The 250,325-nt window shown below is 39.5% G+C and overlaps 6 protein-coding genes across 7 annotated transcripts; 3 read left to right on the forward strand and 3 right to left on the reverse strand.

Moving 5' to 3' along the window:
* The first annotated feature begins 37,758 nt into the window (after nucleotides 1-37,758).
* Nucleotides 37,759-158,654, forward strand: Mcr (macroglobulin complement-related). Its single transcript, XM_065222987.1, has 8 exons — nucleotides 37,759-38,335; nucleotides 136,319-140,473; nucleotides 140,551-140,737; nucleotides 140,803-141,197; nucleotides 141,263-141,456; nucleotides 141,531-141,705; nucleotides 157,396-157,501; nucleotides 157,569-158,654. Exons 2-8 carry the CDS (start codon nucleotides 136,343-136,345, stop codon nucleotides 157,781-157,783), a joined length of 5,403 nt encoding a protein of 1,800 aa, XP_065079059.1. The 5' UTR covers nucleotides 37,759-38,335; nucleotides 136,319-136,342; the 3' UTR covers nucleotides 157,784-158,654.
* A 211-nt stretch (nucleotides 158,655-158,865) lies between these two features.
* On the reverse strand, nucleotides 158,866-159,867 carry mRpL24 (mitochondrial ribosomal protein L24). Its single transcript, XM_065223063.1, has 2 exons — nucleotides 159,663-159,867; nucleotides 158,866-159,594 (listed from the first exon to the last, which is right to left on the reverse strand). Exons 1-2 carry the CDS (start codon nucleotides 159,753-159,755, stop codon nucleotides 158,932-158,934), a joined length of 756 nt encoding a protein of 251 aa, XP_065079135.1. The 5' UTR covers nucleotides 159,756-159,867; the 3' UTR covers nucleotides 158,866-158,931.
* Nucleotides 159,868-165,198: 5,331 nt separating this feature from the next.
* On the reverse strand, nucleotides 165,199-197,953 carry Cht10 (Chitinase 10). The gene is made up of 10 exons (XM_065222972.1): nucleotides 197,738-197,953; nucleotides 172,988-173,035; nucleotides 172,711-172,919; nucleotides 172,122-172,651; nucleotides 169,158-172,060; nucleotides 168,911-169,096; nucleotides 168,574-168,853; nucleotides 167,501-168,513; nucleotides 166,829-167,439; nucleotides 165,199-166,764 (listed from the first exon to the last, which is right to left on the reverse strand). The coding sequence occupies exons 2-10, from the start codon at nucleotides 173,012-173,014 to the stop codon at nucleotides 165,303-165,305; spliced, it is 7,221 nt and encodes a 2,406-aa protein (XP_065079044.1). The 5' UTR covers nucleotides 173,015-173,035; nucleotides 197,738-197,953; the 3' UTR covers nucleotides 165,199-165,302.
* A 16,375-nt stretch (nucleotides 197,954-214,328) lies between these two features.
* LOC135701678 (probable cytosolic Fe-S cluster assembly factor AAEL012261) lies at nucleotides 214,329-216,133 on the forward strand. Its single transcript, XM_065222536.1, has 5 exons — nucleotides 214,329-214,473; nucleotides 214,539-214,634; nucleotides 214,696-214,963; nucleotides 215,026-215,418; nucleotides 215,479-216,133. Exons 1-5 carry the CDS (start codon nucleotides 214,411-214,413, stop codon nucleotides 216,093-216,095), a joined length of 1,437 nt encoding a protein of 478 aa, XP_065078608.1. The 5' UTR covers nucleotides 214,329-214,410; the 3' UTR covers nucleotides 216,096-216,133.
* Nucleotides 216,134-219,226: 3,093 nt separating this feature from the next.
* On the forward strand, nucleotides 219,227-221,492 carry Tif-IA (RNA polymerase I-specific transcription initiation factor RRN3 homolog Tif-IA). Its single transcript, XM_065223041.1, has 3 exons — nucleotides 219,227-220,067; nucleotides 220,130-220,753; nucleotides 220,816-221,492. Exons 1-3 carry the CDS (start codon nucleotides 219,529-219,531, stop codon nucleotides 221,468-221,470), a joined length of 1,818 nt encoding a protein of 605 aa, XP_065079113.1. The 5' UTR covers nucleotides 219,227-219,528; the 3' UTR covers nucleotides 221,471-221,492.
* Nucleotides 221,493-221,507: 15 nt separating this feature from the next.
* LOC135702044 (zinc finger protein 236-like) lies at nucleotides 221,508-231,593 on the reverse strand. Of its 2 annotated transcripts, none has more exons than XM_065223025.1 (6): nucleotides 231,547-231,593; nucleotides 230,631-231,077; nucleotides 230,441-230,569; nucleotides 229,921-230,384; nucleotides 228,814-229,862; nucleotides 221,508-221,937 (listed from the first exon to the last, which is right to left on the reverse strand). In XM_065223025.1, exons 2-6 carry the CDS (start codon nucleotides 231,066-231,068, stop codon nucleotides 221,624-221,626), a joined length of 2,394 nt encoding a protein of 797 aa, XP_065079097.1. In that variant the 5' UTR covers nucleotides 231,069-231,077; nucleotides 231,547-231,593; the 3' UTR covers nucleotides 221,508-221,623. The 2 variants fall into 2 exon arrangements, with proteins under 2 accessions (XP_065079097.1, XP_065079088.1); XM_065223016.1 differs by having other exon boundaries at nucleotides 231,537-231,587.
* Nucleotides 231,594-250,325: the final 18,732 nt, after the last annotated feature.

Consider the following 250,325-nt stretch of genomic DNA (forward strand, 5'->3'; position numbering starts at 1 on the left):
CCTCCTATCATCAAAATGATGCAGGTTTTCCACCAAATAACCCAAGTAACATTTTACGTTTTATGCAGTACTACAAGACTACTATAAAACAACATTCATAAAACCTTGGTCAAGACAGCTTTGCCTTTATTACATCTCCCAAAACCTCATTAAGACTAGAATCTGTTTAGTTGGCCCACCCTGGAGAAGGTTTCGAAGGGCATATTTTCGAGGCACTTCAAGATTAATTTGCTAAAATGGTTATACGACGAAACCAATGAGAACCATTTGAAAACTTTATTAAAACTACAGTAAATGCCATTTGGCATCAATACTCGTGCCATTTGCCTTTGACGCTTAATAAGCGCACTAAACATAAAATATCAATCAAGATAAAAAGGGATACATAAATGTCGTCCGCTTTTGCCAAATTCATTGTTCAAAAATAAATCTGTCAAAAATCCTCATAAATTTCCTCATCATTTCATTGAAATAATTACCAAATTTATCGAAATTCATATTGTGGTCTATTTTTAGGTGACAAACTAAATCTAATGTGTAATGAGCTTCGGAAGATCGAAAAATATAAGTCCGCCTTCGAAGAACGTTGATTTAACTAATTATTTTTAATTTAGGAAACAGAATATAGTTATTTTTAATATTAATCATTGCGCATCAGTCGAGGTAATTTGATGATTTTCGTAATATCTATTACTGCACTTTGATGAATTGATGAGAATAAAGTTATTTTTATGGAAAACCATCTTGAAAAACGGAGATAGTAAAGAAACAAATGGAATAATAACAACATGGCGATTGCATAAACATTAATTTGCCATAATCCATTTGTGAAAAAGCTGTTTTTCTTTCATAAAACCCCTAACAAATGCAAATATTTTAATCCTGGTTTTATAACGTTAATTTGCAGACTGAATTGTTCCGTTTAGTTTTATGACGGCATTAATGGTGGCATAATTGCTTAAACTTAAGCTTAAATGTCAAAATTTGTTTATTTTTCGATAGTTTTGTTGTGCGATCATTGCAACTAGGTTCTACTCCAGCATTGGATTCATCGGAAGCAGTTAATCAGGAAGTGTATCAACGTAACTTGGAACAGCTGAAACCTCAATCGTTCCCGAAAAGTTTCCTCCGTTTCTCCGGTTATTGATAGGAATTTTATGTGTGTTTGTTTGGGTTTTTTTTCGAAGGGTCAACTCTTCCGCAGAATGAAACTGCTGGTATGGTTCGGAAGGCGGCCAATTTCCAGCTGACTGACAGCTTCTGAAGTTTCCGTCGGCAGTTTGCCGCACTCCCAGTTTTAGACTGTGGCAACGCGATTTCTGGAGACGGCTGGTCTGTTTTTATTCAGAACGCGACGCAAACGCCATTGACAAAATGTTGTGTAATCCCATCAATATTGAGTGTCACTGGAAGCCAGCAACCAGTGCTTCGTGAACCGCATTCACTTCACTTTTCTCAGTCGGCTGCCCTGTTGTTTTTGATCGGTTTTGACGGAGCTGCTGGACATCCCAGAAAGTTCTGGAATTGGATTCTTTTTCCATTCCGTCGTCAGTATTATAGAATTAGAATTATTCTTCCTACTATCGCTAGTACTATTACTCGGCTATCCATCGGCATTTATTTGTGATTCAGCATTTAAAAGCCCCACTCGAGTTATTTTTTCTCTGTCTCTAGGCGGTTCCATATTTTAAGTTTAATTTGTAAACAGAGGGGGCTTTTGGGATACACTTTATTGACACCAAAAAGCAACAATGTATGCTTTTTGTTCCCGTTTTAAACCGATAATGATAAAATACCTTTATGGAGCATTTTGTCATGACGATCAGGTTTATGATTGACTAACTTCACAGTTTATAAAGGGATAGAATGCTGCATTAAATTCATTTTAAAACCAGACCCATTTTGACTTTAAAAGGTTTTCTAAACAGCAAAATTCTGAACTGCTAAACAAGAATATGTTGCACTATTGAATGCTGTATTTAAACCAAAAATATTGCGTTTGCCGTCATAAAACCACAATAAATCAGTGTGAAAGCCAAAAGGCTGTTAAATTGTTACTTGGGAAAGCTTTTCCCTATTTACAGATTTTTCTTCATAAATTTTCAGTAAAGCAGCTTCCCTCCAATCATCAGAATGGTGCAAATTTTACACCAGAAATTGATATTAAAGTTTGTTTCTCTATTCAGCAGAAGGATGCATATTTAAGACCAAAAATTTTTCAAAAAGCTTGCCCATCCGTTCACCAGAACGGTACAGATTTTCCACCAGAAATTTTCAATATAGCTTAATTTTAAATAAAGCTTGTGCCTTCATTTACCAGAACGGTGCACCAAAAATTGTCAGTGAAGTTTGTTTCACCATGCACCTTTGTGGTGCAATTTTCAGGTTTTGCCTCTTCATGCAAATTTTCAACCAAAAATTTTCAATGAAGCTTGCATTCATCAAAACGATGCAAATTATGCCCCAGAAAAATGAGTTAACCTTGCTTCTACATTCACCACAGTGTACCGAACTTTCCACCAGAATTTTTCAGTTAAATGTGCACCTCCAAATTTTTGCGTGTTGAAATTTTTCCAATTTTCAATTGTATTAGTCCCTCCATGCTCCACCTTGATGATATTTTTACACCAGAAATATTCAATAAAAAGCTTTTTCTTCAATTTACCATCACTAAGGTGAAGTTTTTCAACCTTAAATTTACCCTCTTCTTTTAACCCTTCATGAAGCAGCTTAAAAAAAAAAAATTAACCAGATTTTTTTTCTGTATGAACCATTGTGGTGCAATTTTTTGACCAAAAAAAATCATTGGAGTTTGTCCCTTCATGCACCTTTGTCGTGCAATTTTCAGGCACCATCTCAAAGAAAATGACGCAATAAAAGGGTTTCAGTGCCCTTATTTTCTGAAATGAAGTTATTTTACCTTCAAATCAAGTTATCAAAAAATCAAGTTATTTTATAAAATAATTATGTAAATGTTGAAATAAAAATCTGATTTATATGAGGGGGCAATTGTCCCATCTTGCCCCACCCTGTGGAATTATCTGTTACGATAGTTAATTTTATAAGAAGGAAATTCAAATTACTTGTGAAAGTGCCCTTCTCACATAATCCTTAAACATTTGGAAACCCCTTCAAATATTACGTAACGCGAAACAATTGGACATACCCCTTCCTTATAACGTATTTTTTTCATACCTTATACATATCTTGGTGTGTAACACGTTGACAAATAATCCCATACGTAAAATTTAAAGGGGCCCTTGATATCTAGCCAAAACTTTTAAACTTGAATCTAATTTAGTAAAACAGCACACATTATTATAAGGCATTATTCATCATTACAATATTAAAAAAAAAAACGCATTTTTTATTAGTTGTACCTAAGGTAAACACTCCTATATTTGCGTTACTTTAGAAGCGTTAGGTTCGTATGATTGCATATGGAGACTTCATAAGCAACTTTATGAACCTAACGCTTCTAACGTACCCTACTGTTATCGCCCTACATTCTTAAATATATTACAAAAAACATAAAACATGTCGAAAAACAATCGATAAGAGCAGATGTAACATTTTTTAAATTAATTAAATTATACCACGTCCAGAGGCGGACCAGCCGTTAGGATGAACTCCTCTTCATTAAATAAACAAACAAATAGCAAACAATTTAACACGCCAGCTATCAATCACAATACAAACCACACGAACCTCATCCAGATCAATAGTTCATTCAGTAGAACCCCACTTTTAATTTCCGCAAAATAGCCGAAGAAACTCCTCTCAAAACTTTTGTTGGTCAAACATTTCGTATTTATTTGTTGCAATACGCGAAACAAAATATCACATTTGCTTGCTTTCAACCCAATGCCACGTATCATAGTGAAGTACTCCAGTTAAGCTTAAGTTTCTACAAACATTATTTGAAATAGGATTCCGGCAACTAAGTAGCATCATCATAACGTTCAATAGTTTTACTCACTACGATTTTTCTCTATCTCTTCTCTACCTATGCTGCGCTTTTCTCTATCACAACACTTGTGCGAACAGGAGAAGGAGAAAAAGTTCTCGAAACTATAACTAATAATAAATTCTACCGTACTGCTAAAGCATCTCTTTAAGAAATTGTTAAATAAAAGCTTAGTTATAAACTAGTACTAGAGTAACGTAAAACCAAGAGAGAAAAAAAGAGATTATTATTAAAAACAAAAAAACAAAACCTAGAATACGATGGAACATGCCGGTAACAAAGAAATTATGATTATTGAACTAAAAACAACCGATCACAACAACCAAAAAAAGTTTCAAAAACAAAAATTCAAACGACACGAAGTATCCATTCAAGCTGAGAGATGATGTACAGATTTCGGTCACACAACCTACAACCCACCAGAGAATTTATCCTAGAACAGAAGAACGCTAAGACTTCTTTCCTTTTTTTTTTGAGAACCGACGCGACACCCCGGGACAAATATTAAACCAGTTATGTCAGCGCGGAAGCAGATCGTTAATCATGCCCGAAGTCGGAGAGCAAACCTCGTTGTTTGTTTGAAGGTTTACACTTACACACCTTAGACACAGACCGCAGGAAGAAGCAGGATTAAAATAGGCTAAAACGGAAACCCCTTTTGAAGAAGAAATTAATTACCTAGCGATTAGATACATATGCCACTGCTGCCCTCATCTACCGAAAGCAAAGTTAGAATTCGAAATGAAATAAACCAAGAACGATCGATCCTGGACTCGAACCAACACCGCCGATGATGACCGGGCGGGCCTGGTTCTGGTTGGATGTTTATAAAAAATAGAAAGCTTTAAATAATTTAAGCCACGATTTCTGTGATCAACATCGATTGCTTGTGGAGAGTTTGGACTTGAACAAAATAAGAACGGCCGAAAGTAAGGAGAAAAATTAAGAAACAGGCACTGGACGCACTGCGTCATCGGTGGTTGGATTCGGGTCGGGAGGAAGATCGGGTTCAGCGCGTAGAAAGCAAATCATCGCGAGCTCACCAGTAAAGGAGAACTGCAGCACGCACGTCGTCATGCAAGGCAAAGAAAAGTTCGTCATCAATCTAGTGATAGTTATGTAAAAGTATCATCAAACTTAAGTAGTAGCTTAACAATGCCGTTTGTTTAGGGTAACTGCAAATGCAAATGATCATCGCAGAAAAGACATTTTTTATATGGAAAAAAATATGAAAAAAAAACATACACGCTAAGGTAAACTAGTTGGTGAAACTAGGCGAAAAAAAAGACTAATCTAAATATCACGCGAATACTAGCCTACGGATGAGATTTATGAACAAGGGGAAGAAATAGAAAATGCTGTGGAGAAAACCATCCGAGCATGACAAGAGGTTAATAATTTAAGGCAACCGCACCAGTCGATTATAAATATTTGAAAATGGTCAAAGGATTCGGTGCGTGAGGTTGTCGGGAGAAGCGAGCGCGCAACAGAACACAGGATCTTTCACGGAAGAAAAAAAAAACAGCAATATTACCGTCCGTTTGCTTTCAAATATTTATAATAGGACTCGATTTGCTACACTTAGGAAATGTTAAAAATAAAACCGCAAAACTACTGTTCGTAAGAGCATTAAGATGTGAACCATTGCCAACCGGCGACAATGTTTTCCCATCTAAACCATCGCGGCAAACTTTGTAAAACAGACAAAATTTGGGCTCCGCATCAAGGATCCAGTAAACATCCACGAACCGTGTGGTTTTGCTAATTTTTGTACTTGAAAACGCAACCCACTCGTTTCATAGTCAGTGTAAGCAAAAATGCATTTGAAATAAAAAAAAATCTAGGGCAGAAATGTTGGACATGAAGATTCAGAAAGCATTCTTCAGAAGTTGTACATACTTGTAATATATTATGTAATTCAGTAGACTTTAGAAAACGAATAAGAAACCGTACGAGAGATGGAAGCAGGTTAGGTTTATCATTTCTTCTCTGTGTATTTTTATCGTTCTTCTGTTGTTTCGGCTTTCGATCAGGTGGGTGATTGATATGAATATGTATTGGACGTAGACTACGGCGAAAACTGCGTTACAAATAAAAATTTAAAAAAAAAGCAAGCAAACACACTAAAAAATACACACACTGATTTCGAATCGTTATTAGCAAGGATAAGGAAGGCGGTAGTCGATTTAGTTAAATAAAAGAATAAGAAGAAAAATATAGGAGTGCAATACTCTATACGAACGCGTTCAAAACGTAAGCAAAAGCGAAAAAAAGGAAAACAACAAAAAAATGTGAATTAATACTAAAAGTACGCTTCACCTAGATGAAAGATTTTAAAAGTTAATGACCACGTACACGTACACACTTTTGATTGTCTTTCTAGATATGATCTTTAAAAAAGATGGCCGTTTCTTCCCAAACAAAATGCCTATAACTCGAGTGTGTGTGCGATTCCGATTTACGGTCGACTCTTAAGAAGAAGGAAAGAAATAAAAGAGGAAACACTTACAGGAATTCCCCAAAGAGCGCGGTTGGTGGTTCAGAACACCCACCGCATTTCCTCGGGTGTCCTGCAATCAATTAAGCTAATTATTGGTGGGTTGGACCAGCCACCATGCTCTTCGGGAGGCTCCCGTATGCGAGAAGTATAATTTCCGAAAAGGATCACCACTCGAAATGAAGAATGGATTATTTTTTGCGTTTAGTCACCTATTTCTAGTGAAATAAAGCTCACCGCGGAAAACAAGCAACTCCATCAGGTAGTTTAATGATTCCTCTACCAGTTGGTTTAGATTGTATGCATGAGCTCAGATTCGATAGAAATAGGCAATTGAAGTCATTGATAGCTGAAGCAGAATCAACTTTTTGAAATGTTATTGCTGATTTGTCCACCTACACGGTAACCGCAAAATACCAAATAATGACTACAAAGTAAGCACTTATGAGGGAAACTGGGACTACCCATTAAATGAGAAACAATTTACCCATTTATGAGTGATTACAACTACAAAAATAAGAATTAAGTATTCATTTCTGAGTAACAAATACTCATAAATGGGTAATTTTTTTACTCATTTAATGGGTAGTCCCAGTCTCCCTCGAAAATGCTTACTTTGTAGTCAGTATTTAGTATTTTTCGGTTATCGCGTAAGCGTTTAATGGTTCGATTTTATATAGAACTGCACTGCCCATAATCGCAAGTCAGTCCCATCTGTAAAAAACTGGAAATGAGATAACGGCGTTCACAGATTTTACAAGTTTTCTGATTTGACACTTATTTTGGAGGAATACCGTATGCGTAATAATGTTTGCACCAATGTCAAAATTTAAAAAAAAACTCAAAAATTTCGTTTTCGGTTTTTTTTTATTTATTCAAACGGGGGATGTTTCTCAGAGTCTTAAATCGCTTCCGGAATGCACGCAGGTTCTAATAATGTAGTCTGGATCCATTTCTCTCGAGGTACGGGTTAATGTTTGTCTAAGGCTTGCTGTACTCGGGTGGCGTCTAGAACAGACCTTGGCCTTCATGACGTGCCATATTGAGTAATCCAGCGGATTAATATCGGGGCTGGATGGCAGCCACATATCCTTCGCCCAGAACGGAAGATGTTCCTGCAACCACTTCTGAGTGTGGTTCGAGGTGTGGCACGGAGCCCCATCTTGTTGAAATACAACATTTGGCTTCGAACGGTACTGTTCTTTGATCCACGGAAGAACATACTTACTTCAAATCCCGATATAGACCTCCGTGTTGACCTTGTCGCCTTCTGGAATGAACACCGGGTCCATTTTTTTGCCATCGGAAGCCACCAATCCAAACACCATAACGCTAGCAGGATGCTTGGTCAGATACACGTTCTTGTGTTCGTCGGCCACGTCTTTTACCGAAAGAGAACTAATATACCGGTCGGTTCTGGAATTTGATACGGGATCGACGGTAAACATGCTCTCGTCGGTGAACAGGATTACCGGCTTTTTTCGCCTAAGGAAGTTCAAGATTTTCTTGCATCGTTCGGCTCGTAGCTCCCGGGTGCGGTTGGTAATCATGTGAGCTTTTTTTCCGTGCCTTCGACATCGCCCCGCAATCTTCCTTTACGATATTCCGTGCCGTAAAGTCACTGATCCCGTGTTCCTTTGCCATTTTCCTTATTGAACGCACTGGATTCAACCGAATCTTCCCTTTGATAGCAGCGATAACCCTCGGAACCCGAGCTGACCTCGGACGACCTGTGGCCACCTTGGCGGATAGTTGTCCTTTCTTTTCTCGGTCTAAAACCCTTTTGACGGTCCACCGGGACACTCCCACGGCGATTGAAATGTCTTTTTGCGACATTTGCGCGCGGGACAAATCACGAAAACGCTGCCACTTCGTCATGGTGCAACTGTCAAACTAAGTAAATCATTTTCTTTTATACACAGCCTACTACGGTATGAGCTATAGGTTACGTGCATGCAAAGAAAACCAAAGCATTGTATGCACAGGTGAAACGGGAACCTTATTTGTACGATGGTGCAAACATTATCACGCATACGGTAAATTTAAAAATAAATGTACAATGTGATAAAATGCATCTATGTTTATCAAAAAATATTGGAACAATATCTTGAAATTTTTATTAAATGGCCAAAATCTGACTGGGACTGACTTGCGATTACATTTAACGTCAACCAGAAAAATAACCAGAGGAATGGCCGGAACATATTCCGGGGAGTATGGGTCTTCATCAGACCAGAGCTTTTCATAAACATGCCAAACCAACCATGCGATAAATCAATTCACATGAGAATTCAAAAATAAGAGTAATTTTGAGGGACCAGCATCATGTTGGCCACACCCGGACATACTCCGGGTATGCCCGGGGAAGTGGTAAATCCTTTTAAGATCAAAATCCATCAAGCGATACATCCAATCACATGAGAATTCAAAGCCATATCCATTGGTGGTCTAATAGGACTAACTTGCGGTTACTTTTCGCTGTTGGACAATTTGACTTGGTATTGTCTTTAATTTTTCTTGAACAATCCACCTTTTTTCAATAGCATATCTCAAAAAACATAGAACGATAGAAAATACAAAATTGATAAAAATGCAGATGGGACTGACTTGTGATTACCGGCAGTGCAAGAGTTTATATTTAAAGCATTACTCGAAAACATTGAAACAGATTGGTTTATGTCTTCATTTACATACATACACTACCACTGAGACTAACTAAGTGAGAGAATAATGTTTACTCAGTTATGAGAAAAAATTCTTAAAACCCAGGTCGCTCAGAACTCAGAGCTGAGCGAACTGCATTTTAAATCTCTCTGCAGTATAGCTTGATCGGAACGGTGGAAGGAGAAACAAAATAAATTGCAAGCTTTGTTGCAACACATGCCGTTAGCAGCAGCATCAAATAGGTTGATCGGAACGGTAAAATGACGGGAAAAAATCGCTATTCACTTAAGTGTATCATCTTCTGCGTACAGCGAATCCAAACACATAAAGCAACCAACGATACAGACACAACGCTTGCTACGACTAGCACGGCAAACCAGGGCTGAAAAAATCACTAAAATTCATCAAAGTTCACTATGGATGAAAAATTCATTTCATAGTGAATGCTGATGATTTTTTCGTGATTTTTTCAACTCTGCGGCAAACTCTCTCTGCAACACAGCTCAATCGGAGCGGTAGATGGATAATGATATATTGCCTACCTGCTTTGTTGCAATATACAAGGTTGAGGACATAGCTTGATCGGAATCGAGAAAATCCCCATTAACGCACGTGTACCCTCTTCGGCTTTACTTCGTGAAGCAGGTTGCCAACAAATTGGTCGTTTCCTTCTACCGGCCCGAGTGAGCTGTGTTGCAGAGGCTGTTTGTCTGACAAAGCGTTATCGTTCGGCTCGTTGATCGCTTGTCATTTTGTGATTAGGAGATAATTTTTGATTCCTTGCCTGCGTATGTCGTGAAGAAGCTTGCAAACAAAATAAAACAATTCTTGATAGAGCTGGAATTAGGGCGTAACAGCTTTTGTAAACAATGACTTCTCTAGATGATTTCTCGAAACTCAAGGCACGCCCACGCAAACCAACTTAACCAACGGGAAGGGGAAGTCTTCCCCTACCCGATGGTGACGTTGATTTGAGTGAGAGAGTCTTGGTTTTCTAGAAATCATCGAGAGAAGTCATTGTTTACAAAACCTGTTACACCCAAATTCCAGCTCTGTCTAGAATTATATGTTTTCGCTTACACCTTTCCGATCAAGCTATATTGCAAAGTAAATTATTCAAGAAAAAAATGCAAGAGGATTTTTTCATGTTACTTGCTGTTACTGTTAATTCTTTATCATTTGGCTTTTATCATTTGGCTTGTTTACCGTATGCCATTTTGTTATTTTGAGATATTTTTGATTCCCTGCTAAAGAGTGGTCACTCTTATCTATGATTATCTTTAAGTACATTTGAAATATAATACTCTCGATTATGTTTTTGATGCGTCAATCAATGTTCAATGAATTGAATTGAAAATATTGTTTTCAGAATGAGTAGAAATTTTCCATAAAAAACAACTAAATTTTTTGATCCACATCCAAAGCCATACACGCTAACTTGAAAGTACTCATTAATGGGTAACAGATACTCATTAATGGGTAAAAAAATTACTCATTTAATGAGTTAAGCCACTTTTCTTCAAAATGGGTCTTTTTCAACCATTAATGGGTACTTTCAAGTTAGCGTGTAATCCATTTACGATTAAAATAAGACTTGGAGAAAAACAAACTCAATAACTTGCTACGGGACTTGCATGCGAGATTATATATTTTATGAATATGATTATTCAATTGGTCAATTGTCATAAAACGATCTGTGGACAATTTGTGTGTAAGTGAGTGGTGAAAAGACACAGTAAATTGATACACAATTTATACAGATTGTCATGTCAAAATATGTCGAACTCCTGACAATTGCCACACAGTTTTTATCTGACCATGTGCATGTGAGCAATCTTTTTTTTTCAATTAAGGGAGAACTGTTCATCCAGTAATCGGAGCACACGAAAAAAAAAAGTTGGATCTAGTGATTTTCACGAAGATCATTCGTGTATCCTTGTAGTTTCTCAAGTGAAATTGACTTGACTATTTTGTAGAGTGCATATTTCGCATTACTGATAGAGCATCTCCAGAGACGTTGAATAGAGATTTTCACGACCAGTTGTATTGGTGCGATATGTGAGAGCGTGTTAGTGAATATCCGAGGAAAATATTGTTAGTGATAAAAAACATTTTCGAATCGGGACGTTTTATTTTATTTTATGGTAATAAAAATTATTGCGCTGCAAGCAAAACAGTGAATATGACAAAAGTTATACTGTCAAGCAGCGACTGTCATACTTATTTGATCGAATTTTGTATGGCTGATGGATTCTCAGCCTAAAGGTAAGGAAACGCTCAATAATATTTCTTTTGATATCATGACAGTCTTCAAAAATATTTGTGCTGAGTGTTTTCATAAGATCATAACAAAATATCATGCAGTTGTTTGCTTGTTGATTTTTGTCTACGAAAATCAAGCGTGATATTGGGCATTGGTGAGATTTGATTTTTTGATATTTTATCAAACACTGATCCACTGAGTGGTAATTCCTGTTAGAGTATATTCAAATGTCAAACGGCTTGCAAGTTCGTTTTGAATTTTCATTCATTTGAGACTCGTGGTTATCATGGATGCGACAACGGAACTCGTGATAAGCCGGTTTTTGCCACGGTGATTGTGAAATTATGTTTTCGGACGAGAAAATGTTCCTGCTAGAGGATCACCACAACCAGCAAAAAGATCGGATATATGCAGCATATCCTTCTGACATTCTTCGGGACAAACTGGCTGTTCAAAGATTCCAGAATGTTTCGAGGGTGATGGTTTGGGGATGTTTCTCCAAAACTATCAACAGTAAATATTACATCGATAATGTTTTGAAAAACCATTTGCTTCCCTTCGTCAAGAAACACTACAAGAATGCATCATACTGCTTCCAACAAGTATCTGCACCGTCCTACTAGGAAAAAATTACACAGGCTTGGTGTGTGGTAAATTTTCCGGATTTTATTTCGGCGAAAGAGTGGCCTGTCTCTTCACCCGATTTGAATCCTCTCGACTTCTTTGCACGGGGCTACATGCTAGGCAAACTAGAGAATACCAAGGGACTAACCGTGGAAACTTTTAAGCAATGTTTGGTGAAAATATGAGACGAAATGCCTCAAGATATCGTGAGTGTCAGCTGTAACGCTTTTCGAAGATACATGTGGCTGGTAATTAAGGCAATGGGAAAAAGAATTGAACTGGACTAAGTCTAGACAAATGTTATAGATGTACCAAACAGGAAATACACTGAAAATTAAAATTCATACCAGCTCTCATTTTTATGACCATATACTTTACTGGCAGGAATTACCACTCATCCTGTAATTAAAATTTCGACTTTGATCTGAAGAATCCTGTATGAGGATATTGATAAGTACCACGGTCCAAACAAATCTCCAAAAATATGTATGGACGATTGTCTACGTAGCTACAAACTCTAAAAAATGGTCTACGTAGCTTGTGACCAGGCCCTATCTCTTATATGCATTATTGTCTTATATTCTATACATTCCTTGGGGATCGTGGGACATTTAAGCGTATAACGATAGTATGGGACTTAAAAGGTTCTGTCTGGTACTTCTCAACTGGGTTCTGATTTTGATTCGAATTTTGTCCATGTGGGATCCAGAAATTCCTGGGATTGTTGCTGGATGCCTTAGAATCCCGAGTGAGATCTGATAAATCCCGACCCGGAACCAGGATTCCAGAAAATCCTTACTGTCTAAGATCCGAAGAATCTCAAATGTGATCTTAATAATTCCAACTGGGTTCCGGGCAATTACGTTTGTGATTCAGACTGGGTGTATTCAATTTCGACTGGAATTCAAAAAATTACGACTTTCATCCATGACTTTGGAGAACCTTAGAACTGGGACTCGAAACAATCTTGAAAATTTCGTCTATGATCCGATATCTGTCTCTAGCTCGGAGAACCCAAACCGGCAACATCCCAATTGAGACTCGTTGAATTTTGGCTTTGAATTTCGACTAGATTCCGGAAAATCTCCACTGGAAATTAGACAGTCATCATAACGAGAAGAGTTGCATTATTTCAAAGTTGATTATGATTGGGATAAAAATTCGTTTGGGATCCGGAGAATTCCATCTGAGATCCGGATAATCTCTGCCAAAGAATCCACAACGGGGGCCACAGAATCTCGATTGTGGACTGAACAATTTCAACTAGGATGCGGACAATCCAGGTTGGGATCCAAAAAATTCCAACTGGTATCTGGAGAATTTCAACATTGATCTGAAGAAGCATGTTTTGGAATATGGAGATCTCTGTCTTGGTTTCGGTAAATCCTGACTCGAATTTGAAAACTTCAGGAGGAACGACACTCATTCAGATTCATGCCAGTAGGATGGAAATAATAGATCAGAATAAACAGAAGGATAAACAACAAGATATCTTGCAAAAAATAGATATGGATGCATAAAAATAGAAAAGCGATGTCTGAAATAGAAAACGATTTTCAGATTTTTTTTTTTGTCACTAAGGACACCTATTTTGATTGATGAGATGGCGTGTATTTGAAGAGGTCCTTGAGAACTTTGAATAAGAATTCTTGTGAGACCTTTTCGATTGATGAGAATGCGCGTCTTTGGAGAGAACTCTTCAAATACTGTGGAACATCACAATTGAATGAGGCTCTTGTAAGAAGAACAAGTATGTATGATAACTGTTTCGAAAACGAATAACTCAATACTTACCCATAGTATTGTGGTACTATGACATGTACTAAACGAAGGATACATACATATCACAAAAGATCAATGTATTGGTCACAGTGATTATGGTCCGAACAAAAAAAAAGGAAACGGATAATTATGCCTTTGATCGGGACACTCCAGACTGCGATTGGGAAAAAATCTTAAAGTATTCTAGAAGTCTAAATTATGGTCTACAGAACTCTCATAAACCCAAATTTTAACTTGGGTGGGATCCAGAGAATTTCCACGATGCTCCAAAAAATCCCGTTAAAGGATCTGAGTATTCTGTCTGGGATTCGAAGAATCCCCGACTGGGGATTTGAAAATAATATGAATTTGGACTATGTTCCGTTTTGAGTTTGGAGAATCCTGATTGGGATCCAAACAATCACGATTGGGATCGAGAGAATTTCAATTTTGGTCTGGAAAATACTGTCTTAGTCTCGGAGAGGATCCGGAAAATCTAGTAAATTTTAACTTTGATCCGGAGAATCTTTGCTGTATTCTAGCAGAAAGAACTAGAAAATCAAGACTGGGGCTCGACACGAAGAACCTTAAAGAGATTCAGTCCGGATTGTCTGGATCTCATTTCTCATTATATATATATATATCCCGATTGGAATCCTTTGGATCCCTGTCAGGTTTGTCGATATCTCAGTCAGGATACTTCATATCGTCAATCCTGACTAAGATATGCAGAAATGGGGTCCAAACGATTCCAATCGGGATATTGAGGATGTCAAATCAGACCCAGATAATCCAGACTGAATCTCTTTAAGGTTCTTCAAACATCTTGTTCAATCCTCTATTACACATAAAAATAGATAGGGCATTCAGTAACGATTTATCAGATCTTTTTCAAGATTCTCCGGGTCCCATTTGAGATTCTGTGATTCTCAGTCATGATAATTGGGATTCACCGAAGCCCATGTCGGAATGTTCGAGAAATCCTACAAATGGACCTCTCCGTAATCTCAGATGAAGAATCTCGACTAAAAATTGCCCAAATGTTAATCCTAGAGTAAAATGTTCGAAGGGCCAAACTCGAAACGTAAACAAGGACTTTGAACGTCAATTTCACACGATTGTCAACAACTAGCTGTAACATATGATGGAGCTGAGTTTGCTGTATCAGATGGGTGTGCGTGGGTGTGCTGTGAGTTGACGGATTAGGCCCTTCTGATAGCACGAACAGAAACTGGTTGATTCTATATTTCAGCAGATAAGATTACCAGAATTATGCTGTTACAATGCTCATAGGATACACACTACGAAAAAGGCATGTAAATTTCAGTTCCCTGAGACCGACACATGCAAGCGGCCCTTTTGACATAAGAATCAGTTGAATAGGACGAGAAAATCAGTTCAATCAAACGCACTTTTCGTCGAGTTGCATATGTTTCAGTTTCAGGACACTTAATTTTACATGCCATGTTTGTTTACGTTTCATGATTTACGTCAAAGCTGAATTACGTCTCGTGTAAAAGTAGTAATTTCTAAGTGTGTAGGATTAAAAGGAGATCAAATGAAAAATGAACCCCGAATCGTTGATTGAGAATTCTGGGATGTTGTCTCGCGACTCCTATTCAAATCCAAGATTAAAGATTTTTCTATCGAAGACACATATCAAAAAACTTGTCAAATTTACCAGATTTCATAGGGCAATATCTCTGCGCTTGAGGAAGGTAAAACCACAGACAAACAGACGTAACACTTCATTGTGTATCTTCGTTCATGCATTTAACGGTTGATTTGAATATTATCAGTTCCGCGAACTACGCACCGCAGCGCTGGCTTCGGATCACTTTGACGTCTCTATACATTCTATAGAACTTTTATGCAATATTGTTTGCGAGCTAGCGAGCAGGCTTGTTTTCCGCGAGAAGCCCGAGAGATGTCGTTACTGAGGTCATATGTTTTGAGATACTATGTTTTCAAGAAAAACTTTTTCAAAGAGTCACGTCTGTTTTTCTGTGGTAGAACCACGGCATAGAAAATGAGCAGATATGCTTTGAAGTTGGTAGATTGGATTTGTCGCTGTCATCCGGATGTGGCACGATGCGGCAATGTGACAGCTATATCTAACTGTCAGATTTACCGCTCCGTATCAGATCCGGATGTATTGTGTGTCGCTCAGTCTTCTTGATATGCGGTCTGCGTTTTAAGCTTGAGTTCAACCTCAGGGCTAAAATATGAAAAGGAAGCATAAGCACATGAGTACAATTCACACTAACAAACTACTCAAATTTTGGTTGATCTCTCACAACCACTTCGTGGTTAAATATACTAGGAAAATTTATTTGTTAACTATAGGGCATTCCAGAAATTATAAGCGCAGTTTATTACTGGAATAAAACATCGTTACTTTAATGAACTCAACTATTTAGTTCATTTGTATGTACTCTATAGTAATTGGATGAAAATAACACGCAGTTCCTTTAATCGTATGCCAAGGAGCGAACTTTTGATCTGACACTGCCCATGAGCTTCAGCACAGATTCCTTGGTGATAATGTTGACCACTTTTGTTCAGTCTTTTTCAAATTCTTCGATTGAATTTGAGGCCTTAAAGTGTTGCCGCAGATATCCCTGGGAAAGGGCGCAAAACAGACAGGTTCAATGGCTCATTTTCATATGAATATGAACTGCCATCTGCTTCATCATTCACTGTCTCGTGAGAGTCTGTGAGAGTCTGAATGATTGAGAAGTAAACGAGTCACTGAAAGCCGAGCTCTCATTCAGCACCTTTATTCTTACGTGATAGTACCCAATCCTTGTTTTGAATCACTGAGCGTACATTTTCTACGGAAAAATGCCTCAATTACATGCTGTGTGAGCGAAGGCAAGCGGTGTGAGTCGCCTACTCGTGAGTGACTGATTATATTTGTTGGCTCTTCTATTACCTCGTTCTTTACCATTAGGTACAAACGGTCTGGATAGAGCAATGAATTGAACAGTGCAGTGCTTTCACACTCAGTCAATGATTTTACGCACTGCTCTGAACAATTCAGAGGATTCATATCTTTTGGCACGTACTGGATATTTTTTGCTTTGTATCAAGCTATCGTGTCTTTTAAGTAGTTCGTTGTCGCCTCCCGGAAGCGTCTTGTAATCAAATTTGACGTATGCTTCATGCCAATAATCCACACAGCAGGCTATCATACAGCTTCCGAGCCCTCGGTTTGACGGGTGCGGCTTGTTTTTGACTCCGTTTCGGCTTCTTCTGCTTCTTGAACGTTTTCAGCCCATTTCTTGCCTTGGCACGCTGGACGTTACTCTTCGATGTTCTCAGTTTTTTGGCCAAATCTCGAACAGAGGCACTTTTCTTATTGACGAAAGCTTAGGTGATCTTCCGGTCCAGTTTTCGGTCCCCCGTTTCTGGTTTACGGTCAGATTCCGGTGTGTCCTCGAAGGTAACTTCTTCACTGAACTTCGGGATGGCGGTTTGGACTGCTCCGCTACTTACTTTATCCATTTTTGCCAACTTTCTTACTGATAGGTTGAGAATAGTGTACCATTTGTGCACGATCTGTTTGCGCTCTTCCGGGGAAATGCCTCGCATTCTAATGATTTTGTAAACTTCACCGGGGAAAAAATGGCGGCGAGTTGAAAGTGTGCTTAAATTTTCTGGACACCCTATATTTGACATCTTCTTCTTCTTCTTCTTCTTCTTCTTCTTCTTCTTCTTCTTCTTCTTCTTCTTCTTCTTCTTCTTCTTCTTCTTTCCTTCATTACGTCCGCACTGGGACTTAACACCCGTCTTCAACTTAGTGTTCTTTGAGCACTTCCACAGTTGTTAATTGTGAGCTTTCTTAGCCTGCACCATTTTTGCATCCGTATAATTCTAGATAGAGCTGGAATTAGGGCGTCACAGCTTTTGTAAACAATAACTTCTTTCAATGATTTCTCGAAAGTCATGATGACTCTCCCTGGCAAATCTTTATCACCATCGAGTAGTGGAAGACTTCCCGTAACCGATGGATATGTTGGTTTGTGTAGGCATACCTTGAGTTCATAGAAATCAACGAGAGAATTCATTGTTTAAAAAAGCTGTTACGCCCTAATTCCTGCTCTATCTAGAATTGTGTGGCAAATACAGTCATACTCTATGTCCAAGGAAGTCGAGCAATGTTACAACCAGAAAAATCTTAGATCCATCCGCCTCCAGCCTGGTCTAGCTTCGCACCTTTACCAGCTGAGCAAATCCCAACAAACATTGCAAGCAGAATGAGAGATTCAGACGAAAACTTGCTTTTTCAGCGAGTAATTTGCTTATTCAGCCATTATTCAGCTCAAATTGAATATTGGGAGGAAGACCCCAATTTATTTGAGTAAACTAAATATTCCCATCATTTGAGTTAGCAATTATGGATTTACTTCTTCTTGGATTTACCAATTTACTCGGATTCTGGATAAAAAAATATCCGGATTAACGTATGCTAATATTAGCGTGTCTTTGAGACTGACTGAACAAACTTAAATGTGGACTGTGTCTGTGCTTCGTTAAAGTGGACTAACTTAAAACTGAGTTTAAATTTGGGTATAAGAGTTCACTTATTAGTAAAGGACACTCTAAAGTTATTAAAATTGGCAGCATATTTTGAATTTATTTTGAGCATTATTTTGAACAGCCAAAAACTATAAATGAACCCCAACCAACCGCCTTGTTATGTAATGATCTGTGCATAGTTCACAAACGTTCGAAATTGCGTGCAAGTCCCTGTACATCTATTACAAGAATGCATTTAAAGACTTACCCTTTGTTTTTTTCAATGATTTCATTAATTTGATCTCGGATCATCCTTAATAGTGATCAATTCAGTGTTCATTGACTTTCGACCAGCAATCATAAAATCTAAAAACTTTCGCCTGTGCAAAGATTTCGCAATCGACCGAGGAACCACCACACTAGGTTTACCTTAACTGAATACACTTAATGAATTGAATGCAATCTGGAAGGGGATGGAAAAAAGAAACACAAATACAAGCGTAAATACAAAACAAAAATGAAAAGAAAGTAGCTACGGTAGGTATCTTTGACTAATTAAAAATAAAGCAAAAGAATAAAAAGATAAGAAGAAAAGATAATATAAATATAGGCAATCTAGAGCTAATAGGAATCTCGAGTAAAACTTCTATTTTTAAAATAAAGAAAGAACCGGGAGAGGATAAAAGCAAACCAAATCTGTGCATAAAAAAACGACCTATTGTTTAGTGTTCTTTCATGGGTGCATAAATAGTGAGAGAAATGGACATTTTCAGTTACTAGGAACTCGTTCCGGCTACATCAATTTGCGATATATGTTGTTTTTTCTTCAGTTTTGATCAATCAAAGATTGTTGAATTCCTTAAAAACGGAGAATAGTGGGCTGATTGAAAATACACCAAACATAAAAGCAAGTAAATGCATGTAAGAAATACAGGCTCGTTTTCCATGAGCAAGACAAGACTTCATTTTACATAAAAATAATATTCATTAAATACACCCCATGAATGCAAACAGGAAAAACAATTTAAATGTTCCTCTTCTACGAACAACAAAAGTATTGATTTTACAATACTTTCACGTATCACGATCTCCAACGATCCAAATTTCTACATGTTATCGGTATAAACAAAATCAAAATTTTCAATATTCCTACTACATCCTCCGTGCCCATCGAAAAACTGTCGTTTAATAAAGGAAAAGTTTGACACCGACAGCTTACTGGAAGCAGAATGTAAATAGTTAAAAGCCCAAACCGCGTTGATGTGTCACTCAACTTCCATCAGGTTGCGTAATATTCTCGTCATTTACCCACACTCTTTTTTCATACATTCCACTACAGCATACAAATAACCGAAGAAAAAAAAAACATTAAAAACAATCATGACAAAAAAAATCACACACGGAAACTTTTTTGTTTTGCAAATGTTTGAAGAACAGAGAAACAGTTACATCAAATGTGTTTCAATCAAAATAATCCACATACACACACACACACGCGCATCACTTTCGATAATCGTAAAGATATTTGCAAAACCAGAAATCTTACAAAACAAAAAAAAAACAAAAATTACTGCACTTCCCAAAAAAAAAGAACACAACATAACAAACCCGTAAGAACAAAATAAAGCAAACAAATTGTAAAGTTACTGGAGAAAACAAAATCCAAGCGTAAACAACCAAAACACACATTTTTAGAAGCACGACGTTGATAAATAAAACAAAACAATATGAACGAAAACAAAAGAAAGAGAGAAGCGAAACAAAGGGGGAGAAAAAATCACAGCCATAAACAAAACAAACAAAAAAAGCCGAATCAGCAGCTGCCGCCACAGCAAAGAATAATAGTGGACGAACAAAGGATATCTCTGATTGTTTGGTTATTATTGATTGTAAAACCAGAGTTGTTGACTTATTAATTAAATATCACACTTTTTGCTAGTTGACGTAAGCCGTAAGAAAAAGAAAAAAAAGCAGGTAAGAAATCGCAAGCAACAAAAATACAGATCAAACATCGTCGAAAAATGACAACAAATCATCTACTTTTTACGTATACTTGCTACCCATTCAGATCAAATCAAAGAGCAGTTCTATCAGTACCAAAACTCACACGGTTTGGACATGGAAACAAAATAATTGACAGTAAATTAATAAGTTCGAAATTCGTTAGAAACAGCTACCGACAGTCACATACAAATACATAGAAATAGAAAGCTCTCTCTCTCTCTCTCTCTTTACTCTTCACGTTTGTTGATGCGAAACATCATCGGTTGATTGTAAATTCTTATGAGTATACATACTGTTGTTCATTAGTTTTGTTTGACGAACCTGAATTCAGATGCTGAAGGTGAAACAAAAAAAAAACACAAGGTAAACAAAGAAAATCTCGTAATTCAACTGGCAAGTGAAGAATGGAATGAAGAAATAAAAAAAGAAGAAGAGAAACACGCCGAACGAGAACAAAGGAAAAGCAAGAAATCATAGAATATTTAATGAAAAACTGAGAAAAAGAAATGAGAAACTACAGATATTGTTATTATGTATAATGTTTGACCAATAAAAAGTGAACAGTTGATTTAAAATAAGTGCGGTTCTTTCAATTACTATTGGTTGTTTTTGCTTGGTTTATCAAAAATCAATGAAAAAAAAAGCTGACGTCAAATTTGTGACTCATAAAAATTCGATTCTCGTGTTAACTAGAAAATGTTTAATCATTTAAGATTCATAAAAAAATTTACTATTACTTACATGAATTCTTCTGTCTTTTGCAGGGAAAAATTGAAGAAGTGATCCTTTCCAACCGCCTCCAACGCCATCACACATGTAAATAGATTATAAACAATCAAGAAAACGCCAACATTCGAAGCAAGCAAACCGATACATCTCTCCATCCAGCTAGGGGAACATGATCCCGAGTCCCTCGACCAAGAGTTTATTTGCGATTCTCATGCGATCGGAATTTGACGATTCGCCTTTCGTTTGCAGAAAAAAAAAGAACACCGATCACAAGTTTGTAACAACATCCAGCATAAACCAGACACTATCCAACGTCACAGTGAAGGTAAACGCTAGTCACAGTAGCAAGGTTATTCAGAATTTTGAAGAATGTCAGCTCCTCAAATAACCTAACCTCCTCCCCGACCTCCTCGTGTCCGGACTCCCCGGATGCATCTTAATTTCGTCCATCTTGTGAAAATTTTAAAACTTAAGCCAGAGTAAGCCTTCCCTTTAATTTAAATGTTTGTCAACTGGTTGCATTACAATCCAGAGGAACGAGAAATCTGATTCCTCAGTGATTAAATATATGAAGAAAAAAATCATTTCTAAAGACCACAATAAGTTTAAGTAAGTTTAAGTTGTGCCAGACAGTGATAAATATAATTTTCTCACACAACCAATAACCATTTACAAGCAGCAAATGAGAACTGCTGCGAAAACTTCTATTGATTTCGACTATTTTTTTTTTAATATGAAACATGATTTATATACACCGTTCACAGATTTTAATTTTTCAAGTCAACACCTTGTGTTTGCTATAAGCTGTACTTTTAAACTCAACTTTGTTTTCAACTAAGATTCATGTGAATTGTACATTGTAAGAAAACAGAAAATATTGGACCGGGCCCGACACTGCCATGTCGGAATTGGCTGTCGGGCAAAGCTAGACCTAGGTAAATTGCAACTTCTAAAATTATGAACCAATATGAACTAAACACTAGTACTAAAAGCACTCTATTTTCAAACATTGTTACAAAATGATCAATAAAGCTTGTTTTTCTCTATGAATTGTTGTTGTTGCTGTGAAAGAAATAACCCATGAAGTAAAGAAGCTGAGAGTTTAAGAGTAGCGAAGCAAGCAGTGGAGAAAATCTAGGTTGGCACCAAGGTTGCAAATGCTCAATTCAGCTAAAACAATGTTTTTCTAAATTATGAAATAATTAGATGCCATGATCATATTTTGAATTGGTAGGATACAAGAAGAGGTTTAAAAGAATGTGTTTTTCATATTAATCCTGTTTATTTCAATTCATGAGAGTCACAATCAGCGATTTTTCACAAACTCACTCACTCACTCAGCGATCAGAAAATCGCCGGTTGTGACTCATAGAAAGCAAAATTTACAGGTTTTATGTTTCAAACGCATACTTTGTACCCTCTTCTTGTAAGTTACAAGTAAAACATCCCATCATACCATCTTTTGGTTTTATTATTCCGAAAAACATTATTTTAGCTGAAATGAGTATTTGCAACCTTCGTTGGCACCCGGATAGCGTTAGACGAAACGCCAGCGAGACGTGATGTGGATCAGTGGAGAACACTCAAAAGCAGGTGCTTGGTGGCCTCACGACTGGATCTGAGCTTCATCGTTGATATCACCAGAAGTCAATATAAACAGAAATTTGAGAACGTTAGTGAAGATGGAATCGCTTGGTTGGAATCCGGTAGGATATCGCTGCAAAAACAGACCCAACTGACAACCTTCGCAAAAAACCTCATGGTTAGCAACATCTGTTAGCAATGTACGAATAATAACGCCGCCACGACGTTCGACTTTTGAATACCCTCAAGGCCCAAGGAAGACAACCCTATATCCCTATCAGAGACGTGTTGGGAATCCGCGATCTCTCCTATATGCAGTCCATTTATGTGTTTCTAGATGTACCAGTTATGGCTATACGTTCCTATTATGGTGTGTTCAAATTATGACCTATGGGAATTCCATAGGTCATAACTGGAACACACCATAATTGGAACGTATTTCCATAACTGGTACACCTACCCTATAAGAATTCCTTATACTCTCTTTATTAGTTTTTATTTGCCTTGTCTTCCTATTCGTTGTCTGCATTAAAAATGGAACCGAAATCCAAAATTTCATCAATTTTGGTACACTGGAACTATTTTAAATAAGAATAGATTCAGTGTCAACTGATCAAAAATTTAAATCTTGATTTAAAAATCGAGATGTCTTGTAACCGTTTGCGAAGAATGCTCGAGGTTCAAGCGAAATTCGGTGGCTTAAGCACCACTCCCTTTACAAGAGACCACCGGTCGTGTCTTCTTTGCCCGACTTAGAGACTGATCCTCAGAGGACCACTCGAACGGTATGATTAAAAACCCTTCCTCAATGAAATTCAAAACTTTAACGGGAAGTAATCTTTATCGAAAGAACACCTTAATCCGATCCATTTACCATCAGGGAAACCCGCAATCTCAAAAAAGTCCACAAATTATAGTCCCAATTTGCATTAAACCTAACGAACCAAGCTAAACCGAATGTCCCAAGTAACAATCTAAATGCTTGGAAGATTTATTCTTATTTTATCAATGTTTTATCATGGCATCCTTTGCAGCCTTTGGTTGTATTACGGTTTTGTGTGCTTGTCATAAAATCAGGCCGTCAAGTCGTCTATAAAACTGTTTTATGACTACTAAATTGAAATTCAGACTTCATAGTTTTAACGGTAGCTGTAAGGTGGTTCTGTATCACTACTTATAGCTGCAGAATAAAACCAAAACAAAACATACTAGGGGAAATGACGGCTTCGGCATGACAGACTATTTTCGGCAACCCAAATTCAAACACTATTTTCACTGGATTTTCTTAGGAAAACACTTCGCTGAATGCATGCAAACGATTCTTTATGCTTTCAGCTTCAATTTGACTATATTTTTACCACTGAGAAAAAGCAATCTAGCAAGGTTTTCTTGAAATGCAACCCACGCACTACAAATTGTAGCTTATTTCGAGTTGCCGATAATAGAACAGCAGATTTACATGCAGTTCAAATGGAACGGTTGCCGAAGAAAAACTGGTTACCGACAATACTCGCTCTCACTAGAGAAGATTGGAGCTTTGTAAAAGCGTTTCAAAACAGTTTTTGACAATTCTTTCGACTAAAAATCGTTAGAGCAGCTGGCAGCAAAAGATTGTAAACAAACCAATACTGCATATGTGTGCGTTCCTTAGAGAAAAAGGCTATAGAAAGAAGGTCGCTGCTTAGGTTGCCGAGAATACGTAAATTCCCCTATTATGTTTTATGGCATACTTTTTATGATCGATATAAAACTTGAAGCAGTCTTAGACCTTCATTAAAGCCTCATTACAACTATCATCTTTATCAGAGGCCTAAGATTCACAGATAAGAAATATACTACAACAATAACAAAAAATACTCTGAAAATTGTTACCAATATAAAAAAAAAAAAACAAATCTATTCAGATAGGACATGAAATGAAAACCCCTTCCGTGCTCAAACTCCTGGAGGATCTACAGTTATGGGCTCCCTCATATAACATAAGGCACAGTGCGGTGAAGGAGCTCTTAAAAATATGGAACAAGTGGCTTTCCGATACACTTCCGAAAGATCCACGAACCCTTCTTAAAACAACGCAGACAGTTTCACTAAATCCGGTTGGAGATGGCCAGCATTGAAAAGCTTTAAGTGAATCCAATAAGCATTTCTTGCATCTTGATTACAAGAGAAAATATGAGGATCACTTGGAATGTTGACTTTTTGACAGGTTGCCTTGGTTTTTGTTTTGTTTTGATTCGCTGTACCAAATAAAACCAGCAAGCTAGTTATAAAGCGTAAATAAAACTTAACGCTCTCAATTTGGACTACGAAATGCTAAGATACAACCATTAGGTTTATGTTATGCTATAGAATTCCAATCTAGGAGAATATGTTATATTGAGGTATTTTTAAGGAGTAGCAAGTTATAACGAAAAAAAAATGTCGCCATATGAACAAATTCCACACAGTATGAATAATTACGCTTTAATTGATAGGCGATAAAACACTTTCATACATCTATGCATAATTTAATAATATATGGCTGGTTATTGCTCAACAGTAGTAACAGTTTTGTACTAACTAGATAATCTTTTAATGATTCTTTAATGCATGGTGCTAATGAGCTTGAGCTTGAGCTTGATTGACCGCCCACGGTTGCTACTCTGTTACTGCCAGATCAGCTGTAATTACACAGAGAACCAATAGACGATGCTTGGGACACTAGCAATCATCCTCAATGTGTAAAAACTGGTGATCTTAAATTAGGCAATACCAGCGCCGGCCGCGCCCGAACACAGGTCAAGAAAGGAATGGGAAGGATTGTGTTGACATGACACTCGCTTTGATGGAAGCCGAGAACACCTCTGCACTTCCACGAGGAATCACTGGGATGTTGGATAAGAGGGTTGGGTTTGCAGCAGGGTTCGTTTTGGTAAACGATAAGCTGAATTGATGTCCTAACGATCATATAACGCGAAGGAGCTTGGGACTAAACCCACGGTCTTCTGCTAAATAAGCAAAAACGTTTGCCACTAGGCAGACGAGCACCTTTTTAATCACCGAGTTGCTGTTATTACCATGTAGTCATATTAACAAATAAAACGATTGACGAATCTTGAATGTGGATGGACCTGAGATTAGACTCATGATGTTCTGCTCAGTAAGCAAAAACGGTTGCTCTAAGGCCACCGAGCCCCTTATATCACATAATACCGTTGCTCGAATTTTTGTATCCATTCAAACCCGGAACCAACGACAACAACGATTTTCGCAAAATACACGATACACAAGCGATTTTACTATAAATCTCTTTGATATGTAAGGACCTGGGACCGCGTTTTTCTGCTCAGTAAGCAGGCCACTGTAACCGACGATCTTTCAAATCCGAAAACTAAAAACTACGAAAAGTACTTAGGCCTTCATTAAGTTCCACTTTCACGCGACGTACAATGTTTCAATTTGCTCTTTACGTATTGTTCAGGCTAGGCCCTTTTCAAAATTTACGCGAGAAATACGCACAATCGTCACCTACCTCGCAAAACTGGTTCCAAACGACAACAAAGGCATAAGCAACGATGGATTGTTGAACTTTGCTGGCTCCGGTGGTGTAGTGCACAGCAAAAAAAAATGTAAATGATGTAATTGTAATTTTGTAATTTATCAGCACACACCCTGGTCGACCACTGTAAACCAATCTGCCGTTCAGCGTTTTCGGTTTTTGTTTCTGGATCTTTAGTTGCCTCTGTGATATACTTACTTGCGGCATACTATTTTGGGAGTGTATATGAGCGTGTACCATGTACGGTAGCTCATCTCTCATCGTGATGGTGGGACATAGTAGACAAATTAGAGAGAAAACAAGGAGGTATTAGTATTAGTTATATGTAAACAAACAAAACAAAAGCTAGATAATGCGGCACTGTAACTACTACTATTTTAGAGGTATGATTCGTCATGTTTAACTCAATGTTTCAATTGAGGCAAACTATCTATCTTACAATTACAAAAGCAAACCTAAACTTACAATTATATGCAAATGCAAAATGAAACTTGACAAATCATCGTCAATTCCCTTATTCCAGGGCAGGGCCTGACGATTTGAATCTAATTTTGATCAGTGAACGGGCACCATATGGTACATTTTCTCACCATGAACCTATCATTTCCAGCCTATCTGAACTATTTAATAAATGGAAGCCATAACATGGGTTACGCTCCCCCTAAGCGGGCCCTCCGCATCCTGTCTCTGTCTTATCTCAAATACAAAATGCCAATGGTATGAATGTATCTATATATAACTTGGAAATGACGTACAATCAAATAAACCCGTAACCCACTCACTTGGTCAGGCTTCAGAATCGTCCAGTGGGCAGTGCACTCTACACTCCAAGTTCCCTTTTTTTCAAATTTACCGCAAATTTGATATTTTACCCATTGAGTGTTGATTAGTCACAATGAAACATTGTGACAGAAGTTGAGGTTACTAGTGTTTTAAATAATCTAGGTCCTATTTAGGATTATATCTGAAAAATCCAAATCTGGCCAACGCCCACCCTAAACCTAAACCTGTTCTAATCCACCTGAAATGACTAACGAATGGAAGACTTTGACTACCCAGCCATGCAATAGTCTCATTCCGTGCCTTATGGCAACTTGATGATTCTATTGCGCTCATCTTCTGGCACCACCCAGGGGAGACTTGGTCCTGTACCCAATGCTTAACTTATCTCCATTCCACTCAGCTACTCGCAATTTCTTGTGATATAGTGGGCGGCATATTATTATATAAGACAATTCAATGCAGACATTTTCCCAAATTTGGCAGATTGACAGGTAATCGGTGAGTTACCACGATAGTTGCTTATTCAACAACTCGAAAACGTCCCATCGTCAACGCCTGCTATGAGAATTTCCCATAGCAAACGCCAACGAAATGACGTCATCGAGCTATCGATCAACTACCCTGGTTATCGCCTGGTACCTTATAGCACGATGCTAGGAGGCGAACCGGAAGAATCGATGAGCTACCTCCCCCCGATTCTTTAATGCATGGTGCTAATGCAGATAAATTAAAAATATCCCTGTATTTTAGTATTCAAATTGTAATGTAAAATTGTAATAAAGTCGTCTTATTTTCAACTCACAAGGATCATGACTGCACAAGGACAAGTATCATGATTTCACATCAAACATCGAAAGAATAAAACCACAATAAAATATTTCTCAATATTAACTATCATCCAAAAACCCCAACTTAAAACCTTCAAGGTTGTCAAAATGTTTTGCGTATCTTGTTTTATCAACTACTTCAGGAGCGATTTATGCGGTTGTAATATAGTTTTATGGTAGTCATCAAAAGGTTTGTTAAAACTTTCTGACTTGGAGGAAGTTTTATGTTTTCATTTTTAACAACCACGTGTAGAGTGTGATAAAACTGACATAAAACCTATGCTCCTAAGGTAGTTCGCATATCAGTTTTAATGATTGCATTAAAACTGGGCCAATTGGCCATGACATGGCTGTATAGTGGTTGTCAGGAGGTTGTTAAAGCAATGTGGTCGTCAGTGAAGGTTTTATAATTTGGTTATATCAACTGCTATAAAACATCAATAAAAAAAATTGTTGCTTGGGGTGTCTGATGCGAATCCAAGACGAGCCCAAGAACTCAATGGCGAGCGAGTCAGCTAAAACACCGTGACAGAAAAATAAGTAACTAACTAACAAACTTCAAATTTCAATCTATATTCACGTCATTCATTAACATTCATTCGGGTTGGACTAAACTCGGTTCAAAAAGCAAACTAGGGTTAACTACCCCATATCCGGCCTATTAAGCACAACCCGTACTTTATCTTTCTTAATCTAGCGCAGTTTAGCACCAAACGAAATGTTATTATTACTGATGGCTCCCAAATTTATTTACCTTTCCGTACGTTCCGAAAGATTTGATAAAGAGAAGAGAGTAAAGAGTTTCCGCTATGACCGCCCGAGATGAAATGTAATCTTCTCCTCTTTGGTTAAAATCCGAACCGAGGTACGCAATTGGCTTCGTACTTCTGCGGTCCAAGCTGTCGAATCACGGTCCCCGGGGTTGTAACGTAATTGGGACTCTACAAACAGCTTTTGGCGACCCTTGGGGAAAATTTCGCTTAGCAAACTAGCGACTTCACGACACTTCGTTTATCTACCTACAAGAGGCGGCCCTTCGCAATGCAACTGGGTCTTGTCCGAATCGAACGGACGGAAATGGCGGCCAAGTTGACGCCACGACAAACCAGACGGTCCGGCGACGATGGAAGCCGAACTGGCCGAAAATTCCAGCCCGTACAAAAAAACCCGTTGAACGAGCTGTCCAACGCGAAATCACAAAATTACTCATCTAATATTTTAATTTGCAAAATTAATTAACAATTATCTTTTTGCATTTGGAGACTATCTACACAGCGATTTGAAATGCGAACTACTTGCTACAGGAAAGAAAAATCTAAATGCACAAAAAGAGCTATTTGCTACATTGCATTGGAAACGAATTACTCTTTTTTAATTGCATTTAAATTCTTAATTAATTACAAGGTTCTAATACTTACCATAGTTATTCTAAATTAAACTAAAAATTTAAACGAAATAAACGCACGTCGTTACAGTCTGCGGAATCGATAAAAATATCATTGTGCTCAGAAAGCGAAGCTCTATCAGATGATGTATAAAAATCGGTGTATTTTTCAAAGTTAAACAACCCAATTGTCCATTCACATTTTTTTTTATTTAGATGGGCCGTGAATAGTTTGCAACTCCCCCTTCAACTGTCTACGTAGTTAATGAACAGCACCTAAGTGAATTCTTTTAAAAACAATCAAAAATTAATTATCGGCTCCGTAAAGCCAACACGATTACGGACTAGATAGAAAAAAAACTTTCGCAATTCGCCTTTATTGTTGGGTGCTATCTGCAAACAAATGTAGTAGACGAATTCTTGCAGTGATTGCATCTTACCCAATTTCGATCTGCCAAAGTTAGTAGTTGCTCCGCTTCCACATTCAAGGTGGTGCTCCTTCATCAGAGTCAGAGCAAGATTTTTTTTTTAAATAATCCTTCGGTGCTGATCATTAGGGTGGTTCGAAATATTGATTTTCCTCCACCAAGATCAGGTCCTGCTAATTCTCGCAACATTTGAGCTCATTTAGTTGCGATCTCATACACTGACCCTTTGGGATAATGATCAGGACCCGATTGAGAATCGAGTGAGTTGATAAATTTCGGTAAATACTTATCAAATAAATTGCCACAGTGAGACTCGTGTACCAATTGTACCTAATATCTCTGTCAGCATTCGATCGACTTTATTATCCTCTACTACTTTGTCTCGGACGTCATTTCGATCAGAAATGACGTTTTCGTGCAACAATTTATTAAAAACTACAAAGACAATATTTTGAAAATAAATACAACATTCAAAATGGCCGAATTTTTATTGAAATATGATTGATTAACACACAATTATGCAATGTTTTATGCAAATCGGAAAAGGTTGAGTTTTTCCGATTCGTCAACTGCTCATCTTACTGAACATCTTTGCCCAAGACAGGAACTCGCTAGCAGGTAATTTTATTTTGCATTATTCCCAAATGTACCGAATACCGAACAAGATTACTGATCACCTGTTTGGAATCTTTTTGGATCCTGTGGCATTGATGAACAGTTTGAGATCTTCAATACAATAGTACCTGATCAACCTGAAGTCTTGAAAAAATATCCAAACGATTTTATGGAGATCTTAAAACACATTAAGGAGTTTCGAAAAAAAAATCTAAGCTGTCATGTTTCATATGAGATAAATCCTGAGAGATGTAATCGGAAATCGAGGGTTAGCCCGTGGAAAACAAATGATAAAAAAATCTCACTGAACTCGGCTGGGATTGAACCCAGACAAACTGGGGTGATAAACAGTCACGCTTACCATTGAAGATCTTCAGAGTGATAACTGATCAAACAGAAGTCTTGATTTGACAAAATTTGAAATTTTCGCTCCACAGTGCTCAAACGGTTTCAAATGATTAGTCTCCCAAAATTTAAACTGACTTGGCACAAACTATTCGAATGATTCCAATCACTAATGTCTTATGATTATGCTCATTCAACTGTTCAGCAGCACGCAACATTGGTGTTTCTGGTGCGAAGAATAGAGCACAAATATCATGGCTACTAGAAATACTCAGAGGGAGAGATGGGCGGAGAGAATGTTTTGAGCCAAATGAACTGTCATAATCTGAGCCAATCGAACATTCGAATTAGAATTTTTCTTATTCTTACTAGCATAAATTAGAGAGTATTGCAATCGAACAGAAATTCAATCACCTTTATGTTTTGTGTGCTTCTCAAATTCAACTATTTTTTGGAATCAAAAAAAATATTCTAACTCTATTGATTAATTGATCTTCGCCGCTTAACGAAATGTGCAAAATATTGCGATGCAATCAATTATTATTTTGCACCTAAATCGAATCAAAAATACAAGTCATTTGAAATGTTAGCTTCTAGCAAGGGTTGCAAGATAATTTAGGAACAAATCCCTGCTGCCGAATTGTATTTTGTTTTCTCCGCCTATCTCTCCCTCTGAGTATTTCTAATGGCTACTATGTCACACTGCAGAATGCAGTGTTGCCTACAGAACAGCTGCTTGATCATGCCATAAGTTTAGCAATCTCTTAAACAATTAATAACAATTTAATTTGACATTTGATTGAAAAACGATGTTCCGCAAAGTTGTAGCTAAGAAAATTTCCCGATTATAATCAGTTGTAGAAATTTTCGAAAAAACAATATGGAAAATGGGTAGAAGACAATGAATAAAAAGTTTGGTTTTCGCATAGTAATTTCCATATAAAAATTACTATGGGAAAACCAAACTTTTTATTCATTGTCTTCTACCCATTTTCCATATTGTTTTTTCAAAAATTTCTATAACTGTTCATAATCGGGAAATTTTCTTAGCTACAACTTTGCAGAACATTGTTTTTCAATCAAATGTCAAATTAAATTGTTATTAATTGTTTAAGAGATTGCTAAACTTATGGCATGATCAAGCAGCTGTTCTGTAGGCAACACTGCATTCTGCAGTGTGACATAGTAGCCATGATATTTGTGCTCTATTCTTCGCACCAGAAACACCAATTTTGAGTGCTGCTGAACAGTTGAATGAACATAATCATAAGACATTAGTGACTGGAATCATTAATAACTTTTGTTCCTTACATTTGATTGAAAAGTAATTTTCAACAAAATTGTAGCTAATAAAATTTGGTTCAATTACTGCTATTATTTTAAAAGCATAGTGATGTGGTGAATTTTTAGATAGATATGAACAAAAACATAAGTTTTTCCATAGTAATTCCCATATAAACTTGAAATGGTTTGTGCCAAGTCAGTTTCTTACTAAAGTAGTTCAAATTTTGGGAGGCTAAGCAGGACCCAATTTGGAACCGTTTAAGCACTGTGGAGCGAAAATTTCAAATTTTGCATCTGTCTTATGATCAAGTTGAAGTCTTGAACAAATATCCTTATGAGTTTTTGGAAATCAGTGATCGGAAAACTCAAAAACTCAAAACTCATGTGGGTCAACATTATAAGATTTATAGGAACAGATCAATACAATCAAAAATGCAATTACATTCTATTCCGTGAGTAAACCTCATCATCAACGATCCAATCTGCACTCTTCTGTTGCACTAGTTCGTCTCAAAAGGATCCGGTGCGATGGGTGGCCTGCCAATCAATCCATTATAAAGCCTTGCTCAATCTCAAAAGTTCATGAAGCATCAAGACACTTAGTAATTTACTGTTCGGCAAGACGTGCATGGACGTGCAGATGAACAACAACAACTACAGGATACAGCGTAACCACCACCCGTTGGAAACTAACGATTTTAAATTGGCTCACTACTTGACTAGCTTATTGGTCCCAAGCAAATCGATTAACGTACTAGCCCATTCTAGTCGAAATTATAGTACTACACTATGTTTGTTTTGATTCACTATGAAAGTTTGACAGATAAAATGAGGGGTTAGTGGATTTTCCTATGTTTCGAAGGGTGCATCGATTAGCTTGGGACCGAAGAGAGTACCAGAGCTGAGCCAAAAAGTTGAGCACGTTTCTTTGGGACCTTCTGGTCTTAGAGTTACCTCTACGGTTGAACCAACAATCAATACGAAACTAACGATTTTAAATTGGCTCACTACTTGACTAGCATATTGGTCCCAAGCAAACGATTAACGTAAAGGAGGATACGGTCAAAATTTGGTCAAGGGAAAACGCGTGTAAATCGGTGAAATCGTTTATTTAAAAAATCAAATTAAATTTCTTTTTCAAGTTCAATTAGTATAAAATTCAGGAAAAATATTCAGTTAGGCTTCCGCTTTACCAAATCCGAATTGCCGGGCCTTACGCTTGACCCCTGCCATCAGATTTTGTACAGCCACCTTGTCCACCTTCTTCGCCGCAGAAAGCCAGTTTGCCTTGAACTGCTGCTCGCCCTTAGCAGTTTTTTTGGTCTTCTTTAGGTTCCGCTTGACAATAGCCCAGTATTTCTCAATTGGGCCGAGCTCTGGCGTGTTGGGAGGGTTCTTGTCCTTGGGAACCTCCTGCACGTTGTTGGCGGCGTACCACTCCATGGCCTTTTTACCGTAATGGCAAGATGCCAAATCCAGCCAAAACAGTAGGGAACAACCGTGTTTCTTCAGGAAAGGCAGCAGACGTTTATTCAAACACTCTTTCACGTAAATTTCTTGGTTGACAGTCCCGGAAGCTATGAAAATGCTGCTTTTCAAGCCACAGGTACAGATGGCTTGCCAAACCAGATATTTCTTTGCGAACTTTGACAGTTTCATGTGCTTGAAAACATCTGCTACCTTTCCCCTTCCTTTTGCCGTATAAAACTCCTGTCCCGGAAGCTGCTTGTAGTCGGCTTTGACGTAGGTTTCGTCGTCCATTACCACGCAGTCAAACTTCGTCAGCATCGTCGTGTACAGCCTCCGGGATCGCGCTTTGGCCGTCGTATTTTGTTTATCATCGCGATTTGGAGTCACTACCTTCTTGTAAGTCGATAGTCCGGCTCGTTTTTTGGCTCGATGCACGGTTGTAGACGATACACCCAGCTTATTTGCGGCATCTCGGAGAGAGAGGTTAGGGTTTCGCTTGAAACTACCGGCAACTCTCTTTGTCGTCTCAGCGGCTTCCGGTTTTCGATTTCCCCCCGATCTAGACTTCCTGGCTGTCGACAAACGTTCCCCAAACACTTTAATTACATTTGTAACGGTTGATTTGGCAACTTTTAGCGATTTTGCCAACTTTGCGTGCGAGTAGCTCGGATTTTCGCGATGCGCGAGCAAAATTTTGATACGCTGCTCTTCTTGCTTGGACGGCATTTTGACAACTGAAGAGTGAATTCCAAAATCAAAATAGGAGCAACATTCTACACACACACACCTTCAAAATGAGGGGTGTTCAGGTTTTTTAAATGCAAAATTGAAAGAAATACGTCAAGTTGATATTGACCAAATTTTGACCGTATCACCCTTTACCCCATGCTAGTCGAAATTCTACTACTACACAATGTTTGTTTTGATTCGCTATGAAAGTTTGACAAATAAAATGAGGGGTTCGTGGATTTTCCTATGTATCGAGGGATGCATCGATTAGCTTGGGATTGAAGATAGTACCAGAGCTGAGCCAAAAAGTTGAGCACGTTCTTCGGGACCTCCTGGTCTTAGAGTTACCTCTATGGTTGAACTGCAGATGCGAAGTATATCTGGATCGTGCACCATTTCCGAGGTATGACAGATATGAAGTGGGGGACATTTGATGACTTTCACTGGTGGTACCTTGTGGAAAGTATCACATCTGCAAAGGATCGTGAATTAATCATTTTGTCAAGCTTCTGCATTCATGTTCCATCAGATGTCACAGCTGTTGATTGCGGTGACATCTATCGGAAACTACACACAATCTGTTTTCTTATAATTGTTCACAGAGGACACTGCAGTGCAGAACTTGTCTGGTACCTCTATATATGCATTTAGATTATTATTTGAAGTCCCTCCTTTTTTACACATTCTGCACACAAAATAGCTCACCCCTCACAGAATTTCCCGCCAAATTTTATGTATGAGGTGGGGCATAAAGTATCTTTTGCGCTGAATATTAAAAAAAGGGACTTCAAATGTTAAATTAAATGCGTATATAGAGGTACCAGACATGTTTTGTAGTGTCAGGTACTCTATTTTGTAATCTGTGAAAGGGAAATCAAAAATCGAGTGTCAACAAAATACATGGCATGTTGAGAGATTGAGATCGGGAGAGCAAATTTTCTCTCTCAAATTTGAATGTTTTGGCTCTCTGGGAGCTAGTAGTAAATCAGGCAAAACTGTATGGGGAAAAATAATTTTTATTTAATTGTAGCTTGTTTAACAATAATTTCCGGGAAAAAATTGAACTACAAAGTCCCTGATTAATTTCTTTAGGTTGTCGTTCACTTTTTTATGACCTGAATATGCACCGAAAGTTTCGACCGTTTATTGTGTCCTTTTTTCAAGGGTAATCTAGAACAGTAATGGGCGATGCATAACTGACCGGTTGGATAACCCCAGACTGAGAAAGCTATAAAGTGGAAATCTTCTCACATATCAGTCGATATGTGTAAATTTCCCAGGTAATCAATAATTTTCGTAATGTCCTCTGGACTTTTATGTATATATAACATTTCTGGTCCATTAGGTTTATTCTTACGGTCATAAATTTTCCAACAAGTCAAAATCAGTGGTCAAACATCTCCATAAAATCCTCTGGATATACAGGGTACTCCTTTACTCGATTTCTTCCTAACTCGATATTATTCCTAACTCGATGGAAATCCACCCAAGTAACCAAAAGTTCTGATAAAAGGCTATTTATGGCTTAAGCAGCTTGGTTGAAGGTGGTCTATAGAATTCTAAGCAGCCTCATTTTTAAGTCGTTATATGAACTTGAAAATTCCGGTACCATAATTGAAGAGTATTCTAAGCAGCCTCTGGCGGAACTTGAACGGAACTTTTATAAAATAAATTATAAAAGGTTTTTGTCCTCTACACCAATTCTATATTTAGTTTGCACTTTTATGAAAGTTATTTCTAAAGGCAGGTATAGGTAGATGTGTATGATTTATCAGCATTAGTAGTAGAATTGGAGCTGTTTGAAGCGAGGTGTGAGAGCCCCAACACGAACCGCTAGGTCATCTGAGATATATTAAAGTGAGCTGTTGTCCCGCCTACTGTTGGAGTTTTTAGTGCCAGCTGATTGACTTGAATACGAAATTGGAGGCGAACCAGCCCCAGGCTGAAAGCCTCCCTAATAAAGATAAATTAATTAATTGAATACGAAACACAACACCTTAATGAATTTTAAATTGGTGTTTGCCCGCATGGTATTGCGGCGCAGTGGTTAGTAATCGTAGATCGCATGCCGAATACACGGGTTCAAATCCAGGAAATTACTCTTTAATTTTTTTATGTTTGGATAGAATGTGGCATAAATATAAGAATTATGGTTTATTCAGGCCACTGATGATTTCATATTTACGTACATTAAATTTTGTAACTAATGTGTCGGAACTTTATTTGAACTTTATGGAACTTGAAAGTTCTGTCAGAACTTTATTCGAACTTTATGGAACTTGAAAGTTCTGTCGGAACTTTATTTGAACTTTATGGAACTCGCCTAATGTCCAATCACTACTCGTTAAACGCTCACTTGTACCGTGTTGGGCTGGGGGACAGCAAGCTCTGTGAATGTGGACAAGGTTACTACTAGGACGTCTGTATTACACATTATTTGGTCTGGTGCTGAGCATCGTGGAGTCAGATCTGACGCGATCTGGAGTTTATGAAACTCATATGTTTTCTTTAAGAATGACCTTAGATTGTATGTTTGACTAACCTTGTGTTTAGTTTGTATTTTGTGTGTGTGTGTGTGTGTGTGTGTGTGTGTGTGTGTGTGTGTGTGTGTGTGTGTGTGTGTGTGTGTGTGTGTGTGTGTGTGTGTGTGTGTGTGTGTGTGTGTGTGTGTGTGTGATTTTTATAATGTTGGATTCTTTAAAAATTGTATAACTACACTGCTGATACCAAATTGTATAGGAATAAGTACATGTTTTAGGAATAATGAAATATTTGTATCGTAAATCATATCTCAAACCTCCTTCTCCCTCTCCCCATCGATAAAACTGTAAATATCGATGAACATTTCAAATGGTCCTATCTGCTTTGATCGATTCTCTTCATCGACCTTCTGTTTTGATAACCAAACAGATTTCGCGCAAATTTTACCACATAGTTTGATAAAGGAGGTTCTTATCTAGCGTCCAAAACGTCAAATGCAACAGAGAATGGTTTTGCAGCTGAATTATTAACGAAAGAGAAAGTCGATGAAGAGAATCGATCAATGCAGATAGGACCTTTTGAAATGTTTATCTAAAATCTCTACTAACCTCGAGACGACCGCCTGTAATCGGTTCAATTCGTTTAACTCTAGATTTAAGACATTAATTATATAAAACGTAAATAATCACATGGCTCTGTAAGGTTTATTCGATTGAGCCTGTACAAATAATTTAATACAGAAAAAAATAGATATTAGTTTTCATAGAAATTATGCGTCGCTTGAGGCATTGTTGCTCGCCAAAAATCATATCGAAAGATGATTTCCAGCCATTGCTATATGTGACCATCATTAGGAAAAAGGAACACTTTGAACACATAAACCCAGTGCAAAAAATTTTCATCATCGATTAAACTGTCCTTGAAAAGCGGCATCGAAAAAAAGAGGTAATTAAACACTTCCACCAGAGGTAGGGAGTTATTTAGACGCAACAAATATGTAGCAGCAAAATATTGAAACACAATTCAATTTTCTACCACCCAACCTGGCAACCCGACTTTTTGCCATTTCTCACCATCAACCGAGCCCCGACCGGCTCACTTCTCACCAGGCGCAACATAAAAACATCACTCCGCTGCTCACCCGTCGACTTCGCTCGGTGCCCATTCGCGAGTTATGCTTCAGTCAGCGATGAGATTCCATTTGTAACGGTTCATTTTTCGTTCGGTTGCTTCGCTCGGTGCGAAGCTCGAGCCTATAACAGTGGGTAGTGTTTTACCGCGGCTGCAGTCGATAGTGTGCGAGAGCCGCTGGCTTTTATTGTGTTGTTTTATTATTAGCCGACGGTGTGGTCTTTCGTCTGTATATAGACGCACACAGCTGACCAGGGCGGGAACGGAAAGGTGTGTGTTGTAGGCTGCTGCTGAAGCGTTTTGGGCAGTGGTGTTTTGAATGTGTAGTGGCTTAAATTTTAAAATTCCCGTCTTGTACGCCCCGAGTTCCAGCCGACGAGTAGTGTGGTGGTAGTTTAGTCAGTGGTTAAGCCGAAAAGGCAGCAGCGCTTGTGGTGTGGCTCAGGTCGTGTAGTTGGCTACTATTAATTGTTTACAATTACTAGCGATTCCGGCGGGTAATCAACGATGCGGTAGTGTTTTTGATGAGAAAAAGTGCAGTGCGAAACCTTTAACCTTTCAACGAGCGAGGATAAATTAAGATCGAAGCAGTTGGATCAAGTTTGAGTCATTTCTGCAACAAGGGAGTTTCCCTTACGAGATAGGTGAAGCGTGGATAACTTGGCCCCACTTTGGACGGACCTCATAGCACACCAACACCAGTCAGGTGAGTGTTAATCATAAGACAACAACTTGGTGGAGCAGAGGTCTCTCTGCGAGACCTGTGAAATTATGGCGTACCAATTTTGGGGCGTTAACCAAACTAAGTGAAATTTTTGAAAAAAAATCCATTTAATTCAGTTGAAAAACGTCAATCGGGTTGACGGGAAGACTGAAGGCGTTGTTTTCATTCACTGATACCACCTGTTGATTCACACCTTCAAGGGTGGTTTTCTCGAAAGAATGTGAGCCAGAGGGGCGTGGATCACCCTCACACACTCACGAGGGATGTGATCTTGCTTTTCGTTCCGATCAATCGGTGCTTTGCATATTTTCCTCAGATCAGAAGATTGTTTAAAAATTTAAGTAGCTCCATTTTATTTGAAATCAGTTAAAAGTGCAATATTTTCCTCTGCCACAGGTTCTACAATTCAGAGGTAACATTGTTCATTACTCATGTGCCCACTAACACATAGGTGAGATCTGGAGTCAATTTGCACAACCACCTTGACTGATCACAATCACAACCCTCTGGTGCGGTTACTTTTGCAGTCGATCATGATCGTACCAATACATACTTCCTTACATAGATAGATCTGTCGCTGTTGTACGACACGAGATGGGTGGGTAACGTCAGGTCAACATACACAACATCGGATTTTGGATACTTCTTGTCCCCTGACGTAATCATGTTTGTGTTGCCCGTTCAATCTGACAGGTTTCAGTTTGAAAGTGTCATGATTAACGAATGCATTTTGCCATGCAATGCATTGCCAAGCGATGATCGCCAACAGTTACTAACAGTAAGTGTAGAATTTTACATATTATCTGTTATTTCCTTGACCTGACAAATGGTACTCTAGGGTGGTACAACTATCGATATTGCTCCACCTCACTCAATGGATTCTAAATCAGGTGCTGATCATTATACCAATTGTTGAGCTCATTTGGTTGTGATATCATGCTGCACTTGCCCTTTGAAGTTTAGATGGGGATTACTATGGGAAAAGTGAACTTTTTGTTCCCATCGTCCTAGACTTTTCCCATAATGATTTATGGGTAAACTTGCGACTCCATTCAGGGCAACACTCCATGTTGCGCTTACGACATGGTAGCCTGGATTTGTTTGCCCTATTTTTCGAACCAAGTACACCAATGTTGCCTGTTCAGCAGTTGATGGAGCATGTCAGAAGAATAACGTGTTCCTATGGCGTCGCGTGCTTAATTTTTTAACCTGTGCGCCAAACTATATTCGTTACCAATTTACCATACTGTATCTACAAAACCTAGACGCATCATGCCATGACCATGATCCTCATTTAATTTGATCTCAAGATGATAGAAGCTCTGCCAATCACTTAGCTTAGATTAGGCATTTGATTATTCACAAACTTGGCGATGCCACTCGTCACCAAAAAAAAAAGCTCGCTTATAGGTGCACTATTTAACGAGCCTTGTCATGGTAGTGATATCGACATGTTTGGAAATCAATGCATTAGGGAGCTTCCATAAATGACGTAGCGTATTTTTGACGATTTAGACCCCCAGCATATTATACTGTACCTAGTACATGGCTGGGCACTTATGAATGCTACGTCATTTGTGGATGGTCCCTTAGAGATCATCCAAACTGAATTTAATCCTTCTTGAAGCAAACCAAGGTCGGAGATTTAGTTGAGCCACACTGTGGTTTGAAGTAAAGAAGTATAACTATAATGTAACCAAAAAGTCTATAAATATCTGAATGCATAATTCTATATTATTTGCACCTGTGTCGTGCACATGTTGCACGCCACTGGTAATTGCTATATAAACTTCAAAGGGTCAGTGCACTGTGAGCTCGCAACCAAATGGGCTCAAATTTTGGGAGAATGATCCGGACTTGATTTAGATGCGATTGAGAGGAGTGGAGCAAAATCGATATTTTGAACCTCCCTAATGGTGCAACCAGCTAGATAACGTTAACTAAATTAATCTAATCCAGGGCTGGTAGCAGGTCACTTTTTAGTGGCTTGGTCACTATTTTTAAGTCAGTCACTAAAAAGTCACTTTTTACACCAAAAAGCCACTAAAGTCACTATTTTCCCATCCAATATATAGGGCGTGAAAAACATCATCAAAATGTTTAAATTGAGTAGGGTTACGGTATGTAATGTGGGTCTAGTCCTTTCATTCGGCCTATCACGCAAATAAATAATTAATTAAGGAATATTACACAAAAAATAAGGAAAATATTGATCACTGATGATTGATAAATGTGTACCACACACAAATCAATTTATATCACAACATTTCAATACATTTTCAGCTCTCGTAAGTAATAAAACTGGTTGAGAATATCACTCTGTTCGGAGTTTTTAGCCGCCATGACTTCTAAGGTTAAGATGGGAAGGTTGCACTGACGATCATCAAATGGCCTGATTGTGGCATTTATTGAATGGAATTACCTGATAATACACACTAGACGTAAAACTCACAGTTACTGTTTGAATATTTTATGTTTATTTTAATTGTTTAACAACGTTTTCACAAGTAAATCATGGACCCAACTTTAGGGACACATTTCTTTTCTATGTTCCTAACTTTGGCCCATGAAATTCATTTGACAGCATATAGCAATAAGAGTAACGTCAACAATGTGGTTTGCATTTGGATGATAAGGAACGAACAGGAAGGGAGATTTTTTCTGCCAAATCTGTATAATGAACATCACAATGTTTTGATTTAGATATTCTGCGGTCGAAAGACGATAAGCGAAATTTTTAATTTTTAATTTTTAACTTGAGTGATTTAATGTAGTTTTCGTAAAATTTTCTCTAAGAAATGTTTTGAGGAATGAAGAGTATTAAGTTAACAGTGATAGTGATAAAAAAAAATACATAAGAAAACGTTACCAAGAGCGTTTTTTTTGAGAATCAAACAGGATAGGACGAAGTTGCATCCATAAATAGACCCAATTTGGGGACAATAGACCGATATTACATACATTTCCCTGGTGAGTTTTTGTCTTAAAAAAAGTAAGTTTTTCAACTTTTTGCGGTTCCTGATAGCAAACGACATGATAAGCATATCTAAGCATACCATTTAGCAGTAGAATATCGTTTGCAGGTAAATTAATTGATGAGTTATGATTAAAAACGTAATCTATGGCTGCATATTAGACCGAGGTTAGGGACGTATACCCTACTTTGCACTAAGGAAGTCTACAGTAGTTATGACGAAATATGCATATCTGTCGAATAATAAACAATTATAACCGGACAAATTCAATAAATTTTAAAACACCGGGAAACAAACTTGAAGAGTTTTGAATTTCGAGGACAAATCGGGGAAAATAAACTTCCTTTTCTCGAAAATAAATTCTGCATCTTGGAAACATTTCAATTATATTGGTCTATGCTAGATTTTCAGAAGTCTTTAATAAATTATTTAGAAATATATATGAAAATTTCAAAGGAAATTTGAAGAGAATATCAAAGGAATTAATCATTTTGTTCGACCATTTTCCACAGAGATGGCGCTGTTCCGCTGGTAGGAAGTGATAAAAATCCCCATAGAGAAATTGAGAGAAGTGGGAATAATTCGCTTTCGGTGCATATTCAGGTGAAAAAAAGTGAACGACAACCTAAAGAAATTAATCAGGGACTTTGTCGTTCAGTTTTTTCCCAGAAATTATTGTTAAACAAGCTACAATTAATTAAAAATGATTTTTCCCCATACAGTTTTACCTGCTTTACTACCAGTTCCCAGAGAGCCAAAACATTCATTTTGAGAGAGAGAATTTGCTCTCACGACCCCAATCTCTCAACATGCCATATATTTTGTTGACACTCGATTTGTGATTTCCCTTTCACAGATTACAAAATGGAGTACCTGACACTACAAAACATGTCTGGTACCTCTAATATATGCATTTGCTTTAACAGGGACTTGAACCTCCTTTTTTACATATTTTGCGCAAAAGATACTTTATGCCCCACCTCATACATAAAACTCGGCGGGAAATTCTTTGAGGGATGAGCTATTTTTTGTGCAGAATGTGTAAAAAAGGAGGGACTTCGAATAATAATCTAAATTCATATATAGAGGTACCAGACATGTTTTGCACTGCAGTGTCCTCTGCGAACAATTATAGGAAAACAGATTGTGTGTAGTTTCCGATCGATGTCACCGCAAACAACAGCAGTGACATCTGATGGAACATGAATTCAGAAACTTGACAAAATGATTAATTCTACGGATGATACCAAGATATTTCAGAGAAGAATGCCAAACTACACACAACGAAAGTCTCTTGTAAATTTATATGCTCTGTGGGTCGATTTGTTCACCTCCGCTAAACTGTCTTAAGGCTTAAGCGGAGGTGAAAGAATCGGCCCTGAGACTGACACATACGAGCTTCACTTTTGATATTACATGATTAAAAACGCAAAATTCAGCTCCAAAACAATTTTTGGAAGAATTCCAAGATAATTGAGATACGAGCTCCAGGTGCATTGTAACGAGAGTTCTGAAAAGAATTCTATGCCGATTGGATGAGGATTCTTGGTCCAAATTCTAATAAGTTTTAAAAATAAGTTCTGATAAATTATTTGAGCAAATCCCGTGAACTCCAAAGGTCTCCAAACGCAGCGAATATTAAAGGAATTCTGGGGCGATTTCTGAGGTTGATTCCAAGAGAATACTAAAGAATTCAAATGAAATTTCAAGGAGAATTCCAATAGAATTAAAATGGAACTGTGAGAAGAGTTTCAAGGGTATTCTGAGATGGATTTTCTGTTGAGAATTCCGAAGAAATACCATGGAAACTCTAAAGAGAATACGAATTCACGTTCCAACATCATTCAGAACAGAAATTTAAGACATTTCTGAGGTTAATTGCATGGGAATTCTAATGAGACTTCAAGTAAATTAATGTTTCGAAAAAAGTTCTTCAGAACATTGCGATGAATTTCTGGCGAATAATCAAGGTTAACTTACCTAAACATAGACATTTTTAAGATTTCGAAGACAGAAACAAATTCAAAATCTACGAAAAATACTGCAGTTGTAGTTAACTCTATTTAACTTAGTGGCTTCATCGGTATATGTCGCACTACCAGTAAAATTTAATAAACTCCAGGAAACCCCGCAAATTTTTAAATTGATATTTTCTGGTCATTATGTAAAATGTAATCAAATGAAAAGTATTCAAACCTATATAATTATAGGAATTTATGAAACGTTATTTAAGGTTCCATGACGAAAAATGGAATTTATTTCAATATCAAACCGTATTTGAAATCTTGAGTTACCATATTTATTATATATAAGTCACTATTTGGTCACTTTTTTTGTAATTTTAGTCACTAAAGTCACTACTATTATATCGCATCAGCACCAACAGCCCTGCTAATCCTCAATAGCAATCATTAAACATTATTCAAATTAATCAAATTACAGAGTGACCAGTGAACCGGGAAATCGTGAAAACCGGGAAGAAGCCGGGAATGAGAAGTCACCGCGAAAAACCGTTAAAAACCCATGAATTTCGATGAGAAATTTGGAAAAATATACTTAGGGAAAACATATTAAAAATAAGAAGTCCAAACAATTTCAAGACCTTTGGACTGGTCGTCATTTTTAAGATGCATCGATAAAAATACTCATGCTTCAATTAATAAGAGAATTTTAGATTTTTTTTTTTCTTAAGGAATGTAGAGATTTTTTTTTAAATTAATTCTATGATTAACATGAAGACATTTCAGTGCAAATTTCCAAGAGAGTTTAGGCTAGAACTCCTAGTAAATTGTGTGAATCTAGAGTAGAAATTTGTATGTAGCTCTGGGGATAATTCCATGTAAAGAGGATTCTAAGATTCGTAAAAAACATCAAAGGCATATAATTTATAGGGCACAATTCCAAAGGAATTCTGATACGAGTTTTAAGGGCATTCCTAGGATACTTTCAAGGGCATTTCGAAAAGAATAATTTCTAGTGATTTTTAAGGAAATTTCTAGTGAATTTTCAGAAGAGTTTAGAGGAGAACTCCCAGATAATTCTGAGCAAAATGATAAGACATGCGAATTCTTACGAGAATTCAAATGAATTTTAACTAGAATTATAGAAGGAAGCTCTGTTGATTTTTAGAAGAAACATAAAAATTCAATGATAATATAAGGATACATTTCATGTTTTTCTGCAGAGAATTTCTGGAATAGAAAGTTATAAGGAATTACCATAGAGAATCTTCTATTTCTTTTAGATTAATTCTGAAAATAACTCTCTGAAGGTAAATTACTCTCAATCACTCCAATAAAATCTGGAAATAGTTTTGGGCGAATTATCAAGGCAGTTTAAACATAGAAAAACTTTAAAGACTGCGGACGCAGAACCAAATTCAAGATCCAAGAAAAATGTTACAGTCTTTGTAATGACCCATTTAAGCAGATTTCGGTCTCGTACCTAATTTACATGCGTATCGCTCTACCAAGGAAATTTTCAAAATTCCGCGAAAAACCCGGGAAGTTACTTATGTACTTTTAACCATGAAATTAAAATTATTTTAATTTTATGCTGTTCATAAAATACATAGATCGTTTTTGAGAGGATTAAGACCTCTATCCTCTACGACATATATCAACTTTTATCATGGTGGTGTTTCTTTGAACCTCACAATTTTATCGCGAATATTTGCCAGAGTTTCTAACGGGGTTTATCTAAAAACTAAAAACGACAGTGCCGTTGCTTGTTTTGCTTGTAGCTCATTGGCGTGCAGCGAAGGGGGAGGGATGTTGGATTCAAACCTCCCTCAGAGCATTGAGACAAATATAAAATTGTCTTGTTATAGAAAATGTGAGTTGACTTTTACACCTTTTCATATGTGCAGAATATGTATGAATGGACCACCAAAAAACGATATGTTCAAGATACTGCGATGAAATTTGATTTTAGTAAATTCCCGAGACATTGATGAGGGGGATTGTAGAGTTCTATACTTCTCTCTTAAGCAAAAGTTGGACTAACATTCCTTTCGTATCCCCATCAGTTGCAAGAACGTTGCCAGTACAATTCTTAACTGTTGGAGAGTGATATGTCTTAATCTAAGAGATAGTAATCAGTCTCTGATTATTATGTGCTCAGTAACAGATGTCCGTCTTTCTCTTAAGAACAGTTATTAATTCGTGCCACCTACGATATTTTGTAACTTGGTCAATGCTAATGCTAATGCTAATCTTATTTTATGTTTAACAGTTTATGATATCTTAATCAATTTATAAGTTGATTCGCTTTCCCAAAGTAGGTCTAATGACCCATCCCGCCTGAAGTTCGGACCAATGGTATGAAATAGCTTTTAACCAGTGGCGTCGCGTAACCTCACTTTTTTAGCTGTTCAACAGCTTCGTAAACGTGATCAAGGGTCATGCTTACATTCAAATCAGTTTCAAAAGGCATAAAGTCTTCTAGTTTCACTGATTTGTATCCATTGGATGCTATATTTTTAAATTTTATTCAGTTTTCAGAGTTGTTAAACAGGTTGATTGGGGTTAGGGCGTCACCACTGCTTTTAACAAGGTGACAGAACCGAGAAAACCGGAAATTTCATTTAAATTTTCAAATAAGTTGTTTCATATCTTGAATATTTCTTCAACTCGCAATTCTAAATTTCCCTTAGTACGAGACACAATAAAAATTAAATCTGAGATCTAAAATTATTCATGTCACAGAGTTTCATAAATCTGTCAAGTCCAAGATCTCGACATTTTTTTCAAAACAATTCAAGGTAGAACTCTTAAAAAATTTCAATCCTTGATTAATGTTAAATCGCGTAGCCTAACTTTTTACCTGTTTAACAACTGCTTAAACGTTTTTCAGAGTCATATCTATATTTAAATCGTACCTAAAATGCATAGGGTCAACTAGTTTCACTGATTTGCATCGATTTTAAGTCATATAGTTTAATTTGTTTACGTTTTGAGACTTGTACAGGTAGATTGAGGTTAGGGCGAATAACTTTGTATATTGTATAACCTTTAAAATATTTCATGTCACAGACTCAAAGATTTTGTCTTCAGAAATCCTTTCACTTTACCTCAGAATTTTTTTGAAATTCTCATCGGAATTATCTTGGAATTATACTTAGGATTCCCTTGCTGTTGGAGTTCACCTCAGGTTTCCCAAAGTATTGCAACAAAACTGCCTTAGAATTTTCAAGCGCCATTCCGTGTGACAATTTCTCAAAATACAATGATTTTTTTTTGATTGTCCTTGGAATTGTCTTTAAAATTCGTTTAAAACTCTCCTCAGAAATATATTGGTTCTTTCTGCCTACTCTTCCTGGAATGCTAAAGGGTGTCCACGATAAAATTGCCACACACAAAATTGATTCGCAAAATTCGAGTTTTCATCCGATTGCCATCAAATATTCAGGGATTGAGAAATAACTATTAAACTTCATTTTACCATTTTACTCGTATTTTATTTACAGTCCATACGCAAATGCCCGCACCTTGGCCTTAACCCCGGCCATAAGATTCTGCACAACCTGTGAATCAACCGTTTTTTGCATGTAAACCCATACTTTCTTCAGTTCCTCGACTGTCTTCACTACCTTAGGTCGTTTAAGAAGGTGCTGCTTCATAATCGCCCAGTACTTCTCGATGGGGCGGAGCTCCGGAGTGTTGGGAGGGTTGAACATTTTCGGCACGAAATTGGACAATAAGGTCATACCACTTCAGCACGTCCTTGGAGTAGTGGCATGAGGCCAAATCCAGCCAGAAGATTGTTGGGACGTTGTGGGCCTTCAGGAGAGGAAACAGCCGCTTCTGGAGGCACTCTTTTATGTACACCTGTCCGTTCATCGTGTCCTGGGTCACGAAAGGTGCACTCCGCTTCCCGCACGTGCTGATGGCTTGCCAAACCAGGAATTTCTTCGCAAATTTGGACATCTTCTGAGTGCGAACATGCTCCGGAACGCTGAACTTATCCTTGGCCGTGAAAAACAGGTTGCCGGGGATCTGTTTGAAGTCGGCCTTCACATATGTTTCGTCGTCCATGATGCAGCATTCAACTTTCGTCAGCATGTTGAGGTACAACTTCCTGGCACGGGTTTTGGCGGACTTGTTCTGCTTCTCGTCGCGATTAGGGGCCTTTTGTACCTTGAACGTTCGAAGCCCAGCCTTAGTTTTGGCCTTCTGGACAAAACTTCGGCTTAGGTGCAACTTCTTAGCCACATCCCTAACGGAGGCGTTCGGATTTCGGTTGAAGGCCCCAACTACGCGGTTGTGATTTTTGGTGTTGTACGGAATACTTTTTCCTTCACTTCTGGGCTTCCGATCGGTGGTCAACCGTTCCTCGAACCGCTTAATCACTCGCGACACCGTGGAATTCGCGATTCCCAACGTTTTAGCGATGGAACGATGCGAGAGATCCTTGTTCTCGTGATGAATGCGCAAGATTTTATCACGCACGAGCTGTTCTTTCGACTCCATTTCCGCGAGTTTTGATCACAGGACTTTAAAACTTACAGGATGTAAATAATGCACTATGAACTAAATCCACCCAAATTTTCATTAAATTCTACCCAACGGTTAAAAAGTTAGAGCAATTTCATAGTGTGGCAATTTCATCGTGGACACCCTTTACTCAAAATTCTTTGGAAATATGTTCAAAATTCTCTTTGAATTATTCTCCTTGTAAATTCCTCCAAACTTTATAGAAGTCTGCAATGGATTTCCTTGGAACTATCTGCAAACTAGGTTGAAATTCAGTAAAGAATTTGTTTAACTATCGTCAAAATTAGATTAGAATTGGTATCGATATTGGCAAGGAGCTGGGTTTTTTTTGGATTGATTGACATTTGAGCGATTTTCTGCCGTTTCTATATGTTTCTGAAAATGAAATAGGAAGTATCGAAAGGGTCCCTGAGCATAACTTTGACCTTTAACTTTGAATACTCCTCCGAATTCCCTTATAAAATCCTCCCTGAAATTCCATCACATTTGCCTTCGGTTTCCCAGGAATCCTCCTCTCAATCCCAAGGCTATGGAATTATTATGGAATTGAGAGAAGAATTCCTGAGAAACCAAAGGTGAATTTGAAGGAATTTCAGGGAGGCTTTCATAAGGGAATTCGGAGAAGTATTCAAAGTTCAAAGGCAAAGTTATGCTCAGGGTCCCTCTTAAGTATACTTTTTTTAAATTACCTGCAATTCCTTGTAGAATTTCGTCAGAATATTCTTCACAATTTCTTCTTAATTAAGCCTAAAATTTCTCTACAAAGCCCTTTAAAATCATGTACACAATTCATCAAAGCGTCAGAATCCTAAAGTTTTGTCGAGATTTGAGATCTGAAATTTATTTAAATTTTAGGTATTTGAAATCTGGAAAAGTGTACTGATAGAAAATCGAGATTTAACCTTTTTGGATGATGGTGTCGGATAATCTTATAGCCACACCCGCTGCTTAAACCAAATCAGTTTTCATGATTTTATTTCCGAAACTTTTATGATAATTTGCCCATGTTTTGAAAACTGTCAGTCAGTGTTTAGTTGATTTCGGGCACTAATTCATTATTTTTATTGTTTAACACTGCTATCAGCCCTGCGGTAGTAAGAACAGCTGTTTTCTGGTCTAAGTTATCGGATTATAATCGGAAATCCAAGCTTCTCACAACAAGATCCGAAACTGTTTGTTTCGAATAGTTTACCAGCACTTCAATTTTACTAATTTAATATATTGACTACTGTAGTTTCATGATCGGTTATTTCCAAATCAGCATTCGTAACAGAAAAAAAAATCCGTGTGTATACAATCCATTTCCCACTGGCCGGCAGTGCTTTTATGGAAGAGAATTTATTGCACCTATTTTTATACATAGATGCAAACATTTTTAGCCCTGGAGATGGAAGGTGATGGCTCACTGTACATCCTACGACCCATTTCATGAATGCCTATTCATACACGTACTTTCTGAGGTCGCCTTCATATACAATAAGCCCCACATGAACATATCGATATATCAATTGGATACTTGATAAACAAAATCTTTTTGACGTAAGACTACGTCTTTGCGGTATACTCCGTGTAAATCAAAAATTTGTGTAACGAAATAATGTTAGGTTTTTAACGCTTATAACTTGGCGATTTAGATATGGATTTAAATTCTTTTTACACCCTTTGATTCAAAATTGATGTAAGATTTGTTTGGTATAAATATTATAGTAATCTACAGGGCTGTTACAACAGGCGCGGATTTCGCGATTTTCGCAGATTTGTCGCGGATTTGAACTTTCAGTCGCGAAAATCACAGAAACCTTAAATGATGTCGCGAAAATCGCGAAGGGACTGATGTGCTGTCACAAAAATTGTGGAATTCATTGTAACATTTCCGTCCCGGATTATGATTCCCTGAGGTCTGTCCAATGTAAGACATTCTTTTTTTTCCAATATGAACATAGCAATTTCCGTTGTCTAATCATAAACGAATCATTCAGTTGATTTGTTGTACTACATCAACCAAGACTCCAATAATGTCTGTAGTATCGAATAATGTCCAAACAGATTCAAAATGTCTATGTGGATTGTAGCCGACCTATTGCTACGTATACAAGATGTTATAGGTTCTGAAATCATTCTGGAGATCAAATTATTTTTCTACTAGATCACCCAAGACTAATCCAATATCTGTAGTATCGAAATATGCACAAACAAATTTGCAGTGTCTATGTGGATCATGCCAACCTCCTTTCGTGTATGCCAAATGTTCTAGGATTTCCAAATCGATATTTCGATACGACGGATATTATCCTAGTCTTCGTTGATCTAGTAAAACAAATCATCTGAACTGCAGGACGATTTGGAAAACCTAGTTCATCTGGTAAACGTGGAAATAATTAAACATTATCCATATAGACACTATGAATCTGTTTGGACATATTTCGATACTACAGACTTTATCCCAGTCATGGTTGATCTAGTAGAATAAATCATCTGAACTCCAGAACGATTTGGATAACCTAAAACATCTGGTATACATGACAAAAGTTCATGCATGATCCACATAGACTCTGTGCATCTGTCTGGAAATAGTTCGATACTGAAGACATTGTCCCAATCTCTGTTGATCTAGTAGATCAAATTATCTGAACTCCAGGACGATTTGAAGAACCTACAACATCTGGATTACTCGGAAATAGATCATGCATAATTCACATAGACACTTTGAATCTGATTGTACATTTTTCGATACTACAGACATTGCAGTCTTGGTTGATGATGATGATGATGATGATGATGATGATGATGATGAGGTTAATTTTCAAGAAAATTTGCATTTCAAATGAAAATGCTTTAATTAAAAAAAAAAAAATTGTTTCATCAAATATAGGCCGATATTATTCAATAGAATCTCATAATGTAAGGGTGTTTTATTACTTTCACTAAATACTCAGAATTTAAACTATACCTAAATAACTGAAGATGATACAATGCTATAAAAAAATTAAAAAGTTACAAAAGGCGCAGCTACAAAGCAAGTCCACTGGAGGCGACTGAGTTCGATTCCCGTCCGGTCTATTAATTTTTCGGGTTGGAAAATTTCTCGCGGATTTCGCGGATCAAATTTAGAAAATCTTGTAACAGCCCTGAATTTATCTACAGTAAACTATTGAAAATTGATCAAACTTTTAGGCCCCAATCAACCAATCACGTGCTCGCTTGCTATAACTGTCGTGAGAACAAAACGACCGGTTGCGAGGTCATATTAGAGCTGTACGTTTTGCTTAAGATCGTCTGGGGATGTGACGGCCGATAAAACTAAATCAAAATTGAGTAGGATTTCTTTCAAAATAGTAGAAAGTGAGTAAAATTTTCCTTAAACATCTGCTTGAAACCTTTTAACGTACACTAGTAAGATAAAATTGAGTATGAATATGACTCAAAGTTTGCAAAAAAGGGGTTACTTAGTGAATGTGTAAATTTTTCTTCGATTCTAGGAAACACTTCTTGAATACTGCAGAACCCCGGTGAATACCTAAAACTTCATTTAAACGGCGCTCGCTTTGAATTTGTTTACCGGGTATCCCTACAGTGCCCAATGTTGCTACGCAATGTAATGCAATTGTGAGTTGAATTCGACTCAGGTATTGCGTTATTTTTATCGGCCGTGTAGACTGGGTAATTTTTTTTCTCGATTTTCGTCATATTCGAACATATTTTTGAGGAAAATTTGACCACTCAGTAAGTAACCCGGCTTTCACGATTTCAAGTGAAATATGCAGTGATGTCATAGTGGTTAGAACTGGTGACCCTCTAGTTGATTTCCTACAAGGATAATTCTAAAATTTACCATGACATCACCGGGTTGCAGTCTTCGTCAAAGCTGTTCAGATGCATACGGCGTATGGGAAGGTTGAACAGTTGAGTTCAGAATTCGTCTTCTAGGTGGCACTTAACTTGACATCTTGACTAGATTGAAGGTTTCTGTCTTTGGAAAAAAAAAAATTTCAAGTAGAAGAGACTTATTGGATGGTCTACATCACACTAGTATACTTTTTAACTTATTGCTAACTAGTATACCCTTTCACTTTTTATTGCTTTAACTTGCGACTTCGACTAGATAGAAGGTAGCGGTCTTGGAGAAAATTGTTCTGATGAATAAGACCTGCATCAGAGAAGAATGCTAGTGTACAATTTGACATCTTATTGCTTGCTTAAACTTGACAGTAAGACTAGATAGAAGTTTGCTGCCTTCAGTTATGAATCAAAAGACCTTTCGTATCTCACTCGAAAAAATAACTAACCACTAGTGCCATTTGATACTAATGGTTTGCTTAAGTCGACATCTCGGCTAGACAGAGGGTTGCTGTCACCCACCAGACTCGGCGAGTAAAGACTGGACGCGCAAAAATTGGTCGACAAAAAAATCGTTTATTTCAGTCAAAATTCATATCACAAAAATCTTATTTTTTTTAATAGTTCAATTCATATATTCAAAGGAAAAAATGTTCGTTTATTCTTTTGGTTTGCCAAATCCGAACTGTCGTGCCTTCCGCTTAACCCCTTCCTTTGCCCAGTGGTCTCATCGACCTTATTCGCCACCGAACGCCAGTTAGATTTAAACTGTTGCTCGTTTTCCATGGATTTATAAGTTTTTTGATATTCCGTTTGAGCAAGGTCCAATACCATTCGATAGGGCGGAGTTCTGGGCTGTTGGGAGGGTTGTGGTCTTTGGGTACCACAACCACATTGTTCGCATCGTACTTCGTACCACTCGATTGCCTTTTTCCCATAGTGGCAGCTCGCCAAGTCCGGCCAGAACAGCACAGGTCTGTTATGTTGCTTTAGGAATGGTAGCAGCCGCTTTTCCAGGCACATCTGGACGTAGATCTCTTGATTGATGGTTCCCGTAGTAATGAAAATGCGGCTTTTTAGACCACACGTGCATATGGCCTGCCAGAAGAGATATTTTTTCGGGACCTTCGATAGTTTGATGGTTTTGAAAATTTCAGCCACCTTCCCTTTTCCTGATGCGGTATAAAACTCCTGTCCCGGAAACTGCTTGAAATCCGCCGTCACATAAGTTTCGTCGTACATGGCGACGTAGTCGAACTTTGTGAGCAGATTCGTATACAGCTTTCGGAATCGCTGCTTTGCCGACGTGTTTTGTTTGTAATCTCGGTTCGCCACCTTCACTTTCTTAAACTTTGATAACCCGGCTCGTTTCTTGGCCCGCTGCACAGTAGTATGGGAGACATTGAGCTTGTCAGCGACGTCCCGGATGGAGAGGTTAGGATTCCGCTTATATTTCACCGCCACCTTCTTCGTCAACTTGGCGTATGAGAAAGTCGGATTCTCTTGCTGCGCGAGCAAAATTCTTTTAACAGAAATACACCAATTTGAAGTTGACCAATTTTTGCGCGTTCCAGACTTTATACGATTTGACCTATAATTACTTGCTGTAACTTGAAAGCTCAACTAGATAGATGGTTGTTGTTTTTGACAAAGTGTTTCAGATTTATAAGACCTATTGTATGGTGGCCAGTTTAGTTGAAAAATGTTTCACCGGTGTACGAACTGTCTTGCTACCTTTGGCCGAGTTGTTCAGATGCACAAGACCTATTATATGTTGCCCAGTTTAGTTCAGAAATCTGTCACCAGAGAAGTAAAGGTGCAATTGAAATAATAATTCTTTACATCAAAATTTAGATAATTTCTTCTTATTATTCATAGTTATTTCGTCCCAACTGGATCTTTCATTTGTTGTTTTGGGACTGCCGTCGTTACTTGTGAAAATGGAGATTACACGAGTGTAACGTATTGGCTTTTAACATATTGATTTGTCAGTATATGATTTGCAACTTTCATGGCATACATCAGCGAAACAAAGCCGGGCGAAGACTTATCAAAATGATACCATAATGTTTGCAAATTTAAATGCAGCCCTATGCAATGTGTAAAGGAGGATAGATCAAACGCTCAAAAATATGCTTATATGAAACAGTTCAATTGACGTTAAATGTATTGAATTGCAGCGTTCGTTGTTTGATAGAATTTTAGAAGAAAATTTATAAATCAATAATTTTGTAATTATTAATTAAATTATTAAGCAAAAACATCTCATCACTCTTCTGTCCTATTTTTGTGCCTATTTGTGAACTCTTTGTCCTTCTCTGTATCGCTGCTAGTCGTTTGTAGTCTCCCAAAAGTCTCCCATGTTATTTCTGATGTGTTCTACGACATTTCGACGTGCATTATGTTTGCATGATAAACATTCGTAGCAGAACAACTTGTACGAAAATTGGAATAAATGTGATCAATTAAAGTTCTACCACCGGTTGGAAACTAACGATTTAAAATTGGCTCACTACTTGACTAGCCTATTGGTCCCAAGTACATCTATAAGCGTACCCCATTCTAGTTGAAATTCTAGTACTACACTATGTTTGTTTTGATAAAATTAGGGGTTCGTGAATTTTCCTATGTTTCGAGGGCTGCATCAATTAGCTTGGGACCGAAGAGAGTACCAGAGCTGAGCCAAAAAGTTGATCTATGGTAGAACGGTTTTACTGTGCCTGGAAATAAGCGTATCTACCACCGATAAACCGACATGAATGACCATAGCAAATACAATAAAATTTCTGACCAAAGCACACTACTGACATCTGGCTCCGTGTTCGCGGGTAATATTTAGCTAAGCCATGACCCCGCATGCAAAAGTTATGAATTGGTTCGTGTCTGATCTATGCTGGAAAAATTATTTTTATCTATATAAAAAAATCTCGGATAACTGCACATGTAAATCGGCCGTTTACGATTTTCGGGCATAAGTCAGAATTAAGTGTCATGTCGGTTTGTGGGTGTATCTACTATTATTAACAAAAAAAAACTTAACTAATCGCTTCAAATGATATTTACAACCTTTGTTTTGCCATTCATCATATCATGACTATGTTGCAATGGTCGTCATAGTAGCTGAAACATATGCAATGACGGTGACAATGTTCAGCACTGGAGGTAAATGTTTAAAAATCTGATTAGGAGTTCTCAAAATGTTCTCTAAGATTGACATTTCTCAGTTTCGTTAATTCTTCCATGATTTCAACGTTGATGACACACACTTTAAACATTGTTTCGATTCGCAATACCTTAAAGTTCTGCACCGAAAGCAAAATGGCCTTCCCTTCTTAATGGAACAGCCAAAACAAACCTACTTTTGCAACCGTCAAAGCAGCAAACTGAAGGCATCGGACAGGTAGCTAAACGCAAAGCAGCACGAATCTAATTCCACGTCAAATGGAAGTGTCAAACGCATCGACTATCTGACACGCACAGAATGTTCAAAGCCATTCTCTTGTCTGAATTATTTTCTTTTTTTCATTTGCTCTCTGCGTGTCACTCAAACGCTGACAAACAATGAGAAAATTTTAAAATTCCAAGCGGCACACGGGAAACATTCAACTGTAGGGAAACGTAACCTGATCCTGACAGAAGAAGCCTCCAAGGACGAGACAATTCACCGTTTAATGATAATGATAATTAGTCACCAGGCTCTGCAGCGCCTCTCCAGAAGTTGAAGTTTGTAATTTGAAGCCCCGTTTTTCGGGTTCGGATATGGGCCAGTGAAAGTGTAATTAGCTTCCAATAGGCTAAGACAGGCAATTGACGATGGCGGTGGTGTTGGTTGCACGAGTATGGGTTCAGTGCCTCTAGTCATCTGGTCAATGAAGTATGGTAATTTGAGACTGAATAGTTCTGCTCGATTTCAAGTTCATGACAAATGGGCTACGGTTGTAGGCTGGTGGGTTTTGAAGAATGCATTCCCATGGAAATTTGCATATCAAATTGAGCATTGCAAATTGAATTTTATCGGACTGAATTTGTTATGTTTTCGGCAAAATAACGATTATTCAAATTGACCATCCCCTGTAGCTGCTATTGAAACGGTTATGTGCAATGTAATAAAAATTCTGATTAGAGGCTACGAGCGCTTATCGGGCCGTCGACATCGACCAGACAGCAAAACATACAGCAAAGCGTTTCTACCTACTAGAATCGCTTATTCATGCCAGCTACGTGTATTTTTCCATAAATTATGATCCCTAATCAGCGCCATGCAGCAGTTCAGTCCCTTTTTCTCTCGTAGCTGACCAACATTTTTCATGTGGCTGGTACCTACGGTTAATGAATTATCAGAAAGTGCGATCGGTTCAAAAAAAAGGAGCCCCGTTTCGGGAAGGAACACGGAAAATAATGACGAAATTGAATCCGCATGTCGTTTCAACTGTAACCGCAAAGAGGGAGTGGACAGCCTTGTGTGGCGTTTCCTTGCGGTCTGAAGCTGCCCCAGCAGGATAATGAGGAACGTGCTCGCTCAGTTTCACGAAGGACGCCGTTGAGTTGAATGCCATTACGTTAGCATTATTTGGGTTAGTTTTTGTTACTTTTAGTGTTGTCGTTTTGAACAATACCTTCTCATGTCAGAATTTTGCAAAAACAATAACCAATTCCCCTTTGACAAAGATCATGAACGAAAGCGAAACGCAAACTCAGACATAGCACCAGCCAACGCAAAACTAACGTTCTCTATATGCATATTTCCATTAATGCATTCACCAGACTGGACCCTTCCTTACTATGCATAGTGTAGAAACTGAAGGAGGGAGAAATGCACGAACTTAATTAGTCATGAGTCCCTTCGGCCTTATGCTGTTTCGTGTTATTTTTCTGCATACGTCACGCTAAAAGTTCATACTACTATGGCGTACATTGACCAAGGGCCGAGCGTTGGCTCTTGACTGGCTTAGCTGTGTGCTGACTGCGAAAACCACTCTACAACCACCAAAGAATCCCTTGCGAGCGGGCGTCATTCAAACAACCAGGCGCTTTAATTGAAAGTGAGAGCAAGAATAAAACTGCATACCTACAAATATGTCCTGTGGAGTGAGTAATAGCATCGCAGATATTGATAAGAGATAGCTGATTATATGCCAAGAACTATTTATAAACCGTTGCATTGAAATGATCCGTTTTCAGCAACCAAACGTCAATTTCCCAATCCTTTCACAACAGACAAAAAAGTGATGTATGTTAGGTGTGGGAAGCCGTCCATCGTTTCCGTTTCGGCCCTACAGCAGCGGTGGTTATTACCTGTCGAAAGAGCATTAATCAGCTTTACACCATTTCATTGATTGGTCTATTATCGTCGACCGTCTGTTTCCGCTGCTATTCTTTGGGAATTGTAAATGGCTGGCAAGCCGGATATCTTGCCCAGAATTCCTCCAATACGGAATGGGACCCGTTCTAGGCAGGTGAAGCAACGTGACTGTGACTTGCAATGGAATGGTTTGAGGTGCTATCGTTATTACTTGAGGCATGGCACGACGGTGGTTAGGAAACTTTTGTAAACAACATCGCGTATGAAGGTGTCATACGGAACATGGATTGCGCAGAATCGTTGTCCAGCTTTACCGGTGTTTCTATGGTGACTTTAGGTTTATAAACAGATGAAATCACGGGACTGATTGCAATGGACATTATTGATTCGATGGAATTTTAATAGGTTGATTTGCATACCAATTTACTTATAATTACTAAACTTCTGAAAAATCTTTTTTTTTTTGGGCCAAAAAATACATACTGGTCGTCAGCCGGGGCAAGATGAGCACCCTTAAATTTTTTTCATCAAAAATCTTATGTTTTTATAAACTGCTCATAGATACCTTTCAACAATGATCCTAAGACTGGGTTGGTAGCAGGTCACTTTTTAGCGGCTAAGTCACTATTTTCAAGTCAGTCACTAAAAAGTTACTAATTTCTAAAAATTAAGTCCCTAAAGTCACTTGTTTACAACCAGTGTTGAGAGTAAAGAATTTGCCTTTAAAACCAAGAACAAATCACAGCTTGGTTTGGTAACAAATTTGTGTTAGAAAGATTAATTAAAAATCAGAGGTATATTTTCAACGTTGGGAGCACCACAAAAATTGTTTAATCACCATTGAATGGTAGCAAACTGATATTTACGTATAAGCTATACCTCGCTAGTATTTAAAGTGAGTACCATCCCCCGAATAGCGCTGTAGGTGACTAGTTTAGGGTTGACCCTAACCTAAAATGAAAACTCAGCTAGATTGGTAAGAAGACAGCTGAGAAATAACGGGGGGGAGGGGGTGGACGGAACTTCAGAGGATGGCAGCAAAAACATAGTTCATAATTTTTTTTTTAATGCGTTTGTTTTTGCAGGCTCATTTGCCGTAGCGGTGCCGATATTCATCGTTTGGGTTACAAAATTACTTAAAACTAACGTTAGTAAAGCGGGGGCCGATTACTCGCGGCTATCTCGAGGTTAGGGGTAACAAATTGTAACAAACGGGTGGCAGGATAGGGATTGAGAACACAAGGTTTTTTAGAGCAATGTGCTCTTGATCGAGAACTATGCGACATACTGGAGAAAAAGACAAACAGGGTACACCGATGGAGACCTAAAGGGTGTCCACGATTAAATTGCCACACTATGAAATTGCTCTAACTTTTTAACCGTTGGGTAGAATTTAATGAAAATTTGGGTGGATTTAGTTCATAGTGCATTATTTACATCCTGCAAGTTTTAAAGTCCTGTGATCAAAACTCGCGGAAATGGAGTCGAAAGAACAGCTCGTGCGTGATAAAATCTTGCGCATTCATCACGAGAACAAGGATCTCTCGCATCGTTCCATCGCTAAAACGTTGGGAATCGCGAATTCCACGGTGTCGCGAGTGATTAAGCGGTTCGAGGAACGGTTGACCACCGATCGGAAGCCCAGAAGTGAAGGAAAAAGTATTCCGTACAACACCAAAAATCACAACCGCGTAGTTGGGGCCTTCAACCGAAATCCGAACGCCTCCGTTAGGGATGTGGCTAAAAAGCTGCACCTAAGCCGAAGTTTTGTCCAGAAGGCCAAAACTAAGGCTGGGCTTCGAACGTTCAAGGTACAAAAGGCCCCTAATCGCGACGAGAAGCAGAACAAGTCCGCCAAAACCCGTGCCAGGAAGTTGTACCTCAACATGCTGACGAAAGTTGAATGCTGCATCATGGACGACGAAACATATGTGAAGGCCGACTTCAAACAGATCCCCGGCAACCTGTTTTTCACGGCCAAGGATAAGTTCAGCGCTCCGGAGCATATCCGCACTCAGAAGATGTCCAAATTTGCGAAGAAATTCCTGGTTTGGCAAGCCATCTGCACGTGCGGGAAGCGGAGGTGCATAGTGACCCAGGACACGATGAACGGACAGGTGTACATAAAAGAGTGCCTCCAGAAGCGGCTGCTTCCTCTCCTGAAGGCCCACAACGTCCCAACAATCTTCTGGCCGGATTTGGCCTCATGCCACTACTCCAAGGACGTGCTGAAGTGGTATGCGGACAATAAGGTCAATTTCGTGCCGAAAATGTTCAACCCTCCCAACACTCCGGCGATTATGAAGCAGCACCTTCTTAAACGACCTAAGGTAGTGAAGACAGTCGAGGAACTGAAGAAAGTATGGGTTTACATGCAAAAAAACCGTTGATTCACAGGTTGTGCAGAATCTTATGGCCGGGGTTAAGGCCAAGGTGCGGGCATTTGCGTATGGACTGTAAATAAAATACGAGTAAAATGGTAAAATGAAGTTTAATAGTTATTTCTCAATCCCTGAAAATTTGATGGCAATCGGATGAAAACTCGAATTTTGCGAATCAATTTTGTGTGTGGCAATTTCATCGTGGACACCCTTTAGCAACTTGAGAGAACACAAGATGTCAATAACTACTTAATCCTCAGATCGATCCGTTTTAAAAACACATAAATTAAATTAAAATAATAGAGATCTCGGCTCGCCAAGATGTCTCTAACGAGCCGCAAAGGTTGTTTTCCTTGGGCCCTGAGGGATGCGGATAACTCGGATCTAGCAACACAATTTAGGGTGCATGACCAAAGCACGTGATAGTCACTACCACAAGCGCACAAATTGCTGCCTGTGAGCCCGATTCGGAAGAAATGCGAGTCTAACGAGCATTGGACATGAGCCTTGACATGACACGTATAAAGTCACGGCTCATGTCCAATCCTTTGAAGCATGGCTTGTTCGATACCTGTGGGAGAATATAATGTAACCATCTTCCCAGATCACTCTCATTCCATTTTTGTTGCCAGTTGGTGAGGACGTACTGACGGGTAATTGAGAAAAATTCCGCAAAGGCGATTTGTCAATCAAAAATATCGCCTTCCATAGCGCCCACCTTAGCTAGCGAGTCTGCTTTCTCATTACCCGGAATTGAGCAATGAGATGGTACCTAAACTAAGGTGATAGTATAGGAGCAGTTAGATAAAGTTCTCAATTTAGCTCGGATTTCGGTCAGGAAATACGAGGAGTGCTTTATCGGCCTCATTGATCGAATAGCCTCCAACGAGCTAAGGCTATCTGTAAAAATAAAATAGTTATCAGATGGTAGTGAGCCAATTTGCTCTACTGCGTAGAATATGGCTGCTAGTTCCACAACATAAAGGGTTATACGGTCAAAATTTGGTCAATATCAACTTGACGTATTTCTTTCAATTTTGCATTTAAAAAACCTGAACACCCCTCATTTTGAAGGTGTGTGTGTGTGTAGAATGTTGCTCCTATTTTGATTTTGGAATTCACTCTTCAGTTGTCAAAATGCCGTCCAAGCAAGAAGAGCAGCGTATAAAAATTTTGCTCGCGCATCTCGAAAATCCGAGCTACTCGCACGCAAAGTTGACAAAATCGCTAAAAGTTGCCAAATCAACCGTTACAAATGTAATTAAAGTGTTTGGGGAACGTTTGTCGACAGCCAGGAAGTCTGGATCGGGGGGAAATCGAAAACCGGAAGCCGCTGAGACGACAAAGAGAGTTGCCGGTAGTTTCAAGCGAAACCCTAACCTCTCTCTCCGAGATACCGCAAATAAGCTGGGTGTATCGTCTACAACCGTGCATCGAGCCAGAAAAAGCGCGATCCCGGAGGCTGTACACGACGATGCTGACGAAGTTTGACTGCGTGGTAATGGACGACGAAACCTACGTCAAAGCCGACTACAAGCAGCTTCCGGGACAGGAGTTTTATACGGCAAAAGGAAGGGGAAAGGTAGCAGATGTTTTCAAGCACATGAAACTGTCAAAGTTCGCAAAGAAATATCTGGTTTGGCAAGCCATCTGTACCTGTGGCTTGAAAAGCAGCATTTTCATAGCTTCCGGGACTGTCAACCAAGAAATTTACGTGAAAGAGTGTTTGAATAAACGTCTGCTGCCTTTCCTGAAGAAACACGGTTGTTCCGTACTGTATTGGCCGGATTTGGCATCTTGCCATTACGGTAAAAAGGCCATGGAGTGGTACGCCGCCAACAACGTGCAGGTGGTTCCCAAGGACAAGAACCCTCCCAACACGCCAGAGCTCCGCCCAATTGAGAAATACTGGGCTATTGTCAAGCGGAACCTAAAGAAGACCAAAAAACTGCTAAGGGCGAGCAGCAGTTCAAGGCAAACTGGCTTTCTGCGGCGAAGAAGGTGGACAAGGTGGCTGTACAAAATCTGATGGCAGGGGTCAAGCGTAAGGCCCGGCAATTCGGATTTGGAAAAGCGGAAGCCTAACTGAATATTTTTCCTGAATTTTATACTAATTGAACTTGAAAAAGAAATTTAATTTGATTTTTTAAATATACGATTTCACCGATTTACACGCGTTTTCCCTTGACCAAATTTTGACCGTATCACCCTTTATGTTCAAACCATTTTCCCTTAAAAAACATCAATTAGAAGAATTTTCCAAAGCTTGGAGAAAATTTGAGCCCAAAATATTAAGAAACAAAGAATCCCGCCCTACGTAAAATTTTAAATAATTTGGATACCTTCCGGTAATCAGTCTGTTTGCTGTAGTAGCTATAGCAAAAATAAAATGTCAGTACACCTAATAATTTAAATTAAAAAATCTTCAAAATGTCGTGCCAAGATCAATAATAGCTTACTTAATTGTGGAGTAATCTCTTCTTAAAGATAAAATTTATAAAAATCTCGAAAATCCAGAGTTGTAGTCCAGACGTATCTAGTGACAAAACCAAAATAGTCGTTTGGTTGAAATCGGTGACATCGACCACAACTTTTTAACATTCTGAATGGGCACTTGAGCAGGAATGAGCCATTTACAATTATCGCATATGCCATATAGCTCGAGATCGTGAACAGGTAGGTGTATTCGATAAAGTTGTTCAGGAGGTTGATGCACAATAGTTCAGAATTTTGAATCGTGCAATTCTGGCATATAATATATCTCGGGACCCTGACCAGCTAGATAGTTACTGTATCTATCAAAGTTGTTCAGGGAGTCAAGATCTGTTGACTGGAGGACAATAGTTTAGAAATTTTTCAATGAAATTAATAGCGCCTCCTATAAACTTCAGAAACCCTGCTCCGTTTACGTTGCGGAGCTAGCAGCTATATCATACGCGTTAGAGCAAATTGTCACACTTCCCCCTCACTATTACTTCAAGACCAACAATTGAAATGGCCCTAACTCAATTTTGTAAACAAACCTTGTAAGGCCATTTTCTCGCGAACCGAAGTCCGCAAAGGCAAACCAACATAATTAACTGGTATAGGGGAAATTTTCCTCTACCCGTTTGTGGTTTAGGTTTGCGAATGAAGGTTTCGGTTCGCGAGAAAATGACCTTACAAGGTTTGTTTATTAAATGGAGTTAAGGCTATTTCAATTGTTGGTCTTGACTTCATTTAAACGGACAGCCTAAGCTAACTGGAGGCTATTCGTTGATTGAGGCCGATGAAGCACTCGTAGTATTTCAGGTTTGGAATACGATCTACCCTGAGTGTTTTATCAATATTGCTCTTACACTGTCACCTTGGTTTGGGTCCCTTCTCATTGCTCTATTCCGGGTAACGAGAAAGCGGACTCGTTGGCTAAGGTGGGCGCTATGGAAGGCGACAATTGCTCATCAGCAAGTCCTCAGCAACTGGCAACAAAAGCGGAATGATGGTGATTTGGGAAGATGGCTACACTGTATTCTCCCACAGGTGTCGAACAAACCGTGGTTTAAAGGGTTGGGCATGGACCGTGACTTTATCCGCGTCATGTCTAGGCTCATGTCTAATCACTTTTCATTAGACTCACATCTCTATCGGATTGGGCTCTCAGACAGCAATCTATGCGCCTGTGGGGACGGTTACCACGACATCGAGCATGTTGTTTGTTCTTGTACTTTATACTGTGTTGCCAGATCTGAGTTGCGTGAACCTGCTACACCCGTTTTAGACGTTCTGGCTAGCCGCAATCTCGAACATATGAAGTCGATTTAAAATTTTCTAAAATGGACCGAGTAGATCAAGTTTTGGAGCATCTCAGATGAATGAATTTATCAGGAAAAGTGAAAAAGTGTTCCGCTTCCAATGTCGCACGGCAAAAAATTCTGCTCACAACACTCTTTTTGACGTTCTCATATTCACCACCAGTGGTTGAATCGATCGCTTAGTTTCTATTAAAAAGGCGTATTGAATTCGCCCATATAGGCTTTGACCTCCTGATCAACTTTGTCGAAGAAGGTAGCTTTCTATCTGGTCAGGATCTCGAGATATATCACATATACTAGCACTACGTAGTGTGAAAATCCTGAACTTCTGTTTCTCAGCGAAAAGTTTAGAATCTCTTGAACAACTTTGCCGAAGACAGTAACTTTCTATCTGGTCAGGATCTCGAGATATTCCATGCTGTAACCAATTAATCATATCGTTCGGCCATTTTCCACAGAGATGGCGCTGTTCCGCTGGTAGGAAGTGATACAAATTCCCATATAGAATTTGAGAGAAGTGGGAATAATTCGCTTTCGGTGCATATTCAAGAAGAAAAAAAAAAGTGAACGACAACCTGAAGGAATTAGTCAGGGTCTTTGTCGTTCAGTTTTTTCCCGGAAATTATTGTTAAACAAGCTACAAATAAATAAAAATGATTTTTCCCCATACAGTTTTACCTGCTTTACTACCAGTCCCCAGAGAGCCAAAAAAAATCAAATTTGAGAGAGAAATTTGCTCTCACGACCTCATTCTCTCAACATGCCATGTATTTTGATGACACTTGATTTATGATTTCCCTTTCACTGATTACAAAATAGAGTACCTGACAGTACAAAACATGCCAAGTAACAAATCTAGAGCTACTTGGCTATATTCAAAATTTATTAAGGTTTTATTGCAGCTGCAACCATTACCTACAGCTTAATGACGGTCATATACAATGCAAGTCATGAAACATTTTTATAGCTATCTACAAAACCCTTATAAAGCTAATGAAAAAACCAACTGATGCTTATGCTATTTTCACTTATGAAAGGTTTTATGATTGCTTTGAAGTATAAAAAAAAGCAATATGAATTGCCCTTATAAAACCGAAAAATAAATCCTTTTGTTGCTTTATAAGTAAGCGCAATAAAACTAGTTGGCCATGAAACAGTTATTTCAAAACAATTATAAGCATTCAGTTGCAACTTGTCAGAAATGTAAATAGGCAGTTTATTTTTACAACATAGAATAGAATCAAAACTTTCCGGTACTTCCAAGCGGAGCTCAAAGAAAATCAACAAAATTGTTTGCATGACCATGAAAACATTTCGTGTATACGTATACGCGACGTAGTGTGCGTAAAAAAACGTCAGCAATCTCTATAATTCTTCCGTTCTCGCTCGCATATACATGGGGTGACACTGTCGAATCTTGGTCGAAGTACATGGAATGGTGACAGTTCTAGGACAAAAAAGTTGAAATCACGCATAACTAGTCATAAAGGTTAAACCATTCAAAACATTTCCAAATGTTTGTAAAATTCATCGGTTGCACCCGTAGAATAGGAATATACATTTGCTCTCTAATAAAAAAATAATAATTCAAGCTGAACATTGCATTAAGTCCTAACTAACATTGACAGATTCTCTTCGTCGACTTTCTCTTTGCATGCCCACGGTCATGGTATTTTCAGCACATAAATCGATAAAAAAAAGCTTTTATCTAGCATCCAATACGACTAATACATCAAGAAACGGTTCTGTGAATAAGTTATTAACGAAAGAGAAAGTCGACGAAGAGAATCGATCAATGTTACTTAGGACCTAAAGTAAAGTTCACAATCTCACTTCTTTCTCTGACGGTTTGGAGACTTGATGTCTTGGGCAAAGTTGTTTATCTTGAAAATGAACAGCTCTTTCAAAGACGTAAAATTTCCACAGTCTACTGGTTCCAAGTTAAATGAAAACATGTCGAAAATATGGTTTTTTCTTTCTGTTTCGGTTTTTTTTTTTGCTTACAACCATATAATGTTATATTTTCTCTTATGCAAATGCATACAATAAATAACTTTTGTGAAGAAACATGCTGCGTTAAGCTTCGAATTTCAAAGATATTGTTGAAAAAACGAAAAAAAAAACACAATTTTTGAACTTTAATATCTCCCAAAGCGCAAAAAATCGCAACCTGACATTTCCAGCAAAATTAAGCAATACTCGATAAGCAAAATATCAAAATTTGAGAGAGGTATATTTTGGTGTTTTGTAGATTTCTTCATTTTAATGGAACATGATTTTTTTTTTCTATAAATTTTTTAGTGCATTGAAATGGCGTTTTGAAGACTAGACGACTTTGGCAAAGTTGTTTTTGTTGATAAAATAAACAATTCTTCTTAATACGTTAAAACTCCACAGCCTACTGTTTTCAATACTTTCTAAGCCTCACCCCTGACAGGATTTCCGACATTTTTTTTATGAATTTCCGGGAAATAAGTGAACGACAAAGTCCATGAATGATATTTTTAGGCTGTCGTTAACATCTTTTGACCCGAATATGCATCGAAAGCGTATTATTCCCAATTTTCTCAATGTCTATGTGGAGATATTTTTACTTCCTACCAGCGGAACAGCGTTATCTCGGAGGAAAATGACCTGACGATATGATTCATTAATTCAAATTCCACGTTGTATGAACATCATTTACATTTTCCATTTACATTTTCCCAATTATTCGCTTTTTTTGGGGTTTACTGTAACCAGAGTTAGCTTGTTTAATACAAAACAAATTTTTGAGAGGTATACCCGTTGGTTTCGGATCGATTGGTATCTCGGCAGCAAAATGGCAATGGAAAACTCACAATGTTGTGCGATAAGCAATAAGATTGAAATCAAGGTTGCAAATACTCATTTCAGCTAAAATAATGTTTCTCGGAATAATAAAACCAAAAGATGGTATTATGGCATGTTTTACTTGTAACTTAGAAGAAGAGGTTACACAGTATGCGTTTGAAACATAAAACCTGTAAATTTTGCTTTCTATGAGTCACAATCAGCGATTTGCTGATCGCTGAGTGAGTGAGTGAGTAAGTGAGTGAGTTTGTGAAAAATCGCTGATTGTGACTCTCATGAAGTGAAATAAACAGGTTTAATATGTCAAACACATTCTTTGCAACCTCTTCTTGTATCCTACCAATTCAAAATTTGATCATGGCATCTAATTATTTCATAATTTAGAAAAACATTGTTTTAGCTGAAATGAGTATTTACAACCTTGATTGAAATGCGAAGAAGAAGAAGGTTTACTCGACTCGAATGCGACTGTCTCGGTGGCTTTCTCAACGCGCCCTCTCAAGCGTGTAAACTTATATTTCATTTCACATAAACTGGACATTTGATCAAAATAAAGCCTACCATAAAAAAGGATCAGTAATTTGCATTTAATTTCACCAGCTTAATTGCTAATCCTTTCCCGATACGCAGATTTGGTCTACAATGTGACTTCTTCGGTGTCTTGTACTTATACTCGAACCGGGTATTATTACAAGACACGAGTCGAGTATTACACGGCCTATGAGACTAAGAGAAAGAGAGTCACTTCTACTCTGTTGTATGACAAATTTCTAAAAACAGAGGTTACTCAGCGCTGAGTTAAGCTGAATACTGTACGAAGTGTACAATATTGGAAATTATCGACTGTTTTTAATTTTTTTTTAAAGATTTGCCGATCCTGAAAGGCCTAGATTAGTATAGACATCGAAAAATCTCAATTTCTAGCCCTTAAAATGTCCAAAAGTATACGGAGTTGATGTCAGCTACACTGATGCAAAAAAAGTAAGAATTTTATAAGAACCACTTATCAATTGACTAAAATAAATGTAAAATAATGTCGACAAAAAAATAATAAAACGGAGCAGACTGGAACCGAACCATGAACGTTGAAATTACGAGTTTTGTGACTGAGCCACTCATCTGTCAACGCTTGGGAAAATTAAATGGCTAAAGGCATATAAGAGCCACGTCATGTTAGACGAAAATCTTTCTTAATTCGTGCTTATGAAATTCATAAGTCGAGCCTTATGAAATTCTTAAGTCTATTTGCCTCGATGCATAAACTTCAAGTAAAACAAATGAATACACAAATTCAACCTTCACCAAACGCTTCTGAAGGAATTAAACATCGCTAGAATTGGTGCTAGCTATGACTGCAAATATCGACACCAACTCAACGCGTACTAGGAAGTCCGAAAATAGCTCAGAATGTCAGCAGCTCACGTTCCTACACAAATTTGGTCGAGCATGAAACCACTAACAATTCTTTCGTCTAGACCGCGAAGCGTCTAAATGCACTTTTCCCTCCCGCTTCAGATTTAGAGAAAACATTCTTCACCTTCAAAACCGTCGAGAAATTCATCCAGTGATTTATTGGATAAATCTCCCGAGAGAAACTTTCTCGCTGGTGACCGGATTCCCTCACCCAAGTACAACCTAATAAAGCATCAATACATCATTCACTCCAAAATCATCCGGCAATATATCAATTCGCAGTTTGGAAGCATTAAAATTTCGATACAACAGACCACGGCCGGAAGAACGACCGGAATTCTTCGGTTCGACGTGAGCTAATCTTGAATACTACGCCAACGTCGGCGCACACACAGCGCGATGCGCCAAATCAAAAACACATTAAAATGCTATCGGAAAGAATTTCGAGAAAAGAAAAAAATCACTTTCAAGAGGCGAACGCGGATTTGGATCTGTGTTTTCTCTAGCGTTTAGGAAGAAAAACATACACATGATGGGATGAGCGGCAACACAAGCCGATAACCGTGCGGTTAATCTCTGCGGCTGTTGCTTCGCTACCGCCATGCCGGAATCGAACGGCTTTGGAACGTCTTACAATTTAGTGCTATGAAAATAAATAAGTGCTCAAGTGAGAAACACGCGCCTCTTTGGTGTGGCTGTGAGAATCCCGCAGCACTATGCCAAAATAGCATCAATGGAAATTCAATGTCTAACAATGGAGATGTCAAAGATGCCCCGGAGTGAATGAAACATTAAATGATGGTTTTTTTTGCGGTGATTTCATTCGGAAGAATTCCTTTTATCACGAAAATGTGGTGATTGACTAGGGCAGCATGGGCTGAAGAACTGCCTGACATCGATGAAAGCGGCAAATACCTACTTTGAAAAAGATTCCTTCCTTTGGTTAGGCGATCTTTTTTGGAACTTCAAAAACCTGCTGGGAGAAAAGCGATCTTTGTGAGGTTCTCGGTAAATCAATGAAGACATTTTCGAGAAGACTATGATTCCAGATGAGAACGTGCAGTTCCAGTTGAGTCGTAATTTTGCCATAAGGTAGAACTTTCTTCTTTTATCATATCTAACTCAAAACCTCACACAATTTTCCTTGTCAAGCCAGGCTGGTTCGAATATGTGTGATGAAACGAATAATTTGCAGATCACAATTTCCAACACACACACCATATCAAGCGAAAGTAGAGCACCGCCGAAAATCATTTCCCCGAAGGGAGTGAAGTCCTCCCCCTCCGTTATTCCATATGTGCACCTACTGCACAGTTACCTACTTTCCCAAAGATGTGTACAATGTTTTTACCCAATTGTTTTCAAGTGATTTATGCTTTCAGGGGCCAAACTTCGGTGCCATTTGTTCCTGCTAATCCTATTTGCTTCCTCGTGCTCATTGAATGGGTGCGTTATCCTACGCTGTCTATTCGGTTTAGATTCAAAATCAAACTCGTTCGTCTTCCTCCCTTTTCGCTTGTCGCTTTTTACCGACAGCATAATTCCCCCTCCCATCATCGACCAACGTAGATTTTCTGTCGCAACGCCACGCCACAACCAGGGCACGAGCGCAAGATTCACCTTTCTCATCCTGATGGAGAAAACGAAGTTGAATCAAATGCACCAGACGTCAGCGTGCACATGGAACGATAATAACACAAAATTGTATCAGGAAGCTCCGTTTTTTGCTTTCATGTATAATTCAATAAATGGGATGCTAGTACTGTGCCCGTTAGGCAAATACAAATACGATAAGTGGTTAAACTACCGGAGAGCAGTCGATTCCGGATGGGAAAAAAAGGATGATAATATTGGATTTTCGGAACGCGGAAATTGCATAAGGAAGGGGTGGAAACCGGATTCATGTCTATTTGCAAGGCAGAGAGCAGATGAACCTAGCTCCTGTGTAACGGTTGATGAACTGCATAGTTGAAAACTTGCTAGTACTACATATCTAACCGTCACCGCGTAGGTCAAGTTGTTCTATCCACAGCGGTTGTCGGTTCAAATTTAAAATCTCTGGTCTGACATAGCCAAAATAGATACCACGGAATGGCACGTGTCACATACGAATAATGGCTTGCATACTGCAGATGGAACAGATTGCTGATAAGCCGCAAGCGTTTCCTACTGGAAAAAAATAATCAAGCCCTCTTCAATCCGTGCCCTGATGATCCTATAATCTGTGTGCTGATGACATCGGTCATGCTTCACGCATGGTGCTCTCGGAACTGTCTGGCTGTTAGGTTTGGAGGGTGTGATTGAATGCAGGCGGGCGAACTCATAATGTTCAATGATCCGAGCTTTCCATTATTGCAGAACTAATAAGCTTAGCAATCAGCAAACGATCGAATGCATTCTGCGAAAGTTAGTGCAACCTGCTGTAATCTTGTTAAAGTTTATTTATTTTATCACCATTCCCAATGTTCGGTCGAGTTTTGAATCTCTCTTGTAATCACTAAACGTTAACCCTCTTGATCGTAATCAACTCAATCTTAACTGATTTTTTAAGGGGTCATATCAAGTTACTTATTGAAAACCAGTATAAAACTTGAACCATTAGTCGTATATCAACTTTATATTGCAAAAACGGTGATTAGCGGGTTTGTTGATTACTTGGAAACTCACCCTAGCTGAACTCCGTAATCGATTCCGAACGATCAGAAAATGGTAATTTTTTGGTCATCCATGAGAAATGATCATGTAGGGGAAATGACGGCTTCGGCATGACAGACTATTTTCGGCAACCCAAATTGAAACACTATTTTCACTGGATTTTCTTACGAAAACACTTCGCTGAATGCATGCAAACGATTCTTTATGCTTTCAGCTTCAATTTGACTATATTTTTACCACTGAGAAAAAGCAATCTAGCAGGGTTTTCTTGAAATGAAACACACGCACTACAAATTGTAGCTGATTTCGAGTTGCCGATAATAGAACAGCAGATTTACATGCAGTTCAAATGGAACGGTTGCCGAAGAAAAACTGGTTGCCGACAATACTCGCTCTCACTAGAGAAGATTGGAGCTTTGTAAAAGCGTTTCAAAACAGTTTTTGACAATTCTTTCGACTGAAATTTGCAGCTGGCAGCAAATGTTTGTAAACAAACCAATACTGCATATGTGTGCGTTCCATAGAGAAAAAGGCTATAGAAAGAAGGTCGCTGCTTAGGTTGCCGAGAATACGTAAATTCCCCTATATCAAAATCCTCCAACAAGACTGGATTTCATAATACGGCCTTCTCGGAACCGATTCCGATTGTCCGGAAAATAACCAAAGATAAACATTATGAGCAAATGGCCTGAAATTATGTAAAATGTTCATTTTCTGGAAAACCATGAATTATGATAACGTTAGTTGAGCATGATCATGATTGACCGCCCACGGTTGCTACTCTGTTATTGCCAGATCAGCTGTAATTACACAGAGAACCAATAGACGATGCTTGGGACTAGCAATCATCCTCAATGGGTAAAAATTGGTGATCTCACCCTGGGCAATACCAGCGCCGGCCGCATCCGAACGCAGGTCAAAAAAGGAATGGGTAGGAATTTTTTGACGTGACTCTCGCTTTGATGGAAGCCAAGAACACCTCTGCACTTCCACGAGGAATCACTGGGATATTTGGTAAGAGGTTTTAGATTGCAGCAGGGGTTTTGGTAAACGATAAGCTGAATTGATGTACTAACGATCATATAACGCGAAGGAGCTTGGGATTGAACCCACGGTCTTCTACTCAGTAAGCAAAAACGTTTGCCACTAGGCAATCGAGCTCCTTTTTAATCTTCGAGTTGATGTTATTACCATGTAGTCTTCTTTCCTTTATTTAACGTCGGTCTCTGTTCCGCAATCTAGTGCCAATCACCGACGGACATCGATTGCCATCCATTGACGGCAATCGAATGTGCAGGAAGGCAGCTTCCACACCTGCGTAGGATATCGCACCCATTTAACACACATGGGCCGGGACCAACGGCTTTACTTTGTTTTTGTACCCATTCAAACCCGGCACCGACGACGACAAGTTTCGCAAAATACACGATAAACAAGCGATTTGACCATAAATCTCTTCAATATGCAAGGACCTAACGGCCTTCATTAAGTTCCACTTTCACGCGACGTTCCATGTTTAGATTTGCTCTTTACGCATTGTTCAGTCTATCGTGCTTCTGACATCATAATAAGGTATGACCGACGTAACGATTTTTAAGGCTCTGATTAAACAAGATATTAATATGAAATATCGAAAGCAATTAATATTGTATCCCAAACTGGATCAAGCGTGCACTCTATTTTTTTTTTAACATTCCGAAGCGTTCCGTCCAAGATCTAACAGGTACAATTTTCTAAAATAGTAGCTGGGGATAAATTGTAATGTATTTTCCCCACAAGAGTCAACTATGATCTTGCGCTCGTACATACCTCAAGGACAGTATCGCTTTTCCTATGTTCTATCTAAAACTGCAAAACAGACCACGCGCGATCGAGGTCATCCCGCGAGGAAAGAAACGGATTGCTTTTAACTGGAACAAGCTCAACTAAATACAATCACCATGGCAGCGCCAACACAACCTTAAACAAATTTTGGAAAATTTTGAAAAGAAATAAAAGGAAAACACACACAACCACATAAAAGCACATAAATAGGAAATATGGCACTCTTCCTAATACAACCAACCACCATCGAACTTTTTGAATCACAACACATTATAAACAGCGACAATTATAACCGATCTGGAAAAGTTCACGCATCTAACCTCTAAAACTGATTAATCACAAACTAATCAGCGGAATACGCATAATAATCCGAACGTCCACTGTAGTCACATTATTTAGAACAATAGCTTCAGAAACAATAGCAAACTTTTGTCAACAACCCACCAAAATCGTACAACACGAATGAAGATCATCGGTAAAACTATTATCGATTTACGGTGCGGTAAGATTGGTCCGTTCCGCCCAAGATCTATCACCCAAGTAACACGAATTCGTATTACCAGTATTACAAAGTTATAGAACATGTGTGTTGCTTGGGCAGTAACGATTTTCTACAATAGTAGTCTGTGATAAACCGTAATGTCTTCTCTCCTCCATAAGCCAAACGTTAGTTGAAAGCACTAACTCATCCTTACCGAACCTCCGGAACCAGTTTGGGACGATCGCTAAAAGGTCATTGAAGCGATGTTAAGTTTCACAAAACACGCGATAATCAAGCGATGTTACTATAAGTCTCCTTAATATGATAGGACCTGGGATTTATTCAAACTCAAACTCGACGGCGGTGCACTGTACACAAAAATAGGTCTCTATGACCGATGATCTTTTAAACCTGGAGACAAAAAAGTTTCGAAAAAGCACTTATACCTTCATTAAATTCTACTTTTACGTTCGTTCTTTCGATTTGGGGGACGAATCCATAAAAGCAACGGAAACAGAATCCACAGTTTTGGGCTACCTTGCCCCTTACATCACAAAATAAACTACGACTGACGCGAAGACTTTACCAGCGTACAAATATTGCACATCTTTTAAGATATTTCACAGATATTTCTCCCCAACTCGATGAAAAACATCTAAAATGTACCTCCGTATTTCGATATCCTCCCTAGCTCGATGGTCCCTTTGATATCGATTTAGAGAGAATTGACTGTGAACTCGCTAACCCTAGGGATCACTGATCTTTACAGAACCTAGGCATTAATCGTAGTTTCATATGTCCTTATCTGTGACAGTCTTCTAACGTTGTCTGGAGAACGAATTTCAAACCCTCGCTTTCAATGTACATATCGTCAACTTGATATTATACAGCTGCATAACTACTCTTGTTTATTACTCTTTTCGTGTTTTATTGACAGTTACACGAGCGTAGCGACGAGCAAACCAGAAATGCAAAATACTCGTAAGTTTCTTTTGGAAGCTTCGTTAAAAAGCTTCTAAAAGAAGCCTACTCAAGTAACAATTTAGGTTTTATGAGGGTTCTGTAGCCTATGATTTAGACTTGTAAAATGCTATAAAATCACGATGAAACTTTGCAATGTTGCTTGGGTACGACTGTTAACCTTTTTCTGTGCAGCGAAACATAATAATTTTGATATCACTTCAATCGTGTCAAAAATATGGTGTTATATTTCTTGTCAAAATGGACAAAATTATCATTAACTGACATTACGCTGCTTTTACTGCATTTGTTTATTTTTGTGGCCATAAAAATTACACTAGATTTTCAACATGATTAAAGTGCATCCTCTTGGATGTAACATTAAAATTTATTTTTTACTGTGACCGCTCCTCTAACTAAACCCAACTACGTACAGGGCAATCCCAACAAACAATTCCAGGGCTGTTACAACAGGCGCGGATTTCGTGAATTTCGCGGATTTCGCGATTTTCGCGGATTTGTCGCGGATTTGAACTTTCAGTCGCGAAAATCGCGGAAACATTAAATGATGTCGCGAAAATCGCGGAATTCATTGTAACCTTTCCGTTCCAGATTATTTTGCTGTCATCAATTTTGTTGTTCATTTGGCTCTCAATTTTTTACTGGTTCAAACCAAACACCCTGAGGAAATTCCCTGAGGTCTGTCCAATGTGAAACATTTTCATATTTTTTTATTTCCAATATGAACATAGCATTTTTTGTTGACAAATCATAAACGAATCGTATATATGCGAGTAATTGCCATGTATACCGGATATTCTAGGTTCTTCAAATCGTCCAGGACATCAGTTGATTTGTTGTACTAGATCAACCAAGACTGCAATAATGTCTGTAGTATCGAAGTATGTCCAAACTGATTCAAAGTGTCTATGTAGATCGTGCCCGACTTATTGCTACGTATACAAGATGTTTTAGGTTCTGAAATCATTCTGGAGATCAGATTATTTTTTCTACTAGATCACCCAAGACTAATTCAATATCTTTAGCATCGAAATATGTCCAAACAAATTTGCAATGTCTATGTGGATCATGCCAACCTATTTCCGTGTATGCCAAATGCTCTAAGATTTCCAAATCGATATTTCGATACTATCAATATTATCCCAGTCTTTGTTGATATAGTAAAACAAATCATCTGAACTACAGGACGATTTGGAGAACCTAGATCGTTTGGTATACGTGGAAATAATTAAACAGTTTCCATATAGAAACTATGAATCTGTTTGTATTTCGATACTATAGACTTTATCCCAGTCATGGTTGATTTAGTAGAATAAATCATCTGAACTCCAGAACGATTTGGAGAACTTAATATACATGGCAATAGTTCATGCATGATCCACATAGATACTGTGCATCTGTCTGCAAATATTTCGATACTAAAGACATTGTCCCAATCTCGGTTGATCTAGTAGATCAAATTATCTGAACTCCAGGACGATTTGAAGAACCTTGAACATCTGGATTACTTGGAAATAGATCCACATAGACACTTTGAATCTAATTGGACATTTTTCGATACTACAGACATTATTGCAGTCTTGGTTGATCTAGTAGAACAAATCAACTGATGTCCTGGACGTTTTGGAAAACCTATAGTTTCCGGTATACATAGTAATAAGTCGTGCATGATCTACAAAGTCACATACGCTGGAGTCGCTTTTTACGTGGGTGATACGTCCCGCGTAAAAAAAAACCGCGTAAAAAAACGCGTAAATTCCGGAATCCGCGTAAAAAAAAAAACCGAGTAAATTCCGAAATCCGCGTAAAAAAAAACCGCGTAAAAAAGACCGTGTAAAAAAAAAACCACGTTAAAAGCGACTCTAGTGTATAACGATATACCGCGTAAATTCTAAAATCCGCGTAAAAAAAACCAAAATCCGCGTAAAAAAAAAACCGTTTAAATTCCGAAATCCGCGTAAAAAAAAACCGCGTGAAAAAAAAAACGTGCAAAAAAAAACCGCGTAAAAAGCGACTCCAGTGTATATACATAAACACATATTGGACAGACCCCAAGGAATATCCGTGTAAATACAGAACCGCGACGTGACCAAAAAGTGTGACTTATGAAACTTTGGTAATTTCTCGAATTTTTTGTGTAGGGTGTTTGGTTTGAATTGGTAAAAATTGAGAAAACTAGAGCCAAATTAACATTTAGGACATCAAAATACGTCAGACACGCAAAGGTTAATTTTCAAGAAAATTTGTATTTCAATTGAAAATGCATTATTATTTTTTGTAAATAATGTTCCATCAAATCTAGGCCGGTAGTATTCAATAGAATCTCAAAATGTAAGGGTGTTTATTATGTTCACTAATTATACATAATTTATACTATACATAAATAACTGAAGATGATACATTGTTATTTTTTTTTTATTTTTTCAAAGGTTACAAACGATACTCCGTTAGCTCAGTCGGTGAAGGCGCAGCTACAAAGTAGGTCCATGCTGAAGACGACTGAGTTCGTTTCCCGTCCGGACTTTTAATTTTTCGGGTTGGAAAATTTATTTACTTCCTTGAGCATAGGATGGTACAGGCATAGAAAGCTCTCAATTGTGAAAGTACTTCAAAGAACACTAAGTTGAGAGCAGGCAAAAATCTAATATGTTATAAGCAATAAGCTTGAAATTCCATGTAGTGTAGTATACAAATGGTATTTCTAGGTAATGAAAACAGTTGTTTTTTTTTTTGTCGCGGATTAGTATTTGAAGTCGCGGATTTCTTTTGAGAAATCGCGAATTTCGCGGATCAAATTTAGAAAATCTTGTAACAGCCCTGCAATTCAAAGCCGCAAATAAGCATACATATTGAATAAATGCTTTTTTTCCTTTGATTTGTTTTCCGTGCTGAGCACCAATGTTACCGACGCCAGGGAGGCAGCTCCCACACCTGGACCCTACCTATCGACTCATCAACTCATGAACCGGAGACCAACGGCTTTACTTCCCGAAGGAAGGCGTGATCAGAGATGTTATGCCTCAGAACAATCCGGCGGCGCCGACTGGGATTGAACCCAGGCCTGCTGGGGTGAGAGGTAATCACATTGAGTAAATGCTGTATAACAGTGTACAATGCTGAATAAAAGAGGATGTCGAATTATGTGCTGAAAAAAGCTCCTTGAGATCGATAGATGAGCCTTTTTTTTACTCTTTATTTGTTCCAAATTCAAAATAAATTACATTTCATTTTAACCTAGGGGCTCCAGTTACTACAGTAACTTACCAGCCTTAATTGTTATGATATATATCCAAAGTGCCTTGGAAATTCAGTATTTTAAACAGGTTTTTTAAACCTGCATGTCAGTATAACAATTGAAATCTTAAAACTAAAAACTAAAACTAAATTATATCTAAGTATAAAGGGAGTTAATCGTTGCAATTGAGGATTGCAACGATTTTTGCCTGAAATTATTAATTATTCTGTTGGACATTTGTTCTAAAGCCTCAACATTCGAAAATCTACCAGGGAGGCAACTTCAAAATCATTTTCAGAACTTTGTTCTGAATCCTTTGAAGTGCTTTTTTCCTGGTAGTGCAACAACTACACCCTATTGGCACAGCGTAAAGCATGGCCGGCCTAAAAACTTGTTTAAATATTAGAAGTTTATTCGTCAGGTAAAGATTGGATTTCATGTTTATAAGAGGATACAAAATTTTTATATATTTGATACATTTGGCTTGAATGCCCTCAATGTGATCTTTAAAAGTTAATTTTTGGTCAAGTACTAATCCAAGATATTTAAATTGGTTTGACCAGGAAATTGGTACTCCGACTACTACTAGGTTTCAAAAATAAAGTTCTAGGCTTATGTGGAAATATTATAAGCTGAGTTTTGGAAGCGTTGGGAGAAATCTTCCATTTTTGGAAAAAAGAAGAAAAAATATCTAAACTTTTCTGCAGTTTGCTGCAAATAACACGAAGACTTCTTCCTTTAGCGGAAATGCCTGTGTCATCAGCGAACAAAGATTTGTGGCAACCCTGAGGCAAATCAGGGAGGTCCGAAGTGAAAAGGTTATACAATATAGGCCCAAGAATGTTACCCTGAGGAACTCCTGCTCTACCAGGTAGTTGATCAGATTTGGAATTTTGATAATTTACCTGCAGAGTTCTGTCAGTTAAATAATTGTGAACTACTTTCATAATATAAAGTGGAAAATTAAACTTTTTCAATTTAGCAATCAAACCTTCATGCCAAACACTGTATGTCTAGAAAAGCAACTCCAGTTGAGTAGCCTTCAGATTTGCTTGAACGAATTAAATTAGTAACTCTTAAGAGTTGATGAGTAGGATAGATGAGTCTTTATTCCGCTGTTTGCTCTGTTATGATTAATTTACTTATTAAAAGCTATATAAACGTTGACTGTCTTCCTGATGCAAAATCAGAAGTTTGATCTAATAACAAACCGAATAAGTGTAATTTGAAATACATTGACGCTTTAATTCGACTGTTTTCAATTAATTTAATAAAATGCTTTATTAGACGTCTTATAAATGTTTTCTAGCTCCATTATTAAATTTCATTGCATTGCTTTCAAATATTGCTGTATAAAGGTGAATACAGTCAGCAAAATAGCTCTTATACCACTATGCGTTCATGTTTTAATTTCATGCTTTGTAAATACTTTTTAAACGACGTATTAGATTCATTATTCCACAACACTGGTTCAATCTAACAACAACCTGACAAAGTCTGAACAAAAGTTATTATTAAAAATTGTGCATTAAGCATGCAGTTGAATAAAATCGTCAAGAAGTCGTTTCTTCAATAGGCGATTGTTTGTTGGGATAAACCTAAGTAGTTTTTCAGAAGAATAAGCAGTTTTAAGTTCGAAATGTTGATTATTAGAAATTATGAAATAAATAAAAGTATGTTTGCCTGCTGAATCGCATCAAAATGTTTGCTATACAATTGTTTTATCATAAAATAAAGCTCATGATTACTAGAGCCAGACACTACTACGGTTGTTTCATTTTATAATAAATTAACAAGATCCCAACCGACTGGGTGCAACACGTCTTTCGCACTTGCATCAGAATAGGGTTAGACAACTTTTCCAATACATGACTGGAATCTAGTCAAGAATCTTTCGATTTGTTTTCAAAATAGACCAAAAATCGACTAGCGTTTCATGGAGAAGAAATTTGATCCGTAACCACATGTAGCAAAGCAGATCAACTGGCTTCCTCCCGTTGTCTTTGGGCAGTCATTTGCCGCACAAGATGTCAGCAATGCACACACCCATCTGTATTTGTTCCTCATTTGTCTCACTTTTCCATTTTCATCACCCGGAAAATGTGCATCTTTAGCGGTGGTACGTTCTCAATCACCATCATCGCCCCGCGTGTATCAATCGAAGATCAGTGAAAACCACCGGTAAATGTTTTCTTAAGTGTTTTTTTCCTCCTTTCAGTGTTGTGACTTTTGACTATGTTTACTTTATGGTGGATGGATTTAAAATAGAAGATATTTCTCTCCATCTCGTAGAATCAAAGAGGAATCCCTTGTCGTCATCGGTAGCGAGGAGGTAAGCCGAGATATTCCATCGAAGATTTGTCATTTCCGTTCAATTTCCTGCACCCGCAAGTGGCTCAATTAGTCGGTAATAAAATTGTATGCTTTCGGGAATCGAATTACCACCACAAACCCGTGAGAGCAGGATATTGAACAAACAAACAAACAGACCTCTTTCACCTGGTGCAGAGATGTTTTCAGTTTTATGGTGGTTCCTCTTTCGCCCGTAGTTTGGAAAATGTACATCTGGACGCTTGAGTAAATTGGATATGCATTGTTTACCCGATCGTTATCGTAAATCTAGAAACGACTCACAAAACACAACTCAATCTACCGCATGTGCATATGAATCCGTCATAAAACTAAACACTATCAGCCCTAATCCAAAAAAAAAACATGCATCTATTAATGCTTATAAGCGAGCGTTTTCTAGCGGTAGCATTCGATTCCTGGAATACATACACATAAGGGCCAACGCCATTAGCACACCAGCTTTCCAGAAGTTCGAAATTAAAATGCACTTGCTACTTATTTGAGCATGCATGGGGCGTTAATTAAGCGAACTCTATGGACACCTAATACACGCACACGCACTCTTAACTAATGCCCGTATGCGAACGGCAGCGGTGCTGATGCAGCTTGCCCAAAAATTTACGACCATCACTAATGAGAAATTTATAATAAAAATCCATTTCCGACAACAACGGGACGAGAGCTGGTTTCAACTTCCCGAGGGGAGGGGGAGTGTTTCTATACCAAACACCTGACCTAGGTCTGTCATTTCGAGTGCTGCCGCGACGCTCTTGGCCGCATTGTTACACGATTGATTAATTGCTGCAATCAGAAACCGATTTAGAACTACTTGAACTTTTGAGTGGAGCATATAATTCTCAAAACGGTGGTGGCGGTAGTGCTAGGGAGGCGTTTACCTAACACTCATTTCGATGTGTAACTGGAATATGGATAGTTCAAGGAGCAGTGTGCGGTTGTGCCACCACTTAGGGTGAGAACTAAAACACAAACAAATAGTATGGTGTACGAAAACATAAATCACTCACGCGCTATGCTCTGGTGTAGACTTTGTCGGTATCTTTTTGGATTGCTGTTGGGAAAGTTATGCCTGAATGTGTCTATTCTGGATCAACTACAGTTCAAAATCTGGAATGAGATTGAGTCATAAGGTTTTCAGTGAAAACGGTATGTATTTTGGAAGTTTTACTCAGTGGTTTGAATTCGTTAAAATTTGATTACATAGAGTATATATGGTTTTACTGATGGCCAGTAGATGGCCGAGGTGGCGGGTTCGATTCCGAGTCAGGTCATGGAATTTTTCGGATTGGACTATTTATTGATTTCCCTTGATTTGCTAACAAATGTGTGTTAGAAAGATTCATTAAAAACGGAAATGTTAACTGTCCAATGATATTGACGAAATTATTAATATTTTGATTTTTTGATCTCGAAATGATTATAGACCTATCACAAATTGTCAGAAGTTTCAAAAAAAGTTCTACACCCTATTTTCCTTCGAGATCTTGCATGTTTTCCAAGCCTAAAGTTTCAAAAAAATAGTCTAGGAAAGTGTTCGACTTCGCTCTCGACATTTTTTCAAAGGTCAGAAATTTGAATAACCTCTGACACCTGGTAACTTTAGCATTTGTCCAAACACCGAGAAAAAATCATGTCACAGAATCTGGAGTTCCTTTTTAAGTCCATTAAATTGTATTGCATTGTTTCATACCCGGTACTACGAAAACAAATTTCCTGGTCCAGGTTTTAGTAAAACAAAATATGCCCATGATCATAACATATTTTCTATGTTTCAGAAGCATTTAAACTGTGCAAAACTGTGCAAAACTGTTAAATATGTACAAAATATAGAAAATTATTTCAGGCCTTACAATTTTCTCAATTTGGTTATCTTAAGGCCTGTACTCGAAAAAAAATGCACCAGACAAAAGTGTTCGCCAAAAATTTATTTTAAGTCGGATTTTCTTGAATCTTTCAGGGAATGAACTAATACATATGGGTTATGTCTCGGCATAATTACTTTATTCAATTTCCTTTCCATCGCTGAAAGCCCGCACCTTTCCCTTAAGACCCCTGATTACATTTTGTGCAATGGTGGAGCCGACCTTTTTGGTCACTTTCATCCATTCTTTCTTCAACTCCAGCTCGTTCTTAAACACCTTGGACGATTTTCGAACTTTGGCCTTCATTATGGCCCAAAATCTTTCCACCGGATGATTCTCTGGTGAATTTGGGGGGTTGGTGGTTTTTGGTACAAAAACAACGTTATTGTCTCTGTACCAATCCAACGTCTATCGCGCGTAATGGCATGATGCCAGGTCCGGCCAAAATAAAGTCTCACCTCCGTGGGACCGCAGGAAGAGCAATAGACGCTTCTGGAGACACTCGGTGCGGTAAATTTCGCTGTTGATGGTACCCATTGTGATGTACGGTTTACTCAGTTTACCGCATTGGTATTTGGCCTGCCAGAGCAAGTATTTTTTGGCGAATTTGTCCACTTTCTTCTTCCTTATGTCTTCCGGAACATCAAACCGTGATTTGGCAACGTAGAACTCCAGCCCCGGTATCTGCTTTGCGTTTGCCTTGATGTAGGTTTCGTCATCCATAACCACACACATCGGTTTCGTTAACCACTATCGATACAGCTTCCTTGCGCGGGATTTGGCCGCCGTGTTTTGTAGATCACGCCGGTTCGGTGCCTTCCGGACCTTGAATACACGAAGCCCAGCTAGTTTCATGGTTTGCTGAACAAACCAGGCGGAACACTTTGCCTTCAGAGCCGCGTCGCGAATCGAAAGGTTCGGATTACGCTTGAAATAATCCAACACCTTCCGGGCCTTCACAGGGTCAACTGTCTTCGATTTTCTTCCACTTCCAGCCCGCCGCTCGGTCGTCTGGGACGATTTTACCATCCAAGACACAGTTGTATGTGTGATTCCCAGTTGTCTTCCGATCCATCTCATGGTCGCAGTCGGATTTTCCATGACGGCGCGCAAAATTCTCCGGCGATTTGCTTCTTCTTTCGATGACATCTCAATAACCACTGAACCGATTGTTATGAAATTTTGCACATGTAAACAATTCACTCCAAACTAGTTATACCCAGATTATCATCAATTATAACCCACGGATAAAAAAGTTACAGACGGATAAAAATGGTGCATATTTTTCGAGTACAAGCCTTAAAGATCTCGAATTTTTAAGCCCAGCAATAAATAAATTGGTCCAAAACTCTAAAATACATCCCTAAATCCCTATTTTTTCGATCGAGAATTTTAGTCCTAGATGCATTCACATTTTGTTTTAAAGGGTGATACGGTCAAAATTTGGTCAAGGGAAAACGCGTGTAAATCGGTGAAATCGTTTATTTAAAAAATCAAATTATATTTCTTTTTCAAGTTCAATTAGTATAAAATTCAGGAAAAATATTGAGTTAGGCTTCCGCTTTCCCAAATCCGAATTGCCGGGCCTTACGCTTGACCCCTGCCATCAGATTTTGTACAGCCACCTTGTCCACCTTCTTCGCCGCAGAAAGCCAGTTTGCCTTAAACTGCTGCTCGCCCTTAGCAGTTTTTTTGGTCTTCTTTAGGTTCCGCTTGACAATAGCCCAGTATTTCTCAATTGGGCGGAGCTCTGGCGTGTTGGGAGGGTTCTTGTCCTTGGGAACCACCTGCACGTTGTTGGCGGCGTACCACTCCATGGCCTTTTTACCGTAATGGCAAGATGCCAAATCTGGCCAAAACAGTACGGAACAACCGTGTTTCTTCAGGAAAGGCAGCAGACGTTTATTCAAACACTCTTTCACGTAAATTTCTTGGTTGACAGTCCCGGAAGCTATGAAAATGCTGCTTTTCAAGCCACAGGTACAGATGGCTTGCCAAACCAGATATTTCTTTGCGAACTTTGACAGTTTCATGTGCTTGAAAACATCTGCTACCTTTCCCCTTCCTTTTGCCGTATAAAACTCCTGTCCCGGAAGCTGCTTGTAGTCGGCTTTGACGTAGGTTTCGTCGTCCATTACCACGCAGTCAAACTTCGTCAGCATCGTCGTGTACAGCCTCCGCGCTTTGGCCGTCGTATTTTGTTTACCATCGCGATTTGGAGTCACTACCTTCTTGTAAGTCAATAGTCCGGCTCGTTTTTTGGCTCGATGCACGGTTGTAGACGATACACCCAGCTTATTTGCGGCATCTCGGAGAGAGAGGTTAGGGTTTCGCTTGAAACTACCGGCAACTCTCTTTGTCGTCTCAGCGGCTTCCGGTTTTCGATTTCCCCCCGATCCAGACTTCCTGGCTGTCGACAAACGTTCCCCAAACACTTTAATTACATTTGTAACGGTTGATTTGGCAACTTTTAGCGATTTTGCCAACTTTGCGTGCGAGTAGCTCGGATTTTCGCGATGCGCGAGCAAAATTTTGATACGCTGCTCTTCTTGCTTGGACGGCATTTTGACAACTGAAGAGTGAATTCCAAAATCAAAATAGGAGCAACATTCTACACACACACACCTTCAAAATGAGGGGTGTTCAGGTTTTTTAAATGCAAAATTGAAAGAAATACGTCAAGTTGATATTGACCAAATTTTGACCGTATCACCCTTTATGTCCGTGATCTTTCCATCTGGGATGATTTTCTTCGTTCCATAATAATGAGATGTTTTTTTTTAAACTGCGATATAGAAAAGTTGTCTAGGTCCCACAGTAATGAATTTGCTTCTATGTGTTACAGAAGATTCTCTTCTTGGGAGGAATGGAGACGACCAGCGCGCTATAGCGGCTACAAAGAGGAGTACGATTTTTTTTTATTAAAATACTAATCGCTAATCGCATTGCTTCATTTTTATCCTAGATATTTGAAATTTACTGTTAATTTGTCTAAATCTTTGAATTTGAACATTTTTCTCTGTGCCTCAATTTTGCGATCTAATCACCAATGTGTGATTTGGATCTAATATCAACTTAGTAAATAGTTTGTTTCAAAAAAATTCTTAATTAATTCATACTTATTTTTTGAGAACAACTTTATGGGATCCTTAAACCGTTTTTTATTAGAAACATGAAAAATACGCATGATGGGTTTGTTAGTTTATAAAATTTCTCGAAGTGGCAATCGCAATCAACGGAAGATTAAAACCATATCTCAGGGTGTCCATCCAACCGGGAAAACCAGGAAATCCGGGAAAAATGCGAAAGATCATATGTATCCATCCAATTTTGTGGTCGTAGACAAAAATCAACAAGCAAACAACTTCGGTTGATTTGGCAAGCTGTGATGTCCCAGCTCGGAATATCAAGCCAACAAATCTCACCAGCTGCAAATCTCACCAAACTGTGATGATATTGAGTTTCATGACCCGAACGCAACCGAAACTTCCATAACGCTTGACAACAGTCGCTTCGTGTCTGCCATCGGTGACGAAAAAAAAAGATAGCATTATGATACATGATACCTTCTCTTTGCGTCGATTTAACTCTCAGCTTTAAATTTACTCGTTGTGAATAGTCTCGCAATATCAAAGGAGCTTGTAAAATTAATATCAGGCATGATGGTTTGCTCCAATATCACGCGTCATATTGAGAGCGAATGAGAGCGGAAAATATCAATTTGCTAATGAGTATGCCATCACTGTTTTTTTTTTATTATGATTTGTCTTTGCAGATAGGCTAAGACCATGACCATCTCGCCAATGCCGTCACTGGTTTGCAATATTTTGCTATAGTTTTCCGAGTGTAGTACTTCTAGCTTAAAGCCTGGGCGAGATATATCCTGTTCCATAGCTACTTTTTTTAGTGAGACAGTTTAATCAACGGTATGAGCGAGAAAGAGATAGAGTTTCAATCGGCTCAAGATCGTTGTTGATGAGATTTGTCGTTTGAAAAGCTCGTTAATTACTTCGGTAATTGACGTACTTCCGACACAAGAAAACTATTTCACGCACTCTCGCCTCTTCCACGGTCCAGGTCAAAATGGACGAGTGGACGTTCCAAAAACCCTCAGATCGTGATCGAAGTACACGAAGAATTACGAATCGTGATCATAGGCTACGAAGAATTACGTAAATTACCGAAGTAATTAACGACCTTTTCAAAAGACAAATATCTTCAACTATGATATTGAGCCAATTGAAACTCTATCTCTTTCTCGCTCATACCGTTTGATTCAACTTTCTCGCTTGAATCTATTTCAGGTTCGATTGATTTTTTACGAAAGAGAATGGTTCGGATTCGAACCTAGGACTTTGCAACGGGTCTCGCAAACCAGTGAACGTTTCCAGTGGTGGTAAAAATTAATTTTGGAAGGCAGCTTGTATGCAAGAATTTCGTTTTTGTGGTGATTTAAAATACGTTTCATTTGTAATAGTGATTTCAATTTAACTTAAGGAAGCGTGTAATTATTCCACAAAATGAATAAATGTAAATGGTAAATAAATAAATTGAACGATAATTAATATTTAAATCTAAAAATAGATGGCAATACAAAGTATAAATTCAAAATAATGTTAGGCTACTCTCAAATTATATTTACTTAAAAGTGACAGCGATTTAAAAAATAAAGTCACTACTATTAAATCACATAATCACTACCAGCCCTGCTATATGCCTTAAGGCAAAATTTCGTTTGTCTTAAAATGCGCTTAAAGCTAAACATGTGAGTCGTTTTCCGACTTTTTTAGACTGATTTCGGCAGCATGAGCGGTGTCACCAAATGTTCAAGAAATCTTCCTGTGATAGATTTGAGATATTGAAGCAGTATAAACTTGGTTTACCATTATGTGCGTGGCGAGGTACAGGGATTTTGAAAAAAAAGCAAAAATTTCTCACGTACATGAGGGTTAAACTTCCTGCTTCGGTGACACAGGATTCAGGAGGGTTTGATCTGGATGATTTAAAAGTTTATGTATGAACATCTTAATCAGAATAGCTATTCGTCTATCATGTTTAAAGTGTAAAGATGTTTAAGAACTTTCCAGGATATTTGATATTGTTTCAGAATATTTCAGAGTGTTTCTGAGTGTTTCGGGACATTTTATTATGTTACATAATCCTTTAGAACGCTGTTGTTATTAATTGAAACATTTCACGAAATACAAGCATGTTTCAGCATTTTACGAAATGCTTTTGTTATTTTGATGTTTCAATTTCTTCAAGATAACATGTTATTGTTGTTGATGGATGTTTTAAGATGATCCACAGGACAGAATACAACTTGGAAAAACCAGGATATAACCGGGAATTTGATATAAACCTTCAAATGTATTTGTATATGCTAATACAGTAAAAATCCTATTTTGACAGTCACTCCGCGCATCAGAATTTCATCGCTCAATAATTGCATACTACCGTAATTTCACATCTTTCTTTTTTAGATGTATGTTCACTGTATACTTTGGTGTATACTAGGTTGCAAATACTCATTTCAGCTAAAACAATGTTTTTTTTTTAATTATGAAATAATTAGATACCATGATCATATTTTGAATTGGTAGGATACAAGAAGAGGTTGCAAAGAATGTGTTTGACATATTAAACCTGTTTATTTTACTTCATGAGAGTCACTATCAGCCATTTTTCACACACTCACTCACTCACTCAGCGATCAGAAAATCGCTGATTGTGACTCATAGAAAGCAAAATTTACAGGTTTTATGTTTCAAACGCATACTGTGTAACCTCTTCTTGTAAGTTACAAGTAAAACATGTCATCATACCATCTTTTGGTTTTATTATTTCGAAAAACATTATTTTAGCTGAAATGTGTATTTGCAACCTTGGGTGTATACTGTATACTTCAATGTATACTGAAAATGGCCATGGGTTTCGTAGATCATTAGAAAAGATTTTCAAAAAAGATGGAGAAAAAATAAAATGATTACTGTATGAATTGAATTCGATTACTACAAATTCTAAGTTCTATATCATGAATATTTTCAAAGAATCTTGAATATTATGTGAAATTTCAGACGTATGTTTTGGAATCGCATTGAGGAAAAGTTAAGAATTTCCAGTTTGAATAAATTTTCTTCAAATCGAATTTCTCAATTTTCGCTTAATTTAGATACCAAAAAATAAATCTGCAATCTCATGAAATTAGCTACATCCTACAATTTCGAACATCATAATTCATGATCTTGAAATTTTTCTTTAGTAATTCCAGTGGGAGCCTTGAACAAGATTTTGGTTATGGCTATCTTTATTATAGAGATTTTCAGCCGCAGCCGTAGTTGTAAGTTTTTTTTATTAACTTCATCAGCTAAAAAAAAAGCAATGTTCGATGCCCGGTATTTTAAATAATTTTGTTAATTTTAAAATCTTAGAAACATTTACTGTCTCAAAATCAAGAAAAAAAAGTTCAATGCTTGGGATCAGCGAAACCAAACGCATAAAGGAATCAACGATACAGACAAAACGCTTGCTACGACAAACTCTTTCTGCAACACAGCTCGATCGGCGTGGTAGAAGGGTAATGATATATCGCTTGCCTGTATTGTTGAAATATACATACGTTAAACCTAGATCCTTCGAAAGTTTAGCAAAAACGATAAATATAACAAATTTTAGAAATAGCATGACATTGAACAGGGTGGCAAGTGATTCAGGAAAACCAGGAAAACAGGAGAAAAGTCGGGAATTTATGTTCACCAAGAAAAATCAGGAAAAAACCAGGAATTTCATAAGTCTACCAGGAAAATAATCTTGTTTGTATAATTCAAATTTGTTTTAAATTTTAAGTATGTTAGAGTTTATTTTTTATAATCAGGTCAAAACTAACCATTTTGTTCAAGCTAAATCTTTCACACAACTAAACATTGATAAACAAAATTTACCCTGAGAATTTAGTAAATATATTTTGTATTTATTTTTAATTTAATTTTTTTTTCTCGAATCAATTGCATGTATGATTGTGCTTAATTGCTAGCAGACTTAACCAGTGCCGACGCGTAACTACTTTGAAGTACCTGTTCAACATGTTCAATAAAAAAGTTCTATTTCTAAAAACTTCAGATAAGGTCTTCGAACTTCATGCAAGTTCTACAATATTCGGGAAAGTCTTACAAGTTTCAGGAAAATCCTGTGAACTACTGTCATGACCTACGACGGTCAGGAAATCTCTCCAAACCTTCAGAGAAGTTCTACAAATTTCAGAGAAGTCTTACGAACTTCAGGGAAGTCCTTTAATCTTTGGGGAATAACTACAAATTTTACAGAATTTTCTACAGATGTAATGTAACTTCTACGACATTTAGGTATTGCTTAAAACTTAAGGATAATCCTATGACACTCATGGATTTTTTCCGAGCTTCAGAGAAGTCTTCAATACTCTTGGGAAGTCCTCTGAACTTAACATAGTTCTCCAAGCTCAAAAAAGTTCCTAGAACTTCCGAGAAGTCGATTGAACTACAGGTAGTCCTACGAAATTCATGGGAGCTCTCCAAACTTCAGGGAATCTCCAAGAAATTTAGGAGAGACCCACAAACTTTTGGAAAACCCTTCGATATTTAAAGACTTATGAACATCAGGGAAGCTCTTCTAAATGTATGGTCCTCATATAGTCAGTTAAGTCCTTCAAACTTCAGGGAAGTCCTCAGATCTTCAAGAAAGTTCTTCGAACTTGAAGGAAGTCTTACAAACTTCTGAGAATTTCTACGAAATTCGTGGTACTTCTACGATATTTAAGAAACTCCTATGAATTTCAAAAAACTCCGAACTTCAGGGAAATCCTACGATCTTAAAAAAAGTCCTTCGAACTTCGGGGAAGTCCCATGAAATTCAGGCAATACAAACTTCAAGGAACCCTTCAGGAGAGACCTTAACGCTTCAGGACAGTTCTACGTACTTTAGGGAGTTTCTATGAACTACAGCAGTCAGTCTTTTTAATAATAAGAGTTATTAAACCAGCGTTGTTGACAATTTGCGGAAAATTTAAACAAACTGGAAATCCGTAAAATTTTTAGAATCAAAAGTTTGTTTAAAGAGTCCTCATTTATATCACGCTTCGCAATTTCACCTTTTTATAAACGTTGGCTAAAAATATAATAAAGTTAAAAAAATCGCAGTTTCAAAAACAGAAATCTCAAGATTTAGGAGCTTATAGATCTCTGAATTTCAGACATTAGATAGGCAGGGTGTCTACTACCTGGAAAAACCTGGAAAACCGGGAATTTACAGGGAATTTTATTTTTTCTGGGAAAACCTGGAATATTCAGGGAATTTTGGTTCCACTCAGGAAATTTTCCAATTATCACTTCATTCGTAATTCAAAAGAAGTTTTTCGTTCAGTTTCTCGAAACGTTTCTTAAGGACACTGAACTTGACAAGCATCTGACAGCTAAGACAACGTGTGTGAACGAGACAAGTTCATTCAGAGAGTCTTGTCACGCTCGCTCTTCGCTGATTTGTATGTGGATGATCAAAATCGTCGTAAAAAGTAAACAGCCGAAAAAAAGAGACTGGCAACCGTCAAAAGGAAGCATACGAAGCATGTATTGTATAAGAATAAGCATGCCAGACAGCAGGCCTACATAGAATTTTTTTGAGCTTCAGAGAGGGTCGGAGATCTACTGAGAAATTTGTTGAGCTTCAGGGTAGTTCGTAGATCTTGAGAACAGAACTACAAACAAACTAAAAGTAATTAACAGAAATTCATAAAAAAAATCACAAGAGAGGTCGTAGATCTTCAGATAAATTTTCAAAGAAATTTTCAAAACTTCAAGCATGTAAAAATAATTACTATAAGCGAAATTTTGCAAATCTTCAGGGAAATTCGCATAACTTCAGACAAGTCCAAGAATCTACAGTGAAATATAAAGTATTTCACAGAAGTTTGGAGATCCTCGAAACATTATTCAACATCAGAAAAGTTCGTAGATCTTCAGAACAAAGCTACAGAACTTTGAAAAAAAAAAATACAGGACTTCTGAAAAAATCACAAGAATCTCAGAAATGTTAATGGATCTTCAGTAAAAATTGCAGAACTTCAGGGAAGCTCGGCGAATTAAAAAAAAATATTTACACGATTTCAGGAAAATTTGTAGATCTGAGCTGAGCACCAATGCTACCGACGTGCCAGGAAAGCACCTCCCACACCTGGACCCTACCTATCGACCCATCAACTCAAGAACCGGGTACCAACGGCTTTACTTCCCATCCGAAGGAAGACATGATCAGAGATGTTATGCCTCAGAACATCCCGGCGGCGCCGACTGGGATTGAACCCAGGCCTTCTGGGGTGAGAGGTAATCACGCTTACCACTACACCGGCGCCGTTAAGAAGCTCAAATATTTTCAGATAAATTTTGACAACTTTAGGTAATCTTCAATTTTCAAATCTTCAGGGTAACCCGAGAGGAATTTACAAAACATCAGAGAAGTTTGCAGATCTACTGAGAAATTTATTGAGCCTCAAGTTTTTTTTGTAGATCTTGGGAATAGAGCTACGGAGCTTAAGACAACTTTACAGAACTTTAAAGATATTTGCAGGAATTTGACAGATAGTTTCACAGTTTCACACAAATGTGAGATCTTAAGAAAAATTCGTTAAATGTCAGAAAAGCACCTCAATTCCAAAAACAAATCGCAGCGAAGTACAAAAGTACAATATTTTGCAGAACTCCATGGAAGTCGGAAATACATAGATCTAAAGAACTTCAGAGAAGTCCGTAGACCTTAACAGAAGTCTGTAGAACGTCAGAAAGTTCGTACGTTTTTAGAAAAATTTGCAAAACTTCAGCAAAACTCACAGATTTTCGGGAAAGTTCGCCGATCTTTAGATAAATAATCCACAAAGAAATTTAAAGAACTGAGAACGGAGATTGACTGTGAAATTTATTGAACTTCAAAGCAGTTCGTAGATCTTTAAAGCAGAAATACAGTACTTCAGAAAACTTTACAGAATTTGAAATAAATTTTAGGAACTTCAGAAAAGTTCAGAGGGTAGATCGTAAATCTACTCAAAAATTAGCAGATGTTTAAATAAATTTTCAGAATTTTACTGCGGTTATTGGATTTTGAAAGACATTTACAGAACTTCAGTTAAGTTCACTGATCTTTAGAGATATTTGCACAGCTTCAGAAAAATTACTAAAACTTCCTAAAACCTCCGGAAAGCTCAAAAATTTCTAGATAATCTTTTAATTCTTTAGAAAATTGTATAGATGTTCAGAGATATTTGCAGATATTCTTTGAATCATGAAAATCTGCATAGAAAATTACAGAACTTTCGAGAAGTTTTTAGATTATTAGAAATTTTGTGAACATCTGAGATAATTGTTGATCTTTAAGGATCTTAAATCTTCAGGGATTCAGGAACTTTGTAGATTTTTAGGAAACTTTGCAGAACTTCTGAAGAACACACAGAACTTCAAAGAAATCTGTAAAACTACCTAGACATTTGCAGATTGTCAGGAAAGATTGTTGATCTTTAAAGAAATTTTACCGGAGAACAGAAACAAAACTTCAGGGACGTCAGAAGGTTTGAAGACCTTGCAGAATTGAGTTGTTAACAGAAATTTTCAGAACTCAAGGAATCATGTATTTCTAGTGAGAACTTTTCCCACTAGCTTGTTTAAAGTTGGTATCGACATCCTGGCGAAGTTTTGAAATCCATTTTCATCTTCATATCGCAGCTCTTGATGGACAAGATGAGCCAGATCCCTGCCGGTGTTCCTCCTGAGCAACCATTTCCTACTCCACAAAGTTCACCTTCTTTTTCTCATTTTATTTAAAATAATAAAAGCAAATACGTCTGCCGAAACTAGAGCAATTTTCCGGTAATTCATGATGGAAGTATTTACTTTTGATTCCTGATACAGTTTTGTTTTGAAATCTAAATCGAAAGTTCTTTCGACATGTACAAGCAGTGTGAACACCAGCAGTGTGTCGAAAGTAAATTCGAGCAGATTTTTCATTATGGCGGCGGCCAAAATCAGACCAAGAAATCAGATAGTCTCAACGGACCTTAAGAGATTTTAGACATGTGAAACCATGATTTATTCTATCTTGGTCTTCCAAACAGAGTTGGACTCAAACATATTATCAAAATAATATTTTGTTTTTGAAAACATATTGTTATCAAATTTTGATCTATCGTTTTATCGAAATAGTATAGACAGGTTTCTTACTTGTATTTATATTCTTGAATTAACACAAATACCAAAAAAGAATGTAATATTGATTGACGTAATGCATGTTACTGTATGAATAACTAATGTGATTGCAAAAACCAAATACAGTATTACACCCATGGATATAATTTCTTTTCGCAAATTATGTGTAGGATAAATGCACCAATAGTGGAGGTACTTTAGTGTAATATGTTACTATGATGGCTTATAGAGTCTCCCTAAGCCGCTATAGAAGTACATTGTACTAACGTACCTCCACTATTGGTTGTACAAATTTATATTAAACAACCTATGTGCATCTGTTCTGCTGTAATATTCAATAACTTTTTTGCTGTGCCGACTTATAAGTACCAACGCCCAAGTTTGAACAATCGAAAATAACATAAATCAATAAGTACATAAAAGGGATTCCAGATGGATAAATAGATAAAATAATAATGTGTATAATTTGTATGCACTTGGAATTTTTTTCATTCGACCTGGAAAAACCTGGAAAACTCAGGGAATTTGATTCCTTGGATTGAGTAGACACCCTGATAGGGCTCCGCGCTAGTCCGTCGTATCTCAGCTTTTCTTCGTTACTCATTTTACGGGTTATCGCAAATATTTCAGTGTCAATCGTAATTAATCTTGTAAGCAAAGTGTTTTTGCAAAAACATGAGTTAAAACGCTTTGCTATTATAGTTTTAGCACAAAGAACGGAAATAGGCGCCATGATACAACGAAGTAGCGTGGCTCCCTACTAGCTTCTTTACAGCAAACAATCAGATAAAGATTTCACGGGCATTCACAAGAACCTTAATATCTATTTTGGTTTGTGAAATTCCGCATTGCGCGAAGAATGATGGTACAAGGATTCACTTTATTTTTTTTTAATTTAAAATTGTTTTTTAAATACATGGTTTTTAAAACCAGGAAATTTTTAAATCATTGACCAGGAAAACCAGGAAAAATGGAAATTCACTTGCAACCCTAATTGAAACATTGGTAAGAATGGTAGCAGCGGTGTGATTTTGAATAATTACCGAAGCTACAGCCAGCCGTTTAAAAATAAGGTATTTTCCAGAATCATATACACAGCAAAAAAATAATTTTGATATCACGTCAAAGTGGATGCACTACAATCATGTCGAAAATATGGTGTAATATTACTTGCTAAAAAGGACAAAATTATCATTAATACAATGCATGAACTGACATTACGCTGCTTTTACTGCATTTGTTTATTTATGTGGTCATAAAAATTACATGAAATTTTCGACATGATTGTAGTGCATCCACTTTGATGTGATATCAAAATTATTTTTTTGCTGTGTAGTAAATATTTAGGAGAAGCTTGTTTTCAAGTTTGGGAATTCAATTTTTTTTATTAATTGATTACTGGCTACAAAAGATAAAATGCAATGGCTTGGTAATTTCCGATTACATCAATTTCCTTCAACACCGTCAATTTTGAGCTCATTAATGATGATCGCATAAAAACAAGAACAATGGAAAACATCACATTAGCACCCCATCTGCTGATCCCTTCGTGAACAAAAGGCGCAACTCTACGACATATCGAACAAAAATTGATCATAGAAGAAGCAATGTTGCACAATCAATCATGCGTGTTATTGCTGCAACCCATCTCTTACACATGTACCCAGTCCAATAATGGTTGGCAGGGGCAACGTTTCCCTCCTCTTCAGTGTCCCTCAAGTGTACCCTACTGCAATAGGAATAAAAAAAATCCCATTAATAATCTACGACATACCTAAATGTCTACGGTATACTCCCGTCATTTGCCGTTGTACAGTGTTGAAGAATATTGAGACATCATTCTACAGGAGACTAAGTGTCGATTTTAAAATGGGATCGACAAAATTTATTGAACACTGACATTCTTCGTTTGGTTACGACAAAGCTGTCGCACAATGACACTACATAACCGTGCGGAGAATGGGGTCACCCCGTAGTATTGCGGCAGGCAGGGATAAGCCTTTGACAATCCATCAGCTTTGGGGGCTTCTAATGACTATTTATTTTCACTCTAGGTGAGTCGGGTAATCGTATTTAGAGTAAACATGACATCAGCAGCTCCGGTATCTTACTTACTTACTTAAGTGTCCTGAGCGCCATCCCTGGCGCAAAGGGCCAACGTGAAAGATCTCCATCCTGGGCGATTGTTTGCTTTCGCCTTGACCTGGGCCCAGGTCAAATTCCGGTCGACTTGCTTAATCTCCTTGTTTAGGCTTCGCCGCCATGAGCCCCTGGGTCTGCCTCTGCTGCGATGTCCGGCTGGATTCCAATCCAGCGCTTGTTTGCAGATTTCATTTCCGCTCTTCCGTAGAGTGTGGCCAACCCACCTCCACTTACGTTCCCGAATTTCTGTCGATATCGGCTTCTGGTGACACCGTCGATGGAGCTTGGCATTCGAAATCCAGTTGTGAGGCCACCAAGCACGAATTATATACCGCAGGCATCGGTTGATGAACACCTGCAGCTTCTGTGTGATCTCCGCTGATACGCACCATGTTTCGCTAGCGTACAGCAGTACAGATTTCACGTTAGAGTTGAAAATTCGGATCTTCGTGCGGAGACTAATCTGATTTGACTTCCAGATGTTTCGTAAACTCGCAAAAGCAGCCCTTGCCTTCTTGATCCGTGCACCTATGTCACTCTTGGTTCCGCCGTCCGACGCTATCTGGCTGCCAAGATATTGGAAACTTTCAACCTTCTCCACATCCTGACCAGCTACCGTAAAATTGGATGGATTTCCCGTGTTGATATCCAACGATTTAGTCTTGCTGACGTTGATGTTGAGACCTGCCGCTGAGGAGCGTTCGGCGAGATCGTCGAGCTTACTCTGCATGTCAGAACGCCGTTGTGATACTAAAGCAACGTCATCCGCCAAATCTAGGTCGTTTAGATGCTCCATTGTAATAGGCTGCCAGAGCAACCCACGGTTCGGCACACGGTCGATCGCACCAACCATTATCTCGTCGATTACGATGAGGAACAGTAGCGGTGATAGAATACATCCTTGCCTCACTCCAGCGACTACCCGAATAGGGTCAGATAGGGCTCCGTTGTGCAGCACCCTGCACGTGAAAGCCTCATACTGAGCTTCGATGAGGTTGACGATTTTATCCGGAACTCCCTTGCGCCTTAGGGCGCCCCACAGGTTTTCGTGGTTGAGTCGGTCGAAAGCTTTTTCGTAGTCAATGAAAACCAAGTAAAGGGACTCTTGGAATTCGTTGACCTGCTCCAAGATTATGCGGAGCGAGACAATATGGTCCACACAGGATCTTCCAGCACGGAATCCCGCCTGCTGCCGTCGGAGAGTCGCGTCGATCTTCTCCTGTATCCGGTTGAGGATAACTTTGCATAGAACTTTGAGAACACAACACAGTAACATAATGCCACGCCAGTTATCGCATACAGTTGGGTCCCCCTTCTTTGGGACCTTCACTAAGACGCCCTGCATCCAGTCAGCCGGAAAAGTCGCGGTGTCCCAGATATTGCAGAATAGTTGATGCAACATTTGTGCAGATAGCATGGGGTCAGCTTTGAGCATCTCTGCTGATATGCGATCGACCCCGGGAGCCTTGTTGGATTTCATGGTTCGGATAGCAGCTTCGATCTCCGGTAGGGATGGCGCCTCAGAATTGACGCGAGTGATGCGTCGCACTCTTGGCGGTTCATGCCGAGATGTTGATGGCTGGTTGACCGACGAAACTTGTAGAAGCTGTTCGAAGTGTTCAAACCAGCGTTTCAGCTGATCAGTGGGGTCGGTGAGCAACTGACCAGTCGCGTCCTTCACTGGCATCCTAGGATTCATCCTTGCTCCACTCAGGCGTCGTGAGATATCGTAGAGGAGACGGATATCGCCTGTTGCTGCGGCTTTCTCACCTTCATCGGCTAGGGAGTCCACCCACGCTCGCTTATCCCGCCTACACGAGCGCTTCACTTCCTTCTCGAGAGCCGAATACAGTTGGCGGGCCTGGTTCTTCGCTCCTCTGGTTCTCGCCCGCTCTATCGCGGCTTTTGCATTTCTCCGCTCCTCTATCTTCCTCCAGGTGTCATCCGTGATCCACTCCTTTCTCTGAGCGCGCAGCTCGCCCAGGTTGTTTTCACTCGTTTCAGTAAAGGCATCCTTGATCGCCGTCCATTGCTCTTCTACGCTGCCACCATCAGGAATATCCGCAGCTCTGGTCTCCAGTTCCTCGACGAATGACCTTTTTACTGCTGGATCTTCCAATCGGCGTGTGTTGAATCGCCGTCCGAGCCGCTCCTCCCGCCGCTGGACCCGCGCGATACGAAGGCGGATCTCTCCAACGAGGAGATGGTGGTCAGACGCGATGTCGGCACTGCGTTTGTTCCGAACGTCAAGAAGGCTCCTTCTCCATTTTCGGCTGATGCAGATGTGGTCGATTTGATTTTCGGTATGTCCATCACGGGAAACCCACGTGACTTTGTGCACTGGTCGATGGGGGAAGAGCGAACCCCCGATCACCATGTCGTTATTGCCACAAAACTCTGCCAACAGCTCACCGTTTTCGCTCATTTCGCCAAGACCATGGCGCCCCATGACACGCTCATAATCCGTGTTGTCGGAGCCGATCTTCGCATTGAAGTCGCCGATGTAGATCTTGATGTCACCTCTCGGAATTTTATCCACGACTGCATTCAGTTGACTGTAAAAGTTCTCTTTGTCCTGTAACTCGGCAGCATCGGTTGGCGCATAACATTGGATTATGGTTAGGTTACGAACCCGCGTTCTGAATCTGGCAACGATTATCCTCTCATTGATAGGTTCCCACTTGATGAGCGCCGCATTTGCTTGGGCGCTAAGCAGGAAACCAACTCCACGGTGGCGGGGAGCGTTTTCACCTCGAATACCAGAATAGAGTAGTACCTGTCCCGACGGCAGCTTGTGTTCTCCAAAGTTTGGCCAACGAACTTCGCTTAGTCCCAGGATTTCGAGCTTCATGCGTCGAGCCTCGCTGGCGAGTTGTGCCAGCTTCCCCTGTTGGGCTAGCGTTAGTACATTCCATGTTCCAATTCTTGTCCGTTGTTTTGCGCTAAAAGTCGTTGCCGTAATATCAGTCCGTGATCTTTCTCTATTGGTTTCTGTAACAGTTGTAAAGTTTCGGGGACAGTAGGTAGTTAGCCTAAGGTCTCCTATCCGCCGTGATGGGGCTGCCATCTTGGGTATAGCTTTCGGGGATAAGCATTTCTTGTTTCAGCCGCTGGATGCCAGGCAGACGCTGTTTGAGCCGCACCTCCATGGTGAACAGACGCTCAGGCCGTGTAGGCCGAACCCGCTAGGGGCCCCCTTCCCTGTCAGCATATGACCAAAGCTCCCACCGGGGTTGGTTACCCGATCTTCGCTAAGGTTGCTCATATCCCAGGAGACACCACGAGGAGGTAGGGATAGGAGTTACTGGGTAAGAGGCTAATGGACCACTAATGGGGTCTATTTTATCCTTCAAGTACTCGCGGTACTGGTGGTACGCATTACCCAGTCGTTTGCCCCGCTGGCCAATGGCCAGCGGTGATGAAAAGAATATGATACTTTTACATCATCCCAGCTCCGGTATCGATGGCTAATAACAGTTTCATTGGTATGGTCGTTGTGTGGGTAAGAAGCAAGAGGCACTTGAAAAGGGGGATATTCTAAAGTGTCTGGTGATGAATGAGGCGTTCGGGAGAATGCAACCTGCCAGCCTTTGGGAATACAATTAGGACAGGGACCTGCAGTTGACAGTTATCTTTCAGCTGGGTTCAATGTACCAGCATGTTGAAAAAAAAAACAGTGATGAATATGTAGTATAATGAAATGTGTATAACTGGGAAGTAAACTGTAAGACTTAGTGACGTTCTAAGGGACTAATTCAAAATTTTGCATAGGCTGTAGTGGGAAAAGTAAATCGGAACTATAATTGTATGACAGAAATCAGCGGAACATCAAAGCCACTGCACAATTTACCGTCAATCTGTCAAGAATCAACAATGCACACGTCACACTTTTGCACTCGAACAAAATAGAAGAGCCACCCCTCTCCCGTCCGACCGGAACCGTGCTGCTGCACATGGTCTGGCCAGCGCAATCCCACCCATTTCGGGGCAATTAACTGCCATTATTTTAAAACTGTAAACGAAAACAGAGAGCACGATCCTGCAACGGAGCGATCACGTCTGGGTCGGGTCTGGCATGGTGGCACCGCAGAAAAGAGTCGATTCTGGCACGCGTCGTCTTCTGGCCATGTGTGTTGCGCTCGAAATTTGATTCGAAATCAGCTTTTTCCCCTCACATGGCTCATTTGTTCTGCAGATGAGTTAGTGGGTACAGCAGCGTTTCGATTTTATGCTGCCCCTGTCGAGGGCGCCACGATGCTCTTGACAGGAGACGTGAAAAATTAAATAAACGCTTTTGTTCGAGTCGGAATCCGATTTCCCGCATCCCGTCGTTGTGTTTTGAATAGTTCGCTCTGCCCCCGGAATACAAGAAGGTAATGTGTGAAACGTCTGCCAAACCATATAGAGAGTGGAAATGAGGCGAATTTAAAAAAAAATAAAAGCAAAACATGAATAGCGATCTTTTTTCCCCTGTTTATGCTGCTTGACGGTGAAGGCGATATTGAATGTTGAGAACAGCAACAACTTTGTACAACACGTAGATGTGTTCTACTGATGCTGATGATGGGATGAAGTTAGTAAAACATCATGTAAATTGTTGTTCTCTGGCAGCTCAGCTGGCGGTAATGCACTTGCTTGCACTTTACGGACACGCAGCTTGACGCAGCATTCCTGCGTGGCCGGGTAAGTCGAGCGTGCACCACCCGTCAGGAGACGACGCAAATGTGCAGCTGTGCATTTAGGATAGATCTTTCGCATCATCACTTGCATAATGGGCACGACGATGTATTTATTTAATATATTCGAGAGTCGTTAGATTGGTCAAATCGGCAATTAGAACGATGTGGTAAGTTTGTTTTGGAAGCACGGTTTTGTTTTAAGTATCGTATAAAGATGATTAACTTGCAGCCAATTGGGAAAACAATGCAATTAGATTTCGTTCTATTGAATGCATTAATTATAACTCAGACTTCGATTTAAACAAAATGCAAAACTAATTTACTTCAATGATTTACAGATTATTATATTTTTAATTTAAGAAAATATCAAGAAAATATTTAAACAGGGAAAATGACGGCTTCGGCACTTCTTTACCTATTATCGTCAGGGGGTTAATGGATGCCTTGAGCGCTGATTTTTTGCATGCAGATGCATCATATTCCAGACCATGTCGAATCCGGAATTTCCTATATTCATTTTTTGAAAATATTTCAGTTTAAAAAAAAAAAAGAGATTAACCGTGTGAAAATTTCAAAACAGTTTTGGGTCATATTGATAGTAATTCAACACACAAAAATCCAAAATCCCCAATAATTTCCAGAACTATTCACAGAATTTGTTAGGAGTTCTCAGTTGAATTCCATATTAGTTATGATGAATCTTAATAATAATACCAAGGAAGTTCTGGAAATATTTCAAACAAATATTCTAAGGATTGAATCTTAAAATGAATTCAAAGTGTTTTTATGTTACTTCATACGCGAAGTTAGCGTTTTCAGAGTTGGTTGGAAATGCTAACATGAAGCTTTAGTGCGATAATTTATTAGCTAGAGAATGATCTTTAGAAGAGGGTAGGTGGATAGTTCCGTTAGAGTACGGCAGTGTGAAAATTGAATAGAAGATGAAAATGAGTCACTAAATAGAGTGATCCTTTACCAAATGAATGTCTTGCTCTGTTTGCTGTATTTTTATCTGTTTCCCTTCTTTAGATTTTTTTTTTAGATTTTAATCACTCAGCAATATAGCAAATTGATTTTTGTCGTTTCAATTTCAGATGTAAAGTGTATGGTCCTGGAAAGAAAATATTGAAGAAGCTGGACTTTGGAAACAAATATTTGTAAAAAAAAAACTGAATTATTATTTTCCAAGGTTTTAATTGTTCGTTGTTCAAAATGCTCATGGTATGAATTCCAGAATTAACTTGGATTTCTGCTCTAAATTATCATGGAATTTTCGGCAATTAACCAGAAAACACTCCACGTAATAATGACCGTTGAATTCTTTTTGGAATTTCCTTGAAACCCCTTCTAAGAATTTAATTGGAATCCTTTTAGAATTTTCTTGAACCTATTTGGAGACTTTGATTCCTTTGGAAATATTTTCAAAATTTTCTTTTAACTCTATTCAAACTTGGAATGCAGAAATCTTTCGAAATTTTATTTAGAAACCATTCGGAGTATTTTAAAGAATTTGTTTCTGATTTTTAACAAATTATTGCCAGAACACTCTTAGAACTCTGTTTCTTGTTGAATTCTGATCATAAGTCTCTTAGAATTCTTCTTAAAATTCATCTATAATTTTCCTCACGATCCCCATACAAGTCTCCTCGGAATCACGTAGGAATTTTCCTTAAGGTTTTGTTTTTCACAACTCCTTTTGAAACCTTCTAAAATTACCTTCAATTTAATTTAGAACTTGCATTTTTCTCCACAGAAATCCCTCCAAATTCATCTTACAATTTCTAAGGACTTCATGTCAGAATAATTCTGGAATTCTGCTCAGAACTTGTCCTTCGAAAACTGTGTGGGAATCCTTCTCAATATTTGTTTGAAATCAACACTTTGAGTTCTTTTAAATTTTTCTAAAAAATCCAGGGCTTGTCCGCAAGATTCTATAAACTGTTCTGTAATTTGTTATAACCCTTTTTTTCAAATCTGTGATATTGAATTTTTTTCAAAACCTCACATTTTAATTATGTTTTCACAAAGATTGCTATTAATCACAAATTTTGAAGAAAAGTTTCTTCTTAAATCGCTTTTTTTTTATCATTTCAGTAAATTCCTTTCAGCACGTTTTTTTTTAATACGTTCAATTTCGTTTTTTGTTGAAAATTTACAACCGGGAAATTTTTAAGGTTTGAACCGGGAAAACCGGGAAAAAACCGGGAATTTCAAAATGAAAATTCACTGGCCACCCTGTTCAGGGAAGTTTAAGAATTTTTTGAGAAGTATTGTGAGCATCTTGCTAGTTTCTCAAACTACAAAAGAACTTCAAGGCAGTTTCATTAAGTTCAGGAAAATTTTGGGATCTTTCAAGTAGTTCTGAAGCGCTCAGAATAGTCGATTCTGATTGCCATTGAAATATTCCGCAACACTTCAATAAAGCTATCCTCCGAATTCAATTTTCTTTAGGTTTTCCTCGGAATTAACGTGAAATTCTTCACAATAAGAAACCCTTAGGAAAAATTCTCCGAATATTCATTGAATTCATTTCAGATTTCCTTTTGAATCTAACTCCTTCCCTTGGAATTCTACTCACATTGAAAGTTTCCTACGAATTCATTGGCATTTCTCGCTTCACAAATTCCTTAGATTTCTTCTCATAATTTATTTGGCAAACTCTCCTGAATTTATTTTCCGTATTCCTTCGAAGATGTTCTGGAGTTATTCTCATATTTAATTGTAATCCTCCTTTTAGTATTTTCAACAAGATTCCAAGGATTTATGCTCCAGATTCGTTTGCTCCTACAAACTTTATAAAATTATCCTCGGAAGGCCTTTGGAGTTTTGCTCTGAAGGAGCTGAGCTCCTCCGAAATTTTCAGAGTTTTCATTAAAATTTGCTTTAAATTCAATTCAGGGTCTCTTGAAATTTTACTCAAAATTATCATGCTTCACAAGAAATTCCTCAGAACTACCTTGAAAGCAGATTGCATTTGATGTTTTTCTGAAAGATTTTTTTTCCCAGAACTTACTTGAAATGAGGTCCTTAGAAATTATAAAAAAAAAATCCACTAGCTTTTAAAACTGTGCATGGAATTTGACTCCAGATTCTTGAAAATTTCTTGAAGTATTAAAGCTTTTAAGTCCAGAACTAGTTCAAAATTTCTAGAAAATATGCATGTTCCAAACCAAAAAAAAAAACCATTCCAGCCTCTATTTTTTTTTAATTTATTTCTTACTGAAGATTAGTCCACTGTGGAACTATAAAGTTCAAAGTGTGAATTAAAATATCGAGAAAAATTTGCAACGTTGGCGAATTTCCTCGGTTCATACAAATTTATATTAAAAACATATGAACGATTCTCCACGCAGGGGAAGGGGGTGTCCATACCTTAGAATAACTGTTCTGCTTTTTTTTTGCTCAGAGTTGTCATGACATTCTTGTTAAAACTAACAGAAAACTCTTCTCGTAATACCTTGGGATTCTGTTTGGAATTCTCTTGAACTATTTATCATTAAACTTTCCATTTAATTCTTCTTAGAATTCCTTTGAAACAATCCTAAGTATTCGATCCCTTTGAAATTCTTAACACAATTTTCTTTGAACTCTAGTAAAAATTCTCCTTAGAGATCCTAGGGAGTCTCTTCAGAAATCCCTTGAAATTCTCCTCAGAAATCCATTCGAATTTCCTTGAAAATTCCCTAAGAATGAATTTTTAATTTTCCAACATTTTTTTTATTTGAATTAATAGGAGAAAAGTTTGCTCCGGCAATACCTTAACCTATTATCGTCAGGGGGTAAACAACGTCCTAGAGCACTCAAATTTGGCCAATAGTTGCTCTGAAACACAATGTATCCACATGCCAAAATTGAGCTCTCAAGGACGTTGTTTACCCCCTTCGACATTTTTCTCGGAATTTCCTTAAATTTGTTCCCTTAAATTCTGTTTATAATTCTCTTTGAATGCTCATAAGAATTCCCTTAGGCATTTGTTTCAGAGCAAATATCACGGCCGTCATGTGACAATGAGAAAACAGGTCCTCTCACTGGCACGAGACGAAACTACCTATCATTAGCTTTCTTGTCATTTTCCAATGATCAAGCATATTCACCAACATTTCTAACGGATTTTGATGAATTTATGCAAGCAACCATATGGAAACGGTGGAGTGAAAATATTATTAAGATTTCCTCGGTACTAGTAACATTAATAGCAACAAATGAGCTAGTAATTACGATAATCACGTTCTGTCATGACAAAAAAATATAAGGGTCTGTGCCTAGGGGCACAAACGGAAGCTTGACGTAAGACCACTAGTGGACGGAACAAATACGTTGATCATTTAGTTCTTAACTTTTTTTTCGTTTTTGAATTGATGGCCCTGAAAAGGACCGGTTGGTTTTCAAATTGTGGCCACACTAGTGCAAATCGATGCCGACTGGATGACGGCGGCCGATGTGGGTGCTTTCATCGTCGTCTTCGTATTGGTGCGATGCGTACTGTTCTACTCATACGTCGTATCCGACGCTTATCCGTCCGTTGCTCGAAAGCAAATGACGAAGAAAACTGCTAGGGGAAATGGATGTTATGTCGGCCTAAATGTCCCTTATTTGGGCCCATACATAAATTCAACAATCGACTAAATTTTCAATAGCGACCAAAAATATCCATTAGTACCGTCCCAATGACGCGTTCATCTAGATAAAATTGATAAATAGCAGACTTTTAGTGATGGACCCAATCTTAGATCCATAGGCCAACATTAGAGTCATTTTCTCTGCTACTAAAATGATTGTTTATTTGCTTATTGTCTGTTTACAATTATTTTACATTTCAATTGATTTAGCCCGAAAGCTCCTCATCTTTGGTGATTATGTCTGTTACAAGTTACTGGTTGATTTTAGTTTTACATTGTAATAGTTTACATTTTGCTTTTAAGAAAAGCATGTCTGTTGATTTTAATTAGAAAAATTGATATTCTACCTACTTAACCTATTTGCCTAACGTACCCTACCAGAACCCTAATGATCTGTCGATCGGATCGCATGAAGCAATCTCTGAACCTTTTGATGGTAGCAGTTCTCCGTAATACCAAGGTCTGAAGACCAGCCAGGCGGTGGACTGTTGAGGATCATCCTCAGGATCTTGTTCTGGATCCTTTGTAGTTTGAGGTGATGAGGATTTGCGCAACTCTCCAAGATTGGCAACCCGTACTCTATGACGGGAAGGATTATTTGCTTGTAGACAGCAAGCTTGTTTTTCAGGGATAGGATGGATCTCCTATTGATAAGCGGGTACAGCGACCATATCAAAATGTTGCATTTTGTTTTTGTGTTGTCAACATGCTCCCTGAAAATCATTTGCTGTCGAGTGTTAGTCCGAGGTAGACTACCTCTTTGGACCACTCAGACGGAACAAGTCTGGGAGATTTTGAGTGTGGAAAAATTATGACCTGGGTCTTCGCCACGTTGATACGGATCTTCCAGCTGTTGAAATACTCAGACAGGACATCCAAGCCTCTCTCTGGAGTTTGGTGGTCAGAGCTCCGATGACCCTACCCTTGTAGACGATGGATGTGTCGTCTGCGAACGATCCACCATCAGGGAGAGCCGAAATATCGGAGGCAGTGCTGAGATTTGTCACTGTCATTGACAGACTGTCGCGCGATATTGACAAAATTGTTCGTCACATAGTCACTGACAGACTTGATCCTCAAAAAAACCTTCGTCAAAACCTCATTCATTTTTTCGTCAATGACAAAGATAACAAATCGTGTAATCTAGTACATTATGTGTCACATTATTGTTATCCAAGTAGTTCAGGACGTAGATGCTTGTTCACTAAAATTGTTCCATGTAATTGTTTTGCTCAAGTCATTTAGTTTCGTTACAAATTTAGTTAATATAAAAATCTACACATGTTCGTCACTGACAGCATTGTCATTGACAATTGACATGGTTTGCCTTGACTATGACTGTTAGCTCAAATGAGTAACCAAAGCAAAATTGTCAATATCACCGTGTACTGTCGAGATTTTGCAGCACTGATCGGAGGTGAATAGATTGAACAGGATGGGCCTAAGGATACTTCCTTGGGGAACACCTGCACCGATGTTAAAGTCTTCCGATGTGATGCCATTCAGAGAGACCTGAAACGTTCTGTCCGATAGATAATTTAGTATGATCTTCACGAGGAAAATCGGAAGACCGGTATCGATGCAACTTGTACACCAGGCCATCATGCCAGACATTGTCAAACGCTTTTTCAACGTCTAACAGTGCCATAGTGGATGTTTTAGAAACAGCCTTGTTCCGTCTGAGAATGTTTGTTACTCGGGTCAGTTGGTGGACGGTCGATCGACCTTTTCGAAAACCAAACTGCTCCTCGAGTAAGATGTTGTTTTCTTCGGCAGATGTTAGAAGCCGGCTGTAAACTACCCTTTCGAACAGCTTGGATAACCCTGAGAGAAGACTGATGGGTCGATAACTTGAAGGAGAGGAAGGATTCTTCCCAGGTTTCCGAATGGGGATGACTTTAGCTAACTTCCAGCCCGAGGGGAAGTTGCCACATCGGAGGCACTGATTGAAAATCAGTTCCAGATGATTGTAGAATCTGGAACTCAAGTGCTTGAGCTCCAAATTCAGGATGTTGTCGAAACCTGGGCCTTCATGTTTTTGGAAGTTTTGATATAAGCCAACAGTTCGTCAGCCGTGATCTCGGATTCCTCGGGAAAGATGTTAGGAACCTGTGGAGATTGGTTACATTTTCAGCAACTTCAGCTTTGTGAGGGCTGGTAATGTTTTGTCCTAGATTGTGGGAGCTGACGAAGAAAACGATTTGGCAAGCGTTTTTATTATCGCTGCTTTTCTCCTCCCCTTCTTTCATTGGTGAAATGGTGAGCGGTCAACCGAGCATTGACCTCGCTCATGTGAGCATGCGCAATGTGTCGTTTGTTTGATTTGCGCTCTATCGTTGCGTCCGTGTTTGGGATTTTTCGTTACATGTCCGAATTTTGTTTTTTTTTTAATGTGCCAGTATTGAAATTAAAGACGCAGCCGTACGTCAAAAAACGATGAGATTTTGCGGTTTTTCGTTGAAAATGACATTTGCCAGCTCTGATTTCATTGAAATAAACCTGCTGTTCTTTGTAAGATCCCCATACAGTTCGTATCAGTATTTCCTTGGAATTACAACTCCCTTGGCAGTATTCTTAGATAACCATAGGAATTCCATACAGATCTTTGTGTTTCATTCTTCCTAGAAATCCCTTTGAATTCGTTTCAGTTTTCCTTAGGACTTCATCTTAGAATTATGTTGCAATTCCTGTTAGAACATCTTACAATTTTTCCAAGATTTTCCTGAAAATTTTATAGGTATTCGCGAAACCTGAAAATTATTCTAATTCAGTTTTGCTCTGATCCATCAAATCATGCAAGCTAAATTAAAATTGGTTTTAACTTGAATCAATTATAAACTTTTAATTTTTTCATATTTACAAGGACATGCATCATAACTTCGACTGTCATTTTCTCAAGATCAACTATAAGTGATAAGTGATTATAGGCTCATTTTGTACAGAAGGCGAATCGTTTTGCAGTCTTAGACAAAGTTGTTTTGCATAGTTCGTTTAATGATGATGATGGTGATGATGATGATGATGATGGTCCCACCTCTTACCCCTACAAAGGTTTGAGCTGGACGATTTATCTTTAAGATAATTAAATATAACCAGGTTGGCAAACGAAATCGAACTGATTACAGTTTCAGATATAAATTCCCTCTACAGTTTACAGTTAGTAAATAGTTTCTTTCCGTTTCTTGTACGTAACTGTAAAGTTTTCCCGTAAATCCAGATCGTAACCAAATTTGTTTAAATTTGGGACAGTTGGTGGGAACCTCAATACAGGTCGACAGATTCCGATGTGGTTCGGAAAATCAAAGCTGTAATCCAAGTCAGTCATGACATGCGGAGTCTTTCCAGTATGTCCATAAACAAAGATGAAAATTGCACAATGTCTGGTGTGCCCGGACAATAATGAAAATTTCGTTGGTACTGTCCTCAACAGTAGTCCCACGTTTCATCCTTATTCCTCTTAGAAATAATGTGAAAATGATGGAAATTGATAGGCTGCATAACTCCACGGGGACACACATCCCTTCCTCCATGCAGGACAACCCAAACACTCGTATGCCTTGATTGATATTCCTGTCACACACTTGTCGCCGTTCCCAAAAAAAAAGTCATAAACACTTTACGATAGTCCAATCCGTTAGTTGTTTCTCATTCCCTAAATGTTGCAATGTTACCGTTTATTACGGAGGGGGTGCGTACGAAATGATAGCACCTATGAATTCTTGCAACAGTCAACTCCCTAATTCGTAGTTGTGGATAGTGCGCGGGAGTTTGGGAAGGGATTATGTCTGAGCTATTGTTTCGAACTTTGCAACGCACATGTCCATTCAACACGGTGAAGCAGGATCCAGATGGTGCTAAATCCAACACTCCCGTTCCGTTGCAGCCCGCAATAGCATCGTCGGCGATGATGGCCTACATAAATTTTCAAACCAAGGATAAAACTGTGTCAGGCATGGCTGCCTTCACCGTTTTTTTTTTTCTGAAACCGAGTGACTTCGACGACATGGGCCAAAGTTGGTTTTGCATCCGGCTACGGAACCGGTGGAATCTTGCCACATGTTTCGGTGCCCTAGGGGCACGAAGGATGTCTTCCCCTCTTTGGTTTATAATCCAATTTCCAAGATTTGTGCGCCGATTATGCAGTGGGTGATCAGTCTTTGATGCCGTTGGCTACGAACAGGGCACAACAAGTCTACATTTAGGGAATGCACGGAGTACGAGTTCTACGATATTTAATCACACAGGGTTTACCGATTTTACAGCTTCCTCTGGAGGAAACGAGATAACTGATTGGTGAGAGAAGTTCAAGTTCTAATCTAGTTGAAATTTACTGTCGTCAGAGGTAGCTTTGAAATATTTAGCAAAAGCGTTTGTTAAATTCAAAATATCTTCCAGTAACGGTTTGAGCTGAATCCCATCCCTACAGCTTCCACACTTTGAATCCCTTCCGGCAAACCACACATTTCAACTTTCGGCGTGCAGTTATGGTAACAGTTTTACAATGTTTGCCAAGTGGTAGCGAATGCGTGAGAACCCCTCCGATTTGAGAAATGCTGTTTAATTTCAAGAAGCACACCCCCTGATGACGGCGAGCTTCCCCTCAAGGCGTTGAGCAGTGAACGACCGAATCAAATGAAAATATTTTCAAATTAAATTTTAGGGCACCTCTTAGGACAGCCGCTGCCGGTCGGAGTGTGTCTGTTTATGTTACCGGGGCCGGAAAATCCTTCAGCACGCTCATCAATTGCCAGACATGTGTGCGGTTCCCTGAGTTCCCCGCTCTGTCGGACATGGAGTCAGTAGTGTAATAATGAAAAATGTAATTTACGTTTGACTCAATGCAAAGAAATTCTAGATCAAAATTGACTCACGTACCAACGCTGATTGGAATTTTAATTAAAATTGGTTAAATGGAATTAGAATATACTGGTGAAAGCGTGCTAAAATTTTCAGAAGTGACAAAACACCTTTACATTTTTACTGCCGCTACAATAGCAGCTGGTGTCGTGATGTCGTGAAAGTTAATCCTACTTAAAATGATGAAACCCTCCTTCTGATTAGGAGCGCTCGGTGTTATGAGAAAACGGTTAGGTCTCCAACCTGCGAAGAAGAAAGCAGATACGATAAAGAAACAAACATTGATAGCTTTATTGAAAATTTATAGATTCATTAAAAATTTGCCTTCGCAGGCAAGAAAGTGGAAAATTGGTATCGATTTTCATCCAGCAGCCAGTCCGCCGGTCGGCTTATCAACAAACACTCAGTCTTGATGACAAAAAGTTATCTCTTAAAATGATGGCAACGGCACTTCTGCCGGTTTCCGGCGTTTTTCACTCTTCATTCGGCTTTATGTGCTATCGTGATTTTATTTGAAATTAAATTTCTGTTTACAGTTTTCCCCCTTTCGCTTATTTGTTACGTCACAAACGTTGGAAAATTCTAAACTCTAAAGCGAATTCGACAAAGTAGAAGAGATTCAAAGTTGCCGAAAAGTCACGTTTTGGTGTACGATTAAATTGATAGTGAAAAAGTCTAAATGGTGCTGTGCTGTTTGTGTCACAAGACGCAAAACGGACGGCTATACCGGAAGAAATGTGGTGAATACTCTGAAGCGTGGTGGTGGAGTGCTAATAAAGGATGATTTATGAGTGGGTTTAGAACGATTATGTTGCGGGTCGACGTTTTGGCTCTTGAGAGTAATGAAATCAGACAAGAGTGATAAAACTTGATATACTTCTTTGGTATCAAACATTAATGAAAAACATCTAAATTTGAAGTCTCTCAGGGACTAAACTTTTCTGATACATAATTTTTGATTTTAACTAGTAAAGTTGCCAAGTTCCACTCATGTCGACATCAATGTTTGATCGTAATGAATAATCTATCCGAAAGATTTTGTTTAAATCACTCGTTATTACAAGAGGCAAATTACGTATTCAGTGAACAGGAATTATACTCCCAAAAAATTGATTGACATGCAATTCTGTCAAAAAACCATGCGTGCAGAATCTAAAAAATCTGAACGCTGATCCTAATCCCGAATTCCGTAGGGTGAGGGATTGAACTTTGAAATTATTTTAGAAACCTTGGTTTCGAAATAGATTGAAATCCAGGGAAAAGTTTTCGAAATAGCGTAGGGGAATTTAAGTGTTTTAGTCAATTTAAGAAGCGTCTGCTGGATTTCTTTTCGACGTAACGCAGGTTAAGGGGAAGTTCACCACCCCGAAAATATTTGTTTTTCGGCACGTTTACATTTTTCTAAAAAAATTCAGAAAAATATTTAAAATCCAAGAAGATCATTCAAAGTGTTTTTATGTTACTTCATACGCGAAGTTTGCGATTTTCATAGTTGGTTGGAAATGCTATCTAACATGAAGCTTTAGTGTGATAATTTATTAGCTAGAGAATGATCTTATAAGAGGGTATGTGGATAGTTCCGTTAGAGTACGGCAGTATGAAAATTGAATAGAAGTTGAAAATGAGTGATCATAGAAGAGGGTAGGGAGAGTAGCCGTCAATGCTGATAATGGTACAGCACGCAACAACCACCCTACTGCTTTATCTCTGAGATGACCAAGTTGTTCATGACGAGAGGAGCAACACAATAGTTGGGTAAAGAAGAATTTCATTATAACACACTGGAAATGCGATGAAACGTTGCTAGAACTATTCAACAGCCGCGGACAGTAATGAGCAAAAGCGGGCGCACATTTTTTGACTGTAGATTTGGAGACATACTTCAAATCTCCGCGTACATCGTACGGGTTAGGCAAAGGTGTGCGTTTGACTTTGTAATGTCGCATTAATGGACCTTCGCTCATTTTCAACTTCTATTTCAATTTTCTAAGATCATTCTCTAGCTAATAAAGTATCACACTAAAGCTTCATGTTAGATAGCATTTCCAACCAACTCTAAGAAGATCAGTTTTTTCCTTAGATTCCAGAGAAAATTGACATGAAAAAATATGTTTTCTACCTCATGATGAAAAAAATTGGACCCTCAGCAAAACCGAAAGGTCGATCTTTTGTGTTTGTTTGGTCGATCTTTATGCCATAATGACTTACAACAAATGTTTTTGCACATGAATTTTCTTTTAAAAATTAGAAAATATTTTATATAGGGGAAATGCAGGCCTAAGTGTCCCTAATTTGGGTCTATACATAAATTCAGCAATCGACTAAATTTTGGCTGATGTTATTCAGTGCGACTGACAAATTGAATAATTGTTGTGAGAAAGTTGAGTAAACGCTCTCCAAAACAATTTTGCTAGCTTTTGCTTGTAGCTGTATCTGCAGCTTCTTTTCAGCTACTTTACAGTACAATGCTGGAAAAGTTGGCTTACAAAGCTGAAAATGTTAGTTGGGCCATTTGTATTGTCCAAGTGACGCATTGCTGTACGAAAAATTTGAGAACAGTAGATTTTTTAACGATGAGCCCAACATTAGAGCCATTTCTCCTGTGTAGCATTTGTTAGATTCCGTTCATTTGCTGCCTATCCATTCCTGTCGATAGAATTGTACAACACTGTTTTAAAACGCTTTTTCAACGCTTCAAACTTACTGATCACCATAGTTGATCGAACGCCAGACGAATCTAGAACCGAACTACCGTTCATACTGGCGACAACGCTCTGATGAGACAACAAAAACCCACCCCTAAGCTCCTTCCCTAATCCTATCTTTGGACAATGTACCCTTCTAACCTCGAATAAGCCGAGAGTATTCGGTCCAACTCCTACTAGACATAGAATTAAGTGAACTTTGTTACAAACAGTGAACAATGAGTTATCTGCTCCGTAAAGCTAACACGATTGAGCCTTTCAAATAAACGAACTAGATTTAAAAAAAAAACACACTTCAAACTTCTCAGGTGACTATTATTTGCATCCTGTTTTTATTCGGCAACCTATCCATTTAAACTACGTGTTAATGGACAGGATCTGAGTGATGGACAGGATATCGATTTTGCTCCACCCACTCAATCGATTCCAAATCAGGCCCTAATCATACTCTCAATACTCTTTTGTTCTCATCGTCCTTGCCCTTCGCCATATTGATAAACGGGAAAGTTTGATATATGAAATTATGTTAAATTTTCCCAGCTACAACTTTGCTCTAGACCAGATTTTAATCAAACGTCAGTATAATTAGTCATTGATTAACTAGAAAGATGTGAATTGAGAAATCAGGTAAAAGCTAGAAATCCGAAATGATCGAGAAATTACGGGACAGGCCCTTAAATGTGGATGGAAAATCGAAAGAATGGAAAACTCTGGACTTTGAATAAAATTGAACCCTTGGACTGGACTAGATTTTCAGGATAAATCACTTTGAAGAACTTTTAAGAAAAGTTTGATGAAAATTCCATATGGGTATTTTATGAAGATTTCAAAACTAATTAAAAAAGTAGTTCAGAGAAAATTTCCAAAGGATTTTTGGGAAGAACCCTAACAGAGTTCTAACTGGAACTCGAGGCGCAAAATTTCAAAGAAGTTCTGTTGAAAATTCCATGACGATTGTGAAGAGAATTTCAGGATCCGCGAAAATTATCAAGGGAATCGAATTTTGAGCTGACATTTCCAAAGGAGCTCCCAGAAGAGTTGTAAGAGAATGCATCGCATAGTCGAGCAGTTTTGGGCCGATCTTCTACCAGAGATTATGGTACAATCAGACAACTCATATCTGATATTATAGGGAGAGCATAAATAAGACCATATTTTCTTGAAGTTCTCAGGGTGGCCACCAAAATTAATTAATCACGCCATAGGAACAAATTTGTACACCAAAAATTCAGAATAATCCATTAAAACATAGTGACTCTTTACCAAATGAATGTCTTGTTCTGTTTGCTGCATAATTTTCTTCAGTTTCCCGTCTTAGTCTTTGTTTTTAGCAGCAATATTTCAATGTGATTTTTATCGTTTCAATTTCAGATATAACGTACATGGGCCTTAAAAGAAAATATTGAAGATGCTGGACTTTGGAATCAAACATTTGTAAAAACCGAAACTGAGCTATTTTTGACGGGGTTTTGATTTTCGTTATTCAAAATTCTCATGATATGAATTCCAGAATTAACTTGGAATTCTGCTCTGAATTATCATAGAATTCTTCTGAAATAAACCAGAAAACACTCCGCGTAATAATTGCCGTTGAATTATTTTTGGAATTTCCTTGAAACCCCTTCAAAGGATTTGATTGGAATCCTTCTTAGAATTCCCTTGAATCTGTTCGGAGACTTTGATTCCTTTGAAATACTTTTCGAAATTTTCTTTTAACTCTATTCTAAACAGCAAAAATCTTTCGCAATTTTATTTAGGAACCCCTTGGTGTATTTTAAAGAATTTCTTTCTAATTATCAGCAATTTTTTTGCAATCAATTTTGTTGGAGCTTTGTGGTGAATCTTTCGCACTAGGGTATCGCCAGAACAGAACTCTGTTTCTTGTTGAATTCTCATCACAATTCTCTTGGAATTCTTTTTAAAATTTATCAATTCAAATCATTTTGAAATCTTTGAAAATTACATAAGAATTTAATTTAGTACTTGCATTCTTTTCCACAGAAATCCCACCAAAATTTATTTAACAATTTCTAAGGATTTTATGTCAGAATAATTCTGGAATTCTGCTCAGAGCTTCTCCTTCGAAAATTATAAGGGAATCCTCCGAAATATATGCAATTTCTGTAATTTTTTATAACCCTTAAGATACCTCCACGACTCATAAGTATGAAATTTTTTTTTCAAATCTGTGATCTTGAACATTTTTGAAAATCTCACATTTTATTTTTTTTAAATCCAAATCTTGTATCACGAAGATTGTTATTAATCACAAATTTTGAAGAAATGTTCTTGTTTCAAACTCTACACAATTTTCATAGCCCCAGAATCTTGGGAATTTTCTTAAATCACATTTGTTTAATCTTTCAGTAAATTACTTTCAGTAAATAACCGTTCAGTAATATTCTTCAAGAATTGGTCTATTGGACGTGGATATTAAATTTAATGAACCATGTTTAGTTTCACGTTGTGCGAGTTCCAATGTCAGTTGGTTTTACATATTTTTTTTTCGTGTTTAACTTTGTACATCAGCGTGAGTACTGAAAGGTTAATATTTATGTTAGTATAGACAACAAAAGTGAAGACAAAGATTATTTATCCAGTAACATAGTAAGAGATCAAAATAAATCTCTTGCTCTCGAATGAAAATTCGAACTTTGGGCTAGATACGTGCTATCAACTTCTGTACAAGCTGCTGGCCAACCTCACCGGCTGCTTTTTGTTCCAGTATCTGGCCATTTAAATAGCACCCTTAGCCATTTTTCCACTCTTCTTCAGCTTGGGGTATCACATTTCAATTGGGTGGAAATCCGGGTAGTTTTTGGAGGGGTTCTACTCCATTATCCCGATCCCACTGTGGTGCATTCTTACTGAAGTGGCAACTCTGGCCAAAACTTGACGGGACCCCGGTGGGACTTAATGACCGGCAATACTGTTGTTGGTTGCGATGAAAATCGGAGTCTTCTGGCATAGCTGCAGATTCCCTACCATATATTACATATGGATTATTATATGTTTCTTGGGAGCATCTCCGCGAAGTCCAATTTGACATACGTTTCATCGTCCATAAGGATGCATACGTAGAATGTAGTCAGCACCTTGTCTTACAGCTTTCGGGCCCGTGTTTTGGCTGTATTGTTTTGATTTACTGTCCGGTTCGGTTGCTTAATAGCCCGATACTTGAAGAAACCTTCCCAAATGCGTACATATATTCCAAACTGTACTACGAACAGCACCGATTCGCAAACTGTACTACGAACTTGATTCGCTTTGAAAACCTTCATAACGTTCTGACGCAGTTTCCGGTCCACTGTACCGCTTCGACGCCTTGATTGCACCTTCCGGGAAACAGACGAACGTGCCTTGAAACGTTTCAGCACTGCACAGGATTTCAAAAGAAGAAGACATTGCAAAAAAAATCTATTAAAAGATTCCAGAACCGACCACTAAGAGCGCTGTACCGGACAAAAAGAAACGTTCCGATTCTTAATTGGCAGGGCTTTATGTAGAAGTTAAGATTAATTATTGTACCAGGAATTCAAATTCCTTTGAAGAAATTGAGATAGGGAGAGTTGTCCGTAGTCACTTTCAATTTTTTAATCCTTTGTGAATTGTCCAGTGATGAGATTCACCCTGCCCGAATCTGATATTTCATAAAATAGGTTTACTAACATCAAAATATGTGTCTATGGTTTGAAATACTTGTTCAAAAAAGAGATGAACTAGCCTCAGGCTAAAAATCTCTAAAATAAAGAAAAAAAAAAAAAAAAAAAAAACTTGTTCAAAATCACCAAATTGTTACTAGATCAAATTAACAAACTTTTATCAATTACTCTTAAAGAAAAATTAGAACGACAGTGTAATTCTCAGAAGCGGATTAAAATATGATGGAAAATGCTTGTGTTGCTGAGATGTATTGATTAATCCGATTTCATTAAAGAAATACAATTTTCCGTTGTAGGGGAAATGGATGTAATGTCGGCCTAAATATCCCTAATTTGGGCCCATACATAAATTCAGCAATCGACTAAATTTTCAATAGCGACCAAAAATATGCATTAGTACCGTCCCAATGACGCGTTCATCTAGATAAAATTAATAAATAACAGATTTTTAGCGATGGGCCCAATCTTAGATCCATAGACCAACATTAGAGCCATTTCCCCTATATGTTTTGCAACGTAAACAAATATTGACACGTTTGAGCTTAGTTGCCCTCTCGCATATGTCACAAATTATCACGTTTCATCGAAACCTCCCCCTCCCCCCAAATTTGTGACGCAATTTATCGCTGGCCGTTCAAAAGTGACTAACAAAGTAATTAATTCATACAAATTACAAAGTACAAAGTGGGCTTCTTGGTCGTGTGGTTAGTGGCTTCTCCCGCCGTTCGGGCGTATTGTGTGGGCCATGAAAAGAGGTTTCGATTCCCGCTGTAGCCGGTGAAACTTTTCGTAAAAAAGAATAATGCCCTACTGGTCTGGTCTACTGGGTGTTGTCCGCTGTCTAGTGGTGTGATCAGTCTAGTGGTGTGATAGCTTAAGCTACCCGAACCTCCTGCACCCTAGATTCGGATTGCATAATATTGCGTTTATGAATTAGGATTATTATATAGGGTGGAGAACGGCTTCAGCCGCCGAGACCCTATTCCAAGCACGGGGTATTTCTAAAGCAAATAAATCAAATCTATCCAAAAGATGCTCTATCATCATACTACAAAAAATAGCGTGGTTAGTTATTGTTTACCTCATACTTGGAATAGGGGGGGCCAAACCATGCTCCACCCTATCTGTTAGAACGGGCGCAATAATCTTCAGATTTCCCATACGAGCGTTTAACTCGCATGCGCTTGGAACTCACATAGTTCCCAACAGAAAATCAATTACAATAGCGACACTACCTCATTCATTCACATATAACACTCGTATTTCCCTTTCGTCTTACTACTCCGGATGACCTAAGCCCCATCTAGTTGGTCAAGCATTTGCGATGCCTCTCCTCGACGGCACTTTCCATCGTGGATGATTCATTCATCATTAACTACCAATTGCGCGCTGTACGACGTATATTACCACCATGGTTTGCGTTAACACTACAACACCCACAATATGGCAATAACCTCGGGAACGTCACAACTGGAACCATACATTTTGCATTCATATTATCATGTAGATTGTATAGATCAGTGGTTTTCAACCGGGGGGAAATTGTATATGGGAAAATATAACATGTTACCTTAAGTTTATAGTAGTAAATGTTGACCTGATGCAGCCCATTCGATTACGAATTAATTATTATGCTTTATAGGCAATCTAGATGATCTAACAAATCTCACACTAGCGAATCAATTTAGGAAAAGTTTTCTACCATTTAGGGGAATTTACGTATTCTCGGCAACCTAAGCAGCGACCTTCTTTCTATAGCCTTTTTCTCTAAGTAACGCACACATATGCAGTATTGGTTTGTTTACAATCTTTTGTTGCCAGCTGTTCTAACAATTTCAGTCGAAAGAATTGTCAAAAACTGTTTTGAAACGCATTTACAAAGCTCCAATCTTCTCTAGTGAGAGCGAGTATTGTCGGCAACCAGTTTTTCTTCGGCAACCGTTCCATTTGAACTGCATGTAAATCTGCTGTTCTATTATCGGCAACTCGAAATCAGCTACAATTTGTAGTGCGTGTGTTTCATTTCAAGAAAACCCTGCTAGATTGCTTTTTCTCAGTGGTAAAAATATAGTCAAATTGAAGCTGAAAGCATAAAGAATCGTTTGCATGCATTCAGCGAAGTGTTTTCGTAAGAAAATCCAGTGAAAATAGTGTTTCAATTTGGGTTGCCGAAAATAGTCTGTCATGCCGAAGCCGTCATTTCCCCTATTACATATAAAGCCATCCACTCTCATCGTGCAGGAAATCGAAAAAAAACTTTATTAAACCACCTCTTCCATGCATCTTAGCTAGAGTCGTCTCCCTTGAACTTAGTCCTTGGTAATATTGTGGAATTAGCCTTGCGAGTTATGTTGCCATTCGTATCAAGTTATATCTCTAGCAACACACTTGTCACATCTCGGTTGAGGTAACCTCTATGTGACTCATTTTGGTCACAATAAAGTTGCTGCAACCTTTTGTGACAGATGTGTGCTACTTGGGATGTGTGGATCTGGGTTTTCTGGAAATTAAAACGAATAGCTCACTACACGAGACATTCGGTGTGCTTTGTAAACCACAACTCCAAAGATTGAAGCGCTGCCTGAAAGTAATCAAGCGCAGGTTTCTCATTGACCTTTAAGGGTGGACATCTGTTGATATTTCTAAAAAAAAATTTTTTTTAGAAGGGACCCAACCGGGAAAACCAGGAAATCCGGGGAAAAAACGGGAATTAGGATTTACCGGGAACTTCTTAAAAACTGCCTAAAATACTCATTCTAGGTAACAATTTTGATTTTATATTAGTCTTGTAGGCCATAATTTGGTCTTCAAGAATCCTTTAAACCTTCAAACTTGTTATGTTACTTGGAATTAATTAACTTTATAACACATACACCATTATTATATTATATCTTTCCTTGATTTTTTTAAGTGTTCTCAAATCATCCTCTTGATTCTTTTAAGATTATTTCAAAAATCATCATTGGAATTTCCTGGTATTTCTTTTCTCAATTCCAATCCCCAACTGAGAATAACATATTTTTACCTTACTACATATTACATATTGTATTCTTTAGGGTTAACAGTTAAACGTAATAATAATCTATGCTTCAAGTAAGGATTTGGGTAAAACTTGTGATGGTACTTGGGGTATGTTACCATATTTAGCTTTTTCAATTAAACCGGGAAAACTAGGACAACTGGAAAATCCGAATAAAAGGTTTTTAAATTCTTAAATAAAATGGCCAGAGTGCATTTGATTCAAGTCCGTTATCTTCAAGCCATATTAGGTTATACATTTTTTTCCATCGTCTATAATCTCGGGATGCCTCAAATTTTCTGAAAAAAAGCTAAACTCTGGTTCCTATATCTCTTCTTAATCTTGAAAGTTGTCCAAACCTAATATGTTGAAAATGGTCTAGGAAACTTTCCAAGCGCTAAAAGTTTTTTTCAAAGACCTGAATTTCGATAAATTTTTGAAGGCCGGAAGCTTTAGTATCGGCAAACATCGAACAATCATGTAGTAGAATCTTCTTCCTTTTCAGAAGTTCTTTTCCAAGCCCATCAAATTGTGTTTTCTACAGGTCCGGAATCTACAAATTTCCAATCTCAGATTTCATACACATTCTATGTCTAAAATCATGAAATCTTTTCTATATTTTAGAAACATAAAATTTTACTCGGACTGTTAACTTATATTCTAACATATCGTAAATTAATCTACGCTTTCTTAATTTGTTTTAATTAAAGATTTTGAATTACTAAGTACCAGCATTAAACAAAGAAATGTCCAATATCTCTAAAAAATTATTCCAGAATCTTACAACTTTGTTGAAGATCGAGATTTTTCGAGAAAATTTTCCTCGTTCCAGAAGAATGATAATTTTTCTTAGACTACGATCCAGAACAGTTGTCTAGGTTCGAGAGCCATGAAAATTTGTCTATTTTTTGAAGTTTTACAGAACCGGGAACCGAGATCTTCTAAATTGCTTGCCTTAAAATTGAAAAATTTGTCCAAGACTGCACCTCATTTTTTTTTATCTATTTCAAGATTTCCTATTAATTTTCTATGTTCAATCTTTCACATCCCGTAATTCAACCAATTCGCGATCTAAATCTAAATTATACTTATTCAACGGTTGGTTTCCAAAAAATCGTGGCAGCAAAATGAGAACTGTGTGAGAAAATGGAGGTTAGAAATTAACATATTGATTATCCAATTAATAGTGATTTTACGAAATCACATTTATAAGATCCTTCAACAATTTGTTTTATTTTAAAAAGCTTGTAAAATGCTCATTATGGTTTGTAAATTTTGTAATATTTATCAAAGCGGATCGCATTCAACGACAGATTGGATCCATATCTTTAATATCTTTCCGATCAATAAATGTCACTATTGCATGGTGTCTACTACCTGCAAAAACCTAGAAAACCGGGAATTTACAGGGAATTTTATTTTTTCTGGAAAAACCTGGAATATTCAGGGAATTTTGGTTCCACTCAGGGAATTTTCCAATTATCACTTCATTCGTAATTCAAAAGAAGTTTTTCGTTCAGTTTCTCGAAACGTTTCTTAAGGACACTGAACTTGACAAGCATCCGACGGCTAAGACAACGTGTGCGAACGAGACAAGTTCATTCAGAGAGTCTTGTCACGCTCGCTCTTCGCTGATTTGTATGTGGAGGATCAAAATCGTCGTAAAAAGGAAACAGCCGAAAAAGAGAGACTGGCAACCGTCAAAAGGAAGCATACGAAGCATGTATTGTATAATAATAAGCATGTCAGACAGCAGCAGGTCTGAGACCCAACATAGAATTTTTTTGAGCTTCAGAGAGGGTCGGAGATCTACTGAGAAATGTTTTGAGCTTCAGGGTAGTTCGTAGATCTTGAGAACAGAACTACAAACAAATTAAAAGTTATTAACAGAAATTCATAAAAACAAAATCACAAGAGAGGTCGCAGATCTTCAGATAAATGTTCAAAGAAATTTTCAAAACTTCAAGCAAGCAAAAATAATTTCAAATCAATTTGTAAAACTATAAGCGAAATTTTGCAAATCTTCAGGGAAATTCGCATAACTTCAGACAAGTCCATGAATCTACAGTGAAATATAAAGTATTTCACAGAAGTTTGGAGATCCTCGAAACATTATTCAACATCAGAAAAGTTCGTAGATCTTCAGAACAAATCTACAGAACTTTCAAAAAAAATCACAGGACTTCTGAAAAAATAACAAGAATTTCAGAAATGTTAATGGATCTTCAGTAAAAATTGCAGAACTTCAGGGAAGTTCGGCGATTTAAAAAAAAATATTTACACGATTTCAGGAAAATTTGTAGATCTTGAGAGAGACATTTAAAACTTCAAAAAAGCTCAAATATTTTCAGATAAATTTTGACAACTTTAGGTAATCTTCAAGGAAATTTTCAAATCTTCAGGGTAACCCTAGAGGAATTTACAAAACATCAGAGAAGTTTGCAGATCTACTGAGAAATTTATTGAGCCTCAAGTTTTTTTTTTGTAGATCTTGGGAATAGAGCTACGGAGCTTAAGACAACTTTACAGAACTTTAAAGATATTTGCAGGAATTTGACAGAAAGTTTCACAGTTTCGCACAAATGTGAGATTTTCAGAAAAATTCGTTAAATGTCACAAAAGCAACTCAATTCCAAAAACAAATCGCAGCGAAGTACAAAAGTACAATATTTTGCAGAACTCCATGGAAGTCGGAAATAGATAGATCTAAAGAACTTCAGAGAAGTCCGTAGACCTTAAGAGAAGTCTGTAGAATGTCAGAAAGTTCGTACGTTTTTAGAAAAATTTGCAAAACTTCAGCAAAACTCGCAGATCTTCGGGAAAGTTCGCCGATCTTTAGATAAATAATCCACAAAGAAATTTAAAGAACTTTAGAAAAGTTCGTAGATCTACTGTGAAATTTATTGAACTTCAGGGCAGTTCGTAGATCTTTAGTGCAGCAATACAGTACTTCAGAAAACTTTACAGAATTTCAGGATTCCAGATGGATAAATAGATAAAATAATAATGTGTATAATTTGTATGCACCTAGAATTTTTTTCATCCGACCTGGAAAAACCTGGAAAACTCAGGGAATTTGATTCCTTGGATTGAGTAGACACCCTGTATTGGTAACTTTTTTCGTTATTTTAGTCATTGTATAAAATATCCACTACCAGCCCTGCGTATTGTAGAAGAATTCTGCTGACAAAATTTTATCATTATTTCTAAAGGGTTATTTTTGAACACCTTTTTTGTTTAAGCTAGTGTTTTTTTTTTAATAACCGGGAAAAACCGGGAATTGAAAAATTGAATTTGAATGGACACCCTGATTAAAACACATGCAATCACTTCAGCTTTTCAGTATGTTTTTAAGCAACATTTCAGCATCAGGCAAAAGAAATAATTAGTGTTTTGAGTTCTTTATTAAAATATCTAAAATCTAACATTTTTATTTTCGAAATTCGCAAAATTACCAACATGGCGCAATTCGAAAAAAAAAGTTCTAAAAAATTTGGAATATCCGAACATCCCAGGGAACAGCCCTATGTAAGATTTTAGATAATTCAGACAGAATAATCAGCAATGATCGAATAGTCCTCGAGATCCCTATCTCGCAAGGTTTTCTGTCCTTTATTTAACGTCGGTCTCTGTTCCGCAATCTAGTGCCATTCACCGACGGACATCGATTGCCATCCAATGACGGCAATCGAATGTGCAGGAAGGCAGCTTCAACACCTGCGTAGGATATCGCACCCATTCAAACACATAAGGGCCGGGACCAACGGCTTTACTTCCCTTCCGAAGGAAGACGTGACCAGAGATTTTTATGCCTCAGAAAAATCCCACCGACCTCGGCTGGGATTGAACCCAGACTCATTGGGGTGTTAGAAAGCAGTCACGCTTACCACAACACCACCGGCGCCGGCTCGCAAGGTTGTCTTGTTTGCTCTATTTGCGAGATTTTTAGCACAATGGCTACTTCGTCTCGTTTAAATGGAAAAGAAAGGCATCAGAAGCAGGACCCCCAACAGAGTATTTTGATACAAAGTTTAATTACATGTTAAAAAACCACCTATGTGGCTACTTACTTCGTCGCTGCGCAATTATAAATAACGATTTAAAGCATAACAAACTAATCGTAGACTAGAAAAAAAAAAACAAAACAATTAGCACACTCTGGACAAGTCATAGCCGCCTCACTGGGGGAGTAAAACAGAGCCTCCACAGAGCAGGGATGTCCCGACAGCCGAAATAATAAAAATACACTTCTTCGTCAAATCTGGTGGTAGAGCCCACTGTCCTTGAGGAAGGTCATCACTGCTGCCGGGTAGAGGGTTCGCCGCCGAGAGCATCGCTGATGCTGGCCGGAATACCGTAGAGTTGCCAAAGGTTCTCATATTGCAGACACACGCAAAGAAAGTGTTCCACATTGCCCCGTCCACAACTGCGACGCTACCTTCTGATATCGATGACTGATTAGTTCTTCCCACTTGTCGGTGGTCCCCTGGCCATTCGAAAAGGTCAGCGACCGAGACTGCGATCATTCGATCTTCCAGGCATCGCATATCGAAGTGGCGATCCAGCGTTTGACGTGCTGTAGCGGTACTTTACTAGAGTAGCGGAGACCCGATGGTTGTCCGCTTCTTCCTTACCATGCACTCCACAATGGTCAGGGATCAAGGCGTATACTGTGCTGACAGGTGCAAAACGGATCACACCTTGGACCCATGGACGTACTTGGGCCTCGGATTGGAGAGCCTGGATAGCACTGTGCGAATCCGTAAGTACCACCACTGGATGGGCGGACGGGGTGGTTGCCGCTACGTGTATGGCAGTGACTTCAGCCGAAAATACCGAGCATTGCAGAGCTAGGCTGCTACTAACACTTGGGCCGGAAACGCCGATACCTACACCAGTTCGACACCGCGATCCGTCGGTGCACGGTGCGTGTTTTTGGGGCAGATTCATGCGGTCAGTTCTGCAACCGACCTTCCCAGAGCCTTGGAGCTATATCCTGCTTTGACATTATTCTTCATCCGGTTGTCGATTTGAACTTGGGGTAGTTGCCAACTTCTTTCTCCCAGGGTGGCAAGTGAACCAGTAAAATGGGATATTTTTTTTACCAGGAAAAACCGGGAATTTTAAAGTAAATCCAGGAAAATTAATACTTTACAGATGCATGTAAGTTTTAAATGATGGCGTTATTATTTATGTGTGCTGTGTGCAAAATAATATACCTGTATATTCAATACACTTTGATAATCGAGCAGAAAAGCATCAGAGCTTTCGTCGCTGCTGTCATGACAACGCATCCTTGCTTTATGTTCTCAGTACAAACACGATGAAAGCTCATATAGATCAGTGCACGGTATTGCCAAAACTGTTAAAAACTTTTTTAATAGATCTACTTAGTGTTTTAGATGCACTTCCACAGTTGCCATTTTTGCAATAGTATTATTGTGTGGCAAGCACAATCATACTCTATGCCTAGAGAGTTCGAGAAATTTTTCAACCCGGAAAATTCCTAGACCGGGCCGGGATCTGAACCCAGCCGCCTCCAGCATGGTCTTGCTTTATAACTTCGCCTTTACCGACTGAGATAAGGGAGGCTAAGGGAAATTGGTTATTATTATTATTATCTTTATTATAGAGACTTTCAGCCTTTAGCTGGTTCGTCTCTACAGGGAAAATTGAAGTAAATATTTAATAATAGCTGCATTATTTGCTTGCGGACTAGTTTTGATTTTTAACACTCCAAACACTATGCTTCCGGTAAAATGTGTAACGGCAAATTGGCAATGTTTGAAAAATCATTGCTCTGCAATTTATCGATGGATTTTAAATCTATTGTAACCGTTACACATTTTACGGAAGGCTTCGTGTTCTGAGTGTAAATGACATAAATGCCAATATCGCCAAGGACTAATGTACCCATTTAGTTTTACCAGGATTAAGGCTTGAGTGCTGTGCTGTTAATTTTCATATCATTCGATTGAAGATGAACCAATACAACCATTGAATGAATTCTGTGAAAACGAATTCCCACATGACCATAATTTGAAGAGCCCTTTTCTAATTCGAAGGTCATCATCACTGCCAATTGAGTCACTCACTATCATTTGATATACGACAGTGGAGTATCGAAGAAACCCAGCAAAATGTGTTGTTGTCGGGTCAATTTTAGGGTTTATGTCGGGTCAACATCGGGTTGGGGTTTGGTAAACGTCAGATTGGTGTCGGGTTGGCTTAGCTTTTTCGTCGGAATGTCGACCAGAGCTGCGTTTATGTGTAGCTTACACTCAATTGACATGAACCGGATAAGCACTGATGTATTTTAAATATTTTTTTACTATCTGGTTTGACACATGATATGCAGTTTAGTTAGCGAATGCCCTTTGGTTGGTGAAAAGACGACACTGTTTTTTTTTTAAACCAGTTTAGAATGCATACGAAGCATATAATTTGAAGTATTTTACCAAATACATATATAATATTTAAGACGTTTCTCCCTGATAGAAGAATTATAGGAAATTTGCAAAACTGATAGATTTAAAGCTTTGTTCAAAAACCATGATTTTTTAATGGACAGACCAGGAAAACCGGGAAAAAACCAGGAATTTTAAATCAGAAATTCACTTGCCACCCTGATTTGGCGGCCGTGCGGAGGATTCTTTTCCCTCCTCAAGGAGAAAGATCCTGTTAGCGTACATGGTTTTAGCGGAGAAGGCAGCGGCCTTGTTGGCAATAGTATGTACGGAACCGGAAAGAGGAAGTATTCGTGCTTCGATGCAGGCTGCACCGGCGGGCGTCGACGGGAGAAGGCCGGGTGCAATACGGACATAGCTGAGCAGGCGACGGTCGATGATCGCCCGGGCCACTTTGAATCGAATGTTGCGGTTGTTGGATCGGTGCTGCCGAGAGATTGTTCGCACCAGCTTTAATCTACTACGACAGCTGAACTTGATAGCTTGGAAGTGTGGCTCGAAGCTAGCTGAGCTTGCGGTCAATGAGAACGCCCAGGACTTTCAATGTTTTCTGCAGCGGGACGGCAGTGTCGTTGATTTTGATCGGTGGTCCGAGAGGAGCAGACATGACACCTGACGCTCTTATCGACGGATAGCTGGAAGCCGGTCGTATGGACGCATCTGGCAACAACCGAGACGGCAGCCTGTGCCCTCATCCGGGTACGGATCGGAGTTAGGCCGACGGCAATCACAAGGAAATCACAAAAATGTATACGTTGCGGGATAGTCGACTGAAGACTCCGTTCACGGCGATCAACAACAGCGTCACCCTGGGGGAACACCCGCTTCCTCACATGAAGGCCGGGACCGCGTGTTGTCAACCGTAACGCAGAACGAACGATCGGTGAGGAAGTTTTTCACGAACTGAACTATCGGGCCGTTCGATCTCCAACCGACGAATTGCCTAAGGCTCTGAACCATTTGGTGGATTTTTTTTTTAACTTTTGGTTAAAATTTGACAGATGGAAAGTTATTGATTAACCCTGCTATCCGAGCGTGGTTATTTCTGACAGACAAGAAGTTAAATTTTGACAACCTTGGCTCGAAAACCGGTAGATCGACAGCACGGGGATTTTCGAACATAGAAAGTAACTTTCGAAATGTCACTTTCAACCACGAGTTAAATTTAACTCAGCAAATGGTTCACAGCCTAAGAACGGGGGGAGTCCACGTCCTGTTAAAAGCCTTCGAGATGTCGAGGTATACCATCTCGATATAGCTGCAGTTGCTCATAGCTTCATGGAGGATGTCTCCAAGCGTCGCGAAGTATGTGTAGGTGCTAGCATTGGGCGATTTTAAGGCAAGAATCGATCTTAGTTAATCATTTTTTTTTTTAAATCCCGATTTCAAATCGATTTAATCAATCCTTTTGAATCGATTCCTTTTTCAAAATGGCACAAAAATGTTTCAAATATAATGGATCATAGGAAAGTTGGTGCATATTAACGCCAAGCTCAGTCAAAAGTTGATATTACGTTACATAAGCTAACTTGTTATACCATATCACTTATAGTAGTGATTTAGTTGATATCATTTAGAAATAAATTGTGTAGTACGTACGCAGTAAAAGTTGTGAGTGTAACATACATACATGATGAGAAAATAGTAAATTACTATTTTGATTTCATTTGACATGTGGATACTTGATTAGGTGAGTGATTTAACAGGTTAGAATATTTGTTTTATTGGTATTAAATGATGTGAAAGATAGAAGTGGAAAAGAATGCGAAGTTCTATACGAGAGACGTCTATAGAGCTATTTGATGTTTAATCGACGCATACTACTGTACCATTTAAATCGAATGAGCGCGAGCAAGAGGGAAACAGATTAGTGGGAAAACAAACCGTCCGTTCATCCATGTGTGCTAGGTAGAGAAAGACAATTAAACGTCAAAAAGGTCTATAATCGTCCCTGGAGCCCCAAATTTTCTCTTTCTTGTTCTTGCCTACTGAACTGTCACACTGGTTGTTTGCAGAAGCCATGTTCAAGGCAAGTGATGTGCAAAGGTGAAGACAAAAAAAAATCAATATTAAATTGCAAATGTAAATGCACTGAATTTTTTTTTATCGAATCAAAAATCGAATGAAAAAGATCGATCCACTCGATTTTTGTCGTGTTTGAGATCGGTTCAAAAAATCGATTAATCGAACCAAAAGAATCGATCTTTTGTGTTTCGATCATACCCCTGCCAAAACGCATATTGTCGGTTGTCGAAAAGGCAACCGTTCTCGAAAAAGAACACATCGCAAGGTAAAGGGTGATACGGTCAAAATTTGGTCAATATCAACTTGGCGTATTTCTTTCAATTTTGCATTTAAAAAACCTGAACACCCCTCATTTTGAAGGTGTGTGTGTGTAGAATGTTGCTCCTATTTTGATTTTGGAATTCACTCTTCAGTTGTCAAAATGCCGTCCAAGCAAGAAGAGCAGCGTATCAAAATTTTGCTCGCGCATCGCGAAAATCCGAGCTACTCGCACGCAAAGTTGGCAAAATCGCTAAAAGTTGCCAAATCAACCGTTACAAATGTAATTAAAGTGTTTGGGGAACGTTTGTCAACAGCCAGGAAGTCTGGATCGGGGGGAAATCGAAAACCGGAAGCCGCTGAGACGACAAAGAGAGTTGCCGGTAGTTTCAAGCGAAACCCTAACCTCTCTCTCCGAGATGCCGCAAATAAGCTGGGTGTATCGTCTTCAACCGTGCATCGAGCCAAAAAACGAGCCGGACTATCGACTTACAAGAAGGTAGTGACTCAAAATCGCGATGATAAACAAAATACGACGGCCAAAGCGCGATCCCGGAGGCTGTACACGACGATGCTGACGAAGTTTGACTGCGTGGTAATGGACGACGAAACCTACGTCAAAGCCGACTACAAGCAGCTTCCGGGACAGGAGTTTTATACGGCAAAAGGAAGGGGAAAGGTAGCAGATGTTTTCAAGCACATGAAACTGTCAAAGTTCGCAAAGAAATATCTGGTTTGGCAAGCCATCTGTACCTGTGGCTTGAAAAGCAGCATTTTCATAGCTTCCGGGACTGTCAACCAAGAAATTTACGTGAAAGAGTGTTTGAATAAACGTCTGCTGCCTTTCCTGAAGAAACACGGTTGTTCCGTACTGTTTTGGCTGGATTTGGCATCTTGCCATTATGGTAAAAAGGCCATGGAGTGGTACGCCGCCAACAACGTGCAGGTGGTTCCCAAGGACAAGAACCCTCCCAACACGCCAGAGCTCCGCCCAATTGAGAAATACTGGGCTATTGTCAAGCGGAACCTAAAGAAGACCAAAAAAACTGCTAAGGGCGAGCAGCAGTTCAAGGCAAACTGGCTTTCTGCGGCGAAGAAGGTGGACAAGGTGGCTGTACAAAATCTGATGGCAGGGGTCAAGCGTAAGGCCCGGCAATTCAGATTTGGAAAAGCGGATGCCTAACTGAATATTTTTCTTGAATTTTATACTAATTGAACTTGAAAAAGAAATTTAATTTGATTTTTTAAATAAACGGTTTCACCGATTTACACGCGTTTTCCCTTGACCAAATTTTGACCGTATCACCCTTTAGAAAAAAAATGCTTTTTTAAGATTTGAGTTATATTTAAGTGCGTTTTACACAAGACTAACAGCGACTTACATTCTTTGTGTATCGAATTGGCAGTTTCACACAACATTCTAGAAGGTATAAGCATTGATGGATTGCTCTTTTGGGATATTCTTATTACTTTTTTACGTTTATAGAATTTTCAGTTAACCCATCTTAAAATAGACAGTTTAGTGAATAGAATCTTCCTATCAAAATATCAGCACCGCAGAGCCACACTTTGTGTTTTCACTGAAGATGCACTTGAAAGCGCTCTCGAGTGCACTTTCAGTTAAAACACAAAGTGTTCAGTAGTGCGGAAATGTTGCATTTTGATAGATATATTTTTAGCACTAAACTATCTATTTTAATATGGGTTTACTGAAAATTCAATTGGATTTAACGTGAGCAGTCTATGATAAAAAGTAATGAAAATGTTCCAAAAGAGCAATCCATTCCTGGGTATAAGGATGCCGAAAAATACAAATTTAAAAGAGGTTTTCATATAGCGCATTGTAAACGAATAAACCTTGGAAAATGCATAAACTTAATTACAATGAAATGGACTCTAGTATTTTTACGAAAGTGTATTGTAAACGAATAACATATTTAACTATCTTACTTTTGGGTTGTAGGGGGGAGGTGAACGGTGGTGAGTAATTTTTGAAAAAGGAGACATGGGTCAAAAAAGGTTGATACCCACTGGTATAGATAGACACGACGAACAGATTTTTGAACTTCAAAATTCAAACAATGCTCAGGCAGTCGGTAATTTGAATGTCATGAAGCAATGTTGTGACGACCGTTTCGTTGTTCCTATTGTCCATCGACGACGGGTTTGTGACAGTTATATAATGAACCGTCTTATTTTTTTTTTCCGGGACAATTTTCATCAAATTTTGCTCACCCGTCAAGTGAACTGACCGCGCGCGATGGATGGAATCATGAGGAAGAGGAACTCGCTACCACCGCCATCATCCATCAACCGAAAAATTGCTACGTTCAGTTTCGGCGGGTAGAAGTTTGGCAATCATGGATATCAAAAGTGGGGCGAAGGGCATATAACATAGGGATGGGATAGGTACTGCTTTGTCCGCTACTACCATTTTGGACGGAACAAAATGCGTGTCATAAATAATTAACAGTTGAGTTTTTTTTAGGGTATTGTATTTCATCACCAAACCCTGACGAGTAACAGATATCGGCGTTGGCTCAGTCGATCGGATGCACTGCTGCCCTGATTCTAGTGCTATACCATCAGTGAACCGGCAGTAGTCAAAATGCTAATTTAATTTACGGCTTCGCGCTGGGTAAAAAATGGGCAACGATTTATTTCACTGGAGATTGGAAGCAATTTCAAGAAGATTGGTTGGGGAAAGCTAAGATGTAATAAATATAATCAGATTTGATTAATGAATAGATGATGTGTACGGATCAGAATTATTTGGTTCTGAAATTATACAATGATTAATTACTGTAAAGTAATTCGTAAATACTGTAAATTCAGTCGTAATCTAACCTTGAACTGCAATGGCCCTTTGAAGCTTTCATAGGAATTATTTTGGGAAAAGTAGACTGAAGTAGAACCATAGAGGTAACTCGAAGACTAGAAGGTCCCGAAATAACGTGCTCAACTTTTTGGCTCTGTTCTGGTACTCTCTTCGGTCCCAAGCTACCGATTCACCCCTCGAAACATAGGAAAAACCAATAACCCCTCATTTTATCTGTCAAACTTTCATAGCGATTCAAAACAAACATTGCGTAGTACTAGAATTTTGACTAGAATGGGGTACGTTAATCGTTTGCTTGGGACCAATAGGCTAGTCAAGTAGTGAGCCAATTTAAAATCGTTAGTTTCGTATTGATTGTTGGTAGAACTGTGTGTCGAAAATAGCTCGAACACCTTTACAAGGTTGTGGTTATACAAAGATAATCTTTCAATGTACATTGGACCTTTTGCAATGTTCGTCAATCAGTCAATTTCTTCTAAAGCAATAACTATATAAAACTTAAATTAAAGGAACACTTAGAAAATAATACCGAAGTCGGTTTAATTGTTTACCGAAGCACATCGGTTACCAACGATTACCGTTACCCAGTGGCGTCCCGTAACCTCACTTTTTACCTGTGCGCTAACTTTCAAAACCAGGTTTAATGCCATATTCATACTCGAATCAGTTGAAAAATACACTTAATCTTCTAGTTTACTCGATATCTATCCATTGCAAGCAATATTTTGATAATTGTTTGTGTTTTGAGAGTTGGTGCACAGGTAGATTGAGGTTAAGGAAACGCCACTGCCGTTACCTCATAATGGCAACATTACCGAATAATTCGTTTATACATACAGTGCTTTCCCGATTTTGTCAGCCTGAAGATTTTGCTGAACTTTTTGGTTTTTAAGCATGAATTCGCAAGCATATCGCTCCAAATGACACTTAATTGTTTTGTCGCAACAATAACAGAGGTAACTCAAATAATTCTCAATTATTGCGACACTGCACAGTTGTACCGAGTCCCTCCCGATAAAGGTAACTATAAGTGGCGGATAGAGCTGGGATGGTTGCAATACAAGTTATGGGTAGGTATCCCATTCGCCAAAATTAAATATGTATTCCAGAGGCGTCGCGTGCCTCATTTGTTAACCTGTGCACCAAACTTTGTTCGTTATAGCACAGACAAACAGACATAACATATTGAATATTTCTCACTGTAAAACATCGTCGCTAAAACATTACCGCCATCTGTTGAGTACACTGTGGTGGGCACTACACTGAACAGATGGCGGTAGTGTGTAAACGTCAAACGCAAGGGAATTGACTATGCGCGCCACAGGTGGTGGTACTACCAACTACGATACTTTTAAATTGTCCGTCTGTTTGTCTGTGGTTATAGCTTACCACCACATATTAAAGGGTGATACGGTCAAAATTTGGTCAATATCAACTTGACGTATTTCTTTCAATTTTGCATTTAAAAAACCTGAACACCCCTCATTTTGAAGGTGTGTGTGTGTAGAATGTTGCTCCTATTTTGATTTTGGAATTCACTCTTCAGTTGTCAAAATGCCGTCCAAGCAAGAAGAGCAGCGTATCAAAAATTTGCTCGCGCATCGCGAAAATCCGAGCTACTCGCACGCAAAGTTGGCAAAATCGCTAAAAGTTGCCAAATCAACCGTTACAAATGTAATTAAAGTGTTTGGGGAACGTTTGTCGACAGCCAGGAAGTCTGGATCGGGGGGAAATCGAAAACCGGAAGCCGCTGAGACGACAAAGAGAGTTGCCGGTAGTTTCAAGCGAAACCCTAACCTCTCTCTCCGAGATGCCGCAAATAAGCTGGGTGTATCGTCTACAACCGTGCATCGAGCCAAAAAACGAGCCGGACTATCGACTTACAAGAAGGTAGTGACTCCAAATCGCGATGATAAACAAAATACGACGGCCAAAGCGCGATCCCGGAGGCTGTACACGACGATGCTGACGAAGTTTGACTGCGTGGTAATGGACGACGAAACCTACGTCAAAGCCGACTACAAGCAGCTTCCGGGACAGGAGTTTTATACGGCAAAAGGAAGGGGAAAGGTAGCAGATGTTTTCAAGCACATGAAACTGTCAAAGTTCGCAAAGAAATATCTGGTTTGGCAAGCCATCTGTACCTGTGGCTTGAAAAGCAGCATTTTCATAGCTTCCGGGACTGTCAACCAAGAAATTTACGTGAAAGAGTGTTTGAATAAACGTCTGCTGCCTTTCCTGAAGAAACACGGTTGTTCCGTACTGTTTTGGCCGGATTTGGCATCTTGCCATTACGGTAAAAAGGCCATGGAGTGGTACGCCGCCAACAACGTGCAGGTGGTTCCCAAGGACAAGAACCCTCCCAACACGCCAGAGCTCCGCCCAATTGAGAAATACTGGGCTATTGTCAAGCGGAACCTAAAGAAGACCAAAAAAACTGCTAAGGGCGAGCAGCAGTTCAAGGCAAACTGGCTTTCTGCGGCGAAGAAGGTGGACAAGGTGGCTGTACAAAATCTGATGGCAGGGGTCAAGCGTAAGGCCCGGCAATTCGGATTTGGAAAAGCGGAAGCCTAACTGAATATTTTTCCTGAATTTTATACTAATTGAACTTGAAAAAGAAATTTAATTTGATTTTTTAAATAAACGATTTCACCGATTTACACGCGTTTTCCCTTGACCAAATTTTGACCGTATCACCCTTTAGTTTGTGTTTTATTTTTCAATGCTCCATGAATTCGAGGGACCTTTTCTCATTTATTATATTAATCATTACTTAACGTAACATTTGAAAGGCCTATCATCTTGTGTAAACAAAACTTGTATGGCCCTTTTCACGCCAACCGAAGTTGGAAGAATTTCAAAACTTAACTAATTCTCGTTTTTATCACAAGGCTAACTCTTTCGACTGAAGTGTAATGAAGAATATCCCTCAAACACTTCCGAAAACGTTTTTTGATACAAAACAGTGTCAAAATCTAGATAAATTTCATGAAGTCCCCTGAGTAGCAAACATGAATTAATCAACTCTTTATTCATCAGAATAACACTATCAGAATGAAACAGGGGAAGCTCATAAGTTTTGACAGGTGCACCCGCGCAACCTTCGGTAATTGAGAGATTTACAACTGGCAAGAGAATGAGAGCGAGCTTTTGCGCTCTGCCTGCAATCAAATATCCAAGTGCACAGCGAGAAATGCACACTTTGGGCACCCATACATCACAAATGTTCTTCTAATTTGAGCATGAGCATGAGCATGATTGACCGCCCACGGTTGCTACTCTGTTATTGCCAGACCAGCTGTAATTACACAGAGAACCAATAGACGATGCTTGGGACTAGCAATCATCCTCAATGTGTAAAAACTGGTGATCTCGAATTAGGCAATACCAGCGCCAGCCGCGCCTGAACGCAGGTCAAGAAAGGAATGGGTAGGAATGTGTTGACGTGACACTCGCTTTGATGGAAGCCAAGGAGTCCTCTGCACTTCCACGAGGAATCACAGGGATGTTGGGTAAGAGGGTTGGGTTAACAGCAGGGTTCGTTTTGGTAAACGATAAGCTGAATTGATGTCCTAACGATCATATAACGCGAAGGAGCTTGGGATTGAACCCACGGTCTTCTGCTCAGTAAGCAAAAACGTTTGCCACTAGGCAGACGAGCTCCTTTTTAATCATTGACGAATCTTGATTGTGGATAGGCTTGAGATTAGACTCATGATGTTCTGCTCAGTAAGCAGAAACGGTTGCTCTAAGGCCACCGAGCCTCTCATATCACATTATAGCGTTACTCAAAGTTTTACAAAATACACGATATTTTAATATTTTTCATATGAAAGGATCTGGGACCGCGTTTTCTCCTCAGTAAGCAAGCCACTGCAACCGACGATCTTTGAAATCCTAAAACTAAAAGCTACGAAAGAGTACTTAGGCCTTCATTAAGATCCACTTTCAAACCGGTCTGCAAACAGCGTACCAGACTGCTGTTTCCGTGTTGCTCCTGTTTGACGCATGGCTGCTGAATGTTTCAATTACAACTAGTGGTGCAAACCGCCATGTATTGTGGAAAATTTGTGGTATGTTTCAAGAGGTGATAGAAGGTCTGCTTGGTTTACATCAGGCATTTGACCATTCACAAACTTACCACCCGTCTCCCAAAAAAAGCTCGCTTTTAGGTGCAATATTTAACGAGTTTTGTCATGGTAGTGATATCGACATGCTTAGAAATCGATGCATTAGGGATTAGGCAGACCATCCGAACTGAATTCAATCCTTTTGGAAGCAAACCAAGGTCGAAGATTTAATTGAGCCACATTATAAAATAGTGTATTCATGGTCACTTGTGTTCTGGAGTAAAGAAGTACAGCTATAATGTGACCATAAAATCTATACAAATCTAAGCGCTTTTCTTTAAATCATTTATACCTGTGTCGTGCACAGGTTGCACATGTGTACGCGACGCCACTGATGTATTCATATGCAGTTGCTACGTACCCGTTGGACGATGGAGCAGTTCCACGAGACGCTGGTTGGACTTACCGAAGAGCTGATCGGACGAAGACCGGTAGTCATCGGAAGAGACTTCAATGCTTAGGCAGTGGAGTGGGGAAACAGATGTACCAACGCAAAAGGGGACATTCTACTGGAAGCTCTGGCGAAGCTGGAAATTAGGCTGTTCAATAAAGGCACCACCAGCACTTTTCGCAGAGATGGCCGGGAATCATAGGCGTAGCCAGAGGAGGGTAGGGGGAGGGGTGACTCTCCCTCTAAACTCAGCAACACAAAGGCTTTCGGGGAAATGGCGTTCGGTGAAGTGGCATTCGGCCAAATTTTCCATAGAAAGTTTTTATTTCGTCCCTATCTAGCTTGAAACCTGGCTACGCCCTTGCCGGGAATCCATTTTCAACGTCTTTTATGCGGACTGAAGTCCGTCGCTGGTGGAAAACATGAATTGGAGAGTGTGTGAAGGATATAACCATAGTGACCATCAGGCAATCCGATATGGCATCGGCTAACGGAATCCTGTGGCAGTACAGAGGACGAGAACTTGCAACCTGAAGTGGAAGACAAGTTGACAGAATCGTTAGGGAGAGCATGTGACACGACCATGTCGAGGAAACTGGAGCTAAATAACAGACGGCTTCCAGCTTACTGCTGCAACGAGGCAATAAGCACCCTCCGCGCTAGTTGTCTCAGAGCCAGAAGACGTGTTCAGAGAGCAAGAACAGAAGCAGACAGAGAGGAACGTAGAGCAATGTTCCGAGCACATAAACGAGAGATAAAGCAGAGCAAGTCAAACTGCCAACTGGAGCTGGGTCGAGACGCTGCTGCCAACGACGCACACCGTGCCGTGATGACGAAGATCAGATGTCAAGTCATGCCCGCTGAAATGTACTTAGATAACCTGAAAGTTATCGTGGAAGTACTTTTCTCGAAGCACGATCCAACGACCTGGCCACCTACATCGTACGGAGACGGAGAGGGAGATAACGACGAAGTCACCAACGAGCAACTCGTAGCAGTGCCTGCTGGATACACTCGGAAAACTTTTGGAGAGGATCATCCTAAATAGGCTGACGAAATGCACGGAGAGTGAGCAATGATTGTCGGAGAGGCAGTTCGGATTCCGAAAAGGAAGAGCAAAAGTGGATGCAATTCGGACAGTTGTCGAGAGAGCCAAGAAGGCGTCGAAATAGAAGTGGAGAGGAGATCGATATATCGCCGTGATAACGATCGACGTCAAGAATGCGTTCAACAGCTCCAGCTGGGAGGCCGACGCTACTTCCAGGACCGGGTACCGATCTACGAGTCAAATATGGGACAGAGATCGATTAGGATCACGGTAGGAATTCCACAAGGCTCCATCCTTGGTTCAACGCTCTGGAACATGATTTAAAATGGCGCTCTAACACTGAAGCTACCCAAACGAGTTGAGATTGTTGGCTTTGCGGACGACCTCGTCTTACGGTAACAGGCAAGACACTGGAATGGATGGAAATGTTAGCGACCGAGGCGGTCGACATGATTGGAAACCTAATGCATGGAGCGAAGTTGCAGATAGCCCACAAAAAAAGCGAGGTGGTATTGATCAGCAACTTTAAAGCGCTGCAGCGGTCACAAATTACCGTTGGGGAGCACGCAATAAACTAGAAGTGCGTGTTGAAATGCCTGGGAGTGATGGTCGACGACCGTTTGGCTTCAATAGCCACGTAGAATACGGCTTAAGAGAAGGTAGCGAAGGTCATCAACGCGGTAGCCAGAATCATACCGAACATCTCGGGACCTAGCACTAGCAAGAGACGGCTTCTGACTAGTTTATTTACGTTGATTCTGAGGTTATGGAGGTTCAGCCTGGGGCTGACAAAAACGGGATAGTATATATATGTTTTCACTCGTATTTCTCGAGTCAAACCCGAATTTTGGTTACAATAGGATAAATTTGACAGATATAAATGAAGGTTGAACCGAAAAGTAGCGATCTTTACGAGTTTGCTACGTGAAAACCGAAAACTCGGTAAACCGAAGCGAATATCCAATAAACATTCTTAAACGTCAAACGGTTCAACTTTGCGATGGAAATTTTAACCGAAGAAACTCGGTTTGATTTAGGTGAATCGAAAAAACCAGAGAAATCGTCTGTCATTTTTTTCTGGCGTGTGCCGGACGTCTTTATTTGTAAGAGTTGTAAGAGTGTTTAATCGGTGTTAAATTGGTGAAAATGGCCAAGTTCTGGAGCAACTACAACTGGAGGAGTTTAGGCAGTTGGGAACATCTTTTGTTCTAGCACTTTTTTCAAAAGCACATTTTTGCATCTCAAAACAACGAAAAAATCTGGGAAGGAAAGGGTTAAGCCTGGCGAAATATAATAATCCAATAAAATAATAAGAAATAAATATAAGACATTTGCTAATGAGATACCAAAATGGTTTTTTTTTTTCTAAAAACTCGAAGCAACGTAATATTTGTAGTGAAATCCAAACCCTGAAAATAAAATAAAATTCCCCAGTCATCCTAATAACCTCATCTTCTTTTTCATCTTTCCAGAAAAGCCATCGCAGCACCGGCAGCATGACCCGCCGGTGGCATCCGACCTGGTCGGGTGTGCTCCTGCTGTTATTCGGTTTCCCCACGCTTCTCACCTGGGCCCAACAACAGCCCCAGAATCCCAACGATGTGCCACGGTACAACCCACTGGATCCGTTCAACCGACAGCGATTTAACAACCCTACCTCAAGCAACCTGCAACCTCAGCCGAATCCGACGGCCAGCAACGATCCGCGGAATCCCAACTACAGCAGCAACCGGGACTTCTACGGTACCGATTCCAACAGCATCGACAATCGGTTCGATCCCAACCGTGGCGATCGGGATCGGGATCGGGATCGAGATGTGCTCTTTCAATCGACCACTCCACGGGATTCTCCCTTCAATCGATTTAGCACGACACCTCGAATGCGAAACGCTTTCAACCCGGTGAGCGGTGGCCGAAATACGTTCCTGGATCAGTTCAACAATCCGCTGGGTAAGGAAATCTCGTACTTTGTGGTAGCCTCACGGATGGTTCGTCCCGGTCAGATCTACAAGGTATCGGTAAACTTGCTAGAAGCGCAGCATCCCATGACAGTTCGAGCCAGTATATCTCGAGATGGCGTTGAACTGAGCAGTGAACTGAAATCCGTACGCATCGGAGTCCCGGAAACCTTGCTCATGCGGATCCCCCCGACTAGCGTGATCGGAGAATACAAGCTACGGGTGGAAGGTTCCTACGAGAATACATTCGGCGGGTACATATTCGAAAACGAAACACGACTGACCTTCTCACAGCGATCGATGACGATTTTCCTCCAGACGGATAAACCAGTTTACATGCAAGGTGAAATGGTGCGATTCCGAACGATACCAATCACTACGGAACTCAAGGGCTTCGACAATGCAGTTGATGTGTACATGCTGGACCCGAACGGTCACATTATGAGGCGATGGCTGTCCAGGCAATCGAACCTGGGATCAGTAAGCTTGGAGTACAAGTTATCCGATCAACCGATGTTTGGCGAATGGAAGATCCGTGTGATCGCGCAAGGACAAGTAGAAGAAAGGAACTTCAATGTGGAGGAGTACTATCAAACGAGGTTCGAGGTAAATGTAACTATGCCGGCGTTCTTCTTCCAAACGGATCCGTTCATTTACGGTAAAATCATGGCGAACTTTACCAACGGAACACCCATTAAAGGCAATCTAACCCTAAAGGCCACCATTCGTCCGATTGGGTGGCTGAATCCTAAAGCTATTAACCACATGAACCGTGTTTGGAACACCGGTAATCGTCGGGAACTTGACCCGAGCATCCCGTATTATCTACAATACACGAATCCGGACTTGTACAGTGCACAGTCAACGTTCACTAGTCAGCTAAATCAACCCGATACCCAATACCAAGACCAGCGATACCAATCAAACTATCAGGAGTCCTACGTGGTAGAACGACATTTCAACTTTGACGAAGAATGGCCTTTCTGGATTAAAAAACCGATCGACACGGCCGAACAGTGGGACTCATGGACCAACACCTACCGGGATTCTCTGCCATATCTACGATTCTTCAACGGAACATACCACTTCCGGTTCCCGATGACAGAACTCTCCCAACTGTTTCAAAACAATCTCGCCGGAATGGAGGTGCTAATCACGGCCCGTGTTGGCGAACGGTTCTACGATGAAATCATCGAAGGGTACTCCATGACCCGGATCTACAACTCCTCGATCAGAGTCGCTTTCCTCGGTAACTCGCCGCAAGTCTTCAAACCATCGATGCCGTTCACGATCTACCTGATTGCGGAATATCACGACGGGTCGCCCCTCCCAATCGATCCACTGTATCCTGGCCGGATGGAACTGTCCGGTACGATTGACAGCCGAAGCGGTGGCGGTCGCAACACGTACGACGTCAAGGAATTACAAATGTCCGAAAAACCTGGCGTCTGGGAGCTAAAGGTTGATCTGCGAAACGATTTGAATCTGGAGAACAGTAAGACGACGAACGAGTTCCTTAATCAGATTCAGTCGATGCGACTAACTGCCAACTATATCCACCCCTCGGGTGAACGAGCCAGTGCGGAATTACTGTTGTTATCACATTTTTCACCAAATAACCATAACATCAAGGTTGCGACCAGCACCAAGGACGCCAAAGTGGGAGAGTACATGATCTTCCACGTGCAGAGCAATTTCTACATCAAGGATTTCCACTACATAGTCATGTCCAAGGGGATCGTACTGGTGACGGGACAGGAGATCATGTCTGGCGGTGTCCGGACAATGTCTATTACGTTGAGCGCGGAAATGGCTCCGACGGCTACGATTATGGTTTGGCACATCGGAAGGTACGGAAAGGTGATCGCGGACAGTTTAACCTTCCCAGTGAACGGAATATCCAGGAATAACTTTACGGTGTTCATTAACAATCGGAAGGCTAGGACCGGTGAGAAGGTAGAGGTTGCTATCTACGGAGAAGCTGGATCGTACGTGGGCTTGTCAGGTATTGACAATGCATTCTACACCATGCAAGCTGGTAACGAACTGACCTACGCGAATGTGATTACCAAAATGTCCAACTTCGATGAACAAACCAATGGAACTTTCAAACAGACGTGGATTTCGCACGAAGGTGACCCGGATGAGTTGGTGTACTATCCGAGTTCTACTTTTGGCGTAGATGCAAACAGAACATTTGAATATGTCGGGTTGGTGGTGTTTACGGATGGAGTTATTCCCAGGAGACCGCTAAGCTGCGATCCGGCGATGAACTATAGTGAATGCTTGAGCGGAAGGTGCTACAGGAGCGACAAACGATGCGATGGTTATTTTGATTGCGAGGATGGAACGGATGAAGCTGGATGTGAAAATAGGAACAGCACTGCGCTGGCTGAATTCCGGAAGTATCGATTCAACAGAATCTTGCGACACTATCAGAACGTTTGGTTATGGAAGGATATCAACATTGGTCCACATGGAAGGTTCATCTTCAATCTGGAAGTTCCAAAAATCCCGGCACATTGGATCGTGTCTGCTTTTGGCGTTAGCGCCAGTCAAGGTTTCGGTATGATAAGGAAGCCGCTCGAGTACGTTGGAGTGCAGCCATTCTTCATTAATTTGGAAATGCCTACAACATGCAGACAGGGTGAACAGGTTGGTATTCGCGTGGCTGTGTTCAACTATCAAACGGTGGATATCGAAGTCACTGTGGTGCTTCACAGTTCACCTGACTACCAGTTCGTACACGTAGAAGAAGATGGCATTGTTCGGTCGTACAATCCAAGAACGTCTTTCGGTGAACATCAGTTCTATATCTACATCTACGCGCAAGACTCCAGTAACGTGTACATTCCAATCGTCCCAACCCGTTTGGGCGAAATTGAAGTCACCATCCACGCGTCAACCCTTCTCGGAGCTAACCAGGTCAGTCGGAAGATCAAAGTTGAGCCCGACGGCCTGATTCAACATCGGCACCAGTCGACTATGCTGGATCTCAGTAATCGTGCTTACTTCTTCCAATACATGCATGTCAACGTAACGGAAACTCCGATCATCCCGTACGAAATCGACCGTTACTACGTATTCGGATCGAACAAGGCACACATATCTGTTGTCGGTGACGTTGTTGGGGCCATTTTCCCAACCATGCCAGTCAATACTACATCACTGTTAGCACTTCCAATGGACTCCGCCGAACAGAACATGTTCAGCTTCTCGGCGAACTTCTACACTATCCAGTACATGCGAGCCATCAAACAGCGTAACAAAAAGACCGAAAAACTAGCTTTCCACTACATGAACATCGGTTATCAAAAGCAACTCAGCTACCTCAACGGCGATGGATCATTCTCACTGTTCCGTGCCGATTGGAATCAATCCGCGTCGTCCGTATGGCTGACTGCGTACTGTGCACGAGTTTTCTCTGAAGCGTCCTTCTATGAATACGAAAACTTCATCTACATAGATCCGTTGGTGATCCAGAAGAACATCCACTACGTTTTACAGCACCAAAAGGACGACGGCTCATTTTGGGAAGTTACCTGGTTACCGGACCGTAAAGTGAACCAGTCTTCCATCGATCCCCGTAATGAAGTAGTTCGCACCAAGAACATCACCCTGACGGCACATGTTTTGATAACACTCGTATCAGTTAAGGACCTGTCAGGAGTAAGTAACTCTTAGAGCCGTAAAATTATACAATGCATGCACAAATTCTAATGGTTTTCTTTTATTCAACTTTGCAGCCGTTGGGTTCACGAGTGGCGCTAGCGGAACAGAGAGCCTCCAGGTACATCGAGCGCAATATTGGCCTGATTAAAGATTATGGCTCTTCGTACGAGATTGCAATTGTAAGCTACGCTCTGGCGCAAGCCAAGGCTCCCCAAGCAGAACATGCCTTCAAAATCCTGGCCAATAAGATGAGATCGATAGGTAAGTTGGATCTTAATTGTCTTTAGTGTTAAGCAGCCAATTTCAATTCATTCTGCAATCCTTAGCGGATCTCAACTACTGGGGTAACGAAGAGGTCCCTCAACCGCCGAGCAAGTTGGAAAATCAAAAATACTTCAGCCTACCGCGACTTCCGTACACATACGATTCGCTCAACATCGAAACGACCGCCTACGCTTTGCTCACCTACGTATCGCGCCAGGAAACGTTCACCGTCGAGCCGATCGTCCGTTGGTTGAACAGTCAACGGCTAATGGATGGTGGATGGGCTTCCAGTCAGGATACCGGTATCGCTATGAAAGCGCTCACCGAATACAGCACCCGGAACCGCGTGGCCGATGTAACGTCACTGACGGTCACCGTGGAAGCTACGTCCCTTCCGGGAGAATCGAAGATCCTACACATCGGACAGCACAACCTCGCCACTATCCAGGACATTGAAGTAAGTGTTTGACTCCGATGAAAATTGCGATCTTTGTTTTGGCTAATTGTGTGTATCATCAACAGATTCCAAATGCATGGGGTACGGTGAAAGTACAAGCTAAAGGTGTAGGCTACGCAATTCTCCAGATGCATGTGGAGTACTCGGTCGATACGTACAAGTTCCAGACGATGCCACCGGTGAAGGCGTTCGATCTGACCACACGGACCATCTTCCACGGTAGGAATCAGTCTCACATCAGCTACGTGATCTGTCAGCGGTACGTCGTCGTAACGATGCTTTAACAAATTGCTCATGCATATGATCGGTAATTGGGAATTTTATTGCAAACAGGTGGACCAACACCGCGGAATCGATCCGTTCCGGTATGGCCATACTGGATGTGGCCGTTCCAACGGGGTACATGATCCAGCAGCAAAAGCTCGACACCTACATCATAAGCCAGCGAGTGCGCAACCTACAGCGAGCACGGTACCAGGAGAAGAAAGTGCTTTTCTACTTTGATTATGTGAGTACCTTTTCCCGCTTCTTAAGGTTGATGAAGGAGCATATATTCTTCTTTTTTTGAATATTACGTCTCAATTGGAACAATTGTGACTTCGCAGTGTGATCTGAGCACTTTAATTAATGCAATAAACTATACAACTCGATTTTGAAGGGAGCATCGAGTTTTAGAATAAAAATCCCTTACAAAACCGCTATCACGGTAGCCATGAAATTAATTTTTAGTATGGTTCTATAACTCGATATCGAGTTAGTGGACACCCTGTTGTGGAGAGTTGACTGTAGTTTTAATGACCAAGGGCCGTAGCCCGGTCTCGAGAAGAAAGCATAATCTCGAATGAACCGGTCATATTTAAAAGGGGTCAGAAATCTGCTTTGAAAACCTTAACCTTAAAACGCATTTCAAGTAGGGGGAACAGTCCTATTGTTACGATACGTTAGAAGCGTTAGGAGCCTATTGTTATGTATGGAGGAGACCTCCATACACAGCAATAGGTTTCTAACGCTACAAACGTTTTCAGAAAAATTTACATGTGTTTCGCTATTTAGAATGCATCTGACATTTTGGTTCGCTTTATTTGTAGAATAAAAAGATTTGATTTTTTTTTTAATTTGAATGAATCTTGAGTTTCATTTTTTCCGTACTTGTAATCCGGAATCAACAAATTTTAAAATCCTAGTTTTATATTAAAAAAAGATGCTATTTCGATTGCTATTACGAGATATGCTGGCTGTATGTGAGTTGACAATCTAAGATGACTCCCAGATCCTTAATGTGATTCACACGATGAACGTCACCGCCTTCTAGGATATAACTGAATGTAATTGGATGTTTCTTCCGTGAAAACGTGATTACTGAACATTTTGTTGGATTTACAACCATGCGGTTAAGTTGGCACCAATTAGCAAAAGCGTTGAGTTGGAGTTGGAGAAGGTGGCAGTCAGCGATGGTTCGGATTCGGAGATAGATTTTCATGTCGTCGGCGAACGACAGTCGTGGACCGTCGAGGGCGAAATTGACGTCGTTGAAATACACAAGAAATATCAACGGGCCGAGGTGGCTACCTTGCGGAATACCCGAAGTGGCAAAGAAAGAAGGAGATTGGCAGTCGTCGATTGCAACTTCCAACTGACGATCAGATAGATAGGATGCGAACCATCGTAGGAGACTGCCGTTTATACCGAGCCTATACAGTTAGGATGGTTCAACTTGTCGAAGGCGACTGATAGGTCAGTGTAGATGACATCTGTTTGCATATGGTCTGTTATACTCTCCGTAATGTACGAGGTGAGACACAGAAGGTTGGAAGTAGTCGACCGCCCTGCCATGAAACCATGCTGGTCTTCGCTCAAGTGCTGCTTGAAGTGAGAGACTAATGGTTTCATAACGACCAACTCGAACAGTTTAGATATGGCACACAACGATGTGATGCCGCGATAGTTGTCGATGTTTCTTTTGCATCCCTTCTTATGCACTGGAAACATTTCAGCTGATTTCCAGCAGGAAGGAAACACCCCACTGGAGAGGGACTTTACGAACAGACGGCAGAGAGGAGCCACCAGGCTATCGATGTGTTGCTTGAGAAAGACGGAAGGAACTCCGTCTTTTTTCCTTAAATGATCAAGTTAGCGAGGTCGATGTTATCATAGCGAGGTCGATGTTGATAGCTGCCAAAGATTGACCAGACGTTGGAACATTACTGGCTGCTAGAGAAACTTGCTCGTCAGGTAGATTCTCATCCGAGAATACACTCACAAACTTGGTTGAGAACAGACGGTAAATGTCCTGAGGGGATGAAGCTTCTTCGCCGTTCAGTACCATAGTCGATGGAAGGCCAGACTCCTTTCGTTGCTCATTCACATAATTCCAAAAAGTTTTCGGGTGAGATCGAAGCTTCCGTTGAACATCTCGTTGATAACGCCGATAACATTGGCGACTGGTTCGTTGATACGCATTTTTTTTTCCTGTGTTGTGGGCATAATACCACCGCGACCATAACTTTGATCTATTGTGGTGTATTCTCTTTTGATTTTGCCGTAACGCAATGGCAAGATGCTATTTATATGAGCAACCACCACTACTGTTGTTGGCAATTATCCCAAACAGGTAATGCATTCCTTATGAAATGTATAACTTGATTGGGAGAAGCAGCCCAGATTTCCCAGGGTTCCATAAGCCCCTTATCTAGGTATATACGTCGTTTGTGAAATAGTGCAACGCAGTCACACAGCAAATGTTTACTGCTCTCACTCTCTAGTTTACAAAAACGGCATCTGTCTTCATCAACTTTTCCGATAAGTTTAAGGTGATATTTACTAGGACAGTGTCCTGTAATCAAACCAGTATATGTACTCAAATCGTGTTTCGATAAGGTCAGCAGTTTTTGTGTGTGCAAAGCGTTGGGCTCTATGAAACGTTTTGATTGCCGGGCATTTAAGGTATTACTCCAGTTGCACTGTACCTTTATTCTTTCCCAGTTATTGAACTCCATTTTAAGAGCACAAAAAGATAATCCTAAAAATGGTTCAGGTCCAATAAATTGCATTGATGATCCCACTTTAGCCAATTGATCAGCTTTTTCGTTCCCTTCGATTCCGCAATGACCAGGAACCCAGTATAGGTTAACCTTATTACAGTAGGACAATAGCTTAGTGCATTCCCAAACCAGTTTTGAAGTGCAAGTTTTGGACTTTAGAGCATTCAACGCTGCTTGGCTATCTGAACAAATACATATGTTTGCATTTTTATAATTTCTTTTTAAGCAAATCGTGGCACATTCTAGGATGGCATATATTTCAGCTTGAAATACTGTTGGCCATTTTCCCATCGGCACCGATAGGCTGATCCCAGGACCACTTATTTCAGCCCCAACCATATTATCTTGTTTCGATCCATCCGTATAGAATACTATTGACCCAGGACGAAAAGATGGCCCTCCTGTATTCCAATCATAACGAGTCACTTCAGGAACTTTGAATTGGTGATTGAAGTTGTTACGCTTTAACATCCAGTCTTCATTCATTAAAATTAGTGGACTTATTTGAAACTCTTTTCAAATGCTCAGATGTCCAATAAGATCTCCATCAAAGAAATTCATGGTCCGTTTGAGCCTCAGAGCACTTTTCATTGCATCCATTTGAATAAATTGATGTAAAGGAAGAATATTGAGTAGAGCATCTAATGCCTTCGAAGGAGTACTACGCATTGCTCCAGTAATGGAAAGAGTAGCAAGTCTTTGTAACTTGTTCAATTTAACTTGTGCCGTTTGTTGTCTGGTTTTCGGCCACCAGATTAGTGATGCATAAGTGATTCTGGGTTTAACAATAGCCGAGTAGATCCAATGTATCATCTTCGGCTTTAGACCCCATTTTTTACCAAATGATCTTTTACAGATCCAAAAAGCATTTGTTGTTTTTTTTCTATTTGTTGTTTCATATGTCTGTTCCAGCAGAGTTTACTATCTAGGATTACTCCCAAATACTTAACTTCTGACGACAGTGATAATTTAACATCTCCTAGTTTAAGATCAGTAGTAGAGACTATACGTCTTTTAGTAAAGGGTACAATTGATGTTTTCGTAGGATTTATGTTCAGTCCTTCTTGTGTGCACCATGATAGTGTGAATTTGAATGCTTTTTGCAATACAATTTTATCAAATTTTCCGCGAACTATAAAAACAATGTCGTCAACAAATCCGATTACTTCAAATCCTTGCTGCTTTAACTTTAAAAGAAGATCATCAACTACCAGAGACCACAGAAGTGGAGAAAGAACTCCTCCTTGAGGACAGCCTTTTACAGCTGTTACTTTTACTAGTGCATCTCCAAGATTAGCTGATATTTCTCTTTTGGATAGCATCTCCACAATCCATTTAATTATGTTTTCATTAAAGCCACGATTTCTCATGGCGTTTATCATTGACGAAAAAGACCCATTGTCAAATGCACCTTCAATATCCAGAAACGCTGCTAATAGAATTTCCTTTGCTGTGAAGGTTTTTTTTTTCTATTTTAGTAACTAGCATATGAAGAGCTGTTATGGTGGATTTGCCTGACTGATAGGCGAATTGGGCTCTACATAGTGGGTTACCATGAAGAACATCTGATTTGACATATTCATCTATAAGTTTTTCTATTAACTTCAAAAATATTGATGAAAGACTTCGACAGTGAGCATTCATAAGGGCGTATACGCGATGATCGATTCTCTTCATCGATTTTCTCTTTTGTTAATAACTCGCTAGATTTAACGTTTGTCGGTGCGTTTGCTGTTGCTTTTGGTAGCCAATGCAACCTGTTACAATTCTACATTGAATAAATTCTACAAAATTGTTTCGCTTAGCTGTAGCAACGCAAAGAGAAAATCGATGAAGAGAATCGATCATCGCGTATAGGCCCTTATGCATGCTCACTGTCGACTTATTGGTCTAAATTATTTCGGTGAAGTTTTGTCTTTTTTGTTTTGTTTTGTCTTCTCTGTTAGTCGTGCGCACCTTTGCAGGGCAACAAATATTATAAGCCTGATTTATATTGCTTATTAAGCAATTAGCAGCTTTTTCTAGCTTAGAAATTGAATCAAAATCCTGTAAAATAGGCTCATTTTGACTCTGAAGACTGAAGCTGTATAGCTCCCAATTTGTTTTACGAGGATCTCTGTAAGTTTCCTTTAATACATCATTAACCGTGAATTCAAACATAATTTGCATATGATCAGATAAAGAAATTTCATCTGATACATGCCAATTTACTATACGATCTGAGATTGTTGGACTGCAAAGTGTTAGATCCAATACCTCTTCCCTTATTGCATTAATGAATGTTGGCGAATTACCCTTATTACATATATCAATATTTCGCTGAGAAGTGAAATCAAAAAGTGACTCACCCCTTTTGTTGATCCCCGAACTACTCCATATCGTATGATGAGCGTTGGCATCACATCCGATGATAAAGGCTTTATTTTGCCTTCTGCAGTATGAGACAAAGGCTGCAACATCAAGAGGAGGTACATCATCAACGTCGCCAGGAAAATAAGCGGATGCAATGAAAATCTCCGTTTTTCCTTTCGTAGTTGGCACCTCTAACGAAATTGCAGCAATATCTCTGTTGATAAATTCTGTAATAGGTGTAATTTTAGCATTACTGTTCACAAGAATTGCAGCTCTTGGTACAAGCTGAGTATTGTCATAGATTAACGTACACGATTGTGTAGGCATTCCTAAAATCTTACTGTTATATGTCCAACTCTAGTAGCACGCTTGTCACAAATCAATTGTAGAAACTTATATACGACTTATTTCAGTCATAAACAAGTTGCTATAACTTATTGTGATGAATTTGTGCTACTCGGGAAAACTCTTGAAGAAGCGCTACGTCCAGTTTGCCTTTGATGAATGTCTTACATAGAATTGCGGAAGCTGCCTTTGCATGATGAAGGTTTTCTTGTATAAATTTGATACTTGTTCCGGTCATTTCTATTTCTGTGAGTTACTATTTTTACCAAAACTGGCATTATTGTCTGTCTTTATTACAAAATCAGGTCGATTACCCAGAGGATCCGTGAACTTGAAGCAAGAGGTGGGCAACACAGAATTTCCATTATTTGTTGCTCCACTAGTTCCAGGAGGGAACTGATCAGCGTTGGGCAAACTAAACTCAACATCTGCAGAAGCAATGCAGCTTTCACCGCTAGCTTCTGTTCTTTGTTGGTTAGTATCACGCATCTCAGCGTCCTCAGTATTTACACAGATTGTAGAACTTGAACAGGACTGTTGTGGGTTGGACTGGGTTATGACCTTAGGAATTTGGTTGCCTTCAAGTGCAATAACGACGTGTGTGTCATCATTAGGAACGCGTCAAATATGGTGCTGGCACGTTACTGCCGCTATTCGCATAACAGTCGCTGTGGATTTTCAATCTACATGGGATGTAAATAGTTTCTGTATACTGCCCGTTAAGGTGTTTCATTGTGAGATCCTTATTCTCGTAACCACTTCGAAACTTTAAGTGCACAAATATCAGCTTCCTCGAAACGTATCTTTTTTTGTAGTGATCACAGTGGCAGCACTTGCTTAAACCGAAGACAACAAATCAAGAAGACTGACAACTCTTCCATTTTCTCATATGAACGCTATGAGACAGGTACAATCGCGCCATCTGCCGCTCAAAGGTAAATGCTTCGAACGAATTTGATAGCAAAGATTACATCCTCAGACGAAGGGTTTGTGTATTTGCTCATTTTTCTATGCGTTGCTTCCACCTTCACTCAAACGCAGCACTACTGTATCTGTCGCTTGGATTCTGGCAAAGTTGCCAGTCTTCTTGATTTGTTGTCTTCGCTTAAACTCTAGACTGGACCACTTTTATTGATAAATTTTGCTTCTATGCGCCTCTATTTTAAATCAACACACCGACTTTCCTAGGCTATGGTGCCCGTTTGGTCACTGTTGTTTATGTGTTGATCCAAATAGTTTTAATAATATAATTACGCATACTTGTTATTTTTTTTAAGGTTTATTTTTGTCCCAGTCTTGTCTTCTGTCGTCACTTATTTTGTCATTTTGTCTTGTGTATTAACTTGTCTCGTGTATTGTGTCAACTTGTGTCTATTGTCCTTCCCCATTTGTTTTTAAACTCGTTCTGTTACTCTATCATGACTAATTTCATTGATATATATAAATAGTAATATCAATTATAGGGTAATATGGTTATTTCTTGATTACTCTTTCAAAGGGACGCATCAGCTCCTGCAAACAATGCATCCGATCGTCGATCCGGCGGAACTGGTAGCTCGCACACGCCCACCAACACCACCACAGGTAGAGGAAAATGTCTCTATCTGATGGTAGTGCTAGTATGCGTGGGCGAGCCACCAGCCACGCCAAATCGACGATCAAACGCACCGCCCCCAAAAGCCGACACGTCCCTCTGAAAAAGTTATCGAGATTTCGATGAATTATTGGCAATTACCTCTCATAATCCTTGACTCCACTATGATTTTAACTTACCACTTTTTGATTATTTATCAAATACCTCTCAGAGTATATACCCGAGCAAATTCCAGCATCAAAATGACAGCAAATTGAAATCAAATTTTGATATCAACATCAAACTGAAATCCTAATTTGATATCAGATTATGCAATTGACAAATTTTGTTTTCATTTTGCTGTACATTTGCTCTTCAAAAATATGTTGTTGCGGGTTTGTTTTCATTGCCTTAGCATAACATCAAATTGAATACTTGTTTTGTTATCAACAGGAACAATTGATATCAAATTGAGTTTTTAGTTTGCTCTCACTGATAGCAGAAATAGTTTTCAATGTGATGTCACAGGAAGATTTTTTTGCTCTCAATTTTGATATTTTAACCGTTAAAACGACCAAAACGACAGCAACCTGAGCAATCATTATCAGCAAAATCACAACATCAAATTTAGATTTCAATTTGATCTCAGACTTTGCTCGGGTAACGCCCCGATGACTTGTTGGTTTCTGGTCTCATTTTGATTGGTCCTGAATTTGTTTGATATCCTCTTCGAAGTGTTTTTATTCCTTATCCTTAGTCAATTGAGTTTTTAAATTTCTTTGAATTCCAGCTTGTACGTGTCTCACGTCATATGATTTGCCATTCATAAAGATAATGGGTTAAAAGGGAGCAAATCATACATAAAGGTAGATTAGTATTAGTTGTACTTGATCCAAACAATAGAAAGAAGCATAGATAAGTTAAGAGTTTAGTTTTGATCCGTATTCAGCCCTGCCCTCCAACACTATTTGCAATACATGAAGTAATGAAATTGGGTTGTTAGCGGAATGCTAAATAAAACAGAAAAAAAGAGGTTATCTTCCATTTAATTCCACTTAATTAATGTTGGTATCCATGACAGATACGTATTTCGACTACAATGTGCAGTCTTACTTAAATCTTTGGTTTTTATTAGTTAGGTAGGTTTCGATTCAACACATTGTAGTTTCATTTTTATACCTATGATATTGACTTTTTTACCTAGGAGATGAGTACTTAAGGGGGTTAGATTTTGATAAGTTCTTAAGTGGGAATGACACTGCACATTGTAGTCGAAATACGTATCTGTCAAGGATACCAAAATTAATTAAGTGGAATTAAATGGAAGATAACCTCTGTTTTGCTGTTTCACTCAATACATTTGATTTTTGAAAATTTGCTCAAAAGGGTTTAGTTGACACATCATACCTTACCGAAAACTAAAGCACAACACCTAATTCTTATTTCAAATCTACCAACATATTTAACACACCTTTCCTAAAACTTCACTTATTCGTAAGCGCCTGATTGAAGATATGACCATAGAGGTAACTCTAAGACCACTGGGTCCCGAAGAAAATCATTATTATTTTTGGCTCACTCAGTACCAGAACAACGGTCCCAAGCAGTCCCAAGCTATTTCACTCACCCCTGCATGTTCTGCATGAATCCACACACCCCTGATGTTATCTGTCAAACTTTCATAGCGAATCAAAACAAACATAGTGTAGTAATAGAATTTCAACTAGAATAGGGTACGTTAATCGTTTGCTTGGGACCAATAGGCTACTAAAGTGGTGAGCCAATTTAAAATCGTTAGTTTCGTATTGATTGTTGATATGACTGCTATTGACATTGCCTGTAATTAACAAATATACTAAATAGAAAGATTTATTATACAACTCTAAAAGCTAGTTGCCTCCCTAAGCGGACCCCCCGCGTCCTATCTTTTATTTTAATTAACTTTCTGAATCCTCTACTCTAATTGAAGTTCATTTGATGATTATTTTGTTAATAACTGGAATCTCTAATCATAACCCATGCTTTTAAACTAAAATTTAACGTGTTTCAAATACTTCTGGCTTTGACATATATTAATTATATCTTTGTTCGTCCCAGGTGACACCTTCAAGTGACTAAAATGCTTCACTTTGACGTTAGTTTCCAAGCTAATTTTAAATTGTATATTCTATAGGGTAAATGTTCCAATTACGCTCTCAGGTTTCCACTATGTCGCGCCACAAAAATACATATGAGTATGTCACAATAGAAGCACACCACAGTGGAAATCCCGAGTCATAGTTCAAACACTTATCCCAAATAAAAATGAAGCACATATAAGATTAGTTACAATACCATGTACAAAAATGGTGTTTAACATTGTTTCCTGAGTAATACCAACAATCAATACGAAACTAACGATTTTAAATTGGCTCACCACTTTAGTAGCCTATTGGTCCCAAGCAAACGATTAACGTAACCTATTCTAGTTGAAATTCTATTACTACACTATGTTTGTTTTGATTCGCTATGAAACTTTGACAGATAACATCAGGGGTGTGTGGATTCATGCAGAACATGCAGGGGTGAGTGAAATAGCTTGGGACTGCTTGGGACCGTTGTTCTGGTACTGAGTGAGCCAAAAATACTAATGATTTTCTTCGGGACCCAGTGGTCTTAGAGTTACCTCTATGGTAATACTTCAATGAAAACAACAATGAAAGCTTGTCACGCAAAACGAAGGAGCACCGTTGGGTACTTTCTGAAATATTTCAATAGTATAATTCCCTTGCAAACCCAAATAAATCTATCTGTGTAAAAATAAATAAAATAAGAGTGATTTGCGGCAAAACCCGCCAGTATCACACCCAACGTCAGTGCCTATACGTAAGCGTACTACGAGGCGGCTCTCAATTAAAGGAGTAACAAGTGTGATACTATCACTGCTAGACTAGATCTTTGGTTCTCTCATGCAATGGTTTATCAGAGAGGGGAAACTTAGTAATCCCCATTGCCTGCCCATGACGCCATTCTTCGCGGCATGTGCCAGCAACGCCGGCCATAAACCTACCGTCTCCAACACTCCACTAAAAAGCATGAAATTAAGCCCGCCCACCAACAGCAAGGTGCAAAAACTAGCCAAGGGGAGGGATTTACAGAAATTTTTTTTTTTTTTTTTTTTCTTTATTTTAGAGATTTTTAGCCTGAGGCTAGTTCATCTCTTAATTTACAGAAATGAATATTTTTCAAATTTTATATTTTTAAAACAAGTACTGAGGATCCAAGAGTTAGTTCGTCACTTTTTTCGTACCGAATTTTATCTGTTACGATTTTCTACAATAACGGCCTGTGATAGATCTTAATATCTGTTCCCGGCAAGAGTCAAGAATGCGTTTGAAAATTCTATCCTACCTAAGTGCATGGCTAAAAAAGCTGAAACTGGAATGAATTCACCAATTTAGTTGACTGCTGGATGCAATTTGTCCGTAAACTTCACGTTGGCTTCAAACCGTGAGAAATCGTTGATTAACTGGAAACTTTTCTCAATCTCAAACCAATGCTTTCCATTTCCAGTACCGCCATCGAACGAGTGGGCCATGACTTCAGTTGTTGGGTTCTTCTGCCACTCTCCGGATGGCTTCCATGTTTCCTTTGATCGACTGCTTGCCGATGTGAAATTGTCCGCAATGACTTAATTTCCACAGATGAGATTGCCGGAAGGTGGTCTCGGAAAATTCCCGGCTTTGCCAGATCCATAACGGTTGGTTCCGTAACGACCTGGATGGTACGCGGAATGTACACTGTGTTTCAGTGAAACGATCTACTCGTGAACTGCAATCGAGCTGTACTGCCTATAATCGCATATCAGTCCTATATGGATTTTCATCAATATTAAGATAACAACGTTATCCACTATCAACTGGCATCTACTTTCATATTGCGTGATAAAACTGCGTACTTTGATTATGAACAATGTGAAAACAACATCAATTCAGTTTGTCCCATCAAGCAACGTAATCGCATATCAGTCCCATCATGAAATTCTATCGTCCAGAGATCAAGTTAGAGTTCTGTTTTTTGGATCGGCATATTCGCTGATGTAATCAAATATGCAAGCTTCATCTTGAATAGAATATCTATTAATTGACTATGATTTTTCAAATATTTACATAGGAATTGACCACTTTGTCAAGCATTTTTGCGTGAATTTCTACCAGCGATTTCACAAAACTGGACCAACTAATTTCTAATTTTATATGAATCGCACAAATGTTGGCTACTTTTCTCGTGGTTCTAGAAGAAAAAACTCAGTCCCATATGGAAAAAGTAGGCATTGAGAAAATGGCAGTTGAAGTTCTTCTCCTTCTACTTCTTCTTCTTCGTATTTCAAGCTTATTGCTTATGGCATATTAGCTTATTGCGTGCTCTCAACTTAATGTTCTAGATGCACTTCCACAGGTATTAATTGAGAGCTTTCGATGCCTGCTAACATTTTTGCATTAGTATAATTGTATGGCAAGTACAATCATACTCTATGCCCAGGGAGTCGAGAAATTTTCCAACCCGAAAAATTCCTAGACCGGACCGGGAATCGAACTCAGTCACCTCCAGCATGGTCTTGCTTTGTAGCTGCGCCTTTACCGACTGTTACGACTGTTACGAAGTGCAATTGCTATGTAAATATTTGAAAAATCATAGTAAATTAATAGATATTCTATTCAAGATGAAACCACTTACAATGAAGCTTGCATATTTTGTTACATCAGCGAAAAGAAAAGCGATCCAAAAAACAGAACTCTTGATCTCTGGACGATAGAATTTCATGATGGGACTGATATGCGATTACTTTGCTTGATGGGACAAACTGATTTGATGTTGTTTTCACATTTTTCATGATCAAAGTCCGCAGTTTTATCACGCAATATGAAAGTAGATGCCAATTAACCACTTCAATCGAGTCGTTAATATAACGTTTACTACCACTCGAACTTTGAAATAAAACATTATTTTTAAAATTTTTCTTCTAGAACCACGAGAAAAGTAGCCGTCATTTGTGCGTTTCATAGAAAAATAGAAATTAGTTTATTTGTTTATTTGTTATGGTTGCATCAACAGACTAGAAATAGTCCCAATGATGTGTTGTAAAAAAGTACAGATTATACAGACGACATACATATACTACAGTTACTACAGTTACAAACGAAAATAACTTGGAAAGCATTGTCAAGTTACTAAAAATTTATAAGTCTTAAATTTTACACTTAGCTGTTGGGTATCAAGCGCCTTCGGTCAGCAAAAAAGGCAGAGAATCTTCAGCGAAGCATATTCCGTGTCAAGTGGAAATCGAACATCGACGCTACTCGGTTGAACACTAGCTGCAAGCCGTAAATAGCGCTCCCTATGCTATAATTAGTTCGAAGAAGTGGAAGTCTCAGCATAAGACTGTTGCGTAGTGATCGAGGTTGAACATTAATGTTCACTTGTTGCAGAATTGCTTCGCAGTCAATTCTTCCTTGCAGAGTATCGGCGACGGTTAAGGCTCTGAAAACATCTCTTCGGATACGTAAGGGCTCGATATTGATCAATTGGCAGCGATTCTCGTAGCTTGGAAGACGAAGTGGGTATCTCCAAGGCAGCTTACGGAGCGCGAAGCGAAGAAAACGTCGTTGAACAGATTCAATTCGCTCGGCCCCATTATTGTAGTTCGGGCTCCAGACAGCAGAGCAGTATTCCAACGTAGATCGTACGAGAGAGCAATAGAGCGATTTCAAGCAGTAAATGTCCGTGAAGTTCTTAGTAATCTTGAAGACAAAGCCAAGCGTTCTGGACGCTTTGTCGACGACATACGATATATGGTGTGAGTATGTCAGCTTTGAGTCTAGAAAAACGCCTAAGTCTTTCACGCAGTGCACCCGTTCGATAGTCGTGCCTAGTAGTTTGTAGTTGAAAATAATCGGTTGTTTCTTGCGTGAGAAAGTAATAACTGTACACTTAGCTGGGTTGACCACCAGTCGGTTTAGACTACACCAGTCAGCAAAGATGTCAATCTGATTTTGGAGAGAACGGCAGTTGGCGAGTGAGCGGATGCGCAGAAAAACTTTCAGATCGTCTGCAAACGATAATCGTGGCTCTGTGATAACATGGTGAACGTCGTCGAAGTAGAGGAGAAATACCAATGGTCCCAGATGGCTGCCCTGAGGTATACCGGACTTTGCGCAGAAGCTTGCTGAGCGACAAGTACCCAAAGTTACTGTCAATTGGCGCTCCGTGAGGTATGAACGAAACCATCTCAAAAGATTTCCACCGATCCCTAGCCTATCAAGCTTAGCGATCGCAATTTCGTGGTTCAGCTTATCGAAGGCTGTTGTAAGATCTGTGTAGATAACGTCCGTTTGGGTCCGAGCAATCAAACTATCTGTGATGTAAGACGTTAGGCACAGCAGGTTCGTAGTTGTGGAACGCCCAGTTATGAATCCGTGTTGATCTGTACTTAGATATTGCCTGCAATGCGCATTTAGGGACTCTATGACAACCAATTCCAAAAGTTTTGATACAGCACTCAGCGATGTGATTCCCCGGTACTTGTTTACGTCACGTTTGCTTCCCTTTTTATGAACAGGAAACATATCCGCAGTCTTCCAGCAAGACGGAAAGATGCCGCTGGAAAGAGAGAGCTGGAATATGCGGCGCAGTGGATCTAAAAGACAAGTGATGTTCTTTTTAAGAATAATCGACGGAACACCATCGGGTCCAGCCTTAGTTGAAGTCTTAAGTTTAGATGCTGCTCTAGAAATCGTATCTGTAGTGGCTTCGACCATGCTGAGCGTTTGGTTGATCAAAGGAACATTACTGGCCGCGGAAGTAATAATATTAGCGGAGAGTTGCTCGGCTACAAACACACTAGCAAATTTGGCTGAGAACAGGTTGCAAATGTCTTGTTGATTTCCAGCAGTTTCACCATTAAAAATCATGGAAGAGGGTAAGCCGACTTCCCTGCGTTGCTCATTTACGAAGTTCCAGAAGGATTTCGGGTGTGATTTTAGCCGCCGTTGAATCCTCCTTTGATAGCGTTGAAAACAGAGACGACTTTTAACCGCTTATACTCGTGGTTGAGTCTGACATAGTAGCATTTCAGTGGCAGTGTGCGGAGCTTAGTAAATCTTCTGAGTTCTTTTCAACGAGCGAAGATCTTTCGTCATCCACGGGACGCGAGAGTCGATATGGATGATCTTTTTGGAAACGTGTCTGTCAATGACATATGCCAAGACGTGAGAAAAGGTTTGTGCAGCAATGTTGACGTCTACAAGATCTAGAATATGCTCCCAATCTAGATTAGACAGCACATGGACGATACTGCAATGGTCAGCTCTACGGAAGTCATATGACACAGCGTTTGGAGTGCTGGTGAAATCATGGACAATATTATTTTCGATCACGATAACTAAAGCAGGGTGATGATGCACTACCTTGACTAAAGGTTCGGGTGCCGTGGAGAGGAAAGGAGCTGTATCACGAGCACTCACAAAGCAGAGATCCAGGGTGCGGTTGTTTTCATTCAACAGGCCATTGATTTGTGACAGAATTGCGGTACTATAACTGTCCAGGAGCTGGATGGTTCCTACGTGGAAAGATGAACGCTCGTGATCAGGACAAAAGAAACCACTATGGGTTGGAATCCATGCAATGTCCGGTAAGTTAAAATCGCCAAGAACAATAACTTCGTCGGAAGGGCCTGCTTTGTCTGAAGCGGCCAAGACGGATCGACAATGTGCGTCAATAAGCTCCAAGTCACGGGTTCGATCTGGAGGAATGTACACTGCACAGAGAAGCAATTGACGATCACCAAGTTGAATAGCCACCCACATTTGTTCAACCCTGTTCCAGGAATCGTCCTCGATAACTTCTGCTTTCAGCTTGGAATTAACTGCGATAAGGACGCCTCCCCCAGTAGTTTTCCTACTATTATTCGTGTTTCGATCGCAGCGAAATATTTCGTAGCCAGCACCAAAGACATAGTTTGAAAGTTGGTCCAGTTTTGTGAAATCGCTGGTAGAAAGTCACCCCAAAACTGCTTGACAAAGTGGTCAATAATTGATAGTGGATAACGTTGTTATCTTAATATTGATGAAAATCCATATGGGACTGATATGCGATTATAGGCAGTACTTTTTCCATATGGGACTGGTATGGGATTATAGGCAGTTTACATTGTACAGTTCGATTGCCGTTCACGAGTAGAACGTTCCACAGAAACTTACATTTCAGTTTAAAATACACTTCTCGAAACCTAAATTGATGATTGTTCTTCATTGAAAGCACTTTATAACGGGGAATCACGAGCAAAAATCTTGACAGCAAAAATAAACACGACCGTTCACTGGCACAGACTCCTTCGTTTTCCCAAGCGTTGATAGACGTGAGGCATGTTTAATGCAGTCCCAATGGGACACACAAGAACCCACTGAGTCAACCACCGGCAGTACTGCGCTTATGTTCAAGGTAGCAATTGTCTATAATCCTCTTTCCTTTCACTTATACTGCCGCTCTTCGCATGTCGGTCCCATAGTCGTTTCCGTCAAAACTGAGTTTTTCAATGCAAATGGTAGCTAATTAATATCCATATTTTCATAACAATGGATGAACTCATCAACTTTGTTCTGAAAAAGTTTGGAAAGACAGTCACATTGGTTGTCCCATCACATAAAAAGCAATAGTACGAAGCAAACTTAAAACTAGATTTTCTCGGCTTGCCGATTTTCACTATGGAACGAACATGCAAAGAGCGGCAGTATATGGGTTACCTATTTCCAATTTTGTATGAAACCTGTTTGATTATTTTCTTGCTAGATATTTTTATTAAATAGAAATTCCCTTATAAAAATTCCTACCTGTTACCATGTCATTTCAGTTGGACGACGAATTCGTATGCGTAAACTTCACGCTGGAACGGTGGATGCCAGTGGCCAACATGTCGAGATACCTGCCGATTCGGGTCTACGACTACTATGCACCAGGTTTGTACCCTTGTTGCCCCACCCTAAACCCGCTTCATCACATCTAATGTTCCTTTTAAATTTTCAGAACGCTTCAACGAAACCATCTTCGATTCGCTGCAAACCTATCTGCTAAACATCTGTGAAGTGTGCGGTAGCTCCCAGTGCCCATACTGTTCGATCTACAATGCTGCAATTCGAAATCCGGTATCGATTTTGCTACTGCTCGTGACCAGTGCGCTGATCGTCGCCCGACACTACCGGATAGTGAATCCCAACAGTTGGATCTTCTGGAACGATTAACTTGGGTACCGTGGGTGCCGGTAATCTATCTATCGATAACGAGGAGCAGTGACAATGAGAAAAATGTACATAATCCCAAGCTACGAAGTCAAGAATCTCTACTTTTAAAAGAGAATGCGTGACGGTGTGCGAATACGTGTTTGTTTATGATGTTCGTTTTTTATACAAGACTTTTTTGAGTTTCTTATCTAAGTGTATGTTTAAGGCATCATACTCAAATCGTACTGTGCATGTCATCGAATTTTCTGTACGATTCCATCCAAGGCATTTGTGTACAATTAACTATTCTTTCTATCAAATTTCAAGCAAACTAGCAAGATAGTAAAACAAAGCCGTTAGATTAGAAGAGAAGCGTTAACTTCTCAAGTGTTCGTTTTTTCTTTAATTTGAAATAAGCGCTAGGGAACTGAAGTAAGCGAAAGTTATTGTTTTATTTTTAATAATATTCTTTTTGTAGATTGTATTTAGTACGAATTGTATTCGTTTCGTAGCTCTTTAGGGTTAATCTCTCATGCAAACAGAAAACTTCAGGCCGTCCAAATTTTCTGGTCATAATTTTGTATTATTTTTTAAGGACAATTTTAATTTTAATTAATCTAACAAAGAAGCAGACCACAAACACAACAAGCAACTTAATATCGAAGTGAAATGGAATTTTTTCGATTTTTTTTATGTTCAATTGTTTAATAAAAACGAAAACGTCGTACTTTAGAACTATACTCTAAAAAGATCAGTGTCGTCCAACATCCCCACTCTTATCATAGTAGTATTTTAGGCAAGCAATAACGAATGATACAAACATATTGGGTGCCTTAAAACAAGCGAAATGATAAACAACCATCTCAGCGGAATAAATGCGCCATTACAAAAACAGTTTTGTAACTTTAAATGCGAAAAATAATGAAATGTTTCTAATGCAAAATGTTTAGCAACCAAATAGTCGCAGCAATGATCTAAATTTGCTGGCTGAATATATTTTCTAAATAAATGTAATGAAAACGAAGCATTCTCTCTGTTAAGACCAGGATTGAAGAGTTTCTTTTTGTCTATTCCCTATAATGATAACAGCTCCGTATTCGTTCAACATAAATCTATTATTCATTCGCTTCAAACTATTCAGCCACACCTTCCCCCTACTTTTGCTCTTGTTAGTACCAGTACGTTTTAATTGGTATCCTGTCCTCCTCGATGCCCATCTCCTTCATTATGTCCATCTCGAATGTCTGCAGCGACGGCTTGAAAGTAATCTCCTTCACCACATCCCCGACCGTATCCTTCGGTTTTTCCACGTACAAACTTTTCGCCTTATAATCATGCGTCTCCTCATTGCCCTTCGGGATGGGGATAATCCGTCCAGTGCGTGTAGATACGCGAACCATCTCACCGTCCTCCGTGAAACGCCACTCGATGCTCGTTCCCTGCAGATCCGAGGGATCCACTAACCGAACCTGATCGGTAACCAGCAACGGAGCTTCCGATTTAATCGTAATGCCCGGATAGTCCTTCTCATCTGCCACCTTGCGCAAATGGCAATTCAGTCCACTGACGATGACCCAGTTACGCTCCTGAAACACCTGACCAATGATACCTTGCTTGCCTTTATCCTTGCCGACGAGCACCTCAACTCGATCTCCTTTGAAAAACGACCAATTGGCAATGGGTTCAACGAAAACCTTCTTTCGGATGGTACCCGGCATATTCTGCTGCCGGGATTGACCCGTCCACGGGCGGTTGGTCGTGAAACGAAACCGTTTCCGTTCAACTGTCCGTGGCAGATACTGCGGCTTGCCCCGGGGAGTCTTCCAGTAAACCTGCATCATTAATAAACAAAACAGTTAAGAACCGGTTCCGTGGCCAAACAATAAGACTGCCTGCTAACCTGCTCCATGCTACGTTTCACGTATGCATCCGGAAAGTTGGAGAACTTTTTCGACACATCGCCGATTTTCTGCAGCACACCGGTGATTCGCATATTAGGTTTAATAAATTATGGTCGAGATTAATCAAAATAAGTATCAGTGAAAAACCGAAAAACTTGTAAATTCACATGGAAAGTGTTATGAAACAACGCAATGTTTTGATTCATTTGACGTTTCTCGATTAACATGGGGGATTCGGTACAACATTGTCGAAATCTCGCGTCACTTTTCAAATGGTCCTAAGTAACAAATGTAAACAAATCGAGCTAAGCGATACAAACTATTGCTCTTCTATCATTGTATGTGATACAAAAACATCCATCCAAATTTACTTTCATTTATTTACGGTAATCATTGATGAAAAATTGTCCAATGTACAGTTTGAAATGATGGGTACATGATTGTTACTTCGGTCATTCGGACTGCCTAACATGATTGGTGCTCATTTTCCAAAGGCGGGGCCAATCTAAAGTTAGGTACTATACTTTGAAATCTGTGAAAGGGAATCTAGTATCATGTAGACAAAACGTCCAATGTAACACTCATTGATTATGTCATTGAGAAAAATCGTCCAATGTAACATGTCCGATGTACAACTCGACTTGTCAAAACGTCCTATGTGGTTTTTTCTATGTTGTAGCATGAAATTCAAAGTAAAATTTTAATTTTACCGTTTCTTATGAATTTTCAACGTTATTATTCACTGACTACATTAAAAATAGTATTGCAGAATGTATTGTTTTTAAACAGTTAAAATAATAATCTGTCGAACTTCAACTTCGATTTTCTCAAAATGGTGGATTTGTTACATTGGTCTATTTGAAAAGTGACGCGAGAAATAAGCATAGTCGAAAAACATTCTGTAGCAGGGATGCCAGATTATAATCTGGCATATAGAAGAGACATGACTCATATTGAACACGGTCGTCCAGACTAACTCAAAATTGAGTCGGGTTGACTCAATTTCGTGGATTTGCTGAAAAGAGGGATTAATTTTCCTCAGTAACCATTTTCGATCTCAGAAACTATAAAGATTATAATTTCGCACACAAGATTCTGAAATCCGTACCATCAAAAATTGGAAGAGGTGAGGCAAAATAACCATATGGGCGGCCATTTGTGGATTCTATCAACTTAGACCTGCGGATTAGGACCTCGAGGAGTTCTTCGTTGGCGACAATCTGGATAGTTTTCACAAGCATCTATAGTCTTAGAAATCACTATAAAGTAAATGTTAAATAAATATCCGGATTTGTTCGGATCTCTTAAAATAAAATCAAACATACGCCTAATTTTTTTTATGAAGAGCGTGTCTTCATAAAAAATTAGGCGTATGTTTGTCCTTCAGAAACTCGTCATGATTATTTGTGCACAGGTCTATTTCGTCTCTATTTCTTGCCAGTTTGTTTTCTTGTTGTGTTTGCTACGTACAAATGCTTGACCTATTTGGTTGAATAAAAAAAACTAGGAGAATATCGCCGTTTTGCTGATGTACCGTAGGCTGATGTACCGTAGTTTTCTAACCAAAAAGCCTCTCAATTTTCGAAAAATCAATTGGGTTCTTTAAATTTTGAAAAATATATTGGTTTTTAAAGCGATATTTTTTTATCGAACCCACACACTTTCATCTCGATTTTTAAATCAAATCAATTAATGGCGTTGTTAATTGTTTATATTTGCGAAAGGAAAGTTCGAAAATAGAATCCACGGTGTGCTTTAAGCGATGGATATTCTTGTTTGTTTATGGTTGTGTTTATTGTGTTAAGCAAAAATTATGTACAAGGTGCTAAACTGCGGTAGAAACTCCGAATCAAATTAAAATTAAAATTGAAAAATCATTCTGCGATTGAGTTGTTTAACTTCGAAAAATATACCTATTTTTATACATCATCTGATAGAGGTTCATTTTCTGATAACAACGATATTTTTATCGATCCCGTAGACATTCATCTCGATTTTTAAATCAAAATTTAAGGTTTTGATCGTTGACACTAAATCTATTCGTTGACAGCTCGCTCCCATTCAAAGTTCAACCAAGGGGCGCTAAGACGGTGATTTTTCGTACTTATTTAAAATAGTTCCACTGTACCAAAATTGATGGAATTTTTGATTTCGGATCCATTTTTAATGCAGATAACGAATGTGTATTTAACTCAATACCCCTAAACAACCCAATTCTGGCATCATTGGTCAACTTCGTCAAACACCATCTACTAATTTTCGACGGGCATTCATCAAAAACATTAAGAAGAGTGATACCCCGTTTGAAATTTTCGCTCCACAGTACTTAAACGATTCCGAATCGGATCCTGACTAACCTCTCAAAATTTGAACCCATTTGGTGAGAAACTGAGATGGCACAAACCATTTGAAGATTGTATGGGAATTATTATGGTAAAACCAAGATTTTTATTCATGTCTATCTAATAATTCACCATATCGGTCTGCTTCAAAAGCTTTCAACTGTACTTGTAGGAAATTTTCCCAGCTACAACTTTGCTCAAAACCACTTTTTGATTAAATGCAAGGATCGAAAGTCTTCAATGGTTCAATGCGCTGATGTCTTATGATCATGCTCAATCAACTGCTCAGCAGGCAACATTGGTGTTTCTGGGGCGTTGAATAGGACACAAAAATCATGGCTACTATGTCACACTGCAAAATACAGTGTTGCCTACAGAACAGCTGCGTGATCATGTCATAATTTTACCAATCTCTTAAATAATTAATAACTTTTTCCTGTCTCGTTTTACATAGAAACGATCTTCAGCAAAGTTCAGGGCAAAGTTGTATCTGAGAAAATTTTCTATAAGAATGGTTATCGAACTGTTTCGCAGTTCAATATGAAAAAAGACTAGAAAGCAATGAACAAAAAGTTGAGATTTCCCATAGTAATTTACATGTAAACTTCAAATGGCTTGTGCGAAGTCTGTTTCTAACCAAATTAGTTGTAACTTTGGGAGGCTAATCAGGAAACGATTTGAAACCATTTAAGCACTGTGGATCGAAAAAGTCAAATTTTGCATCAGTCTAATGAGCACTCATACATCTAGTTTTCACTGGAAATCGTATGTATGAATGCTCATTGCAAGACAGCATATATTACGTGATATAGGCTGTAACGTGAACGGGGTTGAGAAGCTGGATTTAACGGTAACCGCAAAAAATCCAATAATGACTACAAAGTAAGCATTGGGTAAGGGAGACTGGGCCAACCCATTAAATGAGTAAAAATATTACCCATTTATGAGTATTTGTTATTCAAAAATGAATACTTACTACTTGTTTTTGTAGTTGTAATTACTCATAAATGGGTAAAATTTTACTCATTTTAATGGGTAGTCCCAGTTTCCCTCGAAAATGCTTACTTTGTAGTCATTATTGGGTATTTTACGGTTACCGTATGTCAAGTCCCTTCCCGGGTGACGAGTGGCGATTCACTAGTGTATTCTAAACTCAATCCAACGTATTGATGAACGCAATAAAGTTTTTTTTTATCAAATAAACGTGTATTTTGTGTAGAAATGTATTAATCTGTAGTTTTTTTTAGTGTTGTCAAAACCTTAAAATCGGCTGGCAAAAAAATTAAATAACATCCAGCAGCGCACGGGTATGTTTTGTTTATTTTCTTAGCATTTGACAATTCATTGTGGGTCCAATTTAAAGAGCCTAAATTTATAAAGAGACGACATCTTATTCATTTGACAAGCCTTCTGCTCGATTGGAATAACTTTTCCTATGACTTTGAAAGATAATCGCTTGTTCCAATTTTGACAAGTCGTCTCTTCATAAATTCAGGCTCTTTAGGTCCAATCTGAGAGAGAGTTGCGAAGAGAGAAAAATGGAACTTCAAATGCAGCCAGACGGCTGCTGTCACGAACTGTCATTGGCAGCCAAGCAATTTTATGATGCTTTTCTTACAGTTGAACAAGAATACACAAGGCGCTATTGAAATCTTGCGTAAAGTAATTTATGAAAAAACCGTCGTTTCCGGCTATGTCATTCAATGGGACACCGTATCTTTTTAATTAAATTTTAATTCAAAATACACACAAATCAATATTGAAAGATACCATTAACGAAGGTCTTGTCAAAACATCTAGTGACATAATAATATACAAAACAGAAAAGTACAGTTTCTCACTGCACACTGAACAATCGCAAACAATCACTACACGCTCAAAGCAAAACACGACATTTTGCTGCGCCCAGACATGGTAAATCATTTGCATTCATATCGTGTATTCATTTACATTCATTTGCCTTTAACTTTTGTGTTCGACAGCATTTCGCAAAATGATGTACAAAGCTTTTGTAGGTTTTGTTATTAGCTACAATTTTTCTTAACAAGTCAAATCCATATCTCTTATGCATGACGAACCAGAGCGAGCATAAGCCACTACTGTTTTTCAATGAATGTATTTTACATTCACTGAAAAACAGTAACAAGTTCTGCCCGCTCTAATTCGTGATGCATAAGAGATACAGATTTGAGTTATGACCAAAAGTTGTAGCTAATAACAAAACCCCTACAAAAGCTCTATATATCATTTTGCGGAATGCTGTTGATGAAAAAAGTTAGATGAATGTATGAAATGAATGCAAATGATTTTCCATGCCTGGCTGCGCCTCTTTTGATTTGATTTCAGTGGTACAAATTTTCAACAAGTATACAATGAATTCCGTGTGTGCTATCTGCTTCTCCCTCCTAGGGTCCAATGTGTCTCGACTTGTTCAAAATAATGAAAATAAAACAAATTTGGTGTCAACATATTTTGCTCTATATCTTGATTTTAAAATCGAGATGAAAGTCTATGTCAGTGGTGCTCATCTCATTTCTTTAAGCTAAATTTTGTGTGTTTCCTAATAATTTCGGCCATTCGTGATGCAAAAAGAAATTGATGATGAGGTTGTTGCATCATAGGGATTCAAGCACCACGTGCGAGACCATCACTGGCCTAAGGGATCGAAAAAAAAATCGTTGTGCTCTGAAAACATTATCTTTTAGACACACAAAGAAAAATCGTTGCTAAAAAAAATAATAAACTACAATAGTTTATTTGGTAGAATTAAAAGTTTGCATTCCAGCAAATACCTTGTACACTACAAAAATTGTTAAAAAATCTGGCAAAACCGTATATTCACGGTATGGTATGGTAAAATGTGTCGAATGGACATTTTGAAGCTTAAACACGACAGTCTACGGTGGGCTCGGCATGTGGCACAGATACCGGAAGAGTGATAATTGAAAATATTACTCCGCAGGGCATCCTCACGAAATCGTGTTCATGGCGACTGGAAGCAATTTGATCAGAACTGAGTCCACTATAAAATAATTAAGTACCTATACGTTTGGCGAAGATTCAATGAACCCATCACGTGTAAACAACGCATTCAAACCTGTTTCATCTCAACACGCAAATTAATGCCACAACACCATCTGACCTCTTGCCGGTTCACGGAATTCGAATCTATTACAGATTTTAAACAAACTACTATTTTTTTACTTTTATTATCAGTTCTTTCCTTACATCAATTCACTCTATCCGGTTCCTCCACATGGATGCATCAAACCTTAAACAATAAACAACATCTTGCTGTTAAGTACAATTCTCCGGCCGCTTAGTAGTAATCCGTCCCAGTTCTTGATTCATTGTCTTCAGCAGAGGATGTCGACCGCACCCACAGCGTCCCCTGAAGTCATCCAGATCCAACGCCCATATCATACCACCGCCAAGTTTCATCTGCTTCACGAATTGCGTCTTTCGCCGAATCTCCTCAACATCGTCGTACGATACCCACTGGTTACCACGGTGTGCATACGGTCCGATTCTTCCCTCCGGGTCTCGATGCACAGTCCATCCGTTCTGGTTTACTTTTTCGCAAATCTCGTAGAACGCCAGGAATCCACCGGCACGAGTGAACTGCCCTGCCTCGCCTGGTCCATTCGACTTTTCGTTTAGGCCATTCTTGCCCGTATCAGCCACTGAGAATGATTGGCCATATAAAGGCATCCCCATGACTAGCTTACTTGATGGAGCTCCCTTCTCTATCCAATAGTTGATGGAGAAATTTGCGTTAAAATAGTCGTACGTGTCTCCAGGGTAGTAATAAAGTGGTGCCACGTGACCAGTCTGCTTATCCCAATGTCCGTGGAAATCGTACGTCATTACTGCAATCCAGTCAAAGTATTCTGCCAAAACGGGGACATCATAGCCTGCGTCGATAACCATCTTACTGGGAGACACTGCTGCTGACAGAAGCCATTTCCGTGGACGGAACTCAACAGCGAGTTCTTTCACAAGTTCCGCAAAACCTTCCTTCTCATCTGGGAAGCCTTTCTTGCAGTCCACTTGCCAGCATACGGGATATTCCCAATCCAGGTCCAAGCCGTCAAAGTTGTATTTCTCGATGAATTCTACGGCGTGTTTAACGAATTGGCGCCTTGAAGAAGCACTACGAACTAGCTTGCTGTACTTGTCCCCTAAAGAGTCGTTCCATCCGCCAAGGGCCAACGTCACCTTGGTACCTCTACGTTTATGCTCTACCACCCGCTCATAGAATCTGTTGTCTATGTCCGCCCACGAGTCATGTGTCTTGATTGTAAGTGATTCACGATCCAGCACAGCGAACCCGTAAACAATATGGGTACATAGATTGTGATCGACGTCGTCCGGGGTATACTTTCCATCGCCCTGTCGATACCATGCCCAGTTAGTGAAGTAACAGACAACTTTGAAGTCATTATTGCCGGTTGTTTGGACGTCAGGATCTTGTACGGGTGGTGCTGTTGGTCTCTTTGATGTTGTATCCGGAGACCACCACACCATACTAGACGTATCAGGTGACCACCAACCTGTCGTAGATGACTCCGGTGACCACGATGCGGTAGTACTCTTCATGGTTGTTCGCTTCGGTGGACGCGTAGTCCTTGTAGTTCGCTGCGTTGTTGAATAGCTAGGCTTTTTCGTAGTTGTTGGGGTATCTGTTTGCTTATTGTGGCAGTTGGTACTTTGCGGCCAATCGCAGTGATCATCGCTCCAGTACAAACCAGCAGGGCATCTGTAAGAATGAGAGATTGATTTGCATACATATAATAGGGAAACGGAAAGATGCGAGTACTCACTTTTGCTCGTACAACTTTCCATACTGGCAAATGTAGTACTTATTACAGTTCGTGGGATGGGGCACGAAAAGACGTCCATCTGTACAGCTCTGCTCGTTCACTTCGTTCGCAATCTCCTGGTAGGAAGGAGTGCTAGTAGTAGTATAAGTTGGCTTTGCGGATGTCCTTCGTTTTGTCGTTGTTGTAGGTCGTCTAGTGGAAGTGGTGGTTGTGCTCATTGTAGTTCTTCTTGTTGTCGAGGTGGTGGTTGGTCGCCTGGTAGTTTCCTGAGTGGTACTCATAGGAGGGCGAGTTGGTCGTGTATCTTCACGATGGGGTTCTTTTTCTAAAACACATCTTGGTCCTGGTCCTGGGTAGTTTCTCAAGACTCTGTTGATTGTCCTCAACAGCGGGTATTCCTCACAATCACATAAATTACGGAAATCGTCAAGATCAAGAGCCCAAATCATTGCACCACCCAGTCCCATTGCTTTCACGAACTCGCTTTTGTGTCGAATCATGTATTGATCGTCGAACGATACCCATTGGTCGCCCTTGTATGCATAGGGACCCATTCGTCCCTTCCTGTCACGTACGACTGTCCACTTCTTGTTTCTGATGTTGGCGCAAATCTAAATAAATGTATCGATGAGCAATATTGGTCTACTTGTTTTTCTAATATTAGAAGCTTACCTCATAGTAAGAAAGGAATCCTCTGGCACGAGTGGAATCTCCTGCTTCACCTCCACCATACGTCTTAGCATTCAGATCATGCTCGTTGTTATCGGCTAGCGAGAATGACTGACCGTACATTGGCATTCCCATGACAAGCTTTCGCGGATCGGCCCCCTTCTCTATCCAATAATGAATAGTAAAGTTTGCATTGAAAGTCTTGTCAAAATCATCCGGATGTTCGTACATTGGAGCCACGTGCCCAGTTTTCTTATCCCACTGACCGTGATAATCATAGGCCATCACCGCGATCCAATCCATGTAGCTTGAAAGAGTCACCACGTCGTATCCTTCATCGATAACCTTCTTACTCGGCGACACCGCTGATGACAGAAGCAATCCTTTAGGCTTGAACACTTTGGATAATTCTACGACAAGGCTCGCAAAACCTTCCTTCTCATCAGAAAATCCCTTTTTGCAATCAACCTGCCAACACACGGGGTATTCCCAGTCCAGATCCAACCCGTCAAAACCGTACTTTTCGATGAACGCAACTACGTCCGCGATGAACTTTTGTCTAGCAGTGGCACTACGCACCAATCTACTATATTTGTCACCTGCCGAATCGTTCCATCCACCTATGGCGACCGTTACCTTCTTACCTTTCTTCTTAAATTCAACGACTCTTTCATAGAATCGATTATCGATATCAGCCCAAGAATCGTGCGGTTTTATAACCAGCCGATCCCGATCTAGCACAGCAAATCCGTACACGATGTGAGTACACAGTTCGGGATCAATGTCTTCCGGTAGATACTTTCCATTATTCTGACGGTACCAGGCCCAGTTCGTAAAGTAGCACACGACTTTGTAATCGTCGTCGGACTCAATGGCGTTTTCGTCTTCTTCGGAAGTAACCTTGTTGACGAGTGGCTTTTCACTTGACGCCGCATTGCCTTGATGGGTTTCAACGCTGTTGGTATCGATTGTTTCATGAATCTCTTCTTCCTTATTTGATTCGGGAACCGTTGGTGCTGTAAATGAAAAGTACGTTACAGTACAAAATCAGGACTTTCATTCTAGAAGATACTCACGAACAACTTCCACTCCACTTGGAGCATCCCTCAGTCCTTCTCGAATAGCTGTCAACAGAGGATGATGTCCCTGTCCGCAACGATTCTTGAAGTCATCAAGGTCAAGAGCCCAAATCATGCCACCTCCAAGATTCATAGCTCGGATAAACTGTACCTTTCTCAACAGAGCTTCTTTGTCATCGAAGGATACCCATTGATTACCCTTGTAAGCATAGGGACCCATTCGCTTCAGCTCATCCTGAACCACTGTCCAGCCCTTGTTCTGGATTCGGTCGCAGATCTGTCGATGAAACGAAAATAATTATCGTATTGACCCCGTCCCAAAACATCAACTGACCTCATAATAAGCTAAAAATCCAGCAGCTCTAGTGAACTCTCCTGCTTGCCCAGGCCCAGGAGCCTTTGCGTTCAGTCCGTTATTTTTCTGATCGGCAAGAGCAAACGCCTGACCATACAGAGGCATTCCCATGACTAACTTCCTCGATGGTGCACCCAGCTCTATCCAGTAGTTGATAGAGTAGTTCTGAAAATTAATACTGGCATTAGACTGAAGATTACACATTTACAATGTTCAACAGACGTACAGCATTGAAAAAGTCGATCTCATCCTCAGGGTGATAGTAAAGTGGAGCAACATGGCCGGTCTTCTTGTCCCACTGCCCGTGGAAGTCGTATGTCATTACTGCGATCCAATCGAAGTACCGAGCCAAACTAGGAACATCATACCCAGCATCGATAACTGTCTTACTGGGAGATACTGCAGCCGACAGCAACCATCCTCGAGGCTTAAATTCCTCCGATAACTCACGTACCAAGCTTGAGAAGCCTTCCTTCTCATCCGCATATCCTTTCTTACAGTCCACTTGCCAGCATACCGGGTATTCCCAATCAAGATCCAAACCATCGAAGCCGTACTTTTCCAAAAATCCTACGACATGCTCAATAAACCTGGCCCTAGATGCAGCGCTTCTCACCAAGCGGCTGTATTTGTCGCCAGCTGAATCGTTCCATCCTCCGATTGCCAGAGTTACCTTGACTCCTTTGTTCTTGGCTTCCACTACCCGCGAGTAGAACTTGTTGTCAATATCAGCCCACGAATCATGTGTCTTGATCGTCAGTGTAGAATAATCAAGTACTGCAAACCCGTACACGATGTGCGTACAGAGATCCGTCCTGATGTGGTCTGGTGTGTACTTACCGTATCCCTTCCTGTACCAGGCCCAGTTCGTAAAGTAACAAACCATCTTATAGTAACCGGAGAGCGGTTCTAGCATCGGTACTGGAGTTGTAGTAGTAGTCGTTGTTGTGGTTGTTGTACTCGTAGTAGTGGGCTTATGATGAGGACCATCGATATCCTGTCCTTCTTCGGAAACCGATTCACCACCTTCTTCTGAACTGTTTTCGGCAGTCTCCGACTGCGTGCATTTTGAATTCGATGGCCAGTCACAGTTCATACTACGCTGATTCCAGTGAAGCCCATTGGCGCAGCTAGCCGCTTCCAGGCGTCCCCAATTGCAAATAAGGTATTGCGAACAATCTCCTGGATATGGAAGATGGGTGTGCCCTTCACATGGATCGTCCTCTGAAAGCACCTTCAGAGCAGCCAGTTTGGAGTTTTTGGTCAACAGTTTGTAGTACTGCGCTCGACTAACACAGTTAACGTTGTCCTCCCAATCGCAACTCTTGTCGTCCTCGTTCCAGAACAACCCTGGCCCACACTGTTGGGCAATCTTCTTCTCATTGACACAGATGTAGAAACTGTCGCAACTCTTGTGCGGATAATATTCACCGTTTATGCACTTGTCGACTGGCCGCTGCACAGGTTTCTTGGTAGTTGTTACGGGTTTCTTAGAAGGTCGGGTAGGCTTTGGAGGAGTAGTTGTGGTAGGTTTCGTAGTCCATCGAGTAGCAGCGGTGTACGGTGTGGTGGTAGTTCTTCTTCGTGTCGTGGTAGCCGGAGCCATGGTGGTTGTTGGTGGTATGGCGGCAGCCTGAGGAGGAGCAGCATTATCCTTCGTACATTTTGCAGATGCTGGCCAATCGCACAGCATAGCGACTTCGTTCCAATGGAGACCTCCGGCGCAGAACTGTTGTTTGAACTCTCCATAGATGCAGCGGTAGTACGAATTACAACTGGATGGATGGGCTTTGTATTGATTCGGTTCACAAAGTTCACCTTCCGTTAGCTCTGGTTGGACAAGTCCTGGCGCTGGGATAGTAGTTCCGACAGTAGTTGTCGGTGGAACATAGGTTGTGGTAGTTGTCGTCGTCGTTGTAGGTCTTGGGGTAGGTCTTCGAGTGGTTGTCGTTGTCCGGGTTGTACGACGAGTTGTCGTGGTTGGTCGCTCAGTAGTTGTTGTGGTAGTTCTCGGTGTTGTTGTTGTAGTCATTTTGGTGGTTGTAGGTTCTTGCCATGCTGGCCATGTAGTGGCAGAAGTGGTAGCAATAGGAGCGCCTCCATTATCTACTGGTATAGTCATTACAGCTGGTGGTGGAGTCATTGGCTGTACTGGACGCGTACAGTCAACCACCGTTGGCTGAGGTGTCTTCAATCGACCTAGAGCGCGATTAATAGCGCTCAGCACGGGGTACCTTTCCTCGCAACATTTGTTCTGGAAATCATCCAAATCGATTGTCCATGCAGCCATTCCTCCAAACCCAGACTTCATAACGTACTTGGCCTTAGCCGTTGCGGAGACTGGGTCATCATAACCCACCCATTGATCTCTCCAAGTGGCATACGGTCCCATCAAGGAATCACGTCCTACCATCCACTTCTGTTTACGAACTCGGTAACAAATTTCATAGTATGCTAACATTCCCGGCTGTCTGGTGTCTTCACCTGCGTCTCCTGGACCAGATGCTTGACTTCCAATTCCTGGGACCTCGTTTTTGTCTCTACTACGAGTCAGCATAAACGTTTGACCGTACATTGGAATTCCCATTATGAGTTTGTCCTTTCGAGCTCCCATCTTCGTCAATAGCTGCATAGCGTAGTCTACGTTGTACTGCGGATATTTGTCTCCCGCATTGCCGAACAAAGGACTAACGTGACCTGTTTGCGATTCCCATGATCCATGATAGTCGTAGGCCATTACAGTCATGAAATCAACCACGTTGGACAGCTGGGCTATTTCGTATGCCTCCGTAATCACTTCTTTATATCCAGAAACACTCATTGTGACCATGAGGGTTTCCCTGGAAAACTCACGTTGCATTTCCATAATAAATTTCGTAAAATTTGGCCTATCACTAGAAGGTCCCTTGGAGCAATCGCTCTGCCAGCAAACTGGATAGTTCCAATCAAAGTGTAACCCCGAAAATCCATGTGTTTTGAGAAAAACGATGGCATTTCTAATGAAGTTCCTTCGGTTTGATGGCGAACCGATCATCGAAGAGTATTTGTCTCCCACTGAGTCGGTCCAACCACCGATTCCCAACAAAACCGGAACCGATCCACTAGCACTTATGGTTCGGCTGTAAAGGTCTGAAAATAGATCGTGGAAATGTTAATTAAATGTCAAACGATAAATTTATAAATCTCGTACTATTTTCGAAATCAGCCCACGAGTCGAACTCCTTCATCATCAAGGTCGCTGGATCCAAAGTTGCAAACGAGTAGATTATATGGGTACACAATTTGTTATCGATGTACTCTGGGACGAATTGAGCATCATCCTTTCGATAGAAAGCCCAGTTGGTCATATGACAGATAACTTTGTAGTCGCTTTCGTTTTGTTTCAAGTCCGCTACCTTTTGCAAATGACTGTACTGATTGTACTCAACCGTAGGAACCTGTTTCAACGTATTGATATCCACCAACTGTTGATACGGTGACCCATACCTGAAAGGCTGAGGATTTTTCGTATCGTAATGCATTGGGAAGGAGTAGGCAGCATATTTATTTCGGAAGATTGGCATTTGAGGAGCTTGGTAATCGAACGTTTCCGCTGATTCAACCGACTGTTTTGCCGAGATTACGACGGATTTCACCTCACTGACCACATCTTCGATTGCATTATCCATGTCCACTATGCGAAATTCGACGGCATCTCGCAAAGGGCGACGTTCATCGACCCTGAAACAATGGATAATTTAGTATCGAGAAAATCGGCTCAATATGACTCGATGACTCACAGATTGACGGGAGCGCTTTCGACAGCGGTTCTAAGCGGTAGAGACTTTGCACCGAAAACATCCTCCAAGGTGTAGGCTGAGGTTTTCTCATAGACATGCGGTGGGACAGCTTCAACGCTGTCTCGAAGAAAGGTACTGGCTTCCGGTTGCACATTCCTGTACGCACTGGAGCTAGACGTTGTCCAGTAGACGGCAAGGACAACGAGTGTCTGTGGATAGATTGATGGGTTGTACGTGACTGTGGTTCGAAAGATGAACGTAGAACAAAAGAACCTACCGGATTTAATAATCTTCGTTTAGTCATTTTGCGCGGTGATCATTGGAACTGAAACAAAAGATGGTACAGACATTTAAATCATCAGTGCTTGGCTAAATGCAAATCGACATTAACGATAAGAACATGCTATGGAAATAACCAAAAACCATAAAGCTGATTATGCACCGTAACCGACATTCACTGCGAGAGAGCATTCTCTTTGATCGATCGGTTCTTGAACTTGACCATAGTCAAGGATTCATCAGAATCTGACCGCTCTCTCAGCAGTAAATCATCAGCTCATTCACCCTTCAATCCGTTAATGAGAAATGTCTCTTCCAGCGGACAAGATTCGAGCACATGCTCGAGTTGAGAGCAGAGGGAAACCTGTTTCTCGAGAGGCACGCTCTGATGGGAGTTTTTGTGTAGAATACGAGGAGAAACACAGACAAAATATCAACGCTAAGCATCATAGCAGTTCGAGAGACTTACAACCGGTACCGCTATGCCATAATCGTAGAAAAGAATGAAACCAGACACACCTCCGCCATCGCCATCATTCACTGTTGTTGGAGGTCTCCGTAACTGCAGTGCCGTTTCTAGTGGGGCACTGGGGAATTTATGGCTAGTCGTAACCGAAAGATGCAGCGTATTGTGAATGAGGTATGCTAGAGCCTGCTAAAACTGATTGTATTTTTTTTTTAGTAGATGCTTGTAATTTGCAATGGCATCACCTCATTCTAATGGATTCGTATAGAGTACCAACATGTTTGAAATACAAACAATTCTTTCAGAATCTAAAAACCTAGGTATTCGGTTTATGGGAAACGGTGATTAAAATCAACATTTTAGCCATTTGTCAGCTAGTCTGATCCAGATGAAACTCAATCGATCACGACAATTTTCATCGAATTTGTTTATCTTAACAAGCATCGAGGCAATAAACATCAATTATGTAGATATAATATTCAATTTTCAAAATGCAGTCAAATTGGATTGCAAGGTAAACACAACTTTGTACTTTTTCGCAATCGTTTGAAATTGTGTAGTATATTCACAGAAAAAGTTCTGAATTTTAATCGCTTAAAATCTCCCATAGTAAAATTCAAGGGGGGGGGAGGTGGCTGTCAAATACGAACAATCGTCGCCTACCTCGCATGCCTCGCATAACTGGTTCCAAACGTAAACAAGCCATAAGAAACCTACAGCGATTGTTTACGTTTAGAGCCAGTTTCATACAAGAATGATCAGTAGACTGATTTGACAGCACGTCCCCCAGGTTAAATTAGCATAAACAACGATTTTGTTTACACGCTTGCATACAACTTTGATGCTTTAAGGGAAAACGGCATAAAATATCGTGTTAGTTGGCATTTAAATTTTGGTTGCCGAAAACAGTTAGCCATCATTTACCATATAAACACTTTTGATTTATGCTATAAAATATTATTTTTTTTTTAATTTTCAGGTAAGCATGACCCCTTAATTAGATCAACCAGCAGAGGTCCAACTAAAAAGCAGCCCATGTATTAAAAGCCCAACCAGGGAATTTCGACTGTAAATCGAAGTTATTACAATCGAGATTCGCTGGTTGGGTTTTTAATACTTGGGCTACAAGCGGTCGGACATTGTTCCGTAGATGGGCAACGTCACGCCCGAAACCAGTGATGCCACATATACAGATTTATCTGTAATCATACAGATTTTTGTCACTATTTTGGCACAGATATCTGTATATACAGATTACAGATTTTTCAAAAATATACAGATTTTTCAAATTTTTCAAATAAGGGGAAAATATGTTATACTATTTTTTAATTCCGAATAATAATCTTTTCTTTCATTTGGACAGCTTGAATTCAATCTGAGCATCAAACCCAAATCGTCTTTTTCACTAAATAAATTATTATTGTTTAAGCTTCGAATGGACTTGGAATCTTTTGAATGGACTTCTGATGTTCAGATGCTCTGATTTCTCGTTGGAAGAAATAGTAGTTTCCCTTTTTATTTGTCGAAGAGTCAACTGGGTAAATTGATATTTGATTAACAAAATTTCAGAAATAAAGAATATTGCAAGGGGCAATCAACTCTGCACACTGTGTTGAAACACAGCATGACACATTGTTCGGCACATTAAGGTACACTTTGACAAGTAGGACATAAACAAAATAATATAAAACGGCATCACTGTTGAGTGTTGAAATTTTACCGATCGTTTCTAAGGTCTACTACTCGGGTCAATACTTTGTTTACTCACAAACGAAACTAGTGAGAGAATGTCATACATAAAACTGGTGATACATGGATTCCATCAAGAAGTTGAAAACGACAAACGCATACCCACCGGTGTTGGGGATCATTCGAAAAATTCTGTAAGTATTGTCCGAATCGTGAATCTCTTCAAACCTAACAAAACTAAGTCCATCTATTTTGAATCGCAGCAAAAAACACACGGATCGTGTTTTCATCTAGAAAAGCTTCTATCAGGGCCTCACTTCAATCGAGTTTATCTATGTATACCATGGCCGGTCCAGAGTGTCTTGTCGAAACGGCAGTCAAGACGGCTGAAACGGATTTCCTCTAGAGACGATTCGTTTTCGATTGAGGATGAAATCATTGTGAAAAATGCCCCATGGCCACACCAACAATTTTATCAATATCAAGCAAATGGATCCCAACGGGAATGGCAGAACACCTACACTATGCTGTTATTCGTATGAAAAGAAGAGTACCATGCATCCTGCGAAGATCGGATTTAACTGTGGAACGATGAGCATCTAGCATTTATAGTTTGATGAATCTTCATATTCACTATTGGAAAAGTTCACCAAAACGCACTAGGACTCACGAACTTTTTCCTTGATGAACTTCGTGAAATATCGTGAAATTTTTCCAACGCTGCTCACATTCTAGCCCACATGCTGTCCTCCACTGGAGGCTTTATTCCAGAACACACTTCTTAATTTTGAACATAACATTTGATACTGTCGTGTGTATCCAATTTCGAAGCGTACAAGGATCAGAGCAGGATCTTCTGCGAGAGTTGAGGTACACCATCAATTTTGTTATGAACAATAGAGAAGAAAACAAGCTTATTATAGGGGGCGGCTAGATTTGGCTCCCAGTTTTGCCGAGTATCTTCAGGACGGAAATTTTCACATTTTCTCCTGCGTTTTTCCTCGGGTATTCTTGTCAGTCATTAGTCTTAATTGGGTGGACTTTAGGGGAATCTTCTCGAGTTCTATACAGATCTAAGCGCCTGATAAAGCGCTTACGCTGAAGTCTGCGGTGGCTGAGAATCCTATTTTCAAAGTATGACAGTTCTTCAGGGGAAGGCATCATAATCAGCGATACGATAGACTTGAGTTATATCTTTGAGGACACGCACTTCTGAGTCGATCAGATGATTTAAAACTGGTTCGACGATGTTGCTCCAAGCGTGGGATTGAACTATGCTTGATTGGTTTGATGGTTTGCAGTTCCTCTTCCACTTCCCGACCCGCTAACGCTCTAATAAGAATGGAGGTGAATGTCTAGCATGATCCATCAGAGAAATTGAGAATGTAAACAAAATTACAAAAGTCATAACTTTCAGGGTTTCCAAACAGCTTGATAAGCATACTTTATTGTCCTTGACAGGTACGTTCGGCAGAGCGCTTGGCACAGCTTTTGACACAACTAGTAGCTCGGCACGAATTAAGGTGTGCCGAGTTGAACACCCTTTGGAATATTGCATACAATTCGGCTGAACTTTCAGTAAAAGTTTTGTGTTAATACTTATTGAAAAATTACAGAGTTGAAATAAAAATAAATGTCCAGATAAAGGTTTTCGTAATTACAGACATACACAAAATAAAATTCTAGAAAATTGTGATTGTTACTTCATTAAGAAAATCTTCAGCCGGAAACAGATTCGCCTCTCACAACTGGAACTTAATCTTTTGTATTTTCAATCTGAAGACAAGATACACATCACTTTTAAAAAATATTGTAGGATTTCGACATTTTTCAAATAGTCAAATTCATTAGAAAGCAAACATTAGTAATTTTTCAAGATTCTAAACTTTGAACACAGTCCTACTTAACTATGAATTAACTCAATGGAGATTTACGTAAAGCTCCACTAAGACCATAACAAAAAAATTTACAGATTTGTTTAGAGATTTTTGTCAGATAAGACTTTTTGCGATGAAAATACAGATTGAAAATCGAAAAAATGTGGCTTCACTGCCCGAAACCGGTCGACAGAAAGGTAAATTTTAATTTATTTTAACGTTGTACCAAATCTATGCGACGAAGAGACTGCAGGCTTGCTTTTTCTGTTAAAGTCGAACAGCTTCGCAGCATTCTAGAACCGCCGTCGGCGTACACAAACAAATGTTCCATCGCTTGTCTCTCTTTCTCCCGTCGCTCCATTGGTCTTCCTTTCAAGCTTCGGTGAAACGGATAAGCGAAAGAGCGCTCGACTTTGATAGTTTTCTCTTTCATGAAACAAATCAAAGAGGTTTCATGACGTATATGACCGAAAATGAAAATACATATTTAAAGCATTTCTCACGTGAAAACACTTGAAGATTACACGTAATATGTTTAATTTATCTTCCATCCACATATTTATTTTAAAAAAATTAACGAAAACGGGACAAAACGCATTTTAAACAAATTGAAAGAGCGGTGATAGAGTGTTCGTGAAAGGGGATTGAAAGCCATAATGAGGTTTCGTTTAACTAGAAAATCGACGTTACTTACATTGAAAGACGAGAAGATCCACAGCCAGCGTTTCCTTCTAAGTGTGCTTCTGTTTCATTATCATTTCTTGCTGATAGTCTAACTAGGCATTATAGAAATGAAGCGTTGAACAAGTTTGTATGAGAGAAACAAAACTCGAGTTTATGTTAGAGCTTCGAAAATGTAGAGCCCTGGTAAGAACGATAAGTGTTGTGTCTTGTCTCGCGTCGCGTCTTGTGTGTGTCCAAGAAGTTGTTGTAGGAGAAAACAGTGCAAGATAGCCCAACACGTTTTAACATCATTAAAAGGTCACCCACAATAGATTCGGTTACGTTGCATTGACAAAATTTGACGGTTAGACAATAGATTCAACTGTCACTTTGCCGCAACGCGTCAGATCCGGATATAATGTGAGTGGCCCTTAAGTCTTCCCCGTTATTAATTCTGGGACTATTAATGATGGACTGTGGCACATAACATATCAAGATAGAGCTGGAATTAGGGCGTAACAGGTTTTGTAAAAAATGACTTATCTCGATAATTTCTAGAAACTCAAGGTTCGCCCAAGCAAATCAATATCACCATCAGGTAGGGGAAGTCTTCCCCTACCCGGATGGTTATGTAGGTTGGCGTAGGCGCGCCTTGAATTCCTAGAAATAATCGAGAGAAGTCATTGTTTACAAAAGCTGTTAGGCCCATAAAGACCAATGTCGAAAACATAAATAATGGCTTTTTTCGTAAATGTCTCGTAGGTCAAAGTCAATCCATGTAAGCCACTAATTTTATCGGATAGGTGGATAAGAGGACTCTTTCTCTACACAATCATGGTATTGGTTTTCTTGAAGAAGATTTCATTTTCGAGAAATTCACATAAAAAGTAATTGTTTACGTTTGCAGCATTAGCCCCTACGAAAGTAAGCATTGGTGTTAACGGCGACTCTGCAACTCTTTACTCCTGGTAAAATCCCATAAGCATCTGACAATCTGTGCATGAAATCTAGCGGACTTTGTCTTTTTTTTTTTTTTTTTTTTTAACTCTTTATTTGTTCCAAATTCAAAATAAATTACATTTCATTTTAACCTAGGTGCTCCAGTTACTGCAGTAACGTACCAGCCTTAATTGTTATGATATATATCTAAGTGTTTTTACATTGTTCATGTCTTGGCAATTCAGTATTTTAAACAGGTTTTTTAACCTGCATGTCAGTATAACAATTGATATCTTAAAACTAAAAACTAAAACTAAATCTTATCTAAGTATAAAGGGAATTAATCGTTGCAATTGAGGATTGCAACGATTTTTGCCTGAAATTATTAATTATTTTGTTGGACATTTGTGCTAAAGTCTCAACATTCGAAATTCTATGTACTTCGGTTGTACTGTACCAGGGAGGCAACTTCAAAATCATTTTCAGAATTTTGTTCTGAATCCTTTGAAGTGCTTTTTTCCTGGTAGTGCAGCAACTAGACCATATTGGTACAGCGTAAAGCATGGCCGGTCTAAAAACTTGTTTAAATATTAGAAGTTTATTCGTCAGGCAAAGTTTGGATTTCCTGTTTATAAGAGGATACAAACATTTTATATATTTGTTACATTTGGCTTGAATGCCCTCAATGTGATCTTTAAAAGTTAATTTTTGGTCAAGTATTAATCCAAGATATTTCACTTGGTTTGACCAGGAAATTGGAACTCCGTTCATAGTGACTTGATGCCCAACAAGCCGCCCTGGAAAAAAAACAAAGTTGCAAATACCGAAGAAAGAAATACGGATCGGAACAATCGGCACAGACCTACGCGACGAAATAAGGACTACGATTGGAAACTCGGAACATGGAACTGCAAATCGCTCGGCTTCCCGGGTTGCGATAGGTTAATCTATGACGAACTTCAACCACGCAACTTCGAAGTCGTAGCACTGCAGGAACTTTGCTGGACGGGACAAAAGGTATGGAAAAGCGGGCATCGAGCGGCTACTTTCTACCAGAGCTGTGGCACCACCAACGAGCTGGGAACCGGCTTTGTAGTGCTGGGTAAGATGCGCCAACGCGTGATTGGTTGGCAGCCGATCAACGCGAGGATGTGCAAGTTGAGGATTAAGGGCCGTTTCTTCAACTACAGCATCATCAACGTGCACTGCCCACACGAAGGGAGACCCGACGACGAGAAAGAAGCGTTCTATGCGCAGCTGGAGCAGGTGTACGACGGCTGTTCGCAACGGGACGTCAAAATCGTCATCGGCGACATGAACGCTCAGGTAGGACGGGAGGCAATGTATAGACCGGCAATCGGGCCAAACAGCCTGCATGCCGTATCGAACGACAACGGCCAACGATGCGTGAACTTTGCAGCCTCCCGGGGTATGGTAGTTCGAAGTACCTTTTTCCCCCGCAAGGATATCCACAAAGCCACCTGGAGATCACCTGACCAACACACAGAAAACCAAATCGATCACGTTCTAATCGACGGGAAATTCTTCTCCGACATTATCAACGTCCGCACGTACCGCAGTGCGAACATAGATTCGGACCACTACCTAGTTGCAGTATGCATGCGCTCAAAACTCTCGACGGTGCATAACACACGTCGAAGTCGAACGCCACGACCCAACATTGAGCAACTACGGGACACCGGAGTTGCCCAGGACTACGCGCAGCAGCTGGAAGTTGCACTACCCACGGAAGAGCAGCTTGGCGCAGCTTCTCTTGAAGATGGCTGGAGGGACATCCGTTCAGCCATAGGTAGTACTGCTGTAGCGGCACTAGGTACTGCAATCCCGGACCGAAGAAATGACTGGTTTGACGGCGAATGCAAACTGTTAGTAGAGGAGAAGAATGCAGCACGGGCGAGAATGCTGCAACACCGCACGAGATTGAATGTGGAGCGATACAGACAAGCGCGGAACAGACAAAACTCGGTTTTCCGAAGGAAGAAGCGTCAGCAGGAAGATCGAGATCGCGAGGCGATGGAAAATCTGTACCGCGTAAACGACACACGGAAGTTCTACGAGAAGCTAAATAGTTCGCGCAAAGGCTACGTGCCGCAAGCCGATATGTGCAAGGACTTGGACGGTAACCTTCTCACGAACGAGTGTGAGGTGATTGAGAGGTGGAAGCAGTACTATGACGAGCACCTCAACGGTGAAGCAGCAGAAAACGAAGGTGGCACGGCAACAGACCTTGGAGCACGCGCAGAAGACGACAGGCTACCGGCCCCTGATCTTCAAGAAGTTGAGGAGGAGATCGGTCGGCTGAAGAACAACAAAGCAACTGGTGTAGATCAACTACCAAGTGAGCTATTGAAATACGGTGGTGAAGCACTGGCTAGAGCGCTGCACTGGGTAATTGCCAAGATTTGGGAGGAGGAGATATTACCGGAGGAGTGGATGGAAGGTGTCGTATGCCCAATCTACAAAAAGGGCGACAAGTTGGATTGCTGCAACTACCGCGCGATCACACTGCTGAGCGCCGCCTACAAGGTACTCTCCCAAATTCTATGCCGCCGTCTGTCACCATATGCAAGAGAGTTCGTGGGGCAATACCAGGCGGGATTCATGGGTGCCCGCGCTACCACGGACCAAATTTTCGCGATTCGGCAGGTTCTGCAGAAATGCCGCGAATACAACGTGCCCACACATCATTTGTTCATCGATTTCAAATCCGCATACGACACAATCGATCGAGATCAGCTATGGCAGATTATGCACGAGTACGGATTTCCGGATAAACTGACGCGATTGGTCAAGGCGACGATGGATCGAGTGACGTGCGTTGTTCGAGTATCGGGGACACTCTCGAGTCCCTTTGAATCTCGAAGGGGGTTACGGCAGGGTGATGGACTTTCGTGTCTGCTGTTCAACATCGCGTTAGAAGGTGTGATCAGAAGAGCTGGGATAGACACGAGTGGCACGATATTCAGGAAGTCCATCCAGCTCCTTGGTTTCGCCGATGACATTGACATTATGGCACGGAACTTTGAGATGATGGCGGAAACGTACATCAGACTGAAGGCTGAAGCTAGACGGATTGGACTTGCCATCAACGCATCAAAGACAAAATATATGAAAGCAAGAGGTTCTAGGGAAGACAATGTTAGCCTCCCACCCCGAGTTCAGATTGACGGTGACGAAATCGAGGTGGTCGATGAGTTCGTGTATTTGGGCTCACTGGTGACCGCCGAAAATGATACCAGCAGAGAAATTCAAAGACGCATTATGGCAGGGAATCGTGCCTACTTTGGACTCCGGAGGACGCTCCGGTCGAATAAAATTCGCCGCCGCACGAAGTTGACTGTCTACAAGACGCTGATTAGACCGGTGGTCCTTTACGGCCACGAGACCTGGACTATGCTCGTGGAGGACCAACGCGCCCTTGGTGTTTTCGAACGGAAGGTGTTGCGTACCATCTACGGTGGAGTGCAGATGGATGACGGAACGTGGAGGAGGCGAATGAACCACGAATTGCACCAGCTGCTGGGAGAACCATCCATCGTCCACATTGCAAAAATTGGGCGACTACGGTGGGCTGGGCACGTCGTAAGAATGCCGCACGACGACCCAGTGAAAATGGTTCTAGAAAGCGACCCAACAGGAACAAGAAGAAGAGGCGCGCAGCGGGCAAGGTGGATCGACCAAGTAGAAGGCGACCTGCGGACCCTTCGCAGACTACGAGGCTGGCGAACTGTGGCCATGGATCGAGTAGAGTGGAGACGACTTCTTCGGACAGCAGAGGACAACAAGGCCTTAGCCTGATTGGTAAGGTAAGTAAGACTATGTGACTACTACTAGGTTTCAAAAACGAAGCTCTAGGCTTATGTGGAAATATTATAAGTTGAGTTTTGGAAGCGTTGGGAGAAATCTTCCATTTTTGTAAATAAGAAGAGAAAATATCTAAACTTTTCTGAAGTCTGCTGCAAATAACACGAAGACTTCTTCCTTTAGCGGAAATGCCTGTGTCATCAGCGAACAAAGATTTGTGGCAACCCTGAGGCAAATCAGGGAGGTCCGAAGTGAAAATGTTATACAATATAGGCCCAAGAATGCTACCCTGAGGAACTCCTGCCCTAACAGGTAGTCGATTAGATTTGGAATTTTGATAATTTACTTGAAGAGTTCTGTCAGTTAAATAATTTTGAACTAATTTCATAATATAAAGTGGAAAATTAAACTTTTTCAATTTAGCAATCAAACCTTCATGCCAAACACTGTCGAATGCTTTTTCTATGTCTAGAAGAGCAACTCCAGTTGAGTGGCCTTCAGATTTGTTTGAACGAATTAAATTGTTAACTCTTAAGAGTTGATGAGTAGTTGAATGCCCATGGCGAAATCCAAACTGCTCATCTGCAAAAATTGAGTTCGTATTGATGTGAAGCATCATTCTATTCAAAATTATCTTTTCAAAAAGTTTACTTATTGAAGAAAGCAAACTTATTGGACGGTAGCTAGAAGTTTCAGCTGGATTTTTATCCGGCTTCAAAATTGGAACAACTTTTGCATTTTTCCATTTATCAGGAAAGTATGCCAAATGGAAACATCTGTTAAATAATTTTACCAAGAAAGACAAGGTACTCTCTGGGAGTTTTTTGATGAGGATATAGAAAATTCCATCATCACCTGGAGCTTTCATATTTTGAAAATTTTTAGTTATAGACCTTACTTCGTCCAAATCAGTCCCCCAGGAATCATCAAAAATATTTTCCCGAGAGAAAATATTCAGAAAATCCCGAGCAACCTGATTCTCAATAGGACTAGTAAGACCCAAACTGAAATTATGGGAACTCTCGAATTGCTTAGCAAGTTTCTGAGCTTTTTCCAAATTTGTGATCAAAATTTTACCACCTTCTTTAAGCGCTGGAATAGGCTTTTGAGGTTTTTTCAAAATTTTTGTGAGTTTCCAAAAGGGTTTGGAACTCGGGTCTAATTTAGAAATATTATTTTCAAAAGTTTTGTTCCTCAGGGCAGAGAATCGCTTTTTAATTTGTTTTTGCAAATCCCGCCAGATAACTTTCATGGCAGGATCGCGTGTTCTTTGATATTGTCTCCTACGGACATTTTTAAGACGGATCAAGAGCTGAAGATCATCGTCTATTATAATTGAATCGAATTTAACCTCGCATTTTGGTACTGAGGCAGCTCTTGCTTCAACTATAGAAGTAGTCAGAGATTCAAGAGCATAATTAATTTCATCTTTGGTTTGCAAAGGAATGTTTGGATCGAAGTTATATTCCATAAATGTTCGATACTGCTCCCAATCAGCTCTATGGTAATTGAAAGTAGAGCTGTTGGGATTACAAATTATTTCTAGGGATATTTCAAAAGTTACTGGAAGGTGATCAGAACCGAAGTCAGCATGGGTAACCAATTGGCTACAAAGTTGACATGAATCAGTTAAGACCAAATCAATAGTTGAGGGATTTCTTGCAGAAGAAAAGCATGTTGGGCTGTTTGGATATTGAATAGTGTAATAACCTGCAGAACAATCATCAAACAGAATATTACCATTGGAATTGCTTTGAGCATTATTCCATGAGCGGTGTTTTGCATTAAAATCACCAATAATGAAGAATTTAGACCTATGACGGGTAAGTTTCTGAAGGTCACCCTTGAGAAAATTCTTTTGCTGGCCTACGCATTGGAATGGCAAATAGGCAGCTATAAGCGTAAGTTGTCCAAATTTTGTTTCAACAGAAACTCCCAAAGTTTCAAAAACTCTGGTTTCAAATGAAGAAAGAATTTTATGTTTGATTCGTCTATGAATAATGATGGCAACGCCACCACAGGGTCCATCAAGACGATCATTTCTATAAATCAAGTAATTTGCGTCCTTCTTAACCTTATGGGCAGGTTTAAGGAACGTTTCAGTTATAACGGCAATATGCACGTTATGAACTCTTAAAAAGTTAAATAGCTCGTCTTCATTATCTTTAAGAGATCGAGCATTCCAATTTACAATATTTAATGCTTTAAAATCCATTACTGAATTTTAAAGTCATGACAATATTATTTGCAAATTTTACTCCAGTTTGAATAGCATCAAACATGGAGTTAGATTTAAGCATATCAGAAATCATGTCAATTAATGAATTCTGTAAAAATTCCATTTTGGGGGCAGTAATGCTTCCTAAGTCAAAATTGTCAAAATTTCCATTAGAACGTTGGTTAGTATTTTGATTTCTACCCGCTGCAATAGCAGCATAGGTAGCTCCATTAACTCGCTGAACATTGTTAGCAGCGAGGGGAGTAGGTACAGATGAAACATTTGAAGCAGGGGAGATATTTGTACCTACGGGTACGAATGTAGAATTTGTTCCTCGCTGACCGTTGTTAACAGCAGAGGAATTTGTACCTGGTCGGAAACGTGGAGCGTTTCCTACCTGACGGTTAGAACGAGATTGTAGGATCGCTTTGCGAGTCTTACATTCCCAAAAATTGGATTTGTGGTTTTCACCACAATTTGAACATTTAAATTTCTTAGGATCTTCCTTCACAGGACAGTCGTCCTTTGCGTGAGAGGAATCACCACAATTCATGCATTTAGCTGGCATGTAGCAATTTTTAGTTCCGTGACCCCATCCCTGGCACTTACGGCACTGGGTGAGGTTTTGGAAATTTCCTCCAGTCTTCCTGAAGTGTTCCCACTTCACTCGGACATGGAGCATAAGGCTAGCTTTTTCTAAGGCCTTAAGGTTGTTTAGTTCACTAGACTTGAAGTGAACTAAATAAAAATCATTAGAAATCCCGTTGCGCGAATCGCCAGGACGGGATTTCATTTTCATTTTGATTACTTGGAGTGGCACAACTCCAAGTAATTTTGCCAGTTCATCTTTGATCTGATCCAGGGATTCACCACTGGGCAGTCCTTTCATGACAACCTTGAACACACGTTCAGTTTTGGTGTCGTAAGTAAAAAAATTGTGCTTCTTCTCAGTAAGATACTTGAGAAGACATTTAAATCCGTCCAAGGTTTCAGCCAATACACGGCATTCACCCCGACGTCCAATTTGTAGTGAAAACTTAACTTTCACGAAATTCAAAAGTTCCATGCGAAGAGCATGGAAATCGGTAGTGGTTATCACAATAGGGGGAATCTTTTCCTTCTTGGCATTAAGCCGGGAAAGTTTACTAGAATTTTTCTTGGATGATGGATCATTCTCATCATCCGTGAGCAAATCAAATTGATTACTCAAATTAATTTCATCAGAAGGGGGGTCAAGAGTTTGCCCCTTTCTTTTGCGTTTAGGCGCCATGGCGGCAGTAAATTTTTATCCAAATCGACTTCCAAGCAGATTACTATAAGAATCTGGAGGATCGAAGAGGAATTTTCCAAATCGATATCCAAGAAGGATTACCTCGGGTAGGGTCCAAACAAGGATCGAAGAGGAATAAGAGTTGAACAAGGTAGAAAATTTTTACAGGTTGAGCACTGAAAAGTGCTGTTTAAATTTGTTGTAGCTTTAGGTAGTAGTAACACTTCCTTCAGCAAAAAGCAAATAGATCCGCACGGCAAGAGAGCACGATGCGGACTGGCGGACTTTGTCTTATCTCTTCATTCCTCCAGCAAGCCGCCGTTTATTCACGCAAAGATTGACAGAATCATATGAGATTTTCATAGGAGAGAAAGGGTAAGGAAATGTTCACCAAGTTTCACGCACATTCTGATGCTTGCTTATGGGTTTTTACTATACACGCTATTTCAAAACTACCCAAATTTGGGTAGAATCCACCCAGATCTGTCAAAACTGAACCTACCCAAAAATGGGTAAACTGTGTTGGGAGTTACAATTTGACAAATGAACAACATCGACATGAATGCGATCGACGTTGTTAATTTGTCAACTTGTCACTCCCAACATAGTTTACCCATTTTGGGTGGGTTCAGTTTTGACAGATCTGGGTGGATTCTACCCAAATTTGGGTAGTTTTGAAATAGCGTGTAGGAGTGAAGAGTTACAGAGTGACCGAAGAGGCGAATTCGACAGTGAGCATGCATAAGGGCGTATACGCGATGATCGATTCTCTTCATCGTTTTTCTCTTTGCATTTCTACAGCTAAGCGAAACAATTTTGTATAATTTGTTCAATGTAGAGTTGTAATAGGTTGTATTGGCTTTCAAAAGCAACAACAAACGCACCGACAAACGTTAAATCTAGCGAGTTATTAAAAAAAGAGAAAATCGATGAAGAGAATCGATCATCGCGTATACGCCCTTATGAATGCTCACTGTCGAATTGTCAATAGTCACGGTAATGCGTAATGAGATGGTGTTCGTCCGCTGTTTAAATGCTTGACGGAGTTTGACGTGTGGGCATTCTTTTTTCGACTAGCTCGACAGGGGGCTTTTCAAAGGATTTTTTAGCTAATATTTTCAAGTCGGTCAGAAGCCAATCAAGAGCGTTGTTATTCAGTAATATCAAGTAATATTGCCTATTTACAGATGCATTATTTCTTCGTCTTATTGGTTTGCATTGGATTCATGACGGAAATTATGTTAATTGAATATAAGCTAATGCAAACAATTCGAAGATTTGGTGATTACATTGAATAGGTGTAAAACTATCATTTTGTCTGTGGTTTGTTGAAATATTGTTAACTATGCTTTTAGTGATTCAACTTATGATTACATCACGAAATATCGAGTTGATGCATATTGACGATTATTTGCGTTAGTAAATAGTGCCTAACTTTGATACAGCTAGCTGAGTCCCACCCTGGGACCTTAATCATAGTGGTCGAAAAAAGTTTGTTATGATTGTGTAGCTCCTTTTTTGCTTTTTCAATCAACAAGGATCAACCTTACCATTTTTTTTTTTGTTAAAAAGTAATTGGAGTAGTTATTTGTGTTGGGATTTTTAAGGAAATTTTCATTTGACGGCAATTGAGAAACATAGGGAAATCTTGGATATTTCAGGTGTCGATAAGCACTCGATTTCATTTATCATTCTGCTTGCAAAATTCTTGCGAATGGAACAATGCAAAGTCAGCTCAAAACAACGAATATTTTTCAAATAGTACTTCTTGTACTCTTGTTCCAAACTTTGCTGCTTCTCTCTAGACTTTAAAAAGTAAACACTTAATTCCAAATTTACGCGGTCTTGTTTTTCCTCCTACGACACCTAATAAAATCAAAGTTTGATGCAATCGTTCAAAAAAAAAAGAAGGTGTTCAAAGAAGGAAATGTTAATTCTAAGTTTACCATAGTTTTGCTGTATGAAGCAAGGTGATGAATTTGTTAAAGTTAGCTATATAATTATAAATAAAGCACATAAATGGTTAAGGAAATAGTAAGACATGAGTTCAGGAGTGCTAGGAACACATAGAATTATAAACCACGGTAGAGTCATTCAAAAGAACTTTGATACCCTTTCTCATTTTACAGCTGGTACAATCAATTTGACAGATCAATGTCCTTCTATACCACTGAAATGAGGTCGATTTTTGATGATCGAGTTCCACATATGTTATGTGACTGTGGTTTAATTACTGGACAAGGAATGTTGCTGGTTAAATCCGCGAGCCAATATTAGGCTAGTTTAACTCGAAGTTAAAATAATGGCAAACCGAACGAAAATTAAAATACTTCTGCAAACACAAGGTAAACAAACAATAATAGAAGCCAATCCTCCTAAGGTGGCCATTCTGAAAGCAATTAGGTATATTACTTCAAAGAGCATGGGAATGAGCTGAACAAGGTAAATAAGATCAATAACAGCCAACATAACCCGGTAGATATGATCGTGTCTTCTCTGGCTGTGTTACGTACATGCAATGGTAAGCCTGTTCCTGTCTTGTTTGCAGTTTCACCACCGTTCTACTGTTTAATAATACAGTGTCTTCCCGTTTTTGGTAACAAGATTTCATCGGTTATTACATCCCATAGTTTTGTATCAGTGTTTTCTGGATATTGTTTCATACGTTACCTGTCATCTATAATCCCTAAAGAATGTTGTGGTATATCCACAAATTGAACATACCGTTCTATGGCTTCTATATAAAGCAGAGAAGACAAAAATCACCTGTTGTCAAAAACGGAAAGACGCTGTATAAGCAGCAGAAGCAATAAACCGGTACTGACATGATGCCATGACAAGCATAATCATCAGAGTATTTAATAGGCATTTCATTATTTGTCATCAATCATATAGGCGTAGCCGAGCAGTCTCGTTTATCGATTGAAAATAATGTAAATCGGTTGCAGGTTTCACAGACAAGTTTATGAAAAAATTGCTAATGTAAACAGGATCGGTGATATCCAAGGTAGTCAGTGCATACGTATCAGATTTCATTAACAGAAACGCAATCTTTAATTAAATCATATGAGTTTTATTACTTGAGCCCTAATAATGAAACTAGCTTATGGTTGAAAACAAAATTTGAGTGACGCAGGAGTCTACTTTGGGTGAAAAATTCACAATATTTATATCAATAAATTTACCATGCGATTAATATTTCGATAATAGGGGAATTTACGTATTCTCGTCAATCTAAGCAGCGTCCGAACTTCTATTAGCGATTTCTCAGCGTCACACACATAGGGTTACGGTATGTAATGTGGGTCTAGTCCTTTCATTCGGCCTATCACGCAAATAAATAATTAATTAAGGAATATTACACAAAAAAATAAGGAAAATATTGATCACTGATGATTGATAAATGTGTACCACACACAAATCAATTTATATCACAACATTTCAATACATTTTCAGCTCTCGTAAGTAATAAAACTGGTTGAGAATATCACTCTGTTCGGAGTTTTTAGCCGCCATGACTTCTAAGGTTAAGATGGGAAGGTTGCACTGACGATCATCAAATGGCCTGATTATGGCATTTATTGAATGGAATTACCTGATAATACACACTAGACGTAAAACTCACAGTTACTGTTTGAATATTTTATGTTTATTTTAATTGTTTAACAACGTTTTCACAAGTAAATCATGGACCCAACTTTAGGGACACATTTCTTTTCTATGTTCCTAACTTTGGCCCATGAAATTCATTTGACAGCATATAGCAATAAGAGTAACGTCAACAATGTGGTTTGCATTTGGATGATAAGGAACGAACAGGAAGGGAGATTTTTTCTGCCAAATCTGTATAATGAACATCACAATGTTTTGATTTAGATATTCTGCGGTCGAAAGACGATAAGCGAAATTTTTAATTTTTAATTTTTAACTTGAGTGATTTAATGTAGTTTTCGTAAAATTTTCTCTAAGAAATGTTTTGAGGAATGAAGAGTATTAAGTTAACAGTGATAGTGATAAAAAAAAATACATAAGAAAACGTTACCAAGAGCGTTTTTTTTGAGAATCAAACAGGATAGGACGAAGTTGCATCCATAAATAGACCCAATTTGGGGACAATAGACCGATATTACATACATTTCCCTGGTGAGTTTTTGTCTTAAAAAAAGTAAGTTTTTCAACTTTTTGCGGTTCCTGATAGCAAACGACATGATAAGCATATCTAAGCATACCATTTAGCAGTAGAATATCGTTTGCAGGTAAATTAATTGATGAGTTATGATTAAAAACGTAATCTATGGCTGCATATTAGACCGAGGTTAGGGACGTATACCCTACATGACAGGTTTGTTTGTTGACATTTATCTGCTGCTTGCTGTTCTAACAATTCCAATCGACATAATTGATCAAAACGGGTTGAACATGTTTTTACAACGCTCCAAACTTCTCAGGTGAGAGTGACTATTTTCGGCAGTCTCTTTTTCTTCGGCACCCTTTCCATTTGAACTGCGTGTTAACCAGCTGTTCTATTATCGGCAACTCGAAATCAGCCGTATTTTGTAGTATGTATATTTCATTTAAAGAAAAATATGGTATAACAGGAATTCACAGTCGTAAAAATGTAATCAGATTTAAGCTGAAAAGGTAAGGAATCGGCTTAATACATTCAGCGAAGAGTTTTGATGGGAAAATACAGTAAAATAAACGTTTCAATTTCGGTTGCCGAAAACAGTCAATGGGTGCCGAAGCCATAATTTACCCTATCTACGCAGTTGTTTATTTAAAATGTTTGCTGCAAAAGAGTAATATTTCGCTTCTAACATATCTAATGTCTAATGCGTCTAATTTTAAAAGGCCTACTTTTTACGGATATAAAATATATTAATAAGACATAGAAATCCGGATCTTAGGCGGTGTTCCATTTTGTAAATTTTCTCTTTAAATCGACAGAAGGAAAATTTTCATTCAAACCTGCTATTTATTTCACCAGACTTATTTTGTACGGACAAGGAATTAATTTACACCTTTTCGAAAATCTGATGATCGACAACAGAAGGATTTTCGAAGATTATAATTTATTTTCGAAGTGTCAAAATCAAATGAAAATTCACCAAATGGAACACAGCCTTGGACCATGTTTTTTTTTTCGCTGAATCTCGACAAAACAACGCTGAATCTCGACAAAATTCACGGTTGTCAACATTTGTCGAAAATTTCAATAAAGTGTTCGGTAGATTTTGTTTTGATTGCTTGGGTGAAAGAAAATAAAATAAAAAAAGAATGTCATGTGAAAAATAGTTGCACTACAATGGACGATTGCACCGATGAATTTGAGTTCACTCACTCGAGAAAAAGTGACACAAGCTGCGGGCAATATTTACTAATCATGAACACTAAATGTTCATTATTCATTGTTCATGAACATTTAGTGTTCATGATTAGTAGACATTGCCCGCAGCTTGTGTCACTTTTACTCGAGTGATTGAACTCAAATCCATCGCTGCACTCGTCCATGGAATTATCATTCTGTATACATACATATTTATTCAAAACCCATCCACCATATCCATAAAAATACATCACAAAAGTTTTTGCCGGTGGTACTCATTTGATCAATTTTAAAACAAGTTTAATAAAAAAAGCTACACACGGAGATGAAAAACTTCCCAAAATTAAGTACTTTTCCCTCAATTCCGGGGTTCAGCCCGATAACCCAAATTTGATTAATTCGCATATCCAGCTTTCTATGCTCGGTAATGATGGCCTGTTTGTATGAATAAATGTATCCTTCACTGTGCTTTTTGACACTAACTGGAGGGCATATAGACCTTTTTGACGTTTAATCGTCTTTCTCTATCCAGAACACAGGGATGAATGGATGGTTTGTTTTCCCACTAATCTGTTTCTCTCTATGGAAAATTTGGCCGAATGCCATTTCACCGAACGCCATTTCACAGAAAGCCTTTGTGTTGCTGGATTTAGGGGGGCAGTTGCCCCCCTCTGGCACTTCGCTCATTACCAACGCATCGAATCGCTTCGAATCGCTTCTACTATGTTGTCGGCCTTAACAGCACGGCCAAGCCAACAATAAAGTGCCCTTTCGTAATCTAACTCAACGATGTGAAAACAGGCGTTTGTCAATTTGACCAATCAAAAGAAATAGAAAATGTTCTTATTTTTTCACTAGCAGCTGGCAGGTCCTGTCCTAGATTCTACCACCGACACAATAAAACATAATGGTATTTAAATCAATACGAAACTAACGATTTTAAATTGCCTCACTACTTGACTAGCCTATTGGTCCCAAGCAAATCGACTAACGTACCCCATTCAAGTATAAATTCCAGTACTACACAATGTTTGTTTTGATTCGCTATGAAAGTTTGACAGCTAAAATGAGGGGTTCGTGGATTTTTCTATGTTTCGAGGGGTGAATCGATTAGCTTGGGACCGAAGATAATACCAGAGCTGAGCCAAAAAGTTGAGCTCTTTTCTTCGGGACCTTCTGGTCTTAGAGTCACCTCTATGCTTGCACCCCGTTGGATGGGTTTTATTTATTGCTCCGGATCCGTTTCGCAACCGCGCATCAAAATAATCCTCCGGGTTGGGCTGAGCTCCAAATAGTTCCTGCATTTTGGGGATGGATTTATTTGCCTCCCTTATGCCTTGTTCAGAATACAGAGTTATAACATGTTATAGCGCTATCTTGATGGTGATTTCTGTGTTGCAATTATTTGACAACCGTTATGACATGTTATAATTCTCCAGTCTGGACAGTGTTTTAAGTGTAAATTGTAAATTCAATTAACTGAATATCCAGTTATCAACATTTGGGATAGCATTTGGATTGATAGATAATTAACCACTTCATTCGAGCAGTTAAAACGACGTTTACTACCACTCGAACTTTGAAATAAAACATTATTTTGAAATATTTTCTTCTAGAACCACGAGAAAAGTAGCCAACATTTGCGCGTTTCATAAAAAATAGAAATTAGTTGGTCCAGTTTTGTGAAATCGCTGGTAGAAAGTCACGCCAAAACTGCTTGACAAAGTGGTCAATTGTAGATTAATTTCCTTGAATGGCAAGAGGAATCCAAATGGAACCTGGATCATTCAAATTTACGTCGCTCCGTTGGACGATGAATGGCACGAAATGGATGTGGTGTGTTATCAACATATTTGGCAACACTGGAGTGACCCCGTGTAAACTCAAACTTAAATTACATGAGGAAATCTTTCTCTGAGCTGACACGTCCTGTCCTAGGGTAGGATGGATTACAAGGAAAATAAAATCAAGCGTAACTATTCAAATCGACGTATCTGCTTTTGAAAACAAACACTTCAATCGACAATTTGGCTTAAGGTGATTCCTTGCAGAGTCCACAAATGGCCGCCACGGAGGCTATACATGTTCTTCCACATCGAATTGTCAATAACACAAATCTTTGAAATTAATGCCCCATTTCACCTGAAATTGCTACTTCATGTATGGTACAGTGCAGCAAACGTGGAGTAACAGTTTCATTGTGATACGTGTCGTGAAAGCTGATATTTGTGCACTTTAAGATTCGAAGTGGTTACGAGAATAAGGATCTCACAGCGAAACACCTACTAACTCACCCATGCAAACAAACACCATCATCAGGTAGGGGAATCCCAAGTAACCAAAAGTTCTGATAAAAGGCTATTTGTGGCTTAAGCAGCTTGGTTCAAGGTGGTCTATAGAATTCTAAGCAGCCTCATTTTTAAGTCGTTATAAGAACTTGAAAGTTCCGGTACCATAATTGAAGAGCATTCTAGACAGCTTCTGGCGCAACCTGAACGGTGCTTTTAGAAAATAAATTAAAAAAGGTTTTTGTCCTCTACACACATTTTATGATTAGTTCGCACTTTTATGAAAGTTATTTCTAAAGGCAGGTATTAATGTGTATTTGATTTATCAGCATTAGTAGAAGAATTGGAACTGTTTGAAGAATTAAACTCAGTCCTTCTGCGTGAGAGTCCCAGCATGAACCGCTACGTCATCTGAGATATATTAAAGTGAGCTGTTGTCCCGCCTACTGTTGGAGTTTTCAGTGCCAGCTGACTGACTTGAATACGAAACACAACACCTTGATGAATTTTAAATTGGTGTTTTCCCGAATGGTATTCCAACCCACTTGTTGCGCAGTGGTAAGCAATCGTAGATCGCATGCCAAATACACTGGTTTGAATCCAGGAAAGTTATCAATATATATATTTTTTATGTTTGGATGGAATATTGATGCACTGCATAAATATAATAATTTATGATTTATTCGGGCCTCTGATCATTTCATATTTACGTACATTATATTTTGTTACTAATAAAGACATTTGCGGATTGCTTCATGTGGATTGAAAGTTCTGTCGGGACTTTATTCGAACTTTATGGAACTTTAAAGTTCTGTCGGAACTTTATTTGAACTAAATGGAACTTGGAAGTGATTTTAATCATTGAATGCGGAACTTTGGTTACTTTGGATCTTTCTTCTACTATCTGGTGTTGTTAGTTTTTGTGAGTGAGCCAGCAGTTGCCAAAAATCGTAGACTGAAGTGATTGTTTACATAATCAGATACGTCGATTTGAATAGTTACACTTGAAATATTTTAAAGATTTGTTTCCTGGATTTTTGTGGTAAATAAAAATAAAAAGAAACAAATGTAAATGACAGCAACAGTAAAAAATAATTACAAATAAATTCCAGGAAAGCATCGAAAGATTACTTTCACTTTATACTATCTATGCATAAAACACTTTTATACTAAATTCGTATTTTCTTTCCTTATACCGAATTATGCGTCGAGAAGGATAGTTGCGATTTTTTTCTCCCTTTGTTGGGGACCTAGCACTACTGCGACCAGTAAATTGATCTATTGTAGTATATCCCGTGTCCTTAGTTTAGTGCATGTCGTATTATTCCATCACTATTGAGAAATGATGAAGTTGCCACTCTTGCATTTATCGCAAGGATCCGACTCTAATTGAAAGGTCCCGCTATTTATACCCTTCGGAGTGTTGAAACACCCTCCAAAGGCGCGCCCTTTGTCAGTCAAAATTGGATTCCTTATCAACAAAATTAAGGTATGACACCGATAATGACCATGCATCAGAACCCTAGTCTTAACCATTTCAAACTAGGGAACAACGAATAGAAGATTAGGAATCACATAGATGAAGACAACTAACTCATTTTTTCCTTGTTTCAAGATCATCCTCGGTAGACAAAGCCGAGTCTTGTCACCATCAACAAGGTATAAAAAGTAACAAGGACTAAGATGTGTTCCTTGGATTACTGAAAAATCCTGTTCCCCTAGTTTGAAGTAGCTAGGACTAGGAATCGGTGGTAGATCTTACATCCCGTAACGTACCACGAAAAGGTGATCACCCACGTTACGGGGCTAGTTGCGATTTAGTGTAACTTTTATTCAATTTAGAGTTGAACATTATTTGCGTGTACTTTTAAGACGTAGCATATTGTTGGCCAATTTTAAACACTACTTTACTATCTTTTCGGAAGCTTTATCAAAAAATAATAACTTAAGGTATGTGCTTAAGATGTATCACCAGAACCATGTAGCTTAATCAACAGGTCAATATAAATGCAAATGATTGCACATTTTAAGCATAAGGATAAATCATGTTCCAGTTTATCGTTTAGCCAAAAATTAAACGCTTAAATATTCATGGGAAGGGGTATCCTTACGATGATGATGATTCTTTGGCTAAACATTGCTTATTCAGCATTTAATCAGATCAAATTGTTTGTTGGGTTATTCAATAATTTTATGAATATCGACATGAGTTGATGTAAGACAAATGTTTTTTTGTAGAATTACAGTCGACAACTACAGAAACTAGGAACAGGGTAGATGTACCAGTTATGGCTATACGTTGCTATTATGCACACTTAGTTTTTTCTACCGAGCTCGGCTGTGCAAATCTCGGCGAAAATAAGTTTCACTGAGATCTCAGAAAAAGTGACATTTGATTGCTGAGTCTCGGATAATGCTTAGCTGAATCTCAGCAAACAAATGAAATGTTCGCTGAGATCTCAGTAAAACTATTTTTGCCGAGATTTGCACAGCCGAGCTTGGAAGAAAAAACTAATTGTGTGATATGTTGCAATTATCGCCTATGGCTAGAAATCTAGTTAATAAAGATTAAAAGAAAAAAAAAACAAATTATGACCTATGGGAATTCCAAAGGCCATAATTGGAACGTATATCCATAACTGAAGAAATTTTAAACAATTTGCTCCTGTTTTGAACCTAACACTATAACTCAGACTTGAAGCATTTTTTATCAATTTTCCAAACCTAAATTGAACTGAATGGATTTCCACATCCCATTAGATTTCAAACTTAACTCACATAGTAGGTGCAGCCTTATTCAGTAATATAAAATAGGTTAGATCGGATTTTCTCAATTCCAATAAACACTGTTCCTCCTTCTGTTTATTCGGCTGTATTACGTCCCTACTGGGATTCTACGCTGGCCCTCAACTTAGTGTTCATTGAGCACTTCCAGTGCTCTCTATGCCTGTACCAGTTCTGCATTAGTGTAATTGTGTGGCAAATACAATCACCGAAAATTTTCAAAATTCCATGGTATTGCTTTATAGCTGCGCCTTTACCGACTGACTGAGCTAAAGAAGGCCCCAATAAACTCTAGCACATCGTCAAATTTGCCAACTATCATACCTACACCGAGCACACCAATTTATCACTGTCAATCTTAATCAAGTTTTTCTTCATTCTCTCCAGTAGTGTCAATATACTTTGTCACACCTATTTGCAAATCTTAAACCAGTTCTCGTCGGCAAATCAGCTCATTAATCCTCTCCGCACGCTACCATTTGTTCCAGCAAAGTGGACTCGCGAATCATGACACACAGGCAAGAGTTCAAAAAAACTATAAAAAAAAATCCAATTTGAATTTATAATCATCCTTCCGAACTGTTTTCACGATCGAGGAGTGAGATGTGATCTTCTTAGCTTCTATTGGGAAGATTAATTCTTCTGCTTTCTCCCGACGAATATCACTTAAAAATCACTGCAAAAAAAAATAACACCACAAACTATGTCACCAATGGTCAATAACGGTACAAATTCAGCGTTGCCCCTGGTTTATTAAAAATTCAGAAATTCTCGCACCAACGAGCACCACAGTCCGTCACCACATTCACTATCTGACACACTTTCTTCGAAGGCGCCCCAGATCACGAGGAACATAAAAATTCTTGAACTTTTTGCGTATCGACGCACCAGAGCGCACCGATTGTCGAGCTTAATGCTGATCGATTGAATTGTAGGTTTCAACAGTAGATAACTAGGTGTAGATAGAGGTAGGTACATAGAGGCACTTCCTCAATATTTCACAGCTCAAGTGCAATGGCGAGTAATCTTCAACCGAATCTCCCACACAGCACTCGCGACTTACAGCGGAATCCATTGCACCATTGATATGCGCAACCCCTGCTCTTCTGCGCTTCAAACATACACTTCCAACCCGAACAATAGAGCACTGCACGCTATTCAGAGACCTGTATGTGGCGTATACCCCTAAACTAAGCTGCAACCAAGTTCAATCGATTTAAATAATTACTATGTTTTCTGAATAATAATTATCACACGAAGCCACCAACTGCAGTATTCCGAAAGCATACACACTTCCACCTAAAGTACCACCTTCTATCGGGTCAAACACTTTTCCTTAAACAGTACCTCACGTTTTGGGCCACATATACGCTTCTTAACGTACCACCAAGCTAGGTACTAACATTTTATTTCACTGTAATCCAAAGTTGGTAATCCAGACGTTGATCATTTCCTTTCCGCTAGCCGCTACCCTGCAACTCCAATTTCAGTTCCAGTTCCAGATTTGCAGTGCTCCACTTAATGAAATGCTGTTTCTGGATACCGGATCAATTGATTCTCAACAGCACGCACTTTTCTTTAAATGATGGTTCTTGCGACAACACACGATCACACGACGGACAGCGTAAGACTAATTCTTATTCATCCCGATGACTTGCTTTTATACACAAGCGCTTCCCGGCCCCGGCCACGGACAGACGAACTAGCGGACGGGTTGAGGACGATGAGGCGGCCAGATACTGCCGCCGACACCACAAGGGGGCCTGGGATGGGTGACTAAACTTGTTCCCTCCCTTGTGCGTTCGTGTGTGTTCTTTTCGTAAAAAAAAAATCCTGCGGGATCGATTCACACTGAAGTGGCTGTGGGGCGGTTTTCCCTCGGGAATGTGCTTCGCGATATTTACTGTATGCTGCAGCGGAAGTGCATTTGTGGATGTTACATTTAAGTTATAGTGCGTTGGGTTGGGTTATTTGTTTCAGATAAGATAATGAGTATATGATTACATTGTTTGTTTACTACATGGAGGTACATTCTACATCTTATGCTTTTAGAATGAACCATTTTAATGTTTGTCAATCAATGTGACAGCACCCTTTCTCCTACTTGTGGTCTGGTAGATATTGTTGACCCAATTTCCTAGGTCATTTATGAACTAGTATGATGTGTAAACATATTTTAGGAGATCTGTTGATGAATTTGAAATCAACTGTAACAGGAATACCGTATGCGTGATAATGTGTGCACTATTGAGCAATGTAAAAATTAGTCTTAAACTATGTTAATCATCGATCGAGTTTCCACTTGCTGCAATTACGGCCTCCACACGCTTCCGGAATGCACGGCAGGTTATTATTACTATTATTATTATTTATCTTTATTAGGGAGGCTTTCAGCCTTGGGCTGGTTCGCCTCCAACTTGCACGGCAGGTTCTAATAATGTAGTCTGGAGCCATTTCTCTCCAGGTACGGGTCAATGTTTGTCTGAGGCTTGCTGTACTCGGATGGCGTTTAGAGCAGGCCTTGGACTTCATGACGCGCCTTATTGAGTAATCCAGCGGATTAAGATCAGGGCTGGATGGTGGCCACATATCCTTCGCCCTGAACGGAAGATGTTCCTGCAACCACTTCTGAGTGCGGTTCAAGGTGTGACACGGAGCCCCATCTTGTTGAAATACAACATTTGGCTTCGGACCGTACTGTTCTTTGATCCACGGAAGAACATACTTACTTAAAATCCCGATGTAGACCTCCGTGTTGACCTTGTCGCCTTCTGAAATGAACACCGGGTCCATTTTTTTGCCATCGGAAGCCACCAATCCAAACACCATAACGCTGGCAGGATGCTTGGGCAGATACACGTTCTTGTGCTCGTCGGCCAAGTATTTTACCAGAAGAGAACTAATATACCGGTCTGTTCTGGAATTTGATACGGGATCGACGGTAAACATGCTCTCGTCGGTGAACCGGATTTTTTCGCTTAAGGAAGTTCAAGATTTTCTTGCATCGTTCGACTCGTAGCTCCCGGATGCGTTTGGTAATCATGTGAGTTTTTTTCCGTGCCCTCGACTTCGCCCCGCAATCTTCCGTGCAGTAAAGTCACTGATCCCGTGTTCCTTTGCAATTTTCCTTATTGAACGCACTAGATTCACCCGAATCTTCCTTCTGATAGCAGTGATAACCTCGGACGACCTGTGGCCACCTTCGCGGATAGTTGTCCTTTCTTTTCTCGGTCTAAAACCCTTTTGACGGTCCACCGGGATACTCCCACGGCGATTGAAATGTCTTTTTGCGATATTTGCGCGTGGGACAAATCACGAATACGCTGCCACTTCGTCATGGTGCAACTGTCAAACTAAGTAAATCATTTTCTTTTATACACAGCCTACTACGGTATGAGCTATAGGTTACGTGCATGCAAAGAAAACCAAGACATTGTATGCACAGGTGAAACGGGAACCTTATTTGTACGATGGTGCAAACATTATCACGCATACGGTACAATCCATGCCTTAGGGCAAGTTTTTCATTTTTATGAACAAATTCAGCTACGGTAATGAAACGATGTTGTCAGCCTCTCCGCGCCTTTAATAATTTCACATAACCGTAATTCCATATCTTTCTCATTCATCTTCAAGATGGATGTTTATGGTGCAATTAGACCATTAAAAAAGCGTAGAACATTAGAAAAGATTTTCAAAAACGGGGAACTGGGGAAATCTGGTCATTACTGTTCTAGGCAAATTTGAAGTTTTAAATTAAGTTTAAAAACTATAAGGGACAGCCCTAAGGGGTTGTACGCAATGGTAACGTAGGACTACATGGTCTTATATAATAAATCTTATTTGTTAACTGCAGCAGGAGCTTGTGTTTTGTGCAGGAATAGGAATTTGAGCGGAGTTCTATCTGTTTATACTGTTTAGTATGACTCGCTTGACATAGATGGCCCTCAGCGACTCACGAAGAGCTACTGATTCCGATCAATAGCGGTGCGGCTTCTTCCTCCTTCTATGGCTGCTCATGTGGGCTGCAGATCGCTGCTTGCAGGCAGCCTTTCGTTGCGTAGTGGAGAACAACTGTTCAATACCACGCGCCGAAAGCACTGCTGCTGCTGCTGGTGATGATGCCGACGACCGGACACCACCACACACGGTGATTGGAACTGAATCCGATCAGCGGTTGAGGGCAGCCTTGATAGCTGCTCGGCGAGGAGCCTTTCTTTGTGTACTGGAGAACACCAGCACTCACCACGCGGTGATTGAATAAACACCGTTTGGTAACACCGGCTGGAATTCAAACTTTGAAATCTGTGTTAGGGAAGCCGCTTTTCGCAGGCAATCGGTGATAATTTTAATTATCATAGCAACAGTTGCACATTCGTGTAATTTTCAATAGTTGTAGTCCTACGTCAAAAGGTATTTATTTTTGGCAGTTCAATAAAAGCTTTCTAAAAGAATGGTAACTCATATCAATAGAAGTAAAGTTTCAAACTGAAATAACTTCGGAGTTTCTTATCTTATCGATTCGGTATGTTCAGATGATTTATTAAAAAACAATTTTTCAATTTCATAGGCATGTTAAGAGATGGGGGACTAACTTTACCCCGCCCATTCACCCATATAAATGGAGGTAAGGCTTCAAACTGCAATAAGTTCAGTGTTTCTGATCTTGTCAAGTTGGTATGTTCAGATGTATTCAAAAACATGTGCTCCATTTAATAGGCGTAGTTAGATATGGAGGGGGGGCTTACTGTATGCTTTACGCCCTCACTTATAACAATGAAAGAAAAGATAAAGACTAAAATAACTGCGGAGTTTCCCATCTCTCGAGTTGTTCGGATGGGTTATTCAAAAACATATGCCTAATCTCATAAGAGCAGTTGTAAAGCGAGTACCAATATACCAATGTCAGATATATTCACACAAATTTCATTGGATTGTAATGATTATATTTCATTTTAATATATTCTACGATTTCTCAGGGTACTCTTTTCGATGCTGTTCTATCCCTTGAAGCAAATATTGCTGTTGAACTAGGTCTCGGGTGGATTTCTTGATAAGTCAGAAATTAACTTCACCCCTCATTCAACCATATCGTTGGCAACCATCAAGGAAGCAACTCGTTGTATCGCATTGACATAATCTGTATCATTACTCAACTCGTTTGCCGGTTTTTGCATGAAGTCGGTCGAAATTTCGAAAAGGAATCATTTCCCAGCTGCTAATAATTCAAACAACATCTCCTCACTAACAAATGAACCGACAAGTGAATATTAAATATTTACACTACAATAATTTTCGTTTTAAAAACTGCATACAGTAAGCCCTTCCCTAATCCCCCTGCCCCGCTGTCTAACAACGCTTTTGAGATTGAGCAAATGTTTTTGAATAATTCATCCTGAACATACCAAATCGATAAAATAAGAAACTCCGAAGTTATTTCAAACTTGACATGTTTGTTTACGTCTCATTCTTTATGTCAAAGATGGATTGCGTCACGTGTAAAATGAGGTATTTCCAAGTGTGTAGGACCTCTCCAGAAACGTGCCCTCTCATTAATCAAAATGGGTCTTACATGAATCCTCATTCAATTGTGAAGTTCAGTATCTTGTGAAACATTCTGGGATCTCTTCAAATATGCAACTTCTCAGCATTCAAAATAAGTCTTCTTAATGAGAAAAAACAAGCGATGATACTGATATGCTTCGGAACCCTGGTCCGAACCTTTTCTTGTATCCAATTTCATAACTGAGGTCAACAAGAAGAGCTTCAGGTCAGAGTTCGGTGTGGTAGTAACGTATCACGAAAAGGTGATACGGGGCGAATATAGCCATACTATTATAATGAATATGAATATGAATGGATATTTGACTGCATATTGATGATTATGGTGATATTAGGCTAAGCAGTCTTTATAGTTTAGAACAAACGATTAAATTTTGTCCAATGTTTCGATGCCGGTTAGCCGGTTCAGGGAAAAAAATGACGAAGAACAAAATCATTTTTTCCCTGAAGAATATGCCAACCCGAAGAATATGCCATGCCGAATATCACCAAAATTATAATGAACATCAAGAAAAGCATTGCACACAAGATATGTAGGGGAAATGTCGGCTTCGGCATGACAGACTATTTTCGGCAACCCAAATTGAAACACTATTTTCACTGGATTTTCTTACGAAAACACTTCGTTGAATGCATGCAAACGATTCTTTATGCTTTCAGCTTCAATTTGACTATATTTTTACCATTGAGAAAAAGCAATCTAGCAAGGTTTTCTTGAAATGCAACACACGCACTACAAATTGTAGCTGATTTCGAGTTGCCGATAATAGAACAGCAGATTTACATGCAGTTCAAATGGAACGGTTGCCGAAGAAAAACTGGTTGCCGACAATACTCGCTCTCACTAGAGAAGATTGGAGCTTTGTAAAAGTGTTTCAAAACAGTTTTTGACAATTCTTTCGACTGAAATTGTTAGAGCAGCTGGCAGCAAAAGATTGTAAACAAACCAATACTGCATATGTGTGCGTTCCTTAGAGAAAAAGGCTATAGAAAGAAGGTCGCTGCTTAGGTTGCCGAGAATACGTAAATTCCCCTACCTGCTGTAGGTTTGTGATCAAACAGACTAAAGCTATAACTTTCTCCAAAGCTAATCCTATTATGGTGATGACTGATTGTCGGTATAATATTTTTTTCCCTTGCTTTTAGCCCTTATTTTCCTATCCCTGAATTGATCATCTTATACGACAAATGAACCACCTTTTCATGCCTGTCATGCACTCACTCTGATTGGTGACACGTGCGTAAAAAGATAAATCCGAAAAATAAACAACGTTTACCCTTCCTTAACTACTAATGTATGCACTTAGCGTTTAACATTGCATACGACAGTTTGTTCACTACTGAAAGACCAGATCTATTACACCATAAAAAGTTAATTGAAACCATCTCACGTTCATCAATATTAGCGCTATTAATTTGCAAACGATCTTGAGTTCAAAGGTTGTTTAGTACAATTTCCTGTTTTTATTTGCATCCTGCTTAGGCCACTAATTCCCACAACAAAATAACATGCGAATCAAGATTTTTAATCAGTGCACAGTCCTTGATCACAATTCTATTACCTTTCTTCACGAAAGTTTTGAAAAACATTAACTTCGCTTCCCTCTAAGTGCAAAATCAGCTTTTCTCGATTCCTGTTTGTTCCATCGCTCCATCAATCGGAAAGGTTGTGCTCCAGAGCTGAACGAAACAAAAAAATCAACAAAGCTCCAGATCCAGTCAAAACAAGTGCTCCTTGCATACTGATGGACGGTTTGGCAGCGGGGCAAGGAACAAGGCAGACATGAAGCAATGGCAAACTATTATCGAGACGACATTGCCACCGAACAACCCGGTGAACGAGCCTGGAAAAAAGGGTGTTGGTCGCCCTTGATCTTCAAACAGGATTATTTCACACCACCGCGCACGACCGCACTCCAGTTTAATCTTGTGGGCACGACATCTTAACGGGTTCGCCGCCTGGTTACCACCGCACGCATGCAAGTCACCCGCGCCCGTTGCTCCTTTTTCGAGCGGTTCATGGGGTTTTGTTTTCTCTTCGCTCTTCGCCATTGCTTGTTCTATCTGAATCTCGCGCGCTTGGCCTTTTGCATCGTTTGTTGGTGGGTATTATACGGGATATTCGGCAGGAATGCTGAAATTTTGGACATTAATAACTTTTTATGTGGTGTGAACAACCTTTCTTTTAAGGTGATTCCTTGAAGAGCCAAAAAATGGTTTCAAACTATCTAGAGCACAAAGTTCTAAAACTGCTGTGACATCGCTCCTGACATTGTAACTCCCTGTTTGCTGCACTGCAGTCAACGTTGAGTTACATTTTCATTGTTGCATGTTTCGTGGGAGCTTAAATTTGTGCTCTTGAAATTTCGAGGTGATAGCAAGATCAATAAAGAATTAAGATTTCCACAGCGATTCACCTTAAATAATGTGTGCGTGTTTGCGAGATCATGACGGTGTCCCGTTCCTCGAAATGGGAACAAATTATTGCCAAATATCGGTAAATTTATGCAAATGCGTTGGTCCGGGCATCGGTAAAGAGAAGCTGAATGACGGTGGTTCGCGAATCTCCCAATACTTACCAAATTGCGAATCTGTTGGAAATGAGACGCCAGTGTATGTGATTGTTGGGCTTTCCGTTGGTTGTTAAATTTGAGATTAAATCAGACATATCGTAAATATTTATTTTATAAATATTTATTTATTGCCAGCCGAAAAAAAAATCATCAAGATCGATTCGCATCCGATGCGCCATTTCCGTGTCATTCACCTCCGTGATACGTTCCGATCCTTTATCCACATGCTCCAGTGCTAAATATTTATGGAGCGTGTTTGCATTCTTTGTCTTTGTACGTATAAAGTTATAATATTAAAAATGGCAAGTGGAATAACTTGTCCGGCTCGGTTCCATCAGTGTACCTTCGGGAGATTGTTGATAAACAAACCGCTTTGCCGGTTCATATTCTGCAAGTACGCCTTTGGACATGAAAAGGGTAACAAGAAATGCCATTTTCAATGCCGCCTCTTAGTCGCTAAGTAGCGCTTATATAATGAGACGTAGTTTATGGAATCCTGCTGTTCGGATCAATAAAGAACTATTTTTTTTGCAGCAGTCGATTTGTAGACAACAGCTCAAAACTAAAATATATATTTTGATTTAGTTACCTACTTTTCATACACTTTTCTACTTACATCAATAGTTTTCCCTTGCAATAATGTTACCAGTGTTCTGTTTTTACTGCTCTCTTCACCTGTAACAGTTTTCATGTTTAATTAACTTTTATGTTAATTTTATTAATATTACCTTTATCTCTAATTTTCACCCACTTTTTCCTCTATCTAATTCACTGTATTTAACTACTTTCACCTAAAATGAACCGATCAAATTTAACAATTTTCACATCCAGAATTTTTCCAAATTAATCTACTAATGATTTTATTATGTTTTCCTCTTTGTTTCGACCATAGAGGTAACTCTAAGGCCAGAAGGTTCAGAAGAAACGTGCTCAACTTTTTGGCTCAGCTCTGGTACTATCTTTGGTCCCAAGCTTATCGATGAACCCCTCGAAACATAGGAAAATCCACGAACCCCTCATTTTATCTGTCAAACTTTCATAGCGAATCAAAACAAACATAGTGTAGTACTAGAATTTCGACTAGAATGGGATACGCTTATATATGTACTTGGGACCAATAGGCTAAATAGTCAAGTAGTGAGCCAATTTAAAATAGTTAGGGCATCTTTAGCGGTGGTCTGATCTAGATCCAAATTTATGTCACATTTGAAACAGCTAAAATGCAATAGATCAAGCTAAAATAGATCAAACTGCGTGCGTACGCACCGGTTGGTCTAGTTTTGGCCGTTTTATTTCAATCGTCAAAACCCGAGTCAAAACTAACTCACTCCCTGATTTCGTAGTCAACCATTTTTACCGCTAAATAAACCTCTGATTGCCGTTTACGGGTAAGATATGTAGCTTTAACAAAAAGCCTTCAACTGCTCGTTATTTTTAAAAGTGCTTCCCCGTAAAATAATAATAAAAACCTGTATTTATCCACCTATGGTGAGATCTGACCTTTCTTACAAATATATATAAAAAAATATTGCGAAATTTTTCTCGCATGTTGCGTTTTGGCCCAAGTCAGAAACTGGCCACTTTCCTGGGGGTTCCTGAAAAATGCCCGAAAGTGGGTGAAGTGGTCCTTGGCACTATATTTGACTTCCATTGATCTTGTTTTTGAAATCAAGTGGGATTTACTGTGTCGCATGATGGGTTTTGGGTCAAATCAGAAACTGGCCATTCCCCTGGAGGAACCCGGAACATACCCGTAAGGGGCCAACATGGTCCTGGGCACTATTTTTAACTTTCATTGATTTTGTTTTTGAATTCATATGTGATTTGATGTGTCGCGTGATGGGTTGTGGACTATGTCAGAAATTGGCCACTTCCCTGGAGGTTCCCGGAATATGCAATGAAGTGGCCAAGGTGGTTCTGGGTACTTTGTTTGATAACCATTGATCTTGTTTTTGAATTCTCATGTGATTTGATGTGTCGCGCGAAGGGTTTTAGACTAATTCAAAAACTGACCACTTCCCTAGGGGCTGCCAGAACATGCCCTGAAGTAACCAAGGTGATCCGGGGTACTTTATTTCTGTACCACTGATCTTATTTTTTGAATTCTCATATGATTTGATGTGTCGCATGATGGGTTTGCAATCTCCAGAACCGGTGGACCGAATCCAAAAGAATTAAATAGCGTCAAATGGGGCCACAAGAAGAAGGGTAAAACAACAGAACAAATCCTGCAGAACAGAAGTGTCCTGATGTGTACCTGATCCTTCCCTTGCGATGCTGTTGCATTTGCGACGATGTCGGTGCCGATAGCAACAGCAGCATCGGTAGTGCGATAGAGCTGGAACTCCGCCAGTGTCAACAACAGTCAATTGTTTATCGCTAGATATGACCACTTTGATGGAACCACTTCGTTTAGGAGAAAATCTAGGCAAACATCGGTTTGTTTTGCAGTAAAAATCCCAGTACCGAAATAAAACAAAACATAACCTCGAGTAGAACAGCTGTCAAACTGGTTTGGCACAGTGCTTGCCTTGATCCAAATTCAGTTCAAAATAGATCAAGAATTATACTGGTTTAAAAAATTTACATTTTAGAACTAGTCTAAAACAAAATGTAGACCCCCTTCTCGGTCTGGATCTGTTCCAAAATTTTAGACCAAATCAGCCAATTGGACCGCCGCTAAAGATGCCCTTAGTATTCACCGGTTGTTTCTACATGGAGAAAAAATACTACCCAAAATTTGAGTTCTTTATACTTAATATTGAGTTCAGCCTCTCACTTGCACTCTTTATTTATGTCAAAATGGAACGAGAGATTCGACCCAACGATTTAGTTCAGCCAAATTAGTTAATAAATTGCATATTCTCAAATTTACGTGAACTAATCTTAATTTAGGGTAGAATATACTTAAGAGTAGGTATTTTTTTTTGCTGGTGTTAAATGGAAACTTCTATATGCAATTAACTCAAATTTAGGCTCTTGGGCTGAACCCCGGAATTAAGGGGAAAGTACTTAATTTTGGGTAGTTTTTTTTTTATTTCCGTGGACCCAGCTGCTGCTGGCAGCTACACTCAGGTCCGCATTCTCCCTCTCTGTGCATGTAGTAGTTGTTAACTTTGACGTTACCGGTGCCTCAACAACCCCCACCGTAACACTGGCGCAGGCTCCTCCGATGGAGCCAGATTTACCGCTCCGTATCTAAGGCACCGCTAACTTAGTGACCGGTCGTCGGTAGACACCGCCTGCCTGATCCTGTCGTTGACTCCTCACTTCACTTATTCTACTATCGCTCGTACTCATCACTTCCGGTTGTTGTCATCCGCTATGAAAAGTATCTCACAAACTTCCAACGAATGTTGTTCGCTGTGCCACTTCGTACGCCGTACGCCTTTCGTTGAGGTGCGGAAGATACTCGACTAGCCATCGTTTCTACAGGCGATTTACTAATATCTGCGAACGCTCGTGGCACGATACATTCAGTTTTGCTTTCCAGCTGCCCTTCAGGAAACTGTTCGGAGTTATCGATCCAACATTTTCTGCGTCTTGTGGAACGTATGTCAGTGGCCGGGAATTGATCATATCCTCGGCCTCAGCCAAGGTCGTGAGCAGCACTTCATCCGTAAATTTATGGCTATGGTCCAATACCTTTATCACCTCCTTTACTGATCGGACCAGCCGTTCCCACACGCCACCGAAATGTGGCGCCGAAGGTGGGTTGAAATTCCACCGTGTTCGCACTGTAGTTCGAACGGAACGAATTCTCCCATTGGCACTCGACCATCCATTCACATTACACCGTATTCGTCCAACACCGGAGAAAGCTTGAAAAGCGGGCTGTACCGCTCTATTACCAACAATCAATACGAAACTAACGATTTTAAATTGGCTCACCACTTTAGTAGCCTATTGGTCCCAAGCAAACGATTAACGTACCCTATTCTAGTTGAAATTCTATTACTACACTATGTTTGTTTTGATTCGCTATGAAGGTTTGACAGATAACATCAGGGGTGTGTGGATTCATGCAGAACATGCAGGGGTGAGTGAAATAGCTTAGGACTGCTTGGGACCGTTGTTCTGGTACTGAGTGAGCCAAAAATAATAATGATTTTCTTCGGGACCCAGTGGTCTTAGAGTTACCTCTATGCTATTACCCACCACAGTGTACTCAACAGATGACGGTAAAGTTTTAGCGAGGACGTTTTACAGTGAGAAATATTCAATGTGTTATGTCTGTTTGTCTGTGGAAATACCATTCCATTTCTTACCAAGAATATTCTAGAATATCAAAACAAGACATTTAAACATTAAGACGGCAAATTGTTTTAAAATTGTCTGATTGATTTTTTTTAGTTCAGAAAGGAGTTCTTAGAAGAAATATTAATATTCCTTTACAAATAATTGCTGGATGGGAATACTGAGCCAAATATAATTAAAGTAATCAGTCAGACAATATTAAAACAATTAGCCATGATGTTAAAGCAAAGTTAAAGCATGAACATTTCTTCTTCTTTGGCTCTGTATTCCTGCAAGTATTTGTAAAAGAATTTTAAAATTTCTTTAAAGAATTAGCAAGAATGTTTAAGCATATGCAAGAGTCTTCTTAAGAGACTACTGAGTACTTTGGAAAAATCACTTCAATTATATTTGGCTCAGTATTCCCATCCAGCAAGTATTTGTAAAAGAATATTAAATTTTTTTCCAAGAACTCCTCTCTGAAGTTAAAAAAAATCAATCAGACAATTTCTATACCAGCATTTTTATTACATACTAACAGTGGAACAGTGCCATCTCTGTGAAAAATGGCACAATGATATGATTCATTATTGGTTTTATTTCACTGTTTAAATAAGGTTTATTGTTTGTATTTTAGTTAAAACCGAGGTTAAAAAGGCTTTTTTTTTACTGTTACGTAATATTTAAAAGGACCCAAATGGTATTGGGAGTAACCCAACAAACAATTTGAGTTGATCAACAGCTGAATAAGCTATTTTTTAGCTGAAGAAGCTTATTTTTGCCTGAATTAGCCCTTATTCAACATTCAATGTTTGTTTGGAATATATATAGACTAGAAATACTCAGAGGGAGAGATACACAGCAAAAAAAAAAGAAGTAATATGCATCAACGTAATTCACATGATGTACAACAAAACGGATGTAATCAAGAAAAGTAGATGTATAATAACATCCATTTGGATGTCATATTACATCGCTCTTTAAATTACACCGAAACAAAATTACCATTGTCCATTACGTTGCATCTGTGTAATATTCACATATCAATAACATAATTATTACACAGAATCAGATGCAACCAAGTCATTCCAAAATAGTTGTGTAATATTACACAAAATTTGTGTAATATCATATAATGTTGATGCTATATTAAATCTCGCAACACTGTAAGACTTCGTTCTAGATGATCGGGAGTGAATGTACTCCACGCATTGCCAGAGGAAGCAGCAACCTGTAAGTTGAAATAATTTTTTCAAATTTTAGTTGATTTATTGACGATTTCGCTTTTATCTTTGCAGAACATCCGCGACGAGATTTTTTCATTGCCTTCAACCAGACGGTTAACTAAGCAGAGACGCCATACTTTCTGGGAACCCTCAATGCCGACCAATACTGTTAGTGCTTCACGCAGTGCCGAAGGAAGTCCATCCAGCTAGCTGTACCTTCTACTTGACCCGAATTCAGTAGGAATGCTGATTGTCCATGGTCCATGGCTCCTACCACCCGGTGGTCAGCCCTTCAACACGGCGGAGACTAGTCGTTATGCTTTCTGGAAGTCTTTCATGCCGATCAACTTTGCGCAGTACTCCACGCAGTACCAGAGGAAGCCGTAATCTGTAACTGAGTAACTGCAGTTTGTACAACTGATTAAAATTTATGTGAGAAAAAAGATAGCAAAGCAATTTAATCAACCACGTATACGTATATACATCGTTTTTTCCTCGGTTTTTTTCTTTACATCGCATCACTATTACATAGGGGAAATGTAGGTAATGTCGGCCTACATGTCCCTAATTTGGGCCCATCGCTAAAAATCTGCTATTTATCAATTTAATCTAAATGAACGCGTCATTAGAACGGTACTAATGGATATTTTTGGTCACTATTGAAAATTTAGTCGATTGCTGAATTTATGTATGGGCCCAACTTAGGGACATGTAGGCCAACATTACCTACATTTCCCCTATATCGCTTCGTTTACTTACATCTCATCTGTGTACATCACATATATTACGTCAGAAAAATTACATCGGTTTTGTGTGTCACATCATTTGATTCTGTGTACATCGTACAATGTGATATTACACAACCGATGGATTGACCTGGTTGCAGCAGTTTCGATGTAATATTCAACAACTTTTTTTGCTGTGTACATCCATTGATGTAATATTGTATCTGCTTTTTGCTATTACATCATTTATTACATTGATCGATATTACATTTTTGTTGTTGTGTAAGATCAATTAATCAATAGAGTTAGAATATAGTTTTTGATTCCAAAAACTAGTTGAATTTGAGAAGCACACGAAACATAAAGGTGATTGAATTTCTGTTCGATTTCAATACTCTCAAATATAATCTAGTAAGAAAAAGACAAATTCTAATGAGAATGTTCGATTAGCTCAGATTTTGGCAGTTCATTTGGCTCAAAACATTCTCTTCGCCCATAGACGAGTGCACGGATGGATTTAAGTTCACTCACTCGACAAAAAGTGACACAACAGCGGGGCTCTGTTTACTAAAAATGAATACATGTGTTCATTTTTAGTAAACAGGGCCCCGCTGTTGTGTCACTTTTTGTCGAGTGAGTGAACTTAAATCCATCCGTGCACTCGTCTATCTCTTCCTCTGAATATTTCTTATATCACGGAGAACCGAAACAACTCAAAATCGAGATAGAAAGTTCTTAAAAATAAGTACTCGCCTATCACTATTGTTTTGGTTTAAATTTTGTTCTTATTGATAAGACTTTATTTTGGGTGAAAAATTACTTGCATCGTGCGCCATATTCATGACTTCAGCTGGAGAAGCATGCGAGGGAGAGGTTTGTTTGCTGAAGGTAATTTAATGTCCAAACCAGTGCCCAGAAATCTCATATTCGATTCTCAAAAACAGCCTACACTGATAAAATTGATCATATTTTGTTTATGTGCCACACACATAGATTTTTGCAATGTGATTACACAAATGAAATTTATATGTGAGACACATAAAATGAATTCATTCTGCATGTAATAAATTTTATGTGTGTCCCACACATGGCAACTATGGATAGTGTCAGATGAATATCATTTGTACGTTTATGTGTATTATTGTTTATATTATTTTGAAATGTTCAGGCTAGTGTTTAGAGATATTCTATTTTATTGAAATAAAACTCTGAATCCAATGTACCATTATATATTTGTTCTCGGTCACTACATCCGTGACGTTTCAAAGTGATGTATCTAATGATAGTGATTAACAACGTTTTGTACCGAAAGCTGCAATTTTTCCCAATATTATTCTTTTCGCATCGCTCATCACAGTGCATTAATTAAACCTTTTAGAAAAAAAAGAGCGCTTGACGTCAACTGAAAATAGAATTGAAGCCAAGATTAGCAACTCAAATCATAAAAATCATCTTCAAACTTACTCCTATCCATTGTTGTAGTACTTGATCATCAATTACAAGTTGAACAAGCCGCCGTGATTGGCTTATGAAAGCACTGAAATGCGCAACATATCCAAATCCACAGACCGGTACACTAGGATAGCCACTCACTTCCAGCCCCACCTGGCCTTTTTCTATGTTGTTCTTGCGCTGATGCTGCCAACTGAACTGAAACAAAATATATTATTACTCATATTTCTCCAAGGAATTTCATCATATTTACCTTTAAAGTATGCCAACAGCTTCTAATAAAACCTAATTTCCTAGCAAAACATTCACAAGAGGAGTATTTGATCACCATTTTGATATTCGCTTTCCGTGGTCCAGTAGCCGGTGTATTTTTTTTATGTGTGTCCACACATAATTTCTTGCTATTAGGTTTTGCACCGTCGGGGTTAACCTCAATCTGATGACAGTTCAGTGGTACTGTTTACGTGGACTTAGTCGATTTTTTCTTGGGTGGATTTTCTCGATAATTTTTCAGACTGCAGTGAGATGCAAACCACACTTCTAGATAGAGCTGGAATTAGGGCGTAACAGCCTTTGTAAACAATGACTTCTCTCGTTGATTTCTAGGAATTCAAGGTACGCCTACACAAACCAACATATCCATCGGGTAGGGAAAGTCTTCCTCTACTCGATGGTAATGTCGATTTGCCAGCGAGAGCCATAACTTTCGAGAATTCATCGAGAGAAGTCATTGTTTACAAAAGCTGTTACGCCCTAATTCCAGCTCTATCTAGACTTCTGCAATGTCCATGAGCAACATACTTTCATCGCGCTGTTCCTCGACAATTTTCAAGTTAAAATTCGGAAATTTTAGAATTTGTTTTTTCGAAAAAAAACGACTAAGTGCTTGTCAACAGTACCACTGAACTGTCAAAAAGGTTCAGCCTATTAACACTGAGTTCATTCGTGACGTCACGCTGCAGAACCTAATATGTCACCACACATGATGTTCATTTAAAATACACATACTTGGCATATGTATTGCACATGAGGTTGATGTGTTGTTTATGCAATTTATGTGTGCCACAGAAATTCAAAACAACCCAAAATTAAGTTCTTTTCACTCATCTCCCATGTTCCGTACGATAAGCCAAATTTGGGTAAAACGGCTCAAAGTAGTTTGCATTTAAGCACGGCAAAAAAAAATACCCATCGCTAAGTTATTTTTAATTTTTTCTACCCAAAATTAAGTTCAATTAACTCAAATTTTGGTATATCGCATATTACTCAATTTTGGCTTCTCGTACGGAACTAGACGGTTGAGTCGAATCTTTCGTTCTATTTTTGACAACAATAGCGAGAGGAAATGAAACGGGCAGAGGTCAAATAACTCAAATTTGAGTTTAAAAAACCCAAGCGGTGGGTAGTTTAGTTTTTCTGTGTGGAGTGTTTTATAAAAATTATGAGTGAAATCACATAAATTAAATCTTTGCTGTTTTATCAGTGTACCTAATTATCTGGCAAACTGTGGCTGGGACTCGTTGGTGCATGTTTTCAAAACGTACTGATGAAGAAAGTGACTAAAAATCAGACACCTTCCCTCAGGTCAAGGACGCATTTAATATTGGTTAAGGAAGAATTTAATTAAATGTATACTCTATACATAAGCTGGAATACAATAACAATGATTGATTTTAGATAACCAGATCAACACATTCAAGAAAATTATATAAAATACAATGTTTCCGCTTAATTTTATTAAAATTAAGAACAGGTTCATTTTACTCAAAGCGAAGTCTTCGCAAAGTACTTAAAATTGGATTCTTCGCGAAGAACTAAATTTTGACTGGTTTCACTTAGCTGTCAAGATGAGTACAAATGACTTAATTTTGAGTTGTTTCGATTCTCCGTATATACATATATGTTTCAAGGTACATTCTAAAAGCTGAAACATCGCTGGGATGCTTGGGGTGGTGAATTTCAGCTTGACGTTTAACCGATTGCTAAATTTCCGCTAATCAAAACAAAAACATTCACTTTTTCATGTCGTTTTCGTTTTTACTACACTACACCGGTGTAGTGTAAGCAGCAATAAGTGCGAGTCATTGACAGTTCATCATCATTTCTTTGTAAACAAAGGTGCAACCGATAGCTACACCCTAAATTTTTTCGGTGTTCGGCAGTGTAGCACCGGTGTAGCTACACCGCAAAAACGAAAACGACATCAGTTTCATCTTCGATTTCGTGCGCAGAGCTATTCATCACGTATCAATAATAATCTTTATCAGTTTTAATTATTTACATAGATAAAAAGCTCTTCAAAATGTCTCGCTTTAGCGGTGCCCTGCAACTCACAGACTTGGATGATTTTATTACGCCGTCGCAGGTAAAACATTGGTTGTTCAAACCGGAAGCGCCCTATTCAATCTGAAATCGTCATTGACTTTACAGGAATGCATTAAACCCGTTAAGATCGAGACTAGCAAGTCGAAAACTGGATCGAAAATTACTATTCAAGAGGATGGATCTTACATGCAGGCAACTTCAGTAAGTAGCGCAAGTTAATTTTATCTTCAATGTTATTAAGCACACGGAAAATCTGTTTCAGAGTGGCCTTCAAAAATTGGAAAAAGTGGAAATCACTCTGGCCGATTGCCTTGCATGTTCCGGCTGTATCACTTCGGCGGAAGGCGTCCTGATAACGCAGCAGAGTCAGGAAGAGTTGCTGAGGGTGATGAACGAAAATAATTTGGCCAAGCTTAACAATCAGCTGGACGCAGTCCGGTACATAGTGTTCACCGTCGCGCAACAACCAATCTTATCGCTTGCAAGAAGATACAATCTAAACCCAGAGGAAACGTTCGAGCGCGTTGCAGGTGAGATAAGGTGCTTTAGAAATGGTTGCTGGGGGTTGTTATCTGTAGGTATTGGTTTTTAGGCTACTTCAAGCAGCTCGGTGCGGACATGGTTGTTGATACGAAAATAGCCGATGACCTGGCGCTGATTGAAAGTCGGAATGAGTTTGTGGAACGGTACAACACGAACAGGCAAACACTGCCAATGTTGGCTTCGTCTTGTCCCGGATGGGTTTGCTATGCTGAAAAGACTCATGGGAATTTTATTCTGCCGTTCATTGCAACGACGAGATCGCCTCAGCAAATTATGGGCGTTCTAGTGAAGAAATATTTGGCAAAGGTGTTGGGCATCAGTGGTGATCGGATCTATCATGTTACGGTTATGCCTTGCTACGACAAAAAGCTGGAAGCTTCGAGGGAAGATTTCTTCTCGGACGTGGACAATTGCCGAGATGTTGATTGTGTGATAACGTCCAGTAAGTTGGTGTGATCGGTAGGATAATGGGAGTCTTAATGTTTATGTTTGCATCTTGCAGTTGAAGTCGAGCAAATGCTGGATGAAACGGGAATTGAAGAACTTCAAATCGTGGATAAATCTCCCATCGATTGGCCGTGGCCTACGGGGCGTCCACCGGTGTTTGTGTGGGCTCACGAAACTTCCGGATCCGGTGGATATAGCGAATACATCTTCAAGTACGCCGCCCGAAAACTTTTTAATATCCACATTGAGCACGTAGAGTTCAAAAATCTTCGTAACAACGATCTTCGCGAGGCGGTACTGGAGCAAAATGGAGAGGTGTTGCTTAGGTTTGCGGTTGCAAACGGATTTAGGAACATCCAGAACATGGTTCAGAAACTAAAGCGCGGCAAGTGTACGTATCACTTCATCGAGATAATGGCCTGTCCTTCTGGTTGCCTGAATGGAGGCGCCCAGGTTCGACCGTCCAACGGGCAGACGCCCCGGGGGTTGACCACGGACTTGGAAGCAATGTACAGAATGCTGCCGCAGTCGAATCCGGAAAACGAAGCGGTAGAGACGGTGTACACGACCTTTTTGGACAATGCGGGCGATAATAACAAACGGAAGGAGTTTCTGCACACCAGTTACCATCATATTGAGAAGATGAATACTGCGTTGAATATTAAATGGTGATTTTTTTTTTGTTGAGATGCTTATATGATAAGCCTATCGGTGTATATTATGGAAATAAATAAAAATATATGACATATAAATTGTACTTCCAAAAGTTTGAAATAAAATTAGCATAAAGCAGGCATCTCTGCTTAATGGGGGAGGTTGTTCATTGAACCTTCCGGTCCGCTTCGTAGCATAGTGCTTGCTAAGAGGTGCCAGGTGGTAACCCACTGATTACCTGACGATCGGCCCAATTTGGAAGACGTCTGCATTGAATTGTCTCACATTGTAATATTCCGCCCACGTCTCTCCCGGCTGGCGCCAAAACAATGAACTTGGAAGCAACTGGATCAAGTTGTCATGGGGCACGAAATGATCCTGTTGCATGGCTTGGAGCTGTTGCAATCGGGGAAGGGGGGGTTGGTGCTAATTTTTAATTTGTTTTTGTATAATTTCAGGTGTTAAGGTGGTTCGCTGCCTCTGGATAGTGGGTTTGACGGTGGTTCAGCAATAATATTGAGACATACGAAAGTGCAACAAACGTGTCAAATTAACTGAATTGGTAACTAAAACGCAGAGGAACGTTCACGTGATGTCACACACTAAGGTGTTGTTTGGTAATAAGGTCGGTGATAATCACCCCTATTCTGTATTTCGTTTCGAACGAAATTCTCATACAAAAAAATATTTTTTTGTATGAGAATTTCGTTCGAAACGAAATACAGAATAGGGGTGAATATGACATTCACACAAAAGCAAATATATCATATATATATGATATATGATCCAATTCATGCCTTTTCCAATATCCATATGATCCATTATGCCTTTTCCAAATGATCCATATGATCCATTCATGCCTTTTCCAAATGCTGCAATGGCGACCCGCAAAATATTGCTTCACGCACCATCTAGCGTTGAAAAAGGTAAGCAGCAATCATTCAATTACAATCGAGGGGTGCAAATATAGTACTTATTACAAAAGCAAGAGTCAAATTATTTTCATTAATTACATTGTGTATATTACTTTAAAATTTGTCTGACTACAGTGACATTGTCATCCAATAAAATAAAATGCTGAAATACATTCATTTGAAATATTAAACAAATTTTCATTTGGTTTACCCCTCGTGACGATAAACAAATACATTGGTACACGGCGGATGAGAACAACTCAAATTTGAGTTTAGTTCACTCATAATCGCCAAAAGTGCAGGAACTCAGAGATGAGTCAAATTTGTCCCATGGTTTCCTGTGGAAAACCTAAATAATCTGCCGGAAAATGAGGAAATGGACGAAAATTTTATTCAGTCTCGGAGTAGTACCAATAGACTGAGTGAATCCAATCTTTATTTTTCTCAAATTCGGGAATTTTTCCCTGGAAAAACCTGGGAAAACATGAGGCAAATTTACTCATCGCTGAGTTCCTGCACTTTTGGCGATTATGAGTGAACTAAACTCAAATTTGGGTTGTTCTCATTCGCCGTGTAGCCTTTTTGGCCACAGAGGTGCTTTCATCGCTAAAAATTCGGTTCGCCAGCTAAGCGAAAGAGTGGATCATATTGTTAATATAATATATTTGCATACACCCATATTCTTGTTTTCATTCGAAGCGCGTTTTCATACAAAAAAAAAAACGAGAACGAGAATACGGCTTCTTGTTAACGTTCGAACCGTACACAGCAAAAAAAAATGTAATATCGATCAACGTAATTCAAGCTGATGTATGAAATAATGATGTAATAGCAAAAAGCAGATGCAATATTACATCAATGGATGTAATTTTGTTCGCAAAATCGATGTACATCGTACAATGTGATATTACACAGCCGATGGATTGACCTGGTTGCAGCAGTTTCGATGTAATATTCAACAACTTTTTTTGCTGTGTGAGCAATTTTTGCTACCATCAAATCCTATGCCCGGTGGATAAACCTGTTTTGCTGTATGAATATTTTCGAAAACTCGTCGATTTCTCTTCACGGCGAATGAGAACGACCCAAATTTAAGTTTAGTTCACTCATAATCGCCAAAAGTGCAGGAACTCAGCGATGAGTAAATTTGTCTCATGGTTTCTTGTGGAAAACCTAAAAAATCTGCCGGAAAATGAGGAAATTGACGAAAAATGTATTCAGCCTCGGAGTAGTACCAATAGACTGAGTTAATCCAATCTTTACTTTTCTCAAATTCAGGAATTTTTCCCTGGAAAAACCAAGGAAAACATGAGACAAATTTACTCATCGCTGAGTTCCTGCACTTTTGGCGATTATGAGTGAACTAAATTCAAGTTTGGGTCGTTCTCATTCGCCGTGTTGAAATCTTCCTTCTAGCGGTGATAAAATTTATCCATTTTGTTATTTTTAGTAATCGTGACATTATGTAGAAATAATGCATTAAACTAATTGCACCATTATTAATATTTTTAAATAAATGTGAATTTCGCCATACATTAAGTCGATTTTCCACCAGACCATACGATTAAAGGATGCTCTGCTTGTGGTGGACGCCACTGCGTAAATCAACCTGGGAGGGAACGTGCTGTCAAATCAGCCTACTCATCATTCTTGTATGAAACTGGTTCCAAACGTAAACAAACGATGTAGGTTTCTTATGGCTTGTTTACGTTTGGAACCAGTTATGCGAGGTAGGCGACAATTCAGTGCCAACATTTCAAAGGGGCGTAATTGCATTTGTAAACTATGGCTTTAGCCATCGATTTCTCGCGAATAAAAGCTCACTCATGAAAAATAATGACACCAGTAGGTAGAGGAATGTTTCCTCTACCAGCTAGCATTGTTATTTTGAAGAGGTAAGATTTCATTCGCGAGAAATTGATGGCTAAAGTCATTGTTTACAAAAGCAATTACGCCCCTTTGAAATGTTGGCACTGAATTCTTCGTATTTGACAGCCACCTCCCCCCCTTGAAATCAACATGTGAAACCCTTGACGTTGCCCGCAATCTGTGCACGTGCCTGTTGCTCATCAAGAACGCAGCCATCTTCGAAACTTTCTCAAACACAAAGCATAAAACCAGTGGGCTATTGTTCGGTTCGTTTGTGGTCAATATAGAAAGAGGAGAATCAAAACAGAAACTGGAAAAAAAAATTCCGCTCTCGCGGTCGCGATTCGAAACGTCAAACTAATATTCGCAGTGGTGAGTAAAATCTGCGAAACGTGTTAAAACGTGCTCGTTTACGTGAAATTGTGAAAAAATCGAGTCATAACGTGGAAAATTCTGTAAAATTGCTGTTTAACCGATACAAATTGAGTGAAAAATTAAAACGGGGAAAATTTTGATTGAAAATCACCCAGCCGAAAGCGTAAACTACTGCTCAAAATTTGGTAAACAATAATTATTAGTGCTACGTACCTATACGGCTACTGCTAACCTTGATTTGCATTGGATTTCTTCCGCGTATCAAGGATTGAATCCAATTTGGCCATGATAGAATGTCTGTCACAGCGGAAAAGCGTCGTATTTCATCTATTTTAAAACCGTACCCCAGCTTGGAAGGATCGAAGTTGAATGCGAGCTTGTCGCAGAAGAAGGTCCTATTCGATGACCTCTCGGTCGAGTCGGTGCTCCAGGATGCGCTGGAAAGCAATCGGCTGCAGCGTTTCGAGCATCTATTGGCCGCGGTTAAGGAGGAACAGTTTGACGACGGCAAGTTCCAGCAGGTTTTCGTCGAATCGAAACGATGCGTTTACATGTTGAATTCGAACTTCGGAATGCTGGTGGAGGCTCTCCTGTCGGTGAACTGGCTGGCGAGAAGCGAATCGGCTCAGGAGATCTATATGGAATTTGTGATAGAACTGTTGGTAGCGCACAGCAATTACACGTCACTGGCTGTGGCGAAGCTGGTGCAGCAGTTCGTACCGAAGGAGGAAGACCGGACCGGGTGGACTCACGGGGTGCCGAGCGAAGAGGTGTCGAAAGTTTTTGCTCCGGTTCATGATTTGATCGCAAGGCTAAAGAATGTTATTCCGATGTGAGTATAGGGTGAAAATGTTTCGAAGAGTAGTTTATATGACAAATTGTTTATTTCAACAGGATATTCAATGTGATACTAGTGCAGTTGAGGAAGCAGTTTCCGTACTTTAAAAAGTCGTCTCATGTAATATGCGGCTACTTACATAACGTGCTTTGGATGACTGAACATTCGTCGATGTTCTCGGAGGAACTGTTGGAAATTGTCTTCAATCGGTTGCTTACAATAGATGTAAATACTCCGCGAAATGAGATTGAAGATGCTGAGTTTCCGGAAGATGACCATCAGATTTTTACGATGGATGAAGACCCGATGGGATTGATCGATGAGGAATTAGGAGATGATGCTACGATGAAGCTACCGATTGCTGAAACCCTGGATTGTTGTATGGAAAAGATGTTCGAGTACATCCAGCGACGGGCAACATCCGTAAATGCAAGCGACGCAGATAGAATGTTCAAAGTTCTGCTAGCTCTGTTCGATAATCATATTCTTCCCACGCACAATACGCATCATGTGCAATTCCTTATGTTTTATTTTTGTAGTTTTAAACAATCTTACGTTGAGTATTTCATAACGTATTTGTGGAAGCAAGTGATTAATCCTAATGTTTCCCCACCGATGCGCCAGGCGGCCGTCGGTTACATTGCCAGCATGCTGGCACGTGCAAATTTTGTTCCAATAATGTAAGTACATTTCTGCGTCTTGAAATTTATCAAATTATTCACGAAATGCTCTTTCTTTGTAGTCTTCTTAAGTCCACTCTACAAGAATTCTCACAATGGGTGCACCACTACATCCAACGAACGGACTCGATGCAGTACAATCAATCGCTGAGAGCCCATATGGTGTTCTATTCGGTTTGCCAGGCCATTTTCTATGTGATTGCATTCCGCAGCAGACAGCTCACATCCAGTGCTAAAAATCTCATCTTCCTTCAAACCCTGCAACTGTCCTCAATCGTTACATGCCACCTTAATCCGCTTAGAGTGTGCCTCCCGGCAGTGGCAACCGCTTTTGCTGGAGTAACCCGTGCCCACCAGTTGGCCTACTGTCACACGATCCTGGAACGGAACGCACGGCGAAAACTGGCTACCATCTACAAAAACGAATCCCAAACCCCGGAAGAATGCCTGGACACTTTCTTCCCATTCGATCCATACATGTTGAAGAAATCCGGCAAACGAATCGAGCCGATTTTCCTGCAATATCAAGCGAGCGAGGTGGAAGAGGATCACGGAATCAGTTCATCGGAAGCTCGAGGCAGAAAGCGCTATGAGTCCGTTTCGGAAGATGTGGACGATTTCATTCACGAGAGCAAACGACTGAAGAATGGTGGCCCGGAAGGGGGTGATATGCACTTTACCTACTCCTACGGCGTATCTCCCGGATTTCATAGCTAGGTTCGATACAATTCGAAAAAAAAGAATCCTTTTCATAATATATTTCATTCATTGTAGTGCATATGCACAATACTCGAAAGCTTACAGATTTATTCATATCACAGTCTTCACAGATTGGAATGCAAGAATGGTCCATGCCAAACAAAAAAAATATCACTCCTGATACAGGAGCTCAAAATTCGTTTGCTCCCGACGCTTGGCCAGCCGTTCGTGGGATGTCATGTGCGCCTGCATGTGCCCGGATGTTCTGAAGGTGAGGGTACAAACGCCGCACTGAAACGGTCGGACTCCGGTGTGAATACGACGGTGCAGCTCGAGGCTGGTCTTGCTGGAAAATTTACTGCTGCACCCTTTTTCCGGACAGGGCACCATTTCCCGTTGTGCTTCGTGCGTTTTCAGATGCGACTGGAGAACGGTTTTCAGGGTGAAGCCTTTCGAGCACTGATCACATCGGAATGGGCGTTCGCCTGCAATAATGGATGAAAGTTAGGATTTAACAAATTGGAGGCACAGCTGAATAACCAGTGTTTTGGCAACACTGTCGATCGGTGAAGAGCTGCCCCTTTCAATTTGCGTCACAGTATGATCAAATGCGATAAGAGTAAATCCAGAACAACATGTGAAAAGGGCATACAAGCTTTTTGTAAATAAACCTTTGTAGGCCCTTTTCTCACCAACCGAGGGTCGCCCACGCAAACCAGCAATATCATCGGGAAGGGGAAAGTGTCCCCTACCCGGTGATGTTAAAGGTTTGCGTTGGTGTCATATGGGTGGCGAGAAAAGGGCATAAGAAGGTTTGTTTACAAAAAGCTTGTTGAAATGATGAATTGGTTGGAATTTCTTCAAATGAAGATACTTCTGGAAGACTACAACCCGATGATAAAACAGGAATGCAAATGGCATTTGAGAGGTACGGGAAATGAATATTTCTATTCAAGGCACAAGCCAAGATATCCAAAGTGTCATGTTATGGAAATTTTCCTCATGCTGTATCAATGAATCAACAACAAGTTCACATAAAATGAAAGCCAAGGACAATATCACGGAGAAAGAACATGAAGATCATGCAATCGTTAAAGCAAATAAGCAATCAAGACCGTGGCGAAGGGTATTGGTAATTTGAAGTTGCATGAAGGTTCGATTGAAGTTCAAGATGTTCTACATATTCCTGAGTTGACGCTCAATTTATTTTCGATTAGCAAGATCTTTATGGATTTGTGTTCAGCAACCAAGCAAATAGAGTTGAAGTTTTTTCAATTTTTGTAAAAGGATCCGAAGAATTCACAGTGGAACCATACTTTAAACCTGGCTAGATGATCGAATTCACTCAGCACAATTATTTGGCAGTAGGTTCTCAGTTTTTCGTAATGACCGTAACCGGATGAACAGTGCCAAATCACGCGGTGGTGGCGTCTTGATTGCGGTTTCCAAACGACTGAACTGTTGCCTCGATCCTGCTCCGGTTAATACTTCTCTTGAGCAGTTATGGGTGAAGATTACGACGTCACGCAACATGATAAGCATCGGCGTTATGTACCTTCCTCCTGACCGTAAATCTAATTTGAGTTGCGTTAAGAACCATATCAGTTCCATTGGTGCTGTATTGTCCCGATTACATCACAACGATCTAGCTCTGCTATTTGGCGACTATAACCAGTCTGGGCTTGTTTGGAATATTTCCGCGAATGATCATCCAACCATTGACATTCTTCGGTCGTACATGCCTGCCTCCTGCTGTGCTCTTTTGGATGGTTTTAGCCTGCATGGTTTAATGCAAATTAATTCTCTACCAAACAGAAACTCTCGGCTGCTTGATCTTGTGTTGGTGAACGAAGCCACCGGACTAGAGTGCAGTGTCGCTGAGGCATCTGAGCCTCTGATACATCTAGCGCCGATCATCCAGCGTTGGAAGCATTCATCAATCGATCAGTTCCTGTTCTCTATGAAAACATCGTTGATGTACAAAGCCTGGACTTTCGTAGAACTGACTACGTCGCATTGAATCACTCACTGGCCCAGGTAGATTGGCAGTCGCTTGACTTGTGTTCGTCCATTGATGAAGCCGTTAACTATTTCGACGAAGTTGTTAGCCGATTAATAATGGATTGTGTGCCTCTGAGGAGACCTGCTCCAAAACCTGCATGGTCCAATGCTCGATTACAACACTTGAAGCGTGTGAGATCGAAGGCTCTTCGAAAATACAGCCAGTCCCGTAATCCATTCACCAAGCGATTATTTTCGTTAGCAAGTAATTGCTACCGAATGTACAACCGTTTTCTATACAAGAAGTACTCAAGACGTATGCAGACCAATCTCCGGCGTAATCCTAAGCTATTCTGCACGTTTGTGAAGACAAAAAGGAAAGAGGATGGGCTACCGGTTGAGATTCATATAACCGATAAAAGAGCCAACACTTCTTTAGAGAAATGTAACCTCCTGGCTGAGCATTTCAAGAGTGTTTTCAACGATTCAACGGCATCGTTAAGCCAAGTTGCTGAAGGGATCAGAGATACTCCCAGTGACGCGTTCAGCTTTGATATTTTCACGGTCACATCGGACCTCGTCGACTCTGCCATCCAGAAGCTGAAATTCTCGAACGCTGTTAGGCCTGACGGCATTCCATCGTTCATACTCAAAAGATGCTCAACATTTTTTCGTTACAACAAGGTGTATTTCCCTCTCGTTGGAAATCTTCGTTCATGTTCCCGATTTTCAAGAAAGGAGACAAACAAAATGTGGAGAATTCCGAGGAATTACTTCGAGATAATCATCAACGACGCTTTATTTGCCAGCTGTAGAAACTACATTTCTCCTGACCAACATGGTTTCCACCCCAAACGTTCGGTCTCAACAAACCTCGCTCCTTTCATTTCCCTATGCCTACGGAATATGGAGGCAGGGGCACAGGTGGACGTCGTATACACGGATCTCAAGGCTGCTTTCAACCGGGTTGATCATGCCATTCTATTTGCCAAACTCAATAAGCTTGGTGTTTCTCATGGACTCACTCGTTGGTTTGAATCGTATCTTACCAATCGAGAGCTTTGTGTGAAAATCGGGTCTGATCAATCGGATTATTTTTCAAACAACTCAGGCGTTCCTCAGGGCAGCAATTTGGGACCGCTGCTATTCTCCATATTCATTAACGAAATCGGTTTGATACTTCCAACTGGCTGCCGGTCATTCTATGCAGACGATGTTAAGATGTACATGGTTGTGCGATGCTTCACTGACTGCCTGCGGTTGCAGCACCTGATCGATAGTTTCGAAGAGTGGTGCTCTAGGAATTTTCTCACGTTGAATGTTCAAAAATGCAATATCATCACTTTCCATCGCAAGCTAAAACCTATTGCATTCAATTATACGATCGATAACCAACCTCTGCAGCGTGTGGACAACGTTCGTGATCTAGGAATTACCACCCCTATTCTGTATTTCGTTTCGAACGAAATTCTCATACAAAAAAATATTTTTTTGTATGAGAATTCCGTTCGAAACGAAATACAGAATAGGGGTGAACACTTGATTCTGCTTTGACATTTAAGCTACATTACACGGATATCATAGCCAAAGCTAACAGGCAACTCGGGTTCATCTTTAAGATCTCTGATGAGTTTCGGGATCCTACCTGCCTGACAGCTCTATATTGTTCTCTAGTGCGATCGATCTTGGAATTTGGTGTAGTAGTATGGTGTCCGTATGAAACAGTTTGGATAGCGAGGATCGAGTCTGTTCAGAGGAAATTCGTTCGTTACGCTCTTCGCCACCTTCCTTGGTACGATCCTACGAACCTTCCACCCTACGAAGATCGGGTATTGAAACTCTTGAACGTAGGCGGAAGATTAACCAGGCAGTTTTTGCAGCAAAAGTGCTGATAAGCTAAATCGACTCTCCCGGGATTTTGGCTGAATTAGAAATCTATGCACCTGAATGAGTTCTACGATCGAGAAGTTTCCTGCATCTCGGACCCCGTGCAGCTAATTACGGATTACATGATCCAATACGGTTCATGTCTGCCCGTTTCAATTAATTCTAAGTTTTTTTTCGATTTCAACTGCAGAGTGGAAACATTTCGTCAACGGATTCAACGTAGTCTGCTGGATAGGTGACGATATGGTTCGACACATGCAACTGCTTTCAATCAGCAAATTGTTGCAAGACGAACAATTCCATGCCATACGACGAGGTTATTTTTTTATGATGAAGACCCTAGGGGAAGTACAACTTGATCTGAAGTAATATTTGATGTATAAAATGCTCAGATTGGTAGATATTATAATTTTTAGTATAAATATTAATGATATTAACTGTCAAGCGGAAAGCTTCAAAGTAAAAAAAAATAACAGTGTAACTTTAACGCATACACTCAATGACGTTGCACCGTTGTTGTTTATGTTTACTGCAGCTTTCTGTTTGTCATAATTTTTGCCTATATTTTCGTTTTCGATAGCTCTGATCGATTTTGACTTCGGCTTTTCGTGATAAAAACGGTACTGGACGTTCCCCCAGCAACAAATCTCTCCAAGTTGCATTCTCATGGCGAATCGAGCGTAATACGACCACGGGACCATCACTCTGGGCTTCCGTTAACAGGGGCGGCGTTGTCAATCGATTCCCGTTCCATAGGAGAACAGCACATTGGTTCATAGACGATGAAGAATTCGTGGAAATTAATTCCTGGGAATGGAAGTGCGGCCGATTATGTGCACTGAGAACAGCTACCAAAAAATGCCGAATTTATGAGAACAAGGAGCGGATTTTGGTGGCGGTGGCCAGCAAGATCACAAAGGAATGACTTGCCTCTCGTGTGAAATACATTTTTGATTAAATGAATGTCAAATGTACACTTAAAACAAGAATAGTCAAAAACAAACAAAAAACAACTGTCAGACTAAGTATAAGATTCGCAAATATCACACATATTAATATATTTAATATTTCCACCATCGGTATTGATACTGATCTAGGGGAAGGACAGCTCCAAGTATCGGCATCAATACCGATGGTGGAAATATTAAATATTTTAATATGTGTGATATTTGCGAATCTTATCCTTAGTCTGACAGTTGCTTGTTTGTGTTTGACTATGTTTGGTTTTAAGTGTACATTTGACATTCGTTTAATCAAAAATGGATTTCACACGAGAGGCAAGTCATTCCTTGATAATCTTGCTGGCCACCGCCACCGAAATCCTCTCCTTGTTCTAATACATTCGGCCGCACTTCCGTTCCCAGGAAATAGCCATTAATTTTCACGTCTGCGAATCAATGTACTGTCCTCCGATGGAACGGGAATCGACTGACTACGCCGTCCCTGTAAACGGAGTCCCAGAGTGATGGTTCCGTGGTCGTATTACTCTCGATTCGCCATGAGCCTGTAACCTGGAGAGATTTGCTGCTGGGGGAACGTCCAGTGTCGTTTTTATCATTAAAAGCCGAAGCCGAAAACGATCAGAACTATCGAAAACGAAAATCTAGGCCAAAATGATGACCAACAGAAAGCTGCAGTAAACATAAACAACAACGGTGAAACGTAATTGAATGTACACGGTAAGAAAAAAGTACCCAACGGAAAATTCACTTTTACCTACTTTTGACGAGTTTGTCTCCTTTTCTCCTTCTAATGTTGTCAAAAACGGAGGAGCAAAACCACCCAACAGGGGTAGTAAAGTGTGGGAACCCATCGTTGAGTATAATCATATTTACCTACTGTTGGGTACAACTAACTTACTTTTGGTTAAATAGCCAGTGGAAAATTCCATACGAATTGCACACAAGTAAATGAAATTTACTTTGACCCGCTTTACCTACTTTTGGGTTCCTGCACTATAGTGCCGAGATGAGTGAAAAGAACTTAATTTTGGGTACTTTTTTCTAACCGTGTATGCGTTAAAGTTAACACTGTTAATTTTTTTGCTTTGTAGCTTTCCGCTTGACAGTTAATATCATTAATATTTATACTAAAATCTAAAATAACTACCATTTTGTGCAATTTTTACATCAAATATTACGTCAGATCAAGTTGTACTTCCCCTAGATACTGATACTTGGAGCTGTCCTTCCCCTAGTGAAGACCATAGTTTTATTATTATTATTCGGTGTTTATTTTTATAATTAATGTGTTTTCTGTCCTTTTTATATTGTTCCTTGTATTTTGAAAAGGTATGGGGTTTTTACGCCTATTTGCGCAAATATTTGCCAAACAGGCTTTTCTCCATCAATCTTCATGTAGAAAACAAAAGTCCGATGAAGAGAATAATAAATAAATAAATAAATAAATAAATTAAAGCTACTTTAACTAGCTCAAACTTCAAAGTCCAAAGTCAAATTAACACCTGTGTGTATTATTGTCTTGACAATCCGGCCCTATTCTGCGCGACGTGTGGGGTGAGGTGACTGTTAAGTCGAAGTGATGGTTAAATGACAGTTGTCACCTCGGGTGAGGTGACTCTCCATTTGATTTGCACGGAGAGTCACCCCACCCGAGGTGACAATTGTCACTTCACTAGTGACAGCGAGTCATCTCACCTCATACACCGTGCAGACTAGGCCTAAATGATAAGTCAGTGATGCAAAATATCATGACACTCACGTGACACTCGTCTTCGCATCAACCGACTATCGCTTACAGATCGTTTTGTCACGCAGTGAGAGTTAGAGCCATGGAAAACAACATTCACCAGTAATGGTCGCTGCTCACAAGCAAATCGTTACACTCGCTGCTGATAATGAAAAGCACAACGAAAAGAGTGAAGACTTCTGCAGTACGATCATGAGAAAAAGCGAAACGACAGAAGAAAATGAAAACAATGCCTTCGCATTCCAAGTTCATCTCGGCAGGTTACAAGTTACAAACAAAGCAGGCAACATTAAACGGAAGCTGTTGGGCTCAATCACCAACACACTCACATAAACAAGCAAAGCAGCAACTGCTTCAAAACGAGCACAGATGAGTGTCGTGATTGTCAGGATTGACCAGATCGGTGATGGATCACAACAGAAGACTAGATTCACCAGTTGCTTTTTACTTCTTTCGTCAACTTGATGGATGGTCATGGAGAGAGCTTCGACGCCCTAATAAAAATTGTATGGTTAATTTGCTTAACGACGTGTTCTGGGTATCATCCAAACCATTTGTGGAATAGTTCAATGATTTGGGTTAACGTTCGTTTATGGTTATTTTTTATTAGGGCGAGCACATTGATAGGAATGTACAAACCGTTACTACCATCAGCTGTTTGATGATGGTGATTGTGATAGGTCGCAACTCTGGATAAGCATTCTCAACGCCGTAAAAGGTATCAACGAATAAGTCGGTGCGTTCAAAATCCCATCCAAACTTACCAGTATGGGTCCGTATGTGCCGTCGCAAGTCCACCGGTTTTTTGAACACCTTCCGGCAGCCTTTGCAGCTGTACTTTTTCTTCCCATCTTCAACCAGTTCTGCGAAAAGATCCTGCTCCGTCTTGTTCGGAATCTTACTATCCTTCGGCCTGGACTGTTGTTGGTTCGTTGGATTAGCATCACCGCCCGGTAGAATAGTCATATCCACATCATTAGGCACCTCTTCCTGCGAGAAACCTTCCCCAGACGTTTCGTTCATATACTGATACAGTGAACCATCCGAGGTATTCAGTTTGTTGCTTTCGTCCATTTGCCCACAATCCTGGATAATCACTTCTCCACTCGGTAATTCTACAAAATCGGATTCAGTCGAGCCAATTCCGTCATTCAACGGATGGTTGGTTTCGATTTGCACCGGAAGTTCATACAGCTGATCATCGATTTTTACGATGCAATTGGTAAGATTGCTGATATCGACAATGCTCACGTTCGAGGGTAGATTACTCAAGTCGATCAACATCTCTGGAACTTCGACGCTAGGTATGGTTTCCTCCGGTTGAGCAGAGTTCGTACCACCAACATCGGAAGAATTCACGATCGGCTCCAGGAAACTTCCAGCCACCTCCGAGTGGGACGCTTTGATGTGTGTCCGACAATTTTGAAACCATTTGAACGTTCGATTGCAATAAGGACAGCTGTAGGATCGATCGGGATGTTCGTGCAGCTTTTGGTGCCTTCGGAGACTCGATTGCAGACTGAAGCTGGTCGGACATTGATCACACTTGTAGTGAAGCTGGGAATTCTGACTGTGGCTGTTGCAGTGCACCTTTAGAGTGTGGCTAGTGGTGAATGTTTTGTCGCAGATTCCGCAGCGATTGCCCTTGATGCCGTAGTGCGATTTGTGGTGCTGTTTGAGATGGCTGGATTTCTTGAACGCAGCGGGACAGATCGTACATGGGTAGCGTCGTTGCTCGTTGGCTCCCTGAAGGTGATCTTGGCTTCGACTAGCCACAACGGGCTGCACTATTTCCGGCGCATGATGATCAAGTCTGGAAATTGAAATAGGTCGAAGCTTTGGAAAAATCTGTGGATGAATTTTGAACTTACCTCCTACTATAATGATGGACATCGTTCGAATGTACTCTCATGTGCTTGCTCAATTGAACCATATCGTTGAAATTCATTCCGCAGCTACCACATTTGTAGACGATGCCCGGTGCCGAAGTATTTACATTTACTGTGCACTCAACGTCCTTCCTAGGAGAGTTTCCCTGTGAACCTTCTTTCGGAATTTTGGTTGCTTCCGCTAGGAGGGCTGCATGCACTTTCGTTTTGTGGGCATTCAAGCTTCCAAGTTTCTTGAATAGGCACGGGCAGTACGGGCACGGAAGTCTGCCAGCAAGGGAAGCGGTTCGTTTTGGGTGCACTCGAAGCATGTGCACCCGGAGATTTACCTTCTGCGAGAATTTCAAACCACACAGCAGACAGATGAACTCCTGTATTTTGCTATGCACCAACGAGTGAGTTTTGAGGGTGCTCCTCTGATTGAAGGCCTTACCGCAGACGTCGCACTGTTGAAGGAATGCATATCAATCAAATAAACGGAGAACGGTTTTTAAAAACTTACCACAAAAGGTTTCTGCTTAGTGTGTACGAGGAAATGCCTTTCGAGCAAGCTTCGTTTGGCAAACACCTTGTCCTCACACAAATTGCACTTGAAGGTTCGTTTGTCTGTAGATGCCGCTATATTGATTTTCTACGAAAATTAAGCTGCCTAAATAATCTAATGACTAATTCAAAACCTGCAAAAAACCCACCTTGGTGGCATGCTTCTTTTTCAGTCCCTCCTCGTGGCCCTCGTAGACGTGGACTTTCAGCTCGTCCAGCGATTGAAACTCGCTATCACACACGGCACATATGTGATCCTCGCTGACATAGTGTCGCTCGATGTGGCCCACCAAAGTGGCATGCCGACGGAAGGTGATCGAACACTTGGGGCATTTGAACGGTTTGGGACCGTGGATGGCGGCGCGATGGAGGGCGAAGTTTTTCGACGAATTGTAGGCAGCATCGCAGTGAGGGCACTGGAATTTCTTCGCCGGTTGATGCAACTGTCTGGCGTGGCGAGCAAGAAGGGCTTTGCTTCGGAAAACGACCGGGCAGTGACCGCAGCGATGCTGTGCTGTAACCTTTTCAGGAACTCTATCGATTTCGTCATCATGGTTGGTAATGGGCCCAATCGCAACTGGTTCCATAAGTTGTATCTGTTTCAAGAAATGTTTAAATGACAATGCATGTTAATGTCTAAGTAGTGTATTTGTTATTGCAGTGATACATTTTTTGTTAATTCCTGTGAATTTTCAAAAAGCTTTTATAAATAAAGATTCAAATGTAGTATGAAGAAATTCTTAGCTCGCCCACGCAAACTAACATAATGTTTGGGAAACTTTACTCTACCTACGTTTGAATATTTGTTTATGAAGCATTTGATGGAAAACATAATTATCTACATTTTTACTTTCGTGAAATTAATGTATTAACATAAGTCAACTTGAACATCCCTCATAAAATTAAGAGATGTTCGAAAGCCTAATAATTTTTTAATAAGATTAAAATGCATAACAACGATTCTCATCGCAAAAACTATATTTAATGATTCAAATATTACTTTGGAGTTTTAAATATATATATATATATATATATTATTCTATACAATAACTTACTTTTGCTTACCAAAATTGTAAGATTTGTATGAGAATTTCGCACCAATGATTGTTTACGTTCTGCGATCATACAAAAAATTTGTGATAAAGTGAGCGGAAAGTATTACTCTAGTCTATCCCCATGTGGCGAATTGTTGCAGTGCGGGACATTTTGAGCTCGAGAGGATACTGCTGCAGTTCTCACCTTTTTAGACGAGTTCAAGCAGAGGCACATGTGACGAATTGAGACGAATTTAACCCACATTTGAGTTGATTTCATCGCCTGTGCAGTCAAACACTCACTGAAAACACAGAGAACAGACGTCCATGTTCGATCAGAAACTTGTGTAAAGTTAAGTGGAAACATCGCCGTTACGTACCGCTAGCATCTCTAATTTGTGCAACGCCAGCGCCATCATGTTGTCAAAGAGGGTTTTTAAGTGGGGAAGTCGCCGTTAGTGGCGCTTAAGTCAATTTCTCTAAAAACTTGTGTAAAGATTCCTATTCGACTTAAGCGCCACTAACGGCGACTTCCCCACTTAAAAACCCTCTTTGATTACCTGATGGCGCTGGCGTTGCAAAACTTACACTAGACACTAAGTGCTGGTAGCGCCAAGTGGCAATTTTCAACAGAAAATTTATCGATACTAGCGCCAAATTGGTCGAAAGTGGAAAATTTATAGAGACAATCAGGAGATGCTAACACCACGTAACGGCGACGTTCCCACTTATTTTACATAAGTTTCTGACCGAACTTGAACGTCTGTTCTCTGTGCCTCAATGTCTGTTCTCTGTGCCTCAATGTCTGTTCTCTGTGCCTCAATGTCTGTTCTCTGTGCTTAGACTGAGTAAATTTTTCGTCAATTTTCCTGATTTTCCGGTAGATTTTTGAGGTTTCCACAGGAAAGCATGAGGCAAATTTAGTCATTGCTGAGTTCCTACACGGAGATGAAAAACAACCCTAAATTAAGTACTTTTTCCTCAATTCCCGGGTTCAGCCCAAATTTGAGTAAATCGTCAGCAAAAAAAAAAATTACTTTTTCTTAAGTAAATTCTACCCAAACCTAAGTTTAATTCACGTAAATTTGAGAATATGTAATGTGCTCAGAAGTAGCTTATTGGGCTGAACTGTATCGTTGGGTCGAATCTCTCGTTCCTTTTTGACAACAATAACGAGTGCAAGTGAGAGGGTCAAGTCATAATTATGTAAAAATAACTCAAATTTTGAGTTGCAGTTTTTCTCCGTGTACACTTTTTGCAATTATTAGTAAACTGAACTCAAATTTGGGTTGATATCAATGGCCATGTAATTTTTTTTTACGATTTTTAGAGTACGAACTCAATTTTGAGTTATTTTAATCGACCGTGCACCCATGTGTAAACTTCTTCACTAAGCTTCCTCTATTTGTGAAAATGCAAAGCTAAAAAGCTTTTCGGTGTATTTCACGCCCAATGAGATCAACTCAAAATTGAGTGCTTTTTCACTTATAATCGGAAAAACGAACACTGCCGGTAAATCTAACCCATATTTGAGTTGCATTCACTCAATCGCAAAAATAAACACGACCGATGAGATCAACTCAAAATTGAGTGGTTTTCACTCAGAGTAGCCAAAACGGAGGTCACTCATAGGCTGAGTAAAATTTTCCTCGCTTTTTCTCATAAATTAGCTTCAATATATGGAAAATCGACGGACTTTTTACTCAATCTCAGGAGTATACTAATAGACTGAGTAAAACCTCTCTCGATTTTGCTGACAATTCGAGCAGATCTTTGAAGAAAAGCGAGACAAATTTTACTCAGTCTACGAGTGACCTACAGTCTAAGCTAAAATTATCTTCAAGAGAAAGCTGTGTAGTGATTATCGGATAACCGGGAAAAGGTTGAATAAGCGCCTTTCAAGTTCACACACAACTAAACAGCAAGATAACAGCTGTACAGAAACGTTAATGGATATGCAATAAGAGCTTGTCCCAACCGTCCCAACAGCCATAAGTAGCTGACTAAGTTCGCCAGATTTGCTTGTAACGGGTGTTCAATAAAAAAAAATGAGAATGATTCCAGTGCCGTCCAGCGCTCTTGTGAGAGCATCGCGACTAAGTTGCGTCGTACGGCTGACCAGGGCCCCTTCTCCAATATTCATTGACGTTTTTTGAAGAATAAACATTATGTTTTGTAATTTGTAATTGTAATTGTAATTGTTCAGTGCATAGGCTGTGCCTTCCGCTAAGAAGGCTTATCTAGGGACCAACCCCCTAGTCTATACACCTACTGTCCTTCCCGTTGCACTCGTCAGCTCGTGCGATACTCTAGACACACATGGGTGGTCGTATCCGGGTCCTCCCCTGGGTAGGCTCGTGTCCGTCCAGGTTCTGGTACATTAACTTATCTATATGCATGGTAATTATACTTTTAAAACTCACCTTTTGATTATAATGTCGAAAATGCTGAAACTAAATAAAGGTTAGCGATCCATATAAGGTGTGTGCTGCGACGGAGTAGTAATTGGAGGAAATGAGGTTCTGATGTGAAGTATAGGTAATTCTAAAATAGGTAAATCAATTAATCATTAGCTGCTAACAGTTACTAATAAATGGGTACGATAAATCACTCATCAATGAGTATTGCCACTCCCACTGAAAAATGGGCAAAACCTTAATCATAAATGGATATTCGATTCCTACCGTGTATTTAAAGTAAAGTTAGGATCTTATCAAGCAAGCACACACCTTTTACGATTCTTATCCTACTTACGGTTTCCTGCACATACGACTTTTCCTAGATACAAGCTTCGTCCAGTATACATTGGCTGTCTCCAACCGGCATGATCCTTTCTGTCTGCTTCCTCTTGCCGGTGCAAGTTTAATTCTTCTTTTCTTGTTCGAATTTTCTTTTTCTCCTATTGATCTTCTGGTCGTGTTCCCATTTGTCCTCAGGCAGTTAATATTAGTACATGATAGGAAGAAAGAAAGAAATAGAACAAGTTAAGTGTGAGCCGCATGCATTGGTTACTTATTTGGGTCATGGTGTTGTCTTCCCTATTTATTTGCCTCTATTCGCTCTCATATCGCAACGTTTAACTCTGGATCAACAATAGAAAAGGGCCCATCAGCATTTGTAAACAAACCGCTCCAAAGCCCCCCACTCACAAAGCGAAGGCCACCCACGCAAACCAACACCATCATCGGATAGGGGAAACTTCCACCTACACGAAGATGGTGTTGGTCTGCGTGAGCAGCCCCCGATCTGTGAGGAATGGGCTTTGGACGGTTTGCCCACAAATGCCGATGGGCCCCCCTCCATTGTTGATCCAGAATTCACCCCCTTCCCTCACACTATTATGGTCGAAAAAGACAACCCATATTTAGTAATCTATCGCGAACTGCGATGCAGAAGATATTAATAGCAAACTAATCTGGAACTGGTCTAAGACATATGACCCAGTGAGTATTGACACCTCACACTGTTGTGAATGAGCACGGACGCGAGATTTACTAGAGTATTAAATGCAAAACGCAAATTTAAAATAAAACTTGACAAGACATCGTCAATCCCCTTATTCTTGGGCAGGGTCTGACGATGTGAATCTGATTTTGATCAGTGAACGGGCCCCATATGGTACATTTTCTCACTATGAACCTGTCATTTCCAGTCTATCTGAACTATTTAATAAATGGAAACCATAACATGGGTTACGCTCCTCCTAAGCGGGCCCTCCGCATCCTATCTCTGTCTTATCTCAAATGCCAATGGTTTGAATGTATCAATATATACATTGGAAATGACGTTCAATCAAATAAACCCATACCCCACTCACTTGGCCAGTCTTCAGAATCGTCCAGTGGGCAGTGCGCTCTACACTCCAAGTTCCCTTTCTTTCAAATTCACCCCAAATTTGATATTTTACCCCTTTGAGTGTTGATTAATCACAATGAAACATTGTGACAGAGCACGGACTTGAGGTTACTAGAGTATTAAATAATCTAGGTCCTATTTAGGATTATATCTGAAAAATCCAAATTTGGCCAACGCCCACCAATAAACATTATGTTTTTAATAAAAAATACGGAAATCGTTGAAATTTTTTTTTTACTGGCTATATGACTGAAAAAAATCTAATTTTTTATTGAACACCCGTTATAGAGTTTGAGTAAAGGTTTTCTCATATCGTATAACGTTTGAATACAGCAAGTGGCTGTATAAATGAAATGAGCAAAGCGTTTACATTGTCAAAATTGTTAGTTGGGATGGGCCTGAAGCAACGGCTTTATTTCCCTTCCGAAGGAAAACGTGACAAGAGATTTTTATGCCTCCGAAAAATCCCACCGACCTCGGCTGGGATTGAACCGAGACGCATTGGGGTGAGAAAGCAGTCACGCTTACCACTACACCACCGGCGGCGGCTTAAGTTCGAGTGGTAGCAAACGTCATTTTAATTGCTCGAGTGAAGTGGTTAATTTTGAACTTGCCATTGTATTTTTGGTGTCAAAAAAGACAAATACCGTGGATCTATCTGAACTACGACTCTATGCATATTAACGGGTTTCATTTTTATTTGAACTCCTAGTAACCCTATGACCATCAGTTAAGTGAGTTTCTGGTAGCCTTATTTGTTGGTTTGTTTTGATTCTGGGTTCCGTTTCGGATCGTTTCATTTCACTTTACTCCATTCCGTGTGCTAAATAGAGCGAACCCTCACGTATCATTATATTGACACGAAGGGGAATTATTTCCAATAATATTGATAATGTGAATTCAGAAATAATATCAATATCGATGTATTCATGTCAATATAGACTGTATTGACAATACGATTATTGTCAATAAAAATAATCGTGTAGGGCCCCTTGACGTTTGAGCAATTTTTAGTTTGCAGGTTAGAGGGATTCAAACAAAAAGTGTTCACATTAAAAACGGTCAGATTACCGGAGGTCCACGGTATATTGTATTTACTGGTTCAATTTGAATAAAAAAAAATATTGTTCACACAATAAGCTGCTGGAAAAATGCAATAAATTATTATATTGCATTGAAGATGCGCAGATATTTTTCCAACTACTTATTGTGTAAACAATATCTTTATTATATTTATTTATCATAAGAACTAACTTAAGCTAATTCAACGCAGAAGTAATGTACGTCAATCCACTTCCAATTAAATTACAACTAACACACAGAATGGCAATTTTCGTTCTGACAGTCACTATTACATATTTTTGACGATTTTGAAAAATAAAATGAGGCCATATATATGTTTGCAGATATTTTAACTATTCTTGGCAAAGTAAAATAAGAGTGTAATAAGTTTAATTAATTTACCTTGCCGAACTTTGACGAGGCTTGATAAGTGATTGTTATTACCGAAGTTTTGATGAAAATGCTATGCAAAATTACACGAGCCATACGTTGTATTCGGGTACTCTTATACAACGTATATTCGTTATAAGTCACGTAACACAGCAGCGCCAAATTTGTCGAAATTGGGAAATTTATATAGAAAATCAGGAGATGCCAGTTACGTAAGCGAAGTTCCCACTTATCTTTACACAAGTTTTTGGTGGAAGTTGGATAAATTATAAATTTCTAGATACTCAGGTACTCAGCGCTGAGTTCTTGCCGTTTTTAGAAATTTATCCATACCTCTGGGTAGAAGAGAAGTGATTCTCCCTCTGAGTTATTTTCATTGGCCAAGGCCTCGTAACCAGCGATGCCAGATATACAGATATGTCTGTATTTCTACAGATTTTTGAAGTTTCATACAGACCTAATATAGACTACAGACATTATACAGATATTTGAAACTTAATTAAGATTTTGTACAGATTTTCACCAATTGGTTCCTGAAATTTGACATAAAATAAACAAAATTATTTTCGAGTGTGTGCATCTTGTTATGATTATGGCACCGACAAACCGACATGAAACTTAAACTTAACTCTTGATCGAGAATCCATAACGGCCGATTCAAATGTGCAGCGATCCCATCTGTCAAAGCCATAGAAATGTTTTATCTAGATAAAAATAATTTGTCAGAAATAGATTAAAAACAAGGGGTGGTCACTATACACACTTGTATCATACAGGTAACTCTAAGACTAGTAGGTCCCGAAGAAACGTGCTCAACTTTTTGGCTCAGCTCAGGTACTATCTTCGGTCCCAAGCTAATCGATTCACCCCTCGAAACATAGGAAAAACCACTAACCCCTCATTTTATCTGTCAAACTTTCATAGCGAATCAAAACAAACATTGTGTAGTACTAGAATTTTGACTAGAATGGGGTACGTTAATCGTTTGCTTGGGACCAATAGGCTAGTCAAGTAGTGAGCCAATTTAAAATCGTTAGTTTCGTATTGATTATTGCTTGTATTGCGTCAACTTTTTTCACAGTGTACCTCAGTGTGCCACAGCTGTACCGGCAGTGCCAAAAAGTAATTGAACTGACTTTTGATTGCTTGTGATTAATGCCTTGTTTGGCAAACCGGTATTTTAGCAGCTCTTGTTTTTGTTTTGTTTTTCAATGTTTTCAAAAACGACACGGACTCCAGTTGGGGTTGGGACTACACACTGGATGTAGCCGTCTCCAAGGATGCCTGCAACGGACGAGCTCCATTACTACACGATCCTTCCATCTTCGGCGGAAGGCCAACCCCGCACAACGAACGGCAATCATTAGTCAACCGGAGGAGGAAACGGATTTGCACCGAATTTTTCACCGCCCGAGCACGGACAAACAGACATAACACTCGCAAGTTGTTCATCGAACAAGAATTTAACGGTCAATATAAAAGTATCATAGTTGGTAGTACCACCAACTGTGGCGCGCATAGTCATTTCTCTTGAGTTTGACGTTTACACACTATCGCCATCTGTTCAGCGTACTACCCACCACAGTGTACTCAATAGATGGCGGTAATGTTTCAGCGACGATGTTTTACAGTGAGAAATATTCAATGAGTTATGTCTGTTTGTCTGTGCCCGAGCATCATCCGTCGGAAAACTGGAAACCATCACCGGCCGGAACACACGAAACCCGAAACAGATGAGCCAATTTTCCAAGCAGAACTACTTGTCAGAGTCCACCAACCCGTACACCCTGCCGGACAATTCGATCGGCTTCAAGGTCTACAGCGCTTCCAAAGCAATCGCTTCCCAGGCCAGCAAAAATCGCATTCTCCACTTCTTCAATACCCCACCCGTATGCTGGCCGAGGATCTGCTGCTGACTGCATTCACCACCAAGGACTGCCACCCGTCGCAGGTGCGAATGTTCCCGCTGAAATCGGAAAGTTACTCCTCCGGATTGGTCGAGTTCCCGAGTGTAGTCCTGGCAGTGAACGCCATCATGAAGTGCAACCACAGCGCAATCGATCACAAATGCACAAAACTCCCGTTCATTAGAAGCTGTTAGTTGGAAGTGCAAAAAGGCAGGAGTAAAATAATTTGTTGAACTATTTGATTAGAAACGAACCAACTCATAAATTTTGTATGCGTGTTCGTGGCTAGGATAAATATTTTCCGCGAACACGGCGGCAGATGTCAGTTTTGTGCTTTGATCAGAAATTTCATTGACTGATGCAAATTTTGACATTTTCGCTCCACAGTGCTCATACGGTTCAAAATCGGGTTCTGACTAGCCTCCCAAAATTTGAACTAATTCGATAAGAAACTGACTTGGCACAAACCATTTCAAGTTTATATGGAAATTACTATGGGAAAACCAAATGTTTTGTTCATATCCATCTAACAATTTACCATATCGCTCTGCTTTTAAAAAGGATAACCGAGTTTGCAGCAAATTTTCTCAGCTACAACTTTGTCCAAAACCACTTTTCAATATAATGTAAGCATCAAAAGTTATCAATAATTCAAGCCACTAATGTCTTATGATTATGCTCAATCAACTGTTCAGCAGGCAACATTGGTGTTTCTGGCGCTTAGAATACAGCACCAAAATCATGGCTACTATGTCACACTGCAAGATACAGTGTTGCTCACAAAACAGCTGCTTGATCATGCCATAAGATTATCAATCTCTTAAACAATTAATAACTATTTTATTTGACGTTTGGCTCAACAACTATATTCTGCAAAGTTGTAGCTGAGAAAATTTTCCGTAAGTATAGCTTTTGAATTTTTGAACAGTGCAATATGGAAAAAGGTAAGAAGACAACGAACAAAAAGTTTGGATTTCCCATAGTAATTTCCATATAAATTTCAAATGGTTTGTGCCAAGTCAGTTTCTTATCAATGGAGTTCAAATATTGGGAGACTTATCAGGACCCGATTTGGAACCGTTTGAGTACTATGGAGCGAAAATGTCAAAATTTGCATCAGTCTAATGATCATTCATGTCGGTTTGTCGGTGATTATGGTACTGTTATCACAGACAAACAGACATAACACTCGAAAGTTGTTCATCGAACAAGCATTTAACGGAAAATTTAAAAGTATCGTAGTTGGTAGTACCACCACCTGTGGCGCGCATAGTCAATTCCCTTGCGTTTGACGTTTACACACTACCACCATCTGTTCAGCGTAGTGCCCACCACAGTGTACTCAACAGATGGCGGTAATGTTTTAGCGACGATGTTTTACAGTGAGAAATATTCAATGTATTATGTCTGTTTGTCTGTGCTGTTATGATTATGAACATCTTTTCGACTTTATTAAAGCAACATGTATGATAAGACTAAATAATAACATCTGTTCGGTAGGTTATGATCGTTTATCATTTATTTTTATTTAAAACTAGCTGAGTGTGCCCGGTCTTGCTCGGGATTCGATATTAGCCCCCCTATTATCTAAGGGGCTACCCCCTATGATTATCTCCTTATACCCCCACACTCGCCCCCACATGCCTAATTTGGTTCCATTTGCTTGATTAGTTCTCGAGTTATGCAGAAATTTCTGTTTCATTTGTATGGGAGCTCCCCCTTACAGAAGGGGGCGGGGTCTCGAACCATCATAAGAACCTTCCACGGCCCCAAAAACCCCTGTATACAAATTTTCACGCCAATCGGTTCAGTAGTTTCCGAGTCTATAAGGATCAGACAGACAGACAGACAGACAGAAATTCATTTTTAAATATATAGATAGATAGATAGATAGATAGATAGATTATAGATTTTTTCTTTTTCTTGCCTTATCCACATGCCTACGTTTGACATTTTTTTTTTCATTTGTTAGTTTTTTACGTTTTCACTTTATTCCGATGGTTCAGTACATGGACCTTGAATGAGATATTTATGTTTTTAAATCTCGTGATTTTAAACAGCAAAATGCATTTTAAGTTATGACTTCGTATTTTTCTACCAGGATTAAAAAAAAAACCAAATAAATGCACTTTTTTAAGGACAAAATACATTTGTAAGCACGTTATTATCAATGCGGCAATTTTTTCTAGTGTACAGATAAATACCTGAGAGGGACGTGCTGTCAAATCAGCCTTCATGTATGAAATTGGTTCCAAACGTAAACAAACCCTGTAGGTTTTTTGTGGCTTGTTTACGTTTGGAACCAGTTATGCGAGGTTGGCGACCATTGTTCGTATTTGACAGCCACTTCCCCCCTTGATAAATACAGACATATCTTTTGACACTCATACAGACTTTTGAAAAAATCATCTGGCATCCCTGCTCATAACTCAGGGGGAGAGTCACTTCTATCAGAGACGATGTTAAATAAGAGACGCGCGAAGACTATTGCCAAAAGTTTCAATCGAACCGTCAAACGCGGTTCCAATCGAGCAATGCAAATAAACACGAGCGCTTCACGAAGAAAAGCGTGGAAAATATTGAGATTGGGTTTGAATTTAATGTTTGAGGTTTGTTGTCTTTATTAAGGAGATTTTCGGCCAGACGCTGGTTAACTGTTGAGATTTAAATAATTATAATTAAGTTTGCGTATGGAAAGTGAAATTCGACACGGAATATCATTGCTATTCACCAGCTGAATTCTCGTTATGTTCTCACGAAATATTTGCTCCAGCACAACGAAATACATCTAACTAGGCCCTGTTACAAAGATCGGTGTAATTTTTCAAGATAGTAAAATTTGCGAAAGACTTCAAAAGAGAGATTTAACTCATACATGATAGGAGGCTACAATCGCAGATTGAATTTTTTTTTTTTTTTTTTTTTTTTTTTAACTCTTTATTTGTTCCAAATTCAAAATAAATTACATTTCATTTTAACCTAGGTGCTCCAGTTACTGCAGTAACGTACCAGCCTTAATTGTTATGATATATATCTAAGTGTTTTTACATTGTTCATGTCTTGGCAATTCAGTATTTTAAACAGGTTTTTTAACCTGCATGTCAGTATAACAATTGATATCTTAAAACTAAAAACTAAAACTAAATCTTATCTAAGTATAAAGGGAATTAATCGTTGCAATTGAGGATTGCAACGATTTTTGCCTGAAATTATTAATTATTTTGTTGGACATTAGTGCTAAAGTCTCAACATTCGAAATTCTATGTACTTCGGTTGTACTGTACCAGGGAGGCAACTTCAAAATCATTTTCAGAATTTTGTTCTGAATCCTTTGAAGTGCTTTTTTCCTGGTAGTGCAACAACAAGACCATATTGGCACAGCGTAAAGCATGGCCGGTCTAAAAACTTGTTTAAATATTAGAAGTTTATTGGTCAGGCAAAGTTTGGATTTCCTGTTTATAAGAGGATACAAACATTTTATATATTTGTTACATTTGGCTTGAATGCCCTCAATGTGATCTTTAAAAGTTAATTTTTGGTCAAGTATTAATCCAAGATATTTCACTTGGTTTGACCAGGAAATTGGAACTCCGTTCATAGTGACTATGTGACTACTACTAGGTTTCAAAAACGAAGCTCTAGGCTTATGTGGAAATATTATAAGTTGAGTTTTGGAAGCGTTGGGAGAAATCTTCCATTTTTGTAAATAAGAAGAGAAAATATCTAAACTTTTTTGCAGTCTGCTGCAAATAACACGAAGACTTCTTCCTTTAGCGGAAATGCCTGTGTCATCAGCGAACAAAGATTTGTGGCAACCCTGAGGCAAATCAGGGAGGTCCGAAGTGAAAATGTTATACAATATAGGCCCAAGAATGCTACCCTGAGGAACTCCTGCCCTAACAGGTAGTCGATTAGATTTGGAATTTTGATAATTTACTTGAAGAGTTCTGTCAGTTAAATAATTTTGAACTAATTTCATAATATAAAGTGGAAAATTAAACTTTTTCAATTTAGCAATCAAACCTTCATGCCAAACACTGTCGAATGCTTTTTCTATGTCTAGAAGAGCAACTCCAGTTGAGTGGCCTTCCGATTTGTTTGAACGAATTAAATTGGTAACTCTTAAGAGTTGATGAGTAGTTGAATGCCCATGGCGAAATCCAAACTGCTCATCTGCAAAAATTGAGTTCGTATTGATGGGAAGCATCATTCTATTCAAAATTATCTTTTCAAAAAGTTTACTTATTGAAGAAAGCAAACTTATTGGACGGTAGCTAGAAGCTTCAGCTGGATTTTTATCCGGCTCAAAATTGGAACAACTTTTGCATTTTTCCATTTATCAGGAAAGTATGCCAAATGGAAACATCTGTTAAATAATTTTACCAAGAAAGACAAGGTACTCTCTGGGAGTTTTTTGATGAGGATATAGAAAATTCCATCATCACCTGGAGCTTTCATATTTTGAAACTTTTTAGTTATAGACCTTACTTCGTCCAAATCAGTCCCCCAGGAATCATCAAAAATATTTTCCCGAGAGAAAATATTCAGAAAATCCCCAGCAACCTGATTCTCAATAGGACTAGTAAGACCCAAACTGAAATTATGGGAACTCTCGAACTGCTTAGCAAGTTTCTGAGCTTTTTCCAAATTTGTGATCAAAATTTTACCACCTTCTTTAAGCGCTGGAATAGGCTTTTGAGGTTTTTTCAAAATTTTTGTGAGTTTCCAAAAGGGTTTGGAACTCGGGTCTAATTTAGAAATATTATTTTCAAAAGTTTTGTTCCTCAGGGCAGAGAATTGCTTTTTAATTTGTTTTTGCAAGTCCCGCCAGATAACCTTCATGGCAGGATCGCGTGTTCTTTGATATTGTCTCCTACGAACATTTTTAAGACGGATCAAGAGCTGAAGATCGTCGTCTATTATAATTGAATCGAATTTAACCTCGCATTTTGGTACTGAGGCAGCTCTTGCTTCAACTATAGAAGTAGTCAGAGATTCAAGAGCATAATTAATTTCATCTTTGGTTTGCAAAGGAATGTTTGGATCGAAGTTATATTCCATAAATGTTCGATATTGCTCCCAATCAGCCCTATGGTAATTGAAAGTAGAGCTGTTGGGATTACAAATTATTTCTTGGGATATTTCAAAAGTTACTGGAAGGTGATCAGAACCGAAGTCAGCATGGGTAACCAATTGGCTACAAAGTTGACATGAATCAGTTAAGACCAAATCAATAGTTGAGGGATTTCTTGCAGAAGAAAAGCATGTTGGGCTGTTTGGATATTGAATAGTGTAATAACCTGCAGAACAATCATCAAACAGAATATTACCATTGGAATTGCTTTGAGCATTATTCCATGAGCGGTGTTTTGCATTAAAATCACCAATAATGAAGAATTTAGACCTATGACGGGTAAGTTTCTGGAGGTCACCCTTGAGAAAATTCTTTTGCTGGCCTACGCATTGGAATGGCAAATAGGCAGCTATAAACGTAAGTTGTCCAAATTTTGTTTCAACAGAAACTCCCAAAGTTTCAAAAACTTTGGTTTCAAATGAAGAAAGAATTTTATGTTTGATTCGTCTTTGAATAATGATGGCAACGCCACCACAGGGTCCATCAAGACGATCATTTCTATAAATCAAGTAATTTGCGTCCTTCTTAACCTTATGGGCAGGTTTAAGGAACGTTTCAGTTATAACGGCAATATGCACGTTATGAACTCTCAAAAAGTTAAATAGCTCGTCTTCATTATCTTTAAGAGATCGAGCATTCCAATTTACAATATTTAATGCTTTAAAATCCATTACTGAATTTTAAAGTCATGACAATATTATTTGCAAATTTTACTCCAGTTTGAATAGCATCAAACATGGAGTTAGATTTAAGCATATCAGAAATCATGTCAATTAATGAATTCTGTAAAAATTCCATTTTGGGGGCAGTAATGCTTCCTAAGTCAAAATTGTCAAAATTTCCATTAGAACGTTGGTTAGTATTTTGATTTCTACCCGCTGCAATAGCAGCATAGGTAGCTCCATTAACTCGCTGAACATTGTTAGCAGCGAGGGGAGTAGGTACAGATGAAACATTTGAAGCAGGGGAGATATTTGTACCTACGGGTACGAATGTAGAATTTGTTCCTCGCTGACCGTTGTTAACAGCAGAGGAATTTGTACCTGGTCGGAAACGTGGAGCGTTTCCTACCTGACGGTTAGAACGAGATTGTAGGATCGCTTTGCGAGTCTTACATTCCCAAAAATTGGATTTGTGGTTTTCACCACAATTTGAACATTTAAATTTCTTAGGATCTTCCTTCACAGGACAGTCGTCCTTTGCGTGAGAGGAATCACCACAATTCATGCATTTAGCTGGCATGTAGCAATTTTTAGTTCCGTGACCCCATCCCTGGCACTTACGGCACTGGGTGAGGTTTTGGAAATTTCCTCCAGTCTTCCTGAAGTGTTCCCACTTCACTCGGACATGGAGCATAAGGCTAGCTTTTTCTAAGGCCTTAAGGTTGTTTAGTTCACTAGACTTGAAGTGAACTAAATAAAAATCATTAGAAATCCCGTTGCGCGAATCGCCAGGACGGGATTTCATTTTCATTTTGATTACTTGGAGTGGCACAACTCCAAGTAATTTTGCCAGTTCATCTTTGATCTGATCCAGGGATTCACCACTGGGCAGTCCTTTCATGACAACCTTGAACACACGTTCAGTTTTGGTGTCGTAAGTAAAAAATTTGTGCTTCTTCTCAGTAAGATACTTGAGAAGACATTTAAATCCGTCCAAGGTTTCAGCCAATACACGGCATTCACCCCGACGTCCAATTTGTAGTGAAAACTTAACTTTCACGAAATTTAAAAGTTCCATGCGAAGAGCATGGAAATCGGTAGTGGTTATCACAATAGGGGGAATCTTTTCCTTCTTGGCATTAAGCCGGGAAAGTTTACTAGAATTTTTCTTGGATGATGGATCATTCTCATCATCCGTGAGCAAATCAAATTGATTACACAAATTAATTTCTTCAGAAGGGGGGTCAAGAGTTTGCCCCTTTCTTTTGCGTTTAGGCGCCATGGCGGCAGTAAATTTTTATCCAAATCGACTTCCAAGCAGATTACTATAAGAATCTGAAGGATCGAAGAGGAATTTTCCAAATCGATATCCAAGAAGGATTACCTCGGGTAGGGTCCAAACAAGGATCGAAGAGGAATAAGAGTTGAACAAGGTAGAAATTTTTTACAGGTTGAGCACTGAAAAGTGCTGTTTAAATTTGTTGTAGCTTTAGGTAGTAGTAACACTTCCTTCAGCAAAAAGTAAATAGATCCGCACGGCAAGAGAGCACGATGCGGACTGATCGCAGATTGAATAATTTTGTGCAACGCTCTGTAGAATATACCCTCCTTCTTCTTCTTATTTATTTTATTTAACGTCGGTCTCTGTTCCACAATCTAGTACCAATCACCGACGGACATCGATTGTCATCCATTGACGGCAATCGAATGTGCAGGAAGGCAGCTTCCACACCTGCGTAGGATATCGCACCCATTCAACACACATGGGCCGGAACCAACGGCTTTACTTCCCTTCCGAAGGAAGACGTGACCAGAGATTTTTATGCCCCGGAAAAATCCCACCGACCTCGGCTGGGATTGAACCCAGACCCATCGGGGTGTTAGAAAGCAGTCACGCTTACCACTACACCACCGGCGCCGGCAATATACCCTCCAATGTGGTATATTTGGTTTCACTCAGATTTGTCAAAAAATGAGTTCTCAAATACTTCCATTGAATAGCGATACTACCGATACGGTTAAAAAAGTATTAATTTTACCGTGATGCTGAAGCAGACGACAGTCGCTCAAATTAAAAGTCACTTGAAGTAAACACAAAATTGTAGGGTTGCCAAACCTTGCAGAAAAAGAAATTAGTTGGCCGTGCAACCAGATTTACTTTTATTCTCTCCGCGCGTCTCTTATATAACATCGTCTCTGACTTCTATCTGTAAACACTACCAGAGGATTTTTTATGTAATAAATTAAATTAACTTTATTTTTCACGAAAATCGTTGTTATTACCGTTATTATCGTTATTGCTTTCAAACTAAAAGAGGTAGGGGAAATGTCGTCTTCGGCAATACATTAACCTATTATCGTCAGAGGGAAACAAAGTCCTAGAGCACTCAAATTTGGCCAATAGATCCACAAACCAAAACTGAGCTCTTAAGGATGTTGTTTACACCTCTGACGATAATAAAGGGTGTCCACGATGAAATTGCCACACACAAAATTGATTAGCAAAATTCGAGTTTTCATCCGATTGCCATCAAATTTTCAGGGATTGAGAAATAACTATTAAACTTCATTTTACCATTTTACTCGTATTTTATTTACAGTCCATACGCAAATGCCCACACCTTGGCCTTAACCCCGGCCATAAGATTCTGCACAACCTGTGAATCAACCGTTTTTTGCATGTAAACCCATACTTTCTTCAGTTCCTCGACTGTTTTCACTACCTTAGGTCGTTTAAGAAGGTGCTGCTTCATAATCGCCCAGTACTTCTCGATGGGACGGAGCTCCGGAGTGTTGGGAGGGTTGAACATTTTCGGCACGAAATTGACCTTATTGTCCGCATACCACTTCAGCACGTCCTTGGAGTAGTGGCATGAGGCCAAATCCGGCCAGAAGATTGTTGGGACGTTGTGAGCCTTCAGGAGAGGAAGCAACCGCTTCTGGAGGCACTCTTTTATGTACACCTGTCCGTTCATCGTGTCCTGGATCACGAAAGGTGCACTCCGCTTCCCGCACGTGCAGATGGCTTGCCAAACCAGGAATTTCTTCGCAAATTTGGACATCTTCTGAGTGCGGACATGCTCTGGAACGCTGAACTTATCCTTGGCCGTGAAAAACAGGTTGCCGGGGATCTGTTTGAAGTCGGCCTTCACATATGTTTCGTCGTCCATGATGCAGCATTCAACTTTCGTCAGCATGTTGAGGTACAACTTCCTGGCACGGGTTTTGGCCTACTTGTTCTGCTTCTCGTCGCGATTAGGGGCCTTTTGTACCTTGAACGTTCGAAGCCCAGCCTTAGTTTTGGCCTTCTGGACAATACTTCGGCTTAGGTGCAGCTTCTTAGCCACATCCCTAACGGAGGCGTTCGGATTTCGGTTGAAGGCCCCAACTACACGGTTGTGATTTTTGGTGTTGTACGGAATACTTTTTCGTTCACTTCTGGGCTTCCGATCGGTGGTCAACCGTTCCTCGAACCGCTTAATCACTCGCGACACCGTGGAATTCGCGATTCCCAATGTTTTAGCGATGGAACGATGCGAGAGATCCTTGTTCTCGTGATGAATGCGCAAGATTTTATCACGCACGAGCTGTTCTTTCGACTCCATTTCCGCGAGTTTTGATCACAGGACTTTAAAACTTGCAGGATGTAAATAATGCACTATGAACTAAATCCACCCAAATTTTCATTAAATTCTACCCAACGGTTAAAAAGTTAGAGCAATTTCATAGTGTGGCAATTTCATCGTGGACACCCTTTAGATTAATATATTGCCGAAGCCGTCATTTACCCTAGCACTTTCGATGCATCCGCAGAAATGTGCGCCATCAAAAGTTCTATAACTGTGTCCGCAATAAACCATTTGCGAGAAATCAATGTATAAATCCGATTTTCAAAGGTATAAAATATGCAAAATTGCTTCAAATAAATAGTTCTACAACATTGTCGAATATTGTGCTATTCTATCTAGTGATGATTTCCACCCCTGGTAGGGGAAACGGCTCTAAGATTGAGACCATCGCTAAAAATCTGCTATTTATCAATTTTATCTAGATGAACGCGGCATTGGGACGGTACTAATGGATATTTTTGGTTGCTATTGAAAATTTAGTTGATTGCTGAATTTATGTATGGGCCCAAATTAGGGGCATTTAGGCTGACATTACATCCATTTCCCCTATATCAGTAGTATTGCACGCTTAACGAGTTTTCGTATAAATTTTGGGCATTTGTGTATATTGGTGTAAATTTTGGGCATTTGAACGCCGGTTCATGAGTTGATGGGTCGATAGGTAGGGTCCAGGTGTGGGAGCTGCCTCCCTGGCGTCGGTAGCATTGGTGCTCAGCACGGAAAACAAGATCGACGGAAAACAAATCAAGGAAAAACATACATGTCAAAGATGTCATCCTGATAGATCTTGATTAAATAGTCCCGATAGATATATAGATTGATTTAATATTACTGATCGAGTAGACTCCTGTAGAGGTTTGTATTACAAATCAACCAATTGGTTTCTTCTGTCCACCGCTCTCACGTACTTATTTCCACTCTATTGAAACTGAAACTGTAGGTAGAAGATAAACGCCGATGCCATTGGTCATCGCGTTGACGACGTGACTCAGCGGGCAATCACATACTCATCATAATCGTGACCACCACCTCGCGCACAGTATGACTCGATTCAAACCTATTCATATTTCCAGAACAACATGTGAAAAGGGCCTACAAGCTTTTTGTAAACAAACCTTCTTATGCCCTTTTCTCGCCACCCATATGACACCAACGCAAACCTTTAACATCACCGGGTAGGGGACACTTTCCCTTTCCCGATGATATTGCTGGTTTGCGTGGGCGACCCTCGGTTGGTGGGAAAAGGGCCTACAAAGGTTTGTTTACAAAAAGCTTGTATGCCCTTTTCACATGTTGTTCTGGATTTCTCCCTCCATGGCGAGTGTCGTTACGTTGAAGCAGTTCAAAAATCCAAGTTTCAGCAGTTAATTTCCCTTCCCCCGCGCCCGCACCCATTGTGGTGCGGCAGCAGAGAGTCCTTGTTTTCTGCCCACACCATACCGTACGCCTCATCACAATCCGCACATAATTTTCGCCGTTTGCCCTCGTCAAAAGGACACTATCAAGCGTCTATCGGGAATTTATTAAGATTTACCGCTGTAATTTAAATTGATACCCATGAATTATAGCGACTCGACTCCGGTCCCCACACCCCAGCACCCATTTCAATCCATCCACCCGCCACCGGGAATGGGACCGGGACCTGCTTCAGAACGGCGCACATAGCCTTCACATTTCTGGAACGGCTCTCTCCCACTCACTCACTCACTGAGTTTTGAGCAGCAGCAGAAGAGTTAGTTTGTGTGTCGATGATTTGTGACTGTTGGTTGAAAAATTCTCTTCTCGGGTAATTCGTTCATTAACACTCTTTTCGAATATATATATTTGAAATATACTCTCCTTTCTGTGGCGCTGCAGGGCAGCACAAGCCAAGGCAACCGACAATGAGCGTTCGGAACTTCGGAAGAGGGTATGACAACCCCTCGGGGGCCTCCGGAAAAACTCCTCTTCGCTGGTTCCTTTGCCGGGGCGGGAGGATTCGCACTGACAAAAAAGGCCAAAAATAAAACCGTAGGAAAATAGGAAAAACGTAAAATATTTCTATACGGACGTTTCGCTTCGCACCGCAGAGAACGGATTCGTCGTCATCAGTGGCCCGGCCCTTGCCGTTGTTGGTGCTGCTGGGACCCGACCGACACAGAGAGAGAGAGACAGAAATTATGATTATGATT

Source organism: Ochlerotatus camptorhynchus, unplaced genomic scaffold, assembly GCF_037179485.1.
Source record: "Ochlerotatus camptorhynchus isolate MF236.1 unplaced genomic scaffold, CSIRO-AGI_Acam_v1.1 ptg000015l, whole genome shotgun sequence".
NCBI classification, from domain to species: domain Eukaryota; kingdom Metazoa; phylum Arthropoda; class Insecta; order Diptera; family Culicidae; genus Ochlerotatus; species Ochlerotatus camptorhynchus.

Bases quoted from the DNA above. Each gene is read 5' to 3' on its own strand.
- Cht10 (XM_065222972.1), bottom strand. From the start codon at position 173,014: ATGACTAAACGAAGATTATTAAATCCG. The intron at 172,920-172,987 runs GTAGGTTCTTTT...ATCTATCCACAG, and splicing joins AACGAAGATTATTAAATCCG to ACACTCGTTGTCCTTGCCGT. The intron at 167,440-167,500 runs GTAAGCTTCTAA...ACATTTATTTAG, and splicing joins GATTCCTTTCTTACTATGAG to ATTTGCGCCAACATCAGAAA.
- LOC135702044 (XM_065223025.1), bottom strand. From the start codon at position 231,068: ATGGAACCAGTTGCGATTGGGCCCATTACCAACCATGATGACGAAATC. The intron at 230,385-230,440 runs GTAAGTTTTTAA...TTCCTTCAACAG, and splicing joins CTAAGCAGAAACCTTTTGTG to TGCGACGTCTGCGGTAAGGC. The intron at 229,863-229,920 runs GTAAGTTCAAAA...TTCAATTTCCAG, and splicing joins GTCCATCATTATAGTAGGAG to ACTTGATCATCATGCGCCGG.
- mRpL24 (XM_065223063.1), bottom strand. From the start codon at position 159,755: ATGCGAATCACCGGTGTGCTGCAGAAAATCGGCGATGTGTCGAAAAAG. The intron at 159,595-159,662 runs GTTAGCAGGCAG...TTAATGATGCAG, and splicing joins TGAAACGTAGCATGGAGCAG to GTTTACTGGAAGACTCCCCG.
- LOC135701678 (XM_065222536.1), top strand. From the start codon at position 214,411: ATGTCTCGCTTTAGCGGTGCCCTGCAACTCACAGACTTGGATGATTTT. The intron at 214,964-215,025 runs GTGAGATAAGGT...ATTGGTTTTTAG, and splicing joins AACGTTCGAGCGCGTTGCAG to GCTACTTCAAGCAGCTCGGT. The intron at 215,419-215,478 runs GTAAGTTGGTGT...TGCATCTTGCAG, and splicing joins TGATTGTGTGATAACGTCCA to TTGAAGTCGAGCAAATGCTG.
- Tif-IA (XM_065223041.1), top strand. From the start codon at position 219,529: ATGTCTGTCACAGCGGAAAAGCGTCGTATTTCATCTATTTTAAAACCG. The intron at 220,068-220,129 runs GTGAGTATAGGG...TTATTTCAACAG, and splicing joins CTAAAGAATGTTATTCCGAT to GATATTCAATGTGATACTAG. The intron at 220,754-220,815 runs GTAAGTACATTT...CTTTCTTTGTAG, and splicing joins GCAAATTTTGTTCCAATAAT to TCTTCTTAAGTCCACTCTAC.
- Mcr (XM_065222987.1), top strand. From the start codon at position 136,343: ATGACCCGCCGGTGGCATCCGACCTGGTCGGGTGTGCTCCTGCTGTTA. The intron at 140,474-140,550 runs GTAAGTAACTCT...TCAACTTTGCAG, and splicing joins CAGTTAAGGACCTGTCAGGA to CCGTTGGGTTCACGAGTGGC. The intron at 141,457-141,530 runs GTACGTCGTCGT...TATTGCAAACAG, and splicing joins AGCTACGTGATCTGTCAGCG to GTGGACCAACACCGCGGAAT.